Source organism: Callionymus lyra, chromosome 10, assembly GCF_982586985.1.
Source record: "Callionymus lyra chromosome 10, fCalLyr1.hap1.1, whole genome shotgun sequence".
Lineage (NCBI taxonomy): Eukaryota > Metazoa > Chordata > Actinopteri > Syngnathiformes > Callionymidae > Callionymus > Callionymus lyra.
In genome coordinates this window covers 6430001-6657500 of record NC_141827.1, presented here as the reverse complement: position 1 = coordinate 6657500, position 227500 = coordinate 6430001, and the positions used below count along the sequence as shown (strand labels likewise).

The window sequence follows — 227500 nt, the reverse complement described above, 5'->3', positions numbered from 1 at the left end:
CTGGCTCAGTTCTTCTAGTCTTGCTCAGTTCTTCTAGTCTGGTTCAGTTCTTCTAATCTGGTTCAGTTCTTCTAGTCTGGTTCAGTTCTTCTAATCTGGTTCAGTTCTTCTAGTCTGGCTCAGTTCTTCTAGTCTTGCTCAGTTCTTCTAGTCTTGCTCAGTTCTTCTAGTCTGGTTCAGTTCTTCTAGTCTGGTTCAGTTCTTCTAGTCTGGCTCAGTTCTTCTAGTCTGGCTCAGTTCTTCCAGTCTGATTCAGTTCTTCTAGTCTGGTTCAGTTCTTCTAGTCTGGCTCAGTTCTTCTAGTCTGGCTCAGTTCTTCCAGTCTGATTCAGTTCTTCTAGTCTGGCTCAGTTCTTCTAGTCTGGCTCAGTTCTTCTAGTCTGGTTCAGTTCTTCTAGTCTTGCTCAGTTCTTCTAGTCTGGCTCAGTTCTTCTAGTCTTGCTCAGTTCTTCTAGTCTGGTTCAGTTCTTCTAGTCTGGTTCAGTTCTTCTAGTCTGGTTCAGTTCTTCTAATCTGGTTCAGTTCTTCTAGTCTGGTTCAGTTCTTCTAGTCTGGCTCAGTTCTTCTAGTCTGGCTCAGTTCTTCCAGTCTGATTCAGTTCTTCTAGTCTGGCTCAGTTCTTCTAGTCTGGCTCAGTTCTTCTAGTCTGGTTCAGTTCTTCTAGTCTGGTTCAGTTCTTCTAGTCTGGCTCAGTTCTTCTAGTCTGGTTCAGTTCTTCTAGTCTGGCTCAGTTCTTCTAGTCTGGCTCAGTTCTTCTAGTCTGGTTCAGTTCTTCTAGTCTGGTTCAGTTCTTCTAGTCTGGCTCAGTTCTTCTAGTCTGGTTCAGTTCTTCTAGTCTGGTTCAGTTCTTCTAGTCTGGTTCAGTTCTTCTAGTCTGGCTCAGTTCTTCTAGTCTGGTTCAGTTCTTCTAGTCTGGTTCAGTTCTTCTAGTCTGGCTCAGTTCTTCTAGTCTGGTTCAGTTCTTCTAGTCTGGTTCAGTTCTTCTCCTCATAACTAGATTTTCTCTTCCTTCCGGGGCCACAAAATAAAGTCGAACAGATCGTTTATTCGTTTATTCGTAAAGAAAAGAGAAGAATCGTGAAGTGATTCGGATCAATCGACTTTCATTTACTCTTGATCGTTTAATCGGGTCTGAAGACCATCTGTCCCGGCTCAGGTTTAAATCCATTATGGGGAACATTTCAGGCAAAGGATAAGTTAAAAATGTGGACATTTTAGCGTTTATTTTCTAAATATTATAAATACATGATGAGTTAAGACGTCAAGAAATACAAACAACAATTCTGGTTTAATTTTTGATGTAATTCTTGGATTAGTTTTGTTCAGACTCGCTGTGAAAGTTGAGTCTTTGTTCAAAACTCCTTCCTTCACGTTTAGGTCACGACTTAACTTTCCACTTAAACGTGGATTTTAAATATTTAGTTGGTTTGTCGAGCGACTTCTTCCCAGAGTTCACGGACACGAGTCTGTGGTTCACGAGGGCTGACGCTCCTAAATGTTTGATGTCTACACAGGAAATGAAATCAGATTTGACAGGAAGGAAGTTTGTATATGCAGCCATGAAAAAGTAATTTGATTACTCACTTAAAAAAGTTACTTTACTGATCACTCTATTTGGAAACTACAACTGGTTTTATAAACACAAACTTTATTGGTGCAACATCAACTACAGTATATAAAGTTGCTCTAGTAGAAGAACTCACATTTCTCCGAAAACTCTTCACTGGCTGCCAGTTTCTTTAAGGATCCAGTTTAAAAAAGTATGGTTTTTCTTGGCATCACAACACAAATACTAATAAAATCAATAATTTAAATAAGTTATAAAATAAAGTTTTTTGTTTTTTTTTACCAAACAAGTTTAACTATCTCAATTAAACTGGTAAAACTTTGATTTTCATGCAATATTTTATGGCTGAACTACTTTGACCAATAATCAATAAAGTGTTGTAAATAAAGTGTGTGAAAGATAACCTGGTTTAATAATGTTGCACAAAAACATTTTTTTAGAGACATTACATTATTTATTAGTCACATTCATTTGGTTTCCATCAGAAGGTTAGTTAAGGAGTTAAAACAAAAATGTTAAAGAAATACTGGACGGAAATATTCCTTAAAGTTATTAAAACTCAAAAACAATGATTTTTTGTGTGTACTTTTTGCATAATATCTTGTCTACTTGGTGTGTGTTTTTTTGTCTACTGTTTGTGTAAGTTTGTGTCTACTCTGTGAGTGTTTTGGTGTCTACTTTTTGTCTAAGTTTGTGTATAATCTGTGTGTGTATTTGTTTCTACTTTTCTTGTAAGATTGTGTCTACTGTGTGTGTTTTTGTGTCTACTTTTTGTGTCTATTCTGTGTGTGTTTTTGTGTCTACTTTTTGTGTCTACTCTGTGTGTGTTTTTGTGTTTACTTTTTGTGTAAGTTTGTGTCTAATTTCTGTGTGTTTTAAATTCAACTTTTTGTGTAAGATTGTTGAACTTTGTGTGTGTTTTTGTGTCTACTTTTTGTGTCTACTCTGTGTGTGTTTTTGTGTCTACTGTTTGTCTAAGTTTGTGTCTAATTTCTGTGTGTTTTTATTTCCACTTTTTGTGTAAGATTGTTGTACTTTGTGTGTGTTTTTGTGTCTCCTTTTTGTGTAAGATTGTGTTTACTTTTGTTTTAATATGTTGAATTAAAATATTCCTTTTAATGATTTAAAAAATAAATTGGTTAAACGTTCAATTCCACTGACATCTTAGGAAGATTCTTTACATGTGACAGAAATGTTTTGTTAAAGTCATTTAAAACTCAAACCATCGAATTCGTAATTAAGGAGATATTACAAAAAATGTACATGAAATACCGAATGAAAAAAATCATTAAAATAATTTAAAAAAAAATAATTAAAAAACGCACAAGTTTACTAAACTTTAAAGGGAGATTTCTTATAAGTCACGTACATTTGGTGCCTGTTATAGTTGTCGTTGAGGATTTATTACCAAATATTTATGAAATAGTGAATGAAAATATTCATTTTAAAACTGAAATTTGAAGAACTACTAAGTTACATTGTAAACACATCATTTATAGATTTTTATTAGTTAAAACAATTGCCTCCAGATGAATTAAATGTGGTTCCTGGTTCTGAAAGAGTTACATGTTAGACGACTGGTTACTGACAGTAAGTGTTTGAACGACAAGCATTAACTGCTTCACCGTGAGTGAAGATCGCGGTGAGAACATGAATTCTCTCTCTCTCTCTCGCCCGGCTGAGCGGAGACGTCTTCACAGTTGTCAAGCGTCCTCGCAGGGAATGGAAGAAGTTTCGACAGCCATCGATCGTGGTGTTGAAGGACTTCGTTGACGGACTTCGCTGCCTTTTCTCCACAGGAGTGAAGACATCAGTCGTGGACAGTTGCTGACCTGAAGGAAGTCTTCGTGTGGATCTAAAGACGCTTCAGAACGAAAGATGAACTCCATGGTCATGGTCGTATCATGTGTTGTCAATCAAGATCAACTAATGTGTTGATTAAAGTGTGTGTTGTTGTGATGTGTGACTCTGTTGTATCATCAGTGTGTGTTTGTACAAAACAGTCTTTTCATTGAAATATTGACATTAGAAAATGATCTTAAGCTCCGCCCACTGAAAACACTTTGTTTTTCTGGAGATGAAATCTTGTTTATCATAACCACACCCACTCTGCTGTGATTGGTCAAGCATGGAGGTTTGTCACCGCGCATCATCAATCCAGGAAGTCTCCACCACCAAGCGACTCGTTGTATAAACAAAGCGGGGTGTGATTACAGCTGGCTGGAGGAGGAGTGAAGCCATTATTACGTCATAATGGACTCTCGTAACCTCTCGTTCGCCCATATTTCAGAGCAACTTTATAAAGTAATGAGTTGAAAACATGGACATGATGAAGAACTTACTGCATCTTGAAGAGGAAGATTAAACAGTGGCCATTTTCTCTTTAAATAATGACTCTTAAAACCGCATTTTTACTTTTTCAAACTTTGTGTCGCTTTTCAGCAAAGCCTGTGTTTTACAGTAAGTAGAGAAGTGTGTCAACTTACATGAAATACTTGGTTGTTTCTGTTTCAGTAACAAGTAAATAATAAATAAATTAGTGATGGTCTGATGAAGCTTCATGAAGCATTGTCATTATGGTCAGAGTCCACTAGATGGCGTCTTTGCACTAGTTTCCCACTGTTTTAATGAAACATCACATTATTTCTAAACTGATGGCGCCACCTGCTGACCTCTGAACAACATGACACTGCTTCATGAAGCTTCATTGACACATCACTACAAATATTGTGTATCTATTTTATCCTTTAGCCTAACATTCATCAGGAAACAGTAGTAGAAGCTTGAACGTCCTCAGGAAATCTATCCATCAGGACGTTTAAGTTTATTAACTCGGTTTAGAATCTTCTTCCCTGAAGTAGAAAGTCTAATCTTCGAGCTTCTTTATTGGATTTCTAGGAACAAATGTTCCGACACCTTCACGTTTCTACCTCCACGTCTGACTTTAATCTCACGGTAACGTACTTTCGTTTGTGACGAGAAGATACTCCTGGTCCCGACTGAATGTTCTCTCAATAATGCATGTTTGTGTCGTCGTGTTCGCCAGGTCTATATTTGACAAAGACGCCCCGGAGCTGGTTCAACATGAAATAATCATGACAAACATGGATGCACAAGACAAGAAAACACACACCTAACACAAGGTCACGTTAAGAGATGAACACAAAAACAAATAGACATTTAAAAACATCATCTGAGGTCATAAAAACCACGAAGAAGCAAAGGTTTGTTTATTAAAGCAGCATTAAGTAAGATTGAAAATGATATTTTCAGGCTCGATTCTCAAGAGCAAAGTAACTCCAAAGTGCTTTTGTAAGTAATTACAGTTTAGAACTGAATCAAACATCACATGGAATATAAATTTATGTCAAATGATAATGTCAAACTATTTTGTCTATACTTTATCTTTACTTTAATATACTACAAGACATCAAGTTAAAATATTATTATTTAAAATGATACGATTTGGAGTTAACTTATTGTTGTTTACTTGATGTGACACACTGTCAGTTTACAAATAACATTAAATCAATGAATATTATGGTTTTATGGAGTAAAATAAAATACATTACAAACTTAGTGAAGCTAAAATTAAACCGAATTGCATTTATTAACATTAACTAATAACAATAACATACATTCATTTGAGATAGAAAATAAAGAGACATGTTGATAGGTTGTTGTTTATTTGTATTTATTGCAGGTGAGTACTGGATTGGTATGTTTTAAGTATTTGGTTTAAAGAGTTTTTACGTGTTGTTTTGTGAGATTTCCATCATTCAAAGTTCAGATTCAATCTGAAATTACAACAATTCTCCTCAATGAATATGTATTAAATATGGTATTGGTAAATAGTTTGTCTTCGGCATAGCTTGTGAAAACTACAACACGATATTTACTGACCTATTTACCAAGTTTGTAAAAGAATATAGGACCTAACATAGAACCTTGTGGGACACCAGTGGGAAGAGATATAGCTCTTAGATACTGTACAGGCTGATGTTTGTGATTTTTTTTAAATTATATTAGATATCACCACAAAATCCTTTGCTAAGATAAGACATGTAATATATAAAAATAAAATAAAAAGTATAAAATGAGTAAATATAAATGTATATATAAGGGAAAACTACTAATAACTCATTGATAGGGATTACCTTACATTTACTTTCCTGATCCAATCAGCACACAGAATACTGAAGAGTGTTCTATTCAAAAGAAACTTGACTCTTGGCAAAGAATAAAAAAAATATGCAATTCAATTTTAAGTATTTAAGTGATAATACAAATATTTCTGATGTGCATAAAATTCAATTAAAGGAAACAAAACTTGAAATGAAAAATGAAAACGTTTTAATGTAAATCAATGTAGTGATTTAAAAAAAGCGTCTATTTAGATCTATTTTCACAATTGTTTGACTTTATTCGCTGTAAATAGTTTCCGAAAATCAACTCTTGACTGGAGTATAAACAGCGAAGTCCAGATGTTTTATAGAACAAATAAAAAACGATCACATTTGCACAGCACGACTCCTGCACATCCTGAAGAAACAAAATCCTCCAGTAGCTCAAAAAAGAATCGGCGAGTTAATGCAAGTTAACCTCGGGTCAGACCGGTTAGCAACGTTTGGTGTTTTTATTATTCCACGTCTTTACGGTAATAGTTCAAGTGTTCCTTGTTCAAAACCATCGCCATTAACCGTGGTTCTGTTTTGTGTTGGTCTCGGCTTGTGTTCTTTGGTTCGCTGCCATGTGGCGGTGAAGGAGCGTTTCTGTGGTGCTTTAAGAATGCGACCCCGGCTGGTTGTTGTTAGCTGGAGGTGAGCTAATGTAATTCCAGACGTAATTTAGTAAATTGGTGATAATTTTAAGAGCCAGTTACGGACGATGTACTTGTTTGTTTTCACAGACTCGGGAGAAGGAGACGGTCTTCAGGGAACGACGCAGGAACGGTGACTCCCAAATACTTTCCAGGCACCGGACCACCAGTGCATTGTGGTCAGAAAGGCACCAGTGATTAATAATGGAGGCAGGAGACGCAGGAGAGGCGGAGGTTAAGGTTCTAGATCTTTAGTTAAGAACAAAGATCAAGTGAACTTGTACTATATTGTTGAATAGAACCTTCTGGTTCATGTCTGGATTCATTCTTTCATATTGTCTTGGTTGTTTCAGAATAAATGTGAATAATCCAGGAAATTATCTCATGGAAACAACAATTACTCCATGAATTCTAGGATTTTTAGGACATTAAATCTATGTTCTTCAAAACTGACTCAAAAGAGTGAACCATGTGAAGTCAATTAATGTCATCAGGGACCAAAACCACAAAGTCTGTCTAGTCTCCAAAATATCCACAAAGACCAAAGTAGTCATAGTTCTAGACCCACGTGGGCAAAAGATCACTGATTTATCATCTTGGCCTACAGTACACTTATTCCTGGTCCTGGTCTAGAGACCAGTGGTTCATGGTTGTAGTCTAGAGTCCACCTATTTAATGTCTTAGTATAGAGACCACCTTTACATGGTCTTGTTCTAGTTAACACTATTTCCTGGTCTTGGTCTAGTGACCACTATTGTATAGGCTCGGTCTATTCCACTTAATCAAGTTCTTGGTCTAGAGACCACTTATTCATGGTCTTAGTCAAGAGACCACTTATTTATAGTCTTGGTCTAGAGACCACTTATTCATGGTCTTAGTCAAGAGACCACTTATTTATAGTCTTGGTCTAGAGAGCACTTATTCATGGTCTTAGTCTAGAGACCACTCGTTTATATTATTGGTCTAGAGACCACTTATTGATGGTCTTTGTCTAGGGACGACTTATACATGGTCTTGGTCTAGGAACGACTTATTCATGGTCTTGGTCTAGAGACCACTTATTCATGGTCTTGGTCTAGAGACCACTTATTGATGGTCTTTGTCTAGGGACGACTTATTCATGGTCTTAGTTATTCATGGTCTTAGTCTAGGGACGACTAATTCATGGTCTTGGTCTAGGGTAGACTTATTCATGGTCTTAGTTATTCATGGTCTTAGTCTAGGGACGACTAATTCATGGTCTTGGTCTAGGGACGACTTATTCATGGTCTTAGTTATTCATGGTCTTAGTCTAGAGACCACTTATTCATGGTCTTGATCTACAAAACCCTATTCATGGACTTGGTCTAGAAGCCACTTAATCAAGGTCTTGATCTTGGTCTCAATACTCTCCAGTCGTGGTCTTGGTTAAGGTGGTCTTGACTAAAATTCTACCATGAACGATGCAGACGGTCACACAGTTGCAGACTCGGTCTGATCTCAATCCAGCTAGTTTTTGTTGCTATAGTTACGACGTGTAAAAGTCTGATCGTAGTCCAACGAGACCACATTATCTGCAAACACCCCTGTTTTATTTAACAACTTCCCAACAAGAAAACAGTGTCGGTTCAAAGTTTGCTCCTCGTAGGAACAGAGGCAGGAACGTGACGTTAAACATTAACTCTGCTGCTCTCGGTCCCGGATCACTGTCTGGATCCGAGCGTCCTGAGTGCAGCTCGGCTGCTCCAGATACTCAATTACTCATGAAATATTCGGCCTCCAGGCTGCAGCTGAAAAACCTCCACTTAACCGCCACAGAAGTCCTCAGACCAGCGCCACCTCCCACAGGAAGCTACGTTTTTTTTCCACGGGATTTTTTCCGACCCCATCGCCATCAGGGTCGCCTTGTCATCGTCACCTCTCCTCGCGTTGAACCCGCGTCGCATTAAGTGCGATGCAGCTCACGCCGGCTGCACTTGACTGCGACGGAAAGTTGGGGAGAAGCTCGGTGAACCTTGAAGACATCGGAGAGACGCAGACGTGGAGTTGAGAAGGACGACGAGAGACGTCAGGAGCTTCCAGACAGATGTGATCTGACTGCAGCTGCTGGCTTCGGTTCAGCTGCACAACTTCACTGGAGAACCTGAATTAAATATAGACTCCAACATATGAACATGTTCTTTTACCTCCACATAGATTTATTAAACTACACAAACACTTTATGTTCATATATATATTTTAATAATCATTTATAAAATAATTAGGTATAAGCTTCAACTATCTTGCTACAGATGAACTTCACACAATATTTTAACTAAATAAGTGAAATACTTTCTTATAAATACAGTAGGTTTTTTTTGCACTATTATTGTATTTTCAATGATTTTCTTTATTAATAAAAATGAATTGTTAAATAAAAACAAGGGAAGCTTTTTATTCTAGTTACGTATAAAGAAGTTATCAATTAAATAAATAGCATTTTAAAATCAAACTAAAGGAATAAGAACATTGTTTGTCATAGCTAACATAGCTTTTTGAATTGATTAAAAAAAACAACAGTTGAATATAAATTAAATTCATAACTCATTTAATAAGTTTTTATTTAGGTTAAATTTCATAATTTCCGCTACTTCATTTTTCCTCCTCACAGTCTTCTTTATGCTATTTGGGGGGTAATTTGAACCTTTTTTGTTTTTTAGGCCGTAGTTCGTATTTAGTAATAAAGGACCTTAAATGACACAAGTATAAATAAATGTATAAATTTATAAATGTGTAAATTATCAAGTTGTTTTGCTGAGATTTTGGACAAAAATTATTCCACGTCTTCATGCTCTAGACTCAGGATCGATAGTTTTGACATCGATTGCTTTGCCTTGTTTTGCTCGTCTGACCAATCATCGCTTCAGAAAGACGTTAGGCCCCGCCCACTTAATCTGCATACGCCCAACGAAATGATGAAATAAATAAAAAGTCAAAATGTATAAATAAATGTATATCTGTTCAGAGAAACATTCGCGTTCTTCACCCAAAATAAAATCAGAAGTTATTAATTTATTTATTGTGTATTTATGCATAATACATATATGCATTTATTTATTCATACATTATACATGTGTACATTTATTTATTCATTTAGTTGTGTATATATACATTATACATGTATACATTTGTTTATTCATTTAGTTGTGTGTATATACATTATACATGTCTACATGTATTTATTCATTTAGTTGTGTATATTTATAGACATACATGTCTACATTTATTTAGTTGTGTGTATATACATTATACATGTCTACATTTGTTTATTCATTTAGTTGTGTGTATATACATTATACATGTCTACATTTGTTTATTCATTTAGTTGTGTGTATATACATTATACATGTCTACATGTATTTATTCATTTAGTTGTGTATATTTATACATTATACATGTCTACATGTATTTATTCATTTAGTTGTGTATTTATACATTATACATGTATACATTTATTTATTCATTCAGTTGTGTATTTATACATTATACATGTATACATTTATTTATTCATTTAGTTGTGTATGTGTACATTATACATGTATACATTTGTGTCATTTATATCCTTCATATGTAATTAGTTGTAGTGAGTATAAAATAAAATAAAATGTGTGACTTAAAAGCCCGGAAAAAGACAGAAAAATACTGAACAAATAATTCAAAAATAATAATTAAACAAGAGAAAATGCATTCGTTAAAATTAACTTAAATAAAACAATATATATAAATTATTCTCATTATATTACTCTCATTTTTGCCTTTTTGTTTTAAGTAAAATTTTAATAAACGTCCCTTAAGAATCCTAAAAAAGTAACAGATTACATAAAATGAAAGTTATTTTCTAAATAAACATTCTTTTTTTTTAAGGAAATATATACAAATTAAAATGGGGTGAAAAATAATACAAATGAACCAAACAAAATGGTCGTCCAGGAAGGTTCGGTCTCGGAGGGAACAGCCGTGAAGAACCTCCAGCAGGTTCGCAGCAGTGAAGGTGAGAAACCCAGTGACCCGCGGTTATTACCAGTTCACTCATGAAATTGCTGAGCACGAGGCAGCGACGACCCACAAGAAAAACCCACAATCTGGATCAAGCTTGTTCTCAGTGTTGGGGTCGCATCGACCGCTGACATAAAACCACATCAAACAGGTTTTTATTCTTTTCTTTTTACTCACTTAAGAAATTAAAAGTCAAAGTATTTCCCTGTAAAATGTATTTGTGGAGAAATAAAGCAGTAAAAATCAGCATCTTTTCTTATTTTGGTTTCATTCTCTTGCCCCTGGACGATCCACAAAAATAATATTAAATTGTTTTATTTGTGTTTCCGCTGCAGACACGACGGCTTTTCAATCTGTGATGCAGTTTAATCTGTAAAAGTCAATGTTTAAATCACAGTCGACGCTTGAAACATCACTTGATTTAATCTATTTTCTCCCCCTAAAAATATGAAATAAAAAGTATAGGCTGAATGAATGTCCTTGTTTATTTTCAATAAAAAAAGGAATTAAAATACAAAGTTAATCTTTTTTTTTTGTTAATATAATAAAAATCATTGGAAAAATATACTTAAAATGTTTGAAAATAATCCTTTTATTTGATGTTTTTATTTGTGTAATAAAGAAAAGTTTAAAAAAATAGAGGTCATTGGCATTTTTGTTTTAAATGAATAGAAACCTAAATAATATTTAAATAAAACATTTATTAATAGCTACATTTATATATTATTATGATAAAACTATAATTTATATTTTAAATAAAACCAAAAACTATTTTGCAGCAAAACAAAAAAAAAGGCAAGAAGAAAGAAAAAAGTGAAACTATTTTTCTGTCTTTAAATTTGTACTTTCACGTGATAATCCAACGTTATAATCCAACTACTAGATTATTCTGCTCATTTGCCGAAAGGTTGACAACAAATTTCACTCAGAAAATCTTCTGCAGACCATTGAGTCGTGATATTATATGAACAGACGTGAAGTCCAGGTCGAATATAAATTGTATTTAAAAAGGTTTGGTTTGATTTGGGGATTATTTTGGTCGTATTGAAAGAATAATCTCTCGACAGACAATACGTTTTCTTTCTAATCCTGCATTCTGACAGAAAACTTTATTTAAAAAAAGGATTTGAACAAACAGCAACAAAGAATGAAACAAAAATCGACACAGAGAACATACATGTGTTGACATCAACATGTCAATGGATCGACACACAACATACATGTGTTGACGTCAACATTTTAATGGGTCGACACACAGAACATACATGTGTTTACATCAACATTTTAATGGGTCGACACACAGAACATACATGTGTTTACATCAACATTTTAATGGTTCGACACACAGAACATACATGTGTTGACATCAACATTTTAATGGTTCGACACACAGAACATACATGTGTTTACATCAACATGTTAATGGGTCGACACACAGAACATACATGTGTCTACATCAACATGTTAATGGATCGACACACAGAACATACATGTGTCTATAACAACATTTTAATGGGTCGACACACAGAACATATATGTGTCTATAACAACATTTTAATGGGTCGACACACAGAACATACATGTGTTGACATCAACATTTTAATGGGTCGACACACAGAACATACATGTGTTGACATCAACATTTTAATGGGTCGACACACAGAACATACATGTGTTTACATCAACATGTTAATGGGTCGACACACAGAACATACATGTGTTTACATCAACATTTTAATGGGTCGACACACAGAACATATATGTGTTGACATCAACATTTTAATGGTTCGACACACAGAACATACATGTGTTTACATCAACATGTTAATGGGTCGACACACAGAACATACATGTGTTTACATCAACATTTTAATGGGTCGACACACAGAACATATATGTGTTTACATCAACATGTTAATGGGTCGACACACAGAACATACATGTGTCTATAACAACATTTTAATGGGTCGACACACAGAACATACATGTGTCTACATCAACATTTTAATGGGTCGACACACAGAACATACATGTGTCTATAACAACATTTTAATGGGTCGACACACAGAACATACATGTGTCTATAACAACATTTTAATGGGTCGACACACAGAACATACATGTGTCTATAACAACATTTTAATGGGTCGACACACAGAACATACATGTGTCTATAACAACATTTTAATGGGTCACTTCATCCATGGTTCCGTTGAGCCCGTTAGCCCGGGTGTAAACCAGCTCTCCAGTGTAATTTATGACCCACAAGTCAAGCCAGATTAGTCCTGATTGGATCCTCGGTGCCATATGTGACCTACTCTCGGCGTACGGGAGGGCGGGAGGGTCAGTGATCTCCCTGGGCAAAGGTTGCCATGGGAACGACCTCTGGATGCTCCACTGTTGCATCTTGTACTGGAGAATTATCCGGGAATTCTTTGTGCTCTTCTTCTGCTCTATTTCCTCGTAGTGCAGTTTCACTCCCTCTGCTTCCTCTCTCACACACACACACACACACACACACACACACACACACACACACACACACACACACACACACACACACACACACACACACACACACACACACACATACACACACAACATACACACATGTCGACACACACGCCTGCATGAAAACAAATATAATCTCCGTCTTCATAATCTAAATTAATCATTTGATTTTGCAAAATTAACAATAACACTTAAACTTATTCAATTAATTGCGAAATAATTTTATTTTTAGTTAAAACATACATTAAAAAATGTTTTTATTTACAATGAATAAATTGAATGTGATTTAGTTTTTTATTAACATAACATGTACCCACAAATATTTGTATATATATATATATTATTATTCCCTTATTGTAGTTGAATAGACAACAAATATTATTTTACACACTGATATAAAATCCACTAAATTAAATCTCCATGACAGCAGCTTTTAAAAAATGCTCATATATTTAACGTTAATTATCACATGTAAAATAAATAAAATAGTTATTTTAAAAGAATCTGGATATTATTTATAGCAGGACATCATAAATCAGTTTAAAATGTAAGCAAAGAGAAAGTAAATGTGTATTTTTATATTAAATCAATACATTTGATTAAATAATAATAAAAAAAAGATTTATTTTTGCTAATTTAGCTCAAGAAAGAAATGTTTCATAAATGCAGGATGAGATCAAATTCACAGTTAAATTAAATTAAACTTAATAAATGCAATTGATTCATGTAATTATCTCATGAAAATAAAATGGTTTTCCTCAAGTGGATATTTAAAAAAAAACGTTTTCTGGTTATTAAATACTGGAATAATTGTTGGTATTTGTGGATCAATGGTGTATATTTAAGCAGCGTCTAAAGAAGTTTGATCGTCCGTCAGAGACTCGGAGCGAAGCAGCTGCTGATCACACAGACTTTAAGTTTCTTTAACAATGTTGACGCTCAAACACTCGTCTTTTGTTCTCCATGTTTCCATCCATCCGTTCATTCAAGCCACACATTTGTTCCAGTCTCTGCTGTGAGACTTTCCTGCCACGAGATCTTAGACTTGGACCGACTTCACGTCTGTTCGCTCTTAAACGCTCCGCTCAACAACTTCTGGGTCCAGTTCTGGTCCAAATTCCTCTGTTGAGCTTCATGTCAGAGTTTTTCTGTTGCTGGAGAACGTTTGGTAGATTAAAATCTAATTATTTATATAATAAAAATAAAATAAATTGAATGTGATTAAATATTTAAAAGTTTTTTTCAGTGTTTTAAATATTATATGTTCCCACAAATATTTAAATATATTTTATATATATATATATATGAAAACCAAGAGTTTATATTATCTTATAATATATGTTAGACAAATTAATTATGATTAAATATTTAGAATATTATCGATTTATCATTATTATTTCACACAGAAATGTAAAAAAAAATGATTTGTAGATTAATAAAAATATTAATAATATTACATTTTAAACAAATAATAATAACAATAAAAACAACTATAAGTTTAATTTATAATACTATTTGTGTTATTATTTGAATACGATTCAATATTTAGAAGATTTTGAATCTAAATAATAACGTTAAATACTAATAAATAATGAACCAATAAATAAATAGAGGGAAATAGTGATTTTATTTAATGTAATGACAAGGTTTATTAATTTAATATGAATGAAAAATCATTATTACAATTAAAAAATGCATTTATCAAAGGATTAAAAACAGAAGAAATTAATTTGTTACAAGATTAAAATCACAAAAAACCCCAGAATATTACGAGATTACTTTGTGTACAAGTTTAATTGAGTTTGAATTTGAGTGGCCTTTATACTTGTTCATATTTAGAAGATATATAAAAGTGTTATTTATTTATTAATATTAAGTTAAGAAATTGTAAAATATAAACAATTAAAGAATAATAATAATAAATAAATATCAGCAAACACATTTTCTTCATTTGTCAAATATTATGAAATAGAAAGAAGCATAATTTAAAATAAACTATTAAGTTTAACGTCAAATCAGAGAGTATATTCTAAATCTGCACCTTTGTGATGAAGCATTACATTAAAAAAATAAGTTGATAACGCCTGTGGTTTCACTTGGTTTGGGGTTTAAACACAATAAATACTTTAAACTTTAAAAACGTTTAAATGCTTCTGACCATGAAAGTTGCTCCATCGAGTCATCAAACGGGTTCCATCGATCGCTCAACATGTTTTTGTGAAGCTAAACTCACAGGGCCCAGGATCGTGCCCTGAGGCCGAGAAAAAACCCAACAAAAGCAACAACACACGATCGTTACGAAGCCAAGCGTGTTGGATTATTTCACGTTACAAACCTGCGGAGAAGAAACACATCACAATAAACACGATGTAAATATTTGAACTAAGTTAGCTTTAGCTTTAGCGCCGCAACATCTTCCAGGTCACATGTTTCTATGGCGACAGCGAACACAGGAAAACACTCAGCCTGTATGATTAAATGATCGCGAGGAAGTCGACTCACTTGTTTAGAGTCAAAAGTCGATCTGAGAGGAATCAGGAAAAGCAGGAAATGTTTGTTGCTTTACTTGAAACAGAGACAGGTTTAACGTCTTTTTTTTCAAAATAAAAGACATTTAAAACAGGAATAATTAATAGAAATAGTTGAACGACGGTAACAAATCCCTTGTTGGTTCTATCGTATTCAATCTTAGTTAGATTCTCAAACCCGGGACACGTTCTCCTTTTGATGACACAGAGTTGTCTGACTTCCCTTGTGGTTCTGGATCCAGTGAGTCAGGACATCCCTGGATGAGCTGGTAAGTGCTCAGACCTTTGCATCATTTATAAACACATTTGAAGTTGAAGCCGTATTCTCTTCGTCGTCAACTTTTCAGGACGAAACTTTGTGAGAGTGAAACTTTAAGATCAGCAGTTTTTTCTTGTCTTCTAGCTACAATTTAGACACTCGTATGGCTTCTCACTGCTGCTGCCCCTGTTTCAGATGCAGCGAGGGAAGAATAAATACTTGTAAATCAACTTAAATGTGAACAAAACGACGATGTTTAGAGTCGGTAGGTAAAATGGTTGAAGGTTTGAGTATCGTATTTGACTATAAGTGGCACTTAAAATCCTTTCATTTCCTCAAAGAGCCACATTGTCAATGTATTATTTCTGGTTGAGCTTGCTGACCTCAAACTCATTTTATGTGATACAAGGTCATCAAAAATCTGTCAAAATGTTTTTGGTAATCCATGAAGCCACACCCCGCTTAATGCTCTTCATAATCCGGTGCACTTTATACTCCAAAAAATATGGTACTAATGAATGGCTTCTGCAAAAGACGTTGGTGGTTTTACTTTACGGTACTTAACAAGGGTAGGTTTTATCCATGGTTACCATAGTTACTATCCTGGAGATATTGACAACCATCACTCGATTTAAAAACTTCTAGTTATGATGTATAGTCAACACTAACTTCATCATGAAATGTTTTCCAAACAATGATTTCCCAGTAAAATGAGATCAAATCCAAAGTGAAGAAACACACAAATGCAACCTGAAATGCATGCTGGGACACATCGTGCTACAATTCAAGAATACCATCACCATGGGCTGGTTATCTCACTGAGTACCGCATTTATTGTTGAAGAGGAAGTTGTCGGTTTAAGTCCTAGTTAGGCAACCAGTCCTCGGCAATAGAAGCACTTTTTTAACTGGTCAAAAGCAACAACACAATGACATCTATGTAACAATACTGGCTGAAGTACCCGGAGTTACCCTGGATTTTTACAAGATAAAAAATGTATTTTAAATTAAAAATGCCAATGCTATTTAATTTAGTTTGAAATATTTAAATGTTCCCTTTAATATACTGGAAATTGAATACTTCACATAAGTCCATACATGGTCTTAACCCTTGTGTTATCCTAGGGTCAAGATGACCCGGTCGCCCAAAAAACAAATGTGTTTGAAGTATAAACCTCCCTGGCTTCCATGAATACATATGCAAATGCTGAGGTCGTTTATCTTGACCCAGAGACAACACAAGGGATACCACAAAAACATTTGTTTTTTGGGCCTCCGGGTCATCTTGACCCAGAGACAACCCAAGAGATACTTAAAACACGTTGTTTTTTTCCGGCCTCCGGGTCACCTTGACCCTGGGATAACACAAGAGTTAAAATGGAGCTAACATCATTTTTCAGAGAAAAGAGACAGATTCCCAGAAAGGACGTCCTGACGAAAAGAAGAACTAAAATGTGGGTGAACTTGAGACCTTTAAAAAGCTAGAACTAGCTTAATATTTGAGTTTTAGTTGAGTTCAAAACATTTCTTGGAATGACACAAAAAAATTAGCCTCTCCACTCTATTGATATTATATATTAATAATTAATATATATTAATAAGGGAGTTTTTAGCACACGGCCATTCTCGGCCTTGTAGCACTTGTAGCACGGACAAGGCCAAAAAAAAGGAAAGACAGATCAGTTCATGGTCATTTTGAGTCCAAGAAGATTTCTTTAGCACCTCCTGTAGCACCGTGAGAACAAACTGACTTCATTTATAAATATATAAAAAATTCTCTGAGAATAAATTCTGGAAAATCAAGAATCACATTTTTTTGCAAGGTTTTTATAATCATTTTATTACGACAATATCATAAATCATGTACATTTGTCTTGTTTATTTTGTAATTGTTCATCTTCTCACTGAAAAACGATGCATCTTGTTCAGCCAAGATTTAACCATTTTTGTTAATTTTCTGTCTCTAATTCCACTCAATAAACAATAATTATCATCATAATATTGTTGTATTTTATTTAAATCTGAATGAACATGTGTTTGACTTCCTCATCATCCTCAGCATTACTAGTTTACTAGTTTATAAGAACCTAGTCTAAGCTAACTAACGATGAGCTCTGAGCACAGTAACACACTTAAGTGTATCACTGCGACACCTGACAGGTGAGTGAACTCGATAGCGCCAACAAAAGCGATGACCTGCCGACTTGTTTTAACGTCGTTCTCCAGGCAGCTGATCAGCGTCGTCCGTGCTTGTGACGGCTTTACAGAAGCTTCACCGGCGACTGTGCGGCAGCTCCGGTACAAAACCCGGGAGGAGTCGTTGTCAAAGAGTCTGAGAAGAATCCTGAAGACAGAGGAATCCTCTTAGCGCTAAGATCCTGGCGTGCCCCTCCATCTGTCGCCCCCCCGCCCGGGGTCACGACTCCTAAAGTGAGGAAGAAACTGTCAGAAGAAGAAACACTTTTTTCTTCCTCGTTGATGATCAGCTACCAAGAAAAAGGACTTTAGTGAACATGAATACTTTATAGATGTCGAGCGAAAACCCATTTACAAGTTAGAAAATGTAACTAAAACAAATCACATGTTGTTTTAATGACACTATTAATATTATAAAGTGGCTAAATATTATTACTGTTAAACCAACGTTGACTAGTTTAACTAGTCCAACAACCAAGCGCCAAAGTACAAAAACACAAAACTTAAAAGAACAGAAGAAACATCAACCTATAACCAAGTAAAATAATACAAATGCAAAACACAAAAAAAGATTATTATTGATTTAATTGAATGCGTAACTAAAGTTTTTCTAATTTTATTTACTGAGCCCCTAATCAGGATGATGTGGAAACAGAAGAGAAAACCAGTTTTGGTTTTTGGTTTAAATGTGTATTTTTAGATGTTTAAAAGTAGCAGTATTAGTGCGACAAATATATTTTACTACTTTAAGCAGCAGCAAGATTGATCCTGAAAACTGATAAAAAATAATCAATACCTTATCAATCAATTTGCTTTCATTATGAAGAGAAATGGATATGATGTAAAGAATTACAGAGTCCAAGTCAAAGAAGAGTTAAATGAATGAATGAACCACTACAGACTTGTTGTTAAAAACAAAAATTGAATTATATATTAATTTGTTGTCTATTTATTTTATGAAAGAAATAAATGTAGCTACATTTATTTTAGTTCCAAAAAATCTGAGAATCTATTTTCAGGGTTAAATCGCCCTTTTCTATCCAGACCATAATACACAAGAGCACAAAAGACAAAACTCCAGAAACAAAAGAAAGTACAAGGGCGTGATTGGCTGTAATATCAATCAAGTTATAGCCTTTAAAAGTCGCATCCCTTCTTCGTTTTTGACCAGCATCATTTTTCGGAATTCCGACCAATCGGCCAAAAAACGAAAAGACACGGCCCTTGCATTTTTTTTTAATTTAAAATATTTTTCGAAGTTTTGTATACTAGTTAAGATTAAGTTAATAGAAAGAAAACTTAAAAAACAAGAAAAACCAAAACCAATGGGCAAAACTATCTTAAATAAACATTTCGGACTAAACGATACGAGGAAATATTCTAAACAACAACACAAATCGTAGATATTTGAAAAGCTCAACACACACACACACACACACACACATATTTATCTCCTGTAAATGACTGAACAAAAACAGACCAATGACACAAAATCAGCAAATCCAGAGAGAAATAAACTTCTTCCTGTTGGATTTTCAACCTGAAACAAGTCAATTCATAAAACATTGTTCTTTTGTCGTCCGGTTTCTTTCCTTCCAGAGACTCATGTTACCGTATTTACTCTAGTAGATGAACACACTTGATGAAATGCTACTTAAACCTTCAGAGCAACCTGAGAAATCCAAACCTTAAAACTCTGATTGATGACGGTTATATTTATTCAATGCCTTTAACCCTCGCATGTATTTAATGCTGCCGGTGTTTTATGGCCTTCCAGTAATTTATTATGATGATAAAAACTGTTGTCCTGCGAGCGTTTCTTTCTGTTTAGCTACGACAAAAGCAGGTGCTCGACCATAAAGCAGCCTCTGCTACTGACAAATCCTGATTCAACCCTGACTTTCATTAAAGGTATGAGGTAAACCTACACGGTGGGAAGATGGAGGGAGTAAGAGGTCGTGTTTTTCCTGCGTACGATCGGGTTTCCGTCGTACTTAATGAATATTTCCTTCTTTTAAAAACACACCAATACATGTGTTTTTCTTTGAGCCGCTTCCCTCACGGATGTGTCCGAAGCTTGATCGAACACCATCGATAAAACACTTTTGATCAGGGGAGAAGTTCATTTTGTTCCATTATAGTGTTGCTAAATAAACAGACTGATGTACAGGGACTGAGATAAGATAGAAGTATAACTGTTAATAACAGTTTAGTGGGTTAAAAAATGAAGAAATGTTAGTAATAATTGTTTTATAGCCATACAAACATAGTCGTTGTGTCTATAGTAGAAGTAATCACTTGAGTTCAGTTTAAAAGGACAATGTGAAGTAAAGCTATAAAATGAATAAATAAATAAAGCTGAATGAATTTTCAAAACAGTAACAAGAGGAGAATGAAACTTATAATAAAAAAGATCAAATATAATAAAATATTTACTTAAAAAATGTAATTAAAGAAAATTAAAATGATCAAAATAGTGAAATTTAAAATATTATTAAATACAAATAATTTCTGGATGAGAGCTTAAAACATTTTGTAATTGTATTTAATTATTTAATCCAAAACAAAAATAAAAGCTCTATGGCAATGAAACGATGACATTAGGAATATATTAAATAAATTCACTGCACATTTTTATATATTTTATTTAATTAAATATTTCTTTATGAGCGTGTGTTATTTAAATATTTTAAATAATGAATTATGTTTTGAGTAATAATCTATCATGAAAAATCTATCATGTTTTAATTAATCAAAGACGCTGTAATATTTATGATGTTATAATGTTTAAATATTTATGTGTGTGTGTAAAAATTGTTATGTTAATATCATTATTTAAATCGATATTTAAAATTATTATTTCGAAGTGCAGAAATAAATCAATTAATCCGTTATATTTTATATAAACGAATTGTTGCAAGAATTGAGATTCTTCCAAAAATAAAAACGTTAAAATGCAAATACTAAAGTAGTGAAATCAAGCGTGTCTCTGTGTAAAGTGGGTCATGATTACAACTTTAAAAGCCTTAAGGCATCATTTTGAGAAGGAACTTAAAAAAAAAAAAAGAACTAAAACGAGTGAGTGAACAAGAAGCACATGAAACATGCACATGTGACCCAGCGGTGACCCCGCAGACAAGAGGCTGATCTGGGTCGAGTTGGAAGAAGATTTAGCATCTTCAATAAAACCTCATTTAAGAAGGAAAGTCGATGCTAAATACTCGAGGATTTAAAGGTAATATCTGAGATTAAAGAGTTTACTTTCAATAATGATAATTAAGGAACTTTAAAAACATCTGCAATTCGCTTGTTTTACTTGTGGATTACATTTTTTCAAGTCTAAAAAAACGTCTGTTTAAAAAGTAACTGATTCACGATCGACGTTTAAAACGTATTAAATAACAAGTTAAAGTGAAACAGTTCCACACATGGAATCCAGGTGGCAGTGTTGACGCAGTGACGCGACGAGAGCGACACAAAAACACGTTGTTCCAATTTTTAAAACATCACAAATAAAAACAACTTAATTCTACGATTGTTTATTCACTTCACTCCATTCAACAAACCTGTATTTTTAAATAAACTATTTTGCTATTTATTGTCATACAATTAAAGCTATTTTTTATTACCGTAATTGAAAGTGTAGCTTCAACAAAATACATTTTCATTATTTGTCCGCCCGGGGTCACGTGATTTAAACCTTAATATCACGCAAATGTAATTTTCATATATTTTGCAGATATAACCGTCGGTACATAATATATTCTAAATTAATTATCAATGTATATATTTCCAAGTAGCCTGGGAAAACATGTGAGCACATCATCTCAAAAAGGACCTTTAGAAATAAATTATTTAATCAAATTAAAAATACAATTTATTCGATCGTATATCATTTATTCCATTCATTTCAAGATATATTTTGAGCATTAATGCAAATATTATAAATGAAAGCAACTTATAATTTATATAATTTAGCCTTAAAGTCAGTTATAAATAAAGTTTCATTTAAAATATAATTGGTTGATATAAGATGATTTAAACTTGTATTAATCATCCTTTTTAAAATGTGAAGCAAATAAATGACAATTATATATATGTCTAATATATATGTATAATATGATAAATCACTGTATTGAATCTATATGATTATATGATAAATGAGTACAATGTAAGCAGAGGCAGCTCAACATCCTCGCCTCAGCTTGTTTTTCTTGACTCGACACACACACACACACACTCACACACACACACACTGAAGTGATTAGAGGACGAGACGTTTGTTCTCCCAGTGAGTCGACGTTTACTTCCATGTGTGTTGTCATCACCTGAACATGATCTGGGCTCAGTCCGGGCCACTGACCCGGAATCAATAGACTCAATGCCGGGCGTCGAACCGCTCATGACGTCGCGTTGAATGATTGAGGATTAAAAAGAGCAAAATTGATTGTTTTAAAATTGTCTCTCACGTTATATATAACTCTCCTCAGATTAGAGATTATTTAACTCAATCTGTGATTATGTGTCGTTAACTTTTTTAAAATGTAAACATATTATTTTTAATTTGTATTCCATAACAAATGAAATAAACTATACAATTACCTGATTCCATTTTTAAATGCATTAGAAAAATGAAGGAATAAATAATAGAGACATATTCATGACAACTACACCGGTATTATTGTAACTGTAATTAAATAAAATAAATAATAATTATACATTATTATATTATATTATTATAACTAGTTTATTTTTATATTCAGTTGTATGTCATTGTCCTAAAATGTATTTATGAGCTTTGTGATTTAATGGATGTCTCTCTTGCAAAACGTATATCTATGCATATAAAATACATGTGTGAATGTGTGTGTGTGTGTTTCATCGTAAATGTGTTTCTTTTCAAATAGATTTTACTGGTGAGAAATCAACATATATAATAAGTGATAAAATGATTGTTGTCTATATAATAAATTCATGATTCTAGTGCTTATCATGTTCGCAAAATATTTATTTTATATGGTTTCTAAAGCTGAACTAAATAAATTGTGTATTTTCATTTCCTTCCACCTTAACATCTCTTCAATACGTATCAAAACCCAATGTTTCAAAAACCAGCACCTGAATTGAATCCTGATGCCACGGTTCAACTTTAAATCAGAGCAAACACAAGCTCGATTTTTATTCATTTAACAAGATTAATGGTGACGTGTTTGATGTTCTGTGGCAATTTGAGCCGGGCCTGCATCCACTGATTATAGCTTTATGATGATTCATGTCGTGGAGGAGAGGCTGTACCTCACAGCGGCTCTGGGATGGAAACGGCTGTCGGGCGTTCAAATAATTGACACACTGGCCTTTCCAGTCACGGGGACTCGTGCGATGTGAAAGTTCATCGCTCGCCGTGACCCGGAATCAATCATCACCTTCTCTGAAACACATCCTGACTGACATGAGACCTCGCATCACGGGCCCGATGGAAACACTGTGGGAAAAGTCCATTTTGATTGACAGATTGTCAGACTTAAAGTAAGACGGGATATTTAGAACTAATGGAATTATTTAGCAACACAGTTAAGAGTTATTACCAGCAACCGCTGTGGTTATTATTGGAAAGTATTATAATTTTTTTCTACTCATTTAAAAAGTTTAAATACAATTTCAGTCACATCAGCATCTTCAGATTCACACATGAGCAGTGTTTATGGAATTAATAGAATATGTTTATACAGTCCTTGCTATAACACATTTGTTATCTTGGCTGATGCCAACTGGCTCCACTAGACAATAAAGGTTTAAAGTGTTAAATACTTAAATGTTGATTCAACACCAAGAAACATAAATGGATGGTTTACAATATATACTGTTTATAATTAGACATTATTTAAATAAATAAAAATATACAACCACCTCGTGCACATGACACTTTCAAAATAAATGTCTACATTTATTCTGTTAACATTGAGCAAATGTGTAATTTTATTCAATTATAATGGTTAAATAAACAACAATTACATGACAAACGTGTGTATAAACAAACACACAGCTAATGTATTATTAATCTTTTAGGTATACACTCTAAATATATTATCGGTATATAGTTATTATTAACTTTTTGTATGTAAATTTAGACCTAAAAATAAGATACATTTTAAAATACAAGATATATAAACAAAACTCTCGAGTGTAGAAACTTACTTTTTTTTTTTGCAGTTCGTCACCTGTTGTTCGGAAAAGTTGTTCCACAAACGGTTGGAGCAGGTGAAATATATTCCAGCGGTGACGATGTTGAGATGGAGTCGCTGAATGTTTTATAAATGAAGCGAACTTTCTCCAAACACGTTAATTATCTGTAGGTGAGGCTGGACCGCGCCGAGATTGGCAGATGGAAGAGTCCAAACGGAGCCGCGGGGGCGGATCGTTACAGTGGACGTCGTTAATAGTTTGCTCGTTTCACATTTGAGGATTCATTACAGGCTAATTTAAGTTAAATACGAATTTAAGATGTATTTCAGTGGGTATTAGTTGAATGGATTCGATTTAGTCGTAACGATTACTCACACACGAGAAGCGTCGCTCCCCTGCGTCTGTGCGCGTTTGGTGTGGTCCAAACGTGGTTCAGATTTGACTTGGTATTCGCGACTATCAGCGCTCGCTCCGCCGGAGGTGAAGGACCGTCTGTCCCCGCGCTTGCGACCGCTGTCAATGGCTCCCGGGACGTGTTTTATGTGAATGTCTGGACCCGCCAAGTGACCGATAATGGATATTCTATGGATATTATGGACCATACCGGCCGTAATAGCTGTCGAAGGTAAGAGAAATGTGTCATTTTTTTGTTTTTATCCGCCGGCTTTCTTACAAAAAGCGCTCGCGCGTGGCTAAAGCTGCTAGCTTAAAATAAAAAAGCAGCTCAGTTTTAATGAAATATAAGATTTTTGGTGAGAATTCTACCTTTCATTGTGCGAGTGAAACAAGAGGCGGAAGGATGCTGCTGCTGCACAAAAGCGTGCTCGCGTCCTCGCAGGTATGCGGCTCTTCTGCGTATAAAAGAGCGTAAAAAGTGACGCAAAATTCGGCGAGAATCGCAAAGTAATTGCTAACTCGAGTGGAATTGTGGGTAAAATCAGGTGCGAGGCGCATCTGTCGAACGATCATTAAATTAATTAATAAAGAAAATAAACATTTAATTGATATTAAGTCGGGATTTTATTGCGTATAATTTATAATATTGTTTGTTTTAATAACAGCAAATTCAGACTTAAATTTATTCTTATGTATACGTAGCGTACTGGTAAAAAAAATGAAATTTAAAAATGGTAAAATACAAATACTTTAACCTATAAACTACTTTAAATGAATTTTTTTTGCTTGTAAACAAAGACAACAATTCACTATTTAAAATACATAACTCAATAATTTACTATAATAAAGCGAATAAAACTGTTAATAACCTCATAACAATATGTATCTGATTCAATAAATAAACTTGTGTTATATTTATCTATGTTAAATGTATTTTTTAATATAAAATATTTAAGGATGGAAAAACTTCAGATTTGTAGGTTAATACAAATGTATATATTGTAAACAAAACAGAAAAAAATAATCCAGATCAACTGTTAAAAGCGTCACAGCTATGATTTTGAGTTTTCTATTAATCTTTGTACATTTATTTATATTTTGAAAGTCCACACTCTTTTACTATTATTAATTTTAAACTTCAAAGCTGGGAATATTAAATCTTAATAATAAAATATTTGATCAAGCGAATACACTTGTATTTTGTATATAATAATCATATTTTATTTAACTGCTGTAAGTTAAATTATGAATCAGATTGATATTGTTTAAGCTCAAATACATTATCCTACGATGATAAAACTCATGATGACGGACAGAATTCCTGCTCATTTTCCCTCCATTTCGTCGCAAAAAAACTCAAAAAGACAATTCTTAGAAGTAAACACAGACCTCGTCCGTACTTGGAAAGCTTAAACGCTGAAATGCCGACATGGCAGTCGCGTCGCTGTCGATCCCCAACTGTGGAACGTATTTGGAATCTGAGATTCCATCACACGGAAATATGTCATGTTATTTTTCACATGGTTCAGACGTTGCATTGTTCTGTCGATTTAATATTTTGAGTTGCTACTGAAGTTTTACCATTTAACCAAATAGAGGTTTGTTGTTTTTGTGTTTTTGAAGCCGCCATCACTGCTAACCCCCCCCCCCCCCCACCCCCCAACCCCTCCTCCTTTCATTTTATCCTTTGAATCACCCTACTCGAACGACCAATGAAAAAGCAGCGTTGGCTTACGTACGATGGAAGTAACGGGTTGAAAAAGAGGTCACAACAGCTTTAATCAAACAAACGAAGAAGAAAAAAACAGACCCATGATGCATCAGTCACGACACGTAAATAACTGAAAACGGAGTTTGACGGCGGATCATCTCGAGTGTTTTTCAAGCTGCTTGAGTTTCTAGTCGGAGGAAAAGGTCAAATGTCACTTGGAGACTTGACTTTTTTTTTTAAATGTGTTCATTATTTTTTTTTTACGGTGTCATGTTTTTAGATATTAGATATTATTATTATATATATATATTTTAATTTCCCTCGGTCCTTCATCTCCCCCCCACACACTCTTATAATCAGTCTAACCATGTGGGAAAACTATAGACGTTGTTCATCAACGCTGACATTCAACCATCTTTCAAAGGCACTTAATGTATCCCCTCTGAATGTTAAACCACTTTAAATTGTTGATTGGTGTTAATGGGAGCTTGCGATTGATGCCGGATTCTTTTTGGGAAAGTTCACATGTCTGGTTCTTCGTCCTGTGCGATGAATGTGGAACATTTAATGAAGCCTTATTTAAATTTTTTAATTGTGAAGATATATATTTTTTTACTTAAAATGTTACGTGAATGTAATTTTTGACTTGTGTTTATCGTTTTAATTCCCCATTAAAATTATCTTAAACACAGGTTATTTCCTTTAAATATAATTTTTTTTTTTAAATGAAGTACTTGAAAGGTAATTTCTATGTTGTCCTATAGCTCAAGAAAGATTACGTGACATTAATTCTCATGAGTTGACAAGCGTATGAACTCGCTACTTAAGCTGAGTGAATGTTTTGTTAGATCCGCCTTCCGTAATAAAAGAATTTATGTGCTCATTGAGAGGATGAAATTCACTGCTACGATCACTTTGCCTCCGTTGTTGTTTTGGCATTAGGGTTTGTGGTTTTATTTTAATTTTCGGGGCAGGACCATGTTGCTACGATACAGTAATTGTCTGCTCAAGATGCGAATTGTTGTTGTTGTTGTTGTGGGTCTACAACGGGATGATAGATGACTGTGATGCATTTTTTTTCTCCTCCGTCTTTCTGTTTGAAGTAAGTATGGGACAGAAAACCACAATGGCCGGCTGGCGAAGTGCAGTCGAGTGAGATCACGGCGAGATGTTTTCAAAAGACGTCGTCCACATTTAATGGCGTTTTAATGTGCGGCTCATTGCAAGACTAAAGTCAACAAATGGGGATAAAGTTGCGGCGAGAAAACAACTTTTATCACGATATAATGTATACCTGTTAAATAATATGTTTGAGTATAACTAGTATAAGCAATAATGGTAAATAAAAGGACAAATATTTTACTTTTTTTTTTTCTTAGATTTTATTTCAATCCATTTAATCTTGTGTAGTTTTGTCCAGTCTTGTGTGTAAACCGCAAATAAATAAGATGGACCTTAAATACATTTTGGTATAGTTATTTAATTCAAATGAAAACAAAATGCATAAACGTTTTACTTGCCGTATTTTTTTTAATATATATTATTTTTAGTATCTTTCAAAGTATTTCCATTAGATACTTAAATGTCCACATAGAACTTTAAGAAATGTTTTTTCTTCCTAATCAACCTTTTACTTTATGAGTTCCAGCAAGTTTATTTTTCTTAAATTCTAAATTCAAATATATATATATATTTTAATTCTTGGACGGTTATGTCTTTAAATAGTACATAAAGGGGAACTTTTTTATTATTATTTTTTTAATTTTGTTGGTGCTTGTCTTTGGGAAAATTCAAAAGAATTCGACCTTCAAAAACTTTGATTTATTAATTCATTTTGAAAGACCCCGGGTTGTGTTTGGGAAAGATCGATCCGAGCGCAAATCTAGCTGTTTTCGTCCAACTATAGTGGTTGACTAGTGAGTAAGTGTAACGTGGAACTGGGTGCAGTCACAAAAGATCAACCTAATCAGGCCCCAAAACGGGATTAGATAAAGGTAAAACGAGCAAGCGTATACAATGCCAGTGTTTTCTCAGTCCACCCAATGAGCAGATGCAGGGAGCCGGGGTCTGCACGCCAACCGCCACAGTAAGCTTTCACAAAGAATCTGTCTCTATTCAACCCTAATCCATGCTACAGTGGGTTCGGGCATTGTCACTTTGCATGCAAAATTTCAATTAGTGCTGGTACCAGTTGTTTCACTAGGAAAGAGAGGGGGGGGTTTCGCATTTCCGAAGACATCTATGACTACCTTTAGGGTGAGATTAAGTCAGGAGTACCGGCAGCTTTGCCTTAAATCTCTATGTTGAACACTCGGTAGTTGCTAATGTGTCCCCATAAGTAATACTGCTGGTGATTCACCTGGATTTGGATGTGGTGTCTTCTACGTTAACGGTCCAAACTGTAGGCTGAATTAATCCTATTTAACTTTCCCTAATTGGGTTTATTTGCTCATGATATATTAGTAGTCCCTATAAGTGTTTGCACCAGTGACAAAAACTCATAGTTATCTCAAATGTTTTGGTAAAACAGTTTGAAGAGTGCAAATAAAGGCCTTTATAAAAGTACCTGGAATAGAAGTAGACGTTCCTGTTTAATAATGTTGTGGACGTCGGATGTTTCACAGCTTTAAATAAATAAAAAGGGAATAATCGGAATTATATGGGAGGCAAGAACATTCAAGAATCTTTATTGTGATACAGCATTCGAAAAACCTGACATTAAAACACTTCACAATACACATATATAAAGTGACGAGCAGAGCATAAGTGCAACTCTTTTTCTGAAGCTGTTGGTGGCGCAATTCCTGCGTACAAAATAGAATCTTCACCTCCGCATACAGCTCGGCTTGTTCAGTTCCAAGCAATCTTTTTATTTCATCAATGACTATTCTGGAAATACAAGTTTTGCACACCTGTATTCGGAGGTTACTAGATAACATTTTGCAAGTTTTGTATCAAGTAACTCTCCCTAAAAATAAGTTTCTAACCGATGCTTTCCTAGTTTTACAACTAACTGTCTGGAAACCTCATCAATGAACAGTAGAACAGATTGTTCAGACAGCAAGTCTATTGATGAAAAGCAAAATGGATTTTAACACAATTCTACTTATAAATCTTTTACAAAATAAAGCATGAACTCTGACTCTTGACCATTTTATCAAACATGATCGTATTTTTTCAACATATCTGTTCAAATGCTGTTTTTTTTGTTTTTTTTACAATATACCACCATCAATACAGACTCTTTCAAATATTTTTCTGTTCCAGCCAACGCAGACATACGCCCCCCCGCCCCCTCGCTTCTGTCTCACTCAAACAAATTTCTACTGGACCTGACACCGGTAGCGCCGATGGCGACCGTGTGATTGACAGGCGAAGGTCTTAGCAGAACATTCATAAACAAAATAGTTGATGTGGTTCTTTCAGTTGAAGTTGAGTTGAGTGCTGATATGTTAAAAAATTGCATCTGGAGGTATTTTACTATGGATGAAATTGAAATAAGGAAAAAAAAATAATTGTTAAAATAGTGTAGATGAAACGAAATGGAATAATATTGCATAAAAAAAGATTTTAGTAGCATTTTTAATTATTTTCTTATATGGCCTATAGGTCGTCAATAATTTTATAATACTAAATACCAAAATGAAAACCTCATGCCATTATGAAAGGGGGAAAAAAAGAAGGTTTTAAACCTTCATTTAGTCCTTGACAAGATTTTCATGTTTTTTTTGTGTCCAGTTGAAGGGCTGTTCGGATCTACACCCTCAGGTCTACTTCTTATTTTAGTCAAGTGCCCTTCTGTTCTCTTTCGTGCAATACATGGCAAAGTAAAGCTGGAGTGCGTAAGGATCGGCTTACCGTTCAGACTCTAAGCACCACACTGGGTAGTGCCACAATATAGATTTAAAATAAAAACACAGACCTACTGAATGACAAGTCCAGTGGCCAAACCAAACATGCGGCAAAACATCCAGCAGGAGTTCCAGAGGTCCCGCAATAAAAAACCCTGTGTTTTCTCACATGCATTTATTTTAAACGAAGTCCCCTCCGTGTTTGTCTTTGTGAGGATATTTTATTTTTTGAGAAAACAAATAGGTGTTGAATTTCATCCCCTTCGGACTGTAATCAGAATTGTTTGCTTTGCAGACACCAGCTGCCTGGATTACGGCGGGGAGTCGATGCTATCGGAAAATGAAAATATTTTCAGAGTCAGCAGATGTTTGGGATCCTTCAATATGAAACCCAATATGTCAGCAGTCAATAGCTACCGAAAAAACAGTTGGCTAATCTAAGAGGGAATATGCATTCCTTATGTGTTGTTAAGCCTTAAAATAAGGTGGCAGTTTCCAATCACCAGTAAAACAAGTTAAACAAAGTACTTCTGTGTCGGCCACTTCTTCCTCGGCTCGGGACGTCGGATGTTTCACAGCTTTATAAATAAACTGGCGTTAAGAACTTTCACTCATTTTCTACTCTCATGTCGATCAAAGGTTGGCATTATTTTCAGAGTCAGTTAGTTTTTTGGAGCTATAAGTAAAAATTGTTCGTTTTAATGTAGCGACTGGAGCTCAAAGGTCTTCGTCTTCATCTAAAAAGACACTTAAAAACATCCAAATGCTGGTCGACTGTAACGTCCATCTAGTATTGAAGCCTCGACATGAGAACATTTTCATAAAAAAATAAATAATTCTATATATTAAGCTGGATTTTAGTGGATTATTCCAGGGTATCAGCTTTATCTTACTCATGCTCACTGACTCTTAAGATGTGTTTCATTGAGAAAACACTTGAAGCAAGAGCTTCTGCTACAAACAAACTTAAAATATACACTTATTTGAGTCTTTAAATTAGGCTTCAATACAAGTGGGACTGTACAGACGAGCAGTATGGAGGTATTTAGATGTTTTTAAGTGTGTCATGTTTGAAAGAAGACAACTGAGCTCGAGTCGCTACATTAAAATGAGCAAACATTTTTGTCTATAACTTAAAAGGAACAGATTACTCTGATAATAACCCCAACACTTAGTCGACATGACGGTGAGTAGAAAACCAGTTAAATTTAGTTAAACTATCCCTTTAACATATTTATTAATGAGTTTTCTCAGTTATAATACGTAGGAACGTATATTCATAAGCATTAACAAATCTCATGGTGTGTTTTGTTGTTGTGGTTTTATGCTCGCGTAGCTGCGGTAAATTAATTTTGATGTTCATCTTCGCCGCTATGGTCCGGGGTGTTTTGTCCCAGCAGAGTCAAGTTTGCATTTTTCCTGCTGACTGGTTGTTTAATTGAAATAAATGGATGGAAAACTTCCTCTTACCTCCATGTAACCTCACTGATGTTTCTCAAAGGTATTGAGATCAAGGGTGTTCTTCTCCTCCTGCTATCTTAATTAGCACATGTTAATTGGAAAAGTGCAGCCTCTTGGTAAGTCATATTTATTAGGCTCGGCCTGATCATCCCATCTTGCCATAAAAAGGGAAATCATTAAAGGACCGTTAAACACGTTTGCAGGTTTGATTTATGATTCGAGAGTCACGATACAAATAGCAAAGCAACAATACAGTGTTTCCTCGGTTATTGCAGGGGGGGGTTACGTTATGAAAGCACCTTCTAATAATCTAAATCCACGGAAAAGCGACCTAAACATTTTCCGCAGCATTTTCTACATCAATTTTTTTATCGATTTTTAACTGAACAACATAAGCTAGTTAGTAGTGTTGTGTATTGGCAATAATAAGGCGATACGATGCGTATAACGAAAGAGTCTATGATATATATTGGGAAACAGTGTGATAGTGTAGTAACAAGGATATACTTGTAGTATTGTCAACTACTTGACTCTGGTGTTGCAGAATTTACAGACCACGTGACTCTTGACGAAGTCGTAACTGCTTTCATTTGTTTTCAAACCAAAATATGTCCAAAAATCCGCTTAAAAAGCGGTTGAAGTCAACTGTATCCTCTCGTGCTCAGTCATTGCCGAGATCTCTTGGGATTTCGTTGTACCTTTAGCTTCGAAGATGTTTAGAAGCAACAACTTAAAGTCGCTCTGAATATTTTTAGTTCATTATTTGTTAATAATTTTTTTTCTGTCAAACTTTATTGAAATATGAATAATACAAATAACAGACCACATGACGAAATCGTAATTTCTTTCATTTGTTTTGAAGCCAAACATCAGCTTTTAAAGCCACCCGGAGTCGACTGTATCCCCTTGTCCTCAGGCATCGCAACAACATGGAATTCTTAATGATTACTCACCCTGTGAAATATATTGCAGCTCCTCTGATCTTTTGCCCAACTCAACCGTAACGTTTATTTACCTCCTCCTTTTATTTACCGAACTCATGATCCATTTATTTGCAGTGGTAACGTAGGGGGTTTTACTTCTGGTCTGTGAAGGTGTCATGAGACTGCTGAGTGTGTTTTGGTTTCTGGGGTAGTTGTTGTAGTGGTTGAACAGCGCGAGACAAGAACAAGCGTCTCTGTGTTATGGCTGTGAATCGGTTATCAAAATAAAAAACTACAGTCTTCTTGTCAGTTGGAAACGATGCAATATAATTACAGTACTGCATCAAAAACAAATCTGCAGTACTGCATAAAGTGAAACGGACAAATGCAATTGTGCTACTTCAGCTGTTTTTAATCGCTGTATTTATTTATTTTTATTGTCAGAAAATGCAAAATTAATGTATTGCCCTATAAAAATAGTGGATACGTCTACATCTGTACATTAAGGTGACAAAGAAACACGATAAATATTTATATATATATTATACTTTATTTTCAGTGCGAAATCATGTACATCAATAATAGCCTCATTATTCCCACTGCTAACATACAGCAGATGGAGACAGAAGCTAGAGAAGTGCTGACAGTAGTCCCTGAGAAAGGTCAGACCCTGGTTCCTGAGAGCCCCCATCCACACACACCCCAGGTACTGTGACGCTGCCTTTTCCGAGAGCCTCAGAAAAAAAAACAACACACACACACACACACACCCTCCAGATTAGTGTCTGGCTCTCGACTGCTGAAGCAAAACCCATCGGCGGAGACAAAGCCCGACTGATTGTCATCTGCATCACAAAGACCGGCCCTTTCCTACCTGGACCACTTGCTTGTGTCTCATCCGTCAGCCAATCTGCACCCGTGTGACATCTGCCTCTTTTTTTTCTGTCCATCTCTCTTTTTTATTCTTTCTGACCCTGGTCTCCTGTTCTCCATGACCCACATTGACAACATGCACCCCCCCCCCCCGGCTGCTGCTGACCCTCCCTTCCATCCCCTTTTGAGATCAGTCGAGCTACATGGCCGGCGCTGACGGGTTTGTCTTTGCCAGCAGTTACACACTCAGCATGGAGTGCATCATCATCATCATCATCATCATCACCATCACCTCTTGTAACCACACGCACACATATGAAGTCTGTTCTGGTGATGCTTGACAGACACGTCATACTCACCCTGTCCTTGTCTGGACACTTCAGTCCAGCTGAGGTGTCGCCGGTTGAGGCGAGTTTCATCTGATTTCCTGTTTTTTGTTGGTATTTAATATCATGTTCCTGATTTAATGACCGGCTCTTTGTCCTCTTGTTTGTTTTAATAGATGACGACAGTGGCTGAAAGCTTCTCCTTTGCTCAAATTCGACCGTTAATAAGTAAAAACTAAAAAAGGTTTGACCTGTAAAAAATAAAGAGCTGGAGAGAGAGAATGATTGTCTTTTTTTTTTTTTTTTTTGTGAAGTGGTTTCGCATTAATGTGGCGAAGAGGGAATTAAAAGTAGGCAATTATCAGATTTGGCCTCTTGACTTCTGCCTTGTTTTAGAGAGCTGCGGCCAATTTGTGGTTTTTCAGCGATTACTGAGGGAGTCCATTGACAGTTGTCTTAATATATTTAGCCATAAAACAATAATCATTCTTGATAGTGTCACGATGTGTTTGTAGTATTGTCGAGTACTTTACGCTAGTGTTTACAGACCACGTGACTCTTGACGAAGTCGTAACTGTTTTCGTTGGTTTAGAAACCAGACATCACCTTTAAAAGTTGCTGGAGTCGACTGTATCCTCTCGTCCTCAGTCACTGTCGGGACCTCACAATCTTCCTTTTTCTGCGTAAGGACGTAATGACCGCTGCCATGTATCGCCCAGAAGTTTAATCGCTGTGCTGTGAATATTAAAAATTGTAATTGTAATTATTTTACACAGTATTTAAATATAAACCTTAAAAGAACTATGATCAACATAAAATATAATTTGAAAGCCAAAAAAAAAAAATCTATACTTTGTCTTTAAAAAAATAATTGTGATACTGAGGTGTATTTTTATTTTCTCACACCCCTACTATTTAATATCCAATAAGATATTTGGTAGATACAAATGTTCAACTAAAGTTATATGTAGTTAATATATAAAAAAAAACTATTCAACAATCACCCGAAGAACATATTCCTAAAAGTACACATCTTGCTTTTCTATTTCTCTTTTACTGACGATTAAATCTTTTTGGCAGCTGCATATTGTCCCCCCGGCCATATTTGAGAACATACAGTACTAAACAATTATACTTGTAATCAAATTAATGACACAGGGAAAATTGTGATTGCCCCCCGGGGTGCCATAGAAAATCGTTGAAAAGAGGGTTAACTGTCAGTTGGTATGCTAACCCCCTCTTCTGCTTTTCAATTGCATAATGGTGGAGGGTCTTTATCTTAAACAACATTAACTCAACGTATTCTTGTCACCACAAGCCTTCACGAATGTCTGTGGAATTATTGTTTAATGGGTTTTTATATGAGGCGTACTTATGTTTAGATAACAATACACGTCATGTATGTGTAAATAATGTTTAATGATAGATTTTCCAAGTGTTTTCTGTTAACAAAACTAAAGTGTTTGATTATTTATAGGAAAGAAAAGCAACTAAAAACAGCAAAAACACTTTACTTACCCTTACTTTGAGCTTCACAAAATATTTTTTTCGTGAGATTCTGGTGAGCGTGAAAAACAATCTGGACGGGTGTTGGATTATTATTATATGAGTGGAAGTAATGATACGGCAGACATGTCTCTGTTTGTTTTCTGGCCTCGTATCAATCCAATTTGTCTACCTCAGCTTACAACATTAAAATCAATAACCAATCCGTGGAAATGATTTAACCTCCCGGCTGGAGTTTATAGACTTCTATCATACAATTCTTCATTGCTTCATATTCAGCAAAGTCTTCTTCTGCTGAGAAAGCCCTGATAATGAGCTTTTGAAATAATAGTTGATAGAGTTAAGTAGCTGGTTGTGGTAGCGACTGATGCTAACGTTTATTATACCGAATATAAACAGTGGAGGTAACACAACATTGCAACATTTGACCTAAAATTCTATAGTTATTAGTCTTAATAATTAGAAATGAATCATAAACATAACATGGAAATACATTGCAGCAGCAATTCATTGACATGAAACTTTATTTTATATGCGTAAAGTATTTTTACCAAGCAGATACTTTAAACTGCATAAATGTATCTTTATACAATTCAGATCATCATTCATTTTCTTCTCATGTTGACAAAGAGTTGGCAATATTTTCTGTCTGTTCCTTTTTTAGAGTTGTGGACCAAAATCGTAACAAAATCATCTTATGCTAAAAACCTAAATTCAAATGTAGACTTGTTTTAATGTATTTCTTAATAATTTCTCATGTCGAGACTTCAATACAATATGGACGTTACAGACGCAGTATTTGGATGTTTTTAAGTGTCTTTGGATGAAGATGAAGACAACTGAGCCGTTACATTAAAATGAACAAACTTTTTTGTCTATAACTCTAAAAAGGAACAGATTAGTCTGAATACCATCCCAACCTTTAGTCAACATGACAGTGAGTAGAAAATGAGTTAACTAACCCTTTGTAAAATATTTATGAAAATTGAAAAACCTTTTTCCAAAACAAGAAAAAGATATTTCCATAAATTTTAATTAACAGAAAGAGAAGAAGCGATTAAAATATTAATTTATTCTTTCCACAGTGTATTGTGACGGTAGCAAGTTTACATTAGATGACTCGAGGCGGTAAATTCTAATGTAAACAAATGTCAATCATCAGGCCATATCAGTTAGTTTCATTATCTACAGTTCAAACATGTGGTCCTGAACTGTATACCTTAGAGTTGAACAAGGTTGATCATGACTTTCTTTCTTATTAGAAATGTTTTAAGTACAAACTTCCTGAGTCAGTTAGATGTTGACACATTAGACAGAGCTGGAAACAAGATATTCTTTTTTTTCTTCTTTTCTTTCTGTTACTGGATGGTGCTTAAGTCGTGGCCACATATCAGAGAAAGGTATAGAAGGAGATGGCAAGATGACGACTGTTTTCAGGGTAAAAGTCACAATGGATGGTTTGGTATGGCTGCTGGAAAATCCATAGAGGATCCCGTGAGACCTGCTGTGCCTGTGAAATCAATACAGCGACCCAGCTGAGACTATTAAATGAAAAGAATGCCATACGATACGGCTAAACATGGAAAATATTATTATTCATACAGTCTAAATAGCTTTTTGATCTTCTCGCAGGACAAGTGGGGGATGCGAGTAAATCCACTGCAGATAGTTTAATATTTCACGAGCAACACCGTACATGCATGAAATCCACCACATCTCTGATTCATGGTTTGGTTTCCATGGAAAGAGAGGCGGGAACAAAGGAGTCCAATAAATGAATGGAGGCTTAACTTCATTTTCTCCGTCTTATTGTTTTGTGTGTGTTGATGGTTTTCCTCCTCGCCCACTATATCCTTTAAGGGTACAAACATTTTCATCTTGTGGTAGAATCAAAGCATGAGAGGATCACCGAGTTTTCTGCAGTTTTGCGACCTTGATGATACAATAACTGAAAAATGGAAGGTGTAAGTGATATCGAGTATGTTGGTGGTGTGAGGAAAAGAAATGTTAGACCGCTTTATATATTGAGTTACTTTATCAATATTTAACTGCTCTGTATTGATTTTAAAATACATTTGGGATTTTTTTTTATCTTAGTAGTGCATGGCTTTCAGATCATATTTTTATGAAGGTGTAAAATAAAATAATTCCTATTTTTCTATTTACATTTAACCTGCAAATATTCACAGCGTTTGTTCATTTTGGTGTCGCATTAAAACTACTTGCCGCAAGATGGCAGAACCCGTTATGTCTTCTGATGCTAAATCTCGCAAAATCCAGGCGATGACTAAGGACGAGAGGATACAGTCGGCTCTAGCTGCCTGTAAAGCTAATGTTTGGGCAATTCAACCAATAGAAAGTGGAACAGTCATAAGATGTAAAAGTTCATTGTACCTTTAAAATCATTCTGGGAATTATGCAAGTGAGCTGAATACATCAAATCGTACCGTGAGATTGAAGTATTGCCGCAGCCATATAAACGGTACATAATAACGTTCTCTAAATATTCCACTTTTATGATTGTTAAAGGCTTGTTGGTATGTTCCATGGTCCGTGTTATAGGTTAGTTTAGGTAGAACTTTATTGATCCCTCAGGAGGTCTTGGAAATAGTTTTTTTCCAATTAGCCACAGCAATACAGCAATTATTCGTAAAAATAAATAAAAATAAAATAAGAACAAGTGGTATTAATATATAATAAATATAATAAATATATATAGTCGTATAAACTCGCTTTGATATGCGTGAAAGAAGAAAAATATCAAACAACCATCCAGAAACAATTATTAGAATTGATCCGTTTTTTCTAGAAATGGAATTTACACGATGTGTCCTTCTCAAATTTGATATGCTTACAATTACATTTCAACCTTGGAAAAACCTTATTCTAGATACAGTAATACAAAATAAAAGTTTCAAGAAATGATTCCACTCAAGTAACTTTCGAAACATGGGCAAATGTTTGAAAGTACGAAAAATCCCTACATTCACGAATTGTATACCAAAGATATGGCAATTTGTGGAAACTTCTATTCAAGGAATCCCAGAGACCACAAGAAAAGCAGTTGCGGGATAAGTTTGCTCGGCAGGGACCGAACCTCAAACCGTTTACAGCAAACCGGGAGCCTGACAACACCTCCTCTCGGAGCACTAGTCAATCTGCTTTCTCTTAGAAATGGTTTGACACTTTGTAGTGGTCAGGCAGTCCCACTACATACATGTTGCTTTTTTGCAGCCAGGGAGTCTCTTGTCTGTTTATGGTGATTCGAAAAACATGTCGAGGATTAGTTGCCTGTCCGTGTGTGGACGTGTGCGATGATCTGACAGAAGGGTGTGATCGTGCGTCGCTCAGCCCTCCTGCCTCGCCGAGGCTGTCAGGTGATGGAATAGGTGTAGTTGAGTCTCTCGGCTTTCACTTCAGTGACTTAAAGACTTTCACAAATCCACACACTTGCCGTATAAGCGCCGAGCTCAAGGACAAAGAGCTAAACCAGTGTTTCTTTTTAGGAAAATAGTTTTTGTCTTTTATTTTAATATAGCTTTTGGTCATATTGTTGTCTTTTTGTATCCAGTGTTCCCTTCTGTATCGCAGGTGTTTGGTTCCGGTACCATCTGCGCAAAGTGAAAATCCAGGAAGTTACTGCACCATATTTATTTTGTAATCTTTTTTTTAAACCCTGTTAAGCTACAATACTATACAATTGTTTTACTCAACATTGAAGAACATGATCAAACTTGAGTTAACGTGAATTTAGGAACTAGAACTCGTGTGGAGGCGCTGTGTCATATTGTATATCTTCTTTTAAAAAACGTTTAAACTTTTACAAGCAAACGCTAGCGAAGTGAGATTGAAGCGTCTGAGGCGGTGATATGTGGCGCTCCGTTAGCCAACCAGCGCCCAGGATACAGAACCATTGCTCTGAATGGTCGTCACTCTGCAGTTAGCCAATAGCATTCTGGGTCGCATTCCGCAATCCCGATGAAAATCCGTAATATGTATATATTCAGTTCCTTTTCTTTGTTTGATGCGTACAGAAATGTGTGTGAAATTTGAATTTCTATAGATGCTACATGCACTTTGTGTTTTTTTTCTTTGTGTTGTTGTCTTTGGGTTATTCTCAGTTTAAATGTTTTTTGATAATGCACCTTTGAAAGTGACTGGAAAAGTAAATAAAAAATACATATTAAACCATAATTCAATGTCCATTACTAATAAAGAGACTTGGACTTAGACTCCTTTTATTGTCATTGCACAGAAAAAACCCTGCAGTTAAACCGGCAACAAAATTTTGCTGCTTGGCAGCCGTTAAAAAACACAGCATAGAATGAATGTATACAAAAAGTTATAAATAGTGCAATATAGTATAAATAATGTTTTAAATATTGCATAGAATGAATGTATATAAAAAAAGTATAAATATGAATAAGTTAATAGTGCAATATAGTATATAGTGCAATATAGCATAAATACAATAAATAAATAATGTTTTAAATATTGCATAGAATGAATCTTTATAAAAAAGTATAAATATGAACAAGTTAAAAATAGTGCAATATAGTATAAATCGAATAAATAAGTAATGTTTTAAATATTGCATAGGATGAATGTATATAAAAAGTGTAAATATAAACAAGTAAAAAATAGTGCAATATAGTATAAATAGAATAAATAAGTAATGTTTTAAATATTGCATTTAACAGTCTTGATGAAAAGAGAGATGGATGGTCGGAGAAAGAATACATTTACAGCCCGAGATGAAATACGCCTCTTCTTTCAAACACATCACCTGTCAGTCTTTCCTGGATTAGGACGTCACTGTTGCCAAATGATTTAGCCGTCTTTTCTCCCAGGTTGTCATGGGAGACATAATGGTGCCTTCGGCCGTAAAGGAACATATGCGCCGGGTTTTCTTTTTTTTTTTCCTTTTTCATAAGACGTCAGTCAGTTTGCACCAGATGTGTGTTAAATGGTGTTGCTTTTTTTTCTTCCTCTCACTTGAACGTGTGTACAGCTGCGCCGCGAAAACTGGCGAGTGGAAGAGGTGATAACTAGAGGGTCTGATAGAAGTTGTTAATGGGCTGTCTGATGTCATTGTTGTACGCCAATGGTGATGTTTCTTACCATATCAAAGACAGCTTTGTGTCTTGTGTTCCTTTGTTTTTTTAAGCATTAATTATGAACGTGTCTTTTGAAAATACTGTTTTTAGGGTTCTTTTTTTTTTTTAATTAATCACTCGCAAAACCAAAGAAATGCCTTCTGTTTATACAGTTTTTATACACCAACTGGGTCTCGACCACATCCTTTCTCTCCCAGTCCAAACCTCATTTTCCCTTGTCTGGTTTTAGTTTCAAGCCTCCCACCCCTTCTCCATCTCTGCTCCTCCTACGGCGGAATGATCCCAGATCTCTGTTCAATATCCAGTCCGGTCCAAAAAAACATCAATGATGGGAGAATGTGCACAATGTTTTTGTTAAGTCTACTTTGCCATGGATATGAACCAATGGGGACTAAGCAGTTGGCGCGGATGAGGATTTTCCTTGCCCGGGGGCATCTCAACTGAAAATAAAAGTTTTGTCCTTATCTCAACCGGTCTTACTAGCTTCTACGAGTGCGAGACATCGAGAAATCCGCCGTGTAGAAACACGTATTTCAAGACGGTGTAAATGTAACGGTGTGAAGAGGGAACGGATCAGTGTTGGAGACTCTCTTTAAGGACCCGGGCCAGGCCCGCCTCGGCGTCCAGCACACACAGATGGTGCCGTCGAGGATCTCTTGTTTCAAGTGACCACTTAAAGATAACAGGATTTATCTCCATTTTTCTCCCTCTGTAATCGGTTTCAAATAAAAGCCGCGTCCCTGGCAGACTTCTAATGACGCCGGTTTGATTCTGCCAACAAGCCTCTCGTGAAGTGGGCGGACACTTAGTCGAGAGTTCATTCAAACAATCTCAACAAGCCTTTCATGACAACAGATGATTCCGTTCTCTCGAACCCCCCCACATACCCCGCATCTTCTTGTCTCAGTTTTCACTTGAATGTGCTTCAAGAAGAAAGATTCATGTTATCACTTTGAATGCATTGAATTAAAGCTTAATATATGGAGTCTTCAAAACATTATCTGACGCTTTTGAATTAAACAGAGGAATGTTATTAGAAGCGTCTTTTAATTAAAGTGCTGCAACATGTTTTCTCAAAGGCTCATCTTTTCCCCCCACTTGATATGTAATTTAACTAGTTTAAAAACCTTGTAGTGTTATCAACCGGTCTGCTCCTGAGCTCTCTCTTACCAACATCAATGATGCCGATGCGTGGCTTCAGCCCCCCCTCGGCCTCTGCCAGCAGCACTTTATCGTCGGCGAGTTACAATCCAAAGTGATTTTCAGCAGGGACCATCTGCACAGAAGATTTTTTTTTTCTCGCTCGTGCAAGCAGCATATGTTCCAGTATGTAGATAACATGGCTGATGAACACGCCCGCTCGGCTGAGTGACTTAACCTGCGCAGTCACGCTTCCTTGTTGTCCTCCATCTTGGTCAGTGCGACATTGAGGGGTTAAATCTTTAAACCCCCCCCTCCCAACCCCCTCTTTTTTAAAACGCACACTCTGGCGCACAGTGTCGATCCATCACGGGAGCGTGAGTCATTAGTTCCTTTCAGCTCCTCGGTCAGTGGACATGTTGGAGAGCAACGTCCGTGGAATTCTTGCGAACAAAAAAAATGACATATTTTTGTTGGATGGCTTGTGGGACGACTGTCTTTTGCTTGTCAGCGGCAGTGTTTAGTTCATGCAGAGCTTTGACAGGACGGAGCCTGTGCAGTGCACGACGACGTTGTTTAATACCAGAACTGCTGAGAGGAAAATAACAGTCCATCTACTCATTAAGACCTGCACGTTTGATTTTCTCTCTGTGTTTGTTTGCTCGACCGTTTGAAGAAGGAGATTTTTTTTTTTTTTGATCCCAGTGATTTTGGCAGCAGTGGAGTTATTGAGTCTTTATTGTTGTCACTGGAACATTGTGACCTTGTTTCTGTAGTTTGGAACGATAAGCAGATTATTTACAACGCGTCGCCTTCCAGATATTTTATATTTTTTAAATACGTAAATCCAATCCATTGTGATTCATGATTGTTTGTTGCTATGTGGTATTTAGGCAATACAGGAAGAGGTTTAGGTTGTTGCCGTTCTGTGTCGCAGCCTTTATGAAAGAATGTTGGTTGTTTAAGACCCTGGTGAGTAAATCCCCTTCGCTCCAGTTGAAACGTACACTTTAACACCTTCTTATCACATAAGTACATACTAGGGCTGCACGGAATTGGAAATATGTGCGATATTCGATATTAATGCAATATTTTTTTCTTTCACCTTAAAATGTGCGTGTCCACCGAGCCTAGCACCAGACAGACGGAGACGTAAACGGCAACAAGACATAGAAGTACAAATTGACAACTTGACAGAACATGACACTGGTTGGTATTTATACAATAAAAAAGTTAGATCTTCGCGCATGTTTAAGATACGCATATTGCGATTTTTCCGATATTCATATCGTTCAGCCTTAATACATACAAGTATATTTATTTCAACATTTGGTTCAGAAATTCGCCGATCCGATATAGGTATTGTTGATCTATGTTTGTGCTAATATCACGCTATCAAGACTCAACACCAAAAACTTGATCTAAAGAAGCATCACGAAAAAGAATATGAGCAGCTTGAAAAACACAAGAAAGGCTGACAAAACGAAGTAGTTAACTTTGGCGGGCATTTCTGAAATTGACAAAAGGCTTCAATTCAACCAATGAAACACTAGAAGTGAAAGACAATAATTAATTTTGATGTCATTGAGTGATTAAAAATTATTAATTTTGTCGCCCACGTTTTTTAGAACCTTGGTTCAGTCTGTCTTCCCTTAAACATTTTTGTATAGTAATGATGTTAAAGGATTTGAACATTTTAAATCACTAAAGGGCCACAATTCTTTTTAATTAAAAAAAATATTCATTTTATTTGGTTCTCGTATTTTTTGTGTTCACTTAAAGATCTTGACACTTCCAGGGTTTTTTACATAATGTCCCTCCAAAAAATGTTCACTTCATTTTTAGTTTATTGTTACACAGGTCATCATCTAACAGGGTATTCATTATCTATGTAATTTCATGTTCATTTATTTTAGTTTTATCAAACTATTTTTGTTTAATTTATATTATCAAATTTTGCTTTTTTTTGTAATGACACCACAAAGAAACCTGTTTTGTGTTGGCAATAGAAAGTGAAACAAAGTTTGCAATGTAACTGTTAATTTCTTCTTTATTTTCTCAAAAGTCCGGTAGACATGTAAACACTTTATTATATTTAATTATAAATAAAATAACAACTTTTTAGTTCTATATGTAGTCGTTTTTGCTTTTAATTATAGGCATTACCAGTTTAAATGACAGTCAATCACGATACTTAAAGTCCTGGGACCACAAAAGTCAAGTCGTTGCATCCCTGATATCATCACCAGAGCTTTACACGCTCAAGTATAAACATTGTAATCCTTCAGTGTCATACAATGTTTTCCAAAATGCTGCGCGAGACAAACATCTGCATGTCATTAAATGTCATTAAATGAAAGGAATCAAACCTCAAACTCCCGGTTCGAGCCTTTATTTTTTCCACACATTTTTGATCTCGGTCCTGTGGCGCGTTTTAATCTTTTCCTACATCCATAGTGACTCGACTCCTAATTCCTACTTTACGCTGGACACCATCGAGGTTTTTAACCCAGGAAGTATTTCCCCCGTTGGCAGTAGCTTAGAGACTAATTGACTTGTACTTTCTCCTCATCCCTCTGCTTTTGTCTTTGTTCCGTTTTGTCATTTTCTAAAGTGACTTGTCTGCTTTGGTTTAAACGGGGAACTGTGCCCAATTCTTCCAGAGCAGGGCAGAGCTGCCTTCATGACGACAAGCTCTCGGTCGAGGGATTCGGACGGCGCTGCCAAAAATATTGCATCTTACATCATAGACTTGGAACAAAATGCAGATGCTTTTTTTTTTTTTAACACATGAGCCTCTGATATAAAGAATGGAGCAGGTGTTTTATCTGTAGACGGTGAAGAATCCCTTTTTTTTTTTAAGGGGTTCATTCTACGGACTCATTCAGAGACGAGTGTCCTTCAGCGGCGACAACACTCAAGAGACTTGTTTTCCTAGATGGCTAGTCAACAAGCCTCTCAGCGGGACAAACGGTCATTTAGCTGTTTCGCTATTCCTGTTGATGGCAGGCAAACAAAACGCCTCGAGTGAGATGATTCAACGACTAAGTCAATAACGGCGGCGACAGTCATTGCTTACAGAATTGAGTAGATATTCCCAAATAAAATCCAGATACGGCAGTGAACGACTTTATTCCTCTTTGTAATTTTAGACGCAAAATAGTCGCTTAAGAAAAGACGCTAGAGTCCAAATAGACTGTAACAACAACTTTAGAAAAGGACTATAATTTCAATAAAACAAAAGGGATGTGGGGAAAAAATAACAACTATAAAATGGCATAAAGAGAACAGAAAGCAACCAACAAGACTATTTGAGATGTGACAAAGGAGGTTTGACTTCCTTTTAAATGACGATCACTAGTGTTGATTCGAAGATCAACTGCCAGTTGTGTTGCAATATTCGAGCCACACCCTGTCTCTGTGAAGCAGAACAATAACTTGAGAGTTTGAGTGAGGAAACGGAGCATCTTTTAAAAAGATACTACGTTGACACAGGGTTTGTTTCAGGAACAAGGAGTTCCTGACACAAGGAAATGCAATTATTCTTTGGAAAGTTGTGATCTCACCAATAAAGCTTAGATGCTCTGAATGAAAAAAACAACTAAATCCCTAAAGAATGGGCTGAAATCAAGTCCCGACAACAAGGAGATGGTAAAAATAGCATCTTCCTCCAGAAATAGTGATTCTGTCTGCTGAAAGCACCTCTCCATCTTTGTGCTTTTGTTCTTCTCGTACACAAAGGTAGAAACACAGGAGTTGCACTAGCCGGCCACTATAATGAAAAGCTTCAAAAAACTTAACATGACACAAAGCAAGTAGGTTTGTGTTTGGTAGCTTATTTCTTTGATACGATGCTGTTGGAAATACATTTTATACCATTGAAAACCTTTTTATTCCCATTGCTAAATGTTGCCACACTTGTAAGGAACATGTTTCTGTTGGGTCAGCAGTAAATGTGGCTCAGTATTGAACTTTTTGTGGCACTGATGAAATGCTTCGGTAGTACCGAGGATCGAAACATTCTTTGTCTTTTAGGCACAAAATTCAAAACCAACGACTGATCAAAACTTTACATTGTGTATCTGAAAAACTGGTATGTGACAAAGGCAGACATGTGACAATGTGACATTATCAGATTAATCTGTCAATTGTTAGTTGTTTTTTTTCAATTATTATTCTGTAAGTTTGTTCAGCTTTTAGTGGAAATCAACAAAACTGGAAACATTAAATTTAAGATTTGTACTATGTGTAATTTCATTTTATTTTCGATAGAATTATTCTCATAATATTTGTATTTAAAAAAAGTTTAGGAACCTGTATTGAAGTGAAGGTATGTGTACAGAAAATCTGATAAGAACTAGATAGAACCAAGTATCAGGGTTACGTCCATGAAAGGTTTGACAGGTTCTCCAACAATATACCATTTATTTCCAAGAAGCTTTGTAACAACAACAAAAAATCTACCAAAAAACAAATTTATTGACTTTTTGTGTCATATTAAGTTGGCTTTATCAAAGGACGATATTTAGGGTCAAAGAGCTTTCATGAGGAGACTTCAGGGCAAAATATATACAGCGAAAAATACCATCAACTTGTATTACTAATGGGAATGGTCAGTGTATTGGATAAAGACCTAGGACTTTGCTAAGGGCACAAATGTAGTCTTATTATTATTATTATTATTATTATTATTATTATTGTTAATTTAGGGCCACCTGTATTTTTCCTGATCCTCACCAATGTACACTCTACTTAGGTGTAACAAAGTACATTTTTGTCAGTCGGGACAAATTAATGAAAAGTAAACGCATAGTAGCAAATCTTTCTGTAGTTTATTTGCAGAGTTTTTTTCCGCCCTTAATGAAATTCAATATGGTTTGGCTGTACGTCTCCTGAACCTCTGACCTAACGCACACATTTAGTCAATACTGACTTGATCTAAAACGGACATTAGTTGAGTACCTCATGGCGCTCTACACGCCGCTCGCCGTAACCATCGGCGTCCACAGAATGAAAAGCATTTAACTCCGATCAGAGGGATTTACGGCTCGCAGGTGGCAAAGGTGTCTTTTTTTCTTTTCTAGAAAGTGCTGTTTTGGCGCTCGTCCAGCTCGGACCAGACCCATCGCCATACGTGATGAATTGTTATTATCTTGGCTCGGCTGCTCAGGATTCGCACTTCAATGAAAACTTAAGTTAGCGCGGCGACATCCTCTCGCTCTTAATGCCACCGATGTGGATTTAAGAAAAGCTTCACCTGACATCCATGTTGCGTATCTCAGTCACGGGCAACTTTAAACCAAATATAAACGCAGTCACAGCACAGGCATTTAGGAAAGTAGGCTTAAATACTCTGTCGCCTGTTATTGCTTTTTCTCCACAGATTACTTCACACTCTGCAGGATAAATTGCGATTTTAAGAAGTGCACTCAAGGTCAGGGATCTTCTTGTTTGGAGGAAGTTGTGGAAAAGTACAGGAAAGAAGTTGTGGAAGTTATTTTCACATTCTTCTTTTAGTCCGTGCTGCAAGTTTATATATCTCGGCGGGTGATGTTTTTACTGTGCGAACCAACTGAGAGAAAACAAACACAGTGGATCGATTTCTGCCAGAAGCAAGTGTGGAAAAAAAGAGCCGAAGAAACTGGGAATCTGTGCAGGATGTGATGTCCTGGTGCGTAAATGAACCTGAGATTTTTACTTGTTTGGTTTCTTTATTAGTTTTATTGGTCATTACTTTGTGATTCACCATTTAAATAAAAAACAGCTGAACCTGTTTCAATTCAGAATAAATTCTACAACAGGTAACTATCAGAGATACTCTCGTAAAAATTAACTGTTGCCATATTTTTTAATTTCTTTAAGCATGTTGTGATATTAATATATGTATATGTGTTGTCTGAGAGTTGTGTATAACCCCTGTATATCTGTTATGGTATATTCACTCATCGTCTTTAACAAAACTTTGTTGAATGAGACGACCTGAAATGCACAAAAAGCAAAGCAAGAGCTTGATTTAATTTTTTGAAAATGGAGATTCTTGCTACGACTTTTTAATTCTGGACTTTTTTTTGTAGTGATGTATTATTTACCACAAATAACAGTTTGACGTTATGGGCATCAACTTGCTCTAGTCATTTAAATGTTTCTAAATATGAATATGCATTTGTATTTAGTTGGACTGGGATAATTATATCTATAGGTGTTCAAATAAATAAATAAATTAGCCAGAATTGCATCGATTTCAAATCCGTTTTTATTTCTTATCCTAGTTCTTTTATTTAAAAAATGAAATAATCCAGCTAGATCCCTGGTTTGACTGAGAATGAGAGGATACAGTCGACTGTAGCATCTTTTGAAGCTGATGTTTGTTTCAAAACAAAGCACTTCGTCAAGAGTCATGTGGTCTGTAAATTCTGCAACACCAGAGTCAAGTACTCGACAATACTACACATATATACTTGTTACTACAGTATGTCAATTGGACCCTGTATTGTTATATGTATTGTATCGTCAGATTCTTGCTAACACATACCACGATCAGATCCAAGTTTATTTTTTACTTAGCATTGTATTTTTTAACGATTGAATAAAAAAAAGGCTCCATAACATTCACATTCTTTTCAGTACATCTTGTTAATTGAAGCCGTAAATTAAATTAAATTGTCACTATTTCCGAAGCCAACTCTCTTGCCAGTTTGTTTGTCAAGAATCGACTTCTTTACTGACCGACGGTAATTTGCGTGTTTATTAACCTTTACCTCTAAATATGTTGACCGATCAGTTTCTCGTGGCCGGAGGGAACGATACTCGCAGAAGCTCAAGACTTCTGTTGGACCTGCTGTTCTGCAGCCTGAAAACCCAATCATCAGATTCACATCACTTTAAGCCTGAATATTGTGTCACTCTCACCACGTCGTGGACTTGTTGGGAGCAGAAATGCACACCGGGCGAGTCCAATCTGGGATATGGGTTTCCAGAATATGATTCCATTATCTGATAAGACAAGATTGGACCTTCCCGGCTAATGTAGTTATTCAGCTCAGAAAGTGAATTGAAAATGGGAAGTTTTCGACAGACATCGCAGTAGATGTGAAAAATAGTTTTTTTTTTAAGAAGACTGTCAAAAAAATAGATGGTTTATATACCTGGTTTTCGCTGGTTTGGTATGGTTATTTATGGATCTGATTATACAACATTTACAGTGAAACAAAAGGTTACAATCTATCAAATTAACCAATTTAACCAATTTAAAGAATCACTGATTGTTGTTCTATGTTCTCAAGGGTTAAAAGGCATTACATGAATAAAAATAAGGCTTTAATCGACATTGAAAGTCTTTACTTACAACATAAAGGTAAAGGACATTTTTTTTCATGTCTGAAAGAAAATGCCACACATCCTGTAACCTTTTTTTAAATCATGCTTGCGTCAATAATTGACGTGTTTTCGAACTATTTACAATTATTTTAAATGGTTTAAAATTCAACTTTCCTTAGGTTGTAGGAACCCCATCTGGCTTTTTTAAATACGGCACAATACGAGTTTTTTAACAGTGTAGGACGACTGACCAAACCGTCAGTGTTACGCATGCAACGATGTAAATTATTTCGCAAGTGAACTATTGCTTTAAGTGACTTAATAACTTAATAAATTCTAACTTTTGAGCCTTCTCTTCAAAGAAATAAGAGTTTTATATTTAAAATTATCTTTAAAAAATGGAGTGAAACGTTTCCTAGAAGTCGGATGTATAGGTTGGTGGGGGTTTCGCGCACCATAGTCTATAGATTCTGCCTTGCAGCTCATTTGCCTAATCTTGGGAACTAGAGTGGAAGCTGTGTATAATGAGAACTAAGGCTTGTCTGGGGTGGCAATGCAGGGTCAGATAAGGGGGTGGTGGGGGGGTTTCAGCCCTGAAAGACTTGAAGGTATTAATCGGACAAAGGGTCAACCAAGAAGTTTGCACTGAGGGAATGCGCCTGTGGAATGGTCAAGCATTTTTGCATTTGGATTGCCTTTGTGTGGGGCGAAAATGAAAAGACCAGAAAAGTGGGAGGAGAAATGAATGCTTGGATGCATCCGAGATTTCTAGAAGCTTGAACATTTGCTTGGAATTGATCGACTTAAAGCACACAAGAAGCTCTATCACACTTAGAGGCATAACAGTGAGGAGCCGAGAGATAGAAATCATACGTCAAAGTTTGCATATTTGGGATGATACAGGGGCAACGATACCATATATTTTGTGATATTATATTGACATGTTCTTTATCTTTAGACTTAGATTGTATCATCTTGTTCTTTCTCTTTGTTCTTGTTCTTATTTTTATATTTATGAATAATTGCCGTATTGCTGTGTCTAATTGGAAAAAAACTATTTCCAGAAGGAGACCTCCTGAGGGATCAATAATCTAACTAATAATTTCTACCTATTTTGTGATACTGTAGGAACAATGACATATTTGGAGTATTGTCCGAGTACTTGACTACCAGAATGTACAGACCACATGACTCTTAACAAAGTCTAAACTGCTTTCATTTGTTTTGAAACCAAAATATGTCTAAACATAAGCTTTAAAACCTGCTGGAGTCCACTGAATCCTCTCGTCCTCAGTCACGCCGGGATCTCATTATATCTTTAGCTGCCGAAGTACATAATGACCGCTTACCATCTAGCGGAAATTTAATTGCAACACAAAAATGAACATTTCATTCATTGTAAATTTAAATTCAAACACACCTTTTTAAACTATAAACCCTGAAAAACTATGATGCAAGTTACAAATTATCTGAAAGCAAAACAAAAAAACTAAATACAGTGCCTTTTAATGTCGATACATTATCCTGAAATCCTGAGATTATCCCTGTATATCGCTGTTTCGATATTTTCTTACACCCCCCTAGTGGTGTATATATAAATATACTCAATACCATTATTTGGGTGAAACTCAGGATAACCTTGAGACATTTCAAACCTGGCCAAATATTCTGTTTATGTTCGTTAGCATAAAGTGTGCCGGCGGTGTGAATGTATTACTGTTGTGTTCCCGTTTGAAGGTCAGTGTGCATTTCAAAGTAACAAACTACTTTATGAAAATTAATTCAGCCTCATAAATAACAATGGTATTCAAATTTGACTTTGCTGTAATTAGCTCTACACAATGCCTTGAGAATAACATGGGTATTTAAACTTGACATTGGGAATCTTACCAAATAGAAAAGGGCAATTCTTGATGTTTCACTGAAAACGCTGGCGTCTACAGTGTTTTTGGCAAGAAAAGGAAAACAGATGCTGCTCTGAGATCAGATTAAGCAACAAAACAAACAATAAGATAGTAAGATAAATGAACACTTAATCACATTATTTGTTATTATTATTAATGTTCAAATCCTTCTTTTACAAATAACATCCATTGAAAATTTTACTGCAATAGGTTTTTTTGATTTCTTTCCTTCAGATCGGTATAAACGGTATAAATACAGATGGTGGGATTGATTTTTATTCACCGAAGTCAAACCAGTTTCATTTTACTAGTGTGTTGTTGTGCGTCTACTCCCCACTAATGTGCTGTGTGCTCTCAGGTGCCACATGAGGTGGTTATATCTCATTCCACTTTGATGATGTGGTACTTGTTCACGCTGTGAGCTCGTCGCAAATAAAACGGGACAAAAGCCCTACGGTAATGATTTTCTTACGCGGCTCCTGGCTTTTGTAATGACTGTCACCAAGTGGCGGACCAGCGGAGAGCGAGGGTCTGAACTGGCGAGGTAATCCAAGATTAAAATGTACGTACACCCAATCATCAAAGAGGGTGACACGGAGTACGCTGAGCACTGTGTACACACACAGTCGCACAAACCGACGACACCAGGTCGTCACACTGGGCCCGCGAAGATGTATTCAATGTATGCGGCGACACACTCCAGCAGTGAGGCGACACACTAAAATGAATGCACACGCACACTCTCACACGGGGATGAGCTGTGGCAGCATGTTGTCAGAGGAATTTGGCCGGTAATATTGTGTAATGAAATAAGCTCCATTAAAATCTGTATATATACCTTTATCTGTCTATATATCTTTATCTACCTTAATCTATATATATATATATATATATATATATATATATCTACATCGATATATCTTTACCTATATATCTACATCTATCGATCTATGTATCTATCCATCTATGTATCTACATCTATCCATCTATGTATCTACATCTACCCATCTATGTATCTACATCTATCCATCTATGTATCTACATCTATCCATCTATGTATCTACATCTATCCATCTATGTATCTACATCTATCCATCTATGTATCTACATCTATCCATCTATGCATCTACATCTATCCATCTATATATCTACATCTATCCGTCTATGTAACTACATCTATCCATCTATGTATCTACATCTATCCATCTATATATCTACATCTATCCATCTATATATCTACATCTATCCATCTATATATCTACATCTATCCTTCTATGTAACTACATCTATCCATCTATGTATCTACATCTATCCATCTATGTATCTACATCTATCCATCTATGTATCTACATCTATCCATCTATACATCTACATCTATCCATCTATGTATCTACATCAATCGATCTATGCATCTACATCTATCCTTCTATGCATCTACATCTATCCTTCTATGTAACTACATCTATCCATCTATGTATCTACATCTATCCATCTATGCATCTACATCTATCCATCTATGTATCTACATCAATCGATCTATGCATCTACATCTATCCTTCTATGCATCTACATCTATCCTTCTATGTAACTACATCTATCCATCTATGTATCTACATCTATCCATCTATGCATCTACATCTATCCATCTATGTATCTACATCTATCCATCTATGCATCTACATCTATCCATCTATATATCTACATCTATCCATCTATGTATCTACATCAATCGATCTATGTATCTACATCAATCGATCTATATACATCTACTTCTATCAATCTATATAGTGTATATATTAGACAAATAAATTGTACTTAATCTTCTTTTTTTTTTGTGTAATCTTATTAAGTAATGAGGTGAGATGATGTCAATTTTTTATTTTCTAAGACAGATAAGGAAAACATTTTGAATAGTGCAATGGAAACTTTTGTCTTTAATGTTTTTGACTCAACCAAAACAAAAATATGCACACACAAATTTTTTATTGTGTCCTGCACTAAGTCGGCCATAGGTCTGTACAGTTAGACGCACTCTCACAGATGTGGTTAATTATGTAGCGCTTTGGACAATTAGCAAATGGGCCTGACAGTAACCTGCATGCATTAATCACAGTAAATTACACCGAGGAAGGCCCAGCACTGCGGTTCAATTAACCTCTTAGCCTTTGTCTGATGGGACTGCTTATGCAATGAAGGTCCTAACACTGCACCAGGTCAGGGAGGCACCCAGCAACCCCCTCAAGACTTGTCAGAAACACCCTCCCCATACACTGTCCTCACCAGGCCCAGTCCCTCTCGAGGGAACGACCGAGCTGTCTGGAAATCAAGTAGACCTTTGTGTCCTGTGGTTTTCTCACAGCTGTGGTGGCATGAATTTTCCCAAGGAGTGATGCCAGAATCCCCTCTATTTATTTTGCTTCATTTAGCTGATGGTTGACCTCATGATAACCAGCCCACTCCCCAGAAAAAGGGACCTCGCCCTGGGGACCCCAAAGGGCTCAATCTGTCCTTAATTTACGATATCTTAAGTTTGTGGAGATTGAAAATATGTTGTCATTGGATCCGGCTGTGCGAGTGTGCCTCTTAAGCAGGGGTTTCAGATTATTCCGGGGGCTTCTGAAATGAAGTTAAAACCACAGACTACATGCTTCATTCATCAAGACAATTTGGTGGAAGATACAGCCGGTCTATCTGTGGAGGTTTGGCATGTGTCCCCGGTGACTGCACGGATTGGGGGGAAAATGAGAGACATTAGTCCCTGACAGCTGTTACCTCATTACTATGTAGAGAGCACTAACATTGATTCATGGATTCCAGTTATCTGGCAATTTCATAGCAATTCAGCAACATGTTACGATGCAGTAGACTTTCTTTTCATCTTGAACAACAACCTAACCGTACTGGTGAAATATGACAATATGATATTAAACCTAGTTTATCATTGTTTAGTAAGAAGCTCACAGTTTATTTTATTGCTTTACCAATTTTTTACTGATGAATACTTGGCTAGAGTCTGCTGTGAATCATTGGAAACTCTGGATATATCTCTGAGCAGATGTTTATTCATAAAAAATGAGACGGTTCACCGAGAGGAAAAGAAATGAAGGGAGCGTGCTGTTGGAAAAGAAATGGAAAATACATTTTTTAAGCTAGAAAGTATACTGGAAATGTTGAAATTTTGTCCAAAACACATTGTCATTGCAGATGTAAGAAAAGTCCATTTGATTATTCAAATCTATATACATAGTCAGTAACTGACGGTATTGACCCGGATATAAAAAAATATATTAAATAAAAAAAATTCAATTTTAGACAATAATACAACTTTATAATCATTAGGAACTCGGGTAACCTGTATAACATTGTAGTAAGTAAGTAAGTTAGTGAGTAATTATATTTGTAGAGCGCTTTTCCAGACCAGGGTCACAAAGCGCTTAAACAATCAAAACAATACTCAATCAAATAAATGCTTAAGAGGTCAAGACAACACCGAGTCCATGTGTTTGTTTCTTCTCGTCTGGACTATTGTAACAGTTTGTTTTAATGTCTAAACAAGAAGCATCTGTGTCGCCTGCAGTTCATACAAAACTCTGCAGCCAGAATTCTGAGCTGCTCTAGTAGAAGAACTCACATTTCCCCGATCATTAAAACTCTTCACTGGCTGCCAGTTTCTTTCAGGATCAACTTTAAAATTCTGGTTCTTCCTTTCAGATCTATTCATGGTCAGACCTTCCATCACTGATCTGATCCAGACTTACACCCCAGCTCGGGCTCTGAGGTCTGCGGATCAGAATCGACTGATCCTTATACACGGTTCAGGACCAGACTTGTGTAAAGAAGCCAGAGTAGTCGATAACGAGTCATTTGAACAAAACCTTAAAAAATACGAATATTTTCAAATTTCAGTTACAGAAAGATTTAAATAGTGATTCTATGTTCGCCAATCGTTGTTATTTCACCTACAGTAGCTGTTTTCTTTCATATAATGACCCAAATAACTGAAGTATAGGATTATCAAGACATTTCCCCTCATTTTCTGAGACTCCTGTGTTGTTCTCAGTGTTATCTTGACCTTTTAATTATACATTTTATTGGGTATTGTTTTGTATTTTTAAGCGCTTTGTGACCCGGGTCTGGTAAAAGCGCTCTACAAATATAAATTACTTACTTACTTATTTCTTCACGAGACAAATGTATTTAGAAATGCTTCAGGTTGTTGCCGTAAGCTCATAAAAGATAATTACTAAAACACAATACACCTTTGTTTGCTAACCGCCTTCATTACCGTTGCATTTTCTTGTTAAACCCAGAGAAAAATGGAATAGATCTGAATCCTCTTTTCCTTCTGCCTATAGTATGAGAGGCAGGAAAAAAAAAGGGAAGGCATACAGACAGATAAATGAAGAGGTAATACTCTCCTCTACTGTTGACTCAGTTCCCAGAGCGACAGACATAGTACTCCCTCTGTCCTGCCGTCCAGTGTGTGATGCTGAGGTTTCAGGATTGATTCGTCTGCATTCAGCAGTGAGGCACCCTCTGCACAAACAATGAAACAGGCATGCGGCCCTAACACGCTGCCCTCTTGTTTCCAACTGCCCAGTGGCCCTGTGAGAACCAGTTGTCACATGACCTGGCCGCTCATGAGCGGAAGGCGTAGAAGGAGGGGTGGTAGTGGTGGTGGTGGTAGTGGGGGTCATCGTTGTCCCCCCCTGAATCCCTGCTCTGCCGGGCCCTCGATTCTCTGGATCACACACTTATTCGGCGCATATGTCTTAAAAATCCGTGCATGAAGTCATACACAAACCTATACAGACTCACACACATCCCACCCGCAGCACTCACTACACACACACACACACACAGGCATGATGACCACCCACAGGCACAACAGGCGCGACCAACGGTAAAACACAACCTCAAGTCCTCAAATAGTGAAAGAACACGGCCCTTTGTCATCCATACCAGCACCCTTTCTCCACCCCCGGGGAAGGAGCCCATTGATTTTAGCCATTAGACGACCACGCTTTATATCTGAGGGCCTCACTACATCCTCAACGTTTTTCATTTTTAGTTTGTAACTCGCATGTTAACAAATATCACATTTCAATCCACTTGTTGGACACATTTAACAACCCTATAATGTTTTTTTATTTTCACTTTAAATTCATACTTTATTTTAATTCTTGAATGGTTTCTATTTCAATAAAATCCGTCTAAAATAAAATAAGAATATGTATGTACCGTGCAAATATTCACAGTGTTTATTCATGTTTGTGTTGCTACAAATTCAAACCGCTAAATGGCTTCAGTCATAAAGGGAACAATTTAGCTTCCGCAAGATCTGGTGCGATGACTTAGGACGAGAGGATACAGTCGACACCAGCTGCATTTAAAGCTGACCTTTGAACATACTGTACTTTGGCTTCCGTAAATTCTTCGAGTCAAGTACACGGACAATGCTATTAATATTCCCTTGTTCATAAAGTATCAATATATCACAATATATTGCATCATACACCCTGTATTGTCAGATACTCACACATACACATCACTACTAAGCGTCATTTTTATCATCAATTTCACTTTTTATTGTATTTATTATACAATATATCATAACTGTAATACGAGATAATGTTGTAGTGCATTCAAATTGTTTATTTATTCTGTTTATTTGCACCAGATAATCCCACAAAACTCATCATTTTATCTTTTTGTATAAATGTTTGTTTTGTAAATACTATAAAAATGCCTCTCTTGGAGTCGGCATGTCTTCCAGAGAACGACGAGCAGCTCCCCCTCCCTTCAACTCTCTTTGTCGCTTGGCTGGAATTTCTTGCGGATCACTGCATGCGCCCTCTTTATTCCCAATCTGTGCCTCCGCCGACACCTGGCCACGGCCCGCTCTCCCCCCTCCGGACCCTCATTAATCGCCCCTGATATTGATGGAAGCTGAATGCTCGCAAATGACGGCCTGTGAATCCCCCACTTCTCACCCTGCCGGCGACCACGTACGCGCCTCCATTAGCATGCCGAGCATTCACCGCGTCTGAGAACCAGAGCCTCCGTCCCTTGAGTTTTTTTTAATCCGCTGCCATTTCTCTTATCTTGAACTTCTTTCTGGTCCCACACATCTCATTGCCGCATTCTTTGGGCTCCTCCTCGCGTTATCTTCCCATGGTTCGGGTTGTCATTGGACCTCTGTGTTTTGATTTGTGTTCCTCTTAACCACCTGTTGATGCCTTTCTATAATGAGACTTTGTTGGAACTCATAAAAAATGTTCAAAGGGTGTGGGGCGTCACACTTTCACGGCGTAATCCCACACACAAAGATTCCTTCTCGAGGCCCTCGTGCAGTTTACGGCCTGAGCACCAACAACCAGAAAAGCTTTCTTTGAGTTTGTTACGACAGAAACCATTTTCTTAAGCAACATGCAAGGATTCATGTCATTACTAGTGGTGTGTATTGGCGAGAATGTGGCAATATGATACTTCTCGATACAAGAGCAACAAAACAATATATTTTACACATGAATATTTATGATTTTGTGTGCAAATATTACTGTTCTGGTGTTATTTTTTTTCACTCTTTGAAATACCATAAAAAGCCAAAATAAACATGGACAATAAGGAGTATGTGTTTACTGGCGATACAATACATATCACGATACATTATATTGCGATACTGTAAGAAGAAAGGTATATGTTTAGTATTGTCGAGTACTTGACTTTGGTGTTGTAGTATTTACAGACCACATGACTCTTGACGAAGTCGTAACTGCTTTAATTTGTTTTCAAATCAAAATATGTCCAAACATTAGCTTTAAAAGATGCTGGTGTCGACTGTATCCTCTCGTCCTCAGTCATCGCCGGGATCTCGCAGGGTTTCATAGTTTCTTCATTGACGTAATGACTGTTGCCATCTAGTGTACACTAGTTTAATTGCAACGTGACCAAATAATTGCAGTTAATTATAAATAATTTTTTTTTTTTTTTACATGACTCTTAACGACGTTCTTACTTTATTCACTCGTTCATTTTTTATTTTCAAAACATGTCCAAACATCAGCTTTAAAAGCTACTGGAGTTACTGTATCCTCTCGTCCTCAGTCATCGCCGGGATCTCGCAGGGTTTCTTAGTTTCTTCATTGACGTGCATTAATATGGACATTAATGAGATTTTTTTTTGTTTTCATGTGTTAATAAACAAAGGAAAACACTAAATGGCCTCTAATAAAAACATGATGTTTAGTTTAATATATTAAATCCAACATTAGTATGTTTATCTTGTCTTTTTTTTCTTTCTTATTATTATTTTATTTTTACGGTATATTTAAGTATTTCAAATGATACCTCACTTTCAATATTTATTGTCACCATTTATGAATTTAGTTATTCACACAATTTTATACGTTTGGACAATAAGATGCACAAATATCTCAGTTTCTGATTCTCAAATATATTACACAAATTTTAAATGACATATTTACAATATTTCATCATACATTAAACCCTAAAGAATCTCTCGTGAATATAGATTCCTCTCCCACCTTATGTTTTATAGAAGGCAGAAAATCCTTCACCGTTACTGACAAGCCGCCCATCACAGCTCAGCACCCCCGCTGACCTGTTTCCATAGCAACAGCGGGCTGCAAAGGTAAGCTCAGGAGGTGTCGGCGTGACTTTGAGCCGCACCGAGCGAATCTGGCCGTGTTATCATTACACGCCACTATCTGTGGTGTCTCCCTGCAGTGGTCTGCGGTCAGAGGTGACCGCTGACACCGACCCGCTCAAAAGATACCATAAATAGAAGCCGGTATGTTTACGGTGCGTTTTGTTTTCTTCTTTTTTTTTTTTTTTTTACCGCTTCAATGGCGATCTGCCTTTGATCAATGTCAGGAGCAAACATGGTGATGGGAGTCAAACCCACGGCCAAACAGACACTGAGGGACGCGGAGGGTTTAAAGCGTCGAAGAGATAACGGAGACAAAGTACTCTGTCAAACTAAGTGGCTGTAATGGCTCCAAAACAAACAAGCGCTCCAATGTTTTGCAGGATAGACGGACCTTGCATTCCAAAGGAACCGCAAGCATCTCCAGAGCCGGTGGTTGTTTGTTTAATCTCCAGGTTGATGTGTGGATGTTTATCCTCGTGGTCGTCTGGTTTTATCATCTGCATCTCGATTGTATCCATAGATTGTTTTTTAACTTGCAGTGAGTCAACGTTGTTCAGTGAAGTAGAACAAATTGTTCATGAAGAGTTTAGAACATTGAAAAAAAACAAACATTTGTTTTGGGATAAAATGAGTGAATGGAAACTAGAATAAATTCAACATTTTAACTCATTTTATAAACGACTGGATAGTGTTTTCTGGAGAAAGTCTTACATTTGATAAATTGTCACATTTGTCATGAATGACATGAGTTATAACTACTGACCAGTGACCTCTGGTCACCAGTAGGTTTTGATAAAGTGTTTAAACCATACGTTAGTCACTTTTAACTTTTTATTTTTATCAAAGAAATTATTTTAAAAAGTTGAAAAACAAGTTGGTAATTAAGTAATTTATATATATAGAGCGCTTTTCCAGACCAGGGTCACAAAGCGCTTAAACAATCAAAACAAAACTCAATAAAATATATACTTAAAAGGTCAAGATAACACAGGAGTCTCAGAGAATCAGGGAAAAGCCTGCATTAATAAAACAAGTATAATCTCTGTTTATTAGAATAAAATGATAATTCCCTCTATAGCTAAAAACCTGATAAAATACATTCATTAAGAAACTCAAAATGTCTCAAAACTTCAAAAGTTATTCTTTGCTCAACAATGTATTCTAGTCAGTGAGAGTGTTTTCTGTGTGAAACACTTCTGTTCTGACTGAGTGCCAGGAGATGCTTCCGGTGTAACGCCCGGATGATTCTGGCAGCTTTCTATGATGTTAGAGCTTCAGCACATCAGGGGATGAAGTCCATGGCGTGCGGTCCAACATGAGCAAGTAATCTACTGGATTAAAAACAAATGACGTTAATATATCTAATATTACCTAATCACGCAGGAGAGAGATCATTGTAAGCCAGTAAAAGTAGTTGAACTGAAATATAGATTTCACTGATATTTCTGTTATCTTAAAAAACACTGTAACTACATCATCGCGATATAAAGAAGTACTGTAGGAACAACGATTTATTCGTAGTATTGTCGAGTACTTGACTCTGGTGTTGAATAATTTATAGACTACATGAAGTTGTAACTTCTTTTATTTGTTTCAACGCCTAAATATGTCCAAACATCAGCTTTAAAAACAGCTGGATTCCACTGTATCCTCTCATCCTCAGAGATTGCTGGGATCTCACAGGTTATTTTTTTTTACTGTCCCCTTACGACTGCTGCCATCAAGCAACCGGAAGTTTTACAACTCAAAAAACGGTCAAACACTGTCAATAATTGCATGTAAATTGTAAATAAAATAAAAAAATTATTGATTTTTTTTTTTTATTGTTTACACACTTTATTGAAATATAAGCAGGATTTATCTGCACGATTTTATTGTAGCTTTAGCTTCGGAGGATGTCATGACTTTATTTTTAATTGCAACACAAAAATGAACAAACGGCGAGATGAATTAACCTTTTTCTTACCATTTTAACAAAATGTATTGAACTTTTAATGATAAAAAAAACTGTGGTAAACTATTACATGAGTTGCTTGAAACTTCTCGAACACCTTTCTCTGGCTCTTTCCTCGACATCGTCACATCTCGAATGACTGTTTTTCTTACAAAGAAGTACAACAATGTTTTCTTGCTCACAGTCGCGCACCTGTTTCACTGAAAAGAACCCGTTTTTGAGCCAACATACATCTTTCTTACACGACCATCTGTTTTAATCGTGAACCCAGCGCTGGAGTATTAAAATGTCACCATGAATAAAACAAAGATGTTTTGCTGCGCTCCCAAGTCCTCTTGTTGGCTTTTGTTTAACCACAATGAAACCATTAGCCGTCGCTTTATGCTTCCCTGGTATTCAGTGTCTTCTGGTGTTTGAGCGAGTTTGTGTTTGTCCTGCTGTTTAACTGGATGTTGATGGCAGGAGGGTTTTTTTTGGGAAGCGGCGATATTTGCGTTCCTGCAAAGCCGCTTGTTGGTGTCGGTCTGTGATTAAAAGGTCCCCACAGGGGAGCGAGAAGGTCGACCCCTGGCGTTCCACTGCCTCCCCTTCCCTGTTTTATGGACCTGTCGTGGGTCATGAACCCATAACTCTTCCGGATCCACAGGGGGGTGGGGGGGTTGCTCATGGACCTGGATTCCACTGTTGAGCTTTGCCTCCTGTGTGATCCTCCACCGGGACATGTATGGTCCCCCGTCATGGAAGGAGGTGAGGGGGGGCAGATGGCGGCGATGACGGATAACGGGTCGTGGCTGTTTCGAGGTGCTTTAGACTCCTCCTTGTCTTTAGGGGGTCAAGATCATAATGTAGTCATTCAAAATAACAACAACCGGGGCCAGCGAAGGAGCGAGAGAAACGTCCAAAAGGAAAAAAAAAGATAGGAGCGGCAAGGGGGAGATAAGGGATGGAGACGGGAATAAATTAGCCGTAGGACGCCAAACATGGGGCTGCGAGGTGTAAAACTAAGTGCAAATAAATCATTACTCCTATTTTACCACTCCTGCATGACTACAGACGTCGTAAAACACACATAAAGACGCCCTATAACACACATTATTACTCAGAGACATGGAGCCTCCTCCAGCCCAGCTGATAACACACAGTCAACTTTAACTGCGGTGTTTTATTGCAGCGTACCTGGACGTCGATGCTTTCACGCTCTCGGATCATTCAAGGGTGGACGATTCATTCGCGGTGAATAATGAATGCTAGCAAAACATGCCTTTGATCAACGGATGGGGAGCTTGTGTGTGTCGAAAACAAACCTTTGAAGACACTTTTCTTTGTCTGCAGGTGCAAATCCAGCTCAGTTTTATCTGTGGCGGGGCGAGGGTTCACATCCCACAAGGAGCCTAAATCACACTAGCTAGCTATGCTGCTGCCAGGTCTTCTACTGGCTTATGTTTCCCTGAAGCAAAGCACTGAACCCCCGACCAGACCCTTCTTCTTTTTTCACCAGTTTTCTTTCTTTTCGTATGGTATTCAATCAATGTGTTGAATCCTTTCAGAGAATTCTTTAGAAAATTCTTCATTATAAGTTTTACTTTTTGTTTTTTCACAACTTCAGGGTCTGGACCAGATTTAAAAAACAAAACAAAATGTATATTCTAGTGTCTTTATATACATTTGTGCTAAATAACAGTGGTGTAAACTGGACATATCGGATAAATTATAAGGTACAACAATTACTTATTCAGGTTTAAAAATGTTGAATTACAAAATAATTGGAGTAAGTAAGTATGTAAGTAATTTTTATTTGTATAGCGTTTTTCCAGACCAGGGTCACAAAGCACTTAAACAATCAAAACAATATTCAATAAAGTAGAGTGCGGCTCATAGTAATACTGTATAAGGTTCCGTAGTCGGTAGCCTCACGGAGTAATGCTATGATTACCCTGGAGTAATACTATGATAATCATGGAGTAATACTATGATTATTGTGGAATAATACTACAATATTCATGGAGTAATACTACGATAATCATGGAGTAATGCTATGATTATTCTGGAGTAATACTATGATTATCATGGAGTTATACTACAATAATCATGGAGTAATGCTATTGCGACTTTTTTGAGAAAGCATTTAAGTGAAGTCACATAGTCCAAAAAAATCAGTAAATTAAGTAATGTAATTTATATGTTACCTTTGCTATAGTTTACATAGTATGATATAGTACATAGTATGGTACCTATTTGAAGTGGTTCTACAAGAATGTGGCTCTACCAGAATTTCTTGTAAACTGGTGGAAGAGCAGGAAGGAATTAGGTTTGCGCGGTTGAATTGAGACGGAATCTTCTAGTGGTTATACAGCGCAACTGCGATAGACGGCATGTCGGAGATCATAAATCTCCTCAGTGTAACCGGTTACACGTCGGTTAGAAGCTTCGGTTACACGTGGAGACGTCGAAACCCCTAGTAAATCTATACGCACAAGTGCATGAGAAGCTCATCCGACGTTCCTAGCAGCAAACTAGTTACTGACTGTAATTCATGCACTTGGGACAGAGTAGTATCTGTGACAGCTTCACATTATGCTCAAAGCGTTTTACAGTGATCTGCTTCAACGGCTACATGGTCCCTGATGGACACCGCAATCCTCGCTTCTTTACAGTCATATCAAATTCCTTCAAGCGTTCTCCTCCCCCCGCCCATCCTGTTTTCCCTGTAAATATGTCACTGAGAAGAAGCTGGTTCGAAGCTCAGGGTTGTTTCATCTGGACTCAATTGACCAAGTTTATAACCCTCGGCGCTGGTGCTGTGTGTGTGCAACATGCAGCGCAAGTGCTGTCCTGTCATTTGTAGAAGACAATACCACAAGTGGACAGTTTCAAACTGTGGGATCTCGGTGCCGAGAGGAAATTTGGTTTTTATTGCAGAACCAGTAAAACACAAGTTTATTCTCAAGAATTGTCCAATACTCTGGTGAATAAGAAGATATTTGCATGAGTATTAGAAAAAAATCGCAACACAATGAAACATTTTGTGCGTAACTTTATCGATATTCCACAGAAATGCATTGATCATTTTTTGGGGGGGCGGAAACAGGGGCTTTTTAATCATATTTTCTTTTTAATCTTGATTCTTTAATGGTTTATATTTCCTGAAGTGTGTAAAAAATAAAAATAAAAGATTTTTAATATAATATATCTTTTTAATATATATAAGATTTTTAATTGACATGCAAATTGCAAAATTGTAACTTTTTTTTTGGTGTGTGTTGCAATTAAACTTGCAGCCACTAGATGGCAACTGTGACGACATCCTCCGCAGCAAATGAAACAATATTATCACTCCAGATCCCAGCCATTGCTGAGGACGAGAGGATACAGTAGTACTTTTTTTAGAAGCTAATGTTCATATTTTGTGATTTCAGTTCTATATATTCAACTAACTGAGTGAAAAGTTCACATGATATCACTTTCAATTCAGTGTTTTCTATATCCGTTCTGAAAAGTGTATTGAAATATATGGTATCATGAGATGAGTGTATTGGTACAGTCGTAATTAATACATATGGAGGAAATATTGAACAACTTTATTACATTGTTTCCATGATATGAACTCATATTTTGTCATTCTTCATAACATATGCTGATTTTGGTTAACATTTTGTCCTAGTGTAGTTTCTACCTTTTTTGTTTTCTCATTTTTGCGAATAAAAAGCAATATAATTCATCTTTGACAACTAAAGGCCTTGACTTTCTAAGAATAGTTGCCCCTTTGAGTGACTCTATGACAGTTAAAAATACTTTTTTTTTTTTTTTGTCTTACCTGGATGTTCAGAAATGAAAGAAATCACGACCCGTTCTGGGGCGAGACGGGTATGTGTCTGAAATATTATCACACCCTCGGATGTACCACACAAGCTCCATAACAGTCAGTCGTACACATTCCTGCTCAACCATTCAGCGTTTTTTTTCTCCAAACGTCAGATGCGGCACTATAATTACAAAAGCCTCAAATCTCCAACAGAGTTTATTTGGACTCTTGCCGGGGACTCTTGGTTCAACTTCTGCTTACGACTCCAGCAAATCTCCAATCTCAGCCACTCAGCAAACATAAGCTGCGGAATATGGTGTGAGAAAATCCCCAATTTTGAAGACCAATACTTCTGAGGATGAGGATGTGTTCAGTGGGAAATCGTTTTTTCCCTCTTTGCTCCTCCAGCAGTTTAGCATTTCCTCAGAGAGTTAAAGTCTTGCCCTGGCGGAGTAGGTTCTAATGATCCAAGTGGATATATATTTAACTGGAGAGACTTTTGTTGTTTGAACTTTTGTTCTACATCATTTAAAGTTGCTCATCCCAACTGTGTCGGCAATGATCAGAATTTTGGCCTGAAGTCCATGTTATACAGTTAATTGAGCTTCACCAGGTGCTATCAAGCTCAGGAAAGTGTATATATTTATGTTTTTTCTCAGCGTTCTGATGAGGGATTTCTCATTTCCATGCCTGATTTCCTAACTTGTACCAAGACAAAGACTTGCAGATTTGCTAGAAGGTGCAGCCACTCGCATATTTATTTAGATTTTGTTAAACATTTACAGCTCCAGATGAGCCGCATTCATCATTGAACACGGAGGCGTCTGTGTTCTTGACCCAGAAAGAAGATAAAAATCAAGTCGTTTGAGAACTTACTCTTAACTTTCTGAAGGCTTTGAAAAATGTCCGACTTTGATTCTCGGCAAAACTAAATTCTATTAAAACGTATTTAGAATAAAACGCTTTAAACGGATAAAAGGATAAACACAAGTAAGAAGAACTTGAAAGTTCATGAACATCGAGAGATCTAAAAGTTAGAGCTGAAAAAACCCATTAAGAAAATATTGAAGTAGTACTTGAAATGGGTCAAACTAATAAATTAAACAATTCGTCACCACTAGTCCTGGCACCGAGTGAAGACGTTGTAAATCTCAGTTCACACCTTGATAGTTGTGTTATAGGAGGCGATTTAGCTGCAGGATGTGTTGTGTTGCCGTTGATGATTCCCAGATCTGGCCGTGTTTGTTGCCGACTTTCAGAGGGTCAACGGTTCAAATCCATCAGCAAGCTGCAATGATAAGGAACCGGGTCCGGGGTCTGGGAATTGACTGCAGATTTATAAAAGATCATTAGGAGGATCAAAGGCTTTTTTTCAAAAGGTCAAAAAACAAACACTGGCTCAGGTATACGATGGAATATGAATCAAGACACGTATTAAAAAATGATCTCAATGAAATGATACATTTAATATGTTGATATTATTTAATAAACATCTTAATAAAAGTCCAGGAGGTCGGTTGAATTTACAAGATTATATGGTTGTCAAGTTCTTTTATTTAACATCATAGACTGATTTACTTCATATATTGACTTTCAATTTAAACTTCTACTTAGCAAATACAGTTGTTTATATTCCTTTTATTTATAAAAACAAGATTATTATATCCCTGTCGGCCAGAATATAAAGCCTCTCTTGAGAATCAAATCATCCTGCTTTTCCTTTAAGAATTTATCGATAACAAGCGATGATTAAAAGTTTAAATCACATGTGTCAAACTTAAGGGGTCGACTCAAAATCAAAGTAGATTAATGCTCGTGTTAGTATGGTGGCCTATATATACAATTAAGATTAAGAATGATTGAAATTCAAAGTGTTTTACGGATATTCTGCTAAATTAACCATAAGTAGTGAAAGATTTGTGTGATTGAGTTTGACATTCATAGTGTAAATAGTGCATTTTCACAAAATAGGGGATCTTAAGATTCTTGTATTAATAATCCTGGAACCTGAGACTTGAGATACAAGGGAATCCTACATGTGGTTCTAGTGTGTGTACCAAGTAAATAAAACACTAATATAATATAATATTAATTACATCACTTTTGAGTCAATAACCAAACCCACAAAACAGTTTTCTTCAATGGATGGACTAAAACCTTTTTTTATTTGTGCTCCAATCTAATCCCTAACTTCAGGACTTCATCGGGAACTGATCTTGTGTTCTGACTCTTTCTTCCTCGGGTCGGGACCAAAAGATGCTCTATTCATTAAGTGTGACCCAGCAGCCATTTTAGGAAATACGGTGCATTTATTAAAAAAAGAAAAAAGGAGGCGCCGGTGCCGGTGGAATGTAATGATCTTTTCAATCAAGTCAATTACTCAAGGCATTTCTTAAGCTGTCAGTCTGATGAGAAGTCATTTGCACATCTCGGGTCTAATGTGGCTGCAGGTACTTTCACCTCGATGCCTCATTATCACGGTACATTCATCAGCCGTGAAGAACTGTGTATCAAAATTACATATTCCTCTCATCTTTTCATTTAAATGATGCACAGGTTTACTGAAACTCCATATACAAATATGGGATTTATTTTCAGTTTTTTTTTTTAAACAGGTTTATTTAAGGAAGTAATAGAGAGAATACTCTTAAATCCTTAATACAGCAAAAATGTTGCCCAAGTGACCAATCAGAATTATTTGGCAAGGTTGTTGTTATACTGACTGACGTCGTATTTCCTGTTAGACAAACATCGTTCTAATGTTGGTTCATAATAATGTAATTACAAATTACTGTTATTGATAGAAATCTTTAGAATCTGCCATAGATGTTTGGATGTTTTAATCATCAAAGAAGAATTAAGAAGATAAATTATTATGGCCATTGTTTAAAAAGAATGAAAAAATAATCACACATATATTATAGGAAACAATTCAAGGATCAAATAATTTCATTCACTAGTGAAGACAATGTTATAATAGCATAACAAACATATGTTCTCTACATCCCTAGAATGGGGTCATAATAAAATAAACAATATATCTCTTGATATACTGACGTCATCTGGATACAAGTAGTCGGACCTTACAGAATTCTCCAGCGAGACTTCTGACCTGCTCTAGTAGAAGAACTCACATTTCTCCGATCCTTAAAACTCTTCACTGGCTGCCAGTTTCTTTCAGGATCAACTTTAAAATTCTGGTTCTTACTTTCAGATCTATTCATGGTCAGGCTCTTCCTTACATCAGTGATACTTACCTTATAATCCTTGGTATCGATCAAAAATGTTCAATACCAGTACAGATACCAATACATTCACTTTGATACCGGTACCTGAACGATACCAATTCCATAAGATCAACTCTAACGAAAGTAAAATGACATTATACATGGTAAAAATCTTTTTGAGTCGTTACAAATGTTTCATTACTCGGCAAGTTTCGTATACTCGGTACTACCGAAGCATTTCGGTCGGCGCTGCCAATGAACCGTAGTTCAGCACACAGCACTAGGATTACAGTAGTCAAAACAAAACGGATATCGAGAAGCAGAAAATGTATTTTATTTGTATTCCTTTAATTCTGAACCGTGCTGACAAGTCGCTGTTCCACTGAATGACAACACAAGTCCACCATGTAGGGCTTACTGTCCAACATCCTGTTTGAGGCTCGTGGGAGCAACGCGCTGTATCATTCTGTCAACAGTCCGAGCTTCCAGAGCGCTTTACCTTCTGTGTTACAGTCATACATGTGTGTGTGTGTGCCAAAATCAACTACACAAGTCCTCCCTTACGTTTACTTTCTCCTCTTGGAAAACACAACCCCAATGAGTCCTTGATGAGGTGAGGCATTAGAAGTCTTGCCTCGTTACTCCCTGAACCAGCTACAAATCCAGAAAACTGTCTGAGAAACCATTTCTGGTTCTATGGTTACCAGGTGCTAACCTTGTTTTACCATCAGGGACAGGGGAAAAAAAAGCGTTTTTTTTTTTCTGAAAGTTTGAATTATTGCCAAACGGTCACTATAAATGTAGGATTAAGAATCCATTTGCCACAGAAGGAAATGCTGTTATATGACAGCGGTGGGAGCTCGGCCGAACGTTAATGGGCCCGGCTTGTGCTGACGGATAAGTTTAGCTCGGTTGCTCGGAACTAAGGGACTTCTCTCTCTGCTCGTCTTCCCCGGACAGAAGACTCTCATTCTCTTTGACAGACCATACAGTAGCTCCGTCCATCATTAGAGCTATACATCACTTTTCCACACTGGCGTTGAATCGCCCCTCGAGGGCGTATCGTTCCTCCGCCCGTTAAGCCGGGCAGATTTCCACGCCCGGGTCCACGGTATAGGGTTGTGTTTTTCATCCAGCGGCTTCCTCGAGTTACTCGCCAACTGTGCCATGGTTTACACTCTCGCTGCTTAGCATTTTTAAGGTGTGTGAAATGCAACTAAATGTGAGTGTGCCCTTGAACAATAGTTGAGGTGAACTCAGCACAGCATGCGCCTCTCATCGAGCCAACATTTGAGCTGTTAGCGCGCCCCTGCGACTTGACATTATCGCCGAGATGCAAGGCACCATATGCGGCTCGTGTCGATGTTCGATTGTAACGCCGAGTTTCTTCCGTGGAGAGATAAGTCTCGGATGAGAAAAAAAAAGAAAGGCTGCGCCCTGGAGCTGCTTCATGCTGTTTTTGAGGTCAATGCTATCTTCAAAATAAACCACACGCTTAAAAATAGGCTGGAAATTGGTCTTTCTGTTTGATTTCCGGCCTGAAAAAAAACGCACGCCCACGGTAATTTTATGCATCACATTTCCAAAAGATGGTGATGCAATATCTAGAAATCCAATTTGTCAAATGAGATTCTCCATGCTGTGAGAGAGCAGGAATTTCTAGTGTCAGCTGTTTAACATTATATTTATACATGAGCTTGAAGCAGGAAGAATGCAATTGTGGCAAAACTGTACTTGTACTTTGGCTGACAGTGAGTCATTTTCGAATGGAATGTGTTTTTTTTGAGTGATAAGCACTTAAGTTTGAGGCTGTGTTAGAAGTACAGTAGATAAGTTTAAGGGTCGCCAACTTATTTTGCAACACGGCCCTCTTATTAATGTTCGTATAATAGTAAAATATAGTCAAAATACATCATATAAAGTTTCTGTTTCCCTCATTTTCATTAGTTTACAGGTTTATTGTTTGAGTAAACTTCACTGGACCGAGCGTCTTGACATGTCAAGAGTCACAGACTAATGGGGCAATGATCCGATATGTAGTGATACTGTAGAAACAAGTATATATGTGTAGTATTGTCCAGTACTTGACTCTGGTGTTGCAGAATTTACAGACTACGTGACTCTTGACGAATTCGTAACTGCTTTCATTTGTTTTCAAACCAAAATATGTCCAAACTAAAGTCCACTGTATCCTCTCGTGCTCAGTCATCGCCGAGATCTCTTGGGATTTCATAGTACCTTTAACTTCGAAGATGTTTAGCAACAACACCTAAAGGTCGCTTTGAATATTTGAATTTGTTATTTATTAATAGCAATAACAACAAAAAATCAAATTATTTTTTTATCAAACTTTATTGAAATATGAATTAAACAAATCACTATGATAATAATAATATATGATTTAAAGGCCACACAATTAAAACTATACATTTTTATTTTAAGTGAAAAAAAACAACCAATAAAGTTCTGTTGAAGATGGTATTTTGAAAAAAATCTATTAATAATCAATAAAACATAAATTATATATGTTTTTTTTTCTCTTTGTTTTCGGGCCTGGAAACAAATTCCTCAAGGAACGGTACCAGTCCCTTTTAAGCCGGGTTCAGTATCACTGCAGTAGAAGATGGTTAAAGTTTTAACTCACTTTAACTTACTTTTACTTTTGACTCTTTAAAGTAAAAACAATATTGATACAGAGAACCAGAGAGTGCAGAAGTCGCTGCTTTAAAACGATCACACGCTCTCCTCAGTCTCGTTGGTTTTTAAAATGCAGTCGTTCTTTTTTTAGAACGCGTAGATGCCGGCTTGACCCCTGTTATAGCAAAAGAGTGTTGTGGAGCTTCACCCTCCCTCTCACCCGCTGTCACTTCAGACAGCTTCTCAGAGAAGAGCTCTCTCAGATCACCGCCCAACTCTCAGGAAGTGTCGAGCACTCTCGTCGCCGGCCCGGCTCTCATCCAATATTCACAAAAGTAAAAACAGTCCTCGTCAAACGTGTGAGAAAATACCCCCGTTAGCAGCACTTTATTCTCGTCTGGATTCCTGTTGACACGGATTCATTTTTTAAGAGCTGATGTTGTCGTTGATGTTTTTAAGAACCTGTTGTGTTTAGACAGTGAAGAAGCTGAGATGTTTTTTTTTTCCTCCAGGCTCTTACGGTTTAAACACTTCTGTGCTCCGTGAAGCACCGACCGAACGAAAAGATATTGCTCTGGAGGATAAAGTGGCTACGATTTGTCATGTGAGACAGAAACAAACATTATTGAGGAAGAAATAGTGTTTTTTTTTTCTTTCGCTTTGCAGTCATTCTTCATACAACCAAATGGTAAAAAAGAATATAAATATAAAGCAGTTAAGATGGATAATATTAATTATTAATCCCTCTGGAGAGATCTCATTTGGGTTTTTAGTTTCAGTAAGTTTCATAAAATAAAGGAAAAAGTGCATAAAAAGAACAAAGCGCAAGGGATGACAAAGTGCAAATATAAAGAACAACGATCAAGGGAAATAACGCAAACAAAGAAAAAAGGAAACGGAGATTAACAACGAATAGAATAACATATTTTCACTCCACTCCTGCCCTGAGTCTGTTAGTGTTGCATCTGGTTTACATTCACAAAACTTTTGTTTTTGGTGAAAAAGAAAGTATGATTTTTTTTAAATGTCTTATTATTTAGTGACTAGGATCTTCAAAGAAAAGTTCTATGGACATAAATAACATTTTTAATTAAACATTCGTATGTACTAGATATAAAATAAAAACTACTAAAACATTTATGTTAAATTAACTATTAAAATGTTGTTCATACAGTGAGAGTTTAAAGGTTTTCAGCCAATGGGAGAGAAAATGATGTATTAAATTATATATTAAATATTATGTATATTAGAAAGTGTTGTGAGGGGCCTTTAAACTGGAAAAAAAATTGTGTTCTTAAAAATGGACTTCAAAATAAATCATAAAAAAATATTGAGGAAGGATTTTAAAACCGTTTAAAGTTTCATTGTGTTGTGTATCGTCTCAATTCATAATTATTAATTTAATAATATGAATTGGATGTAATTATGATACAAACGGACTTGATTTCAAAAAAGGTTATTTTACTTCTACGGAGCAGAAGTCACCAGCCACTGGAGCTGCCATGTTTTATGTCGACCACAACTTGTCCCGGGGGAGACTCTGCCTGTCGAGCGAGGGGCAACATTTCAGACGGATGGTAAACAAGAGCCCATCCGTTACCGTCCTGCCAAGACTCCTGCACCTTTTTCTTCCTCCTCCTCCTCCCTCTGATTAATGGCGTCTCCGTCTCGCCGAGCGTCCGACGCTCCGCCACAGCTGGAGGTTCCGGGCGAGTAGGAAGCGGCGCCCGACGGCGGCGGCGAGGTGTTCACTGCTCCTGCCCCGCGGGAGGTAATGAATCGGGCGACACTGCCAGAACCCAAGTGTCGACAGCCAGGAGAAGACAAGTGATCCGTCTTTCAGCGTGAGCCGCTACTTGTCCGGCATGTTCGCCACTTGATAACGGCGTGGAAATGAATCTTCGGCGTGTCTAAAAGAGGAGGTTAGCAAGGGCAACGCGGAGGAAAAAACCAGGGCAAAGGCAGAGTTTGGGTTTCATCCAATCTGTGTTAACGCCGCTGTGGGAAATTGACTCCCAGTTCCGCCACAACACTCTCGACACCACCGCAGAGGGGGTTCATTATTCTCTCCACTCCGCCGCTAATTATCGTTATCATTATGGGGGATAATTACCATTTCACCGCCTCACAGCCGTACGGATCCGAGTCGCTCGCAAGGTTATCAATGGCTGCTCCGACGCCGTCTTCGTCTGCCTAATTATACGATCGGGGCTCCAGATAACCAACGGGCGCCCCGATTCTCTTATGTTCCCTCCAGGGCTTTTACGGGGTGAACGCCTGTTGATCCGATTCTTCATGGAGATGGAAAAATCATTGCCTTCAAGTGAACGCCAGGGCTGGAGCACTGATCTCACGATACGTTGTAATATGTTTCAACGCAATATTTCGAAGGAAGAAACTGAATTTTAGAGACATTTTGTGATTGTTTTACTCTCTTTTGGATAGATTGATAGAACTTAAAATATGTTAAAAATGTTGGCTTTTAAAAGCTGCTGGAGTGGACTGTATCCTCTCGTCCTCAGTCATCTCCGGGATCGCACGGGATTTGAACAAGGTCACCGACTAATTTCTCTTAAGAGAAAATACCATCTACTTTTAAAACAAAACACCTTTCAGACATTAATGGAGCTTTGTATTGATGAGGAACTGGTGATACCATAAATTGTGATACTCTAGTAACATATATTTGTAGTATTGTCGAGTACTTGACTCTGGTGTTGTAGTATTTACAGACCACATGACTCTTGACGAAGTCGTAACTGCTTTCATTTTTTTTGAAGCCAAAATATGTCCAAACATCAGCTTTAAAAGCTGTCGGAGTCACTGTATCCTCTCGTCCTCAGTCATCAACCAGGATCGCTAGGGATCTCAATGTTCCTATAGCTGCCGAGGATGTAACGGCTTCCGCCAAAAATATTATTTTATTTTGTATAAAATGTATTCAAATATATACCATATAAATACCTATAATTAAAAAAAAAGTAATGATCTCAAAACAATGAAATTAAATGTTTTTTCTTAAAAAATGTAGATAGAGTGCTGTTGAATATCAATACAGTAATAATTATAAAAAAATATTGCAATAATTAAGTGTCGATATTTTCTCACATTGCTATTTGTAGTACGGTTCTATAAACCTGTGGTCTCCCAAGTCCCAAGTGAGTCAGAGAAGTCAACAGGAAGTGGTTCACTTGTTGAGTTTCCCAAATCGAGTCATGAGTTCTACACGCCATGAATATTTGTTCATTGTAATTGTATTTTCCACACACTTCATTGAAATATAAAAAACTAAATCGTAAAGAACTTTAATTAAAAAAAACAAACAACTAAAATAAAAAAAAGTTATTGCTGTTGAATATCGATACATTAATATGTAAAAATTAAATATGTGTATATATATATATATATATATATATGTGTGTGTGTATCTCACACCCGTTGTAAAAAATAAAAATAAAGTACAATCTATCTATTGTTGTGTCTGATTATAAGGAATAAATAAATATAAAATCTTATTAAAAAAACTAAATGGTACGTCAAAAATGATCTTATCAATATATTCTCACTACAAAATACCAACTCTAGAGAACACTGTCTTCTCCGCCAACTCAGTCCTGCACTCGTCTCCCGGGTTGTCTTCAAGTGTGTCCATCCGTACAAAGCTAAACATGTGCAAAACCAGTGTTATTTCAACACGTTCAGTGTTTGTTTTACACTTTCCCAGAGCTCTCCATGGTTGAAAGGGAAATAAACATTTCTCTTCCTCTGGTTCAATGTCAAAGTCACTCTGGAAAAGTACCCACGTCCACAGCGAAGGGTTCGAGGACTTACTTCACTGACTGAGGCTGAGAAATAAACTCAAGATTTATATTATTATATTAGGTACTATGAGTGTTTTCAGCACAAGAAATGTTTTTCTAACCCAGGGGTCCCAATGTTTTGAGTCCCAGTGGAAATAAAAAATAAATAAATATAGAGTTTGTGTTTTACTCATTTCCACTTATTTAAAGTTTTTTTGTTTTTTTTTAATAAACTTGAATTAATCAAGCGCCTTGACGTGTCAAAGGTCCCCGTTTTATGTTACTTCAGTAATAATAAGAGGTTTGTATTGGTTCTGGTGATACCATATATCGTGATACTTTAGTAACAAGTATATATTCGTAGTATTGTCGAGTACTTGAATTTACAGACCACATGACTCTTGATGAAGACGTAACTGCTTTTATTTTGTTTTTAAACCAAAACATGTCCAAACATCAGCTTTTAAAAAGCTGGTGGAGTCACTGTATCCTCTTGTCCTCAGTCAACGCCAGGATCTTGCAGCATAATATTATTCCTTATTATTCCTGGACCTCTAGTGACCTCAAGTTTAATTGCAACACAGAACATTAACATAAGCCATGACTATTATGTTGATTTAGAATATAAAGTCTTTAATTATTTTCTTTTCTACACACTTAATTAAAAAAAAAAGAGTAAAATAACTATGAAAAATAGATTATATTATATATATATATATATATATATATATATATATATATTTCTAATGATAAAAAACTCTACAGTTGTGTTGATTATCAAAAAAACATTATATTAATATAAGAATATTTGAGTGTATCAATATTTTCTTACACACCTGTAATAATGGACGCAGCAGATTCACAACTTTTGCAGCTAAAACTCTAATTTTGCTCTTCGGTCCGTCGGCGTCTCTTCGTATGTTTTCGTGGTAAAGAATGAACGACGAGCTACAGCCGCGTTCCCTCAGCTCACAGTTGCCATTTGTTGACTGTGTTCTCCTGGTAGCCGTGCTCGTCTGGGGGATTCTTAAATCCCCCCCGCTCTGTACTCTGAAGGTTGCAGCTGACGCTTTGAACCTGATGAATGCCATCTTCATCTGCCGCCGCTCGGGGCGGAAGCGGCTGCAGTCGCCTCAGGAAATTCATTACGGCGAGCGCTTCTGCAGGAACACGAGTCCGGAGCCGCAGAAAGAACATGATGTCATGACGGGGCAGAAGGTGATGATGCGAATGGTTAAAGCGGCGCATGACGGACAGCTGGGTCAAGTCGGAGGAATGCCCCCCGAGGACCCCGTGACGGAGGGGGCAGGATATACGTTGCTTTTTGACCCCAATTAAAAGAGGTGTTTCTTTGGGCTGGTTAATCCACGGTGTTGACCTCTTGATGTTCATCGATGGCAACAAACGTTCAAAGGCTCGTTCTGCTGTATTTTAATTGACACGTGTTTTTTTATATGTAGGAAAATCTTCTTTAATTTAACAGAGGTTTTTGTGGGAAAAAAAAGTATCATTAAAGTGTGATTTCGTAGCATTTTAACAATGATTAAACTCATGTTGACTTGATGATAAACGCTGACAGGTCCGTCTTCTTCTTCTTCTTCCAGAAACACTCATGGACTCCACCACAGCCACGGCAGAACTGGGCTGGACAGTCTTCCCCGTGTCGGGTACCAGCGAGAACAGCGTACGTAACTTTTCGCTCTTTATTTTAAGAAGCTTTTCTGGTGGGTTTAGAAGAGATGATGATGGGAAATTACATTTTTCAGGGGCCATGTTTTAATACAGCGGTTGTTTTGTGGGGCCCTCAAGAAAAAGAAATGCTTAAAAAAAGATTGAAAAAAATCTTATAAAAAGCAGGTTAATTAGAAAACTATTATTTTGTTATTCTTTAATTCATTTTTTAATGTGATGTAAATGCACTTCTTTATTATTTTCAATATGTATTTTTGATAGGAAATAAATTACTTATTACTTACTATATTATTCATTACTAGTTCAACTCTAACTATGCTAACTTAATGAAACATACATTGTTAGTTTTTAAATAATCTGTCCAATGTGTTCTTAGACTTAGACTTAGACTGCACTTTATTGATCCATTGATTTGAGATAACACTCTCAGGGAAATTTCTGTTTTCCAGTAGCACAGAAGGAATAGAGAAAAACCAAAAAGCACACAGAAGAGGACGATAGCATTAAATAACAAAACAGTAACTGAATATAACGACAGTATAAACAAAATAAAAATAAAAATAAAATAAAATAAGCTAAACAAAGTGACTTTACGTTATTTCAAATGAAAGTGTCAGAGTGTTGTTAATCCACTGTAGAGGTGGAAGTGTCAGACTCCTTCCTTTTATATATATTTATATATTTGTATATCTTTCTGCTACATTGATATTCAAGAGCACTGTTTCGTTTTATTATTTTTTAAATTTAAAATTTGTGGTCTTTCAATTGTGGTATTTTGTTTGTGTCGTATATATCTTTTTTCGATTGAATTTAGTTTGGGTAAAACAAAATCTTTGTTTTTGTTTTAAATTTAATTTTCTATTGCAAATATTCCCTATGTTTGTTCATTTCTGTGTGGTAATTAAACTTCCGGCTGCTAGATGGCATCAGTCATTACGTCTTTTGCGGCTAAAGAAACAATGAAATCCTGTATGATCTTGGTGATGACTGAGGATGAGAGGATACAGTCCACTCTAGCAGGGCATATTTTGTCTTTTTATTCAACCAATCACAGTAGGTCAGTAAAAGGGATGACAAGTTGCAAACGAAAAAAACCAAGTACAAGGGATGACAAAGTGCAAGTATAACGGTCAAGGATCAAAGGAAACAACGCAGACAAAAGTATACAAAGTAAAAAGGATACAACGATTAACATAGAATAAAATACATAGAATAGATAAAATACATAATACTTTCACTCTGCTCTGGTTATTTATTTTTGCTGTATACAAACAGAAGAAAACACTCTTTATAAAGTAATTTGAGCAGGAAGATGAACACAGATAGCTAGAGTAGGTGTTGTGCAAACTGATGAACTTTTGGGATCTATTTGACGTCGGACTGTCATCTTGAAATCTGGATCTTAAGTGAGATCAATGATAAGAAGTGACTTATAAGACGAGACTTGCTTTCCATACTGGAATATGGAGCTTTTTCAGTTTAATTATGATTAAATTAATCCCAACCTCTCTTTTCCTGTGCGACTCTGAAATATCTGGGCTCAACCCGGGTCTGATACGCAGTGTTTCCACGGCCACTGCCAGGACTTGGGTTTTGAACTTGCCACATTCGAGGACGGCCCACGGAAGAAAAAGCCAAAACCATCGTCTCTGTCGCCTGCACTTCTTCTCCACCACAGCATTTCTCAGAATAGGTCGGATCCAGAGAGAAAAGAGAGAAAGTTGCTTATTTACTGGTGCTTTTTTTTTCTTCTTTTTTCTCCAAACCACCGCCAATTTAATTCAATTATTTACGCTTCTGTGGTTTGTAATTAAGATGCTTCAAATGACATCAGAGAAGGGCCTCTGGGCGGCTCCACTATCCTGCTTCAAAGTTGATCAGGAATAATCTGGGACAACTTCCCGAAGGCATGTTTTCCCCTCCTTGATTCCTACAATCAATAACGGAGCCCAGAGTTGGTTTTCCTCTCCACGACTCTGGATTCAATCTCAAAAAACGAGCCCCGGAGACACTTCACGTTCTTTCATGTAATATCTAATACTCGCCGAGTTGACTCTGGACTTCAACGCTGCACGATTACCAGCAGAAAAAATAACCCATCTGGCAATAATGAGGGTAATAAACAACAAATGGTGAATCTTTGTTGTTTTTTAAGTCGATGAGACATTAGTTCGAACGTTGTGCGTTCGTCGTTTGAGGGAAGAACACAGTAAATATAGACGCACAACTCACTTTTATTAGCGACATTAAAGGGAGACTCATTAGGAGCCGTTAGAGTCTATAGATCAAATAAAATCACGCAATACAACACTCATGAATACAAATTCATTACTTGGAACATATATTATTCATCACTAGTTTAACTCCATTTAAATTAGACATAAATTGTTAGTTTTTACATCATCTGTCCAATGTGTTTTTATATATATTTCTGCTACATTGATATTCAACAGCACTGTGTATTTTTATTTTTTATTTATTTACATTTTTTGTATTTAATTTGTGTCATATATCTTTTTTTTTATTGAATTAAGGACATGTAAAACAAAATCTTCATTTTTTTTATTTTCAATTGCAAATATTCCCTGTGTTTGTTAATTTTTGTGTTGCAATTAAACAGCAGCTTAAGAAACGATTAAATCCTGTATGTTCTTGGTGATGACTGAGGACGAGAGGATACAGTCCACTCTAGCAGGGCATATTTTTTTGTCTATTTATTTAACCAATCACAGTAGGTCAGTAAAATTCGGTGTCCACTAAAATATCTATAAATATCGTATGGTGAGATTACTGTATCGCTACAACTCTACTCATGAGGGCCACAAATATAGAGTCAAGGGGCCCCCGGCCACACCTTGCCCATGTGCTGTTTAGTAGAAAGTCATAATATATCGAATTTTCCCCAAACATTTTGGTTAAAGCTCCATCTTTCAATTTCAACACCAAGTGAGTTATTTCCTCTCGATCCAGGACAATCTTTGGCTCAAAGGCTTAAAGACTAAAGTTGTAGATTTTGTGAAAAACAAAGTAAACTTCAAACTATAACTTTTTTCAAATCTGATTTCAAAGCGTTTCTTCTTTTTTTCAATATTTATTGAAATGTTTTTGACGGTAAGAAAATCCTCATAAAAATGGAGAACAAAAGCCTATTGTCATAATAAGTGTTGAACTAGTGATGACGAATATAAATAAACACAAAATTGTTAACTCATCATGATCCGTCTAAAGTAGAGTAGAGTAGAGTTTTTCTTTGACCTCATCACAGATGTTTATACATTTTCATTATTCACCATATCATATCGATATCTAACAACTGCATCAAATTCCTGTTTTAATTTTTTCTTTTTTTTAAGTTAAATAAGGTCTGTATTTGTCTGCATTACAACACAAAAATAAGAAAACGGTGAAAGAACATAATGCTACATTTTAAACGACATAAAAGGATATATTTGTAGTATTGTCCAGTACTTGACTCTGGTGTTGTAGTATTTACAGACCACATGACTCTTGATGAAGTCGTAACTGATTTAATTTATTATGAAACCAAAATATGTCCAAACATCAGCTTTAAAAGCTGCTGGAGTCACTGTATCCTCTCGTCCTCAGTCCTCCTTCCTCATTGATGTAGTGACTGCTGCCATCTAGTGGGCACTAGTTTAATTGCAACATGAATAAGTAGTTGCAGTGAATATTTGTAAATTGTAAATAAATAAAAAATTTAAAGAGTTTTTAGATTTGTGTTTCAAAATTGAAAATGTATGGAACGAGAGGTTGAAGGACCAGTATCAGAACCAGTATCAGAACCAGTATCAGAACCAGTATCAGGACCAGTATCAGGACCAGTATCAGGAAGATGAATAAGACTTTGGATAAAATGCTGAAAGTGCAGATTGAAGTAACCATGGAGAGAAAAAGTGGATAAATAACAGCATCTGTTCACTGAATTAAACACTGACTTCATAGCTTGAGGTGTTTTTTAACTTCTTCATGCTTTTGCTCACATTAATGTACGTCTCGCACTGACGTACATGAACGACGGGAAGGGGAAAAAAAAGGACAAATTTAATTTTATCTTGACATTTAAAGCGCCATTTCCACTGAACCGCCCTTAAAAAATCCGCTAACGTGTATTCAAAGTAAAATTGTTTTGGCAACGTTCGTTAACATTTTCCCTTTATATCTCGCAGCCTTTTCATGGTAGCGTACGATCGACTCTCAAGTGTGATTCAAAAGCTTATCCAAGAATGATCTGCGTAACAACGATTCTGCTGATAATGTCACACTCTTTTTTCTTTTTATGGAGTCGTTCTCTTCCAGCCGTGAGATTTCATTTCAAGTGCAGTGAAATGTGAACACGTTTGTAAGCCTCGCAGATGTAGTCAGGTGTGCGTCCGCCTCGCCCACGTTGGGCGCTGAAGGGTCTTTTTTTTTTTACGACGCCACGGCCGCGGTCGCTCACGCAAACGCACGTCCGAAGGAAAAGTGAGCAGCGAGCGAGGCGTGGATCGCCAGGTCCCTGGTGTGTCGCGGCAACAGGTGCTGGAAACAGGGCCCGGTCCGTCCGGCAGATATAACAGCGAGAGGTGCTTCACAGAAGCTATTGTCTTACACGTATAACGCGCCGGGCTTCACCGGCTTAACCCGGGATTCAGGAACTTCCAGCGCTCGAGTCGCATCAGCAGTTGGCTTTCACTGAATTTGTGAGCTTCGTGAAATTCATCCCGCCGTGACACAGGATCCCCCCCCGCACCCCCCCCCAGCACAATCGAAACACAAACAAATGACTGCAGTAACCAAATGTTACTACAGTTGCTTTTTAAAGTTTTTATTAGAAACCTGAATCCTAAATATCTGGTTTGTTAGTGCAAACACTTCTTTCGCTGCAAGTCGTAAAAACCGCAGACGGATGGATTTCTTTAGATGGAATCAAAGCTACATGTTGGTTTAAAGCGTCGACGTATTAATCATTTAAAACAAATGTTGTTTAAATGGCATTTTTTAGCCTAAAAAGAAACATTTAAAATTGATGAAATATTTTCAAGCAGATTTTTTATTACAGTATCAAGTCTCGCAAAATACTGTGAAATAAAAGGCCCCAAATGTCCTCTTAAAGCAGAGTGTGGCCCTTTAAGACACTTTTATTAGTGCAGGCTTTGTCTTGATTCTCTGAGACTCCTGTGTTGTTCTCTGTGTTATCTTGAACTTTTAAGTATATATTTATTTTAGAGATTTGTTTTGATTGTTTAAGCGCTTTGTGACCCTGGTCTGGAAAAGTGCTCTAAATATTAATTACTTCCTTTTTTTTTCTTTTTTTTACTATTTTATGTTTTATTTATTTCTATTGTTCATTTAAACAATCAACGACTATTTCCCCCTTTTTTTTAATTTGTTTTATCCCTCAAAAACCTTTTTAGGGAATTTAAAGAATTGTTTTGCTATTTCATTTAACATTTTTTCAGCTTTTTCTTTGGCATAGTTATAAACTTCCATGAAACAATGGTGTCTTATTCCTCTCTTTAAAACAAATAATGTGGCCCTCATTAAGAAATGGACGACTAACTATTTAATTTAATTTTCATTTATTTAATATTCTTTTTGACATATAACAAATGTAATTTCTTTCTTTTTCAATGTGTCTTTTTTGTTAGTATTTATTTTATTCCTTAAAATCATTTTGAAGTCATTTGAAGAAATGTTTTTTAAATTCATTATCTTGTATATTTTATTTTTTATATTAATCGTTGCTTCTTGCTTTTGGCCCGACGGCCCCTTAACATCAGTCCAAGTATAAAATGGCCCCTGATGTAAGTTAACAACTCACCCCTTTCTTGGAGTCTGATATATATTCAACGTTTGGATGGAAAAATAATGATTTGGACTAAATATTTTATGGGTGAATACAATATAGATGTCGATACTGTAGTGACAAGTATATATGTGTAGTATTTTTGAGTACTTGACTCTGGTGTTGTAGTATTTACAGACCACATGACTCTTGGCAAAGTCGTAACTGCTTTCATTTGTTTTGAAACTAAAATATGTCCAAACATCAGCTTTAAAAGCTGCTGGAGTCACTGTATCCTCTCGTCCTCAGTCTTCGCCAGGATCTCGCAGGATAATATTATATCCTTATTATTCCTTGACCTCTAGTTTAATTGCAACACAAGATTGAACATAAGCCTTGACTATTTGCTTGTTAATTTAGAATATACATATATATTGTGGAGTCCACTGTATCCTCTTGTCCTCAGTCACTGCCGGGATTTCACGGTTCCTTCATTGACGTGACGACTTCTGCCATCTAGCGGGCACTAGTTTAATTGCAACATGACCAAATAATTGCGGTTAATTGTAAATAAAACACATTTTGTAACTGTAAACCGTAACATAACTATAGTAAATATAATAATATCCAGTGCAGTGGCGTCATGTTTTATTGACGTTTGAGCTAAAATCATCCGTAAGAAATAACATGAAACCTCGATGAAGCACCGATGGAATGTTCCACTGGACTCTCTGTGAACACGAGGGGAGGTCGACCCCGTGATCAGACGCCGATATCCTGCGGCTAATGCCGGCCGAACCGTCATCGCGATGTTAAGTGGTCAGTGTTTCCTGCTTCTCAAGTGGACGAGGCAAATGTGTGAAGACCGGCTCCGACCTCCTGACCCACCGGCGGCTCCGCACAAGTCCTGACAACAGCAGCCATTTAGAGGCAGAGTTATGGCTACAGGGAGCAATGGAGGCTTCTGTGGAGGGAGAACCCAGGTCGGCGGCTTATGCCAACTACATAATGAGGAAGTGTGTGTGTGTGTGTGTGTGTAGACGTGTGTGTGTGTGTGTGTGTGTGTCAGCCCATCATTACAGATGTGTCATAAAACTCTACAGCAGACAACGGAGAGGAAGAGCAAATATTTTGGTGATTCTTTCTCAGACTTTTTCCCTTTTAAAATGTAAGTTAATTCAATATTAATTATGGATTTTTTGCAATATCACTTTTTAAGCTGCAAGTAAATATATTTTATAAAGAATTAAACCAATGCCATATTTTTTGTGTGGTGACATTGCAGAATAAAGTAATAAAAATATATAAAGGGAATAAAATGAGTTGGTTTAATTAAAATATATTCATGATAAAGGTATCATAAATAATAACTTAACCATATCTTTAACTATTAAAATAATGGTTTGAATTCATTGTATATTTCAGTATAATTCGACGACTTGTAAAAATGAGAGTCAGAAACTTTTATTGCCTCAAGATTTATTTATTTTTTGGTTGTATTACAGAATAAAATAATACAAAGATATAAAGGGAATAAAATTAGTAAGTTTAATAAAATATATTTGTGATAAAGGTATCATAAATAATAACTAAACCATATCTTTAACTATTAAAATGATGATTTAAATTCATTGTATACTTCAGTATAATTCGACGACTTGTACAAATCAGAGTCGGAAACTTTTATTGCCACAGGATTTTTTTTGTGGTGACTTTACGGAATAAAATAATACAACGATATAAAGGGAATAAAAGGAGAATAATAAAATAAATACCTAAAAACGTTTAGCTAAATGATATTCACAATTTTTGCATCATAAATAATAACTAAACCATATCTACTATTAAAATAATGATTCTAATTCATTGTTTAATTCAGTATAATTGACGACTTGTACGAGCCTTTTGTTTGTGGACATTTTGACAAAGTTTTGTAACTTTTTGGATGAATCCATGAGACAGGATTGTTTTCCTGGTTTCAGATGTTGTGCATTAGAATCGCTATTGTAACAGGAGTCGACAACAGCAGTTAGTTGTGTGTGTGTGTGTGTGTGTCTGTGTGTGTGTTGTATGTGTGTGTGCGTTGTTTCCACAACAAGGCCAGGGCTTCAGTTTGGCTCGTGGCCTCCGTTCGCTGTAACTCAATTCTGGGAGTTGGTCTCATTTGTCCTTTTCTTCCTTTAAAGGAAGACACTCTAAGTCGCACACATTCCCGACGACTCCCGCGGAAAAGACTGACGACTGGTTTTATCTTCCGAGGCCAAAACTGTAACTGATACGTGGCTTCTTCAATCTGTGGTTTGAAACGCTGCTGCCACGTTCACGAGCTGAGCCACTTCTTCAAGTCTAAACAGTGGCGACTGTTTGAAGAGTGATATGGATTCGAAATCATTCAAGCTACTGACATTTTGGATAAAACATTCTAGTATCTAACTGAAAAAAACTATGAATTGAGGACTTTTTTTTTTTTGGCCTATTTTCATTTTTATCATCCATTTTTTATTTAAATGGTTAAATAATAACGTATCCATTAATAAATAATGGATAAGTTTTCAGTTTAACTAAACTGATAATGATATATTTTCATTAGAAAAACTTCAAAAATAATATAAATATATTAGCTTTATTAAACATTTAAACATAGATTAAGGTGAAATATAAGGCCGGTTGGTCTTAACTAAATGCAAATAAAAATACTACATTTTTCACTGATTAATTTAATATTTTATTTGTGTTTAACTAAATTAATTCCCAATTACTTGACTTGGAGTCTGTAAAAAAGTTTTAATGTTTTATTTTATTTATTTATATTATCATTTATTCATATAATATATTTTTTATTTTATTGTGGCAATAAAAACTACATTTTTGCGTTATCAACTTTTTTAATGATAGTTTCTAAAGCTGTAAAGTGCAAATTCTTCCGTGGACTCTTGAGTCTGGATCTGTCTCTGGTTGAAAAGGCTCAGCTGTGGAGCAGGATCTGTAATCCAGCCGGGGAAGTACGTTCCACTTGTCATTGTGGATCAAGTTGAACCCTCGTATCGAGAGGCAACATATGGATCGGAGGTCAGTTGGACTGTGTCTGTCTTCAAGTGGTGGAAGATAAATTGATGCAGAACTCTGATGTCAGTGAGTATCACTGACTGTAGAACCTACTCTTAGTATCTGCTTCTATTGAAACTATATTATATGGATAACTTTTGATCTGCCATCAACGAGAGATTTAAACAATATTTTAAAAACTCATACTTTACCCTGTGACAGAGATTGTCAGCTCGTGCTTCTCATGGACTTCAATAGGTTCTTCACTGAATAATACTACGGTGACTTGTAGAGTAATACTTTGGTGAATCGCGGAGTAATTCTAAGTTGGCTTGCGGAGTAATACTAAGTTGGCTTGCGGAGTAATACTAAGTTGGCTTGCGGAGTAATACTAAGGTTCGATGCAGATTAATACTATAATTACTCGCGAAGTAATAGTTTGGTGACTCGCAGAGTAATACCACAGCGACTCGCGGTGTAATGCTAAGGTAACTCGAAGAATGATACTGCAATGACTCACCGAGTAATACTGCAATGACTCGCGGAGTAATACTGCAATGACTCGCAGAGTAATGCTAAGGTAACTCGAAGAATAATACTGCAATGACTCACGGAGTAATACTGCAATGACTCGCGGAGTAATACTGCAATGACTCGCGGAGTAATACTGCAATGACTTGCGGAGTAATGCTGAGGTAACTCGAAGAATAATACTGCAATGACTCACTGAGTAATAATGCAATTACTCGTGGATAAATACTGCAATGACTCGCGGAGTTATGCTAAGGTAACTGGAAGATTAATACTGCAATGACTCACAGAGTAATAATGCAATGACTCGCGGAGTAATACTGCAATGACTTGCGGAGTTATGCTAAGGTAACTCGAAGAATAATACTGCAATGACTCACAGAGTAATAATGCAATGACTCGCGGAGTAATACTGCAATGACTCGCGGAGTAATACTGCGATGACTCGAGAGTAGAACTAAAGTGACTCCAGAGTAATACTACAGTGACTTGCAGATTAATACTACAGTTCCACGCAGAGTAATACTACAGTAAGTAAGCAAGTCATTTATATATGTGGAGAGCTTTTCTAGACCAGGGTCACAAAGCGCTTAAACAATCAAAACAATATTCAATGAAGAATATATACTTAAAAGGTCAAGACAACACCTCAAAGGTAATACTACAATGACTCAAAGAGTAATGTTGAAGCTGAAAACAACATCAACACTCGCCTACATCAATCAAAGAAGCGTAAATATTTTCTGACTTTGTTCAAACAGTTAATAAAAGATTGAGACACTCTGCTGGTCATTTTCAATGCGCGTCCTGGAAATGACCAAAACGATGATGTAAGGAGCAATTAAAAGTGAAAATATGTTTTCGTCGAGCCAACGGTCCGATCAGCTTCACACCATTGAGCTTCTCATGGGTCGTTTCAAAGAGAGTAAACATGAGCAGCGTACCGTGAACTTGTTGCTAAATGTTTATTCATCGAGACGGAAAGAAACCTCTCGTCCGTGTGTCCATGTTTTACCTTTTTTGGTTTATATCGAGATGGTTCACATACAGTTACTGTCATTGGTTAGTGATTGAACTTGTTCTTACTCTTCCAAATAACATCACATCAAAGTCTGGCCTGGGTGCCATTTTTGGGCAGATTTAATTTGGTCCGCAGCCACTTTTTAAACCTGTGTTATTTAATAAAGAGAAGGTAAAATACACAACATTTTCAATTGTGAAGATTCTTCACACATGTTTTTAAATGAACACAGAGCTAATGCTAGTTCCTAAAAACAGTAAAATGTGTATCAAACTGGATGAAGTTTAAAAAAAGTTATAAAGTTATAAGTGAACATGAGCGATGACGTCAAATAGTTAAAGTAAGAATTGGGGCTGAACGATTAATCGCATTTGCGATATAATCGCAATATAAACAAATGCGATTATTATATCGCAAGACTGAGAGTTTATTTTATGTTAAAATGCCTAAATACACTTATCTTAACAATCACAAAGAAATACATTTTATTGTATAAGAGGAAAAACATGAATAAAAAAAGAGGACATTGAAAAATAATCGCATAATTAATCGCAATATTTTGAAAATAATCGCAATTATATTTTTTTCAATAATCGTTCAGCCCTAGTAAGAATAAACCAGAGACCGACCTCTAGAATTAGTTTATCTGGATAAAGTTATCCGGTCAAACCAACTTTGGCTCTTCATGCACCGTTTGATGCTAGCAGTTAAAAACAAGTTTTGTCGTTTGAGGTCTATTTTTTTTTACCCCACAAATCAGATTTCGTTAAACACAACCATTTTTTTTTAATTGGTGCAATAGTATGACTTTCTGAAATCAAATTTAAAGTATTTATGAGGCTCTTATACCTTCATCTTTTGAAAAGCTGTGTGTAATGACTAGTAATAAACATGGCTCAGATGTTTTTTAGAATAGTTGGACCCTCTGGAGTAGCCTTCAATAAAGTGGTGCTTCCTCAAAACTATTGAGCTCTGGGTTTGTTCAAGAAGACGACGTCCCAGGGTCGACCCGGTAGATATTTTTACCTTCTGGTCATTATCTTAGTATTAGTTTTAAACTAGATTTCTACGGTAAAATAACAACAAAATTCCTTCAACGTTAGGGACCTGTTGCGGGACTGAAAGGGGATTAAGTTCTTCATCAGAGAGCGGCTCCTGCACCTCCTGCTAATCCGTCCCGACGTCCACCGGCAGCGTCGCCTCCACCTCCAGCGCTTAAAACACATGACCACCCTTTCACCCGCCGGAGAAAAAGCTGTGAAAATGAAGACGTTTCTTCTGATTTCACACTCTGCACTTGATCGTTAGGCTCTTATTATGCCCCATTTGCTTCCCTCCACTGGCTCTGATGAAAGCCGGGCCAAAAGGCCATGACAGGACAAAAAGGGGCCCTCCATCAAAACACATTTTGTTAGGGGTGTCTTTTAGTGCGGACCCCCCTCCCCCCGTCTCGCTCCCCCCACGGTTCCCTTATTAGCAACAACCCCTACCCTCCGACTCCAGCTACAATCATCCCATTCTAGTTGAAAACTGTTCGCTTTTGTTTAATCGCTCGACAGTTTCCCCATCATGGACCCTCAGACCAGACTATAGTTTCCCCATCACGGACCCTCAGACCAGACTATAGTTTCCCCATCATGGACCCTCAGACCAGACTATAGTTTCCCCATCACGGACCCTCAGACCAGACTATAGTTTCCCCATCATGGACCCTCAGACCAGACTATAGTTTCCCCATCACGGACCCTCAGACCAGACTATAGTTTCCCCATCACGGACCCTCAAACCAGTCGATAGTTTCTCCATCATGGACCCTCAGACCAGACTATAGTTTCCCCATCACGGATCCTCAGACCAGACTATAGTTTCCCCATCATGGACCCTCAGAAAAGACGATAGTTTCCCCATCACGGACCCTCAGAAAAGACGATAGTTTCCCTATCACAGACCCTCAGAAAAGACAATAGTTTCCCCATCATGGACCCTCAGACCAGACTATAGTTTCCCCATCACGGACCCTCAGACCAGACTATAGTTTCCCCATCACGGACCCTCAAACCAGTCAATAGTTTCCCCATCATGGACCCTCAAACCAGACTATAGTTTCCCCATCACGGACCCTCAGACCAGACTATAGTTTCCCCATCACGGACCCTCAGAAAAGACGATAGTTTCCCCATCACGGACCCTCAGAAAAGACGATAGTTTCCCCATCACGGACCCTCAGACCAGAATATAGTTTCCCCATCATGGACCCTCAGAAAAGACGATAGTTTCCCCATCACGGACCCTCAGACCAGACTATAGTTTCCCCATCACGGACCCTCAGACCAGACTATAGTTTCCCCATCACGGACCCTCAAACCAGTCGATAGTTTCCCTATCACGGACCCTCAGAAAAGACGATAGTTTCCCCATCACGGACCCTCAGAAAAGACGATAGTTTCCCCATCACGGACCCTCAGAAAAGACGATAGTTTCCCCATCACGGACCCTCAGAAAAGACGATTGTTTCCCCATCATGGACCCTCAGACCAGACTATAGTTTCCCCATCACGGACCCTCAGACCAGACTATAGTTTCCCCATCACGGACCCTCAGACCAGACTATAGTTTCCCCATCACGGACCCTCAAACCAGTCAATAGTTTCCCCATCACGGACCCTCAGACCAGACGATAGTTTCCCCATCACGGACCCTCAGAAAAGACGATAGTTTCCCCATCACGGACCCTCAGACCAGACTATAGTTTCCCCATCACGGACCCTCAGACCAGACTATAGTTTCCCCATCACAGACCCTCAGACCAGACAATAGTTTCCCCATCATGGACCCTCAGACCAGACTATAGTTTCCCCATCATGGACCCTCAGAAAAGACGATAGTTTCCCGATCATGGACCCTCAGACCAGACTATAGTTTCCCACACGGACCCTCAGAACAGACTTTAGTTTCCCGATCACGGACCCTCAGACCAGACTATAGTTTCCCGATCACGGACCCTCAGACCAGACTATAGTTTCCCCATCACGGACCCTCAAACCAGTCGATAGTTTCCCCATCACGGACCCTCAGACCAGACTATAGTTTCCCCATCACGGACCCTCAAACCAGTCGATAGTTTCCCCATCACGGACCCTCAGAACAGTCGATAGTTTCCCCATCACGGACCCTCAGACCAGACTATAGTTTCCCCATCACAGACCCTCAGACCAGACTATAGTTTCCCACACGGACCCTCAGAACAGACTATAGTTTCCCCATCACGGACCCTCAAACCAGACTATAGTTTCCCCATCATGGACCCTCAGACCAGACTATAGTTTCCCCATCACAGACCCTGAGACCAGACTATAGTTTCCCACACGGACCCTCAGAACAGACTATAGTTTCCCGATCATAGACCCTCAGACCAGTGTTTCCAGGGACAGGCCAAACGACAAGATGACAGTTTTTGCGTCAATCCATGCAAAAATGATCAGCTTTTGTCTGACACTTTCATGTCATTTATTTTTGGCAGCCTTTCTTTAGCTTGTTAGTTATTTGTCGCCACCGTTGAACTTTCCGTGACTGATGAAAAAGTTTGGGAACAAAATCTAATATTGTGGCTAAGTATTACATTTATTCTGGTAATACTTTACAAGTCATCGAAATTAGATTAATTGATTGATAAATAAAAGATTTAATTAAAAACTTAACTTAATTCATGATTTGTAAAGTAATAATAAAACACACTCGAATGGACCATATAACAAATAATTATATACATCACACAAAATGGAGTGCAAAATCGAAATAAAACTACAACAATCAAATATCAACATAGTCTTTGCACTTTTTGATACAAAAATGTTTTTGTTTTTTTTAATTTGTATTAATTATTGATTCATCGTTTGTCATTTTGTGTTTTTTTTTTTTTACATGTATTTCATTTATTTTAAACTATTTTATTGATCTCTTTTCATTTTATTCATATTTTTTCATTGTTTGTGTTTGTCAGTAGGTAAGCAACATTCAAAAAGTTTAAAGAGAAAGTTTCTTTCCTGCAAAAAAGTTAAAGCCCTTTGTGACCGTGATCTAGAAAGAGCCTTTACAAATAACCTTTACTTACTTACCTTCTTACCTTCTTACTTTCTTACTTTCTTACTTACTTACTTTTTTTCTTTCTTTCTTTCTTACTTACTTTCTTACTTATGTACTTACTTACTTACTTTTTTACTTTCATACTTACTTACTTACTTCTTACTTTAATACTTACTTACTTACTTACTTTTTTACTTTCATACTTTCTTACTTTCTTACATTCTTACTTTCTTTCTTGCGTACTTTCTTTATTACTTTCTTTCTTGCGTACTTTCTTTATTACTTTCTTTCTTATTTACTTTCTTACTTTCTTACTTTCATACTTACTTTTTCTAACTTATGTACTTTCTTATTTACTTACTTTCTTTCTTACTTACTTACTTAATTTCTTACTTTCTTATGTACTTTCCTACTTACCTACATAATTCTCTTAAAAATCAGTTCTTTTCAAACAGGTTCTTGTAATTGCTCAACATGTCTGTTTCATTTCCATGCCATCATTGTCGGCTGCACATCCGTCTTCTGTGAATATTCGCCTCTTGAGACGGTTCTGCTCGGTGCAAATGTAAGGTTGGCAGTGGTTAATTGGGGCAGTGGAAAACAGGAATGTAAGCCGCTCTAATGAGAGTGTTTTAAGCGAGAAGCATTTCGCTAACAAAAGGTACTGCTGTCGATATCTGTCCAAAATTCCCAGTGAGCGGTCGCTAATTCAGGGAATGTCGGGGGCTATTGAGGAGTGAATGGTGGTGGCAGAGGGGCAGCTGACTCGGTGCAGGGCTGGTTAACAACAACGATTTTCAGGTCAAGATCCTGACCTGCCTGGTGGTTGGAGCACATGGTGTTTAAAGCTGACTGCCTTGATCAGGGTCCAAGAAACACTCCCAAATCAAGGGGGAAAAAAAGTCAAATACCGAAAACATGATGTCATCTTTTTATTGTGGCTTTTGGATTGTGGAAACTTAATGATGCACGCTTGTGTATTTCATCGTGTGACGTTGCAAAAGCATTACGGTTTGGGGCCGTCAAAGTGTCTTGTTAAGAGACAATAAAAAAAGTTAAACACATTATCTCATAAAGTCTTTCCACTCTGGCGTGACAGCAGCGTCGAATGAGTTGTTAGTCTCCAGCAAACTGGCTCATCGTACTGGATCTGTGACGGCGTGAGGTCAACGAGAGACGTCATTACTTTAATGATGAATCCTGTCATATAGGGCTTGGTCATTGAATCACAGATTCCACGTTTTCTTTGTATTTCACTGTGTTCTTCTTCATTTATTTTAGGAAAGCAATAATGATTGTTAATAATTACTTTTTATTCTCATCAAAAACCTAAATGAAACATCAGTTTTCTTTGAATTTACTGTATTCTTCTTCATATATTTTAGGAAAGCAATAATGATTGTTAATAATTACTTTTTATTCTCATCAAAAACCTAAATGAAACATCAGTTTTCCTTGAATTTACTGTATTCTTCTTCATATATTTTAGGAAAGCAATAATGATTGTTAATAATTACTTTTTATTCTCATCAAAAACCTAAACGAAACATCAGTTTTCCTTGAATTTACTGTATTCTTCTTCAAATATATATATATATTTTTTATAAAATAATAATGATTGTTCATTATTACTTTTTATTCTCATCAAAAACCTAAATGAAACATCAATGTTCCTTGAATTTACTGTATTCTTCTTCATATATTTTAGGAAAACAATAATGATCGTTAATTGTTACTTTTTATTCTCATCAAAAACCTAAATGAAACATCAATGTTCCTTGAATTTACTGTATTCTTCTTCATATATTTTAGGAAAACAATAATGATCGTTAATTGTTACTTTTTATTCTCATCAAAAACCTAAATGAAACATCAATGTTCCTTGAATTTACTGTATTCTTCTTCATATATTTTAGGAAAACAATAATGATCGTTAATTGTTACTTTTTATTCTCATCAAAAACCTAAATGAAACATCAATGTTCCTTGAATTTACTGTATTCTTCTTCATATATTTTAGGAAAACAATAATGATCGTTAATTGTTACTTTTTATTCTCATCAAAAACCCAGAAATAAAGTACTAGCTGCTCTATTATTTTCACAAACACAATTTGTAGTTGCATTTACATTGAAACTAACGTAATTAAACGTAATAATTATCTTATCAATCAATCTGAACACAATAATGACATTTTAAAACATTATTTTGAGCTTTAAACAACTTATAGGAGTACCTACAATTACTGTTATTTAGTTGTTCTAATCCTCTTAATCTTGCCAAACACTACAGTATTCAAGTGAATCGATATTTTAAAAACACACAAAACAATTGTATCGATATATATTACCCAGACCTAGAGTAACACCAGCAGAAGGGCTGATACATGGGCACGATAACTCCGTGGAGTCCAGAAGTCCATAAATAATTATAACAAAGTCTTGCATTGATGGTAGAATTGAGTCTGGAAATATTTAGACACGCTCCTTCCCGTTTGGATCTTTGGTCAAGTGTTTTTTATTTTACTGACAGTGTGTTTCTTCGGACCGTGTAATCGGCTGAATACGAATGTTTCTTTAAGCTGATTACTCGCTATAATTGAAGCACGCCCGATACATTGCCGCTGCTGCCGCTGCTACAAATAGATTAATTGTTAACATATAGCTCGACCGAATGAGACGCTTTCCACTTGACTTGTACGAGACTCGGCTGGATATCGTCGATCCATATGTAAATATTGATGACTCACTGTTGTTGTTTTTTTTTCGTTTACCCACAGTGGGAGGAGGTGAGCGGCTACGATGAAAACATGAACACCATCCGGACCTACCAGGTCTGCAACGTCTTCGACAGCAACCAGAACAACTGGGTGAGGACCAAGTACATCCGGCGCCGCGGCGCGCAGCGGATTCACGTGGAGATGAAGTTCTCCGTGAGGGACTGCAGTAGCATTCCGAACGTACCCGGTTCCTGTAAAGAGACTTTTAACTTCTACTACTACGAGTCCGACTCGGACACCGCGACCAGAAACTCGCCCGCCTGGATGGAGAACCCCTGGATCAAGATCGACACCATAGCGGCGGACGCGAGCTTCTCTCAGGTGGACCTGGGCGGACGAGTGATGAAGATCAACACCGAGGTCCGGAGTTTTGGCCCCGTATCCCGGAACGGTTTCTACCTGGCTTTTCAGGACTATGGGGGCTGCATGTCTCTGATAGCGGTCCGTGTCTTCTACCGAAAGTGCCCTCGTATCATCACCAATGGGGCGTTGTTCCAGGAGACTCTGTCGGGGGCAGAGAGCACCTCGCTCGTGGCCTCCAGAGGGGTCTGCATCCCAAACGCAGAGGAAGTGGATGTACCCATCAAGTTGTACTGCAACGGTGACGGGGAGTGGATGGTACCGATTGGACGGTGCATGTGCAAAGCAGGGAACGAAGCGGTGAAGAACGGGACCGTGTGTCAAGGTATGTTTTATTTCATTCAATCAAGATTTTATTTTGAACTCTCATGCTTACATTACTTATATTTTAAGTATAAACTTAGCGAAGAAATGTTGTCCCAGTCCTCCCTCCCTATAGGCCTCCACGATAAGGACAATATCGTGATAGAGATATAGTTTAGCACTAGGCCACATGACAACCAAACTTCCAGCTGGTCAGGGCAGATGTAGGTACAAATGTACATCCAGTATGTGACAATGGCACCACGTAGGATCCATGACTTCGCTTTTCTGAAATGTGGAGGGCGCCAAAACGCGCACTTCTGTACTAACACCTAATATTTTGAGTACACAAGTGCGTCCACATTGAGCAGCTTGCGAAAATGTAGTGCGCAATGAGCACTCAAACGGCCAGAAAACTGAGTGTGGATCGATGGACACTTTCCACCCTTACCGGCCGCCATCTTGGTGACGTAGATGACGCTAAACGGAAGCTACGTCAGTGACGACATGTCTTCGGAGCAGATACCGGCGTAAATGTCTCGACAAAAACACTCATTTGCTTTTGTTCAAGGAAGTTTATTTGATAGCAGTATATACGAATATTGACCCAATGCTGGCCACTTTTGTCGCTACAGTCAACTCAGGTTAAGTATCTGACATTGCCAGTGTATTGCTACAGGGCAGTCCGGATGTAGTATTCTTCCAAGAGCCCACTTTTCTGTAACTGAGCCAGTCATACACTTCCGAAAAACGAACGGCAAAGCCTTGTTTCTGAATAAGATTTGGGGCTTTTGGAAAAAGCTATCTTGGGAGTTACCATAGATAAGGATGCACGTTCACAAAGCGCTTATAGTTCCATTAGCTCATTGTTGAAGTTCCAGAATGCGTTTTTTTTTCGCAAACCGATCCCCATTCTCAACATTTTAACTTTGCTGTTTTTTAAAAAAAGATTATTTGTTATTTGCAGTGTCTTTGTGTCCGTTTGTGATAAGTGGTTAAAAAAAGTTTCTCTGATGTTCTGGTGAAGAGACAAGTTGTTAAAAGCTTTATTTTTTAAATAAATGGGTTTATTCTGCATTATTTACATCACAGTATAATTGACATTAACAAATGTATCTTAAGCTGTATAAGTGTTGATTTCTACATGTGATTAATATTGACTAAGTAGACTGTTTTTGACTTATTTTATTGGTATAGAGGAGGAAATATATTGGAAAAGACCCCCACATAGAATACTTTTCACCAGCCATCACTGGGTTTGACTTGCTTATGTCTCGTTGTTGTTGAGTGTCGCACATTGTGCAGTTAACAGTTACTTATTCCTTGTGTTTTAGTTTTAAACCTTCACATTAAAGCTCTTAAAACACCTTCAGGTTTCATCAGTTGTAAAAATGACAACAGTGAGACGTGTTAAAAGCAAGACTCTTTCCTTCCTCTTCTATTGATCCAGACGTGTTTCACTGACACTGAATTCATACACGACTTGTGAGGAGTTTATTGTAACAGCGGTTGCGAGTCCTTTAAATTATAGTTCCGATCCATACTTTGGGGGGAGCCGGCCTCGCCATCACCCTCGCGGGACAAAGAGCATATTTATCAGAATTGCCTGCAATTTCCTCCTCAATTTGAAGCCCCTAAGAGCCGGATTGATTTTCTTTTTCCAAAACATCAATGTGGCTGACGCTCACCTGCCTCACGCCGTGGCATTTGCTCGGAGTGGCTCACGGATCCGGATCACTCGAAGAAACAGCACGACGGCGTGTTGGCAGCGTTGCGGAGACGTGCTGATCCGACTCCGGCCCACCACCCACCACCCACCTGCACCTCGCATCACTTTGTGCAGCTGTAATTACAACACGTCTCCTGTTTCTTTGTGCTGGGAGGGGAAATAAAATGGGCGCCGCCTTGCAAATACTGACGGCGCTCCTCAATGACTGCTAATGAGCCAATGCTCTAGATTCTCCTGGAAGGAATACAAACCACCCCAAGATTTACATCCAGCTTTAGATCATGTCAATATTTCCACCATTTAATTGCATGTTGTTAATAACAGGCCTGTACTAATGGTAATTTTAAACAGAATTTAATGACACAAAGGGGACACTTTGCTTTGTTTTGGTACATGGATATGCAACAACTGTACTGAAAACCTCATGAAATATGAGGTTTTACACAAGACAGAGCTTTTGTTAGAACGGACCATGTTATCGTTGGTGTCTTTATATGGTTTAAGGGGACAAAGAAACGGAAAATTACACTTTTGGTTGGTTCCAAACTACCATCTGGATCCACAAATCATTGGAAGATTCAAACCCCTCTCTCCTAGAATGCTAGTTCCACCTTTTGTCTTTAGACTTTAGACTTTCTTTTATTGTCATTTCACAGAAAACACAGCAGTGAGCGCATTGCTGTTAAAGATTTTCAAATGCAAAAAAATGGTATTAAAACAAAGGTGTAATTGCAAATACTTTTTGGGAAATAATGTTGGGTGAAAAACCCCGCAGGTTATTGCTCTCAAAGTGATTTTGTAGTTTGTCATAATATCTTGTCCTTTCTGTCACTTTTATACGGATCGTAGCCTATTGCACTACATTATCTCTATGATAATTACATGGATTATTAAAATCAGTTGCTATTATAGATAAGGATTGAGTGATGTTGTCCTGAAGAATTAAAACCAGACAAGTTCCAACCTTTCATATGAAGAAAAACAATTATTAATGGGTTTTATTCAAGAATTTTTAAAATTTCTCTGTGATCAGACCTTTAGTGAAGTCTGACACCATTATCCAATGAAACCCATACAATCCCCATCTGTGTGTAAAAAAATGTTGACATTCAACCATCTATAGTTAGAAAATATGGTGATTAATAATGACCTAAATTAGTGCAAATTCAACAGTTGATACCTTTTAGATTCATGTTAAAGTGAAACAGAAAATTCCATTTCATGAAACATCACATTTTATTGAAGTAATGATCACCTCAATTTCACCTCGGTTTTAATTTAATTCTGGTAAAGCACATGTCTTTAAAGTGTCAGCGTTCACTTCTCTGTGAGGTGAAATGCAATATCCTGCAACTATTACTTCCCCTCATTCAAATGGCTAAACTGTAGAAAACATAATGGGTAGAAAATAGAAAAACAATGTTCCACATAAAGAGCACATTCTCTTTGACGTTTCTTGATAAGATTAAATGATTTTATTTCCTTTCTTTTATCCAAATTGAGCAGTAATCTTTCAACAAACGTATATATGTGGCCAAGATACGCAGTTAACTTGTCTTCAGTAAGATCAAGCTGCCCGTGCTGTTCACCCACTTAAACCAGTTTCTCTGTACTTAAAATAATTCTATATACTACATAATAAATCTTCACTCGCCACACGACACAACTGAATGTTACACTTTTTTACCAGAACCATGCATTATCTGCGAGTGCAGCCGTGGAACGCAGCTCAAGGCGAAGCACGTATTGTGATTTTTATTATACCTCCATAAAATAGTAATGAGTGTCAGCAGAAACAACAGAGATGTGTCTATTCTACTCTGACGGGAAAGGGGAAAAAATAGGCGTTGAAGTCGGTAAAGGTTATATTCGGCGGTGTGTCCACAGCTCAGAGGCCCGGCTCGGTGGAAGGTTGCCATCAATTGGCGAGCGCTCCACTCATCTTTCCTGACACTGAAAGCTGATAGCGGGGCTTGAAATGATGGTCAGTCGCTGCCTTTCAACTGCCAGAAGCCGCATAATGAATTGATCTATGAAAGATGCGCCGTCGCCTGCCAATATTACGGGGGGTAATGAATTGATTTGCGAGCGAGCGGCCCTCGCAGGGGTGCTGAGATATCCACTTTCACGGCAGGATTATGAAGCATGAACTCGCTAAGACGAGCGAGAGGAACCGGGAGAGATTATTTTCTATTGTTATAGCGATAACCACGGCGGTGCTTTGTTCCGTTATCCTCACTTCAAAACCTGTAACTAAGCTTGTATCAATTAAATATTTTGGCTACTTCTCCATTAATTACGTCGGAATCTACTACTTGTTGTCATAGAGCGAGCTTGTACTAAGATGGGTCCTTCCATTATGTCCCACCGATGGAGATCGAGTTTCAAACCTCGAGCGACCAGAGCGACCCTTAAAAAAAGAGAGACACTGTAAAGACACATGGGGTCTGTTTGCCTTTACCCTCCAAATGAAAGGCGTTATCTGGAGTCGGGTACAAAGAAGAGTCATGTCCGTGGCTTGAATTGCAAACTCACGTAACAATGTCCGAGTTTGTTTTTTATTGAAATGGGATCACGTCACAGTACCTCCTTTACAACCCCCCCCCCCCACGTTTTGAATTGAAGGGTCCCAAGGGTGGTGTGTGGCTGTCGTTCTGGGCCACTGAGGATTGAGCAAGACGAAGATGGCACCTCCATTTCAGTTACCGACTATTTACTAGTGGAAAGAAAGCAAAGAAAAACACCGGAAAGAAGGGATTGTTAGTATTGAACCCTGTGGCTAAACATAACTCACGACACAACCAACTGCATGAAACCGTTTAAGGCAGAATAACCTGTTTTGTGTCACTTTGTTGTTATTTTGACAATTTGTTCATGTAAAATATTCATAGTTTTTGTTTTACACTTGCATTGTTGTCATGCAGTTAGAAAAATGTCACCAATACTGGTTGAACAATGCGACGCCGAAGCAATGTGTGAGCAAGATGGCTGCCAGCGTGAAACAAAGATGCCAGAGTTGGAGCTGGGTTTGTTTTTTTTTACATGTTTTCCAGAAAACGACTTCAGTTGATATTTTTTGGGGGAATCATCTCATCCGCTGTAAAAAAAGCCAAAAAAAGGACAGTATTTGGGTTTTAAAACAAGGTTTGGCAAATTATTATCTGCTCACTGATGACAGTGTTCAGAGGATATACTTTCAGGCTGATAGTGATACGTTTATATCAAGATACTATTGAATACAATATATTTCTATACATTGAAAACTGCAATTTTCTTAATGATTTTAAGGTGACACTGGACTGATCCACCCTCTTTTGGTTAATTGAACTGAAATCCAAAATATGTCTCGACATCAGATTTAAAAACTACTGGAGCCGACTGTATCCTCTCGTCCTCAGTCATCGCCTGGATCCATTGTTGATTTTCATGCAGAGGACGTAATGACCTCTGTCATTAAGTTTAATTCCGACACTAAAATGAAGAAAATGCAGCAAATATTTGCAATGTAAAATAAAAATACACTTATTTTATTTTACACACACTTTATTGAATATAAATGAATCAAAATATTAACTCATTCTTTCATTGCCTACCGCTTTATCCCTGGGTAGGGGTCGCGGGGAGACTGGAGCCTATCCCAGTATCATAGGGCGAGAGGCAGGGGATACCCTGGACAGGACAGGGCAGACACAAAAATATATATGATGTATATGATTAAAAAACAAACAAATAAACAATATTAATAGTAGAATTGATGTTGAAAAATAATATACACCTTATATACTGTATATATCAGTGTTTCGATACATATCATACCCATAAGCCCTTTTACCTTGTTAACACTTAATATAAATTCTGTTATTAATAAAATATCCTATGTGGAAAAATCTACCAAAAACAACAAAATATTGTAAAGATGACGTTATTCCTTTGGCTCCTTCTGTAGTCATTGTTTAAAGAACTTGAAGAGCCTCCCTCTGTATTTACAGTATTATTTATGTACCAGTCTTGACAGCTTTGACCGAACAATCCACACGTTCAGCAGGAGAATTGACTTGGCTCAGTCCCGGAGCCCTTAAGAACCCCCGGTCAAAACTACTCAAATCATAACCTCGTACGTTCTTCGACTCAACAACTGCTTGGGTGCAGAGAAGCACTGGCAGCCTCCTGGATCATGAAGTGCCTGTGGAAGTGCAGTTGTGATGTGTTTGCCAGAAGATCTGAACCGTTCCTTCACAGATGGTCTTCCCAGCACAATTCAAGCGCTCACCAAATTCGACATTCGAAGCCCTTGAGCACAAGGGAATCCACTTTTTTTTTTTTTTATCCAAACACATCCACGTTCAATCTAGTTTGCCGTCGTAGGGATGTGTTAGAAAAAAAGACAAAGAAAACAAATGTGTTTTTAAGAGGAGATTGATTAGGCTGCTGTTGACTTTCTAGTGGGTGCGACGGGGCGACCGTTGTAATCAAGATTCCTGCACTCGCACCGACTGCAATTACATTAAAGTGGAGAGGCTCGGGTAATTCTGCAGGCAAACAAGGTGCTGGATGAGGAAGAGCTGCGAGGAGAGCACAAGTATGTGCAGCACTACCATGATTGCATGGAGGACAGAAGGGGTGGAGGCTCCAAATGATTCTCCCCCCAAAATACACTCTCTCCGAATCCCATTTATCCACGTCTCTCAGAGAGGGTTTTGCGGTGGAAACGGGCTTCGTGGAGTCAGATCCACGCGGCTGCCTTTATTTCCCTGGTGCCGCCGTCTTTAATAGCGTCTAATTGACTAACGGAGCACGTGAGGAACATCCACGTCGATGACTGGACGACGAGTCCTCTGAGCCGGAGCTCGACCGCAAAGCGAAAAACAAGTCCCACCCTGCAGGCTTCTGTTCCGACATAGATCCTCCTCTGCAGCGATCACGATGGGATTACAATTAAAACAGAGACTGGAGTCTTGTCAACGCTACTGGGCATTTGAACCAGAATGAACAACAATTGCGTAAATACTCTCTAGCTCTGTTGTTCTGAACGATGGCAGTTCATTTCTCTCAAGTTCTTCCACCTCAGTCCAGCAAAGACACTCCGTTTTCATCTAATGAAGATCATGAGACCAACATTGGCACTTAAAGTCTCAGGTCCTCAGCATTGTGGTGTTTTGGTTGGAAAAACTCACAGTGTCTCTTTCCAGCTGACACTTTTATCCTCAAACCGTGGCAGACTAAGTAAGTAAGTAAGTAATATTTGTATAGCGCTTTTCCAGACCAGGGTCACAAAGCGCTTAAACAATCAAAACAATGCTCAATATAATAGATGCTTAAAAGGTCAAGATAACACCGAGACAAACACAGGAGTCTCAGAGAATCAAGGAAAAGCCTGAACAAGTTATATTAGAAAAAAAAGGTTTTATTTTCAAAACAAATTTAAGGAGAAAGTATGATTAAGTGGTCGTGACTGCATTAGGTTTGTCAAAGGATTGAATTTAAAAAAAAGTATAGATACTAAAATGTTGTATCTGGATTCAGTTCTCATTTCCAAAAGTATTGATATCATCTGAAAAGTCATCATTAATGCTTTTTAGAGTTTTTTATTATATATATATTTAACGTGTGATTCTGTTAATTGTGATATTTTCTTACAGAGGTTTTTTTTGCATTTCATTAAAACCAAATAAACAATTCTTTAAAAAAAAAGGTGACATTACACGTCGTAGAAATCTTCTCGAATTTTTTTCCTCTTTGGTAAATTTCCACTCCAAGCTTTTTTCTTACAGGACAAATAAATAAATCCAAAAGAACACTTGCTAACAAGTGATAAATAATAATGTTCTTGATAAAAGAAATGTCGACACATTGTCAAGTTTTGATCAAGGGTTGGTACTGAATTTTGGCACTGAAGTACAAAGTATGTTTAGATACACCGTACTACTAAAGCATTTTGGTCGGTGACACAAACAAACCAAAGTGTGCGACACAACCCTAAAAATATAACAATGCATACGACCATTTTAAAATACTTGTTAGGTTATTTTAAAAGAATATACCAAGAGTCTACCAGCCAAACCTTTTCATTCCAGGCCCTATCAATTGTTACTTCTTGTGTAATTGAATGTCAAAAACCTATAAAAAATCTATAAATAACACAGCAAGGTGACTCTTCTATGACCACAAAAAAATCAAAGTCGGCATATACCATTGTGTCTGCACTCGGCTTTCAAGAGTTTCAACACCTTACATCATCCTTGTGACGTTGTGAGAGACCACCTTTCTTTTATCAACTAGTGTCACCTAAGGCTGGTTAAACAGGAGACCGTGAGCTACTTTGATCAAACTGAGTTTGACTCTCAAGGTTCCAGAATGTTAAATTGTTCATAATTAGTTGTATTATCGGATCATGATCGGCTCCCACCTACTTTTGACGTGCCATGCAGCGAGAATTCTGAGCCGCTCTAGTAGAAGAACTCACATTTTCCCCGATCCTTAAATCTCTTCACTGGCTGAGGTCTGTGGATCAGAATCTACTGATGGTTCCTGAACACGGTTCAGGACCAGAGGAGAGAAATCCTTCCAGACTGTTGCTCCTAAGCTTTGGAACGATCTCTGTGTTTGATGATCTACTGACTCCTTCAAGAAACATCTTAAGACACTTTTATTTGTTCAGACTTTTCCTTGATTCTCTGAGACTCCTGTGTTTATCTCTGTTGTTGTTGTATAAATTGTTGAAGCGCTTTGTGACCCTGGTCTAGAAAAGCGCTCTACAAATATCACTTACTTACTTATTAATTGTAAATGTGCTGAACTCTAACACCATTAATTTTTTTCCCTTCATGCTCAAAAATATGCATAATCTCTGAGTCGAAATGACGTTTTTTCATTTCTGTCAAAATTATTTTTTCTCCGATTAAAAGATGCTTCTGGTCCACTGAGCCCTCAAGTCAGGCCAAAGGAATTCAAACGAGAGCCGGAACAGATGCTCATTAATGCAACATTCGTGTTGGTAAACGGCATCAGAGAAAACATGTCTTCATTTCAGGATCAAAGCCGTTTCAGTTCCATCACTGATGCATGTGCTTCTGACCCGCCATGGCTTGTGTGATAATGTACGCAGCGACAGGCGTTTCCTGTTCGGGTCTCAGTCCTGGATCTATGTCCGGGTGGTTCTACTGGGACATTCCAAACTCTTTATTCTCTTTTTCTTCCTGCGATGAATCGTCAGCGTTGCCTTCTGCGCTCGTCCACGCTCGACCGTCTGCGGCTGCTGGAGTTTCCGTGAGAGGAAGTGAAACACGTATCGCGCACGAATCTACCGCCTGCACTTCTTCATCCGCCTTTTCGCAGATCATCCATCATACGTGGATGTGCTAATGTGACCTGTGATCCCGGAGAATCTCCCTGAACCAAAGACCGTGGCCTCGTAAGCCGGTAAACGTTTTCCAAATGTTGTGTTCGGGGAGCATATGCCAGAGGGAGATTCAGCCGCCTGTCACCATCCTTATTATCCCACACAATGTTCCCATTCGCATTCCAGCATCTGATTTCATACTTTTCATGCTCTCGAGTGTTCCCCGGGATCTGGCTTCTGCCCGCGACACCCCTGAAGATGACTTGCTACGTTCACGTGGGGTATTAAGAGCTTGATGGACTCACGATATTAATCTTCAGGATCTGTTTCCACGAAAACGTTTTTTTTTGCTTAGGCTAAGTGGTTTTTGAGATTTTTTCCAATGGGTATGATGTAGAAAGAGGAGCCGCACTATTTCAACGTTATTACTGGTATAACCTATTTCAGGTGGAGTTTTAAAACCCATTTAATCAGTGACTGATCCATCGAAATCCAGTTTATTAAGCTCTCGGTCCCAGGCATCGAAGGTCTTTGCTCCCGGGATGTTGGTCACATGATGGATCACCAGACCAAGCATGACCTTAAAAAAAATATTTAAAACTCACACGTGTGAGAGCAGGAAGACGAGAGGGGTTTTTGGAAAGGATTGAGAAACGTATGTTCTTTTCCTAAAGACCTCTTGCTCGGGACACAAGAGCCCGACCGTTCAAGACTCTTCAATATCAAGAGCCTTGAAGTGATTGACGTTTCTTTCCTTTCTTTTTTTTTTGTTCACCAGTGACAAGGCCACAGCTATGTGAGAGAACCCCACGCGGTTTCTCGTAAAAGCTTTCTGTTGTCTGGGAAGGAGAAAAAAAAAAAAGAAAGCTTGATGGATCAAACATATGGGTTTCAGAATCAAACAAAGTCTCAGTGTTAAAGACGGATATTCCCCTGGAGATCATGTGACCTTGTTTTCGGATGACATATTAGAAATTGGTTCACATTGAGCGGAAATTGTGGTGTTGAGGGCCGATGACCTACATTAGAGCTATTCCAAAATTAAGAGTTGAGAGGAGAAAGAGAGCGGCTTGACTGGCTTTGGCGCAACATTTCGTACATGTCTTGTTGTGGAAGAGCAGAAAAAACTGGTATTAAGTAAGTATGATTTATTATTATTTGTAAAGCCAACGTAACAAAGCACTTTAACAATCAAAAACAATACACAGTTAAAATCCAAGCTTTTAAAGGTCAAGAAAACATGGAAAAAACGCAGCAGACACAATAAAATATAGAAAAATAAAAGTGTCTTAAGATGTTTCTTGAAGGAGTCAGTAGATCATCAAACACAGAGATCGTTCCAAAGCTTAGGAGCAACAGTCTGGAAGGATTTCTCTCCTCTGGTCCTGAACCGTGTTCAGGAACCATCAGAAAATTCACATCCACAGACCTCAGAGCCCGAGCTGGGGTGTAAGTCTGGATCAGATCACTGAGAAGGTATGACCAGGAATAGATCTGAAAGTAAGAACCAGAATTTTAAAGTTGATCCTGAAACAAACTGGCAGCCAGTGAAGAGTTTTAAGGATCGGAGAAATGTGAGTTCTTCTACTAGAGCAGCTCAGAATTCTCGCTGCAGAGTTTTGTATGAACTGCTGGCGAGACAGATCCTTCTTGTTTAGACATGAAAACAAACTGTTACAATAGTCCAAACAAGAAGGTACAAGCGCATGGATTACAAGATCCAGATCATGTTGTGACATCATTTTCCAAAGTTTAAGAGATTTTACTCAGTTGAAGGAAACAGTTTGTGGTCAGTGTTTTTTCAGTGTTGCACTAGAGACAATAAAATTGCAATAAGATACAGTATTTTATGTTCCATAGCTCGTCTGCTTTCATCGCTCTCACGTACGATTGAATTGTTTGACATTTAAATGCATCGGAAAGAAGAAACAAAGTTACGTAACCACGTAGAGTGCAAGGACCGTCGTTCTTACTCTACACACTTAAGCAGTCACAAGGCTTTTCATCCTGCGAGGGGAAGACACTGGAGGACTATAATGGATTCTAAATTAAGTAACATCCACTACCAACAAAAAGCTCCGTATCTCGCTAATCCTCGAATGATTAAATATTCAACAGAGGAACAGGCATGAAGGGGGAAAAAATAATGGCATAAACATGTCTTGAGATGCACATGAAGATGAAAGAATCGCAGAGTTTGTATGTGATTAAAACGATGATCTTCGCACAAATGGGTCAAAACCTCAACCGTTCTGTCATCACTTTGAACAACAATATGTTCTTCTACCACATCAGTGCTCCACATTCATCTTCCCACCGCTTGAACGTCCAGATGTTTCATCCATTGCACAGACACCAAGCCCTCTCTCCACACTAGTTCAATTATTGAAGAACATTTCGGATGTTTCCTCACAAACTACAGACCATGTTTTACTGTAGGTAGCTGACGTTTTTTTGACCCAGTTTCTTTAAGCATTAGAGTTTTAATCGAATCTATTGATGCTTGAGGAAATTATTCTCCAAAACCAAACTGACTTGAGATTTTGAAAATAATAGTGAATTTCCCCCCTAGTGTTTGAATAAAGTAACTGATAATTCTCAGTTTTGCTGATTTCAGTTTGTACATTTGTTTAAACCACAACAGATACAATTCTTGTTGTGTAAGTTTTTAAGTCTTCCTTAACTTAAAAAAAAGTCCCTCAGTGTTTTTAAATTGTTAAAAATAATAGAGTTTCAATGAGTCATGACTGTTTAAAATTAACCCATAATTACAAAAATTATGAATATTAACATGTTGGTAATTTCAGGTTTATAAAGGTTCAGGATTGTATCCTCTCGTCCTCAGATATCGTCAGGATCTCGCAGGGTTTTATTGTTCCTTCAGCTGTGGAGGACGTGTTGACAGATGCCATCTAGTGGTCAGGAGTTTAATTGCAACAGAAATGAACAAATGTTGTGAATATTTGCATGTTAATTGTAAATGAAAAGAAAATTATTTGGATTCATACAAACTTAATTGAAGATGATTAAACCTTTAATAACATCTATGATATCTTAAGATCTATGATTACAATTAAATACCATTAAAATTCAACACTATTTTTGGGGGAAATGAAATAAAATAAAAATTAATTTGATACAGTGCTGTCGACATAATATAAAAATATATCAACATGTATATATCGGTTTAATTATTTTCTCACACCCCTAATGAATATATCTAACCATGTCGTAAATGAACCTGAAAAATAAATGAAAAGAAAGTTGAAAAGGAAAAAAAATAATCTTTAACGTGAGCTTGTTCTTATCAAGGAGATGCTGAAGCCTGCTTAGATCATGTTATAACATATTGTTCTATGGAGTGCATGGAAGAACTTATCAGGACCATGTGACATGGCGAGTATGGATTTTCTCTAATTATAACCCGATGTCTATGAAAGCCTGTTTCTCTCTGTCAATCACAGAACCAGTCATTAACTTTCTAATGGGCTTAAAGCACCGAAGCTCAACGTAACGACTGAATCGCTTTTGTTTATGAAATTAATTAGAACCAATAAATAGAAGACATTTCTCCTATTTTCTAGGTTCAAGTGTCGTTTCATGGTCTTTACACTTAAATTGGAAAATCCCACAAAAAGGCTGAGCTTAATTAACCAGCGGCTCCAGCGGACTAAGTGAGTAACGGAATAATAAACAGATGATTTCCCCGGACCCCAGCGCAGGGTCTCGGCTTTCCCTCCACAAAAGCCCCTCGGTGGTGATTGTGTCCACGCGGGTGTTATCTAACCCACACCAGTGTCCGCCGCAGCGTAAACAACGGAATCAAGTCGTTTATATTGAAATATATTGATCTTTTTCAACTGGTGTCGTATGTTTATGAATCTCTCAGCTCGTCTTCCCTCCTGTCGCCATGAAACCAAGTCGATGGGAAGTGAATTCCCGTCGTCGCCTGATTCGCTGCGTTTTAAATTTCAATTTGTCCTTCCGTGGCCACCGTCGCCGGCTCTCGTCTAGTCGTACTCAATTAGGTCGGTAATTGCGCAGAATGAACGACGAGGATCGCACTCGATGTTCCTCGGGAAAACAATCTCGGCTTCGTTGGCCTGGTTTAATTGTCCAAGTCTTGTCGAAGCGTCGGGGGTGGGCTCGATTTTTTTACTTTGCTGCAGGGGACAGCGTGGCTTTGTAAATGGACTACTTACAGAATTTTCTGGATGTTAAAACTTTTACTCCCCCTTGGGCTTCTGCTAAGCAAATAAATTACTCAGTATAATGAGCTGCTCCGGTCTCCTGTGGAATTCCCAAGCTTTCGGCTAAAAGGTACGCGTCGACTGTTCATTCTTGTTTCTGTTGCTACGGAAATGGGTTCATGGAGAGGATACGCTTCTTTTCTACGACGCACACACTTGCAGTCAGGCTTATCCATATCAGGCGTATCCTAATTAAAAACATTGTTGCAATTTCCAGTAAATTCAAACCATGTTTTTCAAGCTCCTTGTTTATCTCCGACCCCCAGTTGTGTAACTGTTCGTGTCATACGGAGGTCGTATGTTTGGATTAATCATTTAAAAAATAGAAAATAACTTTTCGTGTTCATTACATGATTTTAATCTAATTTCTTTCTTGGATTCTGTTCCAGGAAAGTAGTTAAAAGTGAAACATGTGGTGGATATAATCTGTGATGTCGTCAACACTAATAGTGAGCAACAATTAACAACATTTTTCTTTCTTTCATGGTTATTTGTTAGGGGTGTGAGACTAAAAATAGACACGATATATATTTCTACGTATGTGTGTACAATAAAATAATTCATTTTTTATTTTACTATTGACTTACAAAGAATCACGGCACTCATTCATTCTTGTGTTGCAAATAAACTTTCACCTGCCAAATTGCAGCAGTCCTTAAATTAATTATGAAATCCTTGGGCGATGACTGAGGACGAGAGGATACAGTTACTTCCAGCATCTTTTGAAGCGGATGTTTGGACATATTTTGGCTTTCAGGTCTATTAATCGAACCAAAGATAGGATGGATGGAAAGATAAACGTTATTTAAAGAGAGTGGTACGATGAAAAAGACAGCAGAAAATTCTGACCCGCACTAGTAGAAGAACTCACATTTCTCCGATCCTTAAAACTCTTCACTGGCTTCCAGTTCCTTTCAGGATCAACTTTAAAATTCTGGTTCTTACTTTCAGATCTATTCATGGTCAGACAAAAAAACAGTCACCTAAAATCTTTCCAAAAATAATGCAAGTGGGCCAAAATGTATTGTATCGTATTATGAGGTATGAGAGTACCACTTATAACTTTGTGTCTCCTTACAACTGCCCAAATGACCTGAAATACCGCAAATCTCCCGAATGTAATACATATAGTTAAATATAAGAATTTTCATAGGGTTCTGTACCCTGATTTGATCAAATTGCCCTCCACGCTAAAGCCTTCTCTGAGAGGTCAATATTCTACATGGAAGTTTTCAAGACATTTTGACTTGTGTGTGTGTGTGTATATATATATATATACATGTATATATTATTTTCATCTGAACTAAAGATCCCAACAAAGAAGCTTCTGCTTTCACTCTGACTATTGTGAGTTTTCAATGATCAAGCAGAATAAAATCCTATGGTCTCTGGAAAGAGAGACGATGCTTCATGAAGCTTCGTCAACTGATGACGAGTTGTTGCCTTAAAAGTAACAATGCAAATTCACAGTATCTTGTATTGATATGAAAAGATCTTCTTACATCTAAGAAGGGTTTAGGGGCCAAGAAAGATAAATCCAGACAAGACAGTCTGGGCTTCTTTTATTGTTGTCTGTTGAAGTAATACATCTCGAACATCCTCATGGAAACAGTCATAAAGCGAGATGCACTCACGAGATGTAACAATCCTCCACAATCTGCTGTAGAATCGGTTGCCCTACATAGATCGAGAAATCAGATCACGGGTGTGAAAGTGGGACCGATAAGGGAAGCGTCTCAATATCATCACCGAGCAGTGACATTTTACAGTCGTCTTCAGGGATATTGTTGTTGAGGCCTCCCTCTGAGTCCGTCCCTCAAGAGACCGAGGAACCATTTGAAGAACGAGGTCTTCAGGCAAACACTTGACGGATCGTTTCCCATCCTACCCGTGCAAAGTGGTCCTCGCGTGCCTTATGACCCATTTCACAAATCGCTTGAACCTGCCACTCCTGTGTTTTCTGAGGGAGTAGACACAACATACCCTGGTTTCTGTAGACAATTATACATTTATGAAGGTCTGAGGGCAACTATGTCTATCTGCTGCGAGTGAAGGAGCTTCAGTTTGTATCTCATAGATTCAGGAGTTTCTGCTTTTTGTGTCTAAAGTTTATTTTTTTATTTGACGTCTAAACTCTTTGACTATGATTCCACAAGATTGACACTCAGTTTTTATAATTTACACCACATTTATGCCTTCAGACAATTCTCTTGTCTCCATGATTTGTAACCCGACATTTTTAACTGTGGAACCTGTGTGTATAACCTAGAAAAACCGTCTGATGTCTCGTCAACCATATCGATCACGAGTGGTTCCAGTTTAGCTGTAGAAACATCTCAAGAAGGATCAATAGAAACCAGAAGCAGCTTCAATTAATGAGTATTTTTCTTTCTCCTTGATTTGTTCTAAATGTACAGTATGTGGTGATTAATCAGTTAGAGTTTTACAAATTGGTAAAAATATATGAGTTAACTTTCATTTGTAGTAGTATTTGGGTGTCATCAAATAAAAGTTGACTCGGACTGGATATCAAACTTCGGTTCTTTTGTAGCACCGACTGAAATGCTTCGGTAGAACCGAGTATCGAAACGTGCCTCATCTTTCGATGTCAAGTCAAATGTGGATTTTTCTAAAGAAAAAAAACCTTTTTATTATTAAAAAAAAGTTATTTGTAGGGCTGCACGATATTGGCACGTGCAAAACATGCGATAATCTCTATATATTTTTTGTATAAATCAAGCATTTCTTAAATGTGCACTTTGACCAATCAGTGTCACGTTCTGTAAAGTTGTCAATTTGTACTTCTATGTCTCGTGGTCGTTTACGTCTCCGTCTGTCTGTGAACTGTGCAGCCCAGCTTGCTAGGCTCGGTTGCTAAGTACGTGTGCTTTTTTTTTTTTTTTTAAGGCTAAAGAAAAAGATATCGCATTAATATCGATATCACAATTCAAGAAACCAATATAGAATATCGCATATATTTTCGGTGTCGTGCAGCTGTAGTTATCAGATTCATTTCATTTTTTATGTGATTTTTTTGGATCTCATTGTATCTGAAAAACTATCTTTCAGTATCAGTTCTGGTAACGAAAAATGTCGCAAGAGTTGACTGTATGGGTGGCTCTGGTCCGGTTCCCGCTTTGTTTATCTATAGCAAATTAAGCTTTAGTTTCAACTGTGCTTTTACTGGATTATCTGTCATTTAATGCATTTCCTTTGGTGGTGAGATCCAAGATTTTGACGACCATTAGTACACACAATACTACTGTTCCATTGATTCAGATTGTAGATTATTATCTGTCGGTCGGGGCAGCTCGGAGAACCATGTCTCTTTTCGTTCACTTAGCTTTACTCAAGGGATCGGCACAATCAAGTCTTTGTGAGCCGGACTTGTCCGTCATCTCCCAGGTTCTGTCAGACTAATCGAGCCTGTCCAGCCGGAACCTGTAACATCACCGATAAGATGCCGTTTGACTCCCTTAAAGGGGCGTCCCTAGTAGAGCGCACACCAGACTGTGGCGAAACCCTCTGGAATGTGGACGTGGATGTCGGGTGTAATCCCACATAAGAAGACCAAACAGATACTAAGTGTAATGAGGGATTGGGCAGATCCGCCGCAATCGTGCGAGACCCACTTCACCAGGGAAGTCGGTATCAAAGTCTGTTGATGCAGACTTAGCCAAGATCCCCTGTCCAAATCCTCATCCCGGCCTGCGAGTGGGTCTTCTCGTTCTTCAATCATGTGACTGTGTCTTCAGTTAAAGGACTTGGCAGACGTCCACCACTCAAAGTTCTTGGACGGATGCCTCGCTCTCATTCTTCCCTGTTTAGTCAACACCCAACCCAGCATTTCGTAGGGTTTTCCGCTGCCAAACCTGGTGAGATGTTTTTGCACATTAGTAAGCCTGTTAATCTGTTAAATAAAGAGATTATAAAAAAAAACCTTAAATACAGTAAAAATCCGCCCAAATTGACTGTTAATTTACAGACGTCTGAAGAACCCGGTGCTTCATTTGACATCGAGTCTATGCACCCAACCTTTCGTCTGGTTCCGTTAAAGATGAGGCTTTAAAACTGAGTGCAACTGACGTGACCCCACTAGCCTCCCAGGGATAATCCCGCCGCCTCCAGGAACCCAAGACTAATCTGCCAGTCTCCCTTTTGCCGGCCTTCACTCATTCCAAGCTGCTCCAACTTCTGTAACAGCTTGTCTTGAGGGATGTAAACAACCTGCTTTTCAGCAAATGTAGCTTCTTTTTTTTCTTTTTTTTCACCTCCGTAACAGTTTGTATGTGAGCCGTCCTGGACGGAACCTCCTGAAGGAGTCTCCGGGCTTCAAGCGATGGCAAATTAGTCAAGGAACTCGGGACCCCTCGGGGGTCTGCATGTTTACAGTTTTAATGAGAGGATGATGCAGTACACTTGAAAGTGAGAAAAGCTCGGGGAACTGAACACCTTGAAGACGTCCCCGTTTAAATTCCTACCCCTCATTAAAGTAAACCCTCTTTTGGTTGTTATGAAACCAAAGCATAGATTTGTTTTGGTTTAACAATGTTGATTTAAAGTTCACTCTTATCTTCGACTTATTTCTAGCGTCAGCGCCGCATTAGCTTCTCTCTAGTTTCACACAGGCTTGTGTGAGTAAATCCAACACATTACATAAGAAAAGCTTCAAATTAATTCTCTCGCAATGACTTGAGTGCTTACACTGTTAATGAAATCGCTCAGATTTGGTTAGTTTTATGAGGGCCTAAACTCTCTTTTGGGTTTTTGTGATGTCAAATGATTGATTTTAGTAGTAATCTGAAGTTTCTACTGGATCCAGGAAGATTTATTTTGGATATTTCTGACTAATAAACTCAAAAATGGAACAGAAAACTGCAAACACAGCAAACAATTGAACCACTAAAACAAATCAACTTTCATATGACTGTAGTTAGTGAGTAAGTAAGTAATGGTTACTTTAAAGCACCTTTCTAGACCAGGGTCACAAGGAGCTTCAACAATCAAAGGCAATACACATTTAAAAATACCTAATAATTTCACAAATGTCACAAGAATGTCTTCAGATGTTTCTTGAAGGAGTCAGTAGATCATCAAACACAGAGACAGTCTGGAAGGATTTCTCTCCTCTGGTCCTGAACCGTGTTCAGGAACTATCAGTAGATTCTGATCCACAGACATCAGAGCCCGAGCTGGGGTGTAAGTCTGGATCAGATCACCGATGGAAGGTCTGACCATGAATAGATCTGAAAGTAAGAACCAGAATTTAAAAATTGATCCTGAAAGAAACTGGCAGCCATTGTAGAGTTTTAAAGATTGGAGAAATGTGAGTTCTTCTACTAGAGCGGCTCAGAATTCTCGCTCGAGTTTTGTATCGACTGCAGGCGATAGTTACTAAATACCATAAAGTATTATACCATATAGTTACTAGATGTTTTATTTTTTAATTCGACATTGATGATTGACAGATATTTGACAGAAGACGGAACATTTCTCAAATCATGAATTGTTGTTGTTTTTTTGAGTGGATACTATATTTCATGAAGTCATTTATAATTAAATTTCAACTAATGTGTTGATTAAAGTGTCTTAAATGGATGTTGGACTCTATTGTATCATATGTGTGTGTTCAATATTGACATTACAAAATCATCTTAAGCCCCGCCCACTAAAAGCACTTTTGTTTTTCTGGAGATTAAGTCTTGTTTACCATAACCACGCCCACTCTGCTGAGATTAGTCAAACATGGAGGTTTTTCACCGCGTGTCATCGGTCCTGGAAGTTTCCACCTTCAAGGGAGTTGTTGTTTAAACAAAGCGGGGCGTGATTACATCTGGCTGGAGGAGTGAAGCCATTATAACGTCATAATGGACTCTCGTAACCTCTCATTCGCCCAGATTTCAGAGCAACTTTATAAAGTAATAAGTTGAAAACATGGTCATGATGAGGAACTTACTGCATCTTGGAGAGGAAGATTCAACATTTACTACATGTGAGTCGGAAGAGTTGTGTTTTCAGTTAAGTTACCCTTTAATTCCATAAACTCAATGAAAGCAATTTAATTTTAACATTGTTGTTAAATTATTATAAACATAACGTTTACTAAAATGACTCCAGAGAGTTTTTGGATTCTTTTTAAACCAAGTGTTTCAAATTGTTCTAAATCTCCGTTATAAATTAACTTTAGGAATAAAATAAACTCAATCTTTGATCATGAATATCCTTTTGGGAATTGTTGAGTGATTTAAATTGTGAAGAATGTCCCATTACAGTGTGTTTCAGTGTTTCCACCGAGGCGTGGAGAAGACAATAACCACAGAACTAACCAAAATGTTCGACATGTCAAAAATCTGTTTAACCGTCCAACTGCTAGTTGGGAGCGGTCGCTGTGGATATTCCTTTCTGAGCCGCAGTGAAATGAATAACGTGCATAGATCAGAAATCAACTCGACGGACTGAAAAGACTGAAGTGGTTCCAACAAGTGCTGAAATCTTAGACTCGTCTCTTTTTTTTTTAACCAAAAAACAGCCTTTTCACTTTCCCTCAAATCCACTAGAATCAAACGGTAAATCAACAAGAAAGATGAATCCACCGTCGATAAACTCTGTTAATGCGAGAGTTGTCGGCAGCGACTGTTCTCGAACCCGGTTCGCTAGAAATGCGATGTGCGAGCGTTTCGAGCTGCGCCAGACGCCGAGTCTCTTGAGGTGGGATCCGGGACGAGGTGGGCCGTGTTAAGATTTTGTTAATGTGACATTTATGATTTATAATTGCAGTCTTATAACTTATCCCGTCTAACCCAGAACGACAGGCAAATCTCGGCAGGGACGCGCCGCGAGCGTGGGTTACAGATATAAAAGCCCCATCTATCAAGTCGCGAGCCAGGAACGCCGTCAAGCTCGGTTCCAGAACCGTCCCGAGGAGGGAAACTCTAGCCTCTGACAACACCGTGGTCAAATTATTAGCCGGAGAAAGCAGAACACGCAATTAAAACTGTCAGTTCGCATTAGGTGATTTATCCAGGTTTTCGACGGCTGGATAACGTCACGAGGGTTTAGCTCGTACGTCTGACAAGAAAAAGAAACAGAAGAACAGTGAAAATAAACAAGTGTAACCGTGTGTACTACGTGGAATCCCAGCGGTCGGGCTCTAGATTACACGTCTCTGGGGATGTTTACCAGCAAGTCTTTGGGCCGTCGTCAGTTTGAAGGGTGTGAGGAGACTTTTAGATGGTTTACCGTTTAATTTGTTCATTGTTTTATGACTAATTCACCAACATCAACAAACCACATCGATCATTTTGTGTCTCACACATGTCACAGTGTTTTGTTCCGATGAACCGACCCGGTCTCGATACCTGGTGGTGGAAAAGAAGGACAGACACAGGATATGCAAAAGTCAGAGACACGACTTACATGACCATGGGCTCGTGCAGAGATCTATCGGATCTGTAGGGATCTATCGCAGAGATGTCTTCGAGTGCCAAGCGCAAAGTTCTAAAGAAATGCAGCTCTTTGATAGTATGAATATTCAGGTAAACGTCTCCAATCATTTCAGCATGTATGATTGGTCAGATACTCTAAACACTTGTCTTCTAAGATGGCCGCCTCACGTGGTGGTTGTGGAAAGTTTAATGTCTTCTAGAGAGAATCTGTTTGAATCAGTTGACTTACGCAGATGTCTGTCCTTGTCCTTGACTAGCTGGCATTATCGAGAGATTGTTTTGTCTTTCTCGTGAGAGTGTAGTTTTGACCTGATCTGACGAATAGCTGAGCACATGGATTCTAAAGAGAGGCAACGATTACTAAATATGAATTAAATATGAAAGATTATCAGTTAATCAAGTGATTGTTTGAAATGTGTGTTAAATCTAGATTATCGATTACAGTAAAGTTGTCATATCCTTAAACAGGTTTGTCACAGTTAAGGCTGAGTATCGATTGAAAAATTTGTGTACTGGTACTGATAACTACACCTTTACTTCGAAAGTTTTGAACAAACTTTTTTGATATCACAACATACATTTAAACAAAGGGAAAATGACATTACAAATGGTACGACACTTAAGTTAAATTGTTCCGCTTTGGTAAACACCAAGCTGTTCTTTCAGGGAAAAGAGCAAAAATGTTAGCGCAAAAAACAACTTGCTAACTAGTGTCTAATGAATCTGATGTTCACTGCCTTTGTTACTTTTTAGTTTTTCTTATGAGAAAACTACACATTATCAAGTGTTTATCACATCGTGTGTACCAAACTTGGCAAAGTATGTTTCCACACTTATTTAGCATTTTGGTCAGTGCCAAAAATTTGTTTTTAAACGATTATAAACATAAGGTTTACCCAAATGACTAAAAATAGTATCTGCTTGGACGTAACGTGCAGGTGGAACACAACACAGACCGTTTAGAACCGAGTCGAGTCGAAGTAGGACCGGAAGTGTTTAGAAGAAAAGCTTTTAGTCTTGTTGGTGTATTTTCATCTTCTTTAGGTGGTTCAATATATCTAGATGTTTCTAATTGAAGTGCCAAAAGAAACAAAGAGAATCACCTAAATGTCGTCAAAAACCTTAACCTTGTGTTGACAAGTAATCAGTACCACTTCCTTCTCTCTCTCGATCAGGATGAAATTTCACGTGACAATTACGTTTCTGATAAGATCATTGGTTTATTCACACAGAGTCCATCTGATTTCATTTCCTAATATCTTTGCCGATAAAAGACTTTTAATTTCCTCCACAAGGCCCCTGGTTTTCCATCTTTCGATCCACCTCTCCGCTCGAGGACGAGACTTTCAATTCCAGCAGGTCGTCCCACATCGATGAGGACCAATGGAGGCCGAGCCCTCAAGGCTGCTCCCCCGTCAGGGTTAAGGATGCTCTTGTCAAGGGTAAAAGGATACACAGCAGACGAGTGAATGGCAGGAGGTTTTTCCTTGTTTTAGAGAAATGATTGAAATATTTAAAGGCTCATTAGTCCGTCTATTCATCGGGTGTAGACTCTCGGGGGGGATTGGGCTGTTTGACGGGGGTCCTCTTCCATTCAAGCCTTCAATGAAGCTCCCCCAACAATGGCCGCCTTTTTCAGAGGCGCAGGTGGACGTGTGCAGTTGTAACCGTTTGTGTTTGTGCAGTCGTTTCCACAGCAGTACAGACCACACTTGTTGTGTGTCGTCAATGAAATGAAATGGTTTGTGAAGTTAGTTCTTTTTAAACATCTTTGTGGAGAAACGATTAGTTTTTGATTTATTATTTTGGGGGAATAAAGTATTTTATTTGTTTAATTTGTCCTGATTTTGGCAACAAAAAATAAAATTATATTGTTATATTTAACGTCTAAATTCATAATGTTTACATTGAAAACCTGATTTAAATAATGGTTATATTAATTTAATAATTGAAATAAAATGGCACAAGGTCAGCAACATTATTATTTTGTATATGTTGTATATTGTCATCGACACAGGACTAATAAACGAAAACAAATACAATTCCTTGTATCCCTAAGTCTTTACAACAGTAAATGAATAAAAACAACAACATATATAGGCTATAGTTTCACTTGGCAACAAAATGTGTCACAATTATTCAATTACAAACAAAGATAATTATACTATTAATTGTTTAAATAGGACAAATCTTGGTGTACAATATAATTATTTTGGTTGTATCCCAAAAGGCAGTCTTAGAGTAAAATAAATAAATACATATTTATAAAAAAAATCTTCAATATGTCTAATATTTAGTCTCTTCTTTGAGTGGCTAAATTCAGCTTAAAAAAAAACGACAGTTTTTCGTATTGGTTCATTAATTCCATCAACAATCAGAGCTGCTGGAAAACAATTGAGATTCGACGCCGTCACTGTTGGACACCAGCGCCTGACCTTTCTCCAGATCCAAACCTAGCGTGGAGCGACTGAGCCAGATTTGGGTCACGGAATTGGAGAGTGTCCGGCTGCTGGTGCGTCCTGAAGCAGATTACACTTTTACTAATCGTGGCGGAACAATTGATTTGTCTGAGTGCTTTCTAGTGACGGAGACTCCACAGATTAAGACGGACGTCGCGGAAGGAGACGAAGAACAAAAAAAATATATAAAAAGTAATAGTATAATAAAGAAGTGTTTAACTGACGTAGTAAGTAACTAAGTAAGTAATATTTATAGAGCGCTTTTCCAGACCAGGGTCACAAAGCGCTTAAACAATCAAAACAATACTCAATAAAGTATATACTTTAAAGTCAAGATAATACTGAGAACAACACAGGTGTTCCAGAAAATCAAGGAAAAGCCTGAACAAATAAAAATGTCTTAATAACTGTGTATTGCATGAATAAATTACACTAATAGATGAAACATGTTGATGCCGTTTTTAACATTTTACCAATACTGTTTCCTTCTATCATAGTGTTTATGTTGTGTAAGTAATGTTTAATATTGTATTTTGTACTGGCAACACTTTTAAAATTTCCTTTTAATGTAAATTAGTAAAAGTTAAATTGTTACGTTATCGTACGAGGTTGGTTGAGTGTAGAACAATAATTAAAACGATATATAATTTAAATTTTACTATTTAAACTCAACTAACCTTATACTGTTTCTTACTGTTATAATACAGTATATATATTTTATTAGTAATGTTTAATATTGTATTTTGTACTGGCCACATGTTAAAATTTCCTTTTAATGTAACTTCGTAAAAGTTAAATTTAATTTATTATGTCAACTTGTTGCACGTTATCGTACAGGGTTGGTTGAGTGTATAACAATAATTAAAACGATAAATAATTTAAATTTTACTATTTAAACTCAACTAATCCAATACCGTTTCCTTCTGTTATAATATATTTATTGTATTAGTAATCTTTAATATTGTATTTTGTTCTGGCGACATTTTCAAATTTCATATAAATAATAAAAAAAACTGCTTTTAATCAACGTTTTATATTTTTTCCGTGTCGCAACACAATCTTACAAACTTTACACATTCTTACGCACAAGATAAAGATCGCGGGTCGACTCGGTGACCAGGACCCGACGGAGACGAGTCCTCGTGGACGTAGACCTTCTCCCCGAGGCCTCCGTGCGTGAGAATCCTCGACACCAGCTGCTTCTCTTCTTCTCGGTGTGGATGGCGCAGATAAAAGGAAAACACTCGCTCCCCGCTGTCTCATTAAACGCTGGCGCTCACAAGAATTGATATAATCCTAAATAGATAAACCCGCAAGAGAGATGGATGGAGCGCCGAAATCCACCCTAAGAACTTGATACTGGCAGTCCGGGCCCGGGCCCTGATGTTTATCTGCCTCGGGTTTTTGAGGTGTTGTGGGGTGTGTGTGTGTGTGTGTGTGTGTGTGTGTAGCTCATTGACAGTGACAAGACTCCAGCTGCTCCTTGCAATTTCTCCCCCTCCTCGCTCTTCCTTCCTGTCCTCCCTCCCTCCCCCCCGACTCACCCACTGACTGGACAACATGCAGCCCCTTTATGCCACCTGTCCATCAGATCGACGGCACCTCGGGCCGGCTCTGTCACAGAAGTCGGAGCTGTCGCTCGTTTCCTTTGTTTGGATTGTGTAAAAATCCCTCTCTCCGCCCTCCCTTCCTCCCTTCCTCCCTCCGTCTCGCTCGCCCGCTCACACATGCAGTGATGGTCCCTGTCGGCCTTTTTTACCAACAGAAGAAAAAAAGAAATAAAATCAGCCTCCAGTGTTGAGAACCTGACGAGCACGTTTGTTCCTCACCTGGTCTGGATGCTGACGCCGATAATACTGCGGCGTCTCTCAGTTCATAGGTGGATCGTTTGGAAGATGAAGGGATGGATAAGAAAGTATTGATATTAAAGTCATTCTTAAGAGTGATACTAACAGATATCATTGTGAGTATTTGACTTAAAAATATGAATTATCAGCTGTGATGTTGCATTAATGATAATAATAATTCTACTTGTTCAAGATTCGCAATATTTAGCTCACGACTCAATTCAATTTGATACATTTAACCCTTGCGTTATCTCTGGGTCAAGGTGACCCGGTGGCCCAGAAAACAAATGACCCAGAGACAACACAAAGGATACCACAAACACCTTTGTTTCCGTTCCTTCGGGTCACCTTGACCCAGAGATAACGCAAGGGTTAAATGTATTAAAAAAACAAACAAACAAACACCTTTGTTTTCGTTCCTTCGGGTCACCTTGACCAAGAGAACCCAAAGGGATACCACAAACACATTTGTTTTCCGTCCTTCGGGTCACCTTGACCCAGAGACAACCTAAGGGATACCACAAACACAATTGTTTTTCGGGTCACCGGGTCACCATGACCCTGAGACAACACAAGGGATACCACAAACACAATTGTTTTCGTTCCTTCGGGTCACCTTGACCAAGAGAACCCAAAGGGATACCACAAACACATTTGTTTTCCGTCCTTCGGGTCACCTTGACCCAGAGACAACCTAAGGGATACCACAAACACAATTGTTTTCGGGTCACCGGGTCACCTTGACCCTGAGACAACACAAGGGATACCACAAACACAATTGTTTTCGTTCCTTCGGGTCACCTTGACCCAGAGACGACACAAGGGATACCACAAACACATTTTTTTTCCTGGCCATCGGGTCACCTTGACCCCAGGACAACACAGGGGTTAATAAGACTATAATCCGATCCTAATACAATACAATCTTCATAACTGTGTATTAGAAGAGAAGGTTTTTCTATAAAGTTGTATTTTTGGCGAAATCTTCATTATTTTAGTTCCATCTCGGGCCGGGTCACAAAACGGAACACTTTTTAAACTAATACTGATACTTTCACCTTGATAATGGTTTCTGAACAATACTTATTTCTGTACTAATTGTAAAAGATCGATGCTAATCAAATCTAACAAAAATAAAATTACGTTCCACATAGTAAAGGTCTCGCGTGAATTTTTCAGCTTTAGTTAATTTCAACTACAAGATATTTTCTTGCAGAACAGATAAAAAAAGGTTCTAGTACAAAATACTTTCTAAAACATGTAAAAATAAATGAATCTTGTGTTCACTGCTTTTGTCACTTTTTAAAGAAAAATCTAAAGTTTTGAGCACACGTTGGTACCAACAGTCGGCACAAAGACGAAGTGCATGTAGATACTTTGTACTACTGTTCAAATAACCAAAGGTCCAATACCCAACCCTAGACCCTCTCCTGAGATGTAGGGAAACTTAAACGACATTTTTCGTAAACGTAGGAAATCCAAACATTCCGAAGAAAAATATATCGATAACAATACAATACAATAAAAATATATAAATGAAGAAACTTATTTATTGCAAACGTTTGCAAAATATAACATTTGTAAATGATTTGTACATGAAATAACACCAATAAACAAAAAGAAAACAGTATAAAAAAACCCTGTAGTTTGAAAAAGAAGTAAAGTACTACTGATAAAAGTGCTATACGTAAGTTTTCGTGAGGAAAAATGTTGAAAGTACCTAAGGTCGGACCTGGAACATGGACTCATCTTCAGAGACAGAACTTTTATTTTTTTGTTTGGTTCTGGCAGCAGCAGCGACTGATCCGTTCATCATGTGGTCGTTCAACTGATCTGGAAAACCTGATTTGGAAACGTTGGTCATTTAACTGATTCCACTTTTCCTGCCCAAGAGAGAAAAAAAAAAACGAAAAACGTAATCGACTTTTCCGATCCTGGTTTTTCAATCTGCGACGACATTTCCCCGCGAGTCGTCTGAAGGTCAGCGATCGGCTGTTTTCGGGATAATGTTTCTCCGCCGTGATTGGAAACCGACGCTCGTTCGTCATGTTGTGTTTAGTTATGATCGTTCGTCAGGTGCAATTAATTCATGCTTAAATGATCAACCGAATGCCTTTCAAGGATTTTTGATGAGAAAAATAAATGTAATTAATCAAACTTTACATCGTATCCACCGACACTTTTCCATCTGGAAGTCGTTTCTCTTCTTCTTCTCTTGACGACCTTCAGAGGTGGATGTTGATTGGCTCCTCAAGGCCACTGATGCTTCCGTTTATCCTCCCGTTATCTTTCTTCCACCTCCTTCAGCTCGTATCCTTCTCACATTGACCCGTGGAGTCCTGGACGACAACATGTGCCGCGATGCACTATGAGCTTCTTTATAAAAACCGTTGCCGCGGCAACCGACTGTCCTTCAGAGCCGGTCGCGTCAAAGATGGAGGCGGAGACTCCGGCGAGATCCGTGGAAACTCGTGGAGAGAGAAGTTCAGACGCTTTTGAATATCATGTATGAATCAGATTGTTTGTTAAACGATACACGATACAGTGTCAACGATATATTCGTGATAGTATAGTTACAAGTATATATGTGTAATATTGTCGAGTACTTGACTCTGGTGTTGCAGAATTTACAGACCTTTAGTGACACTTTAAAATCCTTAAAATGACACATTTGTCCTGTTTTGTACCGTTTTACTTTGGTTTCTGCGTCTTGAAAGTATATTATTACTAGGGGTGTGTATTGGAAAGAATCTGACAATACGATACGCTTACGTACCTACAATATATTGCAACATGTAGTGAAACTGTAGTAACAAAGACACATTTGTAGAATTGTCCAGTACTTGACTCTGGTGTTGAGATATTGTAATAACAAGTATATATGTGTAGCATTGTCGAGTACTTGACTCTGGTGTTGAGGTATTTACAGACCACATGACTCTTGACAAAGTTGTAACTGCTTTCATTTGTTTTAAAACCAAAATATGGCCAAACATCAGCTTTAAAAGCTGCTGGAGTCACTGTATCCTCTTGTCCTCAGTCATCGCCAGAATCACAGTTAATTTGTTATTGTATCGATACTAGGATGTGTATTAGCAAGAATCTAGGGATACAATACATATCACGATATGATATATAGTGATACTGTAGTAACAACAATATATGTGTAGTATTGTGGAGTACTTGACTCTGGTGTTGAGATATTGTAGTAACAAGTATATATGTGTAGTATTGTCCAGTACTTGACTCTGGTGTTGTAGTATTTACAGACCACATGACTCTTGACAAAGTTGTAAATGCTTTCATTTGTTTTAAAACCAAAATATGTCCAAACATTTTAGTTTTAAAAGCTGCTAGAGTCGCTGTATCCTCTCGTCCTCAGTCATGGCTGGAAGTTTTATTAAATAAAAAAAATAATTAACAAACGACGTGAATAGTTACATGTTATTGTTGATAAGAAAAAACAAATCGATTTATGCTGTTTTAAACACACTTTATTGAACTTTTAAAACTATTAAAGAATTATGGTAAACTATAAAATATGCTTGTTTTTTTTTACATTTTTCAAATTTAAAATCTATTCAGTGATGGTAAATATAGATACAGTATTGTAAAAAATAATATGGCGACGTATCGCTGTATTATTTCAAAGTGCCAAATATCGTCCTTCACCTCTTGAGGTCAGGATTAAAACTACAAAAGTGAATCATCAACATGCTTACATTTCTTTTTCCTTTTTTTTTTTTTTTTCCAGTTGTGCTTTTGTATTTAGTATGTTTATGTTAGTTAATGTAAATTGTATACATTGTTTTTAATCTATAATTAAATATCATGTTTGAAAAATTAAATATTTATGAATGAAAATGTCAGTTTTTCAACATCTTTTTTTTTGTCTTTACCTTTTTTTAAGTTTTCAAAGCCCTTCATTTTGTCCCGTTTTCATTTTGTCTTGACGGCCCCTTACATCGTTCAAAATATTCACAGCGGTCCCTTAAGAAATATATCAACACAGATGTGCATGTTTAATATTTAACGATTTCTAATTCTTCTCTTAAAGGTTATCATCAAATTGACTTTAATCTATTCCATGTTGCTCAAAAGTGCTTCTAGAGGTGATTTTTTAATTTTCAAACGACATTTTAATTACTACACTGATGAGAAAACCTTGAGTCACCGAATCCAACTCTGTAAACAACATTTTCTTGATTCCGCTGCAGAAAAAACCATCCATTACCACTGGCAGCTCAATTAAAGCCTCATCACAAGGACACATTCACTGTTTCTTCTTTAAAAATGATGAGCCATTATCTGCCGTGAGTGAGGTTTTCGGGAGACGCTCCAGTAATGATCTGTCACCATAAATAATGGGATACAATGCGGCCGACGCTCCGACGGTTGACACGATATCTTCAATGGAGATTAATGCTGACGCGGAGCTCCGCCTCCTGCCACACCCCTGCCATCTGCACCCGACGGGGTCCACAAGCGACCTGATTGGACCCCCCACGGAGGGACCGCCATGAATGAAAATGGTCTTTTCCTGCGTTTTTACACGTGAATTTGAATGGAGTCTTATACAGCAGTTCATCCTCAATGAGATCAGACGAAGGTGTTCAGTCAACATTCCACGTCTGAAATTGACTTTCATCCTCTGGCTCAAGTCTTTTATTTACACTTTCTTTTTTTACCTGTTGATGATCCAGAGACACATCTTCAGATCTTCATAGAGGAGGAAGTTGTGTTCATACCTCCTTGTTTTTTATTATCAGATCAACGTCCAAACTTTGTTCATCACACAGAATAGAGAGAAAAGTCAAATCTGAATGTGACATTTTATTTTTCTTTCACTCAAATATTGTGTTTCTCTGTGTAGACCGCAGTATTCCAAAATGTGTATTGGCAAGAATCAAAGTATCGTATCACAATACAGGGTCAACGATACGATATATCGTGATACTGTAGTAACAAATATATACTTGTAAATTTGGGAATATTTTTTCTTTAATCCTTGTGGATTATTTTTGTTGAATATTTTCCTATGTATCGATAACAAGTTGAAATCTGGTGAATCGTGACAAATAACAATATTACCTCCAAAGAAGGGTAACAGTGTTTAGTGACACTTTCAAATCCTTAAAATGACACATTTGTCCTGTTCTGTCTCTTTTTAATGTGGTCTCTGCCTCTTGAAAGTATATTATTACAAGTGGTGTGTATTGGAAAGAATCTCACGATTCGATACGTTTATGTACCTACGATATATTGCAACATGTAGTGATACTGTAGTAACAAGGATACATTTTTATTATAGTCCAGTACTTGACTCTGGTGTTGTAGTATTTACAGACCACATGACTCTTGACGAAGTCGTAACTGCTTTCATTTGTTTTGAAACTAAAATATGTCCAAACATCAGCTTTAAAAGCTGCTCAAGTCTCTGTATCCTCTCGTCCTCAGTCATCACCAGGATCTTGAAGAATTTCAATTGTTTCCTTTGGCCACATGGAACATTATTGGTTTTTAAACCAAAATATGTCCAAACATCAGCTTTAAAAGCTGCTGGAGTCCACTGTATCCTCTCGTCCTCAGTCATCACCAGGATCTTGAAGAATTTCAATTGTTTCCTTTGGCCACATGGAACATTATTGGTTTTTAAACCAAAATATGTCCAAACATCAGCTTTAAAAGCTGCTGGAGTCCACTGTATCCTCTTGTCCTCAGTCATTGCCGGGATCTGACAGGATTCTGTTGTTCCTTAAGCTTCGGGTTCAAACCTAATTCAGAACCATGTTTCCAGAGTTCTTATCGAGAAAAAGGAGGAGGGGGTTTATGTTTTTCTCTCACTGTTAACTCATAGAATCCATTCATCTATTGCAGCTAAAACAAAAACTTGGTTTCTGTTGTTAATTTGTCTTTTTAGTTGATTTTCATTTAGTTAACGTTTGTTTTTCCGTAGTTTTTTGGTCCCATTTTATTGAACGCACCACACTTGTCAATAATGTAAATACTACCATCTTCGAGTTCAACTCTTCCTCACACACTGTGAGCTCGTCCGTGAAAATATCTCATCGTAATATTCACGAACAAGTTTAAGTGAGATTAACTCCTTCTTACGAACTTTGTTGGACGGATGATTTGCTTGTTCTGTGCAGGATTAACGTGAGAAGTGTAAAGTGAACACGTCGTCTTGTGTAAATGCACTTAACTCTGTGTGTGAACTGAGGTTTGTGTATCTTTGAAAGGGCAAGTGTGTCCAGGACCGGACGGTGATTGCAGACTTTTCACTTCTGTGTTTCTCTTTCAAACCGAGTCCTCGCTGCTGTCAGGACATGATCCAGATCTACTTTCCTGCAGGATCATCCCGACAGGTTAGGGAGGGAGAATGACGGTGGATTAGCTGGGATGTTGGGGTGACTTGTGATAACCCTGGGGTCCCTGAAATACATATGCAGTGCTGGAGGTCATTCGTCTTGACCCTGAGATAACACAAGGGATACAACAATGGATGTTATATTCAACAACACTTGTTTGAAAAAAAAAGAAAAAAAAAGTATAATATAAATATATTTTGGCTGTCAAATCACATTTTATTTTTTCAACATTGTTCTTCTATGGTTTACAGTTCAATAAAGTAAAGTAAAAACTAAATAATTAGTTTTTTTTGTTGTTTTTTTATTTGTATTTTTTTTATTTTTTACAATTAAAATGCAAATATTCACAGCGTTTGTTTCAATTTTGTGTTGCAATTAAACCTCCGGCCGCTAGATGGCAGCAGTTGTTACAACCTCCGCTGTTAAAGGAACAATGATATCCTTGCGATAACTGAGGACGAGAGGATACAGTGACTCCAGCAGCTTTTAAAGCTAATGTTTGAACATATTTTGGTTTGAAAACAAATTAAAGCCATTACGACTTCGTCAAAAGTCATGTGGTCTGTAAATACTACAACACCAGAGTCAAGTACTGGACAATACTACACATATATACTTGTTACTACATCACAATATGTTGCGATATATGGTAAGTATGTTAACGCATTGTATCGTCAGATTCTGTCCACTACACACCCCTCGTAATAATATTTATATATTACTTTCAAGACGCAGAAACCAAACTAAAACGGTAAAAAACAGGACAAATTTGTCATTTAAAGGATTTGAAAGTGTCACTAAACACTGTTACCTATAGTTGGAGGTAATATTGTTATTTGTCACGATACACCAGACTTCAACTTGTTATCGATACATAGGAACATATTCAATAAAAATAGTTCGATACCACAAGTATTAAACAAAAAAAATATCCTCAAATTTAAAAGAAAAACTTTTATGAACAACACAAATGCAACAATGTCACAACATGTAAAAACTAACAGAACCACCAATTAAACATGAAAAACACAAAACAGTTGCAAAAACTAAACCGTGATTTTAAGGTTTGAGGTAGCGCAAAAATAACCCGAATAAAAACTTTTAAAAATGAATATTGTATCCGAACAAAACATTTAAGCATCATCACTTTTGATACCTTTTGACACAACACGACTTCAACCTCGGTTTTTATCCTCCTTTTTTTTCCATCCCTGTTTTTCTGGAGGTTCCAACCGAAGCTTTATTTACACCTCGGAGCTGTCGCTGCGTCACCGTCTCTCAGAGGCTCTGCCGGGCTTCAGGGTTCCAGAAGCCAGACCTGTTAATTGCACCAGACATGTAAACCGAGCGGGAGAAATAAATATCTCATTTGCGTGCCAGCATGAGTGTGTGTGTTGAGTGTGTGTGTGTGTGTGTGTCTCTGAGTGTGTGTGCACGGGGTGAAGCGAACGCCAGTTGTCTAATAGCTTCTACACACGCGTGATTGAATTAGACGACCAGGACTGTGTTCCTAATTGAATTGCGGGGACTTTGTGTAGCAAACAGTGCCGGCCAGTGTTCCCTGTCGAGGAGGTGAGGCAGCATGTTCTCCCCCCCTCACAACTTCTTCTTTTTTAAAACCCCCTTTTCTCCCGTTAATCTGGAGTTTGGTTTTAACGAGACGGCGCTTTACTTATACGTGACCGGTTCAAGGGCTAACGGTCCGCGGTCGCAGGACGTCGGGCGGTTAATGAGAAAAGGTTTTTGTTTTTTAATCTAATGTTCTCCTCCAAGGATCTCGTAAAAAAACAATATCTATTTACGATATCCTCTGATCCGGCTCCGCCATGTTTCGTATAAATGTTTTTTATAGACGAGCCGAGGCCTGGGCGTCGCATCGCTCGCCTTGTTTGGTCACAATGGAGTGAAGGGAAAATACCCAGCATCCCCTGCATATGCACAGTCCCCCCCCTGACTGGCCATTTTCACTGCTTTCAGCACTTTTTTTTTTTCCTGCTGCGCCCACAAAACCTAGCACCTCCGATTTACTCCCCACCCGGCATTTTCTCTTTCACACCCAGAACAACACACACGTGCAGATACACACACCTTGTCTTGTCTTTGTCCATTTTTTTAATAGTCTTTATAAAGCAGCTGTGAGGGCGACACACACACACGCACACACACACACGTGGTTGTTGCTGCACACTACACACTCTGGCTTGTGTTTACACCGCCATGTTCTGTGTGTGTGTGTGTGTGTGTGTGTGTGTCGGCTCAAGGCAAAGAGGAACCTGCGGCTATGTTAGGAACGACGTGCACGGAAGTGATCAGTTCTAAATATAAAAGAAAAGATGAAAAAAAAAAAAGACAAAATCTGGTTCCTTTGAGTCATTTTTTTACGTAAGTAAAAGTAAGTTAATGTTAATGTTGATAATGACGGATGCCAGTGATGAGATGAATGAATGAAAGATGCTTTATTTATCTCCAATCATCTTCACTTACTATTTATTTGATTGTTTGGTGAAGTACAACAAACACAGAGTTTATTAAGACAAATCGAGTCTCTCACAGTGAAAATACAGTTGAGCTGTGTCTCAAATCGCACACTAATAAAACTTAGTATTTTTAGTGCATAAGTGCGTCTCAATTCTGAGTATTTAAAATGTAGTTCTCCATACACACTACATGTCACTAAAACGCACACAAACCTGAGTATGGATCGATGGACACTTTCTACACTAAACAGCTCCATCTTAGTGACGTTGACATTGTAAACGGAAGTTACGTCACATATATATAAATATATATATATATATATATATATATATATTTACAGGTGTATTTTCAGCAGCAGTAGGAGGACGACACGTCTTCGGAGTAAATATCTCAGGAATATTTCTCATATTTCTTGATCCAAACCAAACGTGCTGCCAGCAGGTGGCGATAGTTTTCCTACATCTGGTTGAAATCATCGTTAAATAGAAGTAGAAGAAGAAGCTGTCGCGTCATTTCCTGCAGTGTTTGATTTGAAACATACCATCTATCAAGATTAGTTACTAGTTAGTACGTACACTATCCTGATGATACTAACCTCCAGAGCAGTATTTATTTTGTTCGACCCGCGACTGACAAAACTTTTATTTTTAACCCGATTTAGCTCGAGTTTGAAGAATATGTATTTCAATGGTTCTAACATAAACTGCAAATAAAATCCTAATAACATCCAAGTACCTCAATACTGCTCGTCTTGTATTGAATCCTGCCTGTAATTCCAAGAAATGATCAGATTACTCTGAAAAAAAGAATCCCAACACTTAGTTCGACACGAGTGTGAGTAGAAAACGAGTGAAATTTTGGGAAACTTTAATAAAAAATCACACAAACACCTCTTCAACATAAAGAGAAATACATTTTTTAACATCGGGAATATTTTCTCTTTAATCTCCAGAATAAAATAAATAAATTAGAATTAATTTGAACATCTTTCTCTGAACTACCATCGAGGACGTGAAGCAGACAAATGTGTGCAAGGTTTTTGGTAAAGAAGATAAAGATGTTTCTAGACCAGGGTCACAAAGCGCTTGAACAATCAAGAGCAAAACACATCGTTCGAGAGATTCTCTCGTCATCTTCTCAACCAAGAACGTTCGTGGCATGTTCCTGGTGAACCTGGCATCGGGCCGATGGCACGAGGGCATGTAGGAAATGTCAAATGTCCAGGTCAGTGTGTGTGTGTGTGTGTGTGTGTGTGTGTGTGTGTGTGTGTGTCCAGAGACATGACTCACACAGAGACTTCCACATTAGTGCGACTCATCCTCTGCTCTCTGCACTTTTTCTATTTCCACCCACTCGCCCTGAAAGATTCCTTCTCTCCCAAGTGAATGTTTTCCAGACCCGTCCTCACGACGCACCTGTAAATCACCTGAAGGTCTCGGCGTCTCACCTCGACTAACTCTCTGCTGCTATTTCCATCCTCGCAGGTTGAGAAAACCCCCTCGATTTAAGTGTCCGTGTCACGCTCTGTTATTAAAAGACATAAATACGGACGGTTAGAAGAAGCCGAGGATTAGCTCTGGTTTACGAGTGCGTTAAAGTTTACTTAGTTTATCCCTTTGAATATTCATTAGACCCGTAATTATGTTCATGATTTTAACTTTCATTGTTATTGCACATGTATAAAACATTATTATGGCCAACAGTTGTGACCAAGACTTCATAATAATTAAGATAAATGTAAGTACGGGGGTCCCTCGTTTATTGTAGAGCAGGGGTCCCCAAAGTTTCTTTTAGACCCACGGACCGGATTACATTCATGGACCGACGTTCAGATAAAAAACATTAAAAAATAAATCACATTTTTACTCATTAACACTAGTTTTAGAGGATTATTTTTTCGAGTAAAGTTAACTGAAACATGCGAAAATAAGTTTTTTAATGTACTAATAATCAACAAAAATAGAACAAAAATAATATACATTTTAATTCTGTGTGGCCCAGTAACAAAACCCTCGTGGATTAGTACCTGTCCTGTACATTTTCCTCATTCTCACGGTTTATATTGGCTCAAAAAAACATGTTAATACCTTGAAGTTCTTGATGATTACGACAAGTACATGGACGAGACTCAAACTTACCGTGATCATTGCACACGATTCGCCATCACCCTCTCAACGACCACCTCAGTAACGGTGAACTGACCAGCTCCCGTTACGCTTTGCCGCCCAGCCAACCCATCGCAGCCGTCGATCACCATTTTGTCGGCACCATAAGTAACGTGGGTGTGGTAGTTAGTGTCTCCCACTAAATTATGCAGTTGTTAAAAAAAGATTTTGTTCAAACAATAAAGACAGGAAGCTTTTAATGTAACAATGTATTTAAATATGTAGAACAAAAGGAAGTAGAGCCGCGATATTGCGAAGGCCCTCCATCAGATCGAAGGGTATCAAACGTGGTTGAAAGACGTCAATCATTTCAACGACAGCCTCTTGTTCCTCGTCTGTTTTCGTGCTAAATCTGGAAGTTATTTCGCCGCCTTTATCTGGACGTGTTGACCCAGTAAAATCCAAATGGAGTCTGAAACGTGAGTACATTTCCTCAAAGCATTATTTTTTTTTTCTAAAGCTTTTTCTTCCTCGCTCGCTGCCACGCCAGGTGTTCCACTTCCCAAAAAACCCACAATCCTCAGGGGTCCGACAGCAAATAAAAAAGAAAAAAGAAAAAACAAGGCGTGTTTGCCGGATCGTCCGCGCGATAAAAATAACAGGAGGTTTATTTTTAGTCAAATAGTCTGTGAATATTCTTTTGATAATTGACTCATGTTTGAGGAAATGTCGCCTTTTAGCCGTCGTGTGGCGAGCGCCACGTCTGCTGATCAAACCTCTCGGCGGCGGCGGCGAGGAAGGGGAGGCGAAGAAGTGAAGCTCTGATCTGTGTTTTAATCACCGCCCTCCACTTCGCATCTGACACCATGCTACTCCTGAAAATCCATCATCTGCCGCTGGAAATTCCCCGAATGTTTTCCCCAAATAATGACGTGCCGGGGCAGCAGGGCTCGCACCCGGACATGTAATACTTTGTCCTCTTGAACTGGATATGGCTCCACTTTCATCTGTTCTTTTCACGGATGCTACTGACGCCAAATACTCATGGTCAGAGCGAGAATGTCCTTCTTTTTTTTTTCGCTTCCTTTCCCGGGATGAATTTGGCACTTGGCACCGTCGGATAGTTCCGACAGAACAAACCGCTCAAGCTCTTCTAAATATTCCTGCCAAAAAAATGCCACACGGAACTTATTTGGGTTACATTTGTGTGTTTTTTCTTCTTCAAATGAGCAGTTTTCAACTCACCTCTGTTGGTTAAATTGTGATTTTAAAACCTCACGATGATCCAAACTACGGAGGGGTTAGAACAGAATTATGTTTTTTGCTCGGAGCTACTGGGTTTTCCCGAGTGTCACGCAATACTTTCCGAGTGTCGACGTGTAAATATGAGTCAGAAGTTGTTCAGGTTGACAAATTGAGGGAGTTGGAAACGTTCAATCATAATCACATACAATTACCCTCAAGGTTCACTCAGAGCAAGTGTCTCCGTCATCCTGTGTGTCCTCGTACTGTTGGTGTGTGTCTCTGTCATAGTGTGTATTTGTTGTTCTCCCGGTGAGTTTCTAGTATTTGTTTTATTTTTGGAATCTTTAATGTTTCATGTTTCTCTACTACTTTTTACACTGTGATTACATTTAAAAACATGTTACACAAAAAAACTATTGCTAAGCATTGATGTGTGATGATGAATAAATAGTTATAATAAAATATATAAATAAAATGATCAAAAGCGGTAAATGTGAGCATGCAACTAACAAGTGTGAATGTAGTAATAATACTTTTGTTTTATATCAAGTTTTTCTGAATATTATTAATAGTACTTTACATAAATTATTCATTAAGGAGTATGTGTTCATTTTAGTAGAACTTTACCTTCCCTTGAGAAGTCATTATAAATATAATTTAATAAAAATGATAGACTTTGAAATAAAGCTGAAGTTTTTGCTAAATTACTTAACATAATTTAAAGGCTCCCTTAATTGGAGAAATATAGAATATATTTTACCAACATAAGCTTCATGATTGACTTTGTTGTACAAACCAAAGTGAGTGTAATTGTGTGTTTTTATACAGTTTAACTTTAGATTTATTTGTTATTTTTGATTGTTTATTTCAAAACTGGCCGCAATCGATTGATTTGATTTTTACTCGAGTTCTCGTGTGTCATTTTATGTTTTTTACTACATTTAGTTTATGTTTACTTTGTTCAACTTTAAAATGTAGCAACGACACCATTTTTCAACTGTAGTTTTACGCCACGTAAATATTTTCATTGAACGTAAATCTGGAGGATTAATAACAATCTGCAGATGAACATCAAATTAAAGTTAAGGAACAGAAGTAAAATATCTTAAGAATGGATGAAAAAAAGAACTTGATAGAAGTGATATAAGAGAGAAAACTATGAAACCCTAACTTAAGTCATTGAAACGGTATTAAAAAGTCACTGAAAACTGAATAAATAATGTCTAATTAAAATGATATTAGCAATGAACTATGAAGTACACACACACACACTCTCTCACACACTCTCTCTCACACACACACACCAAACATGGTGGCGGCTCCTGTCTTTGTTCCCGACTTCCCTTCTCCTTCCCGCTGTCTGGTCTCTTTCAAGCCTCTGGAGTTCCTCCTGCTCCACGTCGCCGTCCAACGGTTCAATTCCCCACGTGGACGCCTGCGTGGGCCTCATCCAGAGCGTTGACTGGCAGCCCGAGTGTTCCGGCCTCATGTTTCACTCCGTACCCCAAACCTTTCCCCCCATCAATCATGGGATAAGAAAAACATGTCAGGAGTAAGAGCCCGGTGATGAGATCTATATGACGACTTCATTCTAAAACAACAACATTTTCGTGACTTACATGCAGACCGTGGACGTCTTTGACGGTCCTGGACGAAATCATGTCATTCATTTGACTGAAAACTCATGGAAATAAAAAACACACACGGCTGGTTTGCTTGATTGAAGCGTATTACAAACATAAAAGTTACATTTTTCAATAATATAAAGCACTCTTTGGCTATAAGTAAGTGTTTGTATTCAACTTTTTTGCAACACATTCATCAGATTAGCAACACATTTTAATATTACCTTTTCATTTTCTGGAAAAAAAAGAAATTAAAACAAGATTAAGGACCCATACAATGAAGTTATTTATATTCTTATTAATAATCCATATATTCAATGTGTATCTTGTGTAATTGAAACACTTAAAGGATGTATTTTGTTTTGTATTTAAATGTCAATTTATTTGATTTTATATATATTTTTTAAATTATTTGAACTCTTTATTTCGAACATGTGCAGGTACATAAGAAAGTAAACTTCAAACAAACAAACAAAACCAACGAAATCAGTCAAACAATAACAATAATAGTCAAAACAATAAGAATTTGAGCCCAACATGTCCGAAGTACAATAACTTGAATGAAGCTTATTATTAATTGAAGCAGTTTCCTCTCAAAATGATTGGATATTACATTTGTTTGCAGCCTATAAATACATAATTGTACATATGATTCATCTATATTACGATTTGAGTGTTTTATCATGGATTTTATTTCAATTAAATGACATTTTTGACTTTTTTAAAATTAATTTGTTGATTTTATTTCAAACTTACTGTTAACATTGCAGTAATAGGTAACTGACCCGCTACCTTAATGCTTTGCCGCCCAGCCGACCGATCGCAGCAGTCGATCACTTCTGACGTAGCGACATAGATGTAGAATTTAAATATATAGTACTGTAGCGACTGAACGGCATCATGGGAGTTCACCGTTTTTGTCGGCACCATAAGCAACGTGGGTGTGGTAGTGAGTGTCTATTTATATTATTTTCATTCAAATAAGTGCTTTAATTCACTGCACTTTGACTCGTTCGTCGTCAGTGAAATGTTGCGATGATTTATGGCTGGAAGACAATGGATCTGACAAAAGTATAAGTTCAAGTGATTGATGCACGGACTGAGTTTCACGGTGAGGTTCAAAGATGAAGTCACCGGCGGACAAAAGACGGGAATGAATGCGTGAGAAAATAACACGAGACATTGGAATAATAAAGTATTGACGTGGTATTTGAGTTGCTTCGCATTATCCAGTGTAAACTTTTAAAGGCGGCGCGGCTTCATTAAACGTGGTTTAGCCTAAAGACTCGTCATTTGCTGCTGTTTAACGTCACGTCGCTGCAGAGCTGAGATTTACAATCACAATCTATGGAGCAGATCTGGAGCGGCGACAGTTCTGCTTAATGTACTCTGGGCTAAAAAAGGAGGAAAAGGCGAATTAATCCCTGTCCTGTAAGGTCCGCGCCGGAGTAATGCATCTGTCTAATATAAACATCGGGATCCCAGTCATGAAGTGACCCCCGTTCAAATTGTAGTTGCAGCTGCACATGTGGAGTTTTCCAGATGCCGCAGCTGAGCCTCGCCAGGACCTTCGTAAGAGTGTCGTGGAGCGGGTCTGGGAGATGAAGGTTCTGGGAGAGGAAGGTTCTGGGAGAGGAAGGGTCTGGGAGAGGAAGGTTCTGGGGGAGGAAGGGTCTGGGGGAGGAAGGGTCTGGGAGATGAAGGTTCTGGGAGATGAAGGTTCTGGGGGATGAAGGTTCTGGGAGATGAAGGTTCTGGGAGAGGAAGGTTCTGGGAGATGAAGGTTCTGGGGGATGAAGGTTCTGGGAGAGGAAGGTTCTGGGGGAGGAAGGGTCTGGGAGATGAAGGTTCTGGGAGATGAAGGTTCTGGGGGAGGAAGGTTCTGGGAGATGAAGGTTCTGGGGGATGAAGGTTCTGGGGGAGGAAGGGTCTGGGAGATGAAGGTTCTGGGAGATGAAGGTTCTGGGGGATGAAGGTTCTGGGAGATGAAGGTTCTGGGAGAGGAAGGTTCTGGGAGAGGAAGGTTCTGGGAGAGGAAGGTTCTGGGGGAGGAAGGTTCTGGGGGAGGAAGGGTCTGGGAGATGAAGGTTCTGGGAGAGGAAGGTTCTGGGGGAGGAAGGTTCTGGGAGAGGAAGGTTCTGGGAGAGGAAGGTTCTGGGGGAGGAAGGTTCTGGGAGAGGAAGGGTCTGGGGGAGGAAGGTTCTGGGAGAGGAAGGTTCTGGGAGAGGAAGGTTCTGGGAGAGGAAGGGTCTGGGAGAGGAAGGTTCTGGGAGAGGAAGGTTCTGGGAGAGGAAGGTTCTGGGGGAGGAAGGTTCTGGGAGAGGAAGGGTCTGGGGGAGGAAGGTTCTGGGAGAGGAAGGTTCTGGGAGAGGAAGGTTCTGGGAGAGGAAGGGTCTGGGAGAGGAAGGTTCTGGGAGAGGAAGGTTCTGGGGGATGAAGGTTCTGGGAGATGAAGGTTCTGGGAGAGGAAGGTTCTGGGAGAGGAAGGTTCTGGGGGAGGAAAGGTTCTGGGAGAGGAAGGTTCTGGGAGAGGAAGGTTCTGGGGGAGGAAGGGTTTGGGGGAAGAAGGTTCTGGGAGAGGAAGGTTCTGGGAGAGGAAGGTTCTGGGGGAGGAAGGGTCTGGGGGAAGAAGGTTCTGGGAGAGGAAGGTTCTGGGAGATGAAGGTTCTGGGAGAGGAAGGGTCTGGGAGAGGAAGGTTCTGGGAGAGGAAGGTTCTGGGAGAGGAAGGTTCTGGGAGAGGAAGGTTCTGGGAGAGGAAGGTTCTGGGGGATGAAGGTTCTGGGAGAGGAAGGTTCTGGGAGAGGAAGGTTCTGGGGGATGAAGGTTCTGGGAGAGGAAGGTTCTGGGGGATGAAGGTTCTGGGAGAGGAAGGTTCTGGGGGATGAAGGTTCTGGGGGATGAAGGTTCTGGGAGAGGAAGGTTCTGGGAGAGGAAGGTTCTGGGGGAGGAAGGTTCTGGGAGAGGAAGGTTCTGGGAGAGGAAGGTTCTGGGGGAGGAAGGTTCTGGGAGAGGAAGGGTCTGGGGGAGGAAGGTTCTGGGAGAGGAAGGTTCTGGGAGAGGAAGGTTCTGGGAGAGGAAGGGTCTGGGAGAGGAAGGTTCTGGGAGAGGAAGGTTCTGGGAGAGGAAGGTTCTGGGGGAGGAAGGTTCTGGGAGAGGAAGGGTCTGGGGGAGGAAGGTTCTGGGAGAGGAAGGTTCTGGGAGAGGAAGGTTCTGGGAGAGGAAGGGTCTGGGAGAGGAAGGTTCTGGGAGAGGAAGGTTCTGGGGGATGAAGGTTCTGGGAGATGAAGGTTCTGGGAGAGGAAGGTTCTGGGAGAGGAAGGTTCTGGGGGAGGAAAGGTTCTGGGAGAGGAAGGTTCTGGGAGAGGAAGGTTCTGGGGGAGGAAGGGTTTGGGGGAAGAAGGTTCTGGGAGAGGAAGGTTCTGGGAGAGGAAGGTTCTGGGGGAGGAAGGGTCTGGGGGAAGAAGGTTCTGGGAGAGGAAGGTTCTGGGAGATGAAGGTTCTGGGAGAGGAAGGGTCTGGGAGAGGAAGGTTCTGGGAGAGGAAGGTTCTGGGAGAGGAAGGTTCTGGGAGAGGAAGGTTCTGGGAGAGGAAGGTTCTGGGGGATGAAGGTTCTGGGAGAGGAAGGTTCTGGGAGAGGAAGGTTCTGGGGGATGAAGGTTCTGGGAGAGGAAGGTTCTGGGGGATGAAGGTTCTGGGAGATGAAGGTTCTGGGAGAGGAAGGTTCTGGGGGATGAAGGTTCTGGGGGATGAAGGTTCTGGGAGAGGAAGGTTCTGGGAGAGGAAGGTTCTGGGGGAAGGTGGCGCTACTGCAGCACCGTAGACGTGTGATCATGACTCTTGACTGATGCACTTTTGTTTCTCAGGGGCCAACTCTTGACTGGCAAGTCATCTAATGTGGCCCCGAATATATGTTTGGCTCCTGTGACGGCACCGTTTCAATGAGGCGCCTCACGTGGTGCTCAAGACAGTGAACAACATAGTGATTTCATTCATTAGAACAAACATAATTACAAACAATAAAGTGGAACGTGCTTTGGACTTTTTATGATATTGATATACATTTTTGTACGAAGTTTTGACCCTTTTGTGTTTGACACCCACAAGCATTACGACCACTTTCATGCCATTTTGAATTCCGGTCAATATTCTTTATTTCTTTATAAAGGAATGTGTTTGAGACTGAGTTTTGTGATACTTCCCTTAGATCAAGAGTCTATTCGTGGTAGGCATGTGCATGTTTTTTCCCCAAACTATATAGATATTTATTCTGCTTAGGTATTGATTTGGTCATGTGACGTGTGAAAGTTTTAACTTTGACAACAACAATTCTCAAGCTTTTATGAACAATTGTTAAAAGATGCGTAAAGTACAACGATTTTGTTTAAAATAAAAGTGTTTATTTTACTTATACAGGGTTTATAATTTACTACAATAATTGCGGAGTACTACTGCTGTGACTTGCGTAGTATTATAACTATGACTCGCAGATTAATACTATGAGAATCGCAGATCAATACTACAGTGACACCTTGAGTAATACTACGAGAATCGACAATTAATACTACAGTGACGCCCGGAGTATTACTACGAGAATCGTTGATTAGTACTACAGTGACACGCAGAGTAATACTACGAGAATAGACGATTAATACTACAGTGACGCCCGGAGTATTACTACGAGAATCGCTGATTAGTACTACAGTGACACGCAGAGTAATACTACGAGAATAGACGATTAATACTACAGTGACACCCGGAATATTACTTCGAGAATTGCCGATTTGTACTACAGTGACACGCCGAGTAATACTATGAGAATCGCAGATAAATACTACGAGAATCGCAGATAAATACTACTAGAATCGGCGATTAATGCTACAGTGACACAAAGATTAATACTACGAGAATCACAGATAAATTCTACGAGAATCGCAGATTAATACTACAGTGACTCGCAGTGTAATTTTCAGCTTAGTTTTCACCGTACTATATAGGTATTCTACAGCACTGTATCGATTTATTTTGTTTTATTTATCTATTCATTTGACTTTCAAATTCTTTTTTTATCGTAGATCTATTTTGCTTTATTTTTATTCAATTAAATCTGTGTAAAATACAACATTTTTAAAATGTTTTATCTACAATTAACATACAAATATTTACAGTGTTTGTTCATGTTTGTGTTGCAATTAAACTTCTGGCCGCTAGATGGCAGCAGACATTATATCTCTGCAGAGTGGAAAAAAACATAAAATCAATGCAATGACTGAGGACGAGCGGATACAGTTGACTCCGTTGGATATATTTTGACTCTCATTGGTAATAATTAAAACAAAAGATATCGGAACAATTACAAGATTTCACTTCAATTCAGCGTCACCTGAAGTTGTTCCGAAAAGTCTTCTACAAGATTAGTGTATCGCCCTAATTTGTGGTCATGTGTGGACGTGAATATGGATAGAGTAGTTTTTTAACTGATTTAATATATTAACTTTATTTCCTTGTTCATCTTTATATTCAACAGCACTTCTTGGAGTCGCTGCACATCTTTTTCTAGCGCGAACACGTTGCATATTTTGACTTTAGAGTCTTCAGCGTCTCCATCAACAGAGGCTCAAAAAAGGCTCAAAAAAGGCTTTCAGCGCTAACACGGCACTTCAGACTTATTGTGAATTATTGAGGCGAAGATTGGATGATTTGCCCTGAGTGCTGCCTTGCAGGCGAGGGAGGGTCTTCATCAGGTACTTGATTGTCTAATTCTTTGGAAGCGCGCTGTCCGACCCTCGCAGGTTTACCTCGCCGCACCGACAGGAAGCACCAAACTGAAAAGGTCACTTCCTCAACCTTGTTATTCCCTCCAGCCTCGTGGTCACAAGTGTTCGAATCAATACTGTGTGTTCGACGTCAGACGTGTAACTCCAAGACTTGAATTTCCAAGTTAGTTTTTTTTTAAACTACTGGTGCTAACTAGAGGTGTCAACACATGTTAGTTGTTACACGGACATCAAGTCATAAACGTTTAGAAAAATCAACAACGGAGTACACGTTAATTTCTCACTATTTAGATGCATACAAGGAGACGGTGTTGACCAATTAGGTGTGTGCGTTTTGGTCATGTGACGTGTGAACGTTTGGAGACATTGACGACGACGATTTACAAGATTTTATGAACAATTGTGAAAAGATATGATGAGTACAATGATTTTCTTTAAAATCAAGTGTTTATGGTACAGGGTTGATTGCTGGGTACTACTACGAGAATCGCAGAGTAATACTACAGTGACTCGACTATACTGACTGACAGAGTAATACTACGAGAATCGCAGAGTAATACAACAGTGACTCGACTACAGTGACTCAGAGTAATAATACGAGACTCGCAGAGTAATACTACGAGAATCGCAGGGTAATGCTACAAGAATCACAGAGTAATACTACAGTGAGTCACAGAGTAATACTACAAGAATAGCAGAATAATATTATTGTGACTGGCAGAGTAATACTACGAGAATTGCAGAGTGATACTACAGTGACCCGCAGAGTTATAATACCAGAATCACAGAATAATACTACAGATACTCGCAGACATATACTACGAGAAACGCAGAGTAATACTACCGTGACTTACGAAGTAAAATTAAGGTGACTCACAGAGTGTAATACTACACATATAATTAGTTTGTGGTTGGTGAGTAATCAGAAAAATAGAATAAATGAAGTTCTGTGATTTTTCTGTTACGTTGACTATAATTTACTACATATTTGAAGTGGCTCTATAAGAATAAATACTGTTATCAACTGCTGAAGGGGTAAAGGTCGGAGGTATTTGAACTGGGACAGATTCCTTTAGTGGTTGTGAAGCACAACTGCACTAGAAAAATACACAACAGTAGAAAAAGTGGTAAATGTTTTCAACAAGAGTGTTTTAAATAGTTGTTCAAGTTGTTCAAACCACTTCATAGGTTTCTTCTCTTCCTCAGCGTGTCCGTCAGGATTCTTCAAGCCCACTCAGGGGGACGAGGCCTGCCTGCAGTGTCCCATCAACAGCCGGACCACCAGCGAGGGCGCCATCAACTGCGTCTGTCGCAACGGATACTATCGCACCGACTCGGACCCTCTGCAGATGCCGTGCACCAGTAAGTGGCGCTCCTTCCATCCCGAGCATCGGGCGACAACACGCCGGGAGCGCCTCTGGTTCGAAGGATGGCGAACAAAAACTCCGCCGCCTTGTCTGGGGCGTCACTCGGGGGTCGAACCCTGAGCGGGACCACAGGTTACTGGGCCGGAGACGCCAAGCTTTGTGAATGATTTCCTGGGATAGACTCGCTCTCTTGTCAATGAAGCCGTTTGAATTAGAGAGAGAGAGGGAGGGAGAGAGGGAGGGAGGGAGAGAGAGAGAGAGAGAGAGAGAGAGAGAGAGAGAGGGAGAGAAAGAGAGAGAGAGGGAGGGAGGGAGAGAGAGAGAGATGGAGGGAGAGAGAGAGGGAGGGAGAGAGAGAGAGATGGAGGGAGAGAGGGAGGGAGGGAGAGAGAGAGAGATGGAGGGAGAGAGAGAGGGAGGGAGAGAGAGGGATGGAGAGAGGGAGAGGGAGAGAGAGGGAGGGAGGGAGAGAGAGAGAGAGATGGAGGGAGAGAGAGAGGGAGGGAGAGAGAGGGATGGAGAGAGGGAGAGAGAGAGAGAGAGGGAGAGAGAGAGAGGGAGAGAGAGGGATGGAGAGAGGGAGATAAGGAGAGAGAGAGGGAGAGGGAGGGAGGGAGAGAGAGAGGGTGAGGGAGAGACGGAGGGAGGGAGGGAGGGAGGGAGGGAGGGAGAGGGAGAGCGAGCGTCGGGTGAGGAAATAAGAGAAATGAACCAGAAGACGGAGAGAGGGAGCATCGGAGGGCGATGGAATCGGTGCGTGGAGTGTGGTCTATGAAAAACAAAATGGGGGCTGGAGTGAGAGACGAGGGGAGGGGGGGTGAAGAGAGGGGGGTGAAGAGAGGGGGGTAAGAGAGGGGGGTAAGAGAGGGGGGTCTTTCAACATGTTGGTGGTGTTTTCCTGTCGCCGCCTGTTGAAAGCAGCAGAAGAGGGAGAAGATGAGATGGTCTCCAACAAAGGAGATTTGCATAAGCCCGGCTCTGGGAGTCGAGCAGCTGTTGTGAATGAGAAGCGACGTCACGTCACTCGTATCAGACGCAGCAGGACCCGGGGCCTGATTAAAGCAAGTGAACGGGGCCCATCAGAACCACCCGCCAGCTAATGGAGGGGCGGGGGGGCGAGGGTATTAGACCCTCCGCCACAGGAAAGAGATGCCACGGAGGAGTTATGTTTCCACGTCTGAGCCGGACCCTCGCAAAGTTCTGGTAATTGCCGCCTATTAAAAGTACATTAAACGATCGATTCGGATCCGGGAGGAGGAGCGGCTTCAAGACCCCCCGAGGGGGTTTTCTCCCGTAATTGGAGGCGTCGCAGACGAACACTTTCATTGTTGATCTCGTCTCACTAAATATCTAGGACGACACACCCGGATCTTCCTCGACTCGGAGAGAAGACACTCCAGGACTGTAGCTCCGTGAGAATCGTGTCACAAACACACCGGAGAAGATTCTAAGACGTCAGGACCAGATTAGAAAAACAGACCTTTTTCAAAAGTGGAACTTCAAGATATCGTGATAAGATTTGAAATGGAATCTAGATTTTGATTCCAAGTCTACAGACTTTGATCTTTCAACCGTGACTTAACATTAAAGTCTTTTTTTTGTCGTGTCTCGAAAAAAAAACATAAAAACTTTTGCCCACTTTTTTCAAAGCATCAAATGCAACAACATTTTTGACTCTTTTCGCAGTTTGAACTAAATCTATAACTGGAAAAAAGTCCGATTGTGATTTTGTTGGAGATTTATCTTGATTTATCTCGATCATCTCTGCGTTTATCGTCAAACATTCGCCTCAAATTTCTGTAGAATAGTTGACGGTGAGAATCTCTGTTTCTTTTCTTATCTTAAACACTATCAATATCTCCAGAAATATAAAAAAGGAAAGAAAAAAAATCCGCTTGTTACCTCGTGGTTGAAAAATCATTCCGTTAAAGAAATTGATGAACAAATCCAAGGGTACGGAGAGTAAGAAAAATGTCGATAAAGAGATATTTTGAAACATGTTCTCCACAATAGTGTAGAGCGTTGTATCGATTTTTGTTTTTCAAAAATATTTATTTATTTTTTTACTTTTATGGTTTACGGTTTTATAATGTATATATAATAAAGAATAATTCATTTTAAAAGGATACATATTTTTATGTCGCAAATAAACATCCAGCCACTAGATGGCAGCAGTCATTATGTTCACCGCAGCTAAAGGAAGAAATAAATACTGTGAGATCCTGGCGATTACTGAGGACAAGAGGATACAGTGGACTTCGGCATCTTTTAAAAGCTGATGTTTGGACATATTTTGGTTTGAAAACTAATTATTTTATGTGGCCAAAAGAAACAATGACAATTCTGCAAGATCTTGGTGATGACTGAGGACAAGAGGATACAGTGACTCCAGCAGTAATAGCTGGTGTTTTGACATATGGTTTGAAAACAAATGGAAGCAGTTACGACTTTGTCAAGAGTCATGTGGTCTGTAAATACTACAACACCAGAGTCAAGTACTGGACAATACTAAACATATATCCTTGTTACTACACTATCACAACACCAGAGTCAAGTACTGGACAATACTAAACATATATCCTTGTTACTACACTATCACAACACCAGAGTCAAGTACTGGACAATACTACACATATATACTTGTTACTACACTATCACAACACCAGAGTCAAGTACTGGACAATACTACACATATATACTTGTTACTACACTATCACAACACCAGAGTCAAGTACTGGACAATACTACACATATATACTTGTTACTACACTATCACAACACCAGAGTCAAGTACTGGACAATACTACACATATATACTTGTTACTACACTATCACAACACCAGAGTCAAGTACTGGACAATACTACAAATATATCCTTGTTACTACAGTATCACAACACCAGAGTCAAGTACTGGACAATACTACAAATATATCCTTGTTACTACACTATCACTATTTATTGCAATAGATCGTATTGTTGCCCCTGTATCGTAACATGTATCGTATAAACTGATTCTTGCCAACACACTGTAAAGAAGTGTTGAATCTACTTTAATATAAAAAGAAATGGTTTGATGAAATTAAATTCTTTTACATTTAATCAGGAGCTCAAATCAAAACCCAACGAAAAAAGCAGTTGAGTGTAAAGTTTAATCAAAACTGTGTGCCCATGATTCACCGACACACAACGACTATACACGCGTGAAAATAATACGAGTTTTAAAATCCAATTGAAGACTTTAGTTCCGTACAGGGTTGAGGGGAAAATACTTTCACCTCAAATGGTTTTGGCCCTTCTTAGCGTTCATTTGACGATCACATGTGGAAAACCTTTGCTCCGCCACTTACGTTATTATGTCAATTGCTAGAAAAGACTCGTCTTTCCGAACGTATTGTTAAAACACCTTGAAAGGAAGTAACAGAAAATGACTTTACAAAAACACATTGAAGCGACGACTGGTTTCTCCATCGAGCTGGCGCTGGTTTTATCGTGAAGAGTTCGAAGGAATGACCGTCGATTCCCAGATTAATGGACGCCACCGCATACGGAGAACCAGACCAGATCTTGAACTTTTATGTCGGGCACTAAAGTCCAAGCACCCATTCTAAACTTCCCGGAGATTTTGGTTGAGAGTCATTTAAAGGAGGAAGTGGAAACCTAAAAATACATTACAGAGTTATAAAGTGCAAGATACAAATGGCTGCAATGAAATGTGTCACCGTCGGTGTTAAATACACAATTTTCACCATGTAACCGATTTCTGGGAACGTGTTTTTATTACATTATTGATATTTCAAGTCAAATAACAATTTATAAAACAACAATTTAAATTTGTTATTAAGAATAAAACCTTGACAATTTTGTTTTAAGGAATACTAACTTTAACCTTTTTTTTTAAATAATGCAAAATGACACGACAAAAGTTTACTTTTTATTATTATTATTATTTTCTTTGCAATTATCTTATTTACACACTGTTCACTAGTGTATGTTAGTATATGTTTTTTACATTAAGATCTCCGCTGTCACATGTTTTAAGTTGTACATTCTTAAAATCATGTTTCTTTACTCTTACAAAATCAAAAGTACAACTTTTTAAAACTCCAGTTGCACAGGAACCATTTTTGAGTCAGAAAATTTGAACACTTTTAACCTGAAAACAAATTCAAACTATTTTTTAACTGATAAATGATCCGTTTCTTAATGTCTATAAACGTGTTTAACTTGATTTTATTGGTTAAAAAAGTGACCTTTCTGTGTAGAGTTCGTATGTTTTTCCCCCGTGTTGCTTGGGTTTACTCCGGGCACTCCGGTTTCCTCCCACAGTCCAAAAACATACAGAGGTTGATTGCGTTCTTGGGGAATTTATGAGGTGTGTGTGTGAATCGTTGTTCGTCTTTGTGTGTCCTGTGACAGACTGGCGTCCTGTCCAGGGTGTCCCCCGCCTCTCGCCCAAAAACTGGGATAGACTCCCGCGACCCTCATAAGGGAGTAAGCGACACAGAAAACTAATGAATTAGTTAAAAAAAGGGTCTAATTAAGGGGGACAAATTAAGGGATTGATTAGTGAGTATATTGGGTTGAGCAACTGAGGACTTGACTTTCATTTTACATTTTCTATCTTCGTGTTGATGCATGAATTGCGTCGACATTAAAGTTACGTAACAAACGGTGTCGTTAAACGCCCTCCTACGTTTCTCCTCCCAGCAGATGGCGCCGAGAGTGTTACACTTTAGTCCAACTGTCCAACTGTGCGTTGAACCGGACCGCCTTGTCTTTTCAGCCGTCCCGTCGGCGCCGCAGAGCGTGATCTCGAGCGTGAACGAGACCTCGGTGATGCTGGAGTGGATGTCTCCGCGGGACTCGGGGGGGCGCGAGGACGTGGTCTTCAACATCATCTGCAAGAGCTGCGGCGGCGGCCGCGGGGGCTGCACCCGCTGCGGCGACAACGTCCAGTTCCTGCCCCGCCAGCTGGGACTCACCGAGTCCCGGGTCTACATCAGCGACCTCCTGGCCCACACGCAGTACACCTTCGAGGTGCAGGCGGTCAACGGGGTGTCGGACCAGAGCCCCTACTCGCCCCAGTACTCGTCGGTCAACATCACCACCAACCAGGCCGGTAAGTGACGCCCGTTTCTTTTGAGACAAACTCACCGTATGGTCTTTTTCATTCTCACTTTTCTACCAACGATGATACCTTCTTATCACACCCTTGGTCTATGAGACCAACAATTATGTTATTATTAAGACAAATATACAGTGGTATGAAAAAGTTTGGCCACCCCTGTACATTTTCATGATTTTCCTTTATAAATCATTGGTTGTTTGGATAAAAAAATCCAGTTAAATATATCTTATAGGAGACAAACACAGGTATTAAAATCAATAAGATATAAGGGTGCCTACATTTATGCACATGCCTAATTTTGTTTAAATAATTCTTGCACACTTTCTGTAAATCATATAAACTTTATTTCACTTCTCAAATATCACTGTGTTTGTCTCCTATAAGATATATTTAACTGGAATATTTTATTCAAACAACTAATGATTTATAAAGGAAAATCATGAAAATGTACAGGGGTGGCCAAACTTTTCAATACCACTATAATTGTGTATAGTAAAGTTTATAACCACCTTTAAAACATAGAGAATGTAAAATAAACGATATTCTATTAGATGATATTCAAGCTGCAACTGTTGCAGTGCATTATGGGACTTGATTTACAGTCGAATATACCATGACGTCATCTTGAGTCGATGTAGCATTGAGGAGCTCCATCAGTGATAGGATGCTCCATCCCCGGTGTGTGAGGGAGAGGTACAGCAGGTCCTTCCTCCCTGCTGCCATCAGACTCCACAACAAGCCAGATAATATTTAACTGCACCTTTCTTGTTATTTTCGTAAATATGATTGTGTATATATAATATAGTGCAGATTTATTTTTTATTCTATTTAGATTTTTTTTTTCTTTTTATTATTTTATTTCTGGGTGTTTTATTTTTTTGGTATATTGCTGTTGTTAAACCGAATTTCCCCTCGCGGGACAAATAAAAAAAAAAGGATTCTGATTCTGTAGAGACTGGATGAGCCTCAGTCATTGGCCGATCTCCTCGCATAGATTATAAATAACTTAGAGAAGCTAACATTAGGCTTGATATAGATCGCATGTTTATTTAATTCGCACGAGTCACTCTAGGACCCAATCCTACAGTCATGATTTTTTGTGCTATTTTTGTTTGTATCCACCCTTCAGAGATGTGCCACGACTTGAAAGTACTCGTTTCATTTGTCGTTTCCATTTCGCTGCCCTCGAAAATATCGCAAAGCAGTTCAGTGAGTCTCTCACAAACAAACGGTTTCAACATCCTTCCATCCCACATCTGACGCCTTTTGTAGCTTCTCTCCACGTGAGTCCTTCCGACGCAACAATCCCTTCCACTGTCAGCGCTCGTAATCTGGGTCAGTCGCGTCTCCAATTATTTCAGGGGGAAAAAAAAGTACTGGGTTGACTCGCTGTTTAATTTCTCTAAATGAATAATTCAAGCTTCGTTCGCCACGACGGACAAAACGAAAGAAGCCGCTCGACTTAATCTGAGTTTGGGCTTTACATCCCGATGGCGACGCACGTAACGGCCTGTCGAGTCTCATCATCCTTCCGCCCTCGCCGGGTTCATTCTTCCACCGCCGCGCTTTTTTTTCTCCCAGCATTCCTGCCTGCGCTTTGATTAGCGAGGACATATTGGATTTGTTCAACAGCGCACTCTCACACTTTCATCACCGTTCACAGGAAGTTCCTAAACGCTCCACTTAAAACACAGCCATTGTCGCGGACCTCGGTGTTGACGGAAATGTGTTTGCGTAAAAAAAAAGCTCCACAAAGCACTCGGTTACAATGCTTGAAGCTCTAAGTCGGAGCAAAATGGACTCCTTTATTCAGACGGGCAACCTCTCTTTATTGTCTGTTGTGATTTGAGTCGCTGGTGTGGCGGGTTAATGAGGGCCTGTGAGTGCAGTTAAGCGTTGTAATGAGGCCCTTTCTCACCGGACCACAATAAGTCTGCCACCCCAACCCCTTGGCTTCTCCCGTCGAAGGGGTCCTGGCGGAAATTGGGGGGCTCTGCACGCTCTCCACTGAAGTGCCCGTCACTTCGGATTAGGGTCGCGGGGAGCTCCCGTCGCGGGGAGCTGTGAAAAGAACTCAACTTTGGCCCTGAACTCGCTCCACCCTGCTGCACGGTGCTGCCGTCGCCCCTGCAGACCAGACGCCCCCGAAGGACGCGGGGCGGTGGTGTCGTCGTGCCAGGCTACGGAGCCGGGGTCAAGGGGACCAGGAGCACCATAATTGCATCTGGGTTCGCGAGGCCTGGAGGTTACATAAACATGGTGTCACCCCTAATTACCCGAGCAATCATGCCTTGCCGTGTCCCATTTGAAATTGGAGCATGAGACGAAGATGCACACGGAATCGATCCTGGAATCAAAATAGAGAATGTTTTTATTTGTGCCTCTGAAGTCGTCTGGCCTCACAGTTGATGTACATTCTACATTTGTGAATAACCCAGCAGTTTTTTTAAAATCCATGGACAAAAGCTAATGTCATGACTATGGGTGTGAGGATGGCATCTCACATATACTGCAAGGAGTGCCCTGATGTCACCTCTGGCTTTCACCGAAAAGTGGTTATTGAAGCTCCGAGCCACAGCCTGCCTTACCGTACCCACCGTCTTACCTTTCCACAAGTCTCCCTCCATCAGGCGTCTCAGTTTAAAAAGAGGACACTAAACCAGGAAGGGGTTATTTGACCGGTCCGTCCCACGACAATCATCTTGTCTATGCCGTCACCTACCAAACAAAGTGATGAACCATACTGAAAGTCGTGGCGCCTTAAGTGACATTTTGGTTTTTCCAGCTCAAATCCAAACAGTTTTACTTCTTAAAATTTACAGGATACATTTTTCTCACTTCCTGCCAGAAGGATTAATTCTGCTCTGGGTAGATGTGGTTGCAAAGAGATCAGTAGAATACCAGCATATTTCTTGCAAATGGTTGTGCGACAGTGAATCTGGGAAGCGTCATAGATTCATCTTCACTTTACCGCTTTACCTTCATTCATAGACTGTCCGAAGCTTGAGAAAAAAAAATGGTTGACAACCTTAAGTAAGAAGTCTGTGCTGATAGACCCTTGGGTCGGTTAAAAAACTAACAATTAAATGCAGGTTAAAGTGAAGAACACCAATCAAAACAAGTGTATATTCCTCTGTTAGTACCACACGTATCACCATACAGGGTCAACAATATGATATAATAATATAATAATAAACTTGGATCTGATCGTGGTATGTGTTAGCAAGAATCTGACGATACGATACATATAACAATACAGTGTCCAATTGACATACTGTAGTAACAAGTATATATTTGTAGTATTGTCCAGTACTTGACTCTGGTGTTGTAGTATTTACAGACCACATGACTCTTGACGAAGTCGTTACTAATTTCATTTGTATTGAAACCAAAATACTGTATGTCATCACCAAGATCTTGAAGAATTTCAATTGTTTTCTTTGGCCACATGGAACATTATTTGTTCTGAAACCAAAATATGTGCAAACATCATCTTTAAAAGCTGCTGAAGTCCACTGTATCCTCTCGTCCTCAGTCATGACTGGGAGGTGCTATATGTAGCTCTTGTGAGTTTTAAATGAACAAAACAAGGGGGCTTCAGTCGGCGTGACCCACAGGACGCTCCCCTCCTCCCCTGAAGGTGTTTGGCTTCTCTAAGATAAAGGATGTGATTGCCTCGGAAAAGTGCAGCGCTTGATTATCCACTGTCATGACACACAAAGGAAGTTGTTGTGAAGAATAACTGCGCTCTAACAAGCCAGTGACTAATTCCCAGACCGCCGCTGCGCTCATTGTAAATCGCCCTCTCCAATCATTTCCTCGCTGTCGAGTCAAACACTGAGCTGCGATTTATTATTTTTCTGTCGGCAACATCTCTTACTTTTTTTTTTACATCTAATTAGTAAGAGAAGGAGTTGTGAATCTCACGCGGTGGAGAGAGAGCAGCACGGCAAGGTGTGAGGATGATATAACAGGATCTGACAAGTGAGGGAGTGTTTCGGGAAGACCGCTCTCTCACACTGCACTTGTTAGGAAGCACAAAAGGGTGAAGGTCACTTGTGGATTCTGCACAGGAACAATGCAGATTCAATAAGACGACACCCCCACTTAAGAGAGGAAGTGGTGCAAAAAGTATTGGAATTTAGGGGGAAACCAAGTGACCCTTCCGAAACAGGGGTACACATGTATGGGTACTAAAGACGCTTTAGAGTCAGGGCAGGAGTGGAGTGAAAGTATCTGGATGTTCTGTTCTATGTTAGTCTTTGTATCCTTTGTCTTTGTTGTTTTTCTTTGATCTATGTTCTTTGTCTTTCTCTTTAGACTTAGATTGTGTAATTGTGTTCTTTCTCTTTATTTCTCTTGTTCTTATTTTATTTCGATTTATTTTTGATTTCTTTATAAAAAATTGCTGTATGTATTGGCTATTGGAAAAAAACAATTTCCCGAAGGAGACCTCCTGAGGGATCAATAAAGTTTTACCTTACCTTACCTTACCTTAAATGTATAAATACTTGATTCAAAGAAAGAAACCTGGTGATGACATATATCCGTTTGAGATGAAGTAACATATTTTCCACACTATTAGGCGCACTGGATTATAAGGCGCATAGAATAAAAGATACAGTCAAACGTTTGACTGGGTTTGTGTTATGCATCCACTAGATAAAGCTGTGCTAAAGTGAATGTCAACAAAACAGTCAGATAAAGTCAAACTTTATTAAGCATTTTAGACAACTCCCATGGTAACGATTTTAAAATGATGTTTAAAAGGCTTAAAGCAGCAGCGCGCGAGACTGGTGTTGTGAGCAGACAAATGTTGAGCGAGCAGCAGTGAAGTTGAGCGCGTGTATGACAACTATAGCGCGCGTGTATGTCATGTTGAACACACGTGTATGACTGCTTGAGCGCGCAGCAGAGTGATTTTGAGTGTACAACAACCAATACACACTCGCTTAAACCAGTGGCAGTAATATCACTCCGTAGACGTCCGCCATGATGTTACGTGCGTCATAAATCCCACCCCGTGATGACACAATGACGAAGTCCCGCCTACGCCGTGTCGGCGCAGAGTCAAGTGTTTGTAAACAAGTCACCCACCAGGTAATGTTCATATATAAGGCCCTACGTATTATAAGGCACAAGTGCGGAAAATACGGTATGTGGCATTTAAATAGTTAATATCAGTCTCAACAGCGGCGTTACCTTTAGAAAACCATCAAAATCGACCGGTTTTATTCCAAACCCCCACTTCAGTCAGAGTCCATGTAAACAAACCACAGATCTCCAGTTTCTAATTGCCTGGTTTTCGCCACAATCATGATTTGTTGTGCGTTTAATTTTCTCACGCACTGCCGTGTCGTGCGACTTTTATTGCCTCGATGCGGGACCCAGGATGTTGAGATAATCTGCTCGGAAGAATATATGGATGTGAAAGTAAGAATCTGCCGTTCATCATGGAAGGGTAAATAGTCGCGACGCGTTGCTGTAAAATGTGACAGATTTAAGAGTCGCTCAAAGAGTGTGTGGAGATGTGAAGTGTGTGAAGTGTGTGAAGTACAGTAGTAGAGGTGAAGAGACGTGTACTTAAAAGGACATGAAAGGAATGGAAGCTTGAAGGAATGTCAAGTGTTTTTTTTTCTCTCTTTTGGCAAACTTTATTCTTAAAAGTGAACGGGTCACATGGTACCGGGTCGACCGAGGGATTCTTGTCGGTAGCAGGAAGGCAAAAGAAACGCATGTCTGGAAAGTTTAACTGTTCCCTCCATGTGTTGTGGATTTAGATGTGATGTGTTCAAGGCTCTGCTACTTTTTTCATTATGAATAAAAAACATGAAAAGATTGAATCAGTGAGATGAAAGTTCTGGAGTTTACCACCAAGTGTGTTCCATTAATCACTAAGGAAATCTCTATTACAGGGGCAAGAATCTGATAGTACAGTACGTATCACTATACAGGGTCAACGATATAATATACTGTAGTAACAAGGATATATGTGTAATGTTGTCGAGTACTTGACTCTGGTGTTGTAGTATTTACAGACCACATGACTCTTGACGAAGTCATAACTGCTTTCATTTGTTTTCAAACCAAAATATGTCCAAACATCATCTTTAAAAGCTGCTGGAGTCACTGTATCCTCTTGTCCTCAGTCATCACCAGGATACTGCAGAATTTGTATTGTTTCTTTTGGCCACATAGAATGTAATTTGTTTTGAAACCAAAATATTTCCAAACATTAGCTTTAAAAGCTGCTGGAGTCACTGTATCCTCTTGTCCTCAGTCATCGCTAGAATATTTTGGCGTTCATTCTTCCTTTAGCTGCGGAGGATGTAATGACAGCTGCCACCTAGCGGCCGGAAGTTAAATGAACAAACAATGAACAAACACGGTGGGGGAAAAAAATAAAATGAACAAACGCTTCGAAGAAAAGAAAAAACGTTGTGAATATTTACATGGTAATCATGAATTTAAAAAAAAACGTAACCATAAATAACTATGTAAAAAAATAAATGTTATTTGAAAGCAAAAAAAAGAAGAAAAGTTGCGATATATTTCCGTATCGATATTTTATTTCTGTATCAAAACCATATCGTCCACATTTTAACATATTTTCTGAAATGTTGGTGACAACTAACAAGTCGGAAACATTTCCAGGTTTTTTCAGTTACTCAAATCTAGTAAAAACTGCAACACAATGTGTTGAAATCAATTTAGTGCTTTTCTATAAACACAAAATTATTTATTTCCCCCTGAAGTCACATTTACTTCCACATTCCTCTGGTGCAATATCTGCGAGCGCCGAGGGCCAGTATCTGATGGAAGTTGTTTCAAATGTACTTCACGCCTCTCGTGCGACCGTGTCCGATTCTGAGTCAACCCAGAGAAAACATACAGTTTACATTATGACCACATATTGCACACATTTGTAAGTGCGTGTTTGATTTCGGGTCGGCACTTCCCAGCCCGTGTTTGTACTGTCAATAACGTTCAAAGCAGCATGGTTCCTGTTAGAGGGGCCCCTGAGGTGCTTTCTACTTCACTCTTTGTAATTCAAACTCCAGCGACACGAGTGCGTGTTCTCACCTGGCGTGACGGAAACTATTCTGAGCCTCATGTATACGTCTGGTTATAGTTCTGACGTTGACTTGATTCAAAAGTACTTTTATTATTTGTACGTAAAACAATTGATTCACCTTCAACGGGGAGAAATTCCAAACCAAAAAAATAGTTTTGCTTTTGATTTGAAAGTGAAAGTGGTTTCGAATAAAATACTTTGACAAGCATTTTCGTTAAGACTAATACTATGAGTATTGATTCAGTAAAAATCGTGTTGAAACAGTTTTTCTAAGGATGCTATATAGCATGCTAGCTAAGATTAGCACACCTATGCTAAGAAATGTATACAAAAAAGTATAAAAAGAATGTTTATGTAGGGAGTTTATATAACACACACACACATATATATAATTATATATTTATTTTCTTATTTTAAGGACTATAACGATTACTCGATGAGCAAAATAAGTATTTACTAAGTATGCCAAAATAATATTTTCTTTTACATTATTTTTAAATGTCCAGTTTTTTGGTCATGTGTAAGAATTTTAACATTTCATTGACATTAAACAAACAACAAAGCAAGAACATAAGAACAATCTCCACTTAACAAAATATATATAATAATATCAAAGTCCACTCTGACTGCAAAACAAGTGGAAAATAATAATAATAATATAAGAAAATGGTGCTCAACATTTGTAGAAATATATAACAGTCCTCTTTGTTAAATAAACAAATATAATAATAATAATTTAAGAATATTGCGCTCGATAAATGAAGTTTTTTAAACATTTTTGATACTTATTTACGATACAATACTTTTCCGGATCCTTTTGTCACGACAGAATCAAGTCGCAGGAACTGACATCAAGATGGGTTTCGTAGCGGATAGCTTGGTTGCTAATGCTACATAGAAACGCTACGATGCTCAGCGTACGTCGCCAAAAACATAAATAACAGTTCATCTCATTTTTGTGTGGATAGAATTTTTGTTCAATTCTATCAGATCTCACTCATAGAACAGAACCTAGTAAATATTTTCGTTAATTCATTCTTCATTATAATGTGAGGTAAACAAGAGTAAAACGTTGCTTCTATGAATATAAACTAATGTGTATTCACGTTGATTATAGAAACATTGTTCAATGAGTGTAAAAACACCAGGGGATCCGTTTCCACTGCTTCCAGTGGTGCAGTTAACAGTATGTAACGCATAGAAAAACAAATTTTTACTCAATAAAAACACAACATTATAATTAATTAAAGCAATTAAAACTACGGCTGCTGCGCCACCAACGCACCACAATCACCACCACCTCTCTGGATAAAAACAACATGAGCTCAGGGATTACAAACGCACAATAAAACCCAACATAAACTGGATTAGAACCTGAAACCCACGTGTCAAACTAATAATAATAAATAGATGATTTAAAAAAAAAGAAGTAAATGCTGGATATTTTCAAACGCTGAAGAGAATTCAACTCATGGGTTGTCAAAGTTGATTAAGTCATTTATCGACGTCTTGAATCATTCAACAGCCGTGTGCTATTCCAGCGGGTTCGTAGTACGATTCCTCTCTCAGGAAGTGACATCGCCTGCATGAGGATCTGGGTTAAAAGGCCCGCTGGCCCAGTGGGTCGGGTGAGAGCAGCCGAGTGACTCTGGAATTAATTGTTGTTCGCTGCATTAGTTGAGACGAGTGAATTATTGAGCAGACGCTGACGTCGCTGTTTATTCGCTTATTACGTTGATCCGATCGATCCATCGATCCATGGATTCCGGTCGAAGAAATCGACGTAAACATTAAATTTGTCGCACTTTAGATTCTGGTAGATCAATTAATATTTGGATGGATCTGACTTTCTACAGAAACAAACATTTTGTAATCAAAAACAAATATAGATTATTTTTCTTCAACAATTAAAATAATGGATTATTAATAAGTAATAGTTACGTACAGGTAAATGCACTTTTTCAGGTTTTTTTTTTCAGTTTTTTGGGGGAAAATCTAAAGAAAAATCTTTACCAGAAATCAAGAGCACAGACCTCAGCCAAGCAGCTCATCTAAAGTATATTGTATATAAGTATATATATTTTTTAAACCTCACATAACTTTTCTACATCTTTTATCTCTATAACTCTATTTTCTGTTTTAATAATGCAACATGCTGTTGATAGATATGATCAATAGGGGGCAGAAGCATTCTGGAAACTCGCCCGCACAACATGCACAACAAGAACAAGCGAGAAAGTGATCTTCAGCTACAACTATGTGCGCCGCAGTGGGCGACACATCCTTCAAAAGATGTTTGGATCCAGATATTAATCTAGAACTAAATCAATACATTCTTCACCAAAAGATAATTTCTTTAAAAATTCACCAAAAATCTGTTCATTGAGTTATTTAGATAATCAAAAGAAAGACAAATGGAGAAAAATCACATTGTTTCACTAACGGAGGAAGAAACACATCACTGATGTACTTTTACACTTCAGCCTGAGTGAGTCAGTGATGATCTGTAAAGATCTTTCTTAGACCAGGGTCACAAAGCGCTTAAACAATCACGAACAACCCGTACTTTAAAAGGTCCAGACAACATAAGAATGTCTTGAGATGTTTCTTGAAGGAGTCGGTAGATCATCAAACACAGAGATCGTTCCAAAGCTTAGGAGCAACAGTCTGAAGGTAGATCAACGAAACAACATATCAGAAACATTTGGGTTTAAGATCATTTACAGAATAAATGTCACATTTTTTAAACCGTCAGATGATTTTTTTTGTTTTGTTTTATCTTTCATCAATCCTGAATCCTAATCATAATCCCTAATCCTTAGGAATTGGAATCCAAATAAGGAATTGGAATAATTTATTTATGTCTCATATGAAACTTGAAGCTGAAGATAATAGAAAATGAATAACATTTGTCTTTTATTCAAGATTAAATGCAAAAAACTTTAAAACATTTTAACATTAGTGATGTCATTAGTTAGTTTAGCTTGTTCGAACCACAACAAGTAAGTAAGTAAGTAAGTAATATTTATTTATATATATAGCGCTTTTCCAGACCAGGGTCACAAAGCGCTTAAACAATCAAAACAATACTCAATAAAATACATACTTTAAAGATCAAGATAAAACTGAGAACAACACAGGAGTTCCAGAAAATCAAGGAAAAGCCTGAACAAATAGAAACGTCTTAAGATGTTTCTTAAAGGAGTCAGTAGATCCATCAAGCGCATGTGTGTGTGTGTGTGCGTGTGTGTGCGTGTGTGTGTGTGTTGTTCACGTCTGGACAATCCACCAAACGGGTCACCACCCACACCAGACAGAACAGGTCCGAGCTCCGCATGTTTACGGCGATTATTACAGAGTTCATTAATTCCTAACCTCCTTTCCCAGACTTGTGGTCCAGCCAATATACTGTTCATTACTTAACAAGTTCTGCTCCGAGAGCAAACCTTCAACCCAGTATCTGGATTCTTTCCATCACCGTCGCGTTAGTCCAGTCCAACGCCTCCTCGGAGCCTCCGATGTGTTCGTGCTCCGACACTTTTCACCTCCTGAACGATCATACGATCTCCCGGGGAAGTGTTTCTTTTCCATTCGTTAAGCTACCGTTGACACGTTTCACTTTGTGCGAGCCTCGGCCTCAGCTGTCTCCAGGGCGCGACGGCGCGAAGGTTATTTACGCAGCGATACACCTGCCTAACAAGTGCGGCTCGCGCCCACCTGGACCTGCTCAGAACCTTTTCATCACGATGAGTGAATCCTTCCTTGAACACATCTTTTATTATTAATACTTATTTAAAAAGGTGTCTCAAATAACACCTGTTGACCTGCGGGATTGGAAAGGTGTATCGTGAGAGAAGATTATATATTATTCCTGCAACATTCATACTTGGAGTTTTGAATAATTCAGGCCGAGGGAAGCTGCCATCAATAATGAAGAGCTTCTGCTCCTCTGACCTTTTTTATTGGTCTGCAAATTCGATCCGGGGCGAACACAGTTGTCATTGTCTGAGCGACTCATCCCCTCTTTTTTTTTTTTTTTGACACCGCGAGCCACTTCCTTTCTCGCCGCGACTCCGATTTCACTAATGCGGCTCTTGTTTTAATGTGGCCCCGGCTCACGTAATCGCGCCGCCTTCAGCAGCCGTGCTCGTGGAGGTTTTATCTGTAAATTGGGGTCAGGAACTTTATAAGCACAGATGATCTTTTTTAATCCTTGACTATTGTGTGCCACTCATTTGCCGCTTCTATCACTTGTACGTAAGCAGTTCTTAAGCTAAAGGTCAGATCCGTTGCACAACAGAAAACCTCATTTTTTTTTGGACACATATATATATATTCGAGCGTGTCGTGGTATCGACGAGGCTCAGCTGGTCTCCTGGAAAGATTCGAGAGTGAAAACTCTGCTGCAAGACTTTTAATACGAGTTCTGGAAAGTGAGAAAACATCCCCAAAATTAGCCAGAAGGTGCAGATGAGTCACCAGCATTTGTCACAGTGAACTTCACAGCTTCTGTGGAGAGATTTATATTTCAAGCCAAATTTATTTTTTGATCCACGAAAAAAACATCACACCTAGAAAAGTTTATTTTCTCTTGAATATATTATTGACCTGATACTTAGAGGTTGATTTACGGAGGGACACAAAATGTGTTAAAATGTGTGTCTTTAGTTTGGTTAGAACCATGAAAAATAAGTAGAGCAACGAGTACAACGTAACGTAGCCATTAGCACAGAAGTACAATCTCTATTTTGGATTACCTGCCTTCATACTAACCTACCTACCTATCTGCCTTCGTACCTACCTACCTACCTACCTGCCTTCGTACTTACCTACCTACCTGCCTTCGTACCTACCTACCTACCTGCCTTCGTACCTACCTACCTACCTGCCTTCGTACTTACCTACCTACCTGCCTTCATACTAACCTACCTACCTATCTGCCTTCGTACCTACCTACCTACCTACCTGCCTTCGTACTTACCTACCTACCTGCCTTCGTACCTACCTACCTACCTGCCTTCGTACTTACCTACCTACCTGCCTTCGTACTTACCCCCCTACCTGCCTTCGTACTTACCTACCTACCTGCCTTCGTACTTACCTACCTACCTGCCTTCGTACTTACCTACCTACCTGCCTTCGTACTTACCTACCTACCTGCCTTCGTACTTACCTACCTACCTGCCTTCGTACCTACCTACCTACCTACCTGCCTTCATACCTACCTACCTACCTACCTGCCTTCGTACTTACCTACCTACCTGCCTTCGTACTTACCTACCTACCTGCCTTCGTTCTTACCTACCTACCTGCCTTCGTACCTACCTACCTACCTACCTGCCTTCGTACCTACCTACCTACCTACCTGCCTTCGTACCTACCTACCTACCTACCTACCTACCTACCTGCCTTCGTACTTACCTACCTACCTGCCTTCGTACTTACCTACCTACCTGCCTTCGTACTTACCTACCTACCTGCCTTCGTACTTACCTACCTACCTGCCTTCGTACTTACCTACCTACCTGCCTTCGTACTTACCTACCTACCTGCCTTCGTACTTACCTACCTACCTGCCTTCGTACTTACCTACCTACCTGCCTTCGTACCTACTTACCTATCTACCTGCCTTCGTACCTACCTTTCTATCTGCATTCAGGTTACCTTCCTTTCTACTGCACCAACTGTACCCACCTACTTACCTTCCTACCTACCAACCTACCTACCATCCTACTGCACTTACCTTACTGCACCAACTGTACCTTCTTAACTACCTACCAACTGTTTGGTATAACATTTGGTCTAGACAGCCACGGTCTAGCCTGAGATCATTAAAAAAAAAATAACACATTATCATTATCATTTTTGTATATTTATTATTAAAATTATGTTCTAAAGTATTATTTGGTTAATTTATTCCAGGACCAACTGTGTAAGACCCAGTGCGAACACATTTTCATGAAAAAAACATGCCAAGCCTCTGCTCCGACACTTGCCGTCTTCAATATTTTAGAATATTGAAATGCCGTCTGTGGTTTGGAGGTTTTCTTTTTCTTTTTTTTCTTCTTCTTCTTCTTGGCAGTATTGCCAGTCTGGAAGTTGTTTGAACGTGGAAACGCAGCCTGTCGACCCAGAGTCAAGTTTCCTTAGACGTGCGAGTCGAATAGCTCATGTAGGTAGAGTGTGACATATTTATGTCGGACACGTTAACCACCAACATGTAATGAATCCAATTTGCCACCAGGTTCTCTGCTTGTTTTGTAGCTTTTCCAATTCCTTTTGTCTTGGTAAGAAGGAAAAATATATATATAATTACGTAGAACATCTATTATGAAGGGTAACGAGGAGAAAGAAAAATAGAATAATGTTAATCTTTGTATCCTTTGTCTTTGCTATTTGTCTTTTATCTATGTGCTTTATCTTTAGACTTAGATTTTGTAATCTTGTTCTTTCTCTTTATTTCTCTTTGTTCTTGTTCTTATTTTTATTTTTATCAATAATTGCTGTATTGCTGTGTCTAATTGGAAAAAAAACAATTTCCCGAATCTCCTGAGTAATCAATAAAGTTCTACCTAACCTAACCTAGAATATATTCATAGTATTGTTTTTAAATCAAGATAAAGTTGGTGCTTCTATAGTGGATCTTGAAGGAGAACTTCTAGATCAACTTACACAGTGTCTGAAAACACTCTGCGAGTTCGTCTGTTTTTGAATCGGCTTATTGTGCGTACACGAGTGTGTTACAGTCATCCATCTTACCCATGCAGATGGTTTAAAGCTTGATCAACCGAAATCTCACTTTTGTAGCTTTACTGCTCTGGAAACTCTTTATAGACGTAAAACCCACAATCCTTTGCAGCTGCGGAAACAGGGCAGGCTGCCAGTGGCGCTGAAAGTGCATGCAAATATGGGCTTTTCTCCTTTTAACAGCGCTGGACGCAGCGCCTATAAACGGACGGCGTTCCAGAGAGCCGAGCAGTGGCAGCCTGTCTGGTCGGCTGCCGGTTGGAGGGGGCAGCCGGTTCTGGACCTTTGGGGGAAAACCGATTTTTACAATGAAAAGGAAAAAGGGATTTTATGAGCTCTGACCTGTTCTACCCCATTTTCCCTAAATCATTGCAGAGCTCTGTGCAGCACAACGTCTAATCAAACCAGAGCCACATGGCTGTGGACACATGGAGCTGTGGGAACAGACTTCCTTCATGTGTTCCTGCGACCGTTGGAGATACTGTCGGTGCTGACGCTCGCTTAGATTCATTCCAGACTGGTTTATTGGACTGAAATTGTAGATGGAACTACTGTTGATGCTCTTAGGTTCTTTTTTTTTTATATTAACACACGTCCTGGGTCTGCCCCGTGGGTTCCTCCCTATGGGGCAGTAGGTCAGATGGTAGAGTGGTTGGCTTGTGGCCTAAGAAGTTGCTGGTTTAATCCCATCTACAGTTTCGATTCTTGTTTTGTACCATTTCTTATATGCGGATAAGATCATCTCTGAGCACTTGACCCTGAGCTGACTACTCCCATCAGGGTCTGAAGAGTCATGTGGGTAATTTAGAACCATTAACCATTTATTGGGAATTTCTCCCTCTGGGATGTCTCCGAGAAAGATTGTCTGACTCGCTTCAACTGGCATCCCTTATTTGCGAAGGCTGTACTCTGAGCCTCACCCTGTAGACCCAGGCACGCAGTTGAAAAAAATCATTAACAACATGAGAAGAAAAGTGTGGACTAGACGCACAATCACGCACGCATGACAACATGTGAGTAAGTCATATATTAATCTTGAGTATAACTTAAAACATGTTTTACTTTTGTATTGCATTTAAAAAAATAATAAGAATAAAAACAGAAATAGTAATAGCAATTGTTGTCTTTTATACATTTGCATTTTTAGTGTTATGTATAATGTTTTATTTAGTGATGTGTAGATGAAGCTTCATGAAACAGTGTCATGTTGTTCAGAGGTCAGTAGGTGGCGCCATCAGCTTAGAAAATTATGTTTCATTAAAACAGTTGTTCAAAACAAGGCAAAGACTGCCATCTAGTGGGCTCTGAAAATAATGACACTGTTTCATGAAGCTTCATCAGACCATCACTAGTTTTATTCATTATTATTATTATTTCCATCCTTCTCATTTTATTTATGATATTTTTCTTCATTATTTATTTGTGTGCTGTGTGTCCTAATATGTGTATTTACTTCTTATAAAAAACAATACAAATGTCCTCAATGTGGGAACATTAAAGGAATATCAATCAATCAAACGCTTTTATTCGCACAACAAATTATATTTCACACATTAAAAGCCAACATGAAGCCAAAGGACTTGAACCCACAAACTTTTTGTCGTCAGTCGGCTTGTTTTATTAATAGTTTTTTGGTAACACCTGATGAAAGTGGAGCCAAAACACGTTTTCAACTAATGTTGTTTAATAAAGTCGATACGACACACTTGTTTTAGTGCGTGAGAAAGTTGAACACATGTACCTTTTTGAACCTGTTGATTCAAGTTTATTTAACAGTTTTAGGAAAAGACCACGGACGTTATAAACAAGGCTACAGATGTTGGGCCCGGTCCACCCGACAGTTAATAGCCTGCCTGGCGTATTTTATTTCCTGGAAAGTGGGGAAGCCTTATACTGCCGGAGGTCTGGTGGCTGAGCCTTTTTTTTTTTTTAATGCATGGTGACCCATGACTGCGCCTTCCTGCTGCCAATCATCAGCAATAGTCTCACTTCACCAGCCTCGCTTAATTAAGATGCCTGTTCTCCAGCATTCCTGAGCGTGGAGCTGCAGCCGGCCCACCAGAGCAGTGACAGATAAGCGACATAAATTCATGTGAAAAGGATTGATGAAAGGCCGACTTTGCTCATGTGTTTTCAGAACTATGCTCCATTAAATCAGCCCCGGAAAAAAAAAAAAAAGAAAAAGAAAAGCGGGGGTAGGGAGACCCCGCTAACTCCATCTTTTATCAATTAGGAAGGTTGTTGGGCGTTTGGATATTACGGTTAAACATCTATTAGAGTTTGTGGAGCAAAACAGAACCTTTGTTGTGAGGCCAAGCAGCGAGCGTCACGCACCACCGGAGTCCAAAGCACGTTTTCTTTTGTTTCAGATGCTTGACTGGCAGCGGTAATGGCTGCCTCGGACCGCGTTCGTTCCACAAAAGCTGCAGTATCTTGTCACCATGAAGCAATTTGATAGTTCTCTAGTGGAACCTCCTCGACGCCCGTCGTGTTGTTGACTCGAGCGTCGGTTACAGAGAGAGAATGTTGTAGAAGAGAAGGAAGAACAACGAATGAACACGAGCAACAGCTACTCACGAGACTTGATGTTTCCTAAATGATGTGTGAAGCTGGAGACGACCTAAAGAATTAGAAAACAAACAAAAAAAAACCCATAATTAAAGTTTAAATATATTGTTGCATTATTTTAAACAGGACTAATTACGTTGACTCAATTCTGCTCTAGAAGAAAGACAAGCTATACAATTATTTGAAAATGGAAACAAATAAATGTGAGGATTATTAAAAATTAAGTATAATTATGATATATATTATATATATTTTATAGCTGTATTCTTACTTTCAATAGGTATTTTTCAATGTTATCCATATTTTGGTTTAAAAAAATTAAAAATTAATATGTAATTTAACATATAATTAAGCAATGAGTATCTTAATAAAAAGAAAATATACATATAGAAAAAACACAAAAAATACATAAATACAAATACAGCAAGTCCATCTCATATCATTCCTTTTACCATAAAAGTTTATATTTTATGCAATATTTAATCACGATAGATGCCACAGAATGGCTGCCCTTGGTTCTGTTTTAATATAACTTAGTTTGTGCTTATTTTATTTATCTTACCGTGTTCTTTTATTCCGTTCTGACACAATCTCATGTTGTGTTGATATCAACTCTCAAGAGGCATAAACACAGTCAAAGCTGCTGCATCAACCTGATCGTATCGACAATAGAACTTTATTCATCTTGACTTTTTCAAGCACCTCAGAAACATATTGTCGCTGAAGATTATGAAAAGTATATTGTTTTGTTTTTAAAGCGATTCTCCTTCAACTTTGTAACAAGCAAACCTTTTCCGAATCACATTAAATAAACGTATTTACTGCAGTGAATATGTTCCGTGCAGTGAAAAGTGTGTGAATGTGACATTGAACATGAAAGCAGCTAAAGTCAATACTATCTCAACAGCAGCTCCCAACTGTTTGCAGCGTCCTCCGCTGTGCTGTAGATTCATAGCAGCAGATTATTCCTTCCTCAACAGCAGATACAGTGCAGCCGTGGATCAATACTCAACGGCTCATGACAGTTTATGGCTTAAGCATAAAATCACGATCGAACATCTGCTGCACATAATCAAAATCCATGTTGAATAAATTGCCTCGTCTGCGATCATAAAAGGAAAACCAGGCATTAGTCAACGAGCCTGTTTTTTATTGGTACAGGCGTGAGCGTAGTACTGAGCTGCGGAGAAGGTATTTGTAGTAGACGGTAGATTATATTGATGGATCGATGATGAAGATATTGGACTTTAGTTTTTTTTATTTCATTTGGTTTGGTTTACACTACTCTGCTAAAACACGTCATAGTTCCCCTGAAATCACCTCCAGGTTTTATTTAAAATAGAATACGTGAACCTTAACGTTATTATAAATGACATAGAAGTACCTATGAGGTACTTTCCTTACTTCTTGGACGGTAAGATCAGCAGTGGCTTCATGAAGAAAAGATAAAACTACGTAATGGCAAGAATCTATTGATACGAAACAAATCAAGATACAGGGTCAATGATACGATATATTGCAATACTACTAGAACAAGGATATGTTAGTGTAGTATTGTCGAGTACTTGACTCTGGTGTTGTAGAATTTACAGACCACATGACTCTTGACAAAGTTTTTAAACCAAAATATGTCCAAACATCAGCTTAATAAGCTGCTGGAGTCGACTGTATCCTCTCGTCCTCAGTCATCGCCAAGATCTGGCAGGATTTCATTGTTCCTTTAGCTGCAGAGGACTGCTGCCATCTAGTGGCCGGACATTTGATTGCAACAGAAAAAGGAACAAACATGATAATTATAAATAAAAAAATCGAATTATATTATTTTAAACAAACTTTCTTGAACTTTAATCAATAAAGTAACTATGGTAAATACAAAATACTTGAAGTAATGTTTACACTACTCTGCTAAAACCCATCATAGTTCTCCTGAAATCATCTCCAGGTTTTATTTAAGTTCTAATGGTTGAACACTAACATTATTATAAATTACATAGAAGTACCTCTGAGGTTCTATCCTTACTTCTGTTCCAACTTATCTTATTCTGCTCAATAAATTCTCGAATAACTACTTCATATCTTTGATTTTCTTGTTGTTTTTGTTTGAATCAACCTAGAGTTGCTACTTCTTATTCCATTCAGAAACCCTTAAATTGACGTTTTAAAATCCTAAACATACACAGTTACTGTGAAAGATTTAATTGACACCGTGAAATATAAAGGCCCAGAGCTTCGTGAAAGTTTGTTTTTATAGCAAGAATCATATCTTGCTTGTTAATTCTCACTAGACTAAACCAGACTAGTTAACAAGTCCAGTAAAGAACACATCATTGTTCTTGTCAACATATGCATCCATTCGTGACTGAAAAACAAGTTATTTTCCAGTAAGTCGGAACAAGAACGCGAGTCTTCGAAAGAACAAGGTGGCAAAACCTTCTCACCGCGTCGAGGCACTTAAGCCGAGCAGCAAGTGTTTGTAATCAAGTGTTCCCGCCACGGTGGTTATTTTCACAGTCTGAAGGAAACGCATGTTCTTACTGCTCTTTTTCTGGATCATTTGCTCCTTCAAATCATCCGTCTAATTTAATTAGCTTAAATTACAGTCTGTGTCATGTTCCATCACGGCCTCGTGACCGACGGACACAGAAGCTTTTGACACCAATCCTCAAAAAATCCAATCGCGACGCCTCGTATCGACAGTCGTGATGAGCTGCAGACGATCTCCACGTCTGATATTTCATTGTCTTTAATCGCGCTCGCGCCGCATGATTCCAGGATAATTGTTGCGCGAACCCAAACTTGGCTTTGCGAAGCTTAAACATGTACTTAGTGGCGTAACTCAGTGGAAGATGTTGACACAATGAAACCAAGTGTTTACTCCGCTTGAAATTACAGATCCAGTCGAGGAAAAGAGCAGGAGATGAAGGTGGAAGATTTGCAGCACAATGGAGTCCTGGAGATTTGTAGAACATAAATGAGATGTATAAAAATGGCTTTCGCATGCGACGCAATGAAACGTCGACTTGGCTCGCCGCGGAATTCCAGAGTCAATTTGGTGGAACGTCGGCTTAGGTCGAAAACGTGCGTCCGGGGCTTTGTTGAAATAAACAAAAGTCGCTCGATCTGAATTTTTTTCCTGGCAGACAAACGTTCCGTGTACTTGACTCTGGTGTTGTGATACTGTAGTAACAAGGATATATGTGTAGTATGGTCGAGTACTTGACTCTGGTGTTGTGATACTGTGGTAACAAGGATATATGTGTAGTATGGTTGAGTACTTGACTCTGGTGTTGTGATAGTGTAGTAACAAGTATATATGTGTAGTATTGTCGAGTACTTGACTCTGGTGTTGTGATACTGTAGTAACAAGGATATACAGTATGTGTAGTATGGTCGAGTACTTGACTCTGGTGTTGTGATACTGTAGTAACAAGGATATATGTGTAGTATGGTCGAGTACTTGACTCTGGTGTTGTGATACTGTGGTAACAAGGATATATGTGTAGTATGGTTGAGTACTTGACTCTGGTGTTGTGATAGTGTAGTAACAAGTATATATGTGTAGTATTGTCGAGTACTTGACTCTGGTGTTGTGATACTGTAGTAACAAGGATATACAGTATGTGTAGTATGGTCGAGTACTTGACTCTGGTGTTGTGATACTGTAGTAACAAGGATATATGTGTAGTATTGTCCAGTACTTGACTCTGGTGTTGTGATACTGTAGTAACAAGTATATATGTGTAGTATTGTCCAGTACTTGACTCTGGTGTTGTGATAGTGTAGTAACAAGGATATATGTGTAGTATTGTCCAGTACTTGACTCTGGTGTTGTGATACTGTAGTAACAAGTATATATGTGAAGTATGGTCCAGTACTTGACTCTGGTGTTGTGATAGTGTAGTAACAAGTATATATGTGTAGTATTGTCCAGTACTTGACTCTGGTGTTGTGATACTGTAGTAACAAGGATATATGTGTAGTATTGTCCAGTACTTGACTCTGGTGTTGTGATACTGTAGTAACAAGGATATATGTGTAGTATTGTCCAGTACTTGACTCTGGTGTTGTGATACTGTAGTAACAAGTATATATGTGTAGTATTGTCGAGTACTTGACTCTGGTGTTTTGATAGTGTAGTAACAAGGATATATGTGTAGTATTGTCCAGTACTTGACTCTGGTGTTGTGATACTGTAGTAACACGTATATATGTGAAGTATGGTCCAGTACTTGACTCTGGTCTTGTGATACTGTAGTAACAAGTATATATGTGTAGTATTGTCCAGTACTTGACTCTGGTGTTGTGATACTGTAGTAACAAGGATATATGTGTAGTATTGTCCAGTACTTGACTCTGGTGTTGTGATACTGTAGTAACAAGGATATATGTGTAGTATTGTCCAGTACTTGACTCTGGTGTTGTGATACTGTAGTAACAAGGATATATGTGTAGTATTGTCCAGTACTTGACTCTGGTGTTGTGATACTGTAGTAACAAGGATATATGTGTAGTATTGTCCAGTACTTGACTCTGGTGTTGTGATACTGTAGTAACAAGGATATATGTGTAGTATTGTCCAGTACTTGACTCTGGTGTTGTGATACTGTAGTAACAAGGATATATGTGTAGTATGGTCGAGTACTAGACCCTGGTGTTGTGATAGTGTAGTAACAAGTATATATGTGTAATATTGTCGAGTACTAGACCCTGGTGTTGTGATACTGTAGTAACAAGTATATAATGCGGGGACCTCGCCAACACAATGAAACGTCGACTTGGCTCGCCACGGAATTCCAAAGTCAATTTGGTGGAACGTCGGCTTAGGTCGAAAACGTGCGTCCGGGGCTTCGTTGAAATAAACAAAAGTCGCTCGATCTGGAATTTTTTTCCTGGCGGCCAAACGTTCCGTGTCGCTCCGACGGTGAAGTGACGTCCTCGCATTATCACAGTTTGCTTTTCGGCAGCCTCACCTTTAATCATCGTCCTCGGGGCGTCCACGCTCCGGAGGTCTTCCCGAGGCGGAAGAAAAACCACAGTGTTCCCCCTCGACATGCTGGCAGAAGTCCATCCTCTCTCCATGAATACATGAGCTGCTTTTGTGTCTGCGGCCCGGGATCAAGTTACCGGTCGCGGCTGCCTGTGTGTGTTTTAATGGAAACGCTGTGCAGGGCCATGTGGCGGTCCTGGATATATGTACATCCGTAATGCGATACTCGTGAGTTCCCCTAAGAGTAACCGTTTGCCTTATTAGGCCGTCGTCTCACGGAGCCGGACTCCGGTGTCCGGACTGGATACTGTATACAAGGCGGCGAGCGCCGTGATGGATGTTCTCCCCCCGGAGTCACGAGCCGTCAGGCCGTAAGTGCTCTGCCGAGATGAAATGCAGAACGTCTATTTATTATCTGCTGGCAGCGGCCGCTGAGGACACACTTGACCAGCGCCGCTTATATGAGACGCCATCATTTTCGCCGCCTCAGATGGATGCGTCCGCGGGGGTCGGAGGGCACGCGAGGCTCGGCTGATTAGCTGATGAGAGCGGGTGAGGTCATCGCGAGGACATTTTGTCATTGGCTCCCGGGGTCGTGCGGTCGACTCGATTTCTTCCCCGCGACAAAGTCGACTCTCTTGGTTCTAATTACATGTTTGAAAACCAGTTTAGATGGACTTGGACCTCAAGATATTGGAGGTTCAGCAGTGGCTTCATGAAGAAAAGATTCTAAAGATTTAGAACTAGGTACTGGCAGGAATCTGTTGTTACGATACTTATCACGATACATGGTCAACGGTACGATATATTGCAATACTGTTGGAACAAGGATATATTTGTAGTATAGTCAATTACTTGACTCTGGTGTTGTGATACTGTAGTAACAAGTATATATGTGTAGTATTGTGGAGTACTTGACTCTGGTGTTGTGATACTGTAGTAACCAGGATATATTTGTAGTATTGTGGAGTACTTGACTCTGGTGTTATGATACTGTAGTAACAAGTATATATGTGTATTATGGTCGAGTACTTGACTCAGGTGTTGTGATACTGTAGTAACCAGGATATATTTGTAGTATTGTGGAGTACTTGACTCTGGTGTTATGATACTGTAGTAACAAGTATATATGTGTATTATGGTCGAGTACTTGACTCAGGTGTTGTGATACTGTAGTAACCAGGATATATTTGTAGTATTGTGGAGTACTTGACTCTGGTGTTATGATACTGTAGTAACAAGTATATATGTGTAATATTGTCGAGTACTTGACTCTGGTGTTGTGATACTGTAGTAACAAGTATATATGTGTAATATTGTCGAGTACTTGACTCTGGTGTTGTGATACTGTAGTAACAAGTATATATTTGTAGTATGGTCGAGTACTTGACTCGGGTGTTGTGATAGTGTAGTAACCAGGATATATTTGTAGTATTGTGGAGTACTTGACTCTGGTCTTGTGATACTGTAGTAACAAGTATATATGTGTAATATTGTCGAGTACTTGACTCTGGTGTTGTGATACTGTAGTAACAAGTATATATGTGTAATATTGTCGAGTACTTGACTCTGGTGTTGTGATACTGTAGTAACAAGTATATATTTGTAGTATGGTCGAGTACTTGACTCGGGTGTTGTGATAGTGTAGTAACCAGGATATATTTGTAGTATTGTGGAGTACTTGACTCTGGTCTTGTGATACTGTAGTAACAAGTATATATGTGTAATATTGTCGAGTACTTGACTCTGGTGTTGTGATAGTGTAGAAACAAGGATATATGTGTAATATTGTCGAGTACTTGACTCTGGTGTTGTGATACTGTAGTAACAAGTATATATGTGTAATATTGTCGAGTACTTGACTCTGGTGTTGTGATAGTGTAGAAACAAGGATATATGTGTAGTATGGTCGAGTACTTGACTCTAGTGTTGTAGTATTTACGGACCACATGACTCTTGACGAAGTCGTAACTGCTTTCATTTTTTTTCAAACCTAAATATGTCCAAACATCAGCTTTAAAAGCTGCTGGAGTCACTGTATCCTCTCGTCCTCAGTCATAGCCTGGATTTCATTGTTCCTGTAGCTGTTGAGCTATATACGGTTAAACTGAAATATGATTTGAAAGCAGATTTAAAGACATAAATTAGCTATTCAAAGTTTTCAAGAAAAAATGTTATTAACCGATACAGTGCTGTCGGATATTGATACAATATCGTGAAATGCTTTTTTAATATTTTTGGCCCCTAGAGAACAGTATTATTATTCAGGGGAACATACATGTGCTGGAGAAGTTAGAAAGTCTGGGGCGACAGTTAAACTCCTTGACATTATTGTTATTATAATGTTTTGTCAAGTGTAATTATCTCATGAGTAGGAACAACATTTTTTCTAGTCATTAGGTCATAAAACACACCTAAATATCCTGAATTGTAAAATTATTGTGTGTTATGTATCGTTATTTTTAAATCTCTCAAAGAGGATAAAAATATAGAAAAACAGGAGAAAAATATTTTTGAATTAAACTAGACATTAAGAATAAATACAAAATAAAATCGTCAGAAACATTCTTATGATCAGTCTGATCAGTTCTACACTGAGGTCCTCATTAACACAGTCAAAGGGCCGCATGTGGTCCCCGGGCCCCACGTCTGCTCTAATGAATGGATTCACTTTGAGTCCAAATGTCTCAGGGTAAGAAAAGTCTGCGATATCCAAACACAATTCCCGTCATTCCAGAAAAAATACCGGCAGGCAGTGTCCATTAGAATCTTTTGACGGTAATCTCGAAAAAAAAAGGTCCGGTTCGAGCTCACGTTAGCGTCACTGATGAGTTTTCAAAGCTCGCACACTCGCCGGTGCAGGAGTTACGATCATGTGCTCTCGCAGTTTTCCAGCCGGTGGCTTTTTCCACGAGGAACATGTGCCGACGCGGGACTCGAGTCTTTATGACCGGGACTCTTGGGAGCCACTGAGCTGCTGGACGAGGCCCACGAGTGTGCTGTGCAGTCCTGCAGGGGACGAGCGAGGGGATCGCTGTCCATAAATCTCTCCCTGCAACCCCCCCCCCCCTCGATCCTGCCCACACCCTTTCACACTCCGGGCCTGCAGGACTTGCCAGACTTCCCTGACAGAGCTTTTTATCTTCAGCTTCTCTTAGCTTTACACTGACCTGCGGCAGCCTGAACTAATCTTAATGGCTGTTGGAGGACTGGAGTGGATCACGCCCCCCTGACCTCGCAGCCCGGACTAGAAAGGATGCGGAAAAGCTGGGGGTCAGCGGGCATGTAGAGGGGGCCACCCAGGCTGACACACATTTAACGTGTTTTCTCCAAGGTTGTTTACTTTAGCTTGTTAGCTGCAGAGCACGGAGCGGGGATTTCATCGTTTTCTTCCTGTGGCTCGGAAAGAAAAATGTTTTGCTCGATATTATCTGATTGTTCTGGTTTTGTTCTTGTGAGAACGAATGTCGCTGAAGCTCCGCCGAGCAACGATGTCTTTATTCTGAATCCTCGCATCAGAAAACCTAGTCTCAAATAAAACTTTTCTTTTGAAGGTCGTGGCTCATGGATTTTTTTCGTAAATCTTTCAGTTTCAATAGAAGAGATGTTCGATGGTTTCAGGGACGGATCCTGAAGTCATTTCATGTGGCCTTCGATCGCTCCGGATGAAATTCTAATTTACACTCAGAGCTATTTTTTTTTAAAAAATAAATGAAAAATATTTTCCAGTTGATAATAACAAATTCATCTGATGGTCGCTTCCTTCCTAACTTATAGTAGGTGTGAGTTAGTGATTTGTCCTAAATATACCTGTATCACTCAGTTACCAGTTCCTGGATGATCCTTTTTTCAATACCACTTTGATAAAAAAAAAATGTAAGAAAAAATAAATTACATTACACTTAGTGTATATATTACCAACTTTGGTATATTTCCTCTCCAAAGTTTTTTCTTATAGAAGAATAAACGACAAATAGTTTCCAGTGTAAAAGAACACTTGAGAAGTAACGCATTAATCTGATGCTTTTGTCATTATCAAGTTTTTACTCGGTAAACTAGTATCAAAAACACAACTCTCTTGACTCGCATGTAGTAAATGTTGAATCTTTCTCTCCAAGATGCAGTAAGTCCTTCATCATGACTATGTTTTGAACTTATTTCTTTATAAAGTTGCTCTGAAATCTGGGCGAACGAGAGGTTACGAGAGTCCATTATGACGTAATAATCACTCCTCCAGCCAGCTGTAATCACGCCCCGCTTTGTTTATGCAACGAGTCCCTTGGAGGTGGAGACTTCCGGGATTGATGACGCGCGGTGACAAAACCTCCATGTTTGACATATCACAGCAGAGTGGGCGTGGTTATAGAAAACAAGATTGCATCTCCAGAAAAACAAAGCGTTTTCAGTGGGCGGAGCTTAAGATCATTTTCTAATGTCAATATTTCAATGAAAAGAGAGTTTTTTACAAACACACACTGATGATACAATAGAGTCACGCATCACAACAACACACACTTAAATCCACACATTAATTTAACTTTAAATAAACAAGTTAAGGCTCGATTCATCTTTCCTGTAGTCAATAAAGTATACATTGAAGTTTCCGAAGATGTTAACAAACATGTTCTTCTCTCCTCAGCACCGTCCACCGTCTCCATCATGCACCAGGTCATGCGAACCGTGGACAGCATCACCCTCACCTGGTCCCAGCCGGACCAGCCCAACGGCATCATCCTGGACTACGAGCTCCAGTACTACGAGAAGGTATGAACTCTCACTGGAACACACACCACACCTCCCTCCAGAGCCGCCGCTGATCTACATAAGCATATGTTCCACATCGTCTCGTTAAATAAATGATGCCCCAAAATTCCATCTTTTTGAGTTCCCACTTAGAACGACACCACATGTTCTTCTGCCTAAAAGCAGGATCCAGGAGGAGGCGCGAGAGGCAGAAGTTCCTCGGAACTTGTGCTCCTTCTCTTTCAATTACATTCACGGTCAGTCAGAGGGAAAGGAAGCAGCGAGTCTCGGGCCCTACGGCGGGGCCGCCGGGGATTGATGCGCGGTGGCTTGTGGTCCAAACAACGGTCGCGCCGACTGTTGTAAAAATAGTATTCCACAGACGATCGACACTCTCGCAGCAACAAGAGAACACGGAGGATTTGAAGCCTCCGTAATCACACGATAGACGCGAAGACTTCCACTGCGAGGGAGTCGTCTCCGCTCTCGCCCGACACGTCCTCGCCGAGCTGTCAGGACGATTGTCACGGCGTCTGAGCGCGGCGTGGATCAGCAGGTTGAGTCGGAGTCGGAGCCTCTCAGACCTGTCAAGCGAAGCCGCCGCCGATCGTCAGGACGTCTCCAGAAAAGCCGCCTGACCCGAAACTGCCAGAAAATGTACTTTCTTAACGTCAGCTGCAGAAACACTCTGCCTGTCGTGGAGAACACACCTCCTGAAGTTTGTCTTCTGCCGTCGTACCAGCCTCACCACGAGTCTGAGAAGCGTATTGTGGTTCATTATTGAACGTACGGAGAGAACGAGGAACAGTGAACTGGACACGGACGATGACAAAACAGAAGAACTAGAGTAGAGGAAGAAAGTGGTGAACACGTTGAATGCAAAACTTATGATCCAACATCTTGTGAGTGTTTCTTCAACTAGTTTCCATCTTGCTGGTTAAAATATTTGAGTACATATGGTATTTTATAATCAACTATTTAAGTCATTAGATTTAAAAAATCTATATATTTTGGTTTCAAACTCAATCACAAGGCTCCAAAAAACCAACACTTATTGGACCCAAAATGTTCATATTCTGTACGTAAGTGTTTCTTCAAGTGTTTCTAGTTGCCATGTTGTCCGTATAGTTGTTTCTGGTTCTAAACGTTGAATCAATGCTAGTTATTACAATTATAATACATATGTCACATGGTATTTTAAAAAATCAACTATTATAGTCGTGTTGATCCAATTGATTTAGTTTAAAACGTCAAACTCAATCACACAAGGGGATAAAATATAATTTCAGTCCAAGTCGCAGGACCAAAGAAACGTATATTTAGTTTTATAAATTTGAAATTCATACTTTTGTTCGTTCTTTGAGTCTCGATTTATCTTAATTCTCTTCATTTGTTCTCCTTCACCAAACATATTCTTTTAATTTAACATGAGTTTGACACGTGTTTTTTTTAACACTTGTGTTATCTCTGGGTCAAGGTGACCCGGAGGCCTGAAAACAAACGTGTTTGAGGTATCCTTTGTGTTGCCTATGGATCAACAATCCTGATTTAGTTTACAAATGTTCAGAGTGATTCTTTGTTGCTCCTAAACGACTGATACTGTGGGTCAGAACCCTGCAAAATGTATTATTTTATCTATTACATGTTTTGTCATATTTTAAATAGTGAAGTGAATTATTTCTTGTATTGTTGTGTTTTCCTTCTGATCATTCTTGATTTCATCATTTTAAACATGAATTAAGATTTATTTTACTACACCTGAATTTTTTTATTTTTATAATATCAACACAAATTCAACCAAACATTTCCATCCTTTGTACGGAAAAATGTTAAAGAAAAACTTACAGTTTTTTCTGTGACAAAACATCTCCAGATCCTAGTCGTGTTGCGGTTACTATTTTAGTAGATAAAGTAATTTATAACAAAGTATTATATGCAATTGATACAATTTATTTTTTATATTTTAATACGGTAATGTGTCAAACTCAATCACACAAGAAGTCGAAATATTTTTTCTGTCTTAAGTAGCCAAAAATGTATTTGATTTTGATATTTTCGGCTTAATTTGTTTCAATGATCTCCATGTTTCTCCTTTTTTACCAAACATATAGACTTTAGACTTTCGACTTTCTTTTATTGTCCTTGAAACTGGCAACAAAATTCCGTGGCTTGGCAACTGTTCAAAAACACATCAATATTATAAAATATAATATAGACACAATATTCCTTTACTTCAATTATCATTTTAAAGAATAACATCTTTATAGGTCTCTGTGTCAACGTTAAGTTACTTTTGACTGAACTCGACTTGGTTCTGTAGCGAACGAATGATGCGTATCGTAAAGATTTAAACCCAGAAACACTTAGAGGAACTCAAGAGGTCAGAACTGTAAAAAAAGAGTATTATTTTATACTTAAAAAATGTTCATCATTTTTGCATCTGAACCCTAATCTTCGTTTTAAACTAAATTTTAGATTCGACGAATAACTTAATATTTCTTTAATTATACATAAAACATTTGTTCATAATATCAACACAAACATATTAACCTTAAATCTACTAAATCGTGTTCAAATATTTCACTCTCTGCCTCCAGGACAGCTCCGAGTTCAACTCCACCACCATCAGGAGTCGGACCAACACGGCGGTGGTCCGGGGCCTGAGGGCGGCCAGCATCTACGTGTTCCAGGTCCGGGCTCGCACCGTGGCCGGGTTCGGACGCTACGGTGGCAAAGTCTACTACCAGACCATGACCGAAGGTGAGAATTCAAGCGATGGCGCCCGGAGCACGCGGCGCCGTTAACACCTCGCGGGCCCGAGGCCGACGACACAGACCCGGGTTGAGACCGGGACAGCTGCGAGGAAAGTATTCCGGGTGTAGTAACGAACCCGATTATTGAGGCATTCTTCCTCGCGGAGTTGAAGGAATTCCTTATCTGCCGTCTGCGGTCGGTCCCGCTGAAGACGGAAAGTTGGGTAACGATCAGTCACGAGGGTTAATGTTAGAGCCACGTCCCGGGTTTTTCCCTCCGAACCTCTCATTTCCCTCCCAGTGCTCGGAGCCATCATTAGCCCGAGCGCTCGCACAAACATCTCCGACGCCGCCACACACACGGATCTCAGCAGGAAGACGAGTCACGACCGTAGACACCGAGAGACACCGAAGGGATTCTTTAACTCGTCGATGTTGAGTTGATCCGTAACACGATCTCTGTGCTCGGTAACCATTCGTTTCGGCTTGAAATAAACGCCATCAGCCGCGAGCGCGTCCTCGCTGATGAAGACGGACGAGTCACCAGAGTGGAAATTGTTAATGTAATGAAAGATTGCGGAAGGTTGACTTGTGAGCTCTAATTACCACCTTGCCATAAATCCCACGTTTAAAAAAAAAAATGGGATTCCAGCTGTTGGAGGCTTTTATCCAGATGTGAAAACTGCAGCTCGAATAAATGAGCAGCTGCAGATTATCAAGAAGACTTTATAATAAAATTTAAAAAAGTGTATCACAGAAGAACGGAGCGTCGTGAGAAGAATCTTGTCCGCTACGTTAGCATCGCTAGTCTTCGGGATTTACTCGTCTACGATCCTTTATTCATCTCTGGACATTTCCCCTAAAATAACGTTCAAATTCAGACGGATGGCGGCGAGAAACGTCTACCCAAGGATCTGCTGATCTGAATCATATGGTTTTGTCCGTCCATTAATATTATTGAAACGTCCCAGCTCTCCAGGGGAGCCGGTTGTTGGAGGGAAGGGTCACGAGTGAGGACACATGGAAACTACATCTGTGGATAATTAGGAGTTCATGGCGTGACATGTTTACACTGGAGTCTTAAGAAGAAGAATGTTCAACGACGATGAAGCTTCGCGAAGCTTCACGGACAGTGCTTTAGTTTCTAGAACCCTTTAGATGACTTCAGAAACGCATCAACGTCAGACCCGGTTGCAAAACCGCACCTAGGTACGAAGTACGATCTATAAGTTACAGAGTGAGTCTAAGTTTGGTCCTTGATGTCATGAAAACTTAATATTAACAATGTGAGACAAAACATGATCTAACAAGATTATAATTACATTTTACTAATGCTGTGTCTCACATACTTCTTTTAGTGCACTGGTGGTAAATATATATATATATTTATATATATATACTTTCATTTACAACGTCAACGTCACTGAGATGGAGCCATTTAGGGTACAAAGTGTCCATCGATCCATACTCAGTTTTGTGGGTGTTTTAGTGTCAATGTAGTGTGTATGGAGAACTTAATTTCGCATTGATGATAAGAAATATGACATTCAAACTTATACCGATACCTTAACTCAAATACCAGTTCCTGAAAAATCATTTTTTGAAACCAAAAATCAATATTCTAACAAAAACAAATGGGATAACACGTAGAGAAAAATTCCACTTGTTGTTTTCTTGCCCAAATTATAAAAACCCAAAAATCTAAAGTAAAAAAAAAAAAAAGACTTGTTAAAGTGACAAATGAATATGATTTTTCTTCTGCCGTCGCATCGGTTTTTCTGCAGGAAAACCTTCACATTATCAAGTTCTGATCCCACGTGGGTATCGACAGAATCAGAAAATCAATCAATGAAACGTTCATTTTGGGGGATTTTCTGTTCAACGCGAAATACCTTCAAACCTAAACAATAACCGTTAGTGGAGCTTCAACCATTGCAGTGCATGATGGGACATGAAGTGAAGTTTATAGCAGGAAGGTTTTAAATGTGGCAGCTTGGATTCTGTCCCAAAAAGGAAAAAAAAAAGGAAAAGTTATTGTATTGGTTTAAGTAATGACTTGAATTCATCCAATAATATCCCAATAAAAATCACACTTGTCGCTCGAAACCGAGGCGAGTGTCCTGCTCGAAATGAAACAACCCTTAATTAAAAAAGGTGTTTTATTCTCGCACGCTGTCTCGACTCGTAAAACTCCACTTTTTTAACGACATATTGTGCGGCTCTTTATTAAGAAAGTTTGCATTTATAAAACTGAACGGTGATGATTCCCGTAATGGACGGTAAGTGATATGAAAACACAGCAGACCTCAGGGGCCACGTTAGAAGATGCTAAATTAGAAACGGGCTCCCACTGACAGAAGCTTTCACAACATAATATAAAACCAAAAAGCTTGATTAGTGTGTTTTTATTGGCCGATCGTTTTGCAGCCGCGCCCGGGCGAGGGATTTGACGCCCGGCAGTAAGATATACGGGCGACGTGTGTTTATACTTCCCAGAAGCATGTCGGCTTCTGAGAGAGCGCCAACCTGTGTGTCCTCCATTATTAAAGAGCCGTGTATCATTTGTCTCGCTCAAAAAAAAAAAAAAAAGGGACTTGGCAGTGATTTCCTGCCTCTATTCACTCGCCGGGCTTCTCCTCCTTGGCTCGTCTGATGGGTTCTGGGTCTCGACCAAACAAGCTCTGTGTCCTCCGTCCTCCTTTATCTTCCACATCGTTTGTGACGAAAAGAAAAAAGTCTCTTCTCCTAAATGGGGCAACAGTTTTTTTTTTGCTAAATTTTCCATGGCTGCGTCATCATCCGAGCGTTTGAAAAGATCTCACTGAGAAAACAAAAAAACAAACATTGGTACTTTAATCGTTTTCGCATCACAATCGTATTCGGGTCAAATCATGGCTTCCGTTTCCGCGACAAGTCTTTTTCTTTCCGAGGGTCTTTGAAACCCACCGGTGGGACCAGCACCAACACACAAGTGCGGCCTCGCTTTTCCCGTTCGCTCACAAAAGCGGCACAAATTATCCGAACAATAGTGTTTCTCAGAAGCTGCTTCTCAACTGCTGCTCCCTAAAATATCTACTCGCAGTGAAGTTCCAGGAGGTGAAGAGAAAATGCCATTTTTATAGGATAAATTATAAAAAAAATACATGACATTTTAGATGGATAGACTTTATTAATCCCTTTCATAAAAACGACAACAAAGTGCAAATAAAAAAGAACAAAGGGCAAATTAAAAAAAAACATTAACAAGTAACGCAAAGAAAAGAATGCAAACTCAGAGTTACAAAGTCTTAATAGCACGAGAAATTAATAATTGGAATTACAATTGATTTCAGCAAATGTCAAGTAAATTTCCCTTCCATGCTTACAGAAAAAAATATTTTCTAGCTAATAAAATCTTATTTTCCACTTCCTTTTTAATAGTTTTTCTTCAGTGATATATACAAATCTTCTTTCTCGGGACACAAGACTGCTTCTGGCTAACGGTGTAATCGTCAGTTGAGGGTCAGAGGCTTCTGTGAAGAGAAGATAAACATAACATGAGGTTATCTGTTCAACTAGCCAACGCAATAAAGCCATAACATAAAGTAACATGATGGTAACTATGCTTTTTTTAGTACCCAAAGTGCTGTACAGTTAGTTACGCTTTAACCAAATGACACATATGATGGGAGTAGGCTGTGACGCAGCTCAACCGTCAGATACATGATAGATCACCTTCAGGAAACTGGCTTTCCAGTTACAGAGTTTCATTTAAAAAAACAAAGAAAAAAACAACAACTACAAAGTGCAAAAAAAGTGCAATTGATGACAAAGTGCAAGTATAAAGAACAAGGATAAAAGGAAATAACGCAAATAAACCCAGGAGCAGTGGTGTGTCTTGCTCAGGTACACAATCTGGGATCGAACCCCCACAACTTCTCCACGAACAAACTACTCCACAATCTAAACACCGATATACAATTTATCAACATTTCACGTTACTGACATCAACTGTTCATCTGCACTTTCGCTTTTTTTTTTCCACAAAAAAAAGTTTTTTCCCCCCCAAAAAAATACAGTGTAATATAAATTAAATTAAAAAAAGAAATGGCAGCAGTAATTATGTCCTTAGCACCGAAAGAAACTTGAAAAAGGAAACCCTGTGAGATCCCGGCGATGACTGAGGACGAGAGGATACAGTCGACTCCAGCAGCTTTTAAGGCTGATGTTTGGACATATTTGGGATTTTCAGTTATTTTCATTGAACTGAAAGAGTGACTGAAACAACCATAAGATGTCACTTAAATTCAGTGCTCCCTTAAAAAAACTGATTCAAGTTTGTGTAAAAACAATCAGTCCTGATCACAAAAGTCTAATGTTTCATATGAAACTGACCTTTTCAAGCCAGATCTGGTGTCTACAGTCTGAGTCTCTGTGCCAGGAAAGCTCTGGTCGGTCGTCCATATGTCCGTCTCTCGCCCACTGCTGCCTCCATATGCGGCGCCTCAGACGCTCGTCCATATGTCGCGGCGTATGTGTCGTCCTCATGCTGTCCATCGTGTCTCCGCAGAGGAATACAACACCAGCATCCAGGAGAGGCTGCCGCTCATCATCGGCTCGGCCGCCGCCGGACTGGTCTTCCTCATCGCCGTGGTCGTCATCGTCATCGTGTGCAACCGGTGAGTCAGTCCTGTCTCCAGAACCCCCCTCTCTCTCCGGGTCCTGAGCGCCCGCCAGGTCTAATACCCGACACCTAGTCCACGTGTTTGGACTCCATAAAGCTGATTAATGTTGTCGCGCCGCTGCGAGGTTCACTAATATTCCTTCGTAATCACTAGTAAAAGCTGCTTTAGAAGCTGAAAGAAATAACAATAAAAAGTTGCAAAACTTCCCAAAGTTCTGGAAGGTGGTGGACTGTCGGGGGGAAGTCTGGCACGGTGTCCGGGGTCCGGCAGCACCCGAGATTAAATGTGGGACTTGGCCCGCTACACAGTAAATCAATTGACAAAGTATATTAAACTCAAGGATCATGTTTTTCCTCCGGTGGACTTTATTCACCAGCCTTCAGTAACGACTGCTCTCTCACTCCGTCACACACTCCTGCTCGTGACGTGGTCTGTGGATCCAGGTCCACGTCTCAGGGATGTGGACTGACACCAGGGGTATTTATGTGAGGACGTGGCTCCGGGGACCAAAAGACTAACATGCTATTATGTTCTGAAAGATCGTGATATTGATCCTCGACGAGACGTTCCAGCGAGTGATGACATGTTTGTGTTTCTGCTGCCAGTTCCTCGTTCAGTAGAGTCCAGTAGAAACACCTTCACTTTGAAGGATTGATTTATTGAAGCTAAATACATGTTGTTAGAATAAACATGTATATTATATATGTCATATATGAGGGATTTATAGGTAACCAGACGAGTCGCTTAAACCAGGTTTAACTACGAAACTTTAGGGAAATTATTTTTCTATTTAAGATACACAAACAGATTTAATTACACAAGAAGAACTGGAAAAACAAAACTAAATAACTATTTTTCAAGGTCTAAAATCGAAAACGTACGCTCAAATATTTTTTTTACATTTGACTACGAGATTAAAGTTAAAATACTTTTATTACGAAATTAAAGAAGAAGGAAAATATTAATTAAATGATTGAAGTTGAAGGAAAATATTTATTAAATGAGTTTTTATTTTATTTTAATTATTTTCCTTTGACTTTAATCTCGTAATAAAGTATTTTATACAACTGTAATCTTTTAATACATTGTTTTCATACAACTTAAATCTCATACACATTTAATCTTGTAATAAATTTTTTTTTTTGGCTTTAATCTCGTTATTAAAGTATTTTTTCTAGACTTTAAGTTCAAAGAGAAATTTAAAAGTATTTTTTGAGTGGCCCTAATACTCGTAACAAACACGAACCTACAAAGATTATATTTAGTTTTTTTCTTCTTACAATTAACAAGATTCACTTTATTTTAAAAACTGTTTTTTTCCTTTTTTTTCGACGTCACGTCCACCTCAAGCAAGATTTTATTGGTAATTGACTTGTTTGTCTTCACTGCAGAACTTGCTTCTTGTTTTCTTTACAAATGTAATTATGAATTTATTATTTTATTTATTATATTATATTTATTATTATTTTAATTTAACACATTGTTTTACTTAAATGGCTAAACAAAAACTATATAACAGTTGGTTTTAATTGTTTAAAATTTGTTAATTAACCTTTTCCATCTGTTTTTTTAAGAACAAATTTAGTCAAAAACTAAAAATAATTTTCTGTAGTCGTTTGATTGTTTGTTTTCAATTTTAGATCTTTGAAAAAATGTTCATTTAGAAGTTTTGTTTTCCAGTATTCATGTGTAATTAAATGTAGTTATTAGACCCTGAAAACACTTTTTATTTGTAGTTAAACCTGGTCAACATTTTAAGTGACTCAAGCCCACGATATAAAGAAGAATCTTTCTCTAGTCAATCTCTCCGATATTTTAGTTTCCCACGACTCTCTCCATGATAGAGTCAAACGTCATCGCTTTTATTAAACCTGTGATTTGTGCGTTCACTGAAACACGGGTTGTGTGTCGGCGTGAAAATAGAGTCGTGACCCGGAGGTGAGTTCGGACGAGAAACAGTTTAAATGAAAGTAATGTTTTAGAACGAGAGGCGCTCCTGTCGTTCACCGGGCGCCACATGTACCGATCTGACCCGACCCGAGTCCGGACGCATCAATCTTTTCAAAACGAGAGGGGAAAAAATAAATAAAGTGTCCCCGGAGGCTCCGAGTGTGTGTTCAGAATCCTGGACCCGTCTGAAGCGTCTCCTGTCGTCCCGGAGCTTGAGTTCTTTGTCTGTCCCCCAGGAGGCGGGGCTTCGAGCGCGGCGACTCCGAATACACGGACAAGCTGCAGCACTACACCAGCGGCCACAGTGAGTAAACCGCACACCTGTCTCCATGACGACCATCTCGCAGCACCATCTTCTTCACTGCTGGCTCACACACACACACACCTGTCTCCATGACGACCGTTGCCCGGTGTCCTTGGCTCTGTCCCAGCCTCACCCCCCCGTCTGTTGTTGTTTGGCTCGACACACTTGTGGGACTCGTTTAAGCGAGTCCGGATCCGAGTGCGGTCGGTGCATCATCACATTATGTAGTTAACCAAATGCATTGTTGTGGAAATGGGTCAGTCTTCACTCACGCTTAACGCCATTAGCATGCTAATGCCAGATGAGTCACTTGGCCATTGTTGGAGCGCTTCTAAAGAAGTGTTGAATGGACGTGATTTCTCAATGATTCTCTCGCTCGCTGCGCGGCGACACCAGGCAGGGATTAGACCACAATGACGGCGGGAACAGAAGCGCCGGGAAGAAGCCCAGAAGCAATTTCCTCCCCACGTTTAAAAATATGAATAATCCATTATTGTTCAGGGACGAGACTTTGAAGTTCGTGACAGGATTCATTTGTGCATCCGGATGTTTAGGAATATTTATTTTAACTTTTTCAAATCCGGGATTACGGTTCCACAAAAGCATATTTTAGGAAAACGACGAAACGTTTCCCACTTAAAGGGCGTCCTGGCTGTCATTGGTACGTTCAAGAAAACACCCAAATATCTCTGACTAGCATAAACAAGCGCTGGAGTTGTTTTGCATTTGTAAAGAATTTCTTGTGCCATTACATCAAAATATGTCTTTTGAAACGTTCAGTCAACAACACAACATTGAGTTTTTTTGTAATTTTGTTGATAAGTGACGTAAAGAACCGAAATAAATGATCAGTTTTAAAGCAAAATACGATTGAATCCTTGAAGCCGCTGTTGACTTCGTAATAAAGTGATACACAAATGTTACGATACAGTTTGATACAATTATTTCGATACATTTGCATCCTTTTCCAAACTATTTTAAGGGACTCTGAATTCTATTCAATTCAGTATATTTAGATCATGATACTATTCCAACCGATATATTCAGCGCAGTATTAGATTTATTACGATATATTTCGATTTACTTGCTTTATATTCTAAATGATTATTTTAGGACACTGACTTTTAGTAACATATTGTCATTGTTTTACTCTCTTTTAGTTGTATTAATAGAACTAAAAAGCCCAAATATATCCAAACATAAACTTTAAAAAGTCGCTGGAGTCGACTGTATCCTCTCGTTCTCAGTAATTGTTGGGATCCTGCTGCAGGAAGGTTAATTGCGAAACAAAAATTAATAAACATTGTGATTTGTTTTGCACTTTAACTGTAAATAAATAAGAAATAAATCAAATTATTTAACTTTAAACTAACTGATTGAAAAATATGATTTGAAATTAAATTAAAAAAATAGATTTTGATACAGTAACTTGTATCAATTTCTTCTGCGCGACTTAACGCTTCTATCCGTTGTTAAAAAATACAACTTTCTCTTCATCTTCTTTAAAAACAATAAAGTCCAGGTCTGCGGGTGAAAACATCGGCCTCCTCGGGGTCCGACTTTCACTGCTGGTCCTGGTCCCGGTTTGATTTTCTCCAGACGTCTCCACATGTGTCCGCCACTTGTTCTCTGGTCCAGACTCTGCACGTATCTCGGGCACCGTTGAAAAAACCGCCCGGGGCAGATGTGAAGGTGAGAGGCAAGTAATCCGATTTAAAACCCGGGACACTTAAGTCTCCGAACACTTAAAGGGCACCCTAAGCCAATTTACCTGGCACCGGGGCCCCGTGGAGCCAATTCTCTTTTTTTTGGTCTGGAAGCAAAGCTCGGCGGATATAACATATATTTAATCATGGAATTAGAAGTGACGCGTCACCGCGACCGGCGTGTCCTTGTTCAGCGACGGCGAGCTCCGCCCTCGTCTTTAGGCTACGATATCGCTGACGTTTTTTCGCGCCACATTTGTAAGTAAGTAAGTAATATTTATTTATATAGCGCTTTTCCAGACCAGGGTCACAAAGCGCTTAAACAATCAAAACAATACACAAAAAAGTACATACTTTAAAGATCAAGATAATACTGAGAACAACACAGGAGTTCGAGAAATTCAAGGAAAAGCCTGAACAAATAGAAACGTCTTTAGATGTTTCTTAAAGGAGTCAGTAGATCATCAAGCGCAAAGAGAGAGCCTCGATTGGTGCCTCGATGTATGATTCAGGAGCACAAATATTACAGCCTCGCTCTGCTTCTTTCCAAGTGACTCCAGGAATGAAGATCTACATCGATCCGTTCACGTACGAGGATCCTAACGAGGCCGTGAGGGAGTTCGCCAAGGAGATCGACATATCGTGCGTGAAGATCGAGCAGGTCATCGGCGCCGGTGAGGAACACGACGGCGACGCGTAAACCGCGAGCTCGCTCTTGATATATCTTCTGGTTGGTCTCTCCAGGCGAGTTCGGCGAGGTGTGCAGCGGGAACCTGAGGCTCCCGGGCAAGAGGGAGATGTTCGTGGCCATCAAGACGCTGAAGTCCGGCTACACGGAGAAGCAGAGGCGGGACTTCCTGAGCGAGGCCAGCATCATGGGTCAGTTCGACCACCCCAACGTCATCCACCTGGAGGGGGTGGTGACCAAGAGCAGCCCCGTCATGATCATCACCGAGTTCATGGAGAACGGATCGCTGGACTCCTTCCTGAGGGTGAGTCATCGCGGAGTTCAGCGGCTGAGAATAAAGTCTTGAGTCCCGGATGACGGAGGATGAAGCCGGAGCTCGGAGTCTCTTTCTAAACCACCGTCTCTGTTCACCTACTTTACTGCCCGCCGACTAAAAACACCAGAGATTAGTCTTGATCTACGACAGAATGACTTCCTGCCGCCACTACATCTGCTGAATCTTATGTAACGGAGGGTAAAAAAAAACACCGGATTGAAAGAGCAGAGAAAATGACTTTTCTAGATCTTTCAGAATTACTCTCAGCAAGTTTTCATTTACTTTCTTTGCAAATGTCGGCGTAAAATCATTTTTTCGTGTGGAACAAAAGCAAAGTCGGCCAAACACACACGTCCTGTACTTCAGTACAGCAGCGAACTTCAGTATCTCGTTGTGTTTTGTTTCTCCCACGCATGAGAGTTCGAGGCTCTTAACCACAAGTTGGCTGGTGGCCCCCGAGAAGTCATGGGTTCGATCCCAGCTCCCGATGAGTTTGTGGCGATGTTTCCCCTGATGGTTAAACTGATAGTTACTCCCATCAGCGTGGGATTTTCCTGTGTGAACGAGTGACTTGGATAGAAACTCGCTTCATAAGGAAGAGCCTTAAGAGCTTGAAATGGTTCGTATTAAGTCCTTTTTTTCAAATCAAACACCAGTGGAAGTGATTTTGAAGAAACATCTGCAACATCTTCACGAAGCTACTGACATTATTCAGAATACGGAGGTCAGACTGACTGGACAAACTCACGGTCCTGAAGGACTTGAATATTAGCTTCACTTACTACACGATGAAGGTAGAAATCAAAAGTTTTTTACAAATAATCTTTCTTTATGAAACCAAAGTAAACTTTACGATACAGACGAGCAGTATTTGGATGTTTTTAAGTATCTTTTTGGACGAAGATGAAGACAAAGACAACTGAGCTCCAGTCGCTACATTAAAATGAACAAACATTTTTGTCTCTAACTCTAAAAAAGAACAGATTACTCTGAAAAGAATCCAACACTAGTCGACATGAGGGTGAGTAGAAAATGAAGGTTGAATTAAAAACTCTTCATCACCTGTAGGTAACACCTAGGTTTACCTCCTGAAATCCTCTGAGATCCCAGCAGTTACTGAGGACGAGAGGATACGGTCGACTCCAGTCACACCTTGACCACCATCATCTCAGGATCTTCTCGTGCTAACCTTGACCTTGACGTTAAAAAACAAGATCCAGATACTCAAAATACCAATAAAAACAAGTTAGAATCTACTTTTCGGAGTAAAAAAACTGCAGTAAAAAGTTCAACACGCGTCGTTCCATGATAAGTATCATCGCATCAGACGTGAAACGTGAGCGTCCTTCAAACGTCTTCGCCTCTCGCTGAACCCATCGCTCGCCGTCGCTCTCCGCGAACGAAGCGGCAACATCTGGCGCGAGCGAGCGCCGCGGTTCGACGCCTCTTTGATCCGCGCCTCCTTTTAAATTCACTCCACACTTTCTCACTCCGCCGCTGATTATCCTGTTACGTGTCTGCGGATGAGTTCAGGAGTCCAGGCTCTGGCAGCGGGAGCTTCGCAACATTCCTAATCAAACCCGAGTGAGATCACGGCAGGCCGGCCCGCGCTCGCAACAGGCGTTAATCACTGGAACACTTGGGCGGAATAATGATAAGATGTCGGTGGTTAGACGTGGGAAATGGGAAGTCTGAGAAGATGTCGCCGGACGTTTCATCATCGTCCGTCTCGGGGTGTTATCAGATCGCCCTGATTCGCAGAGAACGTGGTCTCGTCAGAGGTTAAACTTACGATTCCTTTCGTAGACGTACGATGACGTGATGGCGTTACAGGTCCACGAACTGGAGCAGATTCTTTCTTTCTTTCCAAAAATCTCAGCTCATCAAGATCACAGATCTTTAAGGATTAGTGCTACGATCAGAGGCGACTGTACGATCTGTGGTGATGCTGTAGGAACGAGGATCTGAAGGGCTTCGTTCAAACAATGACGGATGTGACGAGTACTGAACTCAAACAGAGGAATCTTCATTTGTGTTTCACAAGAGAAGAAACACAAGCAAAGTCAAGTGTTTTCATATTATTATTCAAGTTATTAATAGGTAATCAAAAGAATCAGAAGCCGGACATTGATATCATGAATAAGTGTATCGAAGGTTCTCGTTCATCCAGGTCAAGGTCATCCAGGAGGTTCAAAAAAGCGAGTCGACTGGACTGTGTAGAGTTTCTAGGACGACGTTTCAGCTCCTCATCCGAGAACCTTCTTCAGTTTCCAATGAGCTGAAACGTCGTCCTAGAAACTCTACACAGTCCAGTCGACTCGCTTTTGAACCTCTTGGATAAGTTTATCGATATTTTCTTAAACTTCTACTTACTAATTAAATGACACTTTAGTTCTTTACCAAGTGAAAGCAGAGAGATGTATACAATATTTTTAAAAAGGGTTGATGATGAAGTAGTTTCTTTTTATTCAAAGACCCCACGATGTGTCACTTCCTGCTCTATAATCTGTTGCTTTGAACAACTTTTATATCGTAGACTTGATGTCATTAAACTGAGCTCTGAAAAAATAAATGTAGTTATCACTGCAGTATCCACGCATTTTCACTGGATTTTCAATGTATTATAAATCCAGTTGTAATTGAAAGTGAAATGACTAGTTTTACACCAAAAAAAAGAACATTTAACATCAACATTAAAGTGATATTTCACCCAAAATTCAAACTTCACTCATTTTCTACTTGCCCTCATGTTGACTAAGATTTTGGATTATTTTCAGAATAATCTGTTCTTTTGAGAGTTATAGACAAAAATGTTTGTTCATTTTAATGTAGCGACTGGAGCTCAGTTGTCTTCGTCTTCATCTCCGTCCAAAAAGACACTTAAAAACATCCAAATACTGCTCGTCTGTAACGTCCATCTTGTATTGAAGTATGACACGAGGAATTGTTCAAAAAAAAAATAAATCTTTATTTAAAGTCAGTGTAAATCCCACACATGCACACTTCCACATGCAAAGCCGTGAACTGAGAGACTAAGATCCTCTGAGAATAAAAGCTTAAAACATAGACTTTAATACATCAACGTTGAGGACGAGCAGTTTGGAGGTACTTCTGGAGGAAGAAAAGTGATCATGTAACTTGACACAGATTACTTTTAGGAAATAATCCCTTCCCTGAGTTGACATGAGGGTGAGTGGAATATTTATGGTGAACTATCGCTCTAACAAATAACAAAAAAAATCAACATTATTAGCAACTTAGAAGTAAATATTCTGTGTTATTAAAGTGGATTATTGAGAAAATTGAACCTGAAAAATGAGTGTTCTTTCTTTCTTTCTTTCTTTCTTTCTTTCTTTCTTTCTTTCTTTCTTTCTTTCTTTCTTTCTTTCTTTCTTTCTTTCTACATGATTTGTGATGCATCAGTAGATTGTTGTGTTTGATTTGTGTTGTAAACGACACAATAAATTCAACTGATACGATGCGAAGGAAATAAACAACAAGCTATAAACGGCAGCATCAGGACGCGAACAGAACACAGTGAATACCAAGTAAAATCCGGAGCTAAATAATCTGATCAATTGATTCTCTTTCCACTGCGTTAGAAGTAAAAGTGTCGCTGAGACGACGAGTCTTCATCAGTATTCACCTCAGCCTCTCCCACCGTCTTTTGAGGAGCCGATCTCACGGCGAGAAGTGTTTGTGTCGACGTTTAGCTCGACACGTCTGACAGCTCGTTGTTTTCCCAACAACAGGGACGCGGCGCGGCGACAGTTTGTGACAACAGGCGCCGACGGTGTCGAAGCCTCCGAGCGCAGCGTGACGCGTTTCCACGTTTTGGTTAACATTTCAAGTCTCGTTTTTTTTATGGATTCTCGTCCTCGTCTCCTGACCCGCGGATGAGCGTTTGCACCGAAGGTTTTTATGCTAAACGGGACTCGGATTAAATGGCAGTTTTGCGTGGAAAGGCTCCATGAATTATGGATCCGGCCTAATTGCCGAGGAGCGCGAGGAGCAACAGGCGCTCGGCTAATGAGCAGCGGAGTGTTTGAAAGAGGAAATAAGTGAGTGGAGCGGTCACGCGGACTTGCTAATGCCTCGCTCAGGGGGGGCGCTCCTCCACGTCTCCCCGGACCTTTCAAGTCCCCGCCACAGTGCAGGCGTCGCGGTGGGTGGCGCTGCAGGTGTGGAGCGCAGCTGCTCCGGACCCCGGTGGCCGGCGTGGTAAAACCAGAGCCGGGAACAGCTGGAGACGAGCGGCCAGACCAGATTAATCTGCCTTAAGTCGTTTGTAGCTCATGTGCCGGAGCATCTTTGATGTCCTGAGTCGAAAATCCTAAACTTCCCATGATGCCTCACGTGTGTCCGTGGTTGTGTTGCAGCAAAACGACGGGCAGTTCACGGTGATCCAGCTGGTGGGGATGCTGCGCGGCATCGCCTCGGGGATGAAGTACCTGGCCGACATGAACTACGTGCACCGCGACCTCGCCGCCCGCAACATCCTGGTCAACTCCAACCTGGTCTGCAAGGTGTCCGACTTCGGCCTCTCGCGCTTCCTGGAGGACGACACGTCGGACCCCACCTACACCAGCGCCCTGGTGAGACCCCGTGACCTGCTGCAGAGGTCGAGGGAAAAAAAACATGTTTTTACGACTGAAGGTGTCGTTAGTGTTTGGTGTTTCAGCGAAAGAGATGTTTGATGTAAACAGTTTAAATTAAACCAAACGATGCAAATATATTAAAAAAAAAATTATAAATAGTAATAGTAATAATAATTATAAAAAACAAACCAATTAATGAGAAGAAAAGTAACAATAATAATAAAAAATAGTTAGACAGACAAACGGATTGACTTTATATACAGTTTATCAGAATTAAAATGGATTGTGTTTGAAACGAATAAAACCATCATATAAAAAATAACCCTACTAAATAAACATAATAAATGAGAATATTCCATTTTTTTTAACGATAGTGTAATGTTTAAATAGTAACATTAGACTCTTGTCATATGTATAATAAATTAGATTTAATAAAAAATCTATTAGTTATTAAATTGAAAAACAAAAACTTATGTTTATAATAAGAGAACGTGTACATTTCTGAGGGACAAATTGTTAACAAAAGTTGATAAAATAATAAATCTACCAAAAAAAGTACGACTGTTTTTAGTAGTGATGTGTTGATGAAGCTTCATGAAACAGTGTCATGTTGTTCAGAGGTCAGTAGGTGGCGCCATCAGTTTAAAAATTATGTTTCATTTGAACAGTTGTTAAAATCAAAGGAAAATAGGGCAAAGACGCCATCTAGTGGACTCTAAAGATAATGACACTGTTTCATGAAGCTTCATCAACACATCACTAGTTTCTAGGGAGAGGATTATATGAAAGTTAAAGAAATTCAAAAATCTTACATTAAAGATAAAAATACAAGATAAATATATACAGTTTGGGTTTCAATTACTTTTTAGTTGAAAGTGTAATGACTTGAATTCATAAATATTATTATGATTTACCAGCATTTTTGTGCAGAACTAACTCCGAGAAGAACCGAAATCACCTTATAATCAATCGATCCGATCAATTCTCACTAATGTTATCGTCAAAGTCACGACGATCTTCACGTCAGTGAGTCTAAGATGGCGTCTGTTCTGGATCTGAGGAACGTTCTCAGGACTAATGAGATCCTGTCTCTACTGAAGACACTCGTGGCCTCCAGCAGGTCACGTGACCACTGAAATAGACTTGATGTGAGGCAGTTCCAAGGTCACGCTCGGATCTCCATCTTGGTGGAAAAGTTGTGGACAAAAGTATCTGGTGGATATTTAGCAGGAATTTTGATGTCGATTTTGATTGAGAGGTTTTCGTTGTTCTGGTGAAAGACGCTGAAGAACCTGGTTTGACTTCTGCTGCTGCACCTGGGATCAGTTACTGCTAATATTCTCCGCTGGCTCCTGACGGGAGAACATGAAGCCAAGAGACTTCGTGTCCGTCAACAATGAGATCTGATGGAAACGTTGAACATCAGACGTTAAAGTGTCGACGCCACAGCAGAGGAGAATCTGTTGTTTTATTGCTTTGATTTATTTCATGATCTAATAGATTTTCACCACATTTTACTTCTATTGAGAGTCAGAAGGATTTTTACTAAACAAAAGAACGAAATAATTGATTCCTGTGAGTGTGTGTGTCCATAGTTTAAATGTGTGTGTGTCCATAGTTTAAATGTGTGTGTGTTCATAGTTTAAATGTGTGTGTGTCCATAGTTTTAATGTGTGTGTGTACATGTGTGGTTCATGTGAGTGTCCATGTGTGGTTCATGTGAGTGTCTGTCTCTTCATGTTAGTGTCTTCATTTGTGTCTGCATGTGTATGTCTGTGTGTGTCTAAACGTGTCTTCATGTGTGTATCTGTGTATGTCTGTGTGTGTCTAAATATGTCTTCATGTGTGTATCTGTGTATTTCCGTGTGTGTCTAAATATGTCTTGATGTGTGTGTCTACATGTGTGTGTCTAAACGTGTCTTCATGTGTGTATCTGTGTATTTCCGTGTGTGTCTAAATATGTCTTGATGTGTGTGTCTAAATGTGTCTTCATGTGTGTACCTGTGTAGGTCTGTGTGTGTCTAAACATGTCTTCATGTGTGTATCTGTGTATTTCCGTGTGTGTCTAAATATGTCTACATGTGTGTGTCTAAATGTGTCTTCATGTGTGTACCTGTGTATGTCTGTGTGTGTCTAAACATGTCTTCATGTGTGTGTCTACATGTGTGTGTCTGTGTATGTCTGATGTGTATGTCTGTGTGTGTCTAAATGTGTCTTGATGTGTGTGTCTACGTGTGTTTGTTTTCATGTGTGTCTTGGTGTGTGTCTGTGTTTGTCTGTGTGTTCCTAAATGCATGTTTTCATGTGTGCGTGTGTCAACATGTGTGTGTCTTCATATGTGTGTCTACATGTGTGTGTCTGTGTGTGTTTACATGTGTCTTCATGTGTTTCTGTGTGTCTACATGTGTGTGTCTGTTCGGTGTGTCCTCGTTTGTCAACGTGTGTGTTTTTTCATGAGTGTGTCTATACGTTTGTGTCTGTGTGTGTTTACATGTATCTTCGTGTGTGTCTGTGTGTCTTCATGAGTGTGTCTTCATGTGTGTGTTTGTGTGTGTTGTATTGTTTCTTTATTAAAAGTCTTCCTCGACACGTAGTTAGTTTTCATTTGTGTTGACACTGATCATTAATCTTCATCTTCTCTCAACATCAAGACACAAACCTTTTCTCCTCCCGTCGACTCCAAGAAACCCCCGAAGATCTCGGAGTCTTGGTTTCACTCCAACCTTCTCTCGTGTCTCACAGGGAGGGAAGATCCCGATCCGATGGACGGCGCCCGAAGCCATCCAGTACAGGAAGTTCACCTCGGCCAGCGACGTGTGGAGCTACGGCATCGTGATGTGGGAGGTGATGTCGTACGGAGAGAGACCGTACTGGGACATGACCAACCAAGACGTACGACTCCTTTTCTTCTGCACGTCCATCACTCATCCATCATGTAGAGAATCATAAACTCATGGATCAAAGTCAGCATCTTCAGACCAGATGCAGAGATCAAGGGATCATTAAATAGTACCGTATTTATTCTACTATAGAGCGCATGTAAAATTCTTCTAGTCTTTTCTTAGAAACCACGGTGTGCTTTAGAATAATTTAAAATGTATCAATGCTCAGTAAATATATATTTTAATTACAATAAAATGTAGATAAGCTAATGCTCAATAAACATATTTTAAATACAATAAAAGTAGATAAGCTAATGCTCAATAAACATATTTTAAATACAATAAAAGTAGATAAGCTAATGCTCAGTAAATATATTTTAAATACAATAAAAGTAGTTAAGCTAATGCTCAATAAATATATTTTAAATACAATAAAATATAGTTAAGCTAATGCTCAGTAAATATATTTTAAATACAATAAAAGTAGATAAGCTAATGCTCAGTAAATATATTTTAATTACAATAAAATGTAGATAAGCTAATTCTCAATAAATATATTTTAAATACAATAAAATGTAGATAAGCTAATGCTCAGTAAATATATTTTAAATACAATAAAATGTAGATAAGCTAATTCTAAATAAACATATTTTAAATACAATAAAATGTAGATAAGCTAATGCTCAATAAATATATTTTAAATACAATAAAATGTAGATAAGCTAATTCTAAATAAACATATTTTAAATACAATAAAATGTAGATAAGCTAATTCTCAATAAATATATTTTAAATACAATAAAATGTAGATAAGCTAATGCTCAATAAATATATTTTAAATACAATAAAATGTAGATAAGCTAATTCTAAATAAACATATTTTAAATACAATAAAATACAGTTAAGCTAATGCTCAGTAAATATATTTTAAATACAATAAAAAGTAGATAAGCTAATGCTCAGTAAATATATTTTAAATACAATAAAATGTAGATAAGCTAATGCTCAGTAAATATATTTTAAATACAATAAAATGTAGATAAGGTAATGCTCAGTAAATATATTTTAAATACAATAAAATGTAGATAAGCTATTGCTCAGTAAATATATTTTAAATACAATAAAAAGTAGATAAGCTAATGCTCAATAAATATATATTAAATACAATAAAAGTAGATAAGCTAATTCTAAATAAACATATTTAAATACAATAAAATACAGTTAAGCTAATGCTCAGTAAATATATTTTAAATACAATAAAAAGTAGATAAGCTAATGCTCAGTAAATATATTTTAAATACAATAAAAGTAGATAAGCTAATACTCAATAAACATATTTTAAATACAATAAAAGTAGATAAGCTAATGCTCAATAAACATATTTTAAATACAATAAAAGTAGATAAGCTAATGCTCAATAAACATATTTTAAATACAATAAAAAGTAGATAAGCTAATTCGCAATAAATATATATTAAATACAATAAAAGTAGATAAGCTAATACTCAATAAACATATTTTAAATACAATAAAAAGTAGATAAGCTTATTCGCAATAAATATATATTAAATACAATAAAAGTAGATAAGCTAATGCTCAATAAACATATTTTAAATACAATAAAAAGTAGATAAGCTTATTCGCAATAAATATATATTAAATACAATAAAAGTAGATAAGCTAATGCTCAATAAACATATTTTAAATACAATAAAATACAGTTAAGGTAATGCGCAGTAAATACATTTTAAATACAATAAAAAGTAGATAAGCTAATGCTCAATAAATATATTTTAAATACAATAAAAAGTAGATAAGCTAATTCGCAATAAATATATATTAAATACAATAAAAGTAGATAAGCTATTGCTCAATAAATATATTTTAAATACAATAAAATGTAGATAAGGTAATGCTCAATAAATATATTTTAAATACAATAAAAAGTAGATAAGCTAATGCTCAGTAAATATATTTTAAATACAATAAAAGTAGATAAGCTAATGCTCAGTAAATATATTTTAAATACAATAAAATGTAGATAAGCTAATGCTCAGTAAATATATTTTAAATACAATAAAAAGTAGATAAGCTAATGCTCAGTAAATATATTTTAAATACAATAAAATGTAGATAAGCTAATGCTCAGTAAATATATTTTAAATACAATAAAATGTAGATAAGCTAATGCTCAGTAAATATATTTTAAATACAATAAAATGTAGATAAGCTAATGCTCAATAAACATATTTTAAATACAATAAAAAGTAGATAAGCTAATGCTCAATAAACATATTTTAAATACAATAAAATACAGTTAAGCTAATGCTCAGTAAATACATTTTAAATATAATAAAAAGTAGATAAGCTAATGCTCAATAAATATATTTTAAATACAATAAAATGTAGATAAGCTAATGCTCAATAAACATATTTTAAATACAATAAAAAGTAGATAAGGTAATGCTCAATAAACATATTTTAAATACAATAAAATACAGTTAAGCTAATGCTCAGTAAATACATTTTAAATATAATAAAAATTAGATAAGCTAATGCTCAATAAATATATTTTAAATACAATAAAATGTAGATAAGCTAATGCTCAGTAAATATATTTTAAATACAATAAAATGTAGATAAGCTAATTCTCAATAAATATATTTTAAATACAATAAAATGTAGATAAGCTAATGCTCAATAAATATATATTAAATACAATAAAAGTAGATAAGCTAATGCTCAATAAACATATTTTAAATATAATAAAATACAGTTAAGCTAATGCTCAATAAATATATTTTAAATACAATAAAATGTAGATAAGCTAATTCGCAATAAATATATATTAAATACAATAAAAAGTAGATAAGCTAATTCGCAATAAATATATTTTAAATGTAATAAAATATAGTTAAGCTAATTCGCAATAAATATTTTAAATACAATAGGTTAGCTAATGCTAACGTTGCGCCTCGTAGTCCGAGAATTACGCTACACAAGATCAATGGAGGACGTGGAGATAGTGATTCAACTCAGCAGCCACTCAAAGATAAGATCCAATACTGGAGAAACATTCACTCATCGACGGCTGCAACGGGTTCTGAAGAACCATTTCACACGTGAAAGTATCTGAACTACTCACTGAGACATGAACTCACGGCTGACTCCTCATCAGATCATTCAAAGAAGCTCTTAAGGCGACTCCTGCCCAGAAGAGAGAGAGGAATTGAAAATAGTTTGCAATAGAGACGCTAATGTGCTGAGAGACGCTTATCTTATTAGCAGACAGATAGTGTTTCTGCTCCGCCGGGGTCCTCGTCGGAGGTCTCCTGGACGAGATTAATCTGGGAGCTCCTCTAATGGTCCCGATAATGAGCCGCGATCACACGTCCTCCGCTGCAGGGTTTTCCAGGAGGTCGCCCTCCGACCACAAACACTCCAGTCAAGTGTGTCTTTATAGAGTCTCACGTGTGTGTGTGTGTGTGTGTGTGTAACTCTGCAGGTCATCAACGCCATCGAGCAGGACTACCGGTTGCCCCCGCCCATGGACTGCCCCAGCGCCCTGCACCAGCTCATGCTGGACTGCTGGCAGAAGGATCGCAACAACCGGCCCAAGTACAGCCAGATCGTCAACAACCTGGACAAGATGATCCGCAACCCCAACACGCTCAAGGCCATGACTCCGCTGTCCTCGGGGTGAGTGCGGGAGACCAACGTTCATTTACCAGTAGAAGAAGAAAAGTAGTCTGTGGAGGAAAGATCCACATCTCAGTGTAAAGATGGTGAAAAAAACACAAAACCAAGTAGTTCAACTGATAGTGAGTCCAACTCTTGTAGATAAGAGATCATTTTTGTTGTACTTTTGTTTAATACCAAGTCTTCATCTCAAACACATACAAAAAACACTTTTTTATTGATCACACGAACCTATTGAATAACAATATTAACAAACATTTAAAATAAAATAAATTAGAAACAATACAGAACTGAAACCTGTTAAACTAAATAATATAAAACTAATCAAACCATACAATTCTTGGAAAGAAATGTTTTTTCTGTTTTTTTTGTTCATTGAAGTGATTTCCGTTCAGTTAAAGTTTTGCATTTAGTTTTTTAAATTTCCTACGCTCTTGAACGCGTCATAGCAATCAAAGATCCAGTAAGTTCCTCCTCATGACCATGTTTTGAACTCATTACTTTATAAAGTTGCTCTGAAATCTGGGCGAACAAGAGGTTACGAGAGTCCATTATGACGTAATAAAGGCTTCACTCCTCCTCCAGCTGTAATCCCGCCCCGCTTTGTTTATACAACGTCCCTTGAAGGTGAGACTTCCGGGATAAATGACACACGGTGACGAACCTCCATGTTTGACAAATCACAGCAGAGTGGGTGTGGTTATGGTAAACAAGATTTAATCTCCAGAAAAAACAAGTGTTTTCAGTGGGCGGAGCTTAAGATCATTTTCTAATGTTAATATTTCAATAAAAATAGAGTTTTGTACAAACACACACTGATGATGCAATAGAGTCACACATCACAACAACACACGGACACATGCACATACACACTTTAACACAAACGCACATACACATTTTAAAACACATGCAGATACACACATACACACTTTAACACACACGCACATACACACATACTGATGATACAATAGAGTCCATCATCACAACAACACACGCACATACAATCTTTAATACACACACGTACATAAAAAATTGGAAACACAAAAAAATAAACACATACTAATGATACAATATCAGTCCAATATCACAACAAAACACACGCACACACACAGTTTTGCACACACGCACATACACACATACTGATGATACAATAGAGTCACACACATCTATTTAACACACATTTAAATCAACACATTAGTCGACAACTAAAAGATTAGGTTAGTTTAACGTACATATAATGGCCTCTGATTCTCCAGAACTTTAAGAATAAATTGTTCGTGGTTTATGTCAGTTCACCAGTTCCTAGAACCGCCACTGGGTGAACCTGGTTTTTATATTCATTTAACATGTTTCTACACTAGCGTTTATGCTAACATGTGCTAAATAACCTTGAACCAACTTTCAGATTCAAGAGACGTTTTCTCCAAAAGCCACAATAATCAGATTCGTAAAGAAAACTGTTTATTTCTGATCCTCACACTCGTGAAACACTTCTCTCGTCACGACAACATCAAACGATTGAAACCAAACGTCTCTGGAAGGTTCGCAGTCGCTCAAAACTCCACATCTGTCTCGTATCAGCGCATTATCTTCTGGAGCATCTTACAAGGTCGGCGTCGGGTTCCAGAGCCGTCCTCGTCGCCGCGGTCGACACGGGGCGTTTAAATCGATCTCATTTCGGCGCCGTCGAGAGAGAACCTCTCAAACAGGAAATTGGCGTTCCTGCCGACGTGCCACATGTAGCAGTTCTGGCTTCGGTGTCTCCTGTTTCTGCTGGCGCCGGGCGGTTATGCAAATGGAAGCCTTTTGATGGATCAAATCCTCGCCCCCGAAACGCTCCGGGCGGATCCTGGATTCGAAGCACTTGTGGAATTTTCTAAACAAAACATTGCGAGGTTTTTGCTCCGGGTGTTTTTTTTGTTTTCAAAGATGAGGCAACAGACTTTCCAGAGTCTCTTCGCTACACGACGAGGTTGAGAGATTCGAGGGGAACTTCTGTTTGTGATGAAAGACCTTCTTGTCGTCCTCAGGGTCCACCTCCCGCTCCTGGACCGCAGCATCCCCGACTTCTCCAGCTTCAGCACGGTGGACGAGTGGCTGGACGCCATCAAGATGGGCCAGTACAAGGACAGCTTCGCCAGCTCGGACTTCAACACGTTCGACGTTGTGTCTCAGATGACCATGGAGTAAGTTCCCGTCGCACCGAAGTTCACGAGAGACTTTCAATGTCATCTACTGTCCAGAAATCTTTATCATTAACACACAAACAGGGAACTAACTTCAGGGTAAAAAGCAGGACATAGTGTTCAGTAGTGATGAGTTGATGAAGCAGCTTTGTAGGCACTGTATCATGATACAGTGTCGTATTTTGAGAGACCACTAGATGGCACTCTTAAGTTTAAAAAATTATTAAAATAAGTATTAAATAAGTTAAATAAGTATATAAGAGACATAGATTATAAAGCGCCACCTACTGGATTTTCTAAATTAAATCAATGTATCATGATACAGTTTACTATTTTGAAGGTTTAACAAACGTTTCATAGAATCAGTGGATTAGAGCCAAAGATTATGAAGCTGAATTTTTGCTTTGTAATTTATTGTAATTTTAAAATCACTGACTCATGATACAGTGACTACAAAGATGTTTCATGAGACGGTTTTGCATTTAGTTTTTAAATGTCATATGATCTTGAACGCATCATAGTCGTCGAAGACACAGTAAGTTCCTCGTCATGACCATGTTTTCAACTCATTACTTTTATAAAGTTGCTCTGAAATCTGGGCGAACGAGAGGTTACGAGAGTCCATTATGACGTAATAATAGCTTCACTCCTCCTCCAGCCAGCTGTAATCACGCCCCGCTTTGTTTATACAACGAGTCCTTCAACGAGACTTCCGGGATTGATAACGCGCGGTGACAAACGTCGATGCCTAGCCAATCACAGCACAGTGGGCGTGGTTATGGTCAACAAGTGGATTAGAGCCGAAGATTACGTGACATTTATTGTATTTAAAAATCACTGATACAGTGACTACACAGTTGTTTCATGAGGCCTCATCAACACTAGTGTTACTGATCCAACGTGAAGGACTTTGTGTCACATTAAGATTTGATTTTGGTTCTTTGTATCGTCTTCCAGAGCGATAGAAGTTCAGATTCCATGTTGAGTGGACGATGGTTTGCTATCGAAGCACTTTCTCGTTTCTGTGTTTTTATATAAGAGGTTTTCGTCGCACAACTTCTGGAGAAGTTGTTGTGTTTTTTTTTTTCCACAACACAGACAATACACGTTTTCTGTGATCTGTAAAAACACAATAGTTCAGTGACTAAAGTTTCTACTCCAGGGCAGAGAAAATGTCACAAAACTTCCTGAGGGCCAGATGTTGTGATCTTCACTCGGAGATTTACCAGTTTGTTAGCATGTTAGCATTTTAGCTTCCTCTACAAATAAAAGTCAAATATAGACTTGTTAAAGTTTTTACTGGATCAATTCATATACATAATTTAGAAGGTATGTATTAAAATATAAAGTGTTACGTTATACTCACTTTATAATGTATTGAAAATGTTGGTTCCGTAGATAGTTTTCAATACAATCTTAATTAAATCTCCCTTTTTCTGTGTCAACTTCAAGTCGTTCTGAAAGCTCCATGTTGGATTATCTAAATCGGAGATTCTTAGTTTGACATAAAAACGCAGCATCTGCCTTAGATTCTTGAAACTACAGTTTTTAAAGCTGGTCCAGTCGTGTGGTCCAGTTTCAAACGTGTAAGACGGTCACACACAAGTGTCGAGTCGCACCACCGTGACTTGAAACCACAACAATATTTCTTCAGACTTCACTGCTGTGGTTCACGATCGATCCGGACTCACACGTGCAACTTCACCCACATCAACCCACAATATTTAGAAACCTTTTAAACATGATTTGTGTGTTTCTACTTAAGTATCGCTCCTTATCATTTACAGCACAAACTTCTTCCAAACATGTTCGGCGCAGATAAACTATTTAAATTGAAACGTTGTTTTGAAAAGTGTAAATATTTGGATTTTTCTCTCTAAAAAAAATGTTCTATGCTTTTGTGTCTTTGTGTTTAAACTATTGAAACAGTTTATTTTCGTGTCTAAACAAGAAGGATCTTCTCGCCTGCAGTTCATACAAAACTCAAGCAAGAATTCTGAGCCGCTCTAGTAGAAGAACTCACATTTCTCCGATCATTAAAACTCTTCACTGGCTTCCAGTTTCTTTCAGGATCAACTTTTAAATTCTGGTTCTTACTTTCAGTTCTAGTCATGGTCAGTAAGAAAATAAACTAGTATCTTCTTGTGCTGGAGTTGTTGTTGAAGTGGAAACTTTTTTGTTCACTTACAGCACTTTGTATAAAGTATTTTATTCTCAATTTTCTAATAATGGAGGAAAAAGAGCAATAGTCGTCCCTGCTGGTCAAACTAAAGGTTGCAGCGACACATTATAAAATAAAAGTAATAAATAAATAAAATACTCAAGTTGATGATTAATGTGGTGTGTTCGTCTCCGCAGGGACATCCTGAGGGTGGGCGTGACGTTAGCGGGTCACCAGAAGAAGATCCTCAACAGCGTCCAGATGATGCGGGCACAGATGAACCAGATCCAGTCCATAGAGGTTTGACGCTCCTGAGCGGAGGGAGGGAGGGTCAAAGGTCGGGGAGCTCTGGGTACCCAGGATGCCGTGTTTCTGTGTATTTTTGGTGTGAAGGTGCGTCCGCTCACCCCCGCCCCCCATGCCCCCCATGCCCCCTTCTCCGGACCACCGCTCGTCCCCAGTTCTCCCTGTGACTCCTCCCACCTCCCTCTGACTCTCCCTCCATCCTGGGTGAAGCCACCAGTGAACACGGGAGAATAAAAGTCGCCCCTTTTTTTTTTTTTCTTCCTCTTTCGCCAATTTTTTTCAGTTCGTGTCCAGTTATTATAACTTTTTTTTTTTCTCGGTTTGGTGATTTTTGTAAAGAATTTTTTTAAGGAAAAAAAACAGAAAAAAGGAGTTTATCTAAATTGATAGATGCTATGAGGTCGTAGAGAAATAGGAGAAGCTACCCTTTAAAAGGGCAAACGGACTCGGGAGGCGGGGGGGGGGGAGGAGGTCACGACCTCCGGGGTCGGACTTGGACGAGCGAAAAACCTTGCGGCCTTTCGGGGACACGGACGGGAAGAGAAGACCTGACTTGCACTCTCACCAGGAACTCAACGGGAAAAAAAAAAGACTAAAAAAAAACCATGAAATGGACTTTGACTGACGTCCTTCAACCACAGACTTACATGAAGAAGAAGAAGAAGAAGAAGAAACTTCTCTCGCTCACTGCAAGTCGCTTTCTATATTGTGTGAAATGTTGTGATGAAGACTCACCTTTTTTTTTCTCTTCCATCCACAAGTGGTTTTTTTGAACGAGTCCATTTAGTTTTCGGCTCCTGCTTTTCTTTTTTTTTCTCGCCCTCTTCTGTACATATCGGATGCACTTGTTTTTAGTCGGGCAGAGAAGGGACTGCCGGAGGTTCGAGGGGGACGTTTTTTTTTTTTCTCTACACAGATATTTTCCACCTGAAACGAAAAAAAACAGCGTCTCTATATTTTTAATGTTTGTAAGCGACGGCGTCCTCGTGGTCATGTTGTTGAAAAATCTTCCCAAAAGATATCACTGTGATGCTAACGGTTAGCAACTAGCTTGCCAAAAAAAACACACACAAATTGAAGTTTGTCGCACCGGAGACGGTGCTGTGCGTGAAATGGCGTTAGCAATACAGGATTAGCTACGATGGCCGTGACGGCTAATTCCTAATCTACCTTTTTAAGAACTGGAGATGCTTCCAACGTTTGTGACTGGGATGCTTTTAATTTATTACCCCCAACCCTCCCTCTCACGAAGCGTGTTTTCGGCGTCGTGCTGAGCGAGGGTTTAATTTCACACGGCTTTGATTTGATGCAATTACCGCGCGAGCTCAGGTTTGATTCACGAGTGCGACATTTCTGCTTCCGGATTTTGTTTTTATTCCCGAAAAAACACACTTGTTGTTGATGCTCACACCTGGTTTACACAAACTAACACACACTAACACACACACACTGTTACAGGTTACAGTCGGCAAAAAAAAAAGGTTTGGTGTTAAAGGGTTGGTTCATTTTCTACTCGCCCTCATGTCCACTAAGGGTTGGGATTATTTTCAAAGTAATCTGTTCTTTTTTAGAGTTATAGACAAAAATGTTTGTTCATTTTAGTGCAGCAACCGGAGCTCAGTCGTCTTTATCCAAAAAATAAACTTAAAAACTTCTAGGTACGCCTCGACATAAGAAATTGTTCCAAAAAAATAAATAAAGTCTTATTATAAGTTTGTTTGTATCAGAAGCTAACGTGCTAACACAGACAGGAAACACTCCGGGTGTTTCCTGTCTGTGTAGCATGTTAGCACGTTAGCAAACAAGCTTAAAATAATTTATTTTTAATGGGTCCATTTTGTATTGAAACTACTCAAATTATAAATTGTTCCCATTAAAAAACAAAACTCTATATTTTAATCTTGTTTGTAGCAGAGGCTAAAAAGCTAACACTATATAAATAAAAATTACTTACTTACTTACTTACTGTTTGTGTAGCATGTTAGCACTTTAGCTTCTGATACAAACAAACTTAAAATAGAGACTTTTTTTCAAACAATTCCTTTAGTCGAGGCTTCAATCCAAGAGGAACATTACAGTCGAGTGTTTGGATGTTTTTTTCTGGACGAAGATAAAGACGAAGACAACTGAGCTCCAGTCGCTACATTAAAATGAACAAACATTTCTGTCTATAACCCTTAAAAGAACAGATTACTCTTAAATAATCAACATCAGTCGACATGAGGGCGAGTATAAAAGTTTGAATTTTGGCAAACTATCACTTTCGTTCTACCTTCTATCCCCCCGAGGGCACTGTTTTTTTAACTTTGGTGAAAGCGACGAGTACGGAGTTTGTGTCGCGGTGACAGTGGGGGGGGAAACAAAGATGGCCGACAGAGACGCCGCACTCCCCGGAGACGAGCTTCCATGTAAACATCCAGTAAATGGTCTCAGAGCGTGTGAGAGCTGACAGAGCGACAAGGACGTCAAGCCGGGAGCCTTCGGTCAGATGTGCCGGGTCTCAGCAGGGGGGCCTGGATCAGGGATCACAGCCGCACACACACACACACACACACACACACACACACACACACACACACATGCCTGGCGGACCACCTGTCCGCCTGTGATCCGCCGGCAGCAGTTGTCTTCTCTCGTCTCAGGCTTCCAGGCCTGGACAGCAGCAGAAGCTGCGACATTCATCATCGTCGCGTCCTGACGCTGAGGATTCCTTCAGGACCGACCCGGTTAGATCGGACCTCGAGCAACTGCTGGCCTGATCACAGAGTCACGGTCGGGACTCGCTTCTGAGACGTCTTGACACAGAGAAGCTTCTACGAGTAACAAATCTTACACTTACTTCTGACAATGACACGCAACCTCCAGGTTTACACACTTGAACGTAACGTCATCGTTCATTCAGATTTCACCTTTTTTTCTACTCGCCCTCATGTCGACTAATGTTGGGATTGTTTTCCTTATTTAATCTGCTCTTTTAAGAGTTATAGATAAAGAAGTTTGTTCATTTTAGTGTAGCGACTGGAGCTCAGTTGTCTTCATCTTTGCCAAAATAGAAATTATTTAGTTGAAAAAAAGTCTATATTTTAAGGTTGTTTGTCTCAGAAGCTAACATGCTAACATGTTGTCTTCGTCTTCATCTTCTTACAAAAATAATCATTTAAGTTTTAAATACCAAATACTGCTCGTCTGTAACGTCCATCTTGGATTGAAGCCTCGACAGAAATAATTGTTAAAAAAACTCTATATTTTAAGCTTGTTTGTTGCAGAAGCTAACATGCTAACATGCTACACAAACAGGAAACACTCAAGTGTTAGCTTTTCAGCTTCTGATACAAACAAGATTAAAATATCCTATTTTGCTTTTTTAATCTGAAAAATTAATAATTTCGGAGCTTCGACACAATGGAACAATTAAAAAGAAATGATTTTAAGCGTGTTCGCTAACGTGCTAACATGCTACACAGACAAGAAACACTCACGTGGGATTCACCCGGAGTGTTTCCTGTATGTGTAGCATGTTAGCACGTTAGCTACAATACAAGACGTTACAGTCGAGCAGTATTTTGATGTTTTTAAGTGTCTTTTTGGACGAAGACGACTGAGCTCCAGTCGCTACATTAAAATGAACAAATATTTGTGTCTATAACTCTAAAAAGAAAAGTTTAGTCTGAAAATAATCCCAACTCTTAGTCGACATGAGAGTAGAAAACAAGTAAAGCTTCAAACTTCAAACATCTCCAAAAACTCAGCAGGTTTTTTGTGATGATACACTTGATGCTAAGCTACATAAGCATGTGTAGATGAAAAAATATAAATTCTGTTTTCAGCTACATTGTTACGAAAAAACAACAAAAATGTTCTTCAGGTCAGATGTTTCCTCTGAAGCTCCGGATCAGACCTTCAGGAACAGTTCAGTTCAGTCGTGACCGTGAGACGCAAACCTCTTTGTTTTTCGTCTTCCTATCATTTCTCTTCGCTTCTCATTTTTAATGGTCCGGCGGCAGAAAAAGTATTTTTCGAGACACAGAACAAGGTTCCAGTCGTACACAAATCTACTTGTGTTACCGTAACTGCAGCAATACGTGAAATTGAACATATTGTTTATGGCTCCCCCCAGTGTCAGGACAGTGTAACTGCAGTTTAAGTATTTTTCAAACAAGCTACAGGCTCTCGTTGGATTTTTTTTAGATCAAACTTTATTGATCCATCTGGGAAATTCCTTGGCGCCCACGGACCCCTCAGCAGACGTTAATGGCATGTCTGGCTCCTGCCCCGGGTCCTCCTCCCAGTCAGACCTCCCTAGGGGGGCGTGGCACCTTAACCGTCTTCCCTCAATCCTGCCAGAGCTAAGAGCCACGGTTGGTTTCGTTCACAGCATTTTATTTATAGGTTTGAAGAAGGAAAAGAACTTAATTTCCACATTGGTTTCCCTTTTTTTTTAAAGGTCTGAACATGCATGAAGTGTCACTCAAACCTTCCCCGAGCTTATCGGGATGTTGTTCCTCGACAATACAGAATAAAAAAAGTGGACTTGATCGATTCTTAGAACAGCCGAGTCTCTGGGTCACGGGTGTCAAACCGGTCCAAGATAAAGGTCCAGTTTGATGGTGCAGGTCTTGGATCCAACCAGGCTTAAGAAGACGCCTGATTCGGTTCAGCTATATATGTTGGACCCTAATTGGCACCCTCTTGACCCTGAACCTGGACCCGTTTGACCCCCCTGTGCCAGGTCACTGGTCCATAGACTGTTATGCGCTCGTGTTAGCATCGGTGTGTTCGGTATCGACCCGGTGCGGCGCTGACAAAAAGAATTAACAAAAGACACAAAGTTGAAGTCGGGTCGGTTCTCCAGGGCGAGGCTGGACGTCCTGGAATCAGAAGTCGGGTCAGTTGGACGATGAGTAAAACGGTTTCTCGCTGAAATCTAATCAAAAAACGCTGTAACACGTCCAGTTAGAACAGATTCTAGTTAAAGTGCTAAAAAAAACAAAAGGTGTCGCGATCAGTAAACGTCCCCCAGTGAAACATTCACATCCAGGGTCAGTTCCTGCTCGTGCAGATCCTCGTCTTCGCTGCCAAGAGTCGAGTTATTAATAAAGAAATGATCCGTGAACCGCAGTTCGAGGAACTTTGTCACGAGTCGTCAGTGTTTTTTTTTTTTTACCTCTTCTTCTTCCAGTCGCTCTTTTCTCCTGAAGGTGTTTTTTTGTTTCCGGAGAACTTCTTTTCACGGAAGACGAGCGAGGAGCGTTTTATGTGCGACACGAGGAGTCGCTCGTGTCAAGTGTGTGGAGAACGAAGGTGAAAAAAAACCAAGAGAGTCGAACCTTCATCTCTTCGGCTCTTTAGGGTTTTTTTGTGTATTTTAAAAAAAGGATATTTTGCACCTTCTTGACTCCGGAGAGCTTCTCTCGACCTCCTGACCTCCAGGGAAGGTCGTCCGACTCCCCCCTCGTGCCAATATTGAAGGATGAGCGTACAGTGTTGGTCTGGACCCGCCGGGGTCTCAGGGGTCCTGAGAACAGGGCGACCCTCCTGACAGAAAATGGCTCCCCTCGTTCAGCTGATCCGCTCCGCAGCTAAGGAGCGCCCCCTGCTGCTGAACTGGTGAAACTGTAGCATTGAAAGTCCAGGACACACTTTTGTACCCCCCCCCCCCCCCTCACACTTCCAGGGACCCTCGGGCCCCACAGGTGGTCGCTGGTGTGAAGCTTGTATTTCTGTATAAATGTATATTGACTGTAACCCTGTGAATGATGTAACAATTTCATTATTTGTAATATTGTCATTGGTTTATTTTCTAAAAATAGAAAAAGCTCAACTTGACTCTCAATCCTCAATAAAATCTGTTTTAAAGTTTGACGTTTGATTTATTGTCGTTTGTTTCGTCATAAATGTTTTTACACGACGTGTTGGAATGAACTAAATGTATATAAAAGATATTATAGTGAATATGATGTTGTTTTAAAGAATTATTTAATATATTTATTCTTATTATGATTTAATGTATTTTCATTTTTATAATTTAAAATGTTTTTTTTCAGATTTTACTTCATTATATAAATGTGTTAAAATAGGTAAATAATAATAAAACTGATAGAAATAACAAGGGAATAATTAAACATGTTAACTTTGTTTACTTTAAACTATTGAAATGATACAAAATGTTTATTTTGAGTTTGATCGACTTCTTTCAGTTTATATTTCAGTTTGTTTTTCATTCTTCTATTCAACACACTCACACACACACACACACACACACACACACTCACACTCACACTCACACTCACACTCACACTCACACACACACACACACACACACACACACACACACACACACACACACACACACACACAGTAAGTTCTCCTCCAGGTCAGATTCTTTCTCCTCCACATATTCAGATCCTCATCAGCAGCAGACGTGACGACCTTGACGTGACCCGGAGCAGAAACAGTGTTAGAAGGTTTTCAGTGATCAGGAGGTGAAGAAGGAGGTGAAGGAGGAGGTCTCGACCTTCTAGACTCGACCACCCGTCAAGTCTTCCTCCTTCACCTCCTTCACCTCCTCACACCTTCCACGAGTCACCGGGAACAATCCTGGGTCTGTGGAGAGAAGGACTGAAGAATACAGGGAGGACAGGAGGACCATCAGAGGACAGGAGGACCATCAGAGGACAGAAGATCAGAGGACAGCAGGACCATCAGAGGACAGAAGATCAGGAGACAGCAGGACCATCAGAGGACAGGACTTCCTGCAGTAGCTCAGGTTTGGATCCAACAAGAGTCTGAAGAAGAAAGTTAGTTCAAGGACGGAGATGATGATGAGTTTCCTTCACCGTCAGTTTGACGTTCAGGCGACAAAATATGAGCGAAAACCTACAAATTAAATGAAGAATTTCTGACATTTGCTGATTGAAGACGTTAATAATTTATTTTATCACTTAAGTGACATAGATTCTGTAAAATCTATTTTCACAACCAGAGTCATTGTTTTAAATATACATAAAAATAGAAAAAAAAAACTATTTTAAACTTGTTTGTAGCAGAAGCTAACATGCTAACATGCTACACAGACAGGAAACACTCACGTGAGATTTACCCGAGCACTTCCTGTCTGTGTAGCATGTTAGCATGTTAGCTTCTGCTACAAACAAGTTTAAAATAGATTTTTTTTTAAAGTTTTTACTGAACAATTCTTCTAGTTTAAGCTTCAATCAAAGATGGACGTTACAGACGATCATTATGGAAGTATTTGGATGTTTTTAAGTGTCTTTTTGGACGAAGACGAAGACAACTGAGCTCCAGTCGCGACATTAAACCTAAATTAAAAATGAACTCTAAAAAGAACGCATTAAAATCACTGGATCATGTCGAGATCCGTGCGAGTCGTGGAGCGACACCAGGTAAAAGTTTAATGTTTCTCTTGATCTCGTGTCGAGCCTCAGGCACGAGTCGACTCACCTGTCGTGGTTGAAAGTGAGAAATCCTGCGGCGCCTGAAGGCATCGCGGCTCAAAGACGTCGACTAGGATTCGATGGTTTCGACTCTTAAAGTGTAGTTCAGGTACAGAATACTCAAGTGAAGGTACTTCAGGTTTATTCTGCGTCAGTACAAAAATACACACTAGCTCAAGTACTCGGCGCTGCTCAGGGATTTTTAAACGATACAAAACTGTGTAAAATATTTAAATTAACAAAAATTAATGGCAATTTAATTTAGTTTTAAATGTTTTTATTGTCACTTTAACATGTTTTCATGGACTCAAGCCTCATTTTTAATAAAATCAAAATAAATAAAATTAAAGGTATTTCTTCTAAAAAGAGCTTTGATCAGCAGCTAAACATAATCAAATACACAGAAACTTTATTTATATTTTATAAACACAACATTGAATCGGTTATGAATTAGATTTTTACCATTTTGAACATAGTTCAGGACAGTTTCACTAATGTTAAGTATCAACGATACAATATATTGCAATATTGTAGTAACAAGTATATATGTGTAGTATTGTCCAGTACTTATATTATATTATAATATGTCCAAATATCTACTTTAAAAGCTGCTGGAGTCAACTGTATCCTCTCGTCCTCAGTCATCGCCAGGATCTTGCAGGATTTCATTGTTCCTTTTACTGAGGAGGACGTAATGACTGCTGCCATCTAGAGGCCGGAAGATAAATTCCAAAGCAAACATGAACAAACATGAACATTTGCATTTAAATTACAAATAAAAATTTTGAGTTACTTTATTTTAAACAAATTAAAAAATATATATAAAAGAAGTAGAATAAAAATAAAATATTATTTGACATAAAATGTATTTATTTTAAAATATCGATGCAGTTGAACAACAAAATAACTATCGAGATATTCAAGTGTATCTATTTTCCGAGTCATCTTCACTGAAGGGTTGTTGTTCCACTAACTAGTCTAACTAACTAGTCTAACTAACTAGTCCTGAGACATCATGGACGAAGAAGCTCCGCCCAGATCTCCACGAGTGAATGAAAAAGTGCATCATGAGGTGAACGTGGCGACGCTTCCGAGTCCAAGTGGGTCAAGATTGTCACTGTGTGTTTGGATCATTCCCTGAAACAAGATGGACGCCAGAGTCCTGGGGGGGTCTCGGTCTCGGTCTCGGTCTCGGTCTCAGCGCCCCCTAATTGTCAAGAAGCTCCCGGGTCTGACCCCGAGACAAGGTTAAGAGACAGAGTCACGAGACGATGAAACGATGCGTCAGAGAGACGTCGACATCTGCGGAGAATCAGCAACAGACTCTGAACCAGGACCACGACTGGACCTGGTCTTCAAGACATGAGGATCAGAGACTCTGCAGAGAAACTTCTAGAGGAAGAAGCAGCTCTAGAGTCAGACATTAATTCCTTTTTTTTTTTTAAATGTTAGATACATCCGTCTGTCCGTCACATCCTAATACTAATAATTAATTTGTTAATTGTTTTTTTTACTGGAAATGATTGATTATTAATTCATTCATTTTTTTCTGTGAAAAAACAGCTCGTAGTGAAAAATTAAATTCAAGATTTGAACCAGATTGAACCATTTTATTTTTGTTAGAATCTCTCTTGTAAAATTATTATTGAATAAAAAAGTATTTCTACATAAAAACGTTGATCCATAGACATATTAATAATAATAATAAAAGTCATAATAGTAAGTAAGTAAGTAATTTTAGGGTCACAAAGCGCTTAAACAATCAAAACAATAATCAATAAAGTATAATGATAATAATAGTAATAATAATAATAATTGTCATAATAATAAAATTAATAATAGTTGTGATAATAATAATAGTAATAGTCATAATAATAGTATTAATAATGGCAATAATCATAATAATAATAATAGTCATAATTATATTATTATTATTATTAATAATAATAATTGCTGTGATATTTCAAATGAAACATGATCCCCTCACGACTCGACGAAGATTCTTCTGCACCAACAGGATCTCAAAAGAGTTTCTAGTTTCTCCTCAAAACAAAACCTTGTTTCAGGTCAAAGCTCTCGCTGTAAACAATCACTGATGAGAGAAGTTTGTCAGCATCACGTCCACGAGTCTCTCTGTAGGTTTTCAAGCGTGAAAACAGCCTCAGGTCTGAAGAAAAGACAGTCGAAGTATTTTTCACTGGAGACTCTTGAACCTTCTCTGACTCTCAGAGTCACTGAACCTTCACTGAGACCAGATGTTTCTTCTTCTCTCTGGAGCTACAAGACTCAGGAAACATCAGTAGAGACTTGTTTTATACCTTCATCTCCATCCTGGTTCTTCATGTAGATTTAATTTAAAGTTATTTTACAACAAACGTCTTTAATAGAGAATTACACTCAGAGGGAGTTACCTTAGTCTTGCACGCCATCTGCTGGTGTCAACGCTGTAGTACAACTACTACTATTTCTACAAATTCTACTTGTACTACTTATACGTTTAATTTTACTGGAAGCTCCTGTGCATGTTCTACCAGTCTGTGGTGGCCAGTGTTCTATGCTGTGGTGTGTTGGGGTGGAAATGTGTCCAAGAGGAGGTCAACAGGTTGATCAGAAGATCACTGAACAAACTACTGTCCATCATGATGGTGACATCATCCTCTGAACACTGTCATCAGTGAGCAGAGAAGCAGATGGAGCACGAATGATCCTCCCATGATGCAACACTAATAGACTCAGGGACTCATTCATTCCTCGTGATATTAGATTGTTTAATTCTGATTTTGGGGACAGGAGTGAAGTAAAAGATGATGATATTCCATGTTAATTTTTGTATCATATTTGTGTTATTCTTCTTTGATCTATGTTGTTTATCTTTAGACTAAGATTGCATCATCTTGTTCTTTCTCTTTATTTATCTTTGTTCTTTTTCCTTTTTTTATTTTGTTGAATAATTGCTGTATTGCTGTGTCTAATTGGAAAACAAACAAACAATTTCCCTAAGGAGACCTCCTGGGGATCAATAAAGTTCTACCTAACCTAACCTACTACTTCTACTACTTCTACTTTGACTTTGACTACTAATTCTAGTACTAACGCTACTACTACCTTTACTAATTACACTTCTATTATACTACTAATTATTATACTATGTACTACTACTTCTACTTCTACTACTTCTACTACATATACTTATACTTCTATTACTACCTATACTTCTTATACATATACTAATTATACTTATACTTGTACTACTAATTCTACTAATTCTACTTCCAATCCTACTACTACACATACTAGTTCTACTTCTACTTTTACTATTAATTCAACTACTACTATTCTTATACTTTTGGTACCAATTACACCCATACCTTTCCTACTAATTCTAGTACTAATCCTACTACTACATTTACAAATTACACTATTACTTCTAATTGTACTACATATTCTATTTCTTCTACTTCTACTACAAATTCTATTTTTTCTCCTCCTCCTTTGTTTTCTTTTTTTTGCTTCTTCTAAACCTTTTTCAGTTCATTTCAATGTTTTCACGTCAGTCTTTTTTTTTATGTCATCATTTCCACACATTTTTACTATATACTATATAAAAATACTAATTTGAAACTTTCAAGCATTTCAGTTCATAGATTCATCAGATTCAGAATTCACACTGCATTTTCTCCTAGAAATGCACATTGTCTAGTTTTATTTTTTTGCCGAGTATGCCGCCATCTTGTGGTTAACATCTGAAGTACAGCCCAATTGTTTTCCTTTCACTCAAACTGTTTCATTATTTGCAAACATTATAATATAAATGTTTCGCATATTTTAACTTGATAAAATGTCTCGTTGTACTTCTTATTTCATTTCATTACTATAAAAGCATAATTTGGACATAATGTATTTGGTTTAACCTTCAATGGTCACAAACAAAAATACTTAATGTCTAAATAGTTGCTGGATAAAGAAAAAACATCTGTTTCTGTTGGACTTTATTGTCATGTTCATGTGTCGCGTTTGCTTTTTGTTTTTAACTTCTCTTTGAGATTGTTAAGTATTCAACTGTTCTTAAGTTCATGTTTCATTAGAGAAGTTAAGAACATTTCTTTAAAGAAATTAACAAACGCATTAAATACATTTCCAAGTTTGTAATTTTGTTTCTGAGTTTGTTAACATTTTTCAGAAAAATTTAATTTTGTTTCTGAGTTTGAAATTGTTTTCAGTAGAATGTAATTATTAATTTATTAAAAACTACATTTTGTTTAATTTTGCACTTCTGGGCCACCGTAGCTCATTCTTTTGTTCAATTCTATTATTTAAAAATGTCTTAAATTGTATTTTTCTTTTGTACTAAATAATTTGTGTAAACACGAAAACCTCTATAAGAACATCTGAAATTGTATTAATTGATAGATTTCATTATGTTAAGATTGTTGTATTAACTTATATCTACCACAAGAGGGCGGTGTGTTCAAGGAGACTCAAGACTCAGAGGCGAGAGAAGATCTTCTCATATGTGAGGAAGCAGCCAAGCATGTCCTCGTATCCCTGCAGGTTCCAGGGAAGCTGAAGCTCATCTCCGACGCCGTCCCTCGTGTGACATCACAGCAGCGAGTGATTGATTGACAGGTTTGATGAACTCGACAGTAGGATCGTCGTGACGACGTGGAGGAGATTGCTCGCCGACGCCGGGGACGACTTTGATTTGTGATGAGTCGACAATGTCCGCCTTGAGGATCCATGATACACAACCGTGATACACAACATGTCCTCGTAAACCACGTTCACACCAGCCGGGAAATAAAGTTTCTGTTTTCTGTGAAGTTCTTTAATTCAAGGAAATAAAGTTGTTTTTTGAAAAGTTCAACATACTTTTAATACAAATAAAAAATATTGTTAGCCTAAATACTAACGAAACACATTTTGCAGAATTTATAATTGTGTATATTTATTATTTATACATAGATTCATTTAAAAAATAAAGTATTATAATTTAAAATATTGTTCGCTTCGATGTCAATACAACTCAAAGTTACACCAATTTTTCTTTAGGGGTCGAAAATTTGCTCTGTTTGAAAATTTTTAATCAAAATCCAGTAAAATACATATTTTAGGCATCACTACTTTTTAATTTTAAACACGTCACATATTCTTTAGTCGCACAAAGATGAGTCGTTACGCAGATCAAGTTCAGTGCGAAGACTGCGACAACACATTAAAAAACACTGAAAATTGTTTAAATGAAAACATCATAAAAATGATAAAAATGCACTTATATTTTATGTGCAAATTACACTTGTCTAAAAAATAACTAGTTAAAAATTAAAAAATTCGGTCAGAAACTAAAATAAATCACAAACATAAACTAAATGTTGGTCGTTTTCTTTTTTCAATATCTGTAGTTTTTATTACAAACAAAAATGAGCTGTTTTCCTAAAAATATATTTTGTGGTGTTTTTCTTCTCCTGATTCCTGAAAGAAAGGAACTGTTAAAATGTTTTATTTAACATTTGCATGATTTTTCGTTTTTTTAATTTTGAAGCTTGGATTTGACAATGATTTCCTTTGATTCAATTTTTACAAGAGAATTAAATCATCGACCGTTTACTGTAAAAATATATTCTTTGCACAAAAATACTTAAAAAAAAACCTTCAAAATCTAAAGATATAATCAAATCGAATCGTCACATTTTTTTTAATGTATTTTAGAAAAAATGGTATTTTTAAAGAAAAAACTAAACTTAAACTTAAATACTTCTAATGGTTAACTTTATAATCATGTTTTTTTTTTTTTTTAAATCATCACTTTTTACTTTAAATGAAAAAAAACATTTAATTATTTTCTGAAAGCACAAAGATCCATATCAGAAAAACACCAGAAAGTACAAATTTTAATAAAAAATAGCTTTTTGTTTTTAAAAACCTGTTACAAACACTAAGAAAGAGAGGAAACAAAAAAGAGTTTTTCCATTTTAAAGTTCAACATTTAAGGTCAATGGAACACGGTGTTTTGTTGTTATTTTGATTTATTTTGCAACTTTCTTACAGTGAATTTAAGATGAAGTCACTTTACACTGCAGTGAATAAAACAGTAACACAGTTGAAACAGAGACGTTATCTTCGCGCATCAATTACTTGCAAAAACATCTTGTCCTGGAAGTTTCTTCCTCGTCGGCTTCGATAAAGAGACGAGAATCTTTTCCTTCCGTCGATGGTTCCGAACGCAAACCAACGGGTTGGAGTTTATCCATCAAAGCTCTGAGCTCAACACGGCAGGCGATGAAGGCGATGATGGATCGAGCAGCTTCTGCCGGCGGCGACGACTAGGATCTGGATCCTGTCCATCCTGGTCCTGGTCCATCATCGCATCCATCCATCACTTCCGTGGTCCAGATGTCCAGAACCGACTCTATTATCCAGATCCTGACGTGTGCCTGACACGTGTCCGTCATCAGCCTTTATCTGATTCAACAGTTTCCTATGAATTCATCGAGTTTTTTCCTGGAATGAATGGATATTATTTCTGTTTTTAAATATCTTTCTACGAAGAAACTTCAACTGGCGGATGTCCCCACGACGTGAGGAATACCAACACGCGCACACACGCCGCCATGATTGAAGGCGAGCGAGGAAACAGGTTATTGTGGAGCGACGGCTCAGAGACTCGGATCCGATTAAACCACGACTGATGTTTGTCTGCAAACAGAGATGTTTCTTCATCACGAGGTCACGAGGTCACGAGGAGTTTGACTTTTCCTGTCGCCGAACGACTCAGTTTTATTGACTCGTCGACCGCCGTTCTTAGACCCGGAGTTATATACGTCAGATCCATCGATCCTCGCGCCTCGGGCGTCGCTTCAGTTTTCATGCTTTGAAATGACAATTAAATCCAAATAACTTTAATTTTGCTGCTTTTTTTTTTAACACATATTGTTGGGATGAAGTCAATTATTCTTCATGTCGACACAGAGATAGATTTCCTGGGTTAGAGACACAAAACTTTATTGATCCTTGAGGAAAAAAGACCTCTGGGAAATAAAGGATCCAGTCAAGAACTAATGTATTCTATCTAATGTGAAAACTCTCATGTAGTAAATGTTGAATCTTCTTCTTCTCCTTGATTTTCTGGAACTCCTGTTGTGTTATCAGTTTTATCTTGATCTTTAAAGTATATACTTTATTGAATATTGTTTTGATTGTTTAAGTGCTTTGTGACCCTGGTCTGGAAAAGTGCTATACAAATAAAAATGATTTACTTACTTCTTCAAGATGCAGTAGGTTCTTCATCATGACCATGTTTTCAACTTATTACTTTATAAAGTTTGTCTGAAATCTGGGCGAACGAGAGGTTACGAGAGTCCATTATGACGTAATAATGGCTTCACTCCTCCAGCCAGCTGTGATCACGCCCCGCTTTGTTTATACAACAAGTCCCTTGGAGGTGGAGACGTCCGGGGATGATGACGCGCGGTGACAAACCTCCATGTTTGACCAATCACAGCAGAGTGAGTGTGGTTATGGTGAACAAGATTTAATCTTCAGAAAAACAGTGTTTTTTCACACATTGAGGATACAGTTGTCAGAACTCGAGGCAGGAAACAGGAACGAAGAACAAATACTTTAGTAACAAAAAGAACAAAAGGTACAAAACCTTCCAGAACTGAATATTTACTAGACTTGAGCAAAAACACACACAGAAGTTTGACGTCACAACAGAGACTGACGCACAAATGACAATTTAAACACAACAATCAACTGGGATCAGGTGAGACGAAGACACAGGTGACAGGAATCAGGCGATCAGATCAGGAGCACGAGAGGAAGTGAACAAGACCAGGATCAGGACTTCACAATAAAACCAGGAAGTGAGACGAAAGCGAACATAAATGACAAGACATGACAACAACGAGGTCAAAGATCAACTTAAGATAAACTTGAATTAACACTTGAGCTGGAATTTAAAATTAAATTACATCCAAAAACACTTTGAATGAATAAACGTAAATATATCTTTTTTTTAATGCCCGAAAACCCATTAAAATGATTTTACCTCGACTCACTTCCTTGATGAACTTTTTTAATATATATTTTTGTTAAATGTTAAAAAGTCATAATAACTGAAGTCCTGAAACAGTATGTAATTTATATAAAAAAAAACTCTAATAAGAAAATTTGAATGTGGTTACAATACAGAATATAAAAATGAAATAATACCAATGAAATAAAAGGAGATTAAGAAATAAAACAGTTAAGAAAAAGCACAACAACAAAGAACATATAATTGTATATTTTACAAGTTTTAACAAAATAGATCATTCATTTAAAAATGGTTGTGTTTTACATTAAATAATATCAAAACAATAAAATCAAAACTGTTTTCATGCTTTAAACAAACTGATCAAGTTGATTCACAACATAAAAGGTTTACAGTATTTTCCAAACTATAAGTGACTCCAGTCATAAAATGCATAATAAAGAAGGAAAAAACATATATAAGTCAGAAATTTATTTGATAAAATCCAACACCAAGAACAGACATGTGATCTTGAAAGACAATTTAAAATAAAAATAGAGGCAACAACAGAATAATTGTACGTTACGTTACATGAACTGAGAACTTGGTATGTTAACATAACATATGAAGAGTTATTCAGAGAACTATAGCATAAATAACTAAGAAGTTTACCAAACCATCCATGTAACTCCAAATACCTCAAATCACATGAAATCTTCATCCTCGTGTCACTTTTAAACAACTAACTAACTCCGGAGGTAGAAGATCTTCCTCTTCTACGTCGAATTTTAACACAGGTCTAGAGCGCCCTCTTGAGGTTTAGTGTGAAAATAACATGTGAAATGATATACAGGTAATAATAATAATAATAATAATAATAATAATCTCTATTTATATAGCGCCTTTCTAGACCATAATAATGTGTTAATCATTTCACACATAAGTCGCTCCAGAGTATAAGTCGCACCCGCGGACAAACTATGACAAAAACTGCGACTTATAGTCCGGAAAATACTGTATTTCACATTAATAAATACATGTTTAGATTCACATGATGATCATGAATTCAGTTGAATTCTGTCGACGTCCTTCTCACTGACCTTGAATGTAAATGAAGGTCAGCATCGACGTTCTCCAGACATGATGGATGAAGTCGGTTCCGATCGTTCGCCCTTCGCTGTCATCGGAAACTGTACGTTTGAAAGTCAGGAGCGTGTTCTCATGTGCTGAAGAACACACCTCACATGTGCTGAAGAACACGCCTCACATGTGCTGAAGAACACGCCTCACATGAGCTGAAGAACACACCTCACATGAGCTGAAGAACACGCCTCACATGAGCTGAAGAACACGCCTCACATGAGCTGAAGAACACGCCTCACATGAGCTGAAGAACACGCCTCACATGAGCTGAAGAACACGCCTCACATGAGCTGAAGAACACGCCACACATGAGCTGAAGAACACGCCACACATGAGCTGAAGAACACGCCTCACATGAGCTGAAGAACACGCCTCACATGAGCTGAAGAACACGCCTCACATGAGCTGAAGAACACGCCTCACATGAGCTGAAGAACACGCCTCACATGAGCTGAAGAACACGCCTCACATGAGCTGAAGAACACGCCTCACATGAGCTGAAGAACACGCCTCACATGAGCTGAAGAACACGCCTCACATGAGCTGAAGAACACGCCTCACATGAGCTGAAGAACACGCCTCACATGAGCTGAAGAACACGCCTCACATGAGCTGAAGAACACGCCACACATGAGCTGAAGAACACGCCTCACATGAGCTGAAGAACACGCCACACATGAGCTGAAGAACACGCCTCACATGAGCTGAAGAACACGCCTCACATGAGCTGAAGAACACGCCACACATGAGCTGAAGAACACGCCTCACATGTGAAGAACACGCCTCACATGTGAAGAACACGCCTCACATGTGAAGAACACGCCTCACGACGGCGTGCTGAGCGAGCACAAACGTCGGGTGTGTTTCTCCTCACTTTGATGCTGATGCTGGTAAACAGACAAGGTCACGCTCTCTGACCCCCCGCCAGGTCCCGGGGTCGCTGGGAGACGAAGCGTCTGACGGAGCAGAAATGTTGATGAAAAAGTAAACGAACCGAACGACGTCTGGTCTTCGAAGAAGGATCTTCTTGATCTTTACTTCGTCTCCTTTCAATAGATTTGAACAACAATTTAAATTCCTCTAAATATACCCATTGAAGCAGTAGTTGTTGGAACCTTAAGAGGGAAGTTTCATGTTCTTATCTGGTTCTTTATGATGTTTTAAATCATATATTTAGACACAATAGCAATGTCACGTGAAGGTCGGAGGGGTTTCCATGTTTATTGTGTTTTTTTATCTAGTAGGGATATGTTTTGGCAAGAATCTAGTGATACGATATGTATCACGATACACAAGCCACGATAAGCTATATATTGATATTGTAGTAACAAATATATATGTGTAGTATTGTCCAGTACTTGACTCTGGTGTTGTGATAGTGTAGTAACAAGTATATATGTGTAGTATTGTCCAGTACTTGACTCTGGTGTTGTGATAGTGTAGTAACAAGTATATATGTGTAGTATTGTCCAGTACTTGACTCTAGTGTTGTGATAGTGTAGTAACAAGTATATATGTGTAGTATTGTCCAGTACTTGACTCTGGTGTTGTGATAGTGTAGTAACAAGTATATATGTGTAGTATTGTCCAGTACTTGACTCTAGTGTTGTGATAGTGTAGTAACAAGTATATATGTGTAGTATTGTCCAGTACTTGACTCTGGTGTCGTGATAGTGCATGTGGTAATAAATACATTTCTACACATAAAAATAAGTAAAAACTTACAGCTCAAGACTAACAAGTTGCAACTGAAATAAGTCTGACAAGCAACTTTTCCTGTTGATACACATGTGTAAGGTAAGGTAAGGTAAGGTAGTAAGTTAAAACTTTATTGTCATCACACTTGTCATCTCAAGCAGAGAAAAAATAAATCAATTGCAGGAAAATCAGATTGTTGAGTCTTTATATGTCCCAACAAGAAAGAAAGTCTCACAACCAGTTATTGGTCATGTTTTTAGGTTCCCCAGCTTATATATTGGCTGTCAATTATTTTTGATGAGTAGATCCTGAACACACCAAGTGGATCCTCTCCACCATCCATTGGTCATGTTATGAAAATAAGTAAATGTTTCACACTTAGCTCCGTGTTTGGTGTCAAAATGCCGGCGTAGATTGTACTCTTTGACAACCGACACTGCCTCACAAAACAAAAGACATACAGGTCTTTCTCCTTGAAGCACAAACATGTATTCTTCACACCTTTCTTGAAATATCCTTCCCTTCGCATCAACTTTTCTCTTCTTGGACATTTTGCGAGGATGTATTTGTATTTCTCAATTCCACCTGTTGGCATTGATTTGGAGACGCTGCAGCAGTGATGCGTCAATCGTGGGAAACATAATACCGTAGGCATGCATTGTGGGTAAATGTTAAATGTAAATGTTGACAGACAGACAGACAGACAGACAGACAGACAGACAGACAGACAGACAGACAGACAGACAGACAGACAGACTGTATGGCCCATTGCCACCCTTTCATTACAACAGGCTGGGCAATGAGAACCCGACCCTGCAGTGACGGCCACAGCACTGCTGCGCCATGGATTGTGTGCCTGCGCTTGTGACAACCTGACCGAGGCAGAGTCAGAGAAGGGAATGCAAGCAGCGCGAATAAAAGAAGGAAAACCATTTTGTCTGTTGTGGGATTGGCTTGTCGGACAATTATTATTATTATTTTTTTAATTAAAAAAAAAAAATATATATATATATATATTGGTTTTGCTCAAAGGTCAAGGTAAGGCAAGCGGGCCACATAAAATCACATGGCGGGCCACATTTGGCCCGTGGGCCTTGAGTTTGACACATATGCTGTGGTAACAAGTATATATGTGTACTATTGTCCAGTAATTGACTCTGGTGTTGTGATACTGTAGTAACAAGTATATATGTGTAGTATTGTCCAGTACTTGACTCTGGTGTTGTGATAGTGTAGTAACAAGTATATATGTGTAGTATTGCCCAGTACTTGACTCTGGTGTTGTGATACTGTAGTAACAAGTATATATGTGTAGTATTGCCCAGTACTTGACTCTGGTGTTGTGATAGTGTAGTAACAAGTATATATGTGTAGTATTGTCCAGTACTTGACTCTGGTGTTGTGATAGTGTAGTAACAAGTATATATGTGTAGTATTGCCCAGTACTTGACTCTGGTGTTGTGATAGTGTAGTAACAAGTATATATGTGTAGTATTGTCCAGTACTTGACTCTGGTGTTGTGGTAGTGTAGTAACAAGTATATATGTGTAGTATTGCCCAGTACTTGACTCTGGTGTTGTGATAGTGTAGTAACAAGTACATATGTGTAGTATTGTCCAGTACTTGACTCTGGTGTTGTGATAGTGTAGTAACAAGTATATATGTGTAGTATTGCCCAGTACTTGACTCTGGTGTTGTGATAGTGTAGTAACAAGTATATATGTGTAGTATTGTCCAGTACTTGACTCTGGTGTTGTGATAGTGTAGTAACAAGTATATATGTGTAGTATTGCCCAGTACTTGACTCTGGTGTTGTGATAGTGTAGTAACAAGTACATATGTGTAGTATTGTCCAGTACTTGACTCTGGTGTTGTGATAGTGTAGTAACAAGTATATATGTGTAGTATTGCCCAGTACTTGACTCTGGTGTTGTGATAGTGTAGTAACAAGTATATATGTGTAGTATTGTCCAGTACTTGACTCTGGTGTTGTGATAGTGTAGTAACAAGTATATATGTGTAGTATTGCCCAGTACTTGACTCTGGTGTTGTGATAGTGTAGTAACAAGTATATATGTGTAGTATTGTCCAGTACTTGACTCTGGTGTTGTGATAGTGTAGTAACAAGTATATATGTGTAGTATTGTCCAGTACTTGACTCTGGTGTTGTGATAGTGTAGTAACAAGTATATATGTGTAGTATTGTCCAGTACTTGACTCTGGTGTTGTTATAGAGTAGTAACAAGTATATATGTGTAGTATTGTCCAGTACTTGACTCTGGTGTTGTGATAGAGTAGTAACAAGTATATATGTGTAGTATTTTCCAGTACTTGACTCTGGTGTTGTGATAGTGTAGTAACAAGTATATATGTGTAGTATTGTCCAGTACTTGACTCTGGTGTTGTGATAGAGTAGTAACAAGTATATATGTGTAGTATTGTCCAGTACTTGACTCTGGTGTCGTGATAGTGTAGTAACAAGTATATATGTGTAGTATTGTCCAGTACTTGACTCTGGTGTTGTGATAGAGTAGTAACAAGTATATATGTGTAGTATTGTTCAGTACTTGACTCTGGTGTTGTGATAGAGTAGTAACAAGTATATATGTGTAGTATTGTCCAGTACTTGACTCTGGTGTTGTGATAGAGTAGTAACAAGTATATATGTGTAGTATTGTTCAGTACTTGACTCTGGTGTTGTGATAGAGTAGTAACAAGTATATATGTGTAGTATTGTCCAGTACTTGTTGCAGTATTTACAGACCACATGACTCCTGACTTTCATTTGTTTTCAAACCAAAATATGTCCAAACATCACTGTATCCTCTCGTCCTCAGTCATCGTCAGGATTTGGCAGGATTTCATTGTTTAGCTGCTGAGGACGTTATGACCAACTCTGTGTAATAGTATTTGTATATTAATTGGAAATAAAAAATGTGAATATTGTATTTTAAAAACACTTTATTGAACTTAAACCATAAAAGTATTATTATGAATTCAATATATAAATATATATATGTGACGTAACTTCCGTTTACAACGTCACTAAGATGGAGCCGTTTAAGGTAGAAAGTGTCCATCGATCCATAATCAGTTTTCTGGGCGTTTTAGTGACTGTAATGTACTGTGTATGGAGCACTTCATTTTAAATACTAGGAATTGAGATGCACTTATGCACTAAAAATACTAAGTTTAAGTACGTAAGTATATGATTTGAGACACTGATCAAGACAAGATCACGAAAAGTGGTCTCAAGAACAACATGCTACATGTAAGCTACATTACGAAAACAATCCTCAACGATTGAAAAATATCAACCCATGAATTGACAAAAATGACTCGAGCAACAACGTGGTGAAAACTGTAGTCATGGTAACGTCATTTTCTAATGTTTCTTTTTAGAGTCAGAGCTGCAACATTCTCAAGTAAACTCTGCTCTCAGACACACTGGGCTGTAGTTTGTGCTGTGAGGCAGAATCCTTCTCGCCCAGCATTGCCACCAGACCGCTCCTGGCACACATCTGATGATGTCATCATTGGGTGCCAGCTCTCAGCTTGACCTCTTGACCTCTAGATCGGTGTCGGACAAACACCGAGTAAAATACTTTTCTGCTCCGAGCGAAGAGGCCGAGACTTCGTATTCAGTGACAGAATCCTGATGTAGTCGATGATGTTCATCTGTGACGCGACTGAAGAAATGACCTCTTGCTTTAATCTGTAATAATAATAATTATTATTTATTTATAAAACATGTTTCAGACAAAGAGTATCACCAGGTGCTCTAAAACAATTATTATTAGTACTTTAAAAACAACACGATAGTAAAACAATATAAAGCAGGATTCATTCCATTTACACAACAAGAAAACATATTAAGTAATTAAGGTAAAACACAATAGAATAATGAAAACAAGTCTATAAATGTTTATTTTATAAAGAGAAACTCTACTATTTTGGTTCTGCACTATCTTAGGAGAGATAAGTTATATAAACGGGTAGGTTATGAGTATAATGTATCACAGCTAATGTACATACTGTACCTAGAAGTGAATTGAAAAGAAAAATTAGATTCTGACTCAAAACTCCACACCAGTAGGTGGCGGTAATGCACCTTTATGTTGTTTTCTAACCACCTTAAAACTAGAAGAAGATTTAAAAGAAGCTAGTCCTGAGCTGTGTGTCGAATCACATACTTGCGTCCTTAAACTTAGTATTTTTAGTGTACTAGTGCATCTCAATTCTTAGTATTTAAAATGTAGTGCTTCATACACACTAGATTGACACTAAAACACCCACAAAACTGAGTATGAATCGATGGACACTTTCTACCTTAAATGGCTCCATCTTAGTGACGTTGCCTATGGAAGTTACGTCATATATATATATATATACGTATATATGTATATATACATGTTTATGTTTTGTTTGGATCAAGAAATATGAGAAACGAAATAGTGTCGAGATATTTAAGCTGGTATCAGCACCGAAGACGTGTCTTCCTCCTACTGCTGCTGAAAATGTACCTGTAAGTATATGAATATATATATATATATATATATATATATATACATATATATATATATATATATGATGTAACTTTACAACGTCAACGTCACTAAGATGGAGCCGTTTAGGGTAGAAAGTGTCCATCGATCCATACTCAGTTTTGTGTTTTAGTGACAATTTAGTGTGTATGAAGCACTACATTTGAGACGCACTAGTGCACTAAAAATACTACGTTTAAGTACGCAAGTATGCGATTTGAGACACAGCTCAAGGCTCGATTGAAAAGTAATAAGTAAAATTTAAAAATCTATTCTGGTCCAATGATGCTACAACTGTCATCCCGTCTGTTCAAACCTTTCGGAGGATGCAGCTGTCGGGGGGGGGGGGGGGGGCAGCTGTCCATCAAGAGCTCCCGGTGACAGCTGACAAGGTCATTAGGACTCACTGACATCAGTGCATCAGCAGAATTATTCAGCATGTGTCCCTTTAATCAGTGGATCACGTGAGCAGCTCTCTCTCCATCAAACACACATGGATCCTGAGCTTCCATGTGAATCAAGTTCCTTCATAGAGAGTCTGAGCTGAGCTGTCAATCACAGCTGACGTGTTCCTGTGTGATAGTGTAGTAACAAGTATATATGTGTAGTATTGTCCAGTACTTGACTCTGGTGTTGTGATAGTGTAGTAACAAGTATATATGTGTAGTATTGTCCAGTACTTGACTCTGGTGTTGTGATACTGTAGTAACAAGTATATATGTGTAGTATTGTCCAGTACTTGACTCTGGTGTTGTAATACTGTAGTAACAAGTATATATGTGTAGTATTGTCCAGTACTTGACTCTGGTGTTGTGATAGTGTAGTAACAAGTATATATGTGTAGTTTTGTCCAGTACTTGACTCTGGTGTTGTGATAGTGTAGTAACAAGTATATATGTGTAGTATTGTCCAGTACTTGACTCTGGTGTTGTGATAGTGTAGTAACAAGTATATATGTGTAGTATTGTCCAGTACTTGACTCTGGTGTTGTGATAGTGTAGTAACAAGTATATATGTGTAGTATTGTCCAGTACTTGACTCTGGTGTTGTGATAGTGTAGTAACAAGTAGATATGTGTAGTATTGTCCAGTACTTGACTCTAGTGTTGTGATAGTGTAGTAACAAGTAGATATGTGTAGTATTGTCCAGTACTTGACTCTAGTGTTGTGATAGTGTAGTAACAAGTATATATGTGTAGTATTGTCCAGTACTTGACTCTGGTGTTGTGATAGTGTAGTAACAAGTATATATGTGTAGTATTGTCCAGTACTTGACTCTGGTGTTGTGATAGTGTAGTAACAAGTAGATATGTGTAGTATTGTCCAGTACTTGACTCTAGTGTTGTGATAGTGTAGTAACAAGTAGATATGTGTAGTATTGTCCAGTACTTGACTCTAGTGTTGTGATAGTGTAGTAACAAGTATATATGTGTAGTATTGTCCAGTACTTGACTCTGGTGTTGTGATAGTGTAGTAACAAGTATATATGTGTAGTATTGTCCAGTACTTGACTCTGGTGTTGTGATAGTGTAGTAACAAGTATATATGTGTAGTATTGTCCAGTACTTGACTCTGGTGTTGTGATAGTGTAGTAACAAGTAGATATGTGTAGTATTGTCCAGTACTTGACTCTAGTGTTGTGATAGTGCAGTAACAAGTATACAGTATATGTGTAGTATTGTCCAGTACTTGACTCTGGTGTTGTGATAGTGTAGTAACAAGTATATATGTGTAGAATTGTCCGAATACTTGATTCTGGTGTAGTAGTATTTACAGACCACATGACTCTTGACAAAGTCGTAACTGCTTTCATTTGTTTTGAAAACAAAATATGTCCAAACATCAGGTTTAAAAGCTGCTGGAGTCACTGTATCCTCTCGTCCTCAGTCATCACCAGAATCTTGCATGATTTCATTGTTCCTTTAGCTACGGAGGATGTAATGACTGCTGCCATCTAGCAACCAGGAGTTTAATTGCAACACAAAAATGACCAAACGCCGTAAATATTTGCATCTTAATCGTCAACAAAAACATTAATCAAATTATTTTTATTTTACTGACACTCTATTGAAACATGAATCTAAAAAGAACTATGATAAAAAATAAAATATGGTTCAAATCGATAAATGTTGAATATTGATGCAGTATCTTAATTTTCTTTTAAATTCTTTCACATATAACTTGTATTTATTTCAACAATGTTTTCCGCTCTGAACACTTGTTTTGATGTAGTTAACAAAACATAAATGAAAAAGAAAAAACTGCATGTTTGACCTTGAACTCTCTTATTTTGAAGGAGCTGATGTTAAGTAAACATAGTTGTTTTCTAAACTCTGACTCACCAGAAATGACTCTTTGGTTCAAAGACCATCTTAAGGACGAGCAAACGAGTGAATCATCACATGAAGACAATCTTTCACTTCCGTGTCAATCAAGTCATAGAGTTGCTGCTGAGCTGTCACTCAAAGTGGCTCCTGTCACATGTGGACACTGGGGAGCGACAGACTCTGCGAGACCATCAACCGTGGAGAAGATTTGTGACGAGAAACTCTGTGGCTTTGGTCGGTTTCACTAGTGTTGACGTGAACGTGTGTCACTTCCTGTCATGACTGTTCCATGATTGGACACAACAGTGAATACAAATGTATTCGTAGAAGCGACAGTTACATATACTTTTAAACGCCAAAGGCTGTGGAAAAACGAAATAAAAATAATGATTGCACTGACTCTCCTACAGGTGGCAGCAGAAACAAAAGCAGACAGAGACAAACTAGTGATGTGTCGATGAAGCTTCATGAAGCAGTGTTTTTATTTTCAGAGTCCACTAGATGGCGTCTCTGCACTAGTTTCCCTTGTTTTGAACAACTGTTCTAATGAAACATAATTTTATAAACTGATGGCGCCACCTACTGACCTCTGAACAACACGACACTGTTTCATGAAGCTTCATCAACACGTCACTACCTTTAACACATGTTTTTATTAATTTTTTCCATGTATTATTTAGATTTAATTTAGATTTTTGCCCTTAAATGTGTTTGATATTTACAAGAAATTGTCTTATACTGTCCATTCCAGGTGTGTTGTGAAGTGCTGTGTTACTTAAAGTTCAACTAATGTGTTGATTTAGGTGTGTGTTGTTGTGATGTTGGACTCTATTGTATCATCAGTGTGTCTTTGTACAAAACACTCAAGTTTTTCTGGAGATTAAATCTTGTTGACCATAACCACACCCACTCTGTTGTGATTGGTCAAACATCACGGTTTGCCTCCTCCTCCAAGGGACTCGTTGTATAAACAAAGCGGGGCGTGATTACAGCTGGCTGCTGGAGGAGTGAAGCCATTATTAAGTCATAATGGACTCTCGTAACCTCTCATTCGCCCAGATTTCTGAGCAACTTTATAAAGTAATGAGTTGAAAACATGGTCATGATGAGGAACTTACTGCATCTTGGAAAGGATTGTTTAGAATGACCTAAAAAATGTTTTAAAAAACAACAAAAAATCTTTAAAAAACACTTTTTAAATGCAGTCACTATAAGTTACTGTACTTTGTTATTCTCTGGAATGAAAATTATTCTTTTGTCATTCCTACAGATGCTCAAGAACACAGTTGCATTTATGACCCAAGACTTCTTTTTTATCAAAAACATTAACCTTTTGAAACTCTGTTTGAACTTAAATGTTGTTTGCAAACTTCAATCCAAACGGATTTCACATCATGTTGAGCAGAATCGTGGCAGAATTGTGTTTCTTGGAACCAGCTGCGTGGAAGTCCAAACAGTTTAGTCCGGCGCTCAGTGAGATCCAGGAGGAGCAGATGTTCTTCGGACCTCACGCTTCCATCTGTCCGTCCTTCAGCGTCTTACTTGTGAGTCTGTGCTCGCCTCAGGGTCGCCTTGTGTTCCTGCTACACATCTTTGTGTGTCTGTGTGTCGAACTCTGAAAACAATCAACTGGAAAGACTCATCTTCGAGGCCCCGAGATTGAAGGCAGCGTAACGGGAATAAATGAGATTACGGTCTGTCTCCGGGGGCGGAGCCTCGCCGCGGCGGTGGATGATGGGATTCACACTGTAATGAAGATTAATGTTGTTTACCTTTCTAACGTTTTACTACTTGTTTAAACTCCAGTACTTCATTTCTTTGCCTCACCATCCGTGCCACGTGATGCATCTACACCTGAGGAGTCTCTCAAGACTTTTATGTTCCTGAAGAAAATACATCTTCAACCTCCGTTTATTAAACCTGTTCATCATCCAGCAGATGAATTATGGGAGTTTCATGTGAGCCGTGAAGTGAAGCCATGAATCTAGAGGAGCCGAGATGTGAAATCCATTGACATGAACAGACCATATATAACATACACTTGACTATATCCTATACATACATATATATATATATATATATATATATATATATATATATATATACATATATATATATATATTTAGTGTGTTTATTCTGGGTACTCTGGTTTCCTCCCACAGTCCAAAAACATACAGAGGATGATTAAGAAGTTGTCCTTAGGTACGAGTCTTTGTGTGATAGGTTGTGTGTCTTTGTGTGTCCTGTGACAGACTGGTGTCCTGTCCAGGGTGTCCCTTGCTTCTCGCCCGAAAAAACTGGGATCGACTCCACCCCCCCCCCCCCACGACACCCACAAGGGAATAAGCGCTAAAAAAAATGAATGAATGAATGAATATAGTGGCTTGTATCAGCAAGAATCTGACGATACGATACGTATCACGATACAGCGTCAACGATACAGTATATAATGGTACTCAGTGACAAGTATATATTTGTAGTATTGTGGAGTACTTGACTCTGGTGTTGTAGTATTTACAGACCACATGACTCTTGACGAAGTCGTAACTGCTTTCATATGTTTTGAAAACAAACTACGCTCAAACATCAGCTCTAAAAGCTGCTGGAGTCACTGTATCCTCTCGTCCTCAGTCATCACAGGGATCTTGCATGATTTCATTGTTCCTTTAGCTACGGAGGACGTAATGACTGCTGCCATCTAGCGGCCGGGAGTTTAATTGCAACACAAAAATGACCAAACACCGCAAATATTTGTATCTTAATCGTCAACAAAAAAAACATAAATCGAATTATTTTATTTTACTCACACTCTATTGAAATATGAATCTAAAAAGAACTATGATAAAAAAATATTTTTTTTTTTTATGTAATTACTTCACATATAGTTTGTATTTATTTCAACAAATGTTTTCATCTCTGAACACTTGTTTAGATGTAGTTAACAAAACATAAATTAAAAAGAAAAACGGCATGTTTGACCTTGAACTCTCTTATTTTGAAGGAGCTGATGTTAAGTAAACATAGTTGTTTTCTAAACTCTGACTCACCAGAAATGACTCTTTGGTTCAAAGACCATCTTAAGGACGAGCAAACGAGTGAATAATAATAATAATAATTAAAAGTCTCTAACAAAGCGACTGTTGACGAGGCACAAACGTTTCCAGCTCAACTGCTGACTCAGAAGGAAACGTCGCTGAGAGAATTAAACATTTTTGAATCTGAGGGTAAAACCTCGTCGCTCGCCCTCAGTAGCAGAGAGAGAGAGAAGCAGAGATTCCTGCTTGTGCGAAGAAAATAATAACAAACATCAGAGCAACAGACGGATTTGTCAGTATGTGTGTGTGTGTATGTGTGTGTCTGTGTGTGTGTGTGTGTGTGTAGGTGTGTGTGGGTGTGTGTAGGTGTGTGTGTGTGTGTGTTTGTGTGTGTGTGTCTCTCTCTCTCTCTGTGTATTTCTATGTGCATGTGTCTCATTGTTTGTGTGTGTGGATTTATGTGTGTGTTTGTCTGTGTGTGTAGGTGTGTGTGGTGTGTG

At 38.3% G+C, this 227500-nt stretch overlaps 1 protein-coding gene across 4 annotated transcripts; it reads left to right on the top strand.

The window, feature by feature from the left end:
• The first annotated feature begins 24551 nt into the window (after positions 1 to 24551).
• On the top strand, positions 24552 to 198893 carry ephb2b (eph receptor B2b). Of its 4 annotated transcripts, none has more exons than XM_087800826.1 (16): positions 24552 to 24701; positions 75298 to 75377; positions 92630 to 93314; positions 139167 to 139322; positions 144112 to 144447; positions 170473 to 170597; positions 173174 to 173336; positions 177879 to 177987; positions 180183 to 180247; positions 182514 to 182627; positions 182698 to 182945; positions 187337 to 187552; positions 190298 to 190447; positions 193943 to 194136; positions 196167 to 196322; positions 198681 to 198893. In XM_087800826.1, the coding sequence occupies exons 1-16, from the start codon at positions 24650 to 24652 to the stop codon at positions 198787 to 198789; spliced, it is 2958 nt and encodes a 985-aa protein (XP_087656952.1). In that variant the 5' UTR covers positions 24552 to 24649; the 3' UTR covers positions 198790 to 198893. The 4 variants fall into 4 exon arrangements, with proteins under 4 accessions (XP_087656952.1, XP_087656949.1, XP_087656951.1 ...); XM_087800823.1 differs by having other exon boundaries at positions 182505 to 182627; XM_087800825.1 differs by having other exon boundaries at positions 180180 to 180247.
• Positions 198894 to 227500: the final 28607 nt, after the last annotated feature.

Excerpts from the sequence above, each read along its gene's own strand:
- ephb2b (XM_087800822.1), top strand. The coding sequence starts at position 24,650 with ATGGATATTCTATGGATATTATGGACCATACCGGCCGTAATAGCTGTC. Across the intron at positions 24,702-75,297 it reads GGCCGTAATAGCTGTCGAAG|AAACACTCATGGACTCCACC; the intron begins GTAAGAGAAATG and ends TTCTTCTTCCAG. Across the intron at positions 144,448-170,472 it reads CATCACCACCAACCAGGCCG|CACCGTCCACCGTCTCCATC; the intron begins GTAAGTGACGCC and ends TTCTCTCCTCAG.